The sequence below is a fragment of the Elgaria multicarinata genome, chromosome 3 (genome assembly GCF_023053635.1).
Source record: "Elgaria multicarinata webbii isolate HBS135686 ecotype San Diego chromosome 3, rElgMul1.1.pri, whole genome shotgun sequence".
In the NCBI taxonomy this organism is placed as follows: Eukaryota; Metazoa; Chordata; class Lepidosauria; order Squamata; family Anguidae; genus Elgaria; species Elgaria multicarinata.
Window position 1 is genome coordinate 158,766,037 of NC_086173.1, and position 262,587 is coordinate 159,028,623.

Sequence of the window (262,587 nt, forward strand, 5' to 3'; positions counted from 1 at the left end):
TAAAGATTGGGGGCTTTCTCTAGGGGAAGCTCATCAGGTGACATCATGTCAGGAAGAGTCACATTAGGTCCACTCATGTCAGGCATAGTTGCAGAATTTTCAAGCCTGTCTGTTCAGCACCATGGACAGCTCCCAGTGAGTCTGGATTCGGGACTGGTTGCGGTTTCTTCCCGCGTTGGACAATGTGGGGAGATGTGGCCATCACAACGGCCCTAGGCAACACATTACTCACGTGTAGCCGTTGGAGTTGGGCCCCGCTCCTGGTCCCACCCCCAGCGCCTCACTCCCGGGCTAGCTCTGCCCCCATGACCTCCCAGAGGTCCAAGCAGGGCAGCTGTCCTCAGCCTGCTGCTTTGCAGACATGTTGGACTTCACACACACACACATCAGCCCCGGCCAAAGGCCAGGAATGATGGGAGTTGTCATCCAAAACATCTGGAGGGCGCCTGGCTGGGGAAGGCTGGAATTCTACTTGGGCGCGCATATACGGCTTCTTTACCCCGACCAAAATGCGTATATTCGCATTTGCGATTTACTGTGACTTTTGATCAACGGCCGAGTTTGCACCGCATCATAGTTATGTGTCCTTGGGGGGGTTAAATCGCATTTTGACATGTGGGTGCAACTTTGAGGGCAAGACAAAGCGATTGGCTGATTTCCCGCCTTCCCACCTATCGCGTCCTCTGGCTGCCTCGTTCTTTCCTGTCGATTCCATGTTGAATTAAGATGGAGCTTTTAAAATGAAAACAAAGAGGCAGGGAAACGGGCGGCGAGAGAGAAAAGACATGTTCAGTCCCCCGCTCGCATCCTCGTCTGCTGCCTCGTTCCTTTCCCCACTCGCTTTTCCTCTTCTATGAATCTGTGGAGCTCCGCAGATAAAATTTATAGCTTGCCTTGTCTATAATCCATAGCCTCGAACGTGAGTATGTGCGCATATGTGCATTAATAACTGCACTATAAAAAAAAAATCAGGAGATAAATCGCTGTTGCTGCTGCAGTGTGATGCTCTTTACCTAGATTCAAATTAATGAACATTCGGGTTTATATTCAAGGAGGAGCAATCCCGTTGTCGTATAGACGGGGGCCTTGTGAGCAGCTGCTTGGGCTTTGGGAACTCCAGAGGATCCAGATGGCTGTGATAATACGAGGTCTAAAGAAGAGATCAGATCTCTGTGCTCAACATGGCAGCTTGATGAGGGCTGGACGGAGCTAGTACAGTGATCAGAGAACCATAGAATCGTAGAGTTGGAAGGGGCCTCTAAGGCCATCGAGTCCCACCCCCTGCTCAATGCAGGAATCCACCCTAAAGCATCCCTGACAGATGGCTGTCCAGCTGCCTCTTGGCATCAGAAGCGGGGCCAGGACTGGGCCCTTGTTTCTGTGAGAGCCCTATATGTGACTCCCACATGTAGAAGGCTAAGGAACAGGAACAGACATAAGAGTCTTGATGCTAGATCAGACCAAGGGTCCATCTAGTCCAGCACTCTATTCACGCAGTAGCCAACAGCTGCTCCAACGGGAAACCCACATGCAGGGCAGGCGTGCAACAGCACCCTCTCCAACCATGTTCCCCAGCATGTTCCTAGATATGTGTGTTCAGAGGAGGGCAACCAGGATGATCAGGGGTTTGGAAACAAAGCCCTATGAAGAGAGACTGAAAGAACTGGGCATGTTTAGCCTGGAGAAGAGAAGATTGAGGGGAGACATGAGAGCACTCTTCAAATACTTGAAAGGTTGTCACACAGAGGAGGGCCAGGATCTCTTCTCGATCCTCCCAGAGTGCAGGACACAGAATAACGGACTCAAGTTAAGGGAAGCCAGATTCCAGCTGGATATCAGGAAAAACTTCCTGACTGTTAGAGCAGTACGACAATGGACTCAGTTACCTAGGGAGGTTGTGGGCTCTCCCACACTAGAGGCCTTCAAGAGGCAGCTGGACAATCATCTTTCAGGGATGCTTTAGGGTGGATTCCTGCATTGAGCAGGGGGTTGGACTTGATGGCCTTATAGGACCCTTCCAACTCTATGATTCTATGAACTGGTGCATATAGGCTTACTGCCTCTGATACTGGAGATAGCACATAAATTCAAACTTTTATTTGTAGTCAACTGACAATTCTTATAGAAAGTAGATACACGTACGTTAATAAAAATACATGATGGTAAAAAGAGGATACAAAATCTGTAAAAAAAAATATTGGTGGTGTCAGGATACAAGATTAAAAACAATTAATTTTAATAAATCACCTTATGAATCCTTTGTACAGAGAAAAAGAACCCAAAATCGGCTTCTGCTGTTGGTTTGTTCATCCCTGCCCGGAAGTATTCCAAATACTGCTCAGATGATCTTCCAGGTCATCTGACCTTGACCTTCCATGATAAGGCCAAGAAATCTATTTTGTTCCTCCCTGTGGAGGCTGCATTAAAAAAAAAACGGTATTAATTTTGGTATTAATTTTTGTGAACTGCCCAGAGAGCTCCGGCTATTGGGCGGTATAGAAATGTAATAAATAAATAAGCAGTGGTGCTTGGCTTGAGCAGGGAGTAGCCGCGGCCGGGTCTTGTTGTTCAGAGCCTGTGTCGTGGCCCACCCCTTAACTCAAAAGAAAATTAATTGGCAAGTAATTTTGAAGCTTTATTAATTTAATTACACACACACACATATACATAGTACACATAAGTCACAGATATTGCCCTGTCTAACATTTCCGTCTAGCACTACTAGACAAATATGCCATGCTATGCTTATCTCACCCATACTCAAGTCTTTTTTGAGAGGTTGATCAAGCCCGGGTGGTCAGGAAAGAGGGGACAGGATGTTGGCTTGCCTTTGGATCCTTTTCATCTTCCTCCTTTGGGCCAAATTTAAATCTTTTTTTTAATACTTTCTGTCCATTGGATGACCATTTCGTCCCTGACCAATCCACTCTATCTTTGGTCTTCCAGAGGATGTTCTGTTTCTGGCAGGATCATGGGATTGGCCATAGCTCAGTGGGTGGAGCCTCCTGCTTTGCACCCAGAAGGCCTCAGGTTCGATCCCCAGCATGTCCAGGTAGAGCTGGGGGGAAAACTCAGGTATGAGACCTTGTTCACCCAGAGCTGGTGAGTGTAGACGATACTGCAGCCTTCTCTAATCTGTTGTTGTTGCATTTATATCCACCTTTTTTCCTCCAAGGAACCCAAGGGGGCATATATAATCCCCCTCCTGTCCATTTTGTCCTCACAACAACCCTGTGAGGTGGGTTGGGCTAAAAGTCTGTGACTGGCCCAAAATCACACAATGATTTTGTGATCTAGTCGCCGAGTAGTGACTAGAACCTGGATCTCCCAACTCCCAGTCTGGCACTCTAGCCACTACACCACACTGGCTCTCTAGATTTCTTGGACTACAACTCCCATGCTGTTTGGGAATGATGGGGGTTGCTGTTGAACATGTCTGAAGGGCAACAGATTGGGGAAAGCTACAATACTCAAACACATAGGCCTGAGTTAGTAGAAGTTAGTTAGGCCTCATCTAGAGTATTGCGTCCAGTTCTAGGCTCCACAATTCAAGAAGGACGCAGACAAGCTGGAGCGTGTTCAGAGGAGGGCAACCAGGATGATCAGGGGTCTGGAAACAAAGCCCTTTGAGGAGAGACTGAAAGAACTGGGCATGTTTAGCCTGGAGAAGAGAAGATGGAGGGGAGACATGAGAGCACTCTGCAAATACTTAAACGGTTGTCACACAGAGGAGGGCCAGGATCTCTTCTCGATCCTCCCAGAGTGCAGGACACGGAATAACGGGCTCAAGTTAAAGGAAGCCAGATTCCAGCTGGACATCAGGAAAAACTTCCTGACTGTTAGAGCAGTACGACAATGGAATCAGTTGCCTGGTGAGGTTGTGGCCTCTCCCACACTAGAGGCCTTCAAGAGGCAGCTGGACAAGCATCTGTCGGAGATGCTTTAGGGTGGATTCTTGCACTGAGCAGGGGGTTGGACTCGATGGCCTTGTAGGCCCCTTCCAACTCTGCTATTCTATGATTCTAAGACAGCTTCGTATGTTCCTATTTAATCCAGCCCTTTGTTTGGGCTGGGCTCTAGGGCAGTGCAAGCTCCGGATTTGGATTTCCTAAGCATGGTGGCCATTTTGTAAAGAATCCGCCATTTTGTGCACAGCCCTAATGTGAAGAGAGAAAGTCTTATAGCTCCCAGCATGCATTGCAGCCTTCTCTTTCTTCAGAATTCCATAAATTTATGACATTCCATGAAAAGTGGGTTGTGTTTTGGTGCAATTTGCATAAAGAGGCTAGTGTTTTGGTGTTGCTCAGGCTAAAAGGAGTGTGTAGTTTTCTTACGTTTCAACTTCTAGATGCCACATCACCACTCACTCAATCTTAGGGTGACCATATGGAAAGGAGGACAGGGCTCCTGTATCTTTAATAGCTGCATAGAAAAGGGGATTTCAGCAGGTGTCATTTGTAGGCATGCAGCACCTGATGAAATTCCCTCTTCATCGCAACAGTGAAAGCTGCAGGAGTCCTGCCTAGCGTGAACAGATACAAAAGAGGGCAGGGCAGGGCTCCTGCAGCTTTAACTGTTGTGATGAAGAGGGAATTTCACCAAGTTCCCCATATATGCAACTGACACCTGCTGAAATCCCCTTTTCAACACAACTGTTAAAGATACAGGAGCCCTGTCCTCCTTTCCATAGGGTCACCCTACCAATTTGCAAAGGCTTAGCCCATGATTTCCAACAAGACAATACTGCTCTCTGATTGGCTGCAGTGCATGCTGGGAGCTGTAGGGTTTTCCTCCCCCTCTTCACACCAGGGCTGTGCACAAAATGGCGGAACCTACACAAAATCGACGCCATGCTTCGGAAATCCTAATCCGAAGCTTGCACACAGCCCTACTGGGATCTTACTTATTTGGGAGAAAAACCATAGCTCAGTGGTAGAGCACACGGCTGCAAGCAGGAACACCCAAGTAGGACTGGAAAAACACGGGCCTGAAGCCCTGGAGAGCCATTGCCAATACTAGACTTGATGAAGCAAGGTTTAAGGCAACTCTTATGTTCCTAAGAAAATGCTGCATGTGCAAGATAACATATGAAAGAGTCCCTCCACCTAGCTCTGAAGACCTACTCCCAAACCTCTATGTGTCCACACTTACCCTCTACCTCAGGGACAGGTAACCTGGTGTCCTCCAGATGTCTGAAGCACAACTCCCATAATCCCTGACCATACTGACTGGGGTTGATGGGAGTTGTAGTACAAAGCATCTGGAGGGCACCGGGTTACTTATCCCTGCTTTACTTCATTCAAATCTACGCAAGTTCATAACACTACTAGCGAACTTACTGTGGGTTAACGCGCCCCGAAACATCCCCTAAGATGTTCCCGTAAAACTCCCCCTATTCTACAAAAGGTAAATTATTTTATTTATTTAATCACTCTATAAGCTGCTTGACTATATCTCGAAGCGGCGTACGACATTCAAATTTGAAATACAAAATGTCCACCGTTAAAATGTTAAAAGCAGAACACAAAAGGTCTCAGCTAAAAACAAACTCCATTCTCAATTGAAACATTTTAAACCAGAGAGCTAACAAATCAATGAACCGGGCAGCACATTCAGTCAGGGAAGGCCTGGGTGAAAACATCGGTCCTTTAACTGGCACCTACAGTATGCCACAGTTAGCACCTCCCGCATACCAAGGGGCTAACACGGAGAAGGCCCATTTCCGGGTTGCTGCCTATAACAACTGTAGGTTGCATACAACCGGCCAGGCCTCCTGTGATGATCTTAGTGTTCCAATGGGTCTACATTGAGGAAGGGCGATCCGCCAGGTAACCTGGTCCCAAGTTGTTCAGACCTTTCCATGCCAGCAACAAAAACTTCAACCTTGTGGGTTGCCCACTGTGTGAACAGAGTGCTGGACTAGATGGACCCTTGGTTTGATCCAGCAGGGCTCTGCTGAGGTTCTTCACTTGGCTCAGCCAGTGTAGCTTTTTCAACACTGGTGTAAGATGTACGCCGTCAGGAAACCTAGTCAGCTGCTCCCATGAAGCTGATTGGTGGGAGATCCGAGACAAATAAAAGGAAGGACTTCTTCACACAGGGCAGAGTAAAATTATGGAACTCACTGCCACAAGATGTAGTGATGGCCACCCATTTGGATGGCGTTAAAAGGGGGTTGGATAAATTCCTGGAGGCAAAGGCAATAGCCCTGATGGTTGTGTGCTATCTCCAGTATTCGAGGCAATAAGCCTGTGTGCACCAGTTGCTGGGGAACATGGGTGGGAGGGTACTGTTGCACCATGTCCTGCTTGTTTATCCCTGGCCAACGGCTGGTTGGCTACTGTGTGAACAGAGTGCTGGACTAGATGGACCCTTGGTCTGATCCAGCAGGGCGCTTCTGATGTTCTTATGCTGCCCCAGCTGCAGCCTGCAGGCCACACACAAGGATACCTCCATATAAAGCACATTACAGGTTACTTATGCTTGGACTACAGTGGTCAGACTACCTCTGTCCAGGAAAGGATATAGTTGGTGTACCAGCCAAAGCTGGTAATAGGTGCGCCTCACCACAGACGTCACTTGGGCCTCTAATGAAGCACCAGCCCACCAGATATCAAGTGAGCCTCCAGGCACAGCTCTGATTTTCCAATCAAACATTGGGAACTCCTTTCTTTCAAGGATCTTCTACAGATGATGGTGATTCCCCTGTTTGAGGCTATCTCCAGGGGCTACGATGGAAAAGGCTCTGTTTCATATAACTAATGTCCAAGTCTCAGAATCGCAAGACACTGAAAGCAAAGTCCGGTCTGTTCACCTCAGTAAAAGGGGAAGTTCACTTGGGAATATCCTCACCTTTGTGGGTTCTTTGATGTTTCATGAGGATCGAACTTCGACTGAAACTCTTTCCACATTCCAAGCACGGATATGGTTTCTCCCCAGTGTGACTTCTTTGGTGTGAAGTCAGATGGTCGCTTCGGTGGAAGCTCTTTCCACACTCCGAGCACTTGTACATTTTCTCTTCCGTGTGGATTCTTTGATGCAAAGTCAGGTGTGGGCTCTGGCTGAAGCATTTTCCACACACCAGACACCGATAAGGTTTCTCCCCTGTATGAATTCTTCGATGCAAAGTCAGGTGCGTACTCTGATTGAAGCATTTCCCGCACTCCAAACATTTATACGGCTTCTCCCCTGTGTGAATTCTTTGATGTGAAGTAAGGTGTGTGCTCTGACTGAAGCTCTGGCCGCATTCCTTACATTTATATGGCCTCTCCCCTGTGTGGACAGTGCGGTGTATAGTAAGTTTCCTACTGTGACTAAAGCTCTTCCCACACTCCAAACATGTAAAAGGTTTCTCGCCCGTGTGGGTTATTTTATGCAGAATAAAATATGTGCTCTGACTGAAACTCTTCCCACACTCCAAGCATTTATAGCGTCGCTCGCCTGTATGCATTCTTTGATGCTGGGAAAGGTGTCCGCTCTGTCTGAAACCTTTCCCACATTCAAAACATTTATAGGGTCTCTTCTCTGTGTGGATTCTCTGATGTACTTTCAGGCGGGATTTAGAACAAAAGTTTTTCCCACATACAGGGCACTTATTCTCTCTCTTTTCCTCCTGTACTACTTCTTGTCCTGAGATTTCGTGGGCCTCCCCAGCTTCACTGGCAATGGATTTATAACTCTGCTTTTCTTTGCCTGCCATTTTTCTTCTCTGCTGCCTCTTTGGTTCATCTCGAACGCCTGTATTTTCTTCCATCTCCAGAGGTTCGACATCTGCAGATATGTCACCTGATTCCCTCATTCTCCTTCTCCCCAAATCCTCCTAGACAGAAAGAGAAAGAGAGAGAAACTCAATTAGGAGCCCAAGAGAACAAACACCAATTAATCAGGGATGGTTCCATAGAAAGCTTTTATAGTGCAATTGTTCTGCTTCATTCACAGAATTTAACAGCAGGTAATATTGGTATTCTGGCTAGGAGTGGGTGGGGAATTCATTGGACATTTTTTTGAGATTTTTCCCCAATGTGAATTAAGGACACTAGAGCAATTTGGATCAGAAAATGTTCAATGTCTACATTGGAAAATTTTCTGATGCCCTAGACAGAGAGGTCTAATTTAGTGTGTTTATTTTGCTTGCATTCAGTAAACAACTAAGCTAAAAGAAAAATGTACCCCTTGTTAATTTTTTGTCCCAATACACCACAAGTAATGATCAGAAATATTGGACAGGGGAAGTGAAAGCATGCTTAACGTGATGTAAATGTAACATTATGTAGATTATTTTTAATTGGAGTCGTAAAACGTTAACGATAGCATGTACTTCCCCTTACATGGTTTAAATTTAAGAAAAAGGAAGTGTCCTGAAAACTCTTGACACACTTAGGGCACAACCCTATGCATGTTTAGACAGGAGAAACTCCTACAACTCCCAGCATGCCCCAACTAGCCAGCCTGGGGCCTGCTGGGAGTTGTAGTTTTTCCTGTCTAAACATCTATAGGATTACATCTTTGATGATCGTAAACCCCTGAACTTGGAGAATCCGATGCAGGGCAGAAGCAGTAAAGGCGATCTTCGCTTGTCTGTCATCACAGGATGGGAGGACGGGCAGGCAAAGATCGACTGGGTTCAGACAACACAATTACCAATGGTGGTTTAAATAGTCGACGGTAGGTTATTTAACCCACTATGGGTTATCATGTGGGGAGGGAGGTTTGGAACCAAGAGTTGGTTATTTGGCCGAAATAACCAACACTGTGCAGAGTTGGCTATTTGAACCACCATTGGCTATCATGTTGTGTGGAGGGCAGCGTTGGTTATTTCCTCGGCCAACGTTGGTAATTTCATCAGCCACAGAGTCGCAAGGCAAGAGCTGTCAAAGTGGCGGCTGCCACTCTAGTCCAGCTGGCAGGATAATTTTCAGCCGCAATGGCTCATGGGATACTAGTGGGAGGACTGAGGGGGAAGACAGGGTGGGGGATGAGTGAGTCAACTGAGCGTGGACTAACAGTCAACTCAATGCTGATCCTAATCCACACCATGGCTGATTATTACATTGTGTGTGTGTGTGTATGTACACGCAGAAGTTAGCCACCACCACCACAAAAACATGGTAACCGCCATATTTTTCTCCCCCCTCCCCAAATGATGGGGGTCATTGTTTCTCTCCTACAATGCTTTCCCTCAGCACGCTGGAGGCAAAACCAAGGTTGTTTTTTTTAGGGTGACCCTATGGAAAGGAGGACAGGGCTCCTGTATCTTTAACAGTAATGTAGAAAAAGGAATTCCAGCAGGTGTCAATTAAAGAAGGTGAAATTCCCTCTTTATCACAACAGTTAAAGCTACACTAGCTATAGTAGAGTGGCTTTAACTGTGTTGATGAAGAGAGAATTTCACCCTCTTCAATTGACACCTGCTGAAATTCCCTTTTCTACATGACAGTTAAAGATACAGGCGCCCTGTCCTCCTTTTCATATGGTCACCCTATATATATATATTTTTTTTAAAAAAAACTTAATTGAAAATGGGGCCAAGGGAACATTGGTTCAAGCCCTGCCTGCCATGGTGCCTGGGATAGCTCCCGGAGTATGCCTCATGGTGGCACCACTTACGTTGCCCTTTGACTCTCCTCAAACAAAAAAAACTGTCACTGTTTGCTGTTCATGCGAAGACTTTGCCTGGGGAATGATAATCTTTCCTGGACCTATCTTGTTTCTAATCTTGGCTTGTTCTTAATCTTGGTTCGTTCCTAATCTTGGTTTATTTATTCCCCGCCTCATCCCTCCCACGTCTCTGATAAGTAACAAGAACAGTCAACGCTGAAGGTATGAATCCCTATTGACCAATGTTTCATCCAGACACATTGTTCACAGTTCTCCGATTCTCCACCACGATTTTCCTGGGCAGATCCTTTTGAGTGGATTCCGACAGGTTCTGCATTGAGCAGGGGGTTAGACAAGATCAAAAGAAAGTGGAGCCGATCTCCTCAAGGCCCTGAAAAATACTTGAACAAGTCTGCGTTTCGGAGAGATATTTCCTTCTTCAGAGCCGCCTGTATTTCTCCACACATATCTTTTAAAAAATCTTACTGCTTCCTTCTCAGGTTCAAATTATGTGTTGGTCTTATTCAAGCATTTTTCAGGCACTTACCTGAGAATATCTTCTCTGCAGATTGAGAAACAGTTGCTAGGATTTATTTAAAATTCACAGAAGGCAAAACCAGACAATTAAGTTCCCAATACCCCAAACCAAAGCTTCCTTTAACATCAATGGAATTTTCCTCACCTAGGTTTAACTGTTAGGTGATTTGGGGCGGGGGGGGGGGGGGAGACAGTGCACAAAGGCTCCTGTATCTTTAACAGTTGTATAGAAAAGGGAATTTCAGCAGGTCTCATTTGTAGGCATGCAGCACCTGGTGAAATCCCCTCTTCATCACAACAGTTAAAGCTGCAGGAGCCCTGCCCAGAGTGACCAGATACAAAAGAGGGCAGGGCTCCTGCAGCTTTAACTGTTGTGATGAAGAAGGAATTTCACCAGGTGCTGCATGCATACAACTAACACCTGCTGAAATTCCCATCTCTATGCAACTGTTAAAGATATAGGAGCCCTGTTCTCCTTTTACATATGGTCACCCTATGTTAACCCTTTCCTCCCATACAGCAAAAAACCACACGCCTTGAAATCCCTCCCGCACAGCAAATAAGCTTAGAAAAAAGCCTTCCAGTAGTAGCAGAGAATTTCTGTGCATGGGGTGATATTTTTGGTGGATTGCAGCACATGAAGAGGGGAGGATTAACTCTTTTCTCCTTAGCTGTGACCCTCCCTGAAAATCACCCCTCTTCCATTCATGTCAAGTAAGCGTGGAAAAAACTTGTCCTTCGCACTTGTGGACAGACTGGGAAATAGCTCTGGGTCCCTGGAAAACAGATTCAGGGACACAGCCCAAGCCTAGCAATGCCCCTGTGTTAAGAGCATAGTCACAAAGCCTAGTTCAAAAGCTGGCAACCAGGCAACTGATTCCATTGTCGTACTGCTCTAACATCAGGAAAAAATTCCTGACTGTTAGAGCAGGACGACAATGGAATCAGTTGCCTGGTGAGGTTGTGGGCTCTCCCACACTAGAGGCCTTCAAGAGGCAGCTGGACAACCATCTGTCAGGGATGCTTTAGGGTGGATTCCTGCATTGAGCAGGGGGTTGGACTCGATGGCCTTGTAGGCCCCTTCCAACTCTGCTATTCTATGATTCTATGATTCTATTCCCCACCCTACCACCTGAGATCCTGTGTTAAGAGCATAGTCAATAGTAATAGTAATTAAAGTAACTGACCATGCATTGGTAAGCTTGGATAGTAAAGTGAAAAGAGACTATAGAGAAGCGATCAGATGGAAGTTAAATACCAGAATATTAAAATATGAAAAGGTGGTAGAAAAAATGCAGAAAGAGCTGCTAGAAATATGGGAAATTAATGAGAATGGGGAATGTTCCCCATCAGTATTGTGGGATACAATGAAGGCAGTGGCTAGGGGGATCTGTATTAGAGAAATGTGTAAATTAAGGAGGCAGCAAGAGGAAATACAGAGAAAATTAGAGGATGGAATTAAGAAGCTTGAAAGAGTATTTGCAAAGTGGAAATAAACAAATGATAGAATTACAAGCAAAAAAGAAAGAACTAGAAAATAGAAATTTAGAAGAAGTACAGAAGAATTTGATTTATTTAAAAAGAGAGTATTTTGAAAATAGTAATAAGAACTCTAAGGTGTTGGCGAGGGTCACACAAATGAAAAAGTCAAAGAATTCGATAGGGATAGTTAAAGATAAATTAGGAAAGGCATGCAGTATTATGAAAGGGAAAATAAAGATTTTTCAAGAATTTTACCAAGAATTATATAAGGAAAAGGATACACTGAAGACAAGGATGGGGAGCTATATAGACAAATATATAAAGACAGGTCTGATAGGGAAAGATAAAGATTTAATGGAAAGACATATTTCTCAAAGTGAAGTAGAAGAAGCTATAGATAAAATGAAAGGGGAAAATCCCCCAGTATAGATGGATTGGGATCGGAGTATTATAAAACGTTTAAGAAAACATTAGTAATGAAATTAATGAAATTGTATAATGGGTATTAAATACAATATAAAGTTTTATACTTTGAATGGTTTTAATTTTTGTGAACCGCCCAGAGAGCTCCGGCTATTGGGCGGTATAGAAATGTAATAAATAAATAAATAAATATTTGCAATTAGAACAATAGACGAAGAAATGGTTAAAGGACAACGGAGAGTGTAGAGTACGAAATTTGAGGAGCTGATCTTAAAAAAAGAAATTGAGAAAGGGGAAAATAAATCAATAAAAGGGTTAACGAGTGAAATATATAGAATATATATAGAATATTAGTTGGGAAGGAGGAGACAGAAAGCTTGGGTAAGGTGGTTTGGGAAACCGACTTGAAGGAACAAATAGGGCAACAGAGCTGGGAAGGAATATGGAAACAAAGAGTGTTGAGAAATATGTCTGTGAGGATAAAAGAAAATTATTATAAGATTATATGGAGGTGGTATCTAACCCCGGTGAGATTAAATAAAATAAATAAGCTGAACTCAGCAAATTGTTGGAGAGGGTGTCAAAAAAAAGGAACGTATTTATATATGTGGTGGGAATGTGAATTTGTACAAAAATTGTGGAAAATGGTGTTTAATGAGATAAAAGAAATTTTAGGAATGGAGATTGGAGAGACACCTATAGTGGCATTGTAATCATTATATGGAGAATTAAATTGTAACAAAGAGACAAAAGAATTGATAACGAATTTGTTAACAGCAGCAAGGTTAATGATGTCTAGGAACTGGAAGGTTCAAGGGGATTATCATATAGAAGATTGGTATAAAGAGATATGGGATATTGCCATTAATGATAAATTAACATGTAATATAAAAGTGAGAAAAGGAATAACAAAAACAAATGATTTTGAGGGAATATGGAAACAGTTCTAGAATTTGTATTATCTAAGGGGAGTGGGAAAGCACCTCCAGAAGAAGCAATGAGATCCTGGAAACAGGAATAAGATCCCGTGGTGGTGGGTGCACTTTTATGTTAAGTATGATTGTGTTAACAGATTAAGCTAGAATATATGTTATTAAGGTTATTCAACATTTATGTATTATGTTGTTTTCTTTTATTGTATTGATGTATGTTTAAGTATTGAAAATAATAATAAAAAAGCGCATAGTCACAAAGGCTACTTCAAAAGTTGGCAACCCTATTCCCCACCCTACCACCCGAGAGCTTGTGTTAAGAGTATAGTCACAAAGGCTAATTCAAAAGTTGGCAACCCTATTCCCCAACCTACCACCTGAGATCCTGTGTTAAGAGCATAGTCACAAAGGCCAATTCAAAAGTTGGCAACCCTATTCCCCACCCTACTACCTGTGCTTTTTTAAAAAACTGAACTACCCAGAGGGCTTCAGCCATTGGGTGGTATAAAATGAAATAAATAAATAATCTGGAGGTGCCAGAGCATAGGACTCAAACCTTAATAAATTCTTACTGCTTCTCTATGTATTGTCTTATTTATATAGCACCCTTTTGGCTGGCTTCTTAGGATCCCCCCATCCACTCCCACTGCCTTTCTCCCACTGTACATTTCCTACCAAATTCTCACTTGCCTGCCTAGTTTACTTATTTATCTCCCACCAGCCTCCGCTCTTCCCCCCAGAATGTCCTCTTCAGCCCCAAATCCTTGGCAAACCCTCAATCCATCCCTTGATCTACAGCACAGAAATTACAACCCCCAAACCTACCTTGCCCCCATTAAGAGGAGGGGCAGGAAATGACCGCAGCAGGTTTGCAGGCCTCCCCTTCCTCTCTGAGTTGCTTCTCTAGGGACACAAACTCTCACGGTTTAACCCTTGCTTCAAACCTCCCTTTGCTTAGTATCCCTGATGGAAGAGATCAAGCAAAGCGGGCAGTCAAAGCCAGGAATATGAGTTTACACTAGGGTGACCCTATGAAAAGGAGGACAGGGCTCATGTATCTTTAACAGTTGCATAGAAAAGAGAATTTCAGCAGGTGTCATTTGTATATATGGAGAACCTGGGGAAATTCCCTCTTCATCACCACAGTTAAAGCTGCAGGAGCTATACTAGAGTGACCATTTTAAAAGAGGGCAGGGCTCCTGCAGCTTTAACTGTTGTGATGAAGAGGGAATTTCACCAGGTTCTCCATATATACAAATGACACCTGCAGAAATTCCCTTTTCAATACAACTGTTAAAGATACAGGAGCCCTGTCCTCCTTTTCATAGGGTCACCCTAGTTTACACACAGAGTAAATCCTCGCTTGGGATTCTGATCTGCGTAGGGTGACCCTATGGAAAGGAGGACAGGGCTCCTGCATCTTTAACAGTTGTATAGAAAAGGGAATGTCAGCAGGTGTCATTTGTAGGCAGGCAGCACTCGGTGAAATGCCTTCTTCAGCACAACAGGTAAAGCTGTACAAGCATAGCTAGTGTGACCAGGTACAAATGACGACAGGGCTCCTGCAGATTTAACTGTTGTGGTGAAAGCGGAATTTCACCAGGTGCTGCATGCAAACAAAGGACACCTGCTGAAATTCCCTTTTCTGTAGTTGCAGTAAGTCTCATTACTAGTTTTCCTCCCAAATTTAATCCCACAATTCCTAACTGCAACTTTGTGGGGTGGTGGAAGTCATAAGAACATTAGAAGTGCCATGCTGGATCAGACCGAGGGTCCATCTAGTCCAGCACTCTGTTCACACAGTGGCCAACCAGCCGTCGGCCAGGGATGGACAAGCAGGACATGGTGCAGCAGCACCCTCCCGCCCATGTTCCCCAGCAACTGGTGCACACAGGCTTATTGCCTTGAATGCTGGAGCCACCAGGGCTAGTAGCCATTGATAGCCTTTGCCTCCAGGAATTTATCCACCCCCCTTTTAAAGCTATCCAGATTGGTGGCCATCACTACATCTTGTGGTAGTGAGTTCCATAATTTAACTATGCGCTGCATGGAGAAGTGCTTCCTTTTATTTATCCGGGATCTCCCACCGATCAGCTTCATGGGATGACCCCTTTGGGTTCTAGTATTTTGAGAGAGGGAGAAAAATGTCTCCCAATCATGGGACCTCGGTTCATACAGTAGAGGGTGAGGGAGGAAATTGCTGACCCCAAACACGGCTGAACAGCCCCTTTAGTCGAGGGGACCTTAAATAGAGGACTGTCCTCCGAGAGACCTTCAAATAGAAGACTATCTCTGGCAAAATGGGACACCTGCTTGGCCTAGCCCTAGGCTCTGCAACGTGGTGTCCATTGGTGCCAACGTGACCCCAGATGTCTTGCTTGATGTCAGCCAGGATCCCTGATTTTTATTTTGTTTCATAACATGTTTTACAATCAAAATGTGTGTATATTTTAAACGGAGTGTGCCACCCTCTAGCACCATCTTTATTTGGGTTCAAGAGAGTGGATTTGGAGCTTGGACCCCTCCTCTGTTTTGGACAAGTGTCTTTTGTTTCAGCCCCACCAGTTTGCTTTCTGGATACTGAGCGTTTTGTGACTGGCGAAGCCCACCACGGTAGCCATTTCATGAACGGAGAGGGCACCCTTGTGAGCAGTCATTTAGGGGCACTCTGTCAAAATCCCAAATGCGCAAAATGACCAAAAGGGATTTCGGACCACTGGCTATTGCTGTTGCTTTTTTCCTGGTCCTTTCTCAGGCCCGGTTCAGACAACACGCTAAACCATGCTGCTTAACCACAAAATGGTTAAGGGAATTCCCTTAACCATTTTGTGGTTAAGCAGCATGGTTTAGCGTGTTGTCTGAACCAGGCCTCGGCCTCCTCAGGACCTGTCTTTTCTGTCACTCTCCTCCATTTCCTCAGGGCCGTTCTTCACCATCAGTCTCCTTTTTTCTCCTCAGAACCTCCCTTCCCTCCTGTAGCCCTTCAGGATCAAAAAGGAATTGAACTCTCATAGAATAGCAGAGTTGGAAGGGGCCTACAAGGCCATCGAGTCTAACCCCCTGCTCAATGCAGGAATCCACCCTAAAGCATCCCTGACAGGTGGTTGTCCAGCTGCCTCTTGAATGTCTCTAGTGTGGGAGAGCCCACAACCATCCTAGGTAACTGGTTCCATTGTCGTACTGCTCTAACAGTCAGGAAGTTTTTCCTGATGTCCAGCTGGAATCTGGCATCCTTTAACTTGAGCCCGTTATTCCGTGTCCTGCACTCTGGGATGATCGAGAAGAGATCCTGGCCCTCCTCTGTGTGACAACCTTTTAAGTATTTGAAGAGTGCTGTAATGTCTCCCCTCAGTGTTCTCTTCTCCAGGCTAAACAGGCCCAGTTCTTTCAGTCTCTCTTCATAGGGCTTTGTTTCCAGACCCCTGATCAAACATGCTCCAGCTTGTCTGCGTCCTTCTTGAATTGCGGAGCCCAGAACTGGACGCAATACTCTAGATGAGGCCTAACCAGGGCTGAATAGAGAGGAACCAGTACCTCACGTGATTTGGAAGCTATACTTCTATTAATGCAGCCCAAAATAGCATTTTGGGCTCTAGATATTCCCCCCTGAGGGCTACATATTGCAAGGAGTCACACCACTATTGTCCAGGGTGTATTAAACCCTTCGGGTCTCTGAATGATTCTGTGCACTCGCACCAGATTTGCACCTGGTATCTGTTAACACCTGCCAAGATTTCAATGTCCCGGAAATGGCACAATCCTCCACATTACTGATCGAACGTTTGCAGAAAACGTGGTGTACGTAGCATTTAAAGGGGAAAAATGGAAAGGTTTTATTTCACTACAAGAGGCCAAATTACAGCATTCGTTATTGGAAAATACTTTAGGGCATGGGCAGTGTAATGGGAGGCCACCTGCACATGGGACCTGGATCTTCTGAGCTGTCCCTAGGTCTTTAAAGCTACCCCAATTGTCACCATCTCTCTTAATACAAGGGTGCCTCTTCCTTCAGAAGCCTTGCAGTTGCTGGGAGTTCCCCTCTATTCAGCCCTGGTTAGGCCTCATCTTGAGTATTGTGTCCAGTTCTGGGCTCCACACTTCAAGAAGGACGCAGACAAGCTGGAGCGTGTTCAAAGGAGGGCAACCAGGATGAATAGGGGTCTGGAAACAAAGCCCTATGAAGAGAGACTGAAAGAACTGGGCATGTTTAGCCTGGAGAAGAGAAGATTGAGGCATGATGGCACTCCTCAAAGGTTGTCACACAGAGGAGGGCCAGGATCTCTTCTCGATCATCCCAGAGTGCAGGACACAGAATAAGGGGCTCAAGTGACCGGAAGCCAGATTTCGGCTGGACATCAGGAAAAACTTCCTGGCTGTTAGAGCAGTATGACAATGGAACCAATGACCTAAGGAGGTCATGGGCTCCTCTCTCACCCTAGAGGCCTTCAAGAGGCAACTGGACAGCCATCTATCAGGGATGCTTTAAGGTAAATAATAATAATAAAAAAACAAAGATTCCTGCAATGAGCAAGGGGTGGGACTCGATGGCCTTGTAGGCCCCTTCCAACTCTACTATGATTCTATGATTCCTCTAAAACAGAGGCACCCGCTGGGATTTTCCAGGGGGAGAGAAAGCTGCACCACAGCTTGTCGTTTGCTCGCATAGGGCGTTCTGCCACTCAGCTGTGTACTTTGCTTGTGTGTGCTTTTTCTGGCTGAGCATCACATTCTGTGATATATAGAAGCCTACATTTCATGGTAGAAGGTGCTGGGAACTGAACAATACTAATGTAGAAGAGTGTTATATTCAACACCAAGAAAACTTTATTTGAAGTAAGGGCTAGGGAAAAGAAAACATCTACGAATGAGAGGAGGGGAAAACAACAACCCAAACATAGTTAGAAATTATTATTATTATTATTATTTATTTATTTATTTATATAGCACCATCAATGTACATGGTGCTGTACAGATTACACAGTAAATAGCAAGACCCTGCCGCATAGGCTTACAATCTAATAAAGTTGTAGTAAACAATAAGGAGGGAAGGAGAATGCAAACAGGCACAGGGAAGTGTAAACAGGCACCGGGTAGGGTGAAGCTAACAGTATAGAGTTAGAACATACTCAATATTTAAAAGCTATAGGGAAAAGAAAAGTTTTTAGCTGAGTTTTAAAAGCTGTGATTGAGTTTGTAGTTCTCAAGTGTTCTGGAAGAGCGTTCCAGGCGTAAGGGGCAGCAGAAGAAAAAGGACGAAGCCGAGTAAGGGAAGTGGAGGTCCTTGGGCAGGCAAGAAGCATGGCATCAGAGGAGCGGAGAGCACGAGCAGGGCGATAGTGTGAGATGAGAGAGGAGAGATAGGCAGGAGCTAGACCGTGAAGAGCTTTGAAGGTCAGCAGGAGAAGTTTATATTGGATTCTGGAGTGAATTGGACGCCAATGAAGAGATTTCAGAAGTGGAGTGACATGGTCAGAGCGGCGGGCCAAGAAGATGATCTTAGCGGCAGAGTGGTGGACAGAGACCAGCGGACTGATGTGAGACGAAGGAAGGCCAGAGAGAAGAAGGTTGCAGTAGTCCAACCGAGAGATAACCAGTGCGTGAACGAGAGTCTTGGCAGAAGAGACAGACAAAAATGGTTGAATCCTGGCAATATTATACAGGAAGAAACGACAGGATTTAGCTACTGCCTCGATATGAGGAATAAAGGAGAGCGAGGAATCAAATATAAAGCCAAGATTACGAGCTTCCTTGACCGGAGAGAGCGTGACATCGTTGACAGTAAGAGAGAATGAGAGGTGAGGAGAAGGTTTAGGAGGAAAAACAAGCAGTTCAGTTTTTGCCATATTAAGTTTCAAACGACGATGAAGCAGCCAGGCTGAGAGAAAAAGGAGAGAAAAAGGAGTTGGCAGGAAGAAGAGAGAAAGGGGGTGGCAGGAAAAAGAGAGAGAAAGGGGGTGGCAGGAAAAAGAGAGAGAAAGGAGGTGGCAGGAAAAAGAGAGAGAAAGGAGGTGGCAGGAAAAAGAGAAGGAGGTGGCAGGAAAAAGAGAGAGAAAGGAGGTGGCAGGAAGAAGAGAGAAAAAGGAGGTGGCAGGAAGAAAAGAGAAAGGAGTTGGCAGGAAAAAGAGAGAAAGGGGGTGGCAGGAAAAAGAGAGAGAAAGGGGGGTGGCAGGAAAAAGAGAGAGAAAGGAGGTGGCAGGAAGAAGAGAGAGAAAGGAGGTGGCAGGAAGAAAAGAGAGAAAGGAGTTGGCAGGAAAAAGAGAGAAAGGGGGGTGGCAGGAAAAAGAGAGAGAAAGGAGGTGGCAGGAAGAAGAGAGAAAAAGGAGGTGGCAGGAAGAAAAGAGAGAAAGGAGTTGGCAGGAAAAAGAGAGAAAGGGGGTGGCAGGAAAAAGAGAGAGAAAGGGGGGTAGCAGGAAAAAGAGAGAGAAAGGAGGTGGCAGGAAGAAGAGAGAGAAAGGAGGTGGCAGAAAGGGAGAGAGCAAAAAAGGGGTGACTGCTCACTTTTGGTTCTTGACTTGCACACCACTGCCTTCTGTCCCATTCACCAATAGGGTGCGCCCCCTGATGGATTACTTCCAAGGGAATGCAGCCCCCAAGAGGGGGAAAAGTTTCCTGACCTTTGCCATTAAAGATTATGTCACACACGTGGGCCAAATCTAGGCATGCTCGCGTAGAAGTAAGTCCCACAGAATTCTGTGAGATTTATTCCTAAATAAGCGTGGATGGGACTGGACTGTCAATTTGGGGAGCAAGAGGGTTGTTCCCGCAATGACCATTATATAGTTTATTTACAGTATGGTTTTCCTTTTTGCTTATTATTTCCAGCCATCCAGAAACTCTTTTACTGACTGTGCACCAAGAACGCCTTGTCTGCAACGTGGACCCTCTCGTGCCTAGCGAGATGTGCTTTCTGGCTGAAGCTTTTACCGCAGTCCTTACATTCATGCGGCTTCTCTCCCGTGTGGGTTCGCTCGTGCGCCACCAGAGCTGATCTGGCGCTAAAGCTTTTATCACAGCACATGCATTTAAACGGCTTCTCTCCCATTTGGTCTCTCTGATGCTTGAGGAGGTGCGATTTCTGACTGAAGCCCTTCCCACAGTCTGGGCATTTATGAGGCTTCTCTCCGGTGTGAGTTCTTTGGTGACTAATGAGATTGTTTTTTTGGCTGAAGGTTTTCCCACAATCGGGGCATTTATGGGGTTTCTCTCCTGTGTGGGTTCTCTCATGAGCTACCAGGTTGGACTTGCCTCTGAAGCTCTTCTCACAGTATGAGCACTTGTACGGTTTTTCTCCAGTGTGGGTTCTCAGGTGTCCAGTAAGGAGGGAGCTCAGATTGAATGTTTTCCCACAGACAAAACATTTATAAGGTTTATCTCCTGTGTGCAGCCTCTGATGGTTTGTCAGCTGGGATTTGTTACTGAAGTTTTTCCCACAGTCTGAACACTTGTGCGGTTTTTCTACAGTGTGGGTGTTTTCGTGGGCAACCAGAACGGATCTCAGACTAAAACGTTTCCCACACTGTGCGCACTGAAATGGCTTCTCCCCAGTGTGGATTCTCTGATGACTATTAAGGTGAGCCCTCTGGCTGAAGCTTTTTCCGCAGTCTAAACACATGTGTGGCTTGTCTCCCGTGTGGGTTCTTTCATGGGCAAGGAGGACGGACCTGAAACTAAAGCTCTTGCCACACTCCAAGCACTTGTACGGTTTCTCGCCTGTGTGGATTCTCTGGTGCCTTCGAAAAGTGGCACTCCAGCTGAAGGTTCTCCCGCACTCAAAACATTTATACGGCTTGTCTCCCGTGTGGATTCTCTGGTGGCTAATAAGCTGCGAGCCCGCGCAGAAGGTTTTCTCGCAGTACGAGCATTTATACGGCTTTTCGCCCGTGTGCATTCTCTCGTGCACAATAAGGTTCGTGCTCCTGATGAAGGTTTTCCCACAGTGAGAGCATTTGAAGGGCTTCTCTCCCGTGTGGATTCTCTTGTGGATATTAAGGTCCGATACCTGGCTGAAGCTCTTCCCACAATCCAAACATTCGTAAGGCTTTTCTCCCGTGTGGGTCCTCTTGTGCTTAATTAGATCCGTTCTCCAGCTGAATGTTTTCCCGCAAATTTTGCAAGTCTTTTGTCTCTCTCCTGTTGGAGTTTTCTCCTGGGCCACGGTTTCATCAAGGCCCTTGTGGAGGTTCACTTCCCTCCCTCGAAGGTTTCTTGGCTTCTTCTCAAAAGTAGTGTGCTTATCATGACGCTGGGTAGCACCCACCGACAACCCAAACGTTTCCATTTGATCAAAAGATCCAACAGCACAATTTTCCACCTCATTTTTACACAGCCCGACGGCACTTGCTGTAGTGAAGAAAGAATCATTCCCTGCGTGAAAAGAAAGAGAATGTCAGAAGAGGAGAAACCTTTTTAATGAAGGCTTGAAACCTACCCCTACACTGCGCTCAACATCTTAGGTCCTCCTCCAAGTGCCTACTCCAAGGGAAGCTCGGAGGATGACAACAAAGGAGAGGGCCTTTTCAGTGGTGGCCCCCCAATTATGGAATGATCTCCCTGATGAGGCTTGCCTGGCCCCAACATTGTCATCTTTTCGGTGCCAGGTCAAGACCTTTCTCTTCTCCCAGGCATTTAACAACATATGCTAAGTTTGTTTGTTTTTGAATGGACCCCAGAACTGTTGTTGTTTAAAACAGATACTGTTTTATACTGATGTTTTTATATATTTTTTATGGTTTTAAATTTTGTATACTTTTTAATGTTCACTGTTTTAAACTTTTGTAAACCGCCCAGAGAGCTTCGGCTATGGGGTGGTATATAAATTTAATTAATAAATATAAATTTAATAAATAAATAAATTTTGGCTAAGCAGCAAGGTTTAAGGCGTCTTATAGAATCATAGAATCATAGAATAGCAGAGTTGGAAGGGGCCTACAAGGCCATCGAGTCCCACCCCCTGCTCAATGCAGGAATCCACCCTAAAGCATCCCTGACAGATGGTTGTCCAGCTGCCTCTTGAAGGCCTCTAGTGTGGGAGAGCCTACCACCTCCCTAGGGAACTGTCTTGTGCAATGCGATTTGCAGTACCAAATTCTGTGGTGCATAAGCCATGCAGGATCATACCAAGGGTCCACCTAGTCCAGCACGCTGTTCACACAGTAGCCAACCAGCTATCAACCAGAGACCCACAAGCAGGACATGGTGCAACAGCACCCTCCCACCCATGTTCCCCAGCAACTGGTGCACACAGGCTTACTGCCTCTGATACTGGACTTAGCACATAGCCATCAGGACTATTAGCCATTGATAGCCTTCGCCTCCAGGAATTTATTTGCCTCCAGTATCCGAGGCAGTAAGCCTGTATGCACCAGTTGCTGGGGAACATGGGTGGGAGGGTGCTGTTGCATCTATGTCCTGCTTGTGGGCCCCCGGTCGGCAGCTGGTTGGCCCCTGTGCGAACGGAGTGCTGGACTAGATGGACCCTCGGTCTGATCCAGCAGGGCTCTTCTTATGTTCTTAACCCTTTTTTAAAGCCATCCAAATTGGTGCCCATCACCACTAACCACAGTAGGACCATCTGCAGCAGGGTTAGCGGCTCTAACCATGGCTTAAAGGGTTGTGTGCGGCAGCATGGCTTGTGGTTAATGCTAACCCCAGAGAACCACGGTTTCACGAACCACAGAACCTAAAGTGCCATCTGAACAGGCCATATATATATTTTTTTAGGGCTCAGATTTCAGCGAGTGCAGAATAGGGCCGCAAGAGTTCTAACTGGGACCGGGTGTTACGAACGTGTTACTATGTCAATACTTTGTCACCGACATTGGTTCCTAATCTGTTTCTGGGCTGAATTCAAAGTGTTGGCTTTGTCTTATAAAAGCCCTTCACGGTTTGGAACCTTTGGGATCTGAAGAATCACCTCTTCCCATACCTACCTACCCAGGCCCTGAAATCATTAACTAAATCCCTTCAAGTGCCCACATAATCTGAGGTATGGACCTTTCCTCCTCAAACTGTCCCCTGGTGGCAGCCATCCCGTTAGCTCTACAGAGACACCATCAAACACATTCCTCCTGTCCATAAACAGTTTCCATTCCAGCTGGTTATGATAAGAATTCCCATTTAGCTTGAAGAACTGGTGCCTGACTTCACTTCTTTTTCCTCTTCCCTCACCATTCCTTTTTCCTTTTGTGTTGTGCCCTTTAGATCAGCTGGTGGGTGATGGGAATTATAGTCCAACAGATCTGGAGGGCACCGGATTGGGGGAAGGCAGATTTAGATTTATGTAAGCAATCTATATAAATAAAAATGTAAATGTTCGTTCGAAACAGACGTTATATCTCCAAAAGTTCTTCACCGATTGCTTTGAAATTTTGACACAACGTTGCATTCGAATACGCGAGCGTTGTTATGTAACTATGTTCTATATGGGGACAAAAGTTTGTCTTAAAATCGAAAAAATAGGCCTCCTCAAAACCAGTCCTGCTGATCATTGTGACATCGCCAACCAGTAGGCCAATCCACTGCCTCTGCCTCCTCTCCTATTTGCATGTTCTTCCTATTTGCTCTTATAGGTCATTGTGACATCGCCAACCAGTAGGCCAATCCACTGCCTCTGCCTTCTCTCCTATTTGCATGTTCTCTCACAATTGGCTGAGTGAATATAGATGTCACACCTGTGACAGTTACACGTTCTGAAGAAAGGTAACTGCCAGGAGTTTCCACTAACCTCCTCACCGTAAAAACATCCTTTTTTAAAAACCAAACAATCTGCTTTACTTCATCCAAATAATGCCTCGCAGAAGATCACACTTAGGTCGTCGTACCCGCAGAGCAATTCCCAATTCGATTGGCGTTTGCAATCACCATCAACAAAGCTCAGGGCCAATCTTTAGAATTGTGCGGTTTAGATCTAGACACAGATTGCTTCTCACATGGACAATTATATGTTGCGTGTTCTAGAGTGGGCAAACCAGACAATCTCTATATCTACACAGATATCTTCTGCTGCCCCTTACGCCTGGAACGCTCTCTTCCAGAACACTTGAGAACTACAAACTCAATCGCTGCTTTTAAAACTCAGCTAAAAACTTTTCTTTTCCCTATAGCCTTCAAATATTGAGTTTGTTCTGACTCTATACTGTTAGCTTCTCCCTACCCGGCGCCTGTTTACACTTCCCTGTGCCTGTTTGCATTCTCTTTCCCTCCTTATTGTTTACTACAACTTTATTAGATTGTAAGCCTATGCGGCAGGGTCTTGCTATTTACTGTGTTATCTGTACAGCACCATGTACATTGATGGTGCTATATAAATAAATAATAATAATAATAATAATACAGACAATGGAACAACTAAAAATATTGTATATCCACAAGCATTGTGAAATTAAACATATTAGAAACATCCGCTTTGTCTTTTCTTTCTTTTCCATTTAACCAGACTGAGCCACAGCAACGCGTGGCAGGGTACAGCTAGTTTTTTAATAAAAAAAAAGACAGGCCACTTGCATGAAAAAATTCAAGGCCGACCAGGCACCACCTTCGTCCGGACTCTCAACGGATAGCAATACTTACCCACTAAGACATCAGCCCTGTTGCTCTCCTGCTTGATCTCCATGGGGAGGCGTGAGACTGACGGGGTCGGCTCCTCTTTGGGGAAATCCACAGAAACACTGTTCTTGGGCAGACCTCTGAACTGAAACAAATGAAAGGGCCTGTGAAGCTGCTGTAACACTGAGCAGGTTTGCACGTAATGCTAAACCAGCGGTTTCCAACCTTGGTTTCCAGATGCTGCTGGGCTACCATTGGCCTTGTTGGCTAATGACTGTGTAGTGTGGTATAGCGGCTAGAGTGTCAGACTGGGAATCGGGAGATCCAGGTTCTAACCCCCATTCAGCCATGGAAGCTCACTGGGTGACTTTGGGCCAGTCACAGACTCTCAGCCCAGCCTACCTCACAGGGCTGTTATTGTGAGGATAAAAATGGAGAGGAGGAGGATTATGTACGCCGCCTTGGGTTCCTTGGAGGAGAAAAGGCAGGATATAAATGTAATAAATTAAAAAATAAAATAGGGGGTAATATTCAGCACAGAGGCAGTTCAGCCTTTTAGAAAGATATACGTGAGCTTATACTAAGCAACCCTGACCACCACGTTTCAATCAGTTTGCCGCTACTTGTTTCGGGGGCAGCAATAACCCCACTGTCACAGATCCGTGACCCCTCAGAATTTAACATACTCACTTGGTTGTCTAGTCTTGCTGCCTCTTCCTGCCCCAGCAGGAAATCCTCTGCCAGGGCGACCGCCTGGGTGCAATTCTCTGCTCCACGTTCCCTGACCCAGCTCTGCATCTCCAGGGGCAGGACAGCCAAGAACTGCTCCAGGATCAGCAGCTCCAGGATCTGCCCCTTCGTGTGCCTTTCGGGCTTCAGCCACTGATGGCAAAGGAACCAAAGCTTGCCACAAACCCCGCGTGGGCCATCCTCCTCCCGGTAGCACAGCTGCCGGAAGTGTTGCCGGTGCGCCTCTGGATTCCTCTCCTCCACAGCCTCTTCTTTCACCTTCAGGATGCCTCCCGGGATAGTGCCTTCTAAGCGGCCACGGGCCTTTTGAGTTTGCCAGCTGAGGCCTGCTAGGGTCCGAGTTTCTTGCTCTCTGCTAGGCTCTTGATCAGCATTAGCCAACCTTTCTGAAGAGGCAAGAGACGCAGATGGTTCTTCCCCGGACTGTGGGTTTCCCCACTCCAAGTGAGGGGACTCCATGGTCTTCAGGAACTCTTCCCACTGCGTTTCCCAGTGTTGCGCCAAACCCTCATCCGTTTCCTGCTTGATCTGCCTCGCCGTTGCCTGGTTTAGAAATTCATCCTGGTTGATCCGAGGGGCACATGCTCCCTCCAAACCCTCCCCTGATCTGAGGCCCCATGGTTTTTGGCCCGCCATTTTCAATTTTGGCAGCAACCCGTGCTAAATGGTAGTGTGGAAATGGACGTCTGAGCTCAATGGTGTTTACCGGTTGGCAGCCATTTTGTCTCAGGCCACTTGCTTGACAGCCATTTCGTCTCAGGCCACTTGCTTGACAGCCATTTTGTCTCAGGCCACTTGCCCGACAGCCATTTTGTCTCAGGCCACTTGCTTGACAGCCATTTCGTCTCAGGCCACTTGCCCGACAGCCATTTTGTCTCAGGCCACTTGCTTGACAGCCATTTTGTCTCAGGCCACTTGCCCGACAGCCATTTTGTCTCAGGCCACTTGCCCGACAGCCATTTTGTCTCAGGCCACTTGCTTGACAGCCATTTTGTCTCAGGCCACTTGCTTGACAGCCATTTTGTCTCAGGCCACTTGCTTGACAGCCATTTTGTCTCAGGCCACTTGCCCGACAGCCATTTTGTCTCAGGCCACTTGCTCGACAGACATTTTGTCTCAGGCCACTTGCTTGACAGCCATTTTGTCTCAGGCCACTTGCTCAGCAGCCATTTTGTCTCAGGCCACTTGCTCGACAGCCATTTTATCTCAGGCTGCTAATAGCCTTTTCTGAAGCTGCTCTGCTCTTTCACACTTCAATTCGCATCTTTGTCTTTGCATTCATTGTGGAAAAACGTAATCCTTGGCTTTCTGTCTGTCCTTACGTTTTTCAAAGTTTACCTGCAGAGATGGTCCAGTGCTATTTGCATGTGCTATTTGCATCACATGGGTTTGAGGTTTAAATTGGAGCGCCTGTTACACAGTAGGCTCCCTGAAGGAAACCGATAGAAAAAAGAAATTTATTTATTACAAGCCTATACTGCTCAATAGCCTAAACTCTCTGCGAAATGAAGGAACACGTATAAAAGCAAAGACTGTCTGTATGGGTTCCTTTCCCACAGTTTCTAAAAACTGCTGATTCTAAGCCCCATCTCAGGGGCTACTTTTCAGGGCAAATGTTCAATAATGAACAAAAGAATTGTCTTGCTGGATTAGACTCACCAAAGTCTAATAGATTGGCAATAACTTTCCTTTGCCAGTTAGAGATAAACTGCGGTCCCATTGAGCTATTAAGGCCAATAACCACTGATATTAGCCATGATAGCTAGATAAAATTTCCTTCTCATTAGGGTTCTGTCCCAGTGGTTGAATTCTTCCTTTGGGGAAGACATAAAATAGGGCCACCATACGGAAAGGAGGACAGGGCTCCTGTATCTTTAACAGTTGTTTAGAAAAGGGAATTTCAGCAGGTGTCATTTGTATATATGGAGAACCTGGGGAAATTCCCTCTTCATCACCACAGTGAAAGCTCCAGGAGCCCTGTCCTTTTTGGTAGAGTGACCAGATACAAAAGAGAGCAGGGCTCCTGCAGCTTTCACTGTGGTGATGAAGAGGGAATTTCACCAGGCTCTTGTCGAGGAAATGTCTGAATGGGCTGTTTGTGCCCACCCTGTTTTGATGTAAGCCCTTTCTATTAGAAATTTAGTTCTATAGCAATTTGATGCAAACTGTAGCTGAAAATATATTGAGCAACACTTGCTCAACCAAAAAAAAGTGTTGACACACTAGTCGGAGTGTGAGCCTCCCAGCGAGGACAGGAAGAGTAGTAACCACAAAGGAACAGATGTTCCAGGATTGCAATACCCATCTACGTATTGTTTTTCTAGTCTTAGAATGATCTGCACTTTGCACATGCATAAATGCCATGTCACAAGACAGACGGTTAGACAGATAGAGGGTGGAGTGAGATATTTTTAAGGCAAGCTAACCACAAAAAAGAAACAGATGGAGATGTATTTCCTGTAACTATTGCAATATCCATTTATAGTATTCTAGTCAGAGAAGTACTTAAACTCTGTACATGCCTAAACGCTTTGCTTCTCATTGGTTACTGTATTGCAGAGCTGTATTATGATTGGTGTGAAGGTTCTGCCATTGTATCTCAGGAGAACTGACCCTATAAATATGTTAACCTTTCCTGAAATTGTTGGGCAGTTCCTCAGGTCTTCTGGGACTGTCACCTTGCAGCGCTGCAGGCTGCTCGTAATAAACCTTCTAAGGAGAGAGAAATTGTGTCTTGAGAGTCTGTGACCACCACTCAGCAAACCACGGGGACCCTCCCTTTCGGGTTGCACCACACTCTGCAGGTATTAAAGGTGCAATCCTTTGCATGTTTGGCAGAAAAAAAGTCCCACAACAAAAAAAAAGTCCCAGCATTCCCCAGCCAGGACTCTTGAGTTGTAGGATTCCACACACACCCCTCCAGTGTAAACATGCATAGGATTACACCCTAAAGGAACTAGACATAGAATCTTCTAAGGTCACAGAATCATAGAATAGCAGAGTTGGAAGGGGCCTACAAGGCCATCTAGTTCAACCCCCTGCTCAATGCAGGAATCCACCCTAAAGCATCCCTGACAGCTGAATCTTGAATGCCTCTAGTGTGGGATGATCCCACTACCGCCCTAGGTAATAGATATTGCTATGACTGTGCAAGGGGGACTCTGGAATACGATCCCTCCCCCCAAACCCCTTACAGCCACTGCAGAAAGAACAGTGCTGCCTAGGGTGACCCTATGAAAAGGAGGACAGGGCTCCTGTATCTTTAACAGTTGCATTGAAAAGGGAATTTCAGCAGGTGGCATTTGCATATACGGAGAACCTGGTGAAATTTCCTCCATCACACCAGTTAAAGTTGCAGGAGCTATACTGTGACCAGATTTAAAAGAGGGCAGGGCACCTGCAGCTTTAACTAGTGCTACCTGCTTTCTGAGTTTGCAAAAAGAGCCGCAGTGGACCTCAGAGAGGTTAAAAAAGGGGTGTTCTGCTGGGCTTGGTGGGGACAAGAGGTGTCTCAGAGGAGACACAACCTCTGAGCATATGCTGAATGCTTCCTGCTCTACCCTGCCCTTTGTAAATTTGGTCCTTTTTAACCTCTTAACCTTTTTAGCACCAGATTAACGCCCCACATTTCTTATTAAGGGGGCAGCAGAATTTCCACGACTAAATCAGCAAGAATTTGGCATTCAGCAAGAGCCTCAGCGCCTCTTGAAATGTGTGTGTGTCTATGTAGGCTCCCTTTCTCCCTCTCTTCCAACCCTCCTGCTGCAGCCTCCCTTGCAAAGAGGTTTAGAAAAGCACGCACCTTCACAGTGCTCCAGGCCTAGAGGAGAAGTAATAATATTTTCCCGTTCCCCTTGGAATTGGCAGTTATAGCTCACCTTTCCATGCAAGCCCCCTGCCAGCCACCGGCCTCTTCCTGTTATTGCAACCCAACCCAACCCAAAACAGGAACGGCCCTTTCCAAATGGTTACACACACACACCCTTTCCCCTTTTTTGTTCTTGGCCACTCTAGGAAACTCGGCTCTGTCTTTTTAACCCATACATAGCTCTGCTAGAAATGCTTACATTCTCCTATCAACCTGGTGCCCTCAAGATGGTTTGGAGTCGGACTTCAGTGCCCATCAGCCCCAGCCAGCGTGGCTAATGGTCAGGATGCTGGGAGTTGTAATCCCACGACATCTTGAACCTCGGGCCTGTGAGACAAACCTGGCAGAGAAGAGCAGGGAACTCAGTATTGCTGTTTTGTTCCTTTCTTCTTCTGGGTCCTTCATTTTCAATGAGAATACTACAGGTAGAAATTTACCAGGTGAAGCTTTCCACCCCGTCATTTCCTTAAGGCCAAAGGAAACATCTCCCGTTGAATTTCTACCTACCAGGTCCAAGTTTACTCAGACAAAGGCTGCCATCCTCCTCCGCCTTCAATGGGTGGTTTCTGGCAGAAATTCAGCAGTGACACTTGCTTTTGGCAAGGCCACAATGTCAGGCAAAACTCTTGATACATTTCTGCCTGTCAAGCAGGTGTTAAATAGCGTGAGCCTATGGAAAGGAGGACAAGGGCTCCTGTATCTTTAACAGTTGCATAGAAAAGGGAGTTTCAGCAGGTATCATTTGTACGCATGCAGCACCTGGTGGAATTCCCTCTTCATCTCAATAGTTAAAGCAGGAGCCCTGCCCTCTTTTGTATCTGGTCCCTCTGGGCAGGGCTCCTGCAGCTTTAACTGTAGTAATGAAGAGGGACTTTCACCAGGTGCTGCATTCATACAAATGACACTGACTTGACGATATTCCCTTTTCTATGCAACTGTTAAAGACATAGGAGCCCTGTCCTCCTTTCCATATGGTCACCCTATCAGTTAAAGACACAGGATCAGTGTGAGAAGAGGGGGAAAGTTAGCTACACTGATGGCTACCAACTCCCTCCCCCACTCGTTGTATTGTCCTTCAGTGCTGGCTTTATTTTGATGAACAGCCATTTACAGTGCAATCCTATACATGTCTACTCAGAAGTAAGTCCCATTGAGTTCGGTGAAGCTTACCCCCAAGCAAGTGAGTTTAAGATTGCAGCCTTAGCAGGAAAAGCAGTTGCATTCCTTCTCTCTCATATGCCAGGAAATGAGATTTATTACCATTATGCTGCTACAAAATGTTGTTGCATTGTACACTTCTGATCAGTTGAACAGAAAGTCTTACCCACATGTACAGTTGTTCACTTGTATCAAAATATATATAAAAAACTACTTTATTAACATTCTGCATGCTGTTACATCTATGAGCTTTCAATAGAGCGAGTACAGAAAGCAACCCACCCACCGCATCAGAGCTCACAGGCCAAGTAGCAGTTCTGGTGGCTTCTTCCACCAAGCTGGACCCAGCTGAGCAAGGTGCGGGTGTCGAGGAAGAGATTCCTCAATGCTGGGAACTCAGAAACATTTCCTGTAGATGAAAAAAGGGCCCCGTTCTTCATATTCTCTCCTGTGAACCCAGAGCTGCTGGAAGGCCTTGAGGGACGCCAAGATGGAGCCTCCAGTCCATACGGACGTATCTCTTTCAGGGGAGGCTGAGGAGATGGGATTGTCGTTTGGACACATCCTAATCAGCTCTCTCTGGAAGCGGTCAGCAAAGCCCTTCATCATGGTACAGCCCCCGCAGAGCAAGATATTGCCCATCAGGTTCTTTTTGAGGGCGACGTCGCACTTGTTGAGGGACGTCATGGTGAGGAGGGGCAGCCCCAGCTGCTGCGAGTTGATCAGGGACGGCTTGAAGAGCATTTCGGAACACATGAATCTCTCTTTGCCGAGAACGATTCTCTGCCCGTCGGGAAGCTCATACTCGACCTCATGGTTCCTGGAAGGCGCAGCCGCATCCTGGGGATAGTCCAAAGAGGTGAAGCAATAGTTCTGTTTGATATCTTCCAAGACCTGCCAATCTTTCTCCGAGAACAATTTCACCGAGTCGTTTAATAGCTTCATGAGGTATTGGGTGACATCCGATCCGGCGTAGTCCACCCTTTCCGTAATGCTGGGCATCGTGTAACCTTCATAAATAGGGACGGCGTAGGAGACGCCGTGGCCGCTCTCCACCACCAGACCCGACATCTTCCCGTAGGAATACATGGACAACCTGGACTGGTAGGCGATGTGCATGGCAGGGGTGCCGAACGTCTCGAAGAGCATTTCCGCGTACTTTTCCCGGTTGGTGGTGGGGCTCAGCGGAGGGTCGGACACCAAGACAGCGTGCTCCTCGGGCCGAATCTTCATCTCCTTATGGAAAAGGTATTCCCAGATGTCCTGGACGCTATCCCAGTCCACTATGATCCCATGCCTCAAGGGGTTGACCAGCTTCAGGGGGATGCTGGCATCTTGAAGTTCCCGGCCAACAAAAGTTTCTTTCCTATTATCGCCTGTCTTGGCCGTCTCCTGGAAATGCTTCCCTACGGTGGAGGAGACCACATGGCTTGGCTTCTGTTCTCCAGCGAAGCCACACTTGCAGGAGCCGGTCCCGATATCAACGACAACAGCTCTGGTCTCTTTCACAATCCTCCTTGGGGTGGACTCTCCCTCCTCCCTGAGCCCACTCCCAGGCCGTACGGTTGTGCCTTTCTTGGATGGCACAGAGCCAGAACTTGCGCTGCCCCTGCTCGCCATTTCGTTTCCTGGGTCTCCTCTATGTCCACTGTCTGGGCTCTGGCCGTCCGCTTCAAATGGCAGGAATGCTCATGGTTTCAGAATCTTGATGCCAACACTGGGCATTGTGACGTCATCCACGTTACAGACTTGATGTCAGGTATAGGTACAAGGCTGGCCAGTAGGTAGACTTATTAGGAAATAGCTTGAGAATGTCAGATGTCTCTGCAAGCTCATCTCTGTAAGAAGTTCTCACGGGATCTAGCTTGCTTACTCCTTGTTGCGGCCTTGAAGCTGTTGGTTCTCTGGGAACTTAAGCCGCTCTTGGAAGCTGTCACTCAGATTGGAGCGTCACCTTGGTGGGTTTTGCCGTCCCGCCCTCTTGGCACGTGGGCATGGCTTACAGGTCAGAGGACCTGCCTGTCAAGTGGCTTTGAATAGGCCTTAAATGCTGGTGCAAAGCTGAAAAAGCTTTGCTAAGTTTCATCTCTCGACGCAACGCCTGACCTCCCTCCTGCTTTGGATTCCGTCTCCGATTAGGACTTTGGAAGCACTCTGCATATGGATGCTTTGCTATTTGGACTTTGGCTATCTACGAACCGGGCCGTGAAAAGTACTGTGAGGCTTTTCATAGACTCGGACTCGCATTTGCTGTGGATTGGGTGTCTGTGGCCTGGGCTCAGGTGGCAGGGAGTTGCTAGTCCTTAGCAGAAGGACGGGACTCCTGTGCCTGAGGTTTAACCTTCCCTAAAGTCATGGTAACCAGAGTCAGCTCAGTTGTGGCAGGCTGAGATTGACAAGCGCGTGACCAATCTTCTCTGGTGGCTCAGAGCAACCCTTCCGTGGGATTTTGTTTTAGGTGATTAGCCACGTCCCTTGAGGTGCCAGCGTATGCGGCGTCTGGAGAAGCTCAAATTGGACAGTGGCATACCCTAAACACACACATACACACGCCCCGAGTGTTTGACTTAAGGATCATATCAGAAAAAGAGCCTAAAGCTTTCTAACCATCGCTCAGCGTTAAGCGTGTTTTGGAGTCCGTGTAACCATTAAGCCTGTCTACCGTGTGATTTCCTCAATAAAAGAAGTCTCACTGATGCGAGTGTCTCGTGTCAGCTTGCCAGCACGTGTGAATGCCAGAGGGAACAGGCACGAACACGACCCTTGAGCAGGAAATCCTCATAAAACATTTATCTGCCTCAAAGGACTTCGGGGGGAGGGGGAAGGAGGTTTGCTACAGGGAGAGAATTACAGTGGGGTGTGCGATTTGATTTCAGATGTATCTGGGCATGTTTTAGAGGTGCTTTGAGCGTTGCGAAATACCAAAGAGAGTAAATATCTGGTCTCTTGTCGTTGCATGTGCATTGCTGGATGTGTGATCAACCGTCTTGAACAGCACCCAGATATGGGCATTCCGGATGTATTGTTAGATCTTTTCGCTTATTCGCACACTAACAGATATTCCTTCCTTTGCTTAGGTCCCTGATCAATATAAATTCCCTTCCCTCTACCCATCACTGATGCTGCTCCTTGCCACTCTCTTGGGTATCATTGCCAAAGAGTGGAGGGAAGTGGCTCTCAGTGCCACGCGAGGATGTGTAGCCGTTTCACGTGGCTGTGCGTGATACCCTGAGATCTCTGAAATGCCTATTTATTATTATTAATAATAATATCCCGTCTTTTTCCCAGTACTGGGACTCAAGGCGGTTTACAAGATTAAAGCATGTACAATTAAAACATATAAATATAAATTACAAAAGTTAAATTAGAATTAAACCTACAGGAAAATTAAAAACACGTTAAAAATTTAAAAAGCCCGCTGAAACAAAAAAATGTTTGCCTGCCTCCAAAACTGTAGCACAGAGGGAGCCAGACTAGCCTCCCTGGGAAGGGAGTTCCAGAGCCTTGGAGCAGCCACCGAGAAGGCCCTCTCCCGTGTACCCATTAGGATGCCAGGGATGTTGGTGGGACTGAGAGAAAGGCCTCCCCAGAAGACGTCAGAGCACGGGCAGCCTCATATGGGAGAATACACCACCCCCTCCAGCATGCCTTTGGCGGTTCGCAGGGGGGTGCACCCTTTGAGAGGCCCTTCCTCAACAGTTGCTGGCAATTGCAGGCAGCAGCGTAGGGTTTGTTTTAAGTCGATTAAGAATAGTTCAACTGCAAAAATTCAGGTTTTAGGATTATTTTTTGTACACTTTACAGGAAGGCCAATCAGTGTTCCAAATTTCAAGTTTGTAGCTCATCTGGAAGTGGGTAAACATTTCATAGAATCATAGAATAGCAGAGTTGGAAGGGGCCTACAAGGCCATCAAGTCCAACCCCCTGCTCAATGCAGGAATCCACCCTAAAGCATCCCTGACAGATGGTTGTCCAGCTGCCTCTTGAAGGCCTCTAGGGTGGGAGAGCACACAACCTCACCAGGCAACTGATTCCATTGTCGTACTGCTCTAACAGTATTTCCAGACATACGACCCTGCTTTATATAGAGAGATACAGATGCAAGCCATGACTTCATGTTGTAGCCACCAGGGGAGGAACAGGGATATGAATGTCATGATGGGGATCGGGTCCTCCCCTTAGGATGAGGTCCTGAACAGATGGACCCGTACTTTTCGACTATTTATTTGTTTTTCCTGACTTTGTTGATGCCGCTCCCTTCAACAAGTTTCCAGGGTGACCGGAAAATTTCCTTTTGGGCTTCATGGACGATCAGATGACAAGGAATTATGGGTCTTTATTTTTATATATCATAACGGCAACGAGACTACTATTACGCACAAAAATGGAAAGGCACAATACTACCTACAACGGATGAATGGCCACTGAAGATGTTGGAGTTAGCAGAGATGGCAAAACTTACGTCAACAATTAGAGAAAAGTCAACGCCTAGGTTCAGAACTGAATGGAAACCTTTTATAGACTTTATGCAGGATCAAGAAAATAATGAGTTGTTTGTCTGTGGATTCAATGAATAAGAAGAAAACTTTACGATGAAAGAGGGGAATTTTGACTTTTGTAATTATACAGCAAGAGACAATATTGTTACATGTTACATACAACCTGAGCCGGCTGCCTGAGAACCAGTTTCCGCTGGGATCGAACTCAGGCCGTGGGGAGAGTTTCAGCTGCAGAAACTGCTGCTTTACCGCTCTGCGCCACACGAGGCTCTTAAAATTAGAATTAAACCTAGTAAAATTAAAAACACGTTAAAAATTTAAAAAGCTGTAACAAGTTAAGGGAGGGGGGATCTAATATATTAACACAGGTCCAGTATAGTTCCAAAAGCCTGCTGAAACAAAAAAATGTTTGCCTGCCTCCAAAACTGTAGCACAGAGGGAGCCAGCCTAGCCTCCCTGAGAAGGGAGTTCCAGAGCCTTGGAGCAGCCACCGAGAAGGCCCTCTCCCGTGTACCCATTAGGATGCCTGGGATGTTGGTGGGACTGAGAGAAAGGCCTCCCCAGAAGACGTCAGAGCATGGGCAGCCTCATATGGGAGAATACACACACCCCAGCATGCCTTTGGCGGTTCGCAGGGGGGTGCACCCTTTGACAGGCCCTTCCTCAACAGTTGCTGGCAATTGCAGGCAGCAGCGTAGGGTTTGTTTTAAGTCGATTAAGAATAGTTAAACTGCAAAAATTCAGGTTTTAGGATTATTTTTTGTACATTGTACAGAAAGGCCAATCAGTGTTCCAAATTTCAAGTTTGTAGCTCATCTGGAAGTGGGTAAACATTTCATAGAATCATAGAATAGCAGAGTTGGAAGGGGCCTACAAGGCCATCAAGTCCAACCCCCTGCTCAATGCAGGAATCCACCCTAAAGCATCCCTGACAGATGGTTGCCCAGCTGCCTATTGAAGGCCTCTAGTGTGGGAGAAGAGCCCACAACCTCCCTGGGTAACTGGTTCCAGTGGTGGCCCCCCAATTATGGAATGATCTCCCTGACGAGGCTTGCCTGGCCCCAACATTGTCATCTTTTCGGTGCCAGGTCAAGACCTTTCTCTTCTCCCAGGCATTTAACAACATATGCTAAGTTTGTTTGTTTTTGAATGGACCCCAGAACTGTTGTTGTTTAAAATAGATACTGTTTTATACTGATGTTTTTATATTTTTTATGGTTTTAAATTTTGTATACTTTTTAATGTTCACTGTTTTTAACTTTTGTAAACCGCCCAGAGAGCTTCGGCTATGGGGTGGTATATAAATTTAATTAATAAATATAAATTTAATAAATAAATAAATTTTGGCTAAGCAGCAAGGTTTAAGGCGTCTTATAGAATCATAGAATCACAGAATAGCAGAGTTGGAAGGGGCCTACAAGGCCATCGAGTCCCATCCCCTGCTCAATGCAGGAATCCACCCTAAAGCATCCCTGACTGATGGCCTCTAGTGTGGGAGAAGAGCCCACAACCTCCCTAGGGAACTGTCTTGTGCAATGCGATTTGCAGTACCAAATTCTGTGGTGCATAAGCCATGCAGGATCATACCAAGGGTCCAGCTAGTCCAGCACTAGGTTCACACAGTGGCTAACCAGCTATCAACCAGAGACTCACAAGCAGGACATGGTGCAACAGCACCCTCCCACCCATGTTCCCCAGCAACTGGTGCACACAGGCTTACTGCCTCTGATAATGGACTTCGCACATAGCCATCAGGACTATTAGCCATTGATAGCCTTCGCCTCCAGGAATTTATTTGCCTCCAGTATCCGAGGCAGTAAGCCTGTATGCACCAGTTGCTGGGGAACATGGGTGGGAGGGTGCTGTTGCATCTATGTCCTGCTTGTGGGCCCCCGGTCGGCAGCTGGTTGGCCCCTGTGCGAACGGAGTGCTGGACTAGATGGACCCTCGGTCTGATCCAGCAGGGCTCTTCTGATGTTCTTAACCCTTTTTTAAAGCCATCCAAATTGGTGCCCATCACCACTAACCACAGTAGGACCATCTGCAGCAGGGTTAGCGGCTCTAACCATGGCTTAAAGGGTTGTGTGCGGCAGCATGGCTTGTGGTTAATGCTAACCCCAGAGAACCACGGTTTCACGAACCACAGAGCCTAAAGTGCCATCTGAACAGGCCCTATATATATATATATATATATATTTAGGGCTCAGATTTCAGCGAGTGCAGAATAGGGCCGCAAGAGTTCTAACTGGGACCGGGTGTTACGAACGTGTTACTATGTCAATACTTTGTCACCGACATTGGTTCCTAATCTGTTTCTGGGCTGAATTCAAAGTGTTGGCTTTGTCTTATAAAAGCCCTTCACGGTTTGGAACCTTTGGGATCTGAAGAATCACCTCTTCCCATACCTACCTACCCAGGCCCTGAAATCATTAACTAAATCCCTTCAAGTGCCCACATAATCTGAGATATGGACCTTTCCTCCTCAAACTGTCCCCTGGTGGCAGCCATCCCGTTAGCTCTACAGAGACACCATCAATCAGATTCCTCCTGTCAGATAGACAGATAGAGCCTCAGCGCCTCTTGAAATGTGCGTGTGTGTCTATGTAGGCTCCCTTTCTCCCTCTCTTCCAACCCTCCTGCTGCAGCCTCCCTTGCAAAGAGGTTTAGAAAAGCACGCACCTTTACAGTGCTCCAGACCTAGAGGAGAAGTAATAATATTTTCCCGTTCCCCTTGGAATTGGCAGTTGTAGCTCACCTTTCCATGCAAGCCCCCTGCCAGCCACCGGCCTCTTCCTGTTATTGCAACCCAACCCAACCCAAAACAGGAACGGCCCTTTCCAAATGGTTACACACACAACCTTTCCCCTTTTTTGTTCTTGGCCACTCTAGGAAACTCGGCTCTGTCTTTTTAACCCTTAGGCTTAGCTCAGCTAGAAATGCTTACATTCTCCTATCAAGCTGGTGCCCTCAAGATGGGTTGGAGTCGGACTTCAATGCCCATCAGCCCCAGCCAGCGTGGCTAATGGTCAGGATGCTGGGAGTTGTAATCCCACGACATCTTGAACCTCAGGCCTGTGAGACAAACCTTGCAGAGAAAAGCAGGGAACTCTGTATTGCTGTTTTCTCCTTTCTTCTGCTGGGTCCTTCATTTTCAATGAGAATACTACAGGTAGAAATTTACCAGGTGAAGCTTTCCACCCCGTCATTTCTTTAATGCCAAAGGAAACATCTCCCGTTGAATTTCTACCTACCAGGTCCAAGTTTACTCAGACAAAGGCTGCCATCCTCCTCCGCCTTCAATGGGTGGTTTCTCGCAGAAATTCAGCAGTAGACACTTGCTTTTGGCAAGGCCACAATGCCAGGCAAAACTCTTGATACATTTCTGCCTGTCAAGCAGGTGTTAAATAGCGTGAGCCTATGGAAAGGAGGACAAGGGCTCCTGTATTTTTAACAGTTGCACAGAAAAGGGAGTTTCAGCAGGTATCATTTGTACGCATGCAGCACCTGGTGGAATTCCCTCTTCATCTCAATAGTTAAAGCAGGAGCCCTGCCCTCTTTTGTATCTGGTCCCTCTGGGCAGGGCTCCTGCAGCTTTAACTGTAGTAATGAAGAGGGACTTTCACCAGGTGCTGAATTCATACAAATGACACTGACTTGATGATATTCCCTTTTCTATGCAACTGTTAAAGACATAGGAGCCCTGTCCTCCTTTCCATATGGTCACCCTATCAGTTAAAGACACAGGATCAGTGTGAGAAGAGGGGGAAAGTTAGCTACACAGATGGCTGCCAACTCCCTCCCCCACTCGTTGTATTGTCCTTCAGTGTTGGCTTTATTTTGATGAACAGCCATTTACAGTGCAATCCTATACATGTCTACTCAGAAGTAAGTCCCATTGAGTTCGGTGAAGCTTACCCCCAAGCAAGTGAGTTTAAGATTGCAGCCTTAGCAGGAAAAGCAGTTGCATTCCTTCTCTCTCATATGCCAGGAAATGAGATTTATTACCATTATGCTGCTACAAAATGTTGTTGCATTGTACACTTCTGATCAGTTGAACAGAAAGTCTTACCCACATGTACAGTTGTTCACTTGTATTATTATTATTATTATTTATTTATTTATATAGCACCATCAATGTACATGGTGCTGTACAGAGTAAAACAGTAAATAGCAAGACCCTGCCGCATAGGCTTACAATCTAATAAGTTGTAGTAAACAATAAAGAGGGAAGGAGAATGCAAACAGGCACAGGGAAGTGTAAACAGGCACAGGGTAGGGCAAAACCAACAGTGTAAAGTCAGAACAAACTCAATATTTGAAGGCTATAGGGAAAAGAAAAGTTTTGAGCTGAGTCTTAAAAGCAGTGATTGAGTTTGTAGTTCTCAAGTGTTCTGGAAGAGCGTTCCAGGCGTAAGGGGCAGCAGAAGAAAAAGGACGAAGCCGAGTAAGGGAAGTGGAGGTCCTTGGGCAGGCGAGAAGCATGGCATCAGAGGAGCGGAGAGCCCGAGCGGGGCGATAGTGTGAGATGAGAGAGGAGAGATAGGCAGGAGCTAGGCAGTGAAGAGCTTTGAAGGTCAGTAGGAGAAGTTTATATTGGATTCTGAAGTGAATTGGAAGCCAATGAAGAGATTTCAGAAGTGGAGTGACATGGTCAGAGCGGCGGGCCAAGAAGATGATCTTAGCGGCAGAGTGGTGGACAGAGACCAGCGGACTGATGTGAGACGAAGGAAGGCCAGAGAGAAGAAGGTTGCAGTAGTCCAACCGAGAGATAACCAGTGCGTGAACGAGAGTCTTGGCAGAAGAGACAGACAAAAAAACCACTTTATTAACATTCTGCATGCTGTTACATCTATGAGCTTTCAATAGAGCGAGTACAGAAAGCAACCCACCCACCGCATCAGAGCTCACAGGCCAAGTAGCAGTTCTGGTGGCTTCTTCCACCAAGCTGGACCCAGCTGAGCAAGGTGCAGGTGTCGAGGAAGAGATTCCTCAATGCTGGGAACTCAGAAACATTTCCTGTAGATGAAAAAAGGGCCCCGTTCTTCATATTCTCTCCTGTAAACCCAGAGCTGCTGGAAGGCCTTGAGGGACGCCAAGATGGAGCCTCCAGTCCATACGGACGTATCTCTTTCAGGGGAGGCTGAGGAGATGGGATTGTCGTTTGGACACATCCTAATCAGCTCTCTCTGGAAGCGGTCAGCAAAGCCCTTCATCATGGTACAGCCCCCGCAGAGCAAGATATTGCCCATCAGGTTCTTTTTGAGGGCGACGTCGCACTTGTTGAGGGTCGTCATGGTGAGGAGGGGCAGCCCCAGCTGCTGCGAGTTGATCAGGGACGGCTTGAAGAGCATTTCGGAACACATGAATCTCTCTTTGCCGAGAACGATTCTCTGCCCGTCGGGAAGCTCATACTCGACCTCATGGTTCCTGGAAGGCGCAGCCGCGTCCTGGGGATAGTCCAAAGAGGTGAAGCAATAGTTCTCTTTGATATCTTCCAGGATCTGCCAATCTTTCTCCGAGAACAATTTCACCGAGTCGTTTAATAGCTTCATGAGGTATTGGGTGACATCCGATCCGGCGTAGTCCACCCTTTCGGTAATGCTTGGCAACGTGTAACCTTCATAAATGGGGACGGCGTAGGAGACGCCGTGGCCGCTCTCCACCACCAGACCCGACGTCTTCCCGTAGGAATACATGGACAACCTGGACTGGTAGGCGATGTGCATGGCAGGGGTGCCGAATGTCTCGAAGAGCATCTCCGCGTACTTTTCCCGGTTGGTGGTGGGGCTCAGCGGAGGGTCGGACACCAAGACAGCGTGCTCCTCGGGCCGAATCTTCATCTCCTTATGGAAAAGGTATTCCCAGATGTCCTGGACGCTATCCCAGTCCACTATGATCCCATGCCTCAAGGGGTTGACCAGCTTCAGAGGGATGCTGGCATCTTGAAGTTCCCGGCCAACAAAAGTTTCTTTCCTGTTATCGCCTGTCTTGGCCGTCTCCTGGAAATGCTTCCCTACGGTGGAGGAGACCACATGGCTTGGCTTCTGTTCTCCAGCGAAGCCACACTTGCAGGAGCCGGTCCCAATATCAACGACAACAGCTCTGGTCTCTTTCACAATCCTCCTTGGGGTGGACTCTCCCTCCTCCCTGAGCCCACTCCCAGGCACAGAGCCAGAACTTGCGCTGCCCCTGCTCGCCATTTCCTTTCCTGGGTCTACTCTATGTCCACTGTCTGGGCTCTGGCTGTCTGCTTCAAATGGCAGGAACGCTCATGGCGTCATGCTCTTGATGCCAACACTGGGCATTGTGACGTCATCCACGTTACAGACTTGATGTCTGGTATAGGTACAAGGCCGGCCAGTAGGTAGACTTATTAGGAAATAGCTTGAGAATGTCAGATGTCTCTGCAAGCTCATCTCTGTAAGAAGTTCTCACGGGATCTAGCTTGCTTAGTCCTTGTTGCGGCCTTGAAGCTGTTGGTTCTCTGGGAACTTAAGCCGCTCTTGGAAGCTGTCACCCAGATTGGAGCGTCACCTTGGTGGGTTTTGCCGTCCCGCCCTCTTGGCACGTGGGCATGGCTTACAGGTCAGAGGACCTGCCTGTCAAGTGGCTTTGAATAGGCCTTAAATGCTGGTGCAAAGCTGAAAAATCTTTGCTAGGGGGGATCTACACAGCGCCATGAAGGCGCTTGCATGCGCCTCCAGTGCGCCCCGAAAGTCATTGTGTAGATCCTGCCTGGACTACGTGGGAAGGGCGCCTCTAGTCCGTCCGTCCATCCATCAGGCTGGCCCCGCCCCATCCCGGCCGTGGGCTTTATAATAGGAAATCCTTCCTCCCAATGGCACGGGCTGAAGCATTTAACCTGTTGCTGCTGGAGGGGGCGGCCTCTCCCTCAGGTTCATCCCCACAGAGCTACAGGGGCCCGGGTGAGTGCAACCTCCTTGCTGCCTCGGCATTTCTGGGGGCGGCGGGGGGGCGGGGGAAAAGGATGCTTGAACTAACTGCTCGTCTGCCCCCTCCAGCAGCAACAGGTTAAAAGCTTCAGCCCGTGCCATTGGGAGGAAGGATTTCCTATTATAAAGCCCATGGCCGGGATGGGGCAGGGCCAACCTGACGGACAGACGGACTAGAGGCGCCCTTCCCAGCGTAGTCCGAGGCAGGATCTACAAAATGACTTTCGGGGCGCACTGGAGGCGCACGCAAGCGCCTTCACGGCGCTGTGTAGATCCTCCCCATCTTTCGACACAACGCCTGACCTCCCTCCTGCTTTGGATTCCGTCTCCGATTAGGACTTTGAAAGCACTCTGCATATGGATGCTTTGCTATTTGGACTTTGGCTATCTAAGAACCGGGCCGTGAAAAGTACTGTGAGGCTTTTCATAGACTCGGACTCGCATTTGCTGTGGATTGGGTGTCTGTGGCCTGGGCTCAGGTGGCAGGGAGTTGCCAGTCCTTAGCAGAAGGACGGGACTCCTGTGCCTGAGGTTTAACCTTCCCTAAAGTAATGGTAACCAGGGTCAGCTCAGTTGTGGCAGGCTGAGATTGACAAGCGTGTGACCAATCTTCTCTGGTGGCTCAGAGCAACCCTTCCGTGGGATTTTGTTTTAGGTGATTAGCCACGTCCCTTGAGGTGCCAGCGTATGTGGCGTCTGGAGAAGCTCAAATTGGACAGTGGCATACCCTAAACACACACATACACACGCCCCGAGTGTTTGACTTAAGGATCATATCAGAAAAAGAGCCTAAAGCTTTCTAACCATCGCTCAGCGTTAAGCGTATTTTGGAGTCTGTGTAACCATTAAGCCTGTCTACCGTGTGATTTCCTCAATAAAAGAAGTCTCACTGATGCGAGTGTCTCGTGTCAGCTTGCCAGCACGTGTGAATGCCAGAGGGAACAGGCACGAACACGACCCTTGAGCAGGAAATCCTCATAAAACATTTATCTGCCTCAAAGGACTTCAGGGGGGATTTGCTACAGGGAGAGAATTACAGTGGGGTGTGCGATTTGATTTCAGATGTATCTGGGCATGTTTTAGAGGTGCTTTGAGCGTTGCGAAATACCAAAGAGAGTAAATATCTGGTCTCTTGTCGTTGCATGTGCATTGCTGGATGTGTGATCAACCGTCTTGAACAGCACCCAGATATGGGCATTCCGGATGTATTGTTAGATCTTTTCGCTTATTCGCACACTAACAGATATTCCTTCCTTTGCTTAGGTCCCTGATCAATATAAATTCCCTTCCCTCTACCCATCACTGATGCTGCTCCTTGCCACTCTCTTGGGTATCATTGCCAAAGAGTGGAGGGAAGTGGCTCTCAGTGCCACGCGAGGATGTGTAGCCGTTTCACGTGGCTGTGCGTGATACCCTGAGATCTCTGAAATGCCTATTTATTATTATTAATAATAATATCCCGTCTTTTTCCCAGTACTGGGACTCAAGGCGGTTTACAAGATTAAAGCATGTACAATTAAAACATATAAATATAAATTACAAAAGTTAAATTAGAATTAAACCTACAGGAAAATTAAAAACACGTTAAAAATTTAAAAAGCCCGCTGAAACAAAAAAATGTTTGCCTGCCTCCAAAACTGTAGCACAGAGGGAGCCAGACTAGCCTCCCTGGGAAGGGAGTTCCAGAGCCTTGGAGCAGCCACCGAGAAGGCCCTCTCCCGTGTACCCATTAGGATGCCAGGGATGTTGGTGGGACTGAGAGAAAGGCCTCCCCAGAAGACATCAGAGCACGGGCAGCCTCATATGGGAGAATACACCACCCCCTCCAGCATGCCTTTGGCGGTTCGCAGGGGGGTGCACCCTTTGAGAGGCCCTTCCTCAACAGTTGCTGGCAATTGCAGGCAGCAGCGTAGGGTTTGTTTTAAGTCGATTAAGAATAGTTCAACTGCAAAAATTCAGGTTTTAGGATTATTTTTTGTACACTTTACAGGAAGGCCAATCAGTGTTCCAAATTTCAAGTTTGTAGCTCATCTGGAAGTGGGTAAACATTTCATAGAATCATAGAATAGCAGAGTTGGAAGGGGCCTACAAGGCCATCAAGTCCAACCCCCTGCTCAATGCAGGAATCCACCCTAAAGCATCCCTGACAGATGGTTGTCCAGCTGCCTCTTGAAGGCCTCTAGGGTGGGAGAGCACACAACCTCACCAGGCAACTGATTCCATTGTCGTACTGCTCTAACAGTATTTCCAGACATACGACCCTGCTTTATATAGAGAGATACAGATGCAAGCCATGACTTCATGTTGTAGCCACCAGGGGAGGAACAGGGATATGAATGTCATGATGGGGATCGGGTCCTCCCCTTAGGATGAGGTCCTGAACAGATGGACCCGTACTTTTCGACTATTTATTTGTTTTTCCTGACTTTGTTGATGCCGCTCCCTTCAACAAGTTTCCAGGGTGACCGGAAAATTTCCTTTTGGGCTTCATGGACGATCAGATGACAAGGAATTATGGGTCTTTATTTTTATATATCATAACGGCAGCGAGACTACTATTACGCACAAAAATGGAAAGGCACAATACTACCTACAACGGATGAATGGCCACTGAAGATGTTGGAGTTAGCGGAGATGGCAAAACTTATGTCAACAATTAGAGAAAAGTCAACGCCTAGTTCAGAACTGAATGGAAACCTTTTATAGACTTTATGCAGGATCAAGAAAATAACCATTTGTTCATCTGTGGATTCAATGAATAAGAAGAAAACTTTAAGATAAAAGAAAGAGGGGAATTTTGACTTTTGTAATTATACAGCAAGAGACAATATTGTTACATATTTTTGCTGTGGAGAAAATCGGAAGCCCATCTTAATTTTGTATGGGTTTTTGTTTTGTTTCATCTGACTTTGTGTATTTCGTGTTTGTGAGTTTGTTACGTTTTGAAGCAATGATAACAATATTCTATGAAGAAGCAGGTTTCCAGGGCGGCGTACGAAAAGTTGAAATGACAATAAAACAAATTGAACGGGAACCGTAAATCAATGCGATATAAAAGAGTAATGTGAACACGTTTTCTGTGACCGTGGAACAGACACGAATGACTTCTTGCTTCACATACCCAGATATCTGTATGGTAGACTGTGACGGGCATATTAATATGGATTTCCCCTTAAAAACAGGGAGGGGGCGGAATTGTGCCCCATCAGCCTGGGCTTGAATCGCCTGAAGCCTCCATTGGGCACGTGAAGCATAATAACTCAGGGGAGGGAGAACAAGAATAATCTTATAGCACCTTAAAAACTAACCATGTATATAATAAGCTCTCATGGGCCTCATGAAGGTTTGTGCCATAATACATTTGTTCTTCTTTAGGGTGCCAAAAGGCTGTGATTTTGCTTCAAGAAATTAACAGAACAACCCCTCTGGAAACACCCTCTTCCGTTTCGGTTTCTTTTTTATAAGATAAAAATTCAGCCTGCTCCTATGCGTATTTACTGGGGATCCAGTCCCTGTGGCTCCAATTAGACACGCAGTGCGATCCTATGCATGCCTAGGGTGACCCTTTGGAAAGGAGGACAGGGCTCCTGTATCTTTAATGGTTGTATAGAAAAGGGAATTTCAGCAGGTGTCTTTTCTATACTTGCAGCACCTGGTGAAATTCCCTCTTCATCACAACAGTTAAAGCTGCAGGAGCCCTGCCTAGCATGACCAGATATAAAAGAGGGCAATAGAATTGAATTCAAATTTAAGATTCTTTCCCCCCATGGCCAATCAAAACCTACGATTTCCTTGCAGTGTGTATTTTCTGATGTGCAATAAGGTTTGAGCGCAGCCTGAAGCTTTTCCCGCATTCTGGACATTCATACGGTTTTTCGCCGGTGTGGATTCTGAGATGTCCCGTAAGGAGTGTGCTCACACCAAAGGTTTTCCCGCATTCGGGGCATTTATATGGTTTTTCTCCTGTGTGAACTCTCTGGTGCCTACTGAGTTGTTGGCTTACAGTGAAGCTTTTCCCACATTCCAGGCACTTATAGGGTTTTTCTCCCGTGTGGACCCTCCGGTGAGTGATAATCTGAGAACTGTTACAGAAGCGCTTGCCACAGTCTGGACACTGGTACGGTTTCTCCCCCGTGTGAGATATCTCGTGCCTGATGAGGTCCGAACTCACGCTGAAGCTTTTCCCACAATCCGAACACTTAAAGGGTCTGTCTCCGGTGTGGATTCTCTGGTGGTTCTTGAGGTGCGAGCTCTGGCGGAAAGTCTGTCCGCACTCCATACATTTGTAGGGTTTTTCCCCCGAGTGAGTCCTCTTGTGCTTAATAAGCTGTGAGCTCACACTGAAGCTTTTCCCGCACTGTTGGCACTGGTACGGCTTTTCTCCATTGTGGGTCCTTTCGTGAGCGATCAGGTTTGACCGCAACGTGAAGGACTTCCCGCAGTCAGAGCACTCGTACGGCTTCTCCCCTGTGTGGATTCTCTGGTGTGCAATCAGACCGGTGCTCCGACTGAAGCTCTTCCCACACAAACTACAAGTCCTTTGCTTCTTGCCTTTTGACGGCACCTGTGGGTTTGTGGCTTCATCAAAATCACAGGCAACGTCCCCAGATTTATCAACACTCTTTTGGGGGCAGCTTCCGGTCTTTTCCTCTGAAGAAACTGGGGAAGTTGTTTCCCCATCTTGACGTTGCCATCTTCCTGTCTCACGTTGTTCCACTCGTTTGGGGCTATTCAAGAGTGATCTATCCTCTTCCTCCCCATTCAACCCATCATCATCTAAAGGAACAAAACAACAGGAGTTCTGACAAAAGGTTTTTAATGAATTGGTTGTCAATGGCTTAATAGTGTTTATATTATTCACTATTGCTTATCCCTATGAGCTTGTTTGGAACTGTTAGATTGTTATGGATCGCCTTGGTTTTTTACACTGTAGAATCATAGAATAGTAGAATTGGAAGGGGCCTACAAGGCCATCGAGTCCAACCCCCTGCTCAATGCAGGAATCCACCCTAAAGCATCCCCGACAGATGCTTGTCCAGCTGCCCCTTGAAGGCCTCTAGTGTGGGAGAGCCCACAACCTCCCTAGGTCACTGATTCCATTGTCGTACTGCTCTAACAGTCAGGAAGTTTTTCCTGATAACTATCTGGAATCTGGCTTCCTTTAACTTGAGCCCGTTATTCCGTGTCCTGCACTCTGGGAGGATCAAGAAGAGATCCTGGCCCTCCTCTGTGTGACAAACTTTCAAGTATTTGAAGAGTGCTCTCATGTCTCCCCTCAATCTTCTCTTCTCCAGGCTAAACATGCCCAGTTCTTTCAGTCTCTCTTCACAGGGCTTTGTTTCCAGACCCCTGATCATCCTGGTTGCCCTCCTCTGAACACGCTCCAGCTTGTCTGCATCCTTCTTGAATTGTGGAGCCCAGAACTGGACGCAATACTCTAGATGAGGCCTAACCAGGGCCGAATAGAGAGGAACCAGTACCTCACGTGATTTGGAAGCTATACTTCTATTAATGCAGCCCAAAAATAGCATTGGCCTTTCTTGCAGCCATAGCGCACTGTTGGCTCATATTCAGCTTGTTATCTACCACAACTCCAAGTTCCTTCTCATTTGTAAAGTACTTTAAGGAATATCTAGTAAATATACATGTGCAAAATACCAATGAAAATAATAATATAATAAACTGCCCGAGAGATGCCTAGAATAGAAATTGCATTAAAAAAAACCTTTTCCTAGGGTGTCTATAGGACTTGTGGATTCTTGCATTGAGCAGGGGGTTGGACTTGATGGCCTTATAGGCCCCTTCCAACTCTACTATTCTATGATTCTATGATTCTGACTTGGCAGCAGTACATGTGAAAAGGATCTAGGTGTCCTAGTTAATTCCAAATTGAACGTGAGCCAGCGGTGTGACGCGGCTGCTAAAAAAGCAAATGCAATCTTAGCCTGCATTTCCAGAAGCCGATCATGAGCAGATTTGGATTCCTGCATGCGTTATATCAAGGGACTGCCTTTGAAAACGGTTTGGAAACTTCAGCTGGTCCAAAACAGGGCAGCAGGATTGGTCACAGGGACTGCCTAACGTGATCATATCATGCCAGTACTTTTCTTTCCGCACTGGTTGCCTGTCCATTTCTAGGCCCGATTCAAAGTGCTGCTCTTAACACTTAAAGGTCTAAATGGCTTGGGGCCAAGTTACCTGAAACAGCGTCTCTTCCCATATACACCTGCCCTGACCCAAAGATGAGCATCATCAGTCCTTCTCTGGGAGCCCCTGCCAAAGGAAGAGAGGCAGGTGCCTACTAAGAAGAGGGCCTTTTTTGCTTTGGCACCCCAGTTATGGAACGAGCTTCCCAGAGACCTATGTCTCTGGGAAGGCCTGGTACCTATGTTGTATTCTTTTCAGCACCAAGTGAAGACCTTCTTATTTTCCCAGGCATTTCAGTCTTTCAGTTTGGGTTTTATTTATTTCATTTATTTATTACTTTTGTGTCCTGCCTTTTTCCTTCTGGCAAGGAACCCAAGGGAGCGTGCATGAATCATAGAATAGTAGAGTTGGAAGGGGTCTATAAGGCCATCAAGTCCAAACCCCTGTTTAATACAGGAATCCACCCTAAAGCATCCCTGACAGATGCTTGTCCAGCTGCCTCTTGAAGGCCTCCAGTGTGGGAGAAGAGCCCACCACCTCCCTAGGTAACTGGTTCCATTGTTGTACTGCTCTAACAGTCAGGAAGTTTTTCCTGATGTCCAGCCGGAATCTGGCTTCCTGTAACTTTAGGGTGACCATATGAAAAGAAGGACAGGGCTCCTGTATCTTTAACAGTTGCAAAGAAAAAGAAATTTCATCAGGTGTCATTTGTATGCATGCAGCACCTGGTGAAATTCCCTCTTCATCACAACAGTTAAAGCTGCACTAGCTATAGTAGAGTGACCACATACAAAAGAGGGCAGGGGTCCTGCAGCTTTAACTGTTGTCATGAAGAGGGAATTTCACACGGCACCTGCTGAAATTCTCTTTTCTATACAACTGTTAAAGATACAGGAGCCCTGTCCTCCTTTTCATTTGGTCACCCTATGTAACTTGAGCCCATTATTCCGTGTCCTGCACTCTGGGAGGATCGAGAAGAGATCCTGGCCCTCCTCTGTGGGACAACCTTTCAAGTATTTGAAGAGTGCTATCATGTCTCCCCTCAACCTTCTCTTCTCCAGGCTAAACATGCCCAGTTCTTTCAGTCTCTCTTCATAAGGCGTTGATTCCAGACCCCTGATCATCCTCGTTACATGGTCCTCTCCCTTTTTATCCTCACAACAACCCTGTGAGGTAGGTTCGGCTGAGAGTTGGTGCTTAAAGCCCAAAGTCACCCAGTGAGCTTCCATGGCTGAGTGGGGACTCGAACCTGAGTCCTCCGAGTTCCAGAGAGAGAAAAGGAGGAGCCTGAGCTGGAGACATCCCAGAACTTTTGCTTTACCTGAAGAGTCGGCATCTCTGCACGCCTTTTCTTTGACTTCCTGCAGCTTCTCCCTGATATCTGAAAGAGCCCCGCCAACTTCTGGAGGACTCATGGATGCCGCTGCCTGAAACAAGCAAGAGGAGAACCCTGTCAAGTCACCTGGAAAAGGACAGGGGGTGAGGTGGGGTGGGAGCAGAGCCAGCGGCTCCACATTTGAGGGAGCCCTGGGCAAGGGGCACTCTGGCGGACAGCCCCCTCCTCTGCTGGTGCGTTTCCTTGGCAGCAGTGGCAGTCGGTGGCAGCAGAAGGAAGAAACGGAGCGGCTGCCATTTTAATTGCCCTCTATGCCCCAGAACAAGACTCCCTCAGGGGCAGGATGGGAAATTAAAATGGCCACCAAAGGAGAAGAACCAGAGTTCTTAGCAAATTGCCCTTATAGAATAAAACACAGAATAAAACACTATACAATTTGAAACCCCACCAACAAACCATTAAGCGTTGAATAGTTTCCCATACAGCTTTTGAGACTTCACGGCACGTGTTTGTAGAGCACTGACAAGGAATTTGGAAGTTCTAAAAGATACGTACTTCTCGGCATCAGCCAATAGGGAACAAGCCTTCACAAGGGACGGCCTTCCCTTGAACGGTCTTAACAACGGAGGAACGTATTTCGTTCTGAGATCGTTATACACTGAGCATTCTAGCAGTATTTATTTATTTATTTATTACACTTATATACTCCTCCCATAGCCAGGGCTCTCTGGGCGGTTTACAGAAATTCTAAAAATTGAGCTAAAAACAAGTATACAGAATTTAAAACTCTAAAACACAGAACACACACACATAAAGCATTAAAAACCGACTAAAACTAAACATGTGGGTAATTAGGATGTGCCGCCATATGCCCGGGCAAAGAGGAAAATCTTAACCTGGCGCCGGAAAGATAGTAGTGTTGGTGCTATGCGAGCTTCATCAGGGAGATCATTCCAGAGTCTGGGGGCCACCACCGAAAAGGCCCTGTCCCTCGTTGCCACACTGCTAGCCTCTCTCGGAGTAGGCACCCGGAGGAGGACATGAATAGCGTCTTCAATGGATACGGAATTGCAACTGCAGACTCTACACTATCCTTCTCAAGAACCCCCTTGTGCGCACCCAGTCTGCCAAGCCGCCCAGTGTTTGGGAGGGGCCGTGGCTCCGTGGGAGGGGTTCTGCTTTGCCTGCCAGAGGTCCCAAGTTCGATACCTGGGAGCTCCAGGTAGGGCTGGAAAATCTCCTGCCGAAATCCCTGGAGAGCCACTGCTGCCAGTCAGTGCTGACCCTAGCGGCCTACATGGCCCATGAGGGGATTCAGTATAAGGCAGCTTCCTAGGTTCCTATGCCCAGAGAATTGGGTTAAAAAGAAAGAACGAAGGGAGGATACAGTGCAGGCATCACTGATGGTCCCTTTCCAGGGTGATGCCCGGGGATTCTAGGTGTGCCCTCTAGTGGTAGGTGAGGCCAAAGACAAGAGAGGCGGGGCAAAGAATAGCAGGATGTTGCAGTAATGAAGCTTTAGGAGAGACCGTTCAACTTTTTAGAAAGGGGAAAGTATGCAAAAACCTTCCCCGTAGTAACCTACGGCTGCGAGAGCTGGACCACAAGGAAAGCTGAGCGAAGGAAGAGAGATGCTTTTGAACTGTGGTGTTGGAGGAAAATTCTGAGAGTGCCTTGGACTGCAAGAAGATCAAACCAGTCCATACTCCAGGAAATAAAGCCAGACTGCTCTCTTGAGGGAATGGTATTAAAGGCAAAACTGAAGTACTTTGGCCACATAATGAGAAGACAGGACACCCTGGAGAAGAGGCTGATGCTAGGGAAAGTGGAAGGCAAAAGGAAGAGGTTCCGACCAAGGGCAAGGTGGATGGATGATATTCTGGAGGTGACAGACTAGACCTTGGGGGAGCTAGGGGTGGTGACGGCCGACAGAAAGCTCTGGCGTGGGCTGGTCCATGAAGTCACGAAGAGTCAGAAGCGACTGAACGAATAAACAACAAACATGCAAAAAACAGGAGGACACCTGACGATAGGGGAAAGGATGCAGGGCCTTCCGGGGACCACCAGAGGGCCTGATTTGGCCCCCTGTAGGGCTAGATTTGTACTGCAGGCCAGAGCTTCTGCACCCCTGTCTTAGGAATTACGATTCTCTGAGATTGTTTCTTCAAAGAATTGGAGGGTGGGTCTAAGAAAGCTGTGGAAGCGCCTGCAGATACTTTAAAACTTCTGGCTTTTCAAATTGCCAGAGAATCTGTAGAGCAAGCTGAAGAACAAGAGAGAGAGAGAGATTAGAACTCTGATGGAGATAACTCTAGAGTAATGGGCAAAGTAATGACCATCAGGAGGGAGATCGAGGAAATCAAGATGGCTGGTCCGTTTACCTATGCCCACAGGTATAAGAAAATAAACTGCTTTGGCCTTTTCATGATAAATCATAAGATTCATGCTTTCACCGTAACTAACATCTATCTATTAAGACTGCAACCACTTTCCCATCTAACAGTCGATGTTGAAATGCATGTCACAAGACTGTGTCTCAACAGAAACAGAGCGTGGAGTGAGGTACTTTCAAAGCAAGCTAACCACAAAAAAGAAACAGACAGGAGGTCCGGTGGCTTAACTGATTGCAATACCCATCTACGTATTGTTTTTCTAGTCGCAGAACTATTTGCACTCTGCACATGCATAAATGCCTTGTCTATCATTGGTTACTGTATTGCAAAACTGTATTGTGATTGGCGGGAAGGTTCTGTCGTTGTTTCTAAGAGGAACTAATCCTATAAGTATGTTAGCTTTGCCTGAAATTAGTGGGCAGTCCTTCAGCTCCTCTAGGGATTACCACCTTGCAGCACTGCAGGCTGCTCGTAATAAACCTTTTCTAAGATGAGAGAAATTGTGTCTTGAGAGTCTTTGACCACCACTCAGCGAACCAAGGGAACCCGCCCTTTTGGGTTCTTCCACATAATCCAAACCCCTGCTCCGTGCAGGCAATTTATAGCCTCCCCGACAGAAGGATGGCCAACTTATCTGCTAGAAGATCTCCTGGAAGGGAGAGCCCAGCACCCCTCTAGGCCAGGGGTGGGCAGAAAAGAGATCGCCATACTTTTTTGGACTTCAACTCCCAGCATTCCTGACCATTGAGCATGCTGGCAGGGGCTTCTGGGAGATGAAGTCCAAAACATCTATATGACTTCCTTCTGCCCAAGCCCCGCTCTAGATAATTGGTTCAGTTGTCCTGCCATTTTTACCATAGACGTTTCTCCTAATGTTCAACCAAAATCTCCCCTCCTGTAACTTCAGCCTGTTAGATCTACTCCTGCCCTGCCAGGCAGGAGGGAACAAGCTTTTGTCCTCTTCTGAGTGACAACCCTTCAGGGACCAGAAGAGCGTTCGCTCACGTCTCTCACCTGTTTGGTTTTCCCAGCCTCTCCTTGCCTCTGCAGGAAATCCTCAGCCAAGGCCACCGCCTGGGTGCAGCTCTCGGCTTCACGTTCTCTCACCCAGCTCTGCATCTCCGAGGGCAGGACAGCCACAAACTGCTCCAGGATCAGCAGTTCCAGCATCTGCTCCTTGCTATGCCTCTCCGGCTTCAGCCACCGGTGACAGAGGTACCAGAGCTGACTGCAGGCCTCACGAGGCCCCTTGGCCTCCTGGTAGCAGAACATCCGGAAGTTCAGCCGATGTGTCTCTGTGGCGATGGTGTCCTTTTCCACCGGCTCCCTCTTTGCCTCCTGATAGGCTCCCCTGGGGTCCAAGCACCTAAAAGCCTCTTTGGGTTCTTGGCTGAGACCTGGCAGTAGGTGGGTCACCCTGTCTCTTTCCGGACAGCAGCTGCTGCAGTCCACGGCTTCAACAGGGGACAGGCGAGCCTTTGCGTCTTCCCAAGGAACAGGCCGCAGATGCCGTGGGCTGCCCCATCTCGAACTGCGCAACTGTGCCATCGTTGGGAACGCCTACTCTCCAATTTCCTCCTTCTCCCATGTAGGTCCTATTCTGTCGCACCTGTTTATTTGCGTTCCTGGCCGGAGCAGAGCCTGGAACCGGCAAACTCAATTTGCTCTGGTCTGTTTTCTCTTCTTTGCAACGCCACGGAAGCCTTGGCGTGTCCCACCGCAGCTCTTAAAATGCGTCTTCCATTCGCTGCTTCGGTATAACCATTCAATCTTTTGCGGGATGGACTGGGCTCTCTCAGCGAGGGCGAGGCCCTGGATTCGAGAACGACCTTGCAGAGAAGGGACAGAAGGGTCTTCCTGGAGGGAAGGTAAAAAGAGCTTCAAGTTGAGCTGTGTTCTATGGAAAGGGTTAGAAAAGGGGTGTTGAACCTCAGGACAATGGGACAAATCTCGCCCACATAGGGTTCCCCAGACAGCAACACCCCCTTTCCCTGGCCATGCCCCTTTCCCTAGCCACACCCCTTCCCTGGCCACACCCCTTTCCCCCATCCACCAACCATTTGGTGGTTCCATCATGGCTTTGGTGCAGTTCCCACCCACCCCAATGTGACAGGTTGAAATGCCTCTCCTAAGGCAGTAATAGCTTTAATTTAAAATAGCCTTTCTGGTATTTCTAGCCTGTGAATGCCATCGAAATTGAATTCAGCCGTCCGGCTGAAATAAGTCCGACAACTCTGGGTTAGAAGTTTCACACGTGCGTATTCATTTATTTATTTATTTACAACATTTACATACCGCTCCAGATCTAGACAGATCCCAGAGCGGTCAATAATAAAAGATACAAAAGTAAGATTAAAAAAAAGAAAGAAAACATGTTCAAGATTACTGTTTTATTTTATTCAGAAACAGAATTCCGATAGAATTCTGTGAGGTCAGTGAGGAAAGGATTTCTGAAACAAAGATGTTTTCAGGAGGTGCTGGAAACAGCACAGTGCCTGACCTCCAGAGGTAGGGAGTTCCATAGGAAAGGGGCCACCACACTGAAGGCTCTTCTCCGGGGATTTATTTATTTATTTATTTATTACATTTCTATACCACCCAATAGCCGGAGCTCTCTGGGCGGTTCACAAAAATTAAAAACATTCAAAGTATAAAACAACAGTATAAAACCAAAATATAAAATACAATATAAAAGCTCAACCAGATAAAAACAGCAGCAATGCAAAATTACAAATTTAAAACACCAAGTTAAAATGTATTTATAGATTGTTAAAATGCTGGGAGAATAAAAAGGTCTTCACCTGGCGTCTAAAAGCATATAATGTAGGTGCCAGGCGAACCTCCTTAGGGAGCTCATTCCACAGCCGGGGTGCCACAGCAGAGAAGGCCCTGCTCCTGGTAGCCACCTGCCTCACTTCCTTTGGCAGGGGCTCACGGAGAAGGACCCCTGAGGATGACCTTAGGGTGTGGGCAGGTACATATGGGAGGAGGCGTTCTGGAGGGTAGACTCCAGTCAGCCCAGAGGTCTGTGTGGAACCACCAGGAACATGCCCTCAGTGACTGGGCAGGTTGGTAAGGGGGAAAGCGCTCTCTCAGATATCCTGGTCCCAAGTTGTTTAGGACTTTATATACTAGTACCAAAAACTTAAACCTGGCTCAGTAGTGAATAGGCAGCCAGTGCAGTTCCCTCAGCAAAGGAATTGCCTGATGCCCACCCTGCTAACATGTAAGCAGCAGGTAAAAGCAATTCCGTTCTCTCAGGCTTTGGTGGGGAGGTATATATTTGCATAGGCAAATTTGTTTATGATTGTGTTTTCTGTTGATAAATAGAATGGCTGCCAATTAGTTTCCGGGTGAAGTATAAAGTGTGGGTTATCACCTTTAAAGCCCTACATGGTTTGGGTCCAGGCTACCTGTGGGATCGCCTTCTCCTGTATAATCCGCCCTGCACACTCAGGTCCTCTGGGAAGAATTTACTCTAGCCAACAAAAACAAGGCTGACAACTGTTACCCAGAGGAGCGTAAGAACATAAGAAATGCCATGGTGGCTGGATCAGACCAAGGGTCCATCTAGTCTAGCACTCTGTTCATACAGCCACTGACCTTCTCTTCTGCTGCTCCCAGACTATGGAATGGCCTGCCGGGAGAGATCCGCCAACTTAACAGTGAACCACCCAGAGAGCTCCGACTATTGGGCGGTATAGAAATGTAAAAAAATTTTAAAAATTAAAAAAAAAATTAAACAGTCTTCCCGAATTTAAGAGAGCCATAAAGACTGATCTCATCCGGCAGGCCCACCCAGTTGAACTTTAAGATGCTTTTTAATAATGTATTAGTTTTATATGTTTTTAATCAGTTTTATGTATTTTATGGTGTATTGTATTTGGTGTTGTTCCCTGCCTCTTTTGTATCTGGTCAAGGGTTCCTGCAGCTTGAAGAGGGAATTTCACCCAGTGCTGCCTGCATACAAACGACACCTGCTGAAATTCCCTTTTCAATACAACTGTTAAAGATACAGGAGCCCTGTCCTCCTTTCCATAGGGTCACCCTATCTTTATCACAACAGTTAAAACTGCAGGAGCTATACTGCAGCTATACTGTGACCAGATTTAAAAGAGGGCAGGGCTCCTGCAGCTTTAACTATTGTGATGAGGGAATTTCACCAGGTTCTCCATATAGACAAATGACACCTGCTGAAATTCCCTTTTCAATACAACTGTTAAAGATACAGGAGCCCGGTCCTCCTTTCCATATGGCCACCCTACAATATTGTCTATACTAAACGGCACCGGCTCTCCTGGGATTCAGGCAGGATTCTTTCCTAGCCCTACCTGGAAATGCAGAAGATCGAACCTGGGAACTTCTGATTGCAAGGCAGGGACTCTAGCACTGGATCATGGTTTCCCCATCTAAAAATAAAGTAAGATTCCAGTCCTCATGGTTCTTAATAAATGAAGGGCTGGAATAAATAGGAACATAGGAAGCTGCCTTATTCTGAGTCAGACCACAGGATCCATGTAGTCCAGTATTGTTGACACGGACCAGCAGCAGCCCTCCAAGTTTTCAGGCAGGATTCTTCCCTAGCCTGACTTGGAGAAGCCAGGATTCGAACCTGGGACCTTCTGCATGCAATGCGAGGGCTGTACCACTGAGCTACAGCCCTTCTCGTACTCCTTGAACCCCCCCTCCCAATTGCCTGCCTTCCCTATCCCCCCTGTTTTCTCTCTGTCGTCTTTCCCTTGCATGTTCCTCTTGCCTTTTCGCAACCCCCCACCCCCCGCAACACAAACACACCCAATTCTGGGCTCCACAATTCAAGAAGGACGCAGACAAGCTGGAGCGTGTTCAGAGGAGGGCAACCAGGATGATCAGGGGTCTGGAAACAAAGCCCTATGAAGAGAGACTGAAAGAACTGGGCATGTTTAGCCTGGAGAAGAGAAGATTGAGGGGAGACATGAGAGCACTCTTCAAATACTTAAAAGGTTGTCACACAGAGGAGGGCCAGGATCTCTTCTCGATTCTCCCAGAGTGCAGGACACGGAATAACGGGCTCAAGTTAAAGGAAGCCAGATTCCGGCTGGACATCAGGAAAAACTTCCTGACTGTTAGAGCAGTGTGACAATGGAATCAGTTACCTAGGGAGGTTGTGGGCTCTTTCACCCTAGAGGCCTTCAAGAGGCAGCTGGACAACCATCTGTCAGGGATGCTTTAGGGTGGATTCATGCATTGAGCAGGGGGTTGGACTCGATGGCCTTGTAGGCCCCTTCCAACTCTGCTATTCTATGATTCTATACCCCTTCAACTCACCTCTTGTAACCTTCTGCAGCAAAGCACAATTGGGCAGGCTGAGTTCTCAGGCAGGAAAAGGAAGGGACAGCATTAGCCAGCACACCGGATGCCCTTGCTGGGCCTCTCTAGAAACAAGAACTCTATTGATTTAACCCCATCCAGGGCTGTACTTATCTAGCAGCGCTTAAAAAACAAATAAAACCAATCTGATACAAAGCTGGGGCCACACTTGGAAGGCTGTGAACAGTTCTGGTCCCCCGCGGCTCGAAAAGGATATTATAGAGCTGAAAAAGGGCAACTAAGGGTGCAATCCAAAGGAGGACAGGGCTCCTGTATCTTTAGTGGTTGTATTGAAAGGGGAATTTCAGCAGGTGTCATTTGTATATATGGAGAACCTGATTAAATTCCGTCTTCATCACAACAGTTAACGCTGCAGGAGTCCTGTCCTCTTTTGTATCTGGTCAAGGGTTCCTGCAGCTTTAAAGGTTGTGATGAAGAGGGACTTTCACCAGGTGCTGCATGCAGACTAATGACACCTGCTGAAATCCCCTTTTCAATACAATGGTTAAAGATACAGAAGCCATGTCCTCCTTTTCATATGGCCACCCTAATCCTATGTATGTCTAGACAGAGAAAAAATCCACAGCCAGCTGTGGAATGCTAGGAGTTGTAGGACTCCCCCCACCCCCATCTAAAAATGCGTAGGATTCCACTCTAGAAAGATCAAAGGACTGGAGCAACTCCCCTAAGCTAGGGTGACCCTATGAAAAGGAGGACTGGGCTCCTGTATCTTTAACAGTTGCATCAAAAAGGGAATTTCAGCAGGTGTCAGTTGTGTGCATGCAGCACCTGGTGAAATTCCCTCTTCATCGCAATAGTTAAAGCTGCAGGAGCTACACTAGTGTGACCAGATTTAAAAGAGGGCAGGGCACCAGAAGAGGACATTTCACCAGGTTCCCCATATATACAAATGACACCTGCTGAAATTCCCTTTTCGATACAACTGTTAAAGATACAGGAGCCCTGTCCTCCTTTTCATAGGGTCACCCTACTTCACATATACATGAAACCAATGGGATTCTCTGATGCTTTGGGGTTCATTGCCACCAGTATGTTTCCAGGCAGAATTTAAAGTGTTGGTTATGAATGATAACCACCCAGAGAGCTTCAGCTACTCGGCAGTATAGAAATGCAATAAATAAAGAGATAAATAAAGCCATATATGGCTTAGGACTACGCTATCTAAAAGACTGCCTGCCCAGTCCTTAAGATCTTCTGGAGAGGCCCTTCCTTCGAGACCACCTCCTCCGTCAAAAGTTCATTTGGTGGTGACGTGAAAGAGGGCCTTCTTGGTGGCTGCTCCCAGGCTGTGGAACTTCCAAGGGAGGCTAGGTTCACTCCCTCTATCGTCCTGATGGCAGGGAAAGACCACTTTATTCAATAATGCCTGTAAATAGGGCTGTGGGCTCTTTTTATTCTGTGACTGTTAAGTGTTTCATTGTTTCAATCTATTTTAAGTGGTCTTGTAAGCCACGTTGAGTGCCACATTCTCCTAGAAAGGCAAGGCATAGCTCAAAGAAATAAATACAATAAATATATGAAGACACACAGAGAGAGATTATGTGTGAGAGACATAGCAAGGAGTGTATATTTTGTTTGTGTAAGAAAGGGGAGGGGTAGGGTGACCCTATGAAAAGGAGGACAGGGCTCCTGTATCTTTAACAGTTGTATTGAAAAGGAAATTCCAGCAGGTGTCATTTGTATATATGGAGAACCTGGTAAAATTCCCTCTTCATCACAGCAGTTAAAGCTGCAGGAGCTAGACTAGAGTGACCAGATTTAAAAGAGGGCAGGGCACCTGCAGCTTTAACTGCTGTAGAGCAGTACGACAATGGAGCCAGTTACCTAGGGAGGTTGTGGGCTCTCCCACACTAGAGGCCTTCAAGAGGCAGCTGACAACCATCTGTCAGGGATGCTTTAGGGTGGATTCCTGCATTGAGGAGGGGGTTGGACTCGATGGCCTTTTAGGCACCTTCCAACACTACTATTCTATGATTCTATGAACTGTTGTGATGAAGAGGAAATTTCACCAGGTTCCCCATATATACAAATGACACCTGCTGAAATTTCCTTTTCAATACAACTGTTAAAGATACAGGAGCCCGGTCCTCCTTTCTATGTGGTCACCCTAGGTGGGGTAGACTGTTCATGGACCAGAGCAGGAGCTAATAGTAAACAGAAATAAGCTATTTTTAAATACAAATTCATAGGGGATATTTCTACAAGTTGCATTGTAGAGACATAGGAAGCTGCCTTATACTGAGTCAGAGTCTTGGTCCATCTAGCCTAGTATTGTTGACACAGACTGGCAGTGGCTTTGCACTTCCTCACAAGTGCCTCTTTCTTCATACTCAGATATTCTGCCATTTTCCCCTCACACTTTTCTCTCATATCCCAAATTCAACACACTCTTTTTTCGTTTGATGGTTGGAGGGAAAGGGGTGAGAGACCGTGTGGTGTAGCGGCTAAAGTGTTGGACAGGGAATCGGGAGATCCGGGTTCTAATCCCCACTCGGCCATGGAAACCCACTGGGCGACTTTGGGCCAGTCACAGACTCTCAGCCCAACTTACCTCACAGGGTTGCTGTTGTGAGGAGAAAATGGAGAGGAGGAGGATTATGTATGCTGTCTTGGGTTCCTTAAGGAGGAAAAAAGGCAGGATATAAACGTAATAAATAAATAAGGGGAACTCTGAAGGGTTGAATTCAGAGCCCAGGTGAGCCAGGTTTGACCCGCGAATCTGAGGTTCAGTAACCGTGATTTATATAAATGCTATTAGAATTAGGCCTGCGATGTCTACCTTTTAATTCGGACTGACTTTTCTTCACAAATTATATTATAAACCCCACCCTTCCCAAGGTTTGTTCGGAGTCCAGTCATCTCTACGTCTTCCTCGCCTTGTGGATCTTCAGGTGGGTGATGAGCGTCGAGCGGAGCCGGAAGCATTTCCCGCACTCGGAGCACTCGTACGGCTTTTCCCCCGTGTGGATCCGCAAGTGCCCGGCCAGGAGGGTGCTCACCCCGAAGGTCTTCCCGCACTCCAGGCACTGGTACGGCTTCTCCCCCGTGTGGACGGCCTGGTGGCGAATGAGCTGCTGGCTGACGGTGAAGCCTTTCCCGCACTCGAGGCACTTGTAGGGCTTCTCGCCCGTGTGGACCCTTCGGTGGGTGATCACCTGCGAGCTGTTGCAGAAGCGTTTGCCGCAGTCGGGGCACTGGTAGGGCTTTTCCCCCGTGTGGGCCCGCTCGTGCCGGATGAGGTCCGAGCTAATGCTGAAGCCCTTCCCGCAATACGAGCACTTGAAGGGCTTGAGGCCCGTGTGGATCTTCTGGTGGTTCTTGAGGTGCGAGCGCTGGCGGAAGGCCTGCCCGCACTCCGTGCACGGGTACGGTTTCTCACCTGAGTGGGTCCGCTCGTGCTCGATCAGCTGCGTGGTCACCGGGAAGCTCTTTCCGCACTCTGTGCACCGGTAGGGCTTCTCGCCCGTGTGGGTCCTCTGGTGGACCACCAGGGTCGACCTTGAGCGGAAGCTCCGGCCGCAGTGTGAGCACTTGTAGGGCTTCTCCCCCGTGTGCACCCGCTCGTGGGCCAGGAGGCCCGTCCGCCGGCTGAAGCTCTTCCCGCACACGCTGCACGTCGTCTCCGGTTTCCCCTTGGGAGCTTTCTGCCGCTTTGTGGGCTCAGCGAGGGGGTCTGAGGCTTCCCCACGAGCAACGCTTTCTTCTGGGCCTTTTCCCAGGTTCCTCTCTGTTTGGGGCGGATTTGAAGGAGCTTCCTCCTCCTCCTCTTCCTTCCCCTCTTCCTCTAACGCAGGCAGAAGGCACCGTCCTTTTCCCTTCCCACCTGGTTCCACCGGCTCCACTCTCTCGTTCAGCTGCTCATCACCTGTGGGGATGAAATAGAAAGTCCCATGACAAATTGTTTTGCTGTTCATAGAATCATAGAATAGCAGAGTTAGAAGGGGCCTCTAAGGCCATCGAGTCCAACCCCCTGCTCAATGCAGGAATCCACCTTCAAGCATCCCTGACAGACAGCTGTCCAGCTGCCTCTTGAAGGCCTCTCATGTGGGAGAGCCCACCACCTCCCTAGGTAACTAGTTCCATTGTCATACTGCTCTAACAGTCAGGAAGTTTTTCCTAATGTCCAGCCGGAATCTGGCTCCCTATAGCTTGAGCCCATTATTCCGTGTCCTGCACTCTGGGAGGATCGAGAGGAGATCCTGGCCCTCCTCTGTGTGACAACCTTTTAAGTATTTGAAGAATGCTCTCATGTCTCCCCTCAGTCTTCTCCTCTCCAGGCTCAACATGCCCAGTTCTTTTAGTCTCTCCTCATAGGGCTTTGTCTCCAGACCCCTGATCATCCTCATTGCCCTCCTCTGAATGCTCTCCAGAGGAGGGCAACGGGGAGAAGGTCACAGGCTTAGGGTGACCATATGAAAAGGAGGATAGGGCTCCTGTATCTTTAACAGTTGTACTGAAAAGGAAATTTCAGCAGGTGTCATTTGTATATATGGAGAACCTGGTGAAATTTCCTGTTCATCACAAGTTAAAGCTGCAGGAGCCCTGCCCTCTTTTAAATTTGGTCACTCTAGTATAGCTCCTGCAGCTTTAACTGCTGTGATAAAGAAGGAATTTCACCAGGTTCTCCATATATACAAATGATACCTGCTGAAATTCCCTTTTCTATGCGTCTATTAAAGATACAGGAGCCCTGTCCTCCTTTTCATATGGTCACCCTACACAGTCTCAAACGACAGAGATCATTTCCTGACTAAATAGGTACCAAAAGAAGTAAGAAATTAGGAAAGAGTTGCCAACTTTTGACCTTCGGCTATTGGGCGGTATAGAAATGCAATAAATAAATAAACGTTACTCAAAAAATATCAATGCTGTAATAAAAGAGTTTATAAAATATAGCTTAAAATTTCTGGGAACAAATTGCTTTGCTCTTCTGGGGAGAAGGACCCGGGTTCAAATGACAGAGATAATTTGCTAACCAAATTGAAACCAAAGAGAACTGAAAAAATAATAAAGGCTGTAACACTGAAAGGGTTGATAAATCATGGGTACAAATTCAAAATTCAAGGCACGAGCAAAGTTCGATTAGTGAACCAAAATTAACCAACTTTGAAATTCACAGCAGCCTCCACTAAATACCGAAGGACAGACTAAACACATCCCAACTTTGTTACAAACTTTACAGTCTCAATTTACAAGGGCAATCGAATTAAAATGTTAAAATCACTTGTAAAGATAAAATGGAGAAGAGGAGGAGGAAGATCATGGGCTTCTTGTAAGGGGGCTGGGAAGGCAGGATAAAAATATAATAACAAATAAATCACATAAATATATGTTTTTATTCAAGCAAGCCTTTTGAGTGTAAGCTGGTCTGTTGGCAAAAAGGGTTTTATAATTGGTTAGACACCATTTGTTCCTTTTATTGTTGCAGTTTTAATTTATTTGTTTTTTAAATGTTTTAATTAAAATTTTGCTTTTGATCTGGGTTTTATTGTTAGCTGCCTTGGGCATAAAAATTAAATTAAATTAATGATTTATAGATGCTGCACGGTCTGGAAGAGAACAGTTTGTTTTTTTAGAACAAAAGCATTATTTTGTAGCTCTGATGGAAGCTAGCCCAAGGCCCATCAGACTATGATTGATTGATTGATTGCATTTTTATACCGCCCAATTGCCGAAGCTCTCTGGGTGGTTTACAAAAATTAAAACCATACAAACCATTCAAAATATAAAACAAAGAGAATAAAAGCATAATATAAACTACAATATAAGAACACAGCCAGGATAGCAGCAATGCAGAAATTAAAACAGATTTAAAATACAAATTTTAAACGGCACAGTTAAAATTAAGTTGCTAGACGGTTAAAATGCTGAGAAAATAAAAAGGCGCCGCCTTTTTAAACTGGTGTCTAAAAGAATATAGTGTAGGTGCCAGGCGGGCCTCTTTAAGGGAGCACATTCCACAGCCAGGGTGCCACAGCAGAGAAGGCCCTGCTCCTCCTGGTAGCCACCTGCCTCACTTCCTTTGGCTATTCAACTGTGGGATGGCCAGGAAAACCTACCTGTACAATTGGCGTCCATGTTGCCTTCCTGCTTGAACCCCGGAGGATATTGCTGCTCTTGACCCTCTGAAGGTATCTGTTTGGCCTCGGGGGGATTGACGGGCGTCTCCTGGCAAACCACCTGAAAAACGGGAGCAAGGACGTGTTTCAAAGGCTCAGCTTAGCACAGGCCTTCTGAGCAGTGGGCTGGATTTTGACCCCAAGGGACCTGGGTTCAGTTCCATCCAGGAGTGCACCTAGCTTGTAGCAGGGCTTGTGAGGAGTTAGGTAGCAGCACCTAAGATTTGTGTTTGTAAGACTAGAGTGCTAACTGAGTGTGTGTGTATGTGAGAGGATATATCGAAGGTTTTAAACTGGCCTGCTTAGGGTGACCATATGAAAAGGAGGACAGGGCTCCTGTATCTTTAACAGTTGCCTAGAAAAGGGAATTTCAGCAGGTGTCATTTGTATATATGGAGAACCTGGTGAAATTCCCTCTTCATCACAACAGTGAAAGCTGCAGGTGCCCTGCCCTCTTTTAAATCTGGTCACTCTAGTATAGATCCTGCAGCTTTAACTGCTGTGATGAAGAGGGAATTTCACCAGGTTCCCCATATATACAAATGACACCAGCTGAAATTCACTTTTCTGTGCAACGGTTAAAGATACAGGAGCCCTGTCCTCCTTTTCACATGGTCACCCTATTTAACTGTTGTGATGAAGAGGGAATTTCACCAGGTTCTCCATATATACAAATGACATCTGCTGAAATTCCCTTTTCTGTGCAACGGTTAAAGATACAGGAGCCCTGTCCTCCTTTTCGTATGGTCACCCGCCTGCTACTGTAGCTCAATTATTTGTGTGCAGGAGGAGAGTCAAGTGTTTACTTATTTATATTTATTTATTTACAATATTTATATACCGCTCCCCATTGAAAATTTCGGAGCGGTGTCCAAGATAAAATAAAACAGAATAAAACACTTTAAAACAGATTTTAAAAGAAGCAAAATGTACAGTGAACCGTGACTGGTCATTAAGGAAAGGCTTCCTGGAATACTGTTTAAAACCTTCATAACTAATAAATGTTTCCATGCCTTTCAAAATCCCTCGCCTAGGGCTCGTGGCTACCAAAACGTAAACTTGATAAGTGAATAATATATGTCCGGGGGAAAAGCCAGTGGGTCTGTTCAGATGACACGCCATGGTTAGGCCGCTAACCCTTTTGAAGCAAATGGTTAGTGAGGGTGTTTAAACTGTGGTTATGTAGCCACCATGGTTAGGAACTTTAACAAAAAGTTAAAGTTATGGCTAAGCCATAATATTTAGTTCAAAATGCTTAACCGTGGTGGCTTAGTACATCATCTAAACGGGGTCACTGTATCCTCATGGCTCAAGAAGTAAAGTTGTTGGACATGAGGTAAAAGTGAATGGCAGCGTTACTATGTGTGTGTAGGACTGAGGTAAAGGTACCTCAGTCCTGGACCCCATTCAGACAACATGCTAAACCATGCTGCTTAACCACAAAATGGTTAATGCTTAACCATGGTTTACGGTGTCGTATGACACATGTTTCCCCTAACCATCTGCCCCATTAACCACATTGTGGTTAGGCTCACTAAGGAAAACTTCACCACAAAAGGGTTAAAAGTGTTGTCTGCAAGCATTCTGCATGTGGTTAACGTTAACCACAGCTGAACATGGATACGCTAACCGCAAAGCCCAGAGTGTCCTCTGAACCAGGCCATGGTGTACATAGGTATACTGCCTTTGATAGTGGAGGTAGCACATGGCCCTCAGGACTAGTAGCCATTGTTAGCCTTCTCCTCCACATCTTTCTCACACCCGGGGGTGTACTCGAGAGCACACATGAGCAGACGTAATTCTTGCTCACTTAGTGACCTTCCGCAGCCAACCAGTCAAGGACAGAGTTCGCCTCACCTGCTGGCTGCAGCTCACATCTTGTTGCCTCCGCAGGAAGTCCTCGGCCAAGGCCACCGCCCGGGCGCAGCTCTCCGGACCGTTCCTCTTGACCCAGTTCTGCATCTCCGAGGGCAGGATGGCCAGGAACTGCTCCAGGATCAACAGCTCCAGGATCTGCTCCTTGGTGTGCCTCTCCGGCTTCAGCCACCGGTGGCAAAGGTACCAGAGCTGGCTGCACACCTCGCGGGGCCCTGCGACCTCCTGGAAGCGGAAATGCCGGAAGCTCAACCGCTGGGTCTCTGTCGTGATAGCATCTCTTTCCGTGGGATCCTTCCTTGCATTCGGGCTGCGGTTGGCTGGTACGGCTTCCCCACAGTGGCCCAGGACACGCTGGCTTGCCTGCTCTCTGCTAGGATACGTCGCTCCCTCCGAGGAAGGCAGAAGAACCTTCGTATCGTCCCACAGGGCAGGAACCCGCAACTGGGCCTTCTTGCACCCTGAATCGAGGGCCTGCGATCTTACGGAAACCTCCCCTTCGCAGCTCAGCAGGTCTCCGTTTTCCCCCATGACGTTGCCGTGGTGGGTTTTAAGAACCCCTTCTGAGCTTTCCGCAAAGTTGGAACCCGCCAGATTCAGATCCCTTCCGTCCATCTGAGGCAGAACCAGGGCTGCCGGTGCTCCCTGTTCGGCAGCCATTTTTGTCCTTCCCCCCGACCCCAGCCCCACCGCAAAAATAAGCAGAGGAAAGAAGATCTCTTGCCCTTCATAGAATCCCAGAATCGTAGAGTTGGAAGGGGCCTATAAGGCCGTCGAGTCCAACCCCCTGCTCAATGCAGTTCACTTCCAGCCTGCTTCAGTCCTACCCCAATTCAGGCCTCTGCTCTCTGGTGCCGGATTTTGCTGCAACCCTCGGTAGGGTGTTCCCCTTTAGATCAATGAGATGGTCCCATTCCAATGGGGCAGATGAGGAAATGGTTCAAGTAAGCCGCCGATCCTGCAGATCCCAAATCACACCAAAGTGAGCACTTCTCCTTAGCAGAGAAGCCTCTTCCTAAGAGCAGGAAGACAGAAAGAGAGACACAGATAAGAATTTTTTTTACTAGCAAATGGAGCCAGCTTCACGTGGGTTGGAACGGCCCTTAGTTTGGGAGAGCAAAGCCTTTGAGCAAATGGAAGGAGCTGTTGACAATTGGACGCAAAATGCCTACCCCATCTGAATGAAAGCTGCCGGCACCCCCAGGCTCTGCAATTAATGCATTTTTTAAAACCAAATAACTCTGAAAGTGCACATTCCTAAGGTGCCCTTACTATTCATGCCAGGTTTCAACCCTCTGTGTTTCATGGTTCTTGGTAAGAACAAATGGGTAAGCACAGTTACAAGATGGGGGATACTTGGCTCAGCAATACTACAAACGAGAAGGATCTTGGAATTGTTGTAGATCGCAAGCTGAATATGAGTCAACAGTGCGATATGGCAGCAAGAAAGGCCAATGCTATTTTGGGCAGCATAAATAGAAGTATAGCTTACAAATCGCGTGAGGTACTGATTCCTCTCTATTCGGCCCTGGTTAGGCCTCATCTAGAGTATTGCGTCCAGTTCTGGGCTCCACAATTCAAGAAGGACGCAGACAAGCTGGAGTGTGTTCAGAGGAGGGCAACCAGGATGATCAGGGGTCTGGAAACAAAGCCCTATGAAAAGAGACTGAAAGAACCGGGCATGTTTAGCCTGGAGAAGAGAAGATTGAGGGGAGACATGATAGCACTCTTCAAATACTTAAAAGGTTGTCACACAGAGGAGGGCCAGGATCTCTTCTCCATCCTCCCAGAGTGCAGGACACGGAATAACGGGCTCAAGATAAAGGAAGCCAGATTCCAGCTGGACATTAGGAAAAACTTCTTGACTGTTAGAGCAGTACGACAATGGAATCAGTGACCTAGGGAGGTTGTGGGCTCTCCCACACTAGAGGCCTTCAAGGGGCAGCTGGACAACCATCTGTCGGAGATGCTTTAGGGTGGATTCCTGCATTGAGCAGGGGGTTGGACTCGATGGCCTTGTAGGCCCCTTCCAACTCTGCTTTTCTATGATTCAATGATTCTATGATCGGAAGGGCCCTGCTGGATCATTCCAAGGGCCCAGCTAGTCCAGCACTCTGCTCACACAGTGGCCAACCAGCTGTCAACCAGGGACCCACAAGCAGGACACGGTGCGCAACAAAATCCACAAACGAATACATCATTTTTCTCTGTCTCTTTCAAATATTCTATCAAAGGTTTCCATTCCGACATAAACATAACGGTTGACCTTTCTCTCATTATCGCTGCGCGTTTTGCCATCTCTGTAAACTCCAACATTGTCAACATCCATTCCTCCATTGTCGATACTGCTGGGTCTTTCCAGTTCTTTTCGATTAAGATGGGAAAAGGAAGGAAAGAAGCATAATTCTGTGAACCCGATATATGTAAATAGGGTGGACATGTAAAGGGTAATTAAGAAATTGAGGGGCCTTTCTGGCATGAAGAGGGCAAAAGAAAAATATATCCTAACCCCACCCTTAAATGTTTTTTAGTGTAACTGTAGATGTTATATGTATCTTTGCTTGTATGTATTATGTGTGATGTTTGTTTAGATGTTGTTGTTGGAGAAATAATAATAATAATAATAATAATAATAATAATAATAATAATTTTTTAAAAAGTAGGACACGGTGCGACAGCACCCTCCCACCCATGTTCCCCAGAAACCAGTGTACTTAGGCTTACTGCCTCTGATACAGGAGGTAGCACATAATAGGGTGACCATATGAAAAGGAGGACAGGGCTCCTGTATCTTTAAAAGTTGTATGGAAAAGGGAATTTCAGCAGGTGTCATTTGTACGTATGGAGAACCTGGTGAAATTTCCTATCATCACCACAGTTAAAGCTGCAGGTGCCCTGCCTTCTTTTAGATCTGGTATAGCTCCTGCACTTTAACTGTTGTGATGAAGAGGGAATTTCACCAGGTTCTCCATATATACAAATGACACCTGCTGTAATTCCCTTTTCTATGCAACTGTTAAAGATACAGGAGCCCTGTCCTCCTTTTCATATGGTCACCCTAGCACATAAGCCATCAGGACTAGTAGCCATTGATAGCCATCTCCACCAGGAATTTATCCAACCCCTTTTAAAGCCATCCAGATTGGTGACCATCACCACATCTCGTGGCAGTGAATTCCATAGTCTAATTATGCACCAGTGTGAAGAATTACTTCCTTTTATCTGTCTGGAATCTCCCACCATGCGATGACCCCTTTGGGTTCTAGTATTGTGGGAGGGAGAGAGAAATGTCTCCCTGCCCACATTCTCCACAACAGGCAGAGTTTTGTACACCTCTCTCATGTTGGCCCCCCATCACTCACCTAATTTTCTAAGCTCAAAAGCCCCAGGGTTGTAACCTTTCCTGATCTGGGTTGGACATGCATCCATATATGCCAGAAGTCAACAAACTGCAACCTTAAGGGGCCATGCCTTCCTCCTCCCACTCATACACATCCTTCTGCCTCTCATAGAGCTGTGAAAAAAAATGTAGGCTTGCCCAAATTTTGAAACACACACACACATTTTAGTTGCCCCTTTAAGAATGGTCTGATCTGCACTTTATCTCCAGGCGCTACAGAAAGTGCTTCATTTTCTGATTTCTGCATATAAAAAAATCCTATGGGCCTGTTCAAACAACACACTAAGCCATGGTTGGGTCACTAAGCCCTTTGCAGCAAATGGTTAGTGAGCGTGTTTAAACCGTGGTTATGCTGCCACCATGGTTAGGAATGGTTCACGGAACACGCTAAGTCACGGTTCCCACGACACGCTAAGCCATGTTTAGTGCAAAAATGCTTAACCACGGTGGCTTAGTGTGTCGTCTGAACAGGATCATTATAGTCTAAGGTACGTATATAGTTTATAGCCAGACAGTTGGCAACCCTATTTGATTATTTTAAAAGCAGAGGCGCCCTACCAAAATAAGGGGGGCAAATCTGCCCATGATTTGTCTTCAAAGGGAATCAAAGGCGCTAGAGCATTTTATTTTAAAAAATGGGGTTAGATCTTGAAAAAAGTACTTTTTCTTTTTTTACACCCATGCCCTGATCTGCTTGGATTTTTCTCCTTGTTTTGTTCCGTCCCTCTCCTACTGCTGCTGCTTCTCTTCTCCTGCCCTGCTTTTACATTTCCACCCCACCCCGCAAACTCTCACCTCTACAGTGTCTTGCAGCCATGCAAAAAAAACCAAAAAACCCTGCAGCTTCCTCTCTCGTTTTCTCTCTCAGCCAGGAAAAGAAGAGGCCAACGCGATCTTCCCCAACCCACCAAAATAAATAAATAAATAAAAAACTGAGCCCTCTCTAGCATTCGTAGCTCTATCAGTTTAACTCTTTAAAAGTCTGTCTGTCTCTTTGCATGACTACAGAGAGCTATTGTGTGCATGAATACATCCGCCTTCCCCAACTTGGCGCCTTCCAGATGTGTGTGGGACTACGTTTCCCATCGTCCCCAGCTGTCTTCTATCAACTTAATTCTTTAAAGGCCTGCGTCTTGTGTGTGCATGAATATATCCGCCTTCTCCAACTTGGCGCCTTCCAGATGTGTGTCGGACTACATTTCCCATCGTCCCCAGCTGTCTTCTATCAACTTAATTCTTTAAAGGCCTGCGTCTTGTGTGTGCATGAATACATCCGCCTTCCCCAACTTGGCGCCTTCCAGATGTGTGTCGGATTACATTTCCCATCGTCCCCAGCTGTCTTCTATCAACTTAATTCTTTAAAGGCCTGCGTCTTGTGTGTGCATGAATACAGCCGCCTTCCCCAACTTGGCGCCTTCCAGATGTGTGTCAGACTACATTTCCCATCGTCCCCAGCTGTCTTCTATCAACTTAATTCTTTAAAGGCCTGTGTCTTGTGTGTGCATGAATACATCAGCCACCCCCAACTTAGCACCTTCTAGATGTTTGAGAGTACAAGTCCCATCGTCGATGGGAGGTGTAGTCCCACACATCTGGAAGGCGCCAAGTTGGGGGAGGCTGATGTATGCATGATACAAACAAACCTTGGTGGTGGGATGTTCTAAACCGAGGACCTCTAAGGGCTAAACAGACAGAGCTGCTAATTGGTAGAAGAGCAGGGCTAAGGCAGGGGTGGGAGTATTATTATTATTATTATTATTATTATTATTATTATTATTATTATCATTATTTATTTATTTATTTATTTATATAGCACCATCAATGTACATGGTGCTGTACAGATTACACAGGAAATAGCAAGACCCTGCCGCATAGGCTTACAAGGTCAGGCACCTTCTGTCCTTCTGCCTGGGGGTAGAAATATGTCCGCAAAGAGAGAGGTGAGTTCTAAAGGGGCAGCCTCAGCCTCCTGGGCAGCGCAGCAACCAGGCCAGAAGGAGTCCTCTTGTCCTGCAGGTCCTTGAAATCCTATCCCGAATGGAGAGGCTGAGGGGTTGCCAACTGACCGGGCATCAAGCTGGTCTACACTCTTCTGCCTTTAGCAGCAGCTTGGAGAAAGCCGCAGCAGGAGAAAGCACACAAATACCTCCTAATGTTGGGTTTGTATATATCCAAGGAGATGTAGTTCTCCCACCCCATTTATCTTCACAACGACCCTGTGAGGTAGGTTAGTCTGAGAGAGAGAGAGAGAGAGAACTAGAAACTGGCTCAAGGTCTCCCAGTGAGCTTCACGGCGCTCAATGGGGATTTGAATTTGAGTCTCCCTAGTCCTAGTGGGCTGCTCTAACCAAGCCTTACCCAACTTGGAGCTGTCCAGTTGGCAGGGGGATTATGGGAATTGGAGTCCAACAGATCTGGAGGGCACCAGATTGAGGAGGAAAGGCTGCTCTAACCACTATGAAACACTGCCTGCGCCCAAGGTCTGCAGATCTAGCTGCGTTTCAAAGCAGAGGAGCAGTGCCAGTAAGAGAAAGTTGTCAACGGTATCGGAAGGGCGCAGTCTAGATTATAACATTTTGGTTATCCTCTTAGACTATTTTTCTCCAAAAAGCACAGACCATGATGAGGCCTCGCCGTCAGGCAAAGTCAACGGTCACTACTAGGATGGACAGGTGCTGCCCCATATGTCTGAAGAGGAGGCTGTAATTGTGTGGAAAAAAGTGTGTGTGTGTGGGGGGGATAATGTTGTGGGTTGCTGAAACAAGGGCCATGTTTTAGCAGGAAAGAAGGTGCCCTTCAGAGGCAGCAGTCTGTACATGCCTAAAGGCACTTCTTTTTAAAAATCTAAGAAAGCACTCTGCACGTGCTAAGGGGTGCTTTTCCCTTAAAGATGTTATGCTGCTCCAGTATGTTACCCTGTTGTGCTTAGATTAGAAGGCTCAGGCAGGTACTTTTTGCGTCGTTATTTGACTAAAATTAGGAGGCGTTTTGGATTTCATTAAGAGCCTTTCTCTCTTCCCTATAATTTCACCACTGAGGCTGAAACGTACATGTTATAAGGACATGTAACAGTGTACATATTGTAAGAAAGATCCAGAGAGAGAGAGAGAGAGAGAGAGACCTACTTGTTCTGCCCAGGCACTCTGCACATACTCAGAGGTAATATGCCTACAACACCTTAATTTTTAAAAGCAAAAGGCAGGAACTCACCTAGCATGCCAAAAACACCATTCTTCTTTTTAAGGCCTTCCCCAACCTGGTGCCCTCCAGATCGGTTTCACTACAATTCCTATCATCTTCAGCAAGCATGGCCCTAGGCCACACTGTGGATGGGGGTTGTAGTCCAAACTGTTTAGAAAGCACCAGGCTGGGGCAAGCTGATTTTATTTATTTATTTATTTAATAAGAAAATAAGAAGAGCGCTGCTGGATCAGACCAAGGGTCCATCTAGTCCAGCACTCGGTTCACACAGCGGCCAATCAACTGTTGGCCAGGAACCCACAAGGAGGATACGGGTGCAACACCACCCTCTGGCCCATGTTCCCCAGCAACTGGAGTATATAGGCTTACTGCCTCAGATACTGGAGGCCCCTTGAATTGCTCATGGAGGGAGAGAATGGTCTGATCCAGCAAAACACTGATCATTTGGGCGGGAGGATCTATCGTCCTGCCACTTTGGCTCATAACAATCCTCCATTCTTAAGTTCTGATGAAATTTCAGAGGCTGAGCTCATCTGTTTCTTACAGAGAGCTTCCTGTTGCTTAAACTGAGGGAGGATTTTTATTTCACCATTTTCTCCTCAATACTGTTTGTTCCTCTTTCCCTCAGATCGATGGAGCCTCTTGCTGATTCACAACTGCTCCTGTTTGTTTGTCTAGAGACCTTGAAAGAGAAACCTGTCCCAATGTCTGTGAAGCAAAGTAAACCTTTAGTCTGACAACACCTGAAAAATGAAAACCCTCCAAAACAGTGGCTCAGTTTTCAGGCCTTGAGGTACAAAATGGCCGCCCAATCGATGATGGCAGCCATCTTGGATCCCTCAGCCTGCCCGCCATTTCCTGGAAATGGAAATGGATGGAAATGGAAATGGAAATGGAAACTGGCAGACCCCCCAAGTGAGCTAAGCTACGTCCATCTATGTTGTTCCTGTTATATTTTTATTTTATGTTTCTGTCTTATTTTTATTTTGGTCTTTGCTAGGGTGACCCTATGAAAAGGAGGACAGGGCTCCTGTATCTTTAACAGTTGCACAGAAAAGGGAATTTCAGCAGGTGTCATTTATATACATGGGGAACCTGGTGAAATTTCCTCTTCATCACAACAGTTAAAGCTGCCCTCTTTTAAATCTGGTCACTCTAGTATAGTTCCTGCAGCTTTAACTGTTGTGATGAAGAGGGAATATCACCAGGATCTCCATATATACAAATGACACCTGCTGAAATTCCTTTTTCTATGCAACTATTAAACATACAGGAGCTCTGTCCTCCTTTTCATATGGTCACCCTGTCTTTGCTCTTCTTGGTTTGTTTTGCACTGCTTCTAATTCATTTTATTTCTGCACTACATCGCTTTAATTTCTGCAAAATACACTACAGTTTAACTGATGCTTTGGGTACCCAAAGGAGGGCCTTCTCTGCTGTGGCACCCCGGCTGTGGAATGAGCTCCCTAAAGGAGGTTCGCTTGGCACCTACATTATATGCTTTTAGACGCCAGGTGAAGACCTTTTTATTCTCCCAGCATTTTAGCAGTCTATAAATAAATTTTAACTTGGTGTTTTAAATTTGTAATTTTGCATTGCTGCTGTTTTTATCTGGTTGAGCTTTTATATTGTATTTTATAGTATGGTTTTATACTGTTGTTTTGTACTTTGAATGTTTTTAATTTTTGTGAACTGCCCAGAGAGCTCCGGCTATTGGGCGGTATAGAAATGTAATAAATAAATAAATAAAATAAATATGATACAGGTAAACACAACACCTTTCCACTCAATCGCCTCCCCTGAGGGAGACATTTTTCTCCCTGTCTTAAAATACTGGAAGCCAATGGGGAAATCAGGACTTCTTTACACAGCACAGAGTTAAACTATGGAATTTACTACCACAAGATGTAGTGATGGCCACCAATTTGGATGGCTTTGAAAGGGGTTGGACATGGACACATTCTTGAAGGAGAGGGCTATCAAAGGTTACTAGTCCTGATGGCTATGTGGTACTTCCAGTATCATAGGCAGTAAGCCTGTATGCTCCAGTTGCTGGGGAACTTGGGCAGGAGGGTGCTGTTGCACCCGTGTCCTGCTTGCGGGTACACAGCTTGTGCGAACAGAGCGCTGAACTAGAGGGACCCTTGGTGTGATGCAGCAGGGCTCTTAGGATGTTTTCATGTGTACACAAATGGGAGACGCGTTACTGCTTGCTTTGGCAATATAATACTGCATTGCACACGCTATGGAGAATTGAGATCAGATGTCTGAAGTGATGGGTTGTATTTGCAGAGGCTGATGCTAGGGAAAGTGGAAGGCAAAAGGAAGAGGGGCCGACCAAGGGCAAGATGGATGGATGATATTCTGGAGGTGACAGACTTGACCTTGGGGGAGCTAGGGGTGGCGACGGCCGACAGAAAGCTCTGGCGTGGGCTGGTCCATGAAGTCACAAAGAGTCGGAAACGACTGAATGAATAAACAACAAACAACTGAGGTAGGAAGGGGAAGGAAGGAAGGAAGGAAAGAAGTTAGGGGTGGGAGGGGATTCATGCCAAACAACTGGTTCCCCTCTATTCAGCCCTGGTGAGGCTCATCTCGAGTATTGCGTCCAGTTCTGGACTCCACATTTCAAGAAGGAGGCAGGCAGAGGCTGTACAATGCTGTCTGACATCCCATAATAACCCCCGGTGGACGTGGCAGGCTGCGTTTTGCGCCCAAAGGGAAAACCAAGGGTGCAAAGAGCCGCCCTGGATCCCGCGAAGCCCCCAGGAGCAGGCAGGGATAAAAGCGCCCCCAGATCCACGTCTCTGCCAGGAGCCTCTGCGGCTACTTTGAATTGAGTCCGTCTAAGGGTTAAAGAGAGCGAGTGAGCTGGGTCCTAGAGAGGCCCGTGAAGAGGCAAGGCTGTGTGAATGCGCGCACTTCCTCCCCCCACCCTTGGGAAAGCAGCCTGGGAGGTTTGCATGGTGCTCGCGACTGCAGCCTCTCTTCGCCTGCAGAGGAGCAGGTGGGTGCGACACGCAAGGGGGGTCCCATGGGGCGGAGGGGAGGGGGTGGAAACAGCCCCCCCCAGGGCAGGAGCAGAGAAGGGAGGGAGCCAAGGGCAGGGGGTGAGTGGGGAGAGAGCCCGAGCCCCCTGCCCCCCCCAGGCGGCTGACCCACTTGGGGTCCCTCCAGGAGCCCCCCGCCTTGCACCTCCTTCCCTCCCCATCATTAGGCGACCCTGGAAGGGAAGGCGGGAGAAAGGGGGTGCTGGGAGGGACACAGTTTGGGGGTCTCCCCGTGTCTCCGTTATCCAAAACTGGCATTTCAGTGGTCATTCGGTGTCCTCTTTCGTATGTCTCAAGCCTTCGAAATCAACCTGGGTTTTTTTTTTATAAGGACCTACTAAAACAAACCACAGTTCTTGCCCACCGGGATACCGTGAGTGCCCAAAAGGAAACCTAGGAGAGTCCCTCTAGGGAAACCCCTCCTGCCCATAGGGGAATTTAGGACATTGTCTCCCCATAGGGAATCTGTAGGCAGACGCAGGTCAGTGCAGCGGCCTCGGCAGCCTTGGCAAGGAAACATTTGTCATAGAAAACGCCTTGCCTATTTGGGATTAAATAAAAGCGCTGCTTCTTTCCTCCTTCCTGCAGGCTTATACTTGCCCACAGGAAATCCATATCTGCCCAGAGGGAAACATGGGACATTATCTCCCTGTAGGGAATCCATACCTGCCCAGAGGGAAACATCATCATCATTATTATTATTATTATTAGTAGTAGTAGTATCCCGCCTTTTACCCAATGCTGGGCCTCAAGGCGGCCTTACAAAGTTTAAAATATACATGGGGGGGGGGAGGGAAACAAAACCATAAACAATTAAAAAATACACAACAAAAGTATAAGACATTAACATAGATGGAGGGATTATTCTCCAAAGGCCTGCTTGAACAAAAAAGTTTTAGCCTGCTTCCGAAAGCCCATCAAGGAGGGAGCCAGCCTAGCTTCCCCTGGAAGAGAGTTCCAGAGCACCGGAGCAGCCACCGAGAAGGCCCTCTCCCATGTTCCCACCAAGCGTGCCTGTGAAGAAGGTGGGACTGAAAGAAGGGCCTCTCCAGAAGATCTCAAAGCACGGGCAGGCTCATAAGGGAGAATACGTTCTTTCAAATAACCTGGACCCGAACCATATAGAGCTTTATAGGTCATAACCAACACTTTGAATTGTGCCCGGAAACAGACTGGAAGCCAGTGGAGCTGTTTTAACAGGGGAGTTGTGTGCTCCCTGTAACCAGCCCTGGTTAACAATCTGGCTGCAGCTCTTTGAACCAACTGGAGTTTCCGAACACTCTTCAAAGGCAGCCCCACGTAGAGCGCGTTACAGTAATCCAATCGGGATGTAACTAAGGCATGTGTCACCGTGGCCAGGTCCGACATCTCTAGGAATGGGCGCAGCTGGCGCATGAAACATAGGACATTATTTCCCATAGGGAATCCATACCTGCCCGTAGGGAGACGCAGGACAGTGCAGCGGCCTCTGCAACCTTAGCAAGGAAACATTTGTCATAGAAAACTCTTTACCTATTTGGGATTAAATAAAAGCGCTTCAGCCGCCTCTAGACATCTGCTTGAGACTTCTTCTTTTCTCGTTCCTGCAGGCTTCTGATAAGCTACGTCCATCTATGTTGTTCCTGTTATATTTTTATTTTATCTTTCTGTCTTATTTTTAGTTTGGTCTTTGCTCTTCTTGGTTTGTTTTTCACTGCTGCTAATTCATTTTATTTCTGCACTGCACCGCTTTAATTTTCTTTTATGCTTTATTGGGATAGAAGTGTATTTGTAGTTTGTATTTTTAACCCGTTGTAACGTTTTGTATATTTTAAACTTGTAATTCCCCTATAAACCGCTTAAAGATATCTCTTTTTAAACATAGTCACTGGACTATTAAATGAATAAATACTACTACCATGTCAAACAACAAAACACAAAACGATCATGAGATCATGATAAATAAAATTTAAAAGATACAAATATGAAATAAAAACACGATAAAATAGATACAGGGCTGGTCCTACCATTAGGCAGAGTGAGGCTGTCGCCTCAGGGAGTAGATGATGGGAGGCAGGAGCTGAAATGGGTGTGCTGCGGGGCCTGCCCTGAGGCCCCTAAGCCACCCTGCGGCCTTCAGGTGTTGCAAAAGGATCCAGCTGCCAGTCCATGGACAAAGCCAACAGAATGCGGGGGGCGGCCGCCATCTGTTTCTGCACCCCAGGCAGCAAAATGCTGCTGTGCCTTTGGCTCCATCCACACACATAGCACAACTCAGTAATCAAGTGGACTACCACTTTAGGTGGTTGGTATGAGTGCCTTTTTAAAAAAATAATAATCCCCCATGTCAAATATTACTTGCAAGTAAAATGAATAAATAAAACACCTTGGAGGTTGAGGGTATAGCCTCGCTATTGTGCTAGTTTTCTGCTCAGTGGGGGTGGGGGTAGGGTGTTATATAATGGGTATGTGATTTCTCTGCTTGCAGTTTGAAGTAATCCAATCCATGCTGCCACTTCCGAAGTCTTGTCACCTCGTCCTGATGCATATATAGACCAGGCATTAAGAACCGGTTGGTTCTCCTGGACCTTTCACCAGCTTTCAATACCATCAACCATGGTATCCTTCTGGATAGGTTGTCTGGGCTGGGGGTTGGAAGCACTGTGTTGCAGTGGTTCCGCTCCTACTTGGATGGCCGATTCCAGAATTTATTTATTTATTTATTTTATTACATTTATATACCGCTCCCCAGCCGAAGCCCCAGAAGGTGGTGCTGGGGGATTATTGCTCTGTGACTTGGCTCCTAAGCCATGGGGTTCCACAGGGCTCTATTTTATCCCCTATATGCTGTTTAACATATACATGAAGCCGCTGGGGGAGGTTATCCGGAGATGTGGACTGAGGTGTCATCAATATGCGGATGATACCCAGCTCTACCTTTCCTTTTCATCAAACCCAGGGGAGGCAGTGACTGTTCTGAACCAGTGCCTGGGCATGGTAATAGACTGGATGAGGGCTAACAAACTGAGATTCAGTCCAGACAAGACGGAGGTACTGTTAATGAGTGGTTCATCTGTCCGGTGACGTGAAGTTTGCCCTGTGCTGGACGGGGTTGCACTCTCCCTAAAGCAGTGGTTCTCAACCGTCCTAATGCCGCGACCCTTTAATACAGTTCCTCATGTTGTGGTGACCCCCAACCATAAAATTATTTTCGTTGCTACTTCATAACTGTAATTTTGCTACTGTTATGAATCGTAATGTAAATATCTGATATGCAGGATGTATTTTCATTGTTACAAATTGAACATAATTAAAGCATAGTGATCACAAAAACAATATGTAATTATATATTGTGAAATATTTATTTCTAATTACAAATAAATGAAATGTCTCGGTTCCTAAGACCATCGGAAATATGTGTTTTCCGATGGTCTTAGGCGACCCCTGTGAAAGGGTCGTTCGACCCCCAAAGGGGTCCCGACCCACAGGTTGAGAACCGCTGCCCTAAAGGATCGAGTCTGTAGTTTGGGGTGCTCTTAGTTCCAGAACTGTCACTTGTACTAGCATTCAAAGTCCTAAATGGCTTGGGCCAGGTTATTTGAAGGAATGCCTCCTCCCATATGTACCTGTACGGACCTTAAGATTATCCACAGGGGTCCTTCTCTGTGAGCTCCTGCCAAAGGAAGTGAGGCAGGTGGCTACCAGGATGAGGGCCTTCTCTGCTGTGGCACCTCGGCTGTGGAATGAGCTCCCCAGAGAGGTTTGCCTGGTGCCTACACTGTATTCCTTCCGTCCCCAGCTGTAGACCTTTTTATTTTCTCAGTATTTTAACACCTAGTTTAATTCAAAGTTAAACTTTGCTGTTTTAATTCCATATTTTAATCTATATCAATTTCTGCTGTGTGGTTTTATCCTGGTTGTGCTTTTTATATTTTATTTGTATTTTTAGACTGTTGTTTGTTTTATTGTGTTTTTCATGGTTTTAATTTTTGTGAACTGCCCAGAGAGCCTCAGCTATTGGGCGGTATAAAAATGTAATAAATAAATAAATAAATAAACATCAGAAGAGCCCTGCTGGATCAGACCAAGGGTCCATCTAGTTCAGCACTCTGTTCACACAGTGGCCAACCAGCCATCAGCCAGGGACCAACAAGCAGGACATGGGTGCAACAGCACCCTCCCACCCATGTTCCCCAGCAACTGGTACACGCAAGCTTACTGCCTCAAATACTGGAGGTAGCCCACGACGATCAGGGCTAGTAGCCATTGATAGCCTTCGCCTCCAAGAATTTATCCAACCCCCTTTGAAAGCCATCCAAATTGGTGGCCATCACTACATCTTGTGGTAGTGAGTTCCATAATTTAACTATGCGCTTCATCCACAAGCCATTGGGGCTTGATGACTCAAGTGATGTACGTTTGTGAACTAGTCCTAGAATTCGCTTGCTTTCCCCCCCTCCTCCCTCCCAATCCTGTGGGCAGGAACTGTCGTAAGAAATATTTTTGTAAGCCCCGCCTTGAGAGCCTTATACTGTTAGCTTCACCCTACCCGGTGCCTGTTTACACTTCCCTGTGCCTGTTTGCATTCTCTTTCCCTCCTTATTGTTTACTACAACTTTATTAGATTGTAAGCCTATGCGGCAGGGTCTTGCTATTTACTGTGTATAATCTGTACAGCACCATGTACATCGATGGTGCTATATAAATAAATAAATAAATAATAATAATAATAATAATAATAATAATGGGCGGGATAAAAGTACTATAATAAATACAAATAAATAAAATGTCTTGGGCCAGCCGGAATAGATCACTTGATTAAGTTCCAAAGTCCCTGCACAAACAAGTATGTTTTTAAATGGTGGATTCGGGTAGGTTCATGTTGGGAGAGGAGTTGCATCAGGTATTGTGGTCCCAAGCTGTGAAAGCCTTTGTAGGTTAAAACTAGCACCTTGAATCGGGCTCGGAAGGGGGCCGAAGTGGTTCTTATATGCTTGAACCTTCTGGCCACTGCAGTTTTGCGCAAGCAGCTTGATTCAGTTTTCCCCAATGATTTTATTTTACTCATTTGCAGAACCCAGACTTCTCTACCATTTTCCACTTCAAAAAACCCTCCCTACTTTACCTGGATTAATTTTTCCTAACTAGAGGTTGCCAAGTTCTACACCTTGGGTTCTAAGAAGAGTCTCTTTTAACTCTCCTCTGGGTCTGCAACATCCTGTTCTTCAGATCTCTGCCTGGGATAGGGAGATAGACCTTCCTTTTAATTCCACATCTTCCTTGCTCTCTTTCCTTCCTGTAAAAGTTTAGATTATACTTTTTACATTGCATTTAATGAGTTTGGTTTGGGGGACATTTCAGTGGAGCTACATAACAATTCAAATCCTGCTAGTTGGGCCTAGTACTCTTTTCACATTGTTTTCTATCAGGCCTCAGGAAGAGTTAAACTGAAGTGTGCTTTGCAAAGTGTCTACGTGTATTCCTTGGTTATCATTGCATGTTTCACACTTCACTGCTGTATGTGATGTTCTTTTGCATTTACTTTCTTTGTGAACCGTTCATATCTTAAGGCTTTCATTGTGACGTGTTTCATTTGTTTAACGAGTTCAAAGAGCATTCACTGTTTGCTTGCTGAAGTTTTAAAATAATTTTTCAACCATAGACTTAACACAGCTCTGGTTACACCCTCTCTCTCTCCCACTGGGGCAGAGTCAGAACCTCATTTTCAACCGGGAGCCTGATTCCTGTGGGACCAGGGTTGTAGGGACCCATTGGAGACAGGTCCTGGGTATTAAGTTGGCCACAGCTATATCTAATCCATGCAGTTCCTCCATTTTAATTCCTGCAGGACAGTCCTTTCCTGAAGGGAGAAATTGGAAGCTAAAGAAGAAAATTTTACTGGTGGTAGCAGAGATGGAGAAGACAGCATAGACGGAAGAGCAAAACTTTGCTGGCCCTGAGGAGGGAAAAGGCCCCTGTATCATCCAGGAAGGGAGCAGTGCAGAGCCCTGGGAAAGAAGAGTACATTGATGGTGCTATATAAATAAATAAATAAATAAATAAATAAATAAATAAATAAATAAATAATAAGAGTGCAGCAGAACCAGCCTGGGAGCAACCCCAGCCCAGACGTGGAGTGCCAGCCCTTCAGGGACATCTGCTACCAGGAGGCCATGGGGCCCCGAGACGTTTGCAGCTATCTCCACTACCTTTGCCACCAGTGGCTGAAGCCAGAAAGGAACACGAAAGCTGAGATGCTAGACCTGGTGGTCCTGGAGCAGTTCTTGGCCGTCCTGCCCATGGAGATGGCAAGCTGGATCAGAGAATGTGGAGCGGAGACCAGTTCCCAGGCGGTGGCCCTGGCAGAAGGCTTCCTCCTGAGCCAGGCAGAGGACGAAGAGCAGGTGAGAGCATTTCATCCTGATAACTAACAGGGACGGTGTTCTTAATACTTCCCTCAGTTCGTTTTTGCATGTCCTCTAAGGAAAGGATGCCCCAATTTCCAATGGACCCTCCCCCCCCAAGTATAGTTGTTCTTCATGTGTAGAGCAGGCCCTCCTTGGAGGATAGTTAAACTAATAGTGCGTAGTTAAAATATGCTATTTCCTACCATAGGATGTGATGACCACCTATTTCGACTGTTCAAAATGGGGGTTAGAACAAATTCTTGGAGGAGAAGGCTATCAATGGCTACTAGTCTGGATGGCTGTATGGTACCTCTGGTATCAGAAGCAGTATGTCTATGAACACCAGTTGCTGGGGAACATGGGTGGGAGGGTGCTGTTGCACTCGTATCCTGTTCATGAGTTTGTGGCCAACAGCTGATGGGCCATTGTGGGGAGAGAATCCTGGACTAGATGGACCCTTGTTCTGATCCAGAATGGCTCTTCTTACGTTCTTATGATCGGAGGAGAAATGAATGGGTTTACGAAGTTCTGAGGAAGGAGGGGATCCTTCTTCAACCAGCGGTAGAGTCCTCCCAGAGGATAGGAATAACATTTGTAGACACCAAACTGTTGTGTTTATAGCGGGAGATGCTGGGTATCAGGGAATGTCTTGAGAGGTTCTGTTTTTCCTCCTGGCTGGGTTTGGGAGGGTGTTCAAGCGCTTTGCTTATGCCGGGGTTGAACGCTTAGCCCCAAATCACACATCCTTATGTGCTCCCCTGATAAAGACACAGTTGAGTATGTGCTGTGTGGCTTGGAGGGTGGGTCAACTTCAGAAACAGCCCTGAAATGCAAACATATTGGAAAACGCTGCCCTTGGCCTTGACCTGACCCAGTTCTTTCCTTCCCTAATCCCTCTTCTCTCTCTGGGATCCTCCCTCCCGTTCCAGGTGCAGAGGATGTTGGCCAAAGCACCCACAGATTTCCCCAACGCAGAGAAGGATCCATCAGGCATCACACAGAGGCCGCTGGACAGGTGGATCTTGCAGGAGGGTGAGGGAGGACCCTCCTCACTGGGTAAGCGTTAGTGGGACGTATTTCCTCATGGTTTTCCTCCCTCAATTACGCCTGAGGTGCATGAGCTGCTTTAACGTTTTCCTTGAGCCAGATTTTGCGGGGGGGGAAAGGAACTCTTTTTCTCTAGATACTCAAAAAGGAAATGTTGTTTAGTACATAGATTCCACTAAAACTATGAAAATGGAAATGCTTAAGAACGTTAACTTCCCACCTTCTTCGCCTTCCTCACAGGGGACGGACAAACCCGCAGAGAAAGTGATTGGATCCTGGGGGATTCTTCTTGGCCTCCTTTGCTTGGTGGTGGAGTGGAAGCGGTTTCTGCGCAGCCTGGGCAGGTAGGGGAGTCCTGGGTGCCTCTGTCCCCTGCACATCTCTTTGGTCCTGGAAGAACCTGCCCCTTTAGCCTTTGCTCCTTTCCAAGATGGCTGCTAGGAAGGGCTTGAATGTCACTCATGAAGCTCTGGCCTTCAGAAGGAGGACCTCACCATCCTTGTCTTCATGGATTGCAATGTTATGTGTAAGGAGAACCTCAATTCTTCTTCTGCTTTCAGGGTCCGGTGACTTTTGAGGAGGTGGCCGTGTATTTCTCGGAGGAGGAGTGGGCTCTGCTGGATCCAGGCCAAAGGACTCTGCACAAGGAAGTCATGGAGGGGAATCTTGAGATCCTGTCCTCTCTGGGTAAGGAATGGGACCCCTCTGGGTAAGGTTCCCCCTTTGCCTTCCTGGCAGATCCTAGAAGGTGGAAGTATGAGTTTGTGCTTGTGCCCTCGGTATTTAAGTTTTCGAGATGTCCCATCTCTCTTGAACTCAGTTTTCCTTCATAATTTTTAGCTATGGGATCTGACCCGAGCTTTCTCTGAGCTTTTTGTAATTGGTTTTCCTAATGTCCAACGTACATGTCAACTAAGCTTTCTTTTCAGAGCCCTCACTGTCATGGATTTGGAGATAACATGGTCACTTTCTCCCAAAGTTTCTGCCACATTGACTTCATCCACCCGTTCTTCCCCATGGGTTACGATTAAGTCCAGGACAGCAGATCTGCCTGTTGCTTCTTAGACCTACCTGAGAGTTAGACTAGCAGAAGATGCTCCATCACTACAGTGATTTGCCCATGTGAACGTTGGATCATCTTTTCCAGTAAAGCATCATCCATGTCTTCTGACTCCCTGGGTGGTCTGGACAATACAACCACAACCATAATATTCTTGTTTCTCACTCCATCTTTACCTTATTGTTTTCAACAAGCCTTCCTTCCTCAGGAGCCTCGTGTGGCGCAGAGTGGTAAGCGGCAGTTACTGCAGCCGAAACTCTCCCCACGGCCTGAGTTCAATCCCAGCGGAAGCTGGTTCTCAGGCAGCCGGCTCAGGTCGACTCAGCCTTCCATCCTTCCGAGGTCCGTAAAATGAGTGCCCAGCTAGCTGGGGGAAAGGTAACTGCGACTGGGGAAGGCAATGGCAAACCACCCCGCTACAAAGCCTGCCAAGAAAACGTCAGCGAAAGCAGGCGTCCCTCTAGGAGTCAGCAATGACTCAAGTGCTTGCGCGAGAGGTTCCTTTCCTTTCTTTCCTTCCTCAGAGTCATGGGCTTCCCTACAGGTATCTACATTCCTTACAAATAAAATGACCTCTGCTCCCTTCCCTTTGAACAAGGTCTCCCTTTCAATGGCTATTTTCCCATCTTATCCTAGCAGGTCTCATTGATGCATATCGGATTGTACCTACCACGGTATATTCAGATTTCAAATTCAACCTGTTTTTTCCCGTCATCCGTGGCTTGTAGGACATCGGAGGCCATGTTGATTAAACGTACCCAGTTTCTCTGCTCTCTTTGCATAAAACGACTGGGCTCAGCTCTTTCCTTTCCTTTCCCCTTTGTGTTCTTGCCCTCAATATATGGCTCCATAGTGAAGCCTGGACTTTTGATATCCCCTTCTCAGCACTCTCCCAATCCTAGAATTGTGGAGTTGGAAGGTACCACAAGGATCATCTAGTCTGACCCTCTGCAGAGTGCAGGAAAACCCATTAAACCATGAGAGGTGCCCTCTCAATCAGGTGAGCGACACTGAGCCATGAAACCAAACCAAGTGACACCATGATCTGCATCTAGATGAAGCTTTGGCAATTCCGTTGTCATGAAGGGATACGTACCTGATCAAGTCCTGTAACCTCTACAAATATGATGATGTGGCCCTGGAGGATAATGAATCCAAAGGGTTCCCTTTGCTTGCCAGGGGAGTTTGCTGCAGTGTCCTTCCAAGGCCTTGCGCTGTCGATGTGATTGCTCCAAAACACACGTCGACAACTTGAAAGGCTTTGCCACCTTCATATTTTTCTTTGGAGCTGAGAGCAATGAAACAAGTGGTTTGATGGCTAAAATGCACCCAGAGGAAAACACTCGGAATACCTGACTAAACATTGACAAAAGCCCATTGATGGACTTATTCTGTGGCAGTGATGGCTGCCAACCCACCTTACTTTGCTGCCATGATTGCATCTGTATAACGTTGAAGACGTTACAGATATTATCTTAATGTCCTCCATGGAGGACGCACCGGGGAGCAGACTGTGTTTCATTTTGAAATATAGGTCTGTTAAAAACAATAGTACAACCCAGCGAGATGGTCTAGGGGGTACTATGACTGAGGATTTCCAAAGCCCCTGAGACATTGAAAAGAACCACGAGGGTTGAATTCCCCCTGTCCAGTTCCCATTTAAATAACCAGCTAGGACAAAATGGCAGATTTTTACGTGCATTTTGTTTTTACAGTATTTTACGTTGTTCCTTTATTGTTTGAAATATTTTGTAAGAGCTCTTCTATGTAAATGAAAGTGCAGTATGCCACTCTAGTTGTCTGTTCGATTGAACATCAGGGGATATTTTATATGTTTGGAAGAATCTGCCTTTCCAACCATTTTTTTTTTATCCTATTAATCAAATCAGCAAACCATTTGGTTTGTTCCCTGATTTCAGGAAGATTTCTCTTTTTATTCTTGCAGGTGATTGCAGGGAGAGCAAGGAAAATGGCATAAACCAGAGAATAAAAACTGAAACTGAAGAGGAGTGGGAAACGAAATCCATTTTTTTTGAAGGGTCAGACGTCTGTGAAATTCTAATACCAGAAGAACCAAGCAATAGGAACATTCACAATAGGAAGACACAGTGGAAAACCTTTCATGATATAAAGACTCAGAAGATTTACCTTACCAAATATCAACCATTTCACAGAGAAGAGAAAAGATTTCAGTGCTTGCATAAAAGAATTCACTTAGGAGATAAGCCCTATGAATGTTCAGAGTGTGGAAAGAGCTTCACTATGAGCGGCCTGCTTAAGTCACATCAAAGACTTCACACAGGGGAGAAGCCCTATAATTGCTCAGAGTGTGGAAAGAGCTTCACTATGAGTGGCCTGCTTAAGTCACATCAAAGAATTCACACAGGTGAGAAGCCCTATGTTTGCTTAGAGTGCGGAAAGAGCTTTGCTCAGAGCAGGAACCTTAAGCAACATCAAAGACTTCACACAGGGGAGAAGCCCTATAATTGCTCAGAGTGTGGAAAGGGCTTCACTACAAGTGGCCTGCTTAAGTCACATCAAAGAATTCACACAGGTGAGAAGCCCTTTGTTTGCTTAGAGTGCGGAAAGAGCTTTGCTCAGAGCACAAACCTTAAGAAACATCAAAGAATTCACACAGGGGAGAAACCCTATGAATGTTCAGAGTGTGGAAAGAGCTTCAGTCAGAGAAGACACCTTAATCAACATCAAATTAAACATACAGGGGAGGCGCCCTATAAATGCTCAGAGTGCGGAAAGAGCTTCACTATGAGCAAACTACTTAAGTCACATCAACAACTTCACTCAGGGGAGAAGCCCTATAAATGCTCAGAGTGCGGAAAGAGCTTCAGTTCGAGTGGCTGTCTTAAGTTACATCGAAGAATTCATACAGGCGAGAAGCCCTACAAATGCCTACAGTGCGGAAAGAGGTTCAGTCAGAGCAAACACCTTAATCAACATCAAAGAATTCACACAGGGGAGAAGCCCTACAAATGCCTAGAGTGTGGAAAGAGCTTTAGTCAGAGTGGCCACCTTAAGCGACATGAAAGAATTCACACAGGGGAGAAGCCCTATGAATGCTCAGAGTGTGGAAAGAGCTTCACTATGAGCGAACCACTTAAGTCACATCAAAGAATTCACACAGGGGAGAAGCCCTACAAATGCTCCGAGTGCGGAAAGAGCTTTGCTAACAGCAGGAACCTTAAGCGACATCAAAGAATTCACACAGGGGAGAAGCCCTACACATGCTCCGAGTGTGGAAAAAGCTTTGCTGACAGGACGAACCTTAAGCAACATCAAGGAAAACATGTAGGGGAGAAGCCCTATGAATATTCAGTGTGGAAAGAGCTTCATGATGAGCAAACTACTTAAGTCACATAATTCACACAGGGGAGAAGCCCTACAAATGCCCAGAGTGCGGAAAGAGCTTTTCTCAGAGCCCACACCTTACACGACATCAAAGAATTCACACAAGGAAGAAGCTATAAAAGTGCTCAAGAGTTTGGAAAGCAATTCAATCACAGTTTGCCACTTCCCTCTTGTGAAACAATCCATACAGGTGAGACGCGCTATGAATGCTTTGTATATGAAAAGTGCTTTCACCGGAGCATGGACTGTACCTTGCTTCAAAGAATTCACTCAGGAGAAAAGCTCTTTCAGTGCTCTGAGTGTGGAAGCCAGGACATTCTTCTTCCTTTTGTTTTCGATACAAATTGCGAGCTGGGCAGTCTGAAGATGGGAGTGGGGGTGGGGGCAAGTAACCCATATCCGAATGATAAGAACAGAGTGCGTAGCATGCAACGAAAGTTTTGGCTGCAAAGTCCTTGCGCTTTACCTTGAAAGACTCGTTGAGGGGTATAAATAATACTCACAGTCCTTATTCGTCAGTAAAGTAAAGTTCTTTTACTGAGGCTTTCTTATCAGTTTAGTATAAACTTTCATTTACACGCATAGTTATCATAATCATCATCAACACGGATCTTCGATCACTTAAACATAAACCTAACAACCTAACAAGATGCCATTAAACACTGTGCATCTTAAATACATTTCACCACTAGTTATTGCAACATACTTAATTCTCCAATTCTCCTCTGCCCATGTCCGACACGTAGGCCACGTCCTCCATGCTCCAGCTGCAATCTTACCAAGTCCAGAAACATGATTACAAAGCTTTTAACCTTCCAACTGCAAGCAAGAAAAACAAATTGTCACAAAAACTGTTTAAATAAATGTATATACCTTGCTCACATTGGCAAGTTACATTACACTGCCCCAATTCTATTTCACAAATCTGTAAGTACATATATACATATAAGTGACGTGTAACATGTGCGTAAACCATGCTATCAATAAAATAATTATACAATGTTTGGTGACCATTCAATAACAAAAACAGTTTTGTAACATGAGACAATTCAAAAACAACAGTTTTGCAGTGTGTAATAATTCAATAACAATACTTCTGCAGCGTGAACAATTTTTCAACAGGAGTCCGGTACATTAACCTGTTTCGCCAGGGACTGCTTCCTTGGGAACACCCTATAGAACATATATATATATATATATATATATATATCTCCAATTACTCAATATATATATATATATATATATATATATATGTATCTCCAGTTACTCACATAGTATTTAAGACCAGCATTTCTCCTTAACATTCTTATTTAAAACAATTGAACTAAAAAAAATCTCTGGTGTTGTTTCCTACCTTATTTGAGACAATTAGCCAAGGCCTTTCATACAGTTTCCCATTATATATAATCTCTGGAAAATATATTATACAATTGTTACTATCATTGAACAACAACATTCCATTCTCTCTAGTGTGTAATCTTAGCTCCATTCTGAACCTACCCGTTATTTTTCTGGCCAAAAAACTCTCAAGGCTACTGGATACAGTTGGAGGCTGATTAGCAACATCAGTTGTTTTATACTACTGGTAGTAGGGCTAATTCATTATTCTAGGCAAGGAATGCTGACAGCTCTAATTGGTTATGAAGTCTTGATGGATGTATTATTGTCTGTAGACGATAGATCCACTCAGCTTCCTTACATAGAAGTAACCTGTTGATGTTTTGACACTCATGGTGGGCTGCATAAACCCGGTCAATCACCAGAAATTGAAAATCATCATAGCGGTGATTAAATTGAAGAAAATGTGAAACTAGAGGTGCTTCCTCAATCCTGTTTTTTATTTTTGACTGATGATCTATAATTCAGGTAGGAATATTGCGTGTGGTTTTCCCCAGATATAATAATTGGCATGGGCAAATGGTTATGTAAATCACTTGTTCAGTAGTGCATGTTGAAAAATGTCATAGTTAGAAAACAGATCCCATGGTAGGATGATAAAAGCGCTTAGTCTGTAGTGCCTGATGACACACCGAGCACCCACTACACCTATAATGTTTTGAAATATTGATCCGTGACCTGGGTGGATCAATATCTGTCCTGATAAGATAATTCCTTATTATTATTATTTATTTATATAGCACCATCAGTGTACATGGTGCTGTACAGATAACACAGTAAATAGCAAGACCCTGCCGCATAGGCTTACAATCTAATAAGTTGTAGTAAACAATAAAGAGGGAAGGAGAATGCAAACAGGCACAGGGAAGTGTAAACAGCACCGGGTAATAATGTGCCAGTTTTTCCGAATAGAGTTACTGATGGCTCGTGCAGCCGGTGTGTATTCAAAAGCACAAGTGATATTATCTTGTGTCGGCTTTTGCTTAACAGATAATAAGATACTTCTTGTGGCTGCATCTGCTCGTCGCTCTGCTTGCTTAATTATTGACATGGAACATCCCCTCTTTATCAAAGACTCACGAAGCCTCCACTTCTGCTTGATAGGGCTGGAAAAGGATAGCTTTCATGTGCACACTGAAACTTTCAATTCTGAATCAAACTTTAAAGCTCATTTTAAAATACACATGCTGAAGAAACCATATAAATGCCTGGAGTGTGGAAAGAGCTACAGTCAAAAGATACATCTCACTTGGCATCAAAGATTTCATACAAGGGAAAAACCGTATCATTGTTGGGAGTGTGGAAAGCGTTTCAGTAAGAAGAAATATCTAAATAACCATCAAAGAACTCACACAAGGGAGAAACCATATAATTAGAGTGTGGAAAGAGCTTCAGTCAGAAGGCACATCTTACTTCTCACAAACGAACTCACACAGGGGAGAGACCACATCATTGTTTGGAGTGTGGAAAGAGATCCAATGAAAACAGAAAACTTACTCAGCATCAAAGAATTCACACAGGGTAGAAAACACATCATTGCTTTCATTGTGGAAACAGCTTCAGACAGAAGAGTAATCCCACTTCTCATCACAGACTTCGCACAAGAGAAAAACTATATCAATGGAGTAATAATAAACACTAATTTGAATTGGTAACGATTTAACCAGGGCTGTGGAGTCGGTCGGAAGCAATTCTCAGGTTACTGGAGTTGGTAAACATGTTCCGACTCCTAATAAATTTAAATTGTATATAGGGTTGCGATATGTATATTCACTCGAATTTTATATTCAAATGATACTTTAATCTTGAAAAAGGTTTATGTTACTTATGTACCTAACTGAGTTCATTTCTTTTAAAATTGTCATTTGTTAAGTTGTTTTAGGTGTTCAATTGTTTTTTTACTTTTTTGAAGTTTTGACTTTGATATCAAAGTAAATACTTTAGATTTTTGAACTAGTAGAGAAAGTTGTTCCTGATTTTCTTTTATAGTTTCATATCCTATTACTTTATACTCTATAGTCTTTTGATAAACCGCCCAGAGAACTTCGGCTGTGGGGCGATATAAATGCAATTAATTAAATAAATAAAAATATAACCTCATTGTTTTCATTTTTGGGCTTCTTTAATAAATAAAATAAAATAAACCAGAATGTCTTAGCTATAGCCTTTAGACCTGGGCTTTAACAAGTTCGTTAAAGCCTCGTGTGGCGCAGAGCGGTAAATTGATCCCAGCGGAAGCTGGTTTCAGGCAGCCGGCTTGGGTTGACTCAGCCTTCCATCCTCCCGAGAGGTCGGTAAAATGACTACCCAGCTAGCTGGGGGAAAGGTAATAACAGTCTGGGAAGGCAACAGCAAACCACCCCATTATAAGGCCTGCCAAGAAAACGTCAACAAAAGCTGGTGTCCCTCTAAGAGTCAGTAATGACTCAATGCTTGCATGAGAGGTTCCTTTCCTTTTAACACAGTGGTTCTCAACCTTCCTAATGCCGCAACCCTTTAATACAGTTCCTCATGTTGTGGTGACCCCCAACCATAAAATTATTTTCGTTGCTATTTCATAACTGTAATTTTGCTACTGTTATGAATCGTAATGTAAATATCTGATATGCAGGATGTATTTTCATTGTTACAAATTGAACATAATTAAAGCATAGTGATTAATCACAAAAACAATATGTAATTATATATTGTGAAATATTCATTTCTAATTACAAGTAAATGACCATCGGAAATATATGTTTTCCGATGGTCTTAGGCGGCCCCTGTGAAAGGGTCGTTCAACCCCCAAAGGGGTTGCGACCCACATGTTGAGAGCCACTGTTTTAACAGGTTAGGGTTCTAAAAAGTTGCGTGCTTGCAGTTAATGTAGGAAATATATCAGAAATTTATTTCCTATATCAATACATAATTAAAACAGTCAGAGTTGGAGTCGGAGATGCCATGAATAAAGGAGTCAGAGTCAGAGGTTTTATGTGCTGACTCCACAGCCCTGGATTTAACACATAACATTATACCAAAATGAGAAGACAGGATACCTGATGCTAGGGAAAGTGGAAGGCAAAAGGAAGAGGGGCCGACCGAGGGCAAGATGGAGGAATGATATTCTGGAGGTGACAGACTTGACCTTGGGGGAGCTGGGGGTGGCGACAGCCGACAGAAAGCTCTGGCGTGGGCTGGTCCATGAAGTCACGAAGAGTCGGAAACGACTGAACGAATAAACAACAAAGTAAAAAGTGATGCGTAATCCCATTTCTGATCACAGTCTTCACACGAGAGAAAAACTATATCAATGGAGTGCGGAAAGAGCTTCAGTCAGAAGACACATCGAACTAAATATCAAAGAGCTCACACAGATGAGTAAGCATGTGGTTGCTTTTCACTCATTATCCAAGATTTCACACAGGAGAAAAACATATCATTGTGTGCAGTGTGGAAAGAACTTCAGCCAGAAAACACATCTTAAAAGCACTCACACAGGGTAGAAATCAGGATAATTTGGAATGTGGAAAAGGCTTCATTCATAAGCTAACTCGCTTCTTACCAAAGAAATGACACGTAAGGGAAATAATATAAGTGCTTAGATTGTAAAAAGACTTCACACGGGAGAAACCATTTACATATTTTGAATGTGCTGAGAACTGAAGCTAAGACGACAAAGAGTGATCATGACACGCAGATCATAAATATTTCCAAAATATGGGGCAGGATAGATTTTCTCAGTTACATACATTTGGTGTTTCTTGTATAGTTTATTTATTCTTGTAGGTGTGTTGAAAGGAAACAGGCATTTTCTAATAATGAATAAATATGTGCAGTCAGCAAAGGCAAGACAAGACTTGCATTAAAGGCGGTTGGGGATTGCTGTTTTAGTAAAGGCAAGTTGGAAAACCACACAAACCTCGTCATCTGATTTGTCCTTCATGAAGTGTATAATTGTGCCAGATACCAAACTGGAAGGAAAAGAATTAGAGCAATATTACAAAGGTCTCTGAAACCAAAATTAATACTCAAAACAAAATGGTTTTAAGAAAATCAGTGAGATACAAGATTCAAATGGAGCTACCACTGTAAACACAGGCATAAAATTTAATAAAATAACTGAGCCATACTGTTAAGTATAACAAGTAATAATAAACACTGAATAATTTAAATTGGTTACGATTTATCACATAACATCATACAAAAATAAGATCAGTAGTAAAAAGTGATGTGTGTCATTTCCTTCTAGTGTTTGTGGACAACTTAGTTCTCACTTTGGTATAATGTTGCATTTTGTGTTAAATCATTACATTTATAAATTATTAAGTGTTTATTATCACTTTTTATGCTTAACAGTTATTTTCTTAAATTTTATTGGAGCGGTTCCAGCAAGCTAAATTTATTTATTTATTGCATTTCTCCATCGCCCAATAACCGAAGCCCTCTGGGCGGTTCACAAAAATTAAAACTATTCAAAGTATAAAACCGTCATATAAAATACAATACATAAAAACAACAACCAGGATAAAATCAGCAGCAGTGCAGAAATAGAAATTTAAAATACAAATTTAAAACAATACTTACAGATGGCACATTTAAGGTGAGGTTTACAGCTGGCCTTGGATGGGGTTCATTCCCCCTGTGTAGGCTTCCAAGAAGGATCATCCAGGGGTCTGGAAACAAAGCCCTATGAAGAGAGACTGAAAGAACTGGGCCTGTTTAGCCTGGAGAAGAGAAGGCTGAGGGGAGACATGAGAGCACTCTTCAAATACTTAAAAGGTTGTCACACAGAGGAGGGCCAGGATCTCTTCTCGATCCTCCCAGAGTGCAGGACACGGAATAACGGGCTCAAGTTAAAGGAAGCCAGATTCCAGCTGGGCATCAGGAAAAACTTCCTGACTGTTAGAGCAGTACGACAATGGAATCAGTTACCTAGGGCGGTTGTGGGCTCTCCCTCACTAGAGGCCTTCAAGAGGCAGCTGGACCACCATCTGTCAGGGATGCTTTAGGGTGGATTCCTGCATTGAGCAGGGGGTTGGACTCGATGGCCTTGTAGGCCCCTTCCAACTCTGCTATTCTATGATTCTATGAGACTGAAAGAACTGGGCATGTTTAGCCTGGAGAAGAGAAGATTGAAGGGAGACATAAGAGCACTCTTCAAATACTTAAAAGGTTGTCACACAAAGGAGGGCCAGGATCTCTTCTCGATCCTCCCAGAGTGCGGGACACGGAATAACGGGCTCAAGTTAAAGGAAGCCAGATTCCAGCTGGACATCAGAAAAAACTTCCTGACTGTTAGAGCAGTACAACAATGGAATCAGTTACCTAGGGAGGTTGTGGGCTCTCCCACACTAGAGGCCTTCAAGAGGCAGCTGGACCACCATCTGTCAGGGATGCTTTAGGGTGGATTCCTGCATTGAGCAGGGGGTTGGACTGGATGGCCTTGTAGGCCCCTTCCAACTCTGCTATTCTATGATTCTATGAGACTGAAAGAACTGGGCATGTTGAGCCTGGAGAAGAGAAGATTGAGGGGAGACATGAGAGCACTCTTCAAATGCTTAAAAGGTTGTCACACAGAGGACGGCCAGGATCTCTTCTCGATCCTCCCAGAGTGCAGGACACGGAATAACGGGCTCAAGTTAAAGGAAGCCAGATTCCGGCTGGACATCAGGAAAAACTTCCTGACTATTAGAGCAGTACGACAATGGAATCAGTTACCTAGGGAGGTTGTGGGCTCTCCCACACTAGAGGCCTTCAAGAGGCAGCTGGACAACCATCTGTCAGGGATGCTTTAGGGTGGATTCCTGCATTGAGCAGGGGGTTGGACTAGATGGCCTTGTAGGACCCTTCCAACTCTGCTATTCTATGATTCTATGAAGGCCTTGAAAGTGTATTCTGTTACTGTGTCCTTCTCTTGCTAGGACTGCTGCTGCTGGCATTGCAGGTATTGTTGCTCGTTTGATTGGTGGCTTTTTTATTTTTTATTGCTTTTTTTTATTACCCTTAAGTTTGATCGCTTTTAATATTTTAACTGTTTTTTTATGTACTTTATTGCCATGATCCACCTTGGGAGTGCTTCTGCCCTCAAAGGTGTCCAAGAAAGTTTTTTAGTACATACCGTATTTCTTCGATTCTAAGACGCCATCGATGGTAAGACGCACACTAATTTCAGTACCACCAACAGGAAAAAAAAAACCTAAGACACACCCACGATTCTAAGATACACCCCTTTTTTAGAGATGTTTATATGGGGGGGGAGTGTGTCTTAGAATCGAAGAAATACGGTATTAAATAATATCCTTTCTACTTGAATTTTCAGAAAGCCAGGTCATATATTTTTCTAAAACTTATTATTATTTATTTATATAGCGCCATCAATGTACATGGTGCTGTACAGAGTAAAACAGTAAAACAGCCAGACCCTGCCGCATAGGCTTACATTCTAATAAAATCATAATAAAACAATAAGGAGGGGAAGAGAATGCACCAAACAGGCACAGGGTAGAGTAAAACTAGCAGTATAAAAGTCAGAACAAGATCAAGTTTTAAAAGCTTTAGGAAAAAGAAAAGTTTTTAGCTGAGCTTTAAAAGCTGCGATTGAACTTGTAGTTCTCAAATGTTCTGGAAGAGCGTTCCAGGCGTAAGGGGCAGCGGAAGAAAATGGACGAAGCCGAGCAAGGGAAGTAGAGACCCTTGGGCAGGTGAGAAACATGGCATCAGAGGAGCGAAGAGCACGAGCGGGGCAATAGTGTGAGATGAGAGAGGAAAGATAGGAAGGAGCTAGACAGGGTCCAAACTACTGATGCATTGTATTCTGGCCTACTGAAGAGAGATTTTCCTTTCATGAGTTTGGAGAGGTTCTAAGCGGTTCATCAAAAGTTATGAAGGTTGTCCTGCCCCAGTCAGGCTTTCAGGCAGCAGCAACAGCTGTCAACGTTTGGTCATGTAGGCTCAATATTGTGGGACTTACTTGTTTCTAAACATGCATAGTTTAGCACCCTGTGGGAGTTTTTTTATTGTTGTATTTTCTGTGTGACACCATTGACTGTACACAACTCAGAAATCCTAAGACGTGTGAAATATAGTATATAGATATTACATAAAAAGCACAACGTTTGTTATTCTTGCCCGATTCCAAGAAATAATGTGAGAGTGGATGTTTCATGAGAAACTCTGGCTGGTGAGAGCTTTTAAAGGTAACAGGCATATCTGGGGTCCTTGCTTTCAAAATCAAATAAAATTCCTCGTCCTCAAACAACAGCAACGCAGCGTTTTTTTCCCAGGGGAGTGTATTTTGCAGCACTTACTCTGGCTTCGGAAGTCATGTGCCAGAAGCAAGTGTTCCACGGGGCCTAAAGCGCCTCTTCTTGCCCTCTGCCACCTGAAGCGTGTAGTTTCTCCCCCAAACCGCTGGAAATTTCAGTGTCCTGGTTTGACTTGTTGAGCCTCCCGGGACCTCGTGATTCTCATGGCAAGAAGAGGCTCTCAACGGAGAACCACCCTTTACAACACCCCCCTGCGCCCCACAGACACGCTGGCTGAACTTTTTATTTCATTTTATTTATTGCATTTTTATACTGCCCAATAGCCAAAGCTCTCTGGGCGGTTCACAAACAGATCCACCCAGCAAGAAGAGGGAGTGTTATAACATAAGAAGCCTCATGCCGGGTCAGACCAAGGGTCCATCTAGTCCAGTACTCCGTTCACACAGTGGCCAACCAGCTGTCGACCAGGAACCAACAAAGCAGGACACAGTGCAGCAGCACCTTCCCACCCATGGTCCACAGCAACTAGTGTATACAGTAGCCCTTGATAGCCTCCTCCTCCAGGAATTTATCTGGCCCTCTTTCAAAGCCAGCCAAATTGGTGGTCATAACTCCATGTTGTGGTCGTGAATTCTAGAAGAGAGTCATCGTTGCCAGCAGCAGCTGAGGGGGTGATAGAGCAGCTTAGCAAAAAAAATCGTGCACACTGTGATACAAGTGTGAAATTTGGTATGGTGCCATTTATGACCATGTAAATTAAAATGAGATATAAGGGCATCTTGGGAAATCATCGTAACAGCCGCCATCTTGGAAAATGGCAGCCAAAATTCAGTTTCCGCACAATAACTCTATTATTTGTAATCTGACAGAAAAAACGCCTCAATACAAAATTAAAGAGCATAAACAATGTTAAGAGTCATTAACAATCTTTTCATAGGAGCAACTCGTCGAGATGTAAAGGTTTTATTCCTACCCATTTGTCTGAGAAGTCAACAAGATGCACTATCTCACCCTCATTCCAATCTTGCACGTTGTGTTGCAAGCCTGAAACTTTCAGAGGTCACATTTTACACATTTTTCAACATTATCAAAGTAAAGGAAAACCAATCCTCCACAGATGCAAACACGTGGAATTTCGCATTGGTGGATTATCAGGACAATGGCTTAAGGGGATTTTTTAAAAAAATCCTAAAAAAAAAAAATCAAGGGATGAACCGATCTGATTCAAGCTTGGCATACCCAAAGCCCTACTTAAAAGCTCTCAGGGTCCCAAGTTTCATCTGTTTATCTTTAAAAAATAAGGGAGCTATGGGCAAGGAGGGGGGTAGGGTTGGAGCAGCAAAAGTATGTTACACGGCTCAGCTCCTTGGTTTGAAAGGCGTGGAGGAGGAGAGCCGCCCCACCCTCCCCTTTCATCAGCAAGCTCTCCCTTACAGCACACGCCCCCAGCAAAGGAAAAAGCAGGAGGGCAGCACTACACGGAGGCTTCAGGGTGCATTAAATTCACTTGGGGAAAATAATCCAGTCTTTCCCCATTCTAGGAAAAGACAGAAGAGGCAGGGTATCTGCAGGACAGGCATGATGTCATGTGAGTACCATGCTGCAAAACCACACACCAGGCCTGCAGGTGCCCTGCCCTCTTTTAAATCTGGGCACTTTAGTATAGCTCTTGCAGCTTTAACTGCTGTGATGAAGAGGGGAATTTCACCAGGTTCTCCATATATACAAATGACACCTGCTGAAATCCCCTTTTCTAGGCAACTGTTAAAGATACAGGAGCCCTGTCCTCCTTTTCATAGGGTCACCCTAGGCAACACTGTTCTTTCTGCAGTGGCTGTAAGGGCTGCGGGGAGGGATCATATTCCTCCTTTCATGGTCAACAGCAATATCTATTACCGTATTTCTTTGATTGTAAGAAGCCATCGATTATAAGACTCACACTAATTTAAGTACCACCAACAGAAAAAAACAACACCCAAGACACACCCGCGATTCTAAGACGCACCCCATTTTTAGAGATGTTTATATGGGGGGAAAAGTGCGTCTTAGAATCGAAGAGATAGGGTGACCATATGAAAAGGAGGACAGGGCACCTGTATCTTTAACAGTAATGTAGAAAAGGGAATTTCAGCAGGTGTGAATTGAAGAGGGTGAAATTCGCTCTTCAGCACAACAGTTAAAGCTACACTAGCTATAGTAGAGTGGCCAGATACAAAAGAGGGCAGGGCTTCTGCAGCTTTAACTGTTGTGATGAAGAGGGAATTTCACCCTCTTCAATTGACACCTGCTGAAATTCCCTTTTCTACATTACTGTTAAAGATACAGGAGCCCTGTCCTCCTTTTCATAGGGTCACTCTAAGATAGGGTACCTTTTCTATGCAACATTATTATTATTATTATTATTATTATTATTATTATTATTATTATTATTATTATTATTATTATTATTTCTTGCCCACCTCTCCATTTTTTCGAGGCGGGGAGCAACAATAAATGTTAAAATACAGGAGCCCTGTCCTCCTTTTCATATGCTCACATTCATTGCCTTTCTCATATCTGTGCAAGCATGCGCGGATGCTTTTATAGGTTAAACTAGCCAAGATGCCCTTTCCTAGAGAGGACGTGGGTTGAAATTGAGAGAGGGAGGAAGCTAGAAGTGTGGGTGTGCAGGCAAAGCCTTCCCTGTCTCTATGGTGCAAAGCTGAATGGAGGGAAGTGGGGGCGGGGGCGGGGGGACACCTCCTTCCTGAGATGTCTTCTGGCGGGTTGTCTCTTTTGGATGCTCCTCTAAGTTGCTCACCTGAATGCTGATGATAAGAGGCACCGTTGGCTCGATTGCAAGGCTGGTGAATTGCTGCTCCAGCGCACCTTTGCAATTCCCTCCCAGCCATGCTTCTGGATGCTGCACGCAGCTGTGAGTGGGTGCTTTGGGGCTTACTAGCAGAGCTGACTCCGAATCCTTGGGGGTAGTAGGAGGGGGCAGGTATGCATTGGAGGAGGGCATTTGGGCACCAAGGAGGGAAAGAATCCTTTAGGGCAAGAAAGAAAGCGGTGTGGGGGGGGAAGCAGCAAAGAGAGCTTCAGCTATTGGGCGATATAAAAATGTAATAAATAAATAAATTGTGGGCTGGAGAAAGGCTGGCGTGAAAAACGAAGGAAAGGGGTTCCGACCCTATGAAATCAGCCTCTCTGCATTCAGTCAGGCTTACTCCTGGGGATGGCAGCCTTAAGGCGAGCCGGTGCCCCTTCCCCATACTCTAAAAGTATGCCCTCGATGAAGGGCGCTTAGTTAGGGTGACCCAATGAAAAGGAGGACGGGGCTCCTGTATCTTTAACAGTTGTACTGAAAAGGGAATTTCAGCAAGTGTCATTTGTATGTATGGAGAACCTGGTGAAATTCCCTCTTCGAAAGCTGCAGGTGCCCTGCCCACTTTTAAATCTGGTCACTCTAGTCTAGCTCCTGCAGCTTTACCTGTTGTGATGAAGACGGAATTTCATCATGTTCTCCATATATACAAATGACACCTGCTGAAATTCCCTTTTCTATGCAACTGTTAAAGATACAGGAGCCCTGTCCTCCTTTTCATATGGTCACCTTACACAACATGGGACATAGCCATTAATGATAAACTGACATGCAATATTAAGTGGAGAAAAGGCGTAACTAAAATAAATGAGTTCGAAGGAATCTGGAAACAGTTCCTAGTGTTCGTGTTTACTAAGGGAAGTGGGAAACCACCAGCAGAAGAAATGATTAGATTTTGGACTCAAGAATGATCCCGAGGTGGGGGGTGCACTTTTATGTTAAGAATGAAGATGTTGTAGTGTGATAAGGCATATGTAATAGTTTTTGATATTTGTACTCAACAATTATTCAATATGTATGCAGCAGATATTTGATGTATTTTTTTTCTTATTGTGTTTGTTTCAGTTATATTTTGGAAATGTTTATCTATGTTTATATAGTGTTGAAAATGAATAAAAATTATTATAAAAAAAAAAAAAGATACAGGAGCCCTGTCCTCCTTTTCATAGGGTCACCCTAGCTTAGTTTGATTTGCAGCTTTTCAGGACCTCTGATAGTAGCTTTCTTCGACCTGACACCCTCCCGATGTGTTGGACTACAACCCCCATCATTCCCAGCCAGCCGGCTGGGAATGATGGGGGTTGTAGTCCAACACATCGGGAGGGTTCCGGGTTGGAAAAGGCTGTCTCACTGCCCACTCCTTTTTCTGTATACGCGGAGCTAAGTCCTGCTTCCAGTAGATAACCCCCAAGTCTGTGCACACGATGATAGCTGCAGTGGGATCTACAGCCCAGAGAAAATGGCCGGCTGACCCACTTCAAGAGGCGTTTCCCATTTGCCTTTGGCAGGCTTTGCTGTCGCTGTGTGGCTTCCATTTTGGCACTCAAACTACAGCATCTCAAGAGCTCTGAAAATACAGCATCTCTTATTCAGAAAGTTCAGGTATTCTCTGCAGATGTTTGGGATCTGTGGTGCAGTGCGGTGTCGTGACTAGAGAGTTGATCTGGGAGCCGGGAGATCCGGGTTCTAGTCCTCACTCGGCCATGGAAACCCATTTCTCTGTCATTGGAGGTCCTGGCACTGCATTTGAAGTCTCCATACCCTGGGAGTTGAGATGGCCACTTCCTACCTCCCTTCGCTCCCCTACCCCAGCCACCCACCCCATTTTTTTTTCCTTTTTAAAGTTGCAAAAATTAAGACTGCAATCCGAAGGGCTCTAATTTGGAAATGCATTCCGTTGAACTCAATGGGATTTATTTACTGAGTAAGCAATCAAAAGAGTTGACTGCAGTTTTATGTAACGTTCTGCTTCGGTGTTCAGTAACAAGAGAAGCAAATCCCAATCCCTGTTGTCGGAGGGGGAGTTGTCTCCACTTCAAACAACCAATAAACAGTAGGAGGAGGTACAAAGAAGGTCTGGGGGGTGGGGATAAGAACACGTGTGAGTGAACCTCAACGGATCTCCGCAACGCGCTACAGCAGAGGTGTACGTTTACAAGTTTTCATATGCTATATAAGCACTATATAAGCGAAATGAGATAATTCGAGGGTAAACCAGAACAAAAGTGTAGGTGGGATGAGGCTTCAAATCAGAATGCCCTTCAAATAGAGGACTGTCCTTGGGACACATGGCTACCCTAGGCCTCGAGCAACCATCCAAACATGATAGAATAGAATCATAGAATAATAGAGTTGGAAGGTGCCTCTTAAGGCCATCGAGTTCAACCCCCTGCTCAATACAGGAATCCACCTTAAAGCATCCCTGACAGATGGTTGTCCAGCTGCCTCTTGAAGGCCTCTAGGGTGGGAGAGCCCACGACCTCCATAGGTAATTGGTTCCATTGTCATGCTGCTCTAACAGACAGGACATTTTTCCTGATGTCCAGCCGGAATCTGGCTTCCTGCCACTTGAGCCCGTTATTCCGTGTCCTGCACTCTGGGAGGATCGAGAAGAGATCCTGGCCCTCCTCTGTGTGACAACCTCTTAAGTATTTGAAGAGTGCTCTCATGTCTCCCCTCAATCTTCTCTTCTCCAGGCTAAACATGTCCAGTTGTTTCAGTCTCTCTTCATAGGGCTTTGTTTTGGGGAATATTTTACCCATGGCCTGTATGACCGTCTGCTCCTATCAGTTTTGGTAAACATTGGCTACTTTTATCAAGAAAGATGATGAAGCGAAACTTTATTATCCATTTGCTCTTAAATTCTTCTATCTGTCTTCTCTCTCTCCCTCTTAGGGCGACCACCTTCCTTCTTGCAAGTTCTTATTAAATTTAATATTGGGGATGCGTCGGGACCCCTGGTGCTGTCAAACCAGTGAAAATTTTCTACAGGCCTCCCCACGCCCCATGGGATCACCCCATATGTGCGAGGCTACCCAGCAGCTGGGCGGTTCTCCAGCATTTCCGGGGCAAATACAGTCACTGAAGAGTGAGAGGTCCATAAAGTCATCTCCTCCCTGAGAGACAAAATGGCGGCCGATCAGGTGGCCAAAGGGACTCTCCACTTCTTGGCTGGGCTGGAGCCGAGAGTTAAAATGGACAAACAGAGCCTGGCAGGACTGGAACCCGGGATGGTATCCCAGACAGAAGTTCGCCTCTCTTGTGATTTCAAAGCCAACCAGCGCTTTCTGAATTGGGAGGCGCCTCTGCAGCTTAAGGAGGAACCAGGCGATGAGAGGCGTCGGCTGTATTCAGACTCTCAGGAGCAGCTCATTCACCCAGGATGGGGAAACCCAGACGCCCCAGAGCGTAATGCTAAGCTTTTCCTGGCCTCCTTGAAAGGAGCAGCTAACACCAGCCAGTGGCCCCAGGCTGTGCAGAGCTGTACTTTACCACAGGAATATGGAAAGTTGGAGGCCAGGAATGGAGAAAGCAATTGGAAAATGGGAGAAGAAGTGTTCCTGGGAGATGATTTTGCTGCCAAGGAGAGGCAGCGGAAACTCTTCAGGGAATTCGACTACCAGGAGGCTGGGGACCCCCACAAGGTTTGCAGCCACCTCTGGCATCTTTGCCACCAGTGGCTGAAGCCAGAGAGACACACCAAGGAGCAGATGCTGGAGCTGCTGATCCTGGAGCAGTTTCTGGCTGTCCTGCCCTCAGAGATGCAGAGCTGGGTCAAAGATGGCTGCCCGGAGAGCTGCAGCCATGCGGTGGCCTTGGCGGAGGATTTTCTGCTGAGGCGACAAGAGGCCGAAAAGCCAAAGCAGCAGGTGAGCGTGTGTTTCAGGGCCGGCCCTACCATTAGACAGAGTGAGGCAGTTGCCTCAGGCGGCAGTTGCTGGGAGGTGGCAGCAAGGGGTTGGAGAAGAGTAATGTATGTTACACAGCCTGCCCTGGGTCCACTAAGGTACCACACTGCTTTCAGGTGCAGTGGAGGATAATAGTGTTGAATAGGGTGACCCTATGAAAAGGAGGACCGGGCTCCTGTATCTTTAACAGTTGCATAGAAAAGGGAATTTCAGCAGGTGTCATTTGCATATATGGGGAACCTGGTGAAATTCCCTCTTCGTCACAACAGTTAAAGGTGCAGGAGCTATACTAGGGTGACCACATTTAAAAGAGGGCAGGGCACCTGCAGCTTTAACTGTGGTGATGAAGAGGGAATTTCACCAGGTTCCCCATATATACAAAGGACACCTGCTGAAATTCCCTTTTCAATACAACTGTTAAAGATACAGGAGCCCTGTCCTCCTTTTCACAGGGTCACCCTAGTGTTGAACTAAGATTTTGCTGCTAATCTGTTTGGCTTCTATACGTAAGATGGAGGAAGTCGCCATCTTATTCTTCACCTCATGCAGTAAAATGTCATGGGCCAGTTCTGGGATGTCTCAACAGAAAATCCCAAATAGTACCTGGGCGTTGTTATGGTCGCAACTCGATGTTGAGGAACTGAAGCCTATTTTATTATTACATTTATATCCCGCTTTTCCTTTTGCAAGGCACCCAAGGGTGGTTGTTGTGGGGATAAACTGGAGAGGAGGAGGGTTACGTACGCTGCCTTGGGTTCCTTGGAGGAAAAAGATGGGATATAAATGCAATAAATAAAACAATAAACCCTCACAACAACAACCCTGTGAGAGAAGTGAGGCTGAACGTCAGTGACTGGGCCCAAAAGCCCCATCACGTCTAGTCAAATGTGCGGCTCTTCTGTCGCTGCTCCCACAAAACAGGAAGTAATTATAGGGTGACTATATGACCGGATTTGCCCGGATTTGTCCGGGACTTTTATGGCAAATCTGGGAGGGGGAGGGGAAATCCGGATTTTTTTTTCCAAAGAGCAGCTCTAATGGGAATTAACAAAAATGCTTTTCTAAATCATTTTTTAAGATAAAGACATGAAACTTGGCACAATGGTAGCTCTTAGGAAGGGCTTTAGTCATACCAAATTTGAAACAGATCCGTTCATCCATTGATTTTTTAGGTTTTTTTTAAAAAATTGAGGTTTTAAAATTATTTTTAAAATCGTCATTTTTAAAGTTAAAGAGATGAAACTTTGTACCATGATAGGATTTAGGTAAACCTTTAGCCACACCAAATTTGAAACAGATCTGTTCATCCATTGATTTTTTTGATTTTTTTTTAAAAAATGAGGTTTTAAAATTATTATTTTTAAAATCGTCATTTTTAAAGATAAAGAGATGAAACTTTGTACCATGATAGCTTTTAGGTAGAGCTTTAGCCATACCAAATTTGAAACAGATCTGGGGCCAGTAGCAAACCCTGTTAACAACAACAGCAGCTTGCAATGAGTGAAGATACAGTCAGAAAAGATATTTGAGGGAAGGAGAGAATGTAACACACAGAGTATAACAAAAGCTTCAAAGTACAGCAAAACCTACACAAGTAGGAGTGAGTGAAGTTAATTTCAGATACATTGAATCTCTCATTTGTTCTTTATTTCAGTGATTTTAACATTAAGATGTTATGTAGAACAGATTTGTCTTAAATGTGTGCTGTAAAATCAGACAAGTGACCAAGGCTATGTTCAGGTGGGCACGCCCCCTTGGTGCTGGACACGCCCCCTTGGAGCGACCATGTTGTCCTTATGGTCACCCTAAGTAATTAGCCCCATTCAGTCTGGGAGGAGAGAGCAGCAGCCAAACTTAATGAGGGTTTTTTTGCAGTGCAATAACAGCCAGAAGGGGCGGAAGACGCTCGAGAGGCAGACGAAGTCGTGTGAGTAATTCACGAGTGCCCAGTAACGAGCGTGGATGGATAAAACACTCGTTGGATGGAGCTCAAAGTCACCCTGTGAGCATCATGGCTGAGTGGAGACTAGAACCCAGATCTCCTGAGTCCCAGTCCAACACTCTAACCATTACACCACACTGGCTCTCAATTTGAATCTGTGGTGGGGCTAGCAATTCTGAGATGCCCTTTGGCCAAGGCTCATCGCTTATTTATTTATTTATTTATTTGTTATTTATTAATTACATTTCTATACCGCCCAGTAGCCGGAGCTCTCTGGGCGGTTCACAAAAATTAAAAACATTCAAAGTATAAAACAACAGTATAAAACAATACAATAGAAAAGCTCAACCAGATAAAAACAGCAGCAATGCAAAATTACGAATTTAAAACACCCAAGTTAAAATTTATTGATAGACTGTTAAAATGCTGGGAGAATAAAAAGGTCTTCACCTGGCGTCTAAAAGCATTTAATGTAGGTGCCAAGCGAACCTCCTTAGGGAGCTCATTCCACAGCCGGGGTGCCACAGCAGAGAAGGCCCTGCTCCTGCTTTTCAGTGCATACTTCAAGGGTTCACTAATGAGTGGTGAACCGTTACTTCGACAGGGGCCTATCAATTAGTCCGTCTTGCTAAGCCTGAGTATATGGGGCCCTGGGACTATTTCCAGGGGCCCTGGATCTCTTCCCCAGGGGCCTAAGTCTCCATCATTGCCAATGGAAGGGCTTTTTCAGCTAAATTGTCATGAGCCATTTTCAAGGGGCGTTGCAGCCGGGGGCGGGGGGGGGGGGGCTGCTACTAATGGTCCTCTGACTGATAGATGAGGCCAGATCCTGTAGTCCCAGGCAATTTGAGGCTGAACTGACCCAATGACCCATATTGGTGACGCTGTATAAATGGCTCTGTTCACACAACACGTTTCTCAACGGTAGTTTTAGAACTCTGGCTGTGGAATGAGCTCCCTAAGGAGGTTCGCTTGGCACCTACATTATATGCTTTTAGACTTTTTTATTCTCCCAGCATTTTAACAGTCTATAAATAAATTTTAACTTGGTGTTTTAAATTCGTAATTTTGCGTTGCTGCTGTTTTTATCTGGTTGAGCTTTTATATTGTATTTTATATTATGGTTTTATTTATTTATTTATTTCACTTATATACCGCTCCCATAGCCGGAGCTCTCTGGGCGGTTTACAGAAATTTATACTGTTGTTTTATACTTTGAATGTTTTTAATTTTTGTGAACCGCCTAGAGAGCTCTGGCTATTGGGCGGTAAAGAAATGTAATAAATAAATAAATAAATAAACTCCACGGTGGAGTTTTTGCACCACCATTGAGAAATGTGTTGTCTGGCAGGAGAACTCCGCACAACGGTGGAGTTTTTTTGGAAAACGCTCCATGCAGAATATCCACGTTGTGCAGAGGAGAGTTCCTGCACAATTGTTATATGGTGTGTTGTGTGGAGGGCTCCGTGAAGTTTTCTGTTGCGTTGAGTTAACGTTTCCCGCTGGCTACAGAGTTCCCTGGCAAGAGTGGCAAAATGAGTGAGTGCTGCTCTAGGAGAGCTGCCGGGATTGGGTTTTTTTTTTGCAGCAATGGTTGATGGGATACCATTGGGAGGACTGGGGGAGGAGAGAGGGTGGAGGAACTGTCAATCAAACGTCACGATGGATTTTACTCAACTCCACGGGAGCCCACAGTCACACAACAGTAGAGTTAGAACATGTGTGGGGCGCACCCCTTCGAAACTCAACTGTTGAGGGCAGTTTTCCCCCTGCGTAGAGAAACGTGTTGTCTGAACTGAGCCAACCTGTTGCTGCTGTCGTGAATAAGACGCTCCTTTGCCATTTCAGGTGCTGACGTTGTTCCAGGACGTGGCTTTGAGTTTCCCTCTGGCAACAGGAACTACGTTTGATGCCCGACAAAGGCCGCTGGGCGTGGAGGCTAAAGAGGAGAAGGAGGAGGTCCGCACACTGGGTGAGGAAGAACCCTTGTGCCATTACGCTTATTTATTTATTTCATTTTTATACCGCCCAATAGCCGAAGCTCTCTTAGATCTTAGCTCTCTTATTTTATTTATTTATTTATTTATTTAAAGAATTTTTATAGCACCGCTTCACCATTTCTAGCATCGAGGTGCTTTACAATAATATATAAAACAATTCCATGAAAAACCTCAACCCACTTTATTTATTTATTTATTTATTTATCATATTTATACCCCGCTCCTCAGCCAAAAAAGGCTCTCAGAGCGGCTTACACTTAGCAAAAAAGACAGTCCCTGCCCTCAGGCTTACAGTCTAATAAAGACATGACACACAAGGAAAAGGAGTTCAGGAGGGAGGGGGGGGAGGAGAGAGAGAGAGAAATTAAGTGGACTGGGAAAAGGGCTGATGGGATTGTCCTGCTCCCGAACTAGGGGAGTCCAACTGGAGCAGGCCCCGATGTTTCCTCGGCCTGCTCCTGTCCCCGCGGTCCTTCTTCTTCCCCACAGGACCAAGATGGCAGTTTGCCCTGTGGGGTTGGGGGAAGAGTCTAACAGGAATTAAGAAAATTCCATTAAAACCCTCACCCTCAACCCCAATTTAAACCACCCCCTCCCCAGACTCTTGTGAAAATAAAAACGCCTTACAAAGGCGTTTGAAGCAATTGAGAGTGGGAGCCTGTCTAACCTCCAGGGACACATTATTCCATAACTGGGGGCCAGCCACTGAAAAAGCCCTGGCCCCGGCACATTCCAATTTGTAACGGGGGACCATCAGGGCGCCCTGCTCCTGAGAGCAAGTCTGCCAATGGTGAGACACAGGAGAAAGGTGAGTGCTCAGGTATCCAGGGCCCAAGCAATGCAGGGCTTTATACATGGTCAACAAAACCTTGTAGCGCATCCTAGCAGCCACCGGCAGCCAATTTATTTATTTATTTTATTTATTTATTACATTTTTATACCGCCCAATAGCCGGAGCTCTCTGGGCGGTTCACAAAAATTAAAAACATTCAAAGTATAAAACAACAGTATAAAACCATAGTACAAAATACAATATAAAAGCTCAACCAGATAAAAACAGCAGCAATGCAAAATTACAAATTTAAAACACCAAGTTAAAATTTATTTATAGACTGTTAAAATGCTTTTATTCCCACCCCTGCAGCCCCCAAGATGGGGAGGATGAGGAGGAATTATTTTATTTTGTAGTGTAGTGGCTAAAGTGTTGGACTGGGAGTCGGGAGATCCGGGTTCTAGTCCCCCACTCGGCCATGGAAACCCACTGGGTGACTTTGGGCCAGTCACAGACTCTCAGCCCAGCCCACCTCACAGGGTTGTTGTTGTGAGGATAAAGTGGAGAGGAGGAGGAGGATTACATATGCCGTCTTGGGTTCCTTGGAGGAAAAAAGGTGGGATATAAATGCAATAAATTAAATTAAATAAATAAATTTAAATATTTTAATAAATAAGCAATGCGTAATTTTTTATTTAGAGCCTCGTGTGGCGCAGAGCGGTAAAGCAGCAGTTTCTGCAGCTGAAACTCTCCCTACGGCCTGAGTTCGATCCCGGCGGAAGCTGGTTTCAGGCAGCCGGCTTGGGTCGACTCAGCCTTCCATCCTCCCGAGGTCGGTAAAATGAGTACCCAGTTAGCTGGGGGAAAGGTAATCACGGCCGGGGAAGGCAACAGCAAACCACCCCGCTATAAGGCCTGCCAAGAAAATGTCAGCGAAAGCTGGCGTCCCTCCAAGAGTCAGTAATGACTCAGTGGTTGCATGAGAGGTTCCTTTCCCTTTCAATATTTTATTTAATAGGGTTTTTTTTAATTCCAAATTTCCACCATGTTTGATGCACAGCAAGGCCTGTCGGCGGACTGAATCCTCGCCCACCTTGCTGCTGATCATCTTTATGGAGTCACTGCTGGGCCCCAGTTTGCTCTAGGGAGCAAAGTAAGAATATAACCAAATTCAAAGACAAGATATGGGACCCACCCCGTGCACTGATCCTTTGCTGGTTTCCTGCCTTTTTGTGCAGTTTCTCCCCATTCTAAAATGCTGAAACGTCTCTCCTAAAGCTGAGTTGCTGACAGTAGGAACTTCCAGCTAAAATATGCCGTATTTTTAAAAATAGTTTCGATATTAATAAAATGGTGGCCACAATGTTGTGTGCTGTGTGTAGAGCAGGGCAACGATCTTGCAATAATAAAGTTGCGAGATCGTCGCCCTTCTACCCCCTCGTCTAGCCATGGCCTGAATTTGATTCTTGGACTGAAAGTGGTCCAATACCTAAACTGTAGGGAAAATGCTCCATCCCCCTGATCACGCACCTGTCTTGTCCTTCTCCTCACTCTACAACATTCTTTTTTGAGGTGGGGTGATCAGAACCGATCCAGTGTGGCGTAGTGGTTAGAGCGCTGGACTGGGACTCAGGAGACCCAGGTTCAATTCTCTCACTCAGCCATGGAGCTCGCTGGGGATTTTGGGCCAGTCATGGACTCTCAGCCTAACCTACCTCACAGGGTTGTTGTCATGAGGATAAAATGGAGGGGAGGAGGATTATTGTTGTGGTTTTCAAAACTTCTTGCCTTCTTAGGAGACAATTCCAAGATCCTTCTCGTCAGCAATACTACAAATGAGAAGGATCTTGGAATTGTTGTAGATCGCAAGCTGAATATGAGCCAACAGTGCGATATGGCTGCAAGAAAGGCAAATGCTATTTTGGGCTGCATTAATAGAAGTATAGCTTCCAAATCACGTGAGGTCCTGGTTCCTCTCACTACATCTTGTGGTAGTGAATTCCATAGTCTTAACTATACACTGTGTGAAGAAGTCCTTCCTTTTATTTGTCCTGAATCTCCCACCAGTCCGCTTCGCTCCCATAACAGTAGAACCCAATGGGGTCATCCCATGAAGCTGATGGGTGGGAGATTCAGGACAGATAAAAGGAAGGACTTCTTCACACAGCGCAGAGTTAAATTATGGAATTCACTACCACAAGATATAGTGATGGCCAACCATTTGGAAGGCTTTAAAAGGGGGTTGGATAAATTCCTGGAGAAGAAGGCTATCCATGGCTACTAGCCCTGATGGTTACATGCTAGCTCCAGTATCTGAGTCAGGAAGCCTGTGTGCGCCAGTTGCTGGGGAACATGGGTGGGAGGGTACTGTTGCACTGTCCTGCTTGTGAGTCCCTGGCCGACGGCTGGTTGGCCACTGTGTGAACAGAGTGCTGAGCTAGATGGACCCTTGGTCTGATCCAGCAGGGCTCTTCTTACATTCTTAAATGTGAAGAGAGCTTCTCTATAGATCAGGGGTTCAGGACCTGTACTGGTTCATCTCTATTCAGCCCTGGTTAGGCCTCATCGAGAGTATTGCGTCCAGTTCTGGGCTCCACAATTCAAGAAGGTGAAGCTGGAGCGTGTTCAGAGGAGGGCAACCAGGATGATCAGGGGTCTGGAAACAAAGCCCTATGAAGAGAGACTGAAACAACTGGGCATGTTTAGCCTGGAGAAGAGAAGATGGAGGGGAGACATGATAGCACTCTTCAAATACTTAAAAGAGGAGGGCCAGGGTCTCTTCTCGATCCTCCCAGAGTGCAGGACATGGAATAACGGGCTCAAGTTAAAGGAAGCCAGATTCCAGCTGGACATCAGGAAAAACTTCCTGACTGTTAGAGCAGTACGACAATGGAAACAGTTACCTAGGGAGGTTGTGGTCTCTCCCACACTAGAGGCCTTCAAGAGGCAGCTGGACAAGCATCTGTCAGGGATACTTTAGGGTGGATTCCTGCATTGAGCAGGGGGTTGGACTCCATGGCCTTTTAGGCCCCTTCCAACTCTACTATTCTATGATTCTATGACAATAACGATGCTTGCTAAGTAATCCACAAAGCTTTATTCAAGCAATAAACATCTCTTCTTACAGGAAGAGAATTTAATCTCTAGGAACTTTCTCCTAGGCAAAACTATGCAAACTAAGTGAGACAATTGCCTTTTCAAGAAGAATGGCCTCAACCTAGGTCAGCTGGGGGTGATGGCGTTTGTAATCCAGTGCACCTGGAGGGCATGAGGGTCAATTTTGGGCGCGGGGTGGGATGCGGGTAGCTCGCCTTGCCTAGGGCGCAAAATAGTCTGGCGCCGGCCCTGAATGTACGCTGCCTTGCGTTCCTTGCAAGAAAGAAGGCAGGATATAACTATAATAAATAAGTAAACTCTACGCAGAAATCGAAATGTAACAGCATCTCATGGGAGCTTTAAATATTTGTTCCAGCAGGTGACGGGTGGGTGAATGAGAACCAAGGGAGGAATCTTCTACTGGAAAATCCTGATCAATTGGAGCCTCCGAGCCAAGAAAGTCAGGCTGGATTGGAGAGGAGCAGGGAAAGCCGTCCAGAAGGGTGCGCGGCCCCTTCCTTTCCTCAAGCGACAGGGAAGGAGGGTCGAGAAAACGCTGCGGCCCAGCAGAGACTCCCGAAAGATGACAAGCGCCACAAGTGCCCCGTGTGCGGGCGAGGATTCAGTCGGCCCACGGGCCTCACCGCGCACCAGCGAATCCACACAGGTGAGAAGCCCTACAAGTGCTTGGAGTGTGGGAAAAGCTTCAGCCTGAAGTCGACCCTCGTGGCCCATGCGAGGACCCACACGGGCGAGAAGCCGTACACCTGCACGCACTGTGGGAAAAGCTTCACCGTGAGCTCGGACCTCACTAGACACTACAGGACCCACACGGGAGAGAAGCCGTACAAATGTTCAGAATGTGGGAAATGCTTCCGGCAGAACTCCTCGTTCACCAGTCACCTGAGAATCCACACGGGGGAGAGGCCGTTCGAATGCTCCCACTGTGGGAAAAGCTTCACCATGTGCTCAGATCTCACCAAACACTACAGAACCCACACAGGAGAAAAGCCGTATAAATGCTCGGACTGTGGAAGACGGTTCCGCCAACACTCCTCTTTTGCCAATCACCTGAAAAGCCACCGAGGAGAGCTGCCGTTCAAATGTTCGTACTGCGGGAAATCTTTCAGCGTGAGCACGTTCCTGATTCGACATGAGAGAATCCACACAGGAGAAAAGCCATATCAGTGCTCGGATTGCGGGAGAAGCTTTGGACACAATTCACAACTCATTTCGCACAGGAGGGTCCACACCGGGGAGAAGCCGTATAAGTGTCTTGAATGCGGGAAGACGTTCACTGCCAGCTCTCTCCTTAGAGGACATCAGAGAATTCACACGGGAGAAAAACCATACAGCTGCTCAGAGTGCGGGAAGACATTCAGTCTGAGGTCGAACTTTCGTAGGCATCAGAGGACTCATACGGGAGAAAAGCCGTATAAATGCGTGGCCTGTGGGAAATGCTTCATTGCCAGTTCAGACCTTCTTGCACACGAGAGAACACATGGGGGAAAGTAACTGTAGATATGCATGGAGTGCGTGGTTATTATTGTTATTTATCTATTCAATCATCAGAGAATGCAAGCAGCAAAAAATGGCAGAAATAAGCCAGATCTGATGGGCTTCTGTGCAGAGAATTTGGTGTTCTGTTGAGTTCTTTCCTTTATCGGAAAGGAACTGAAAAATTGGCTATTCAATTAGGGCTTAGAAATAATAGAAACACCCTATTTCTTCGATTCTAAGATGCACTTTTCCCCCCATATAAACATCTCTAAAAATGGGGTGCGTCTTAGAATCGCGGGTGTGTCTTAGGTCTTTTTTTTCTGTTGGTGGTACTGAAATTAGTGTGCGTCTTACAATCGATGGCGTCTTACAATCGAAGAAATACGGTAATAAGAAAGCACACAGCTAATAACAGGATCGTAAAAGCACGTTGCTAGTGGCAGCTTCATAGGACTGGATACTGGTAGCATGACAATCAGTCATTTATGTTAAAGCTGCCTTTCCTTGATTTCCTCACACACTTTCTGTTTAGTTTGCTCCATGAAGGGCTTATGTGATGAAGAGGTTTGCATCTGGCTAAGACGTTGGATGAGAGAGTTCGTCTGGGGCAACTGTGTCCTTGGCTTTAGGCAAGCTCATTCCGTTTCAGCAAAGGGTGCTAGGTGAATAACTGAACTCTCACTTAAATGCTGCATTTGGATGTCACAGTAAAGGACGGTTTATCACAGGGGTGCAGAACCTCAAATTTGGCCATCCTGTAGGGTGACCCTATGAAAAGGAGGACAGGGCTTCTGTATCTTTAACAGTGGCATAGAAAAGGGAATTTCTGCAGGTATCTTTTGTATGCATGCAGCACCTGGTGAAATTCCCTCTTCATCACAACAGTTAAAGCTGCAGGAGCTATTCTAGAGTGACCAGATTTAAAAGAGAGCAGGGCACCTGCAGCTTTAACTGTTGTGATGAAAAAGGAATTTCACCAGGTGCTGCATGCCTACAAATGACACCTGCTGAAATTCCCTTTTCAATACAACTGTTAAAGATACAGGAGCCCTGTCCTCCTTTTCACAGGGTCACCCTACCTCCTAGGGTCCCAATCTGCAGAGCTGTCTCCAGGGTTTTGAAGGCCTCTGGGCAACAGCGATTTTTCTCCTGATTTTTTTTGTAGTGCACATACAATGCTACGGAGGAGAGAGGCACTCTGAAGTTCTGGGCGCTTGGGAAGTGGCTTCCTATTCTTCTTGAACAGACAATTGCCTTGCTTAGTTTGCATAGTTTTGCCTAGGGGGACGTTTCCAAGAGGTTAGACTCTATTCAAGTAGAAGAGAGGTTTGTTGCTTAATAAAAGCTTTGTGGATTACTTAGCAAGCCTCATCATTTGCCTCCCATCGAAAGCAGGAGTGTTCTGACAACTTGTCTGTTCAAGAAGAATAGGAAGCCACTTCCCAAACGCCCAAACGTAACTTCAGAGAGCCTGGTGCTTAGGCAGGTTCTGGAGTAATCGAGCTGACTTTCTCATGCCTTCCTTCCATCCTGTGCGTTTGAGCTTCCGGCGGACCCTAGCATCAGCTAGCTTGTCGGGACGCTCACCTCCAGAAGAAACCTCACTTCCCCCTGAGTGTGTAGGATTTGCCCTTGAGGAGATAAGCTCTGGAAAGGGCTGACTTCCAGCTAGGGAATCACCCGTGAGAGCTTCCTCCCACACTGGTACAGGCTGGCTGGTGTCTGGCGCTGCGTCTTCTAGTTCCGAATCTGATTCTGATTGATTACCTGAAACATCTCCCAAAACAGGGGCAGTAGGGTTAGACATGACATTATATGACCATCGAGGCCAACTCCTTGCTCAATGCAGAAATCCACCTTAAAGTATCCCTGACAGATGGCTGTCAACCTCCCTAGGTCAACCTCCTGAGCCCACAACCTCCCTAGGTCACTGGGAGGTTGTGGGACTGCATCCTGAGAAAAAACATACATAGGATCGGGCTACATGCAAGAAATCTGCAGGTGGGGCGGGGGCAACGCTGTGCAGCTTAGTTGACTTGCTTTTGCACAGGGATGCTTATTTATTTATGTATTTCATTTCTATACTGCCCAATAGCCAAAGCTTTCTGGGGGGTTCACAAAAATCAGAACCATCAGGTACAGCGTAAAATACAAAATATGGAAGCTTAAAACCACAATATAAAAGCGCAACCAGAATAAAACTGAGCAGCGATGCAGAGATTTAAAAAACAGATTTAAAACAGCCGAGCCAAAAGACTAAGAGCTCCATCAGATGAGTGTTTTATTGCATGCTTATTACTGGGCACTCACGGATTTTTGCAGGTCCTTCTCACGACGTCACCTATCTCCCGCATGCCTCCTGCCCCTTCAGGCCTTCTTCACGCGACAAAAAAACCACCCCAGTAAGTCTGACTTATTTTTAAAGACGGAAGCTGCCCCTATCTCCTGCTGTGTGCAGGAGAAGCAGCACAATCAATATGGCCACGTGCACGTTGTTTACTTCCTCTTTCAAAAGAGGAAGTAATGAGGGACAAACGCGTGGACAGAGAAGCAACGGTAAACAAACGCGATTTCCCCCCCATGTGACGACGCTCTAAGATGGTAAAATGCTAAAATAATGGGAAAATAAATAAGTCTTCACCTGGCGCCATAAGGAGTACAATGTAGGTGCCAGGCAAACCTCTCTAGGGAGCTCAATCCGCAGCTGGGGTGCCACAGCAGAAAAGGCCCTCTTCCTGGTAGCCACCTGCCTCATTTCCTTTGACAGGGGCTTACAGAGAAGGAACCCTGAAGATTATCTTTGGTCTGGGCAGATACATCTTAGGGTCTGGGGGAGTCCTGTTTCACCCCATGGCTGTTAAGCTGTAGGGTATGGCACAGGGTTCTATTCTATCCCCCATGCTGTTCAACATCTATATGAAGCTGTTGGGTGAGGTTATTAGGGGTTTGGGGGTTAGGTGTCATCAGTATGCTGATGATACTCAGCTCTACTTCAGTGGAGGCAGTGAAGGTGCTGGATCAGTGCCTGGAGGCTGTAATGGGCTGGATGAGGGCCAATAAACTGAGGCTGAATCCTGATAAAATGGAAGCTTTGTGGACTGGTGGTTCCTAAGTCCGAGAATTAGGTAAGCAACCTGTTCTGGATGGGGTTGCACTCCCTCCGAGGTGTATAGCTTGGGGGTATTCCTAGATCCATCCTTGTCACCGGGGCCTGGAGTACTTGGAATCAGCCTCAGCTGATCTGTCAGCCACAGCCTTTCCTGGACAGGGATAACCTAGCCACAGTAGCACACGCACTTGTAACTTCCCAATTAGTCTACTGGAATGCGCTCTACATGGGGCTGCCCTTGAAGATGCCTCAGAAGTTGCAGCTAGTGCAAAATGCAGCAGCTAGATTGCTGACCAGTACATATAACAGTACATGGCACTGGCTGCCTATTTGCTTCCAGTCGGAATTCAAGGTGTTGGTAATGATGTTTAAAGCCCTAAACGGCTTGGGACCTCGATCCTTGTGGGAACGCCTCTCCCTATATCTGCCTGCCTGAGATTTGAGATCTGTTGGAGGAGCCCTCCTCTGCGTCCCACCAACGCAAGACATAACGCTATGGTGGGACGTGGGAGAGGGGTTTCTCTGTGGTGGCACCCCGGTTGTGGAATGCCCTCCCCTTGGAGGCCCGACTGGCCCCAGCACTGGCTTCATTTCGGCGCCAAGTTAAGACATGGCTTTTTAACAAAGCCTTTGGTGGCTAAATTCACCAAGCCTGTACATAGTTTTTAATTGGTTTTCATGTTTTTAAATTCTATACTGGTTTCAGCTTATTAATGGTTTGATTTGTTTTTAGCTCTGTATATTCATTGTTTTATATTGCTTGTATGATTTTATCTGTATGCTGCCCTGAGATCCTTGTGATATAGGGTGGGATACAAATGTATAAATAAATATGGGAGGAGGTGATCCTTCAGATAATCTGGCCCTATGCTGTTTAGGGTGTTGAATATTGAATCTCCAGGGCTCTTACTTTTTCTGGATCTAGCTTCAGGCCCCTTGAGGTCAGTAAATAGCCAATATAAGGCACTTCCATGAACCTCAGTCTGAATATGTCCTTCTTCAATCTGATATTCCGTTCTCTGCATCTTTCCAGAAATGCTCTTAGTTTAGAATCATGGTCCTACTGAGCTCACTCTAGGTCATAATATTATTATTATTAATAATAATAATAATTTTATTTCTTACCCACCTCTCCATTCTGATTGAGGCGGGGAACAACAGTAAATATAATACATAAAACTGAATTAAAACTTAATATACATTGTTAAAACATCCTAAAATCATTTTAAAAACATCCTAAAATTCCACTGGATACACCTGCTGGAAGAGATCAGTCTTAATAGCTTTCTTAAATGCTGATAGACTGTTAAGGTGATGAATCTCACATTCAAAACTAATACATCATTAAAAGCAGCACATGATTAAAAGGCATCTTAAAATTCAACTGGATAGGCCTGCCGGAAGAGATCAGTCTTTATAGCTTTCTTAAAATCCGGAAGACTGTTAAATTGATGAATCTCTCCCGGCAGGTCATTCCATAATCTGGGAGCGGCAGAAGAAAAGGTCCTCTGGGTAATAGTTGTCAGCCTTGTTTTTGTTGGCTGGAGTAAATTCTTCCCAGAGGGCCTGAGTGTGCGGGGTGGATTGTACGGGAGAAGGCGATCCCGCAGGTAGCCTGGACCCAAACCATGTAGGGCCTTAAAGGTGATAACCAGCACTTTATACTTCGCCTGGAAACGATTTGGCAGCCAGTGAAGAGATTTTAAAACTGGTGTGATATGGTCACGCCTAGGTGTACCGATGACCAGCCTGGCTGCCATATTTTGAAATACCATATTACTTTGATTGTAAGACGCCATCGATTGTAAGACGCACACTAATTTCAGTACCACCAACAGAAAAAAAAACCCGAAGACACACCCACGATTCTAAGATGCACCCCATTTTTAGAGATGTTTATATGGGGAAAAAAGTGTGTCTTAGAATTGAAGAAATAGGGTAGTTGAAGTTTCTGGACTAGGCACAAAGGTAGCCCCATGTAGAGCGCATTGCAGAAGTCAAGCCTCGAAGTTACCAGCGTGTGCACGACCGTCTTTAGGTCTTCTAACTCTAGGAAGGGGCGCAGCTGGCGTATCAGCCGAAGCTGATAGTAGGTCATCACTCTCTCTCTCCCACTATCAGCACACCATCAGAGAGTGTCCGAATTCCTTCCAGGGCGTCCAAGGCTTGTGTTAACCTGTTTTTAAATTCCCCAGGAGCAGGACTAATGCGCTATCTCCCAAATGTTGTCAAATAACTGGATTCTTCATCCAGCTCAAGTTGCCAGAAGCCGTTTTTGACATCACAGACAGAGAATTGTTTCCTTTTGACAGTTCTGGCAATATATCCTCAATAGTGGACGATGGGAAATGACTCCTCCTCGGTTCTTTATTTAAGGGCCTTGGATCTATACATATTCTGGGTTTCCTAATGGCTTTCAGATCACCACCAGACTGCTTATCTAGTCTGTACTTTTCTCTACTGGTTTAAGAATTCCCCACCGTTGTAAACTTCGTAACTCTTCTTTTGGAAGCTGTAGTTAAGCTACCGGTACCTTTTGGGTAACTTAATTGGGTTCACATTTGTATCAATCTCTAGTTTATAAACTCTATCTAGCTATCCATCTCCCTCAATCACATCCTTGATTCCAGCTTCTAGCTTCATCTGAATTTTCCATCACCCCACTCTCCACCATCAATTTCTTCTTAAATTGTACCGTCATGAGTTTCATAGCTTGGGCCACTTAATAGCAGTACGTTTGCAGCATAGGCATGCACAAGGGGTGTGCTAGGTCCCCGGGCACACCCTAATGTCTCAAGCAATAAGCGTCAAATTGAGGGGGGCATTGAGTAGGGATCCACAGGGGATCCGGTTGCTTTGCTGCAACAGTGCCTACAGGGTTTAACAAATAAATGAATAAAAATAATGTCCTTTATGATTGAGTATTCAGTAAATGTTCACTGTTAAAAAAGAAAAAATTCTCGGTGCACACCCTAATGAAAAGCTTGTATTTCTTGTTTGTCTTTGAGTTTGCATTTCCCCACCGGTTTTGAAGTAATATGATTATACATTCTTAAAAGCTGATTAGTCTCTTCCAATGGAATATTGGGGTTCACTAGGGGGACGGGGATAATGTTGCAACCAGCACCATGGTCTGATTGAAATGGTTGTGCTTTATACCCCAGGCACATTGTTCCATACAAATATTTATTGTTGCCCTATTGGCTTTACAGCTTGATCTGTTACCCACAGAATGTCTTCACGTTCACTGTCGCTCTCTTGATTTACAGTGTGCACTCTAGCTTTCGGCTTTTTCAATTTTGATACAGCGTCATCACATGGGGGGAAATCGCATTTGCTTACCGTTGCTTCTCCGCCCATGTGTTTGTCCCTCGTTACTTCCTCTTTCGAAAGAGGAAGTAACCAACGTGCCGTGGCCTATTCAGGGGACCATTTTGATCACGCTGCTTCTCCTGGACACAGCAGCATATAGCTGCAACTTTGGTCTTTAAAATAAGTTGGACTTACTGGGGTGTATTTTTGTTGCGTGAAGAAGTCTAGAAGGGTTGGGAGACAGGCGGGAGGCAGACGAGGATCTCTTCTCGATCCTCCCAGAATGCTCTGACACGGAATAATGGGCTCAAGTTACAGGAAGCCAGATTACGGCTGGACATCAGGAAAAACTTCCTGACTGTTAGAGCAGTACGACAATGGAACCAGTTACCTAGGGAGGTTGTGGGCTCTCCCACCCTAGAGGCCTTCTAGAGGCAGCTGGACAACCATCTGTCAGGTATGCTTTAAGGTGGATTCCTGCATTGAGCAGGGGGTTGGACTCGATGGCCTTCTAGGCCCCTTCCAACTCTACGATTCTATGAATCTCTAATTCTACGACTTGTGAGAGGAACTCGTCTGATGAAGCTCAGACACTTGGATGTGCAGCGGTTAAGTTTGTCACAGTTGTGGCATTTCTCCCTGTAAGCTGGGCAACTCTTTTTTATCTTGCATATTTCTCCCCACAGTACTTGCATTGCTCTGTGGTGTTCACTGTTGTTGGACTGGGAGTCGGGAGATCCGGGTTCTAGTCCCCACTTGGCCATGGAAGCTCACTGGTTGACTTTGGGCCAGTCACAGATTATCAGCCCGACCTACCTCACAGGATTGTTGTTGTGAGGATAACATGGAGAGGAGGAGGATTATGTACGCCACCTTGGGTTCCTTGAAGGAAAAAAGGCAGGATATAAAAGTAATAATAAATAAATAAAGTTAGACTTGAAATCCCCCCCCTCCCCAACGTGCATCACCTTACACTTGCTTACATTGAACCGCATCTGCAATTTGGATGCCCACTCTCCCAGCTTGGAGAGATCCCTTTGGAGCTCCTCACAATCCCTTCTTTGTTTTAACCACCTTAAATAATTTGGTGTCGTCAGCAAACTTGGCCACTTCACTGCCCATTCCCAATTCCAGATCATTTAAGAACTAGACTAGTTGAAAAGCATTGGTCCCAATACGGATCCCTGTGGGACTCCACTATTTATATTGGGAGAATTTATCATAGCTTTACACTGTTTCGTTCTTTCTGGGGTTGCAGTGGGCATCAAAACAACCTATTGTCATAGCCAAAGTACGCTGTGCTTGGGCAATGTTTGCACACAGCGTCTGACTTACTTCTCTTCCCCATTCTCCAATCAAATATAGAAACAGTTTTATTTTCACAGATTATGTCCACATAGAGATTAAACCCCTCTTTCCAGGTTTTCTATGCCTGGGCTAAATTTTGAGTTTGCTTGTTTAATTTGTGTGTGTGTGGCTTTAGGCCTTTTATTTTCACACACACATTCTCTCCCCCCACCCTCCACACACTTTTTTTCCTTTGGTCAACTCAGGGCGCAATCCTATTTAGACAGAAAGAAGCCTGACACCTCCCAGCAATCCCCAGTTAGTCAAGTTCGTTCTTCATTTTCTGTGTAGGATTCAGTCACTGCTGCCATAGTGTTACAGACTTGGTGGCCTGTCTAGGCTGACCATATGAAAAGGAGGACACGGCTCCTGTATCTTTAATTGTAATGTAGAAAAGGGAATTGCAGCAGGTGTCAATTGAAGTGGGTGAAATGCCCTCTTCATCACAACAGTTAAAGCTACACTAGCTATAGTAGAGTGGCCAGATACAAAAGAGGGCAGGGCTTCTGCAGCTTTAACTGTTGTGATGAAGAGAGAATTTCACCTTCTTCAATTGACACCTGCTGAAATTCCCTTTTCTACATTACAGTTAAAGATACAGGAGACCTGTCCTCCTTTTCATATGGTCACTCTACCTGTACCCCATAGGCTCAAACAGGCCCTAACTTCCAAACAAGCCTTATTGAAACAAGTTAGGGTGACCCTATGAAAAGGAGGACAGGGCTCCTGAATCTTTAACAGTTGCATAGAAAAGGGGATTTCAGCAGGTGTCCTTTGTATATATGGGGAACCTGGTGAAAATTCCCTCTTCATCACAACAGTGAAAGCTGCAGGAGCTATACTAGAGTGACCAGATTTAAAAGAGGGCAGGGCACCTGCAGTTTTAACTGGTGTGAGGAAGAGGAAATTTCACCAGGTTCTCCATATATACAAATGACACCTGCTGAAATCCCCGTTTCTGTAGTGTCCCTCAGGCATAGGGACCATACGGGTGAGCTTACCTGCTCAGCCTGCCACTTGCCCCTAGACTACCAGGCAATAACTTCAGAGTCTTTTCCTAGCTGGATTCCTTTATTACTGAAACCTTCTAGAACAGTGACACTCCAAACTCCCTGCAGCAAGGCCCACACCACCAAGTAGATCAGCCTTTCTCAACCTGGGGCGCTCCAGATGTGTTGGACGACAACTCCCAGAATGCCCCAGCCAGCTCTGCTGGCTGGGGCATTCTGGGAGATGCAGTCCAACACATCTGGAGCGCCCCAGGTTGAGAAAGGCTGAAGTAGATGAAACAGAAGCCCCGCCCAGGCCTTCGATGAGGACCTGGAGACTAGCAGCTACAGGCCTCTTAAAGGTACATACGTCCACATATCACATCCCCCCTTCTCCATAAAAACAATATCTTTTGTTCAATTAAATCTTAACATGTCAATCTTCGCTCTTCACCACTATCCCATAACATAGTCCTTAAACTTTGCTGGTAGTCTCACTTCTCGCCCACTCCGTGTCCGTTCGATTCCATCTGCTGTTCCATCTGACGAAAGCTCCAGCTCACCTTGAGGTCCTTCTGGCAAGACCACTGCCTCAGGGGATGCCAGCTCCTCTGCAACCCCTAGATCCACCTTGGTTGCACCCACAGGGGAAAAGCCATCCCTCCTGAGGTGCCCCCTGTTCCTTCTATAAGTTTGACCTTGGGGAGTCTCCACTACATATGAGCGTGGCTCTCTTCTTTTCTGAGCTACTGATGCTGGCATCCAACCTAAAGCTGTTTTCAACCTGACCCTATCTCCTACTTGCAAAGGTGGAAGAGGTGCTGTGTGCTTGTCGTAATACGCTTTCTGCTGCCTCTGTCGATCTTGTAATCTAGGGTGCGCTCCACGTGGCACCCTGGGCTTCAGGGCAGATGTAATAGCTGGCAGTGTGCTCCGTAGTAAACGTCCCATGAGCAATTGGGCAGGAGCAAAACCTAAACCTGTTACTGGAGTATTACGCAGGTTCAACAGAGCCAGATATGGATCAGCGCCATCTTGTAGAGTTTTCGATAGCATGTGCTTGATGGTTTGTATAGTACGTTCTGCTTGCCCGTTGGACTGGGGGTAAGCTGGGCTCGAATGTGTCAAGGTGATCCCCCACTCAGTTGCAAATTGTCTCATAACCTGGCTCGCAAATGGTACATGGTCACAGATTATCTCTTTAGGTATACCATGACGTGCAAATGTTGCCTTCAATCTGGCAACAACAGTCACAGCTGTTTTATCTGTCAAGTGGAGAACTTCAGGGAACTTAGAAAAGTAGTCCATGACTACCAGGTAAGAGTGACCTTGTAACTCGAAAATATCAGCTGCTACCTTTAGCCATGGCAGGTCTGGGATCTCGTGAGGGATCATTGGTTCCCTCTGATTGGCTGGCTGATGTTCCTGGCATGGCTGACAATTGTTGACCCACCATTCTATCTCTTCATTCATACGAGGCCAGTACCCTCCTTTTCATATGGTCAGCCTAAAACAAGCCCTTTCTACAGAGCTATTTCAGGCTGTGGCCTCTCTCTCCTCAAGCCAGAAGCACTGGGTATTGCCCTCAGTCACTTCCTGGTTCATCCCAGGAAGCACAACCACGCGCTTGGCCTGAGTCCTGCAGTACTTTCCCATTGTTACAACCTCAGTCTGACATTTTGAAGAGCCTTGGCGCTGCCAGGCCCAGGGCACCATGGTGAGCACCCCCTCAAACTGGGTATTGGTACATAAACACAGCCACCTCACTGAAACCCAGCAGGTCTGGATTTAGTCAGGCTAAACCCCGCCTCAGTTTTTATTGAAAGAAGAAGGGGGATATAATTTAGTGATGGGAAGCTGGGGGATTTTTGTATGTGCTTTCAGAATTATTTAGGGTGACCATATGAAAAGGAGGACAGGGCTCCTGTATCTTTAACAGTTGCATAAAAAAGTGAATTTCAGCAGGTGTCCTTTGTATGCATGCAGCACCTGGTGAAATTCCCTCTTCATCACAACAGTGAAAGCTCTACAGTGACCAGATACAAAAGGGGGCAGGGCTCCTACAGTTTTAATTGTTGTGATGAGGGAATTTCACCAGGTGCTGCATGCATACAAATGACACCTGCTGAAATTCCCTTTTCTATGCAACTGTTAAAGATACAGGAGCCCTGTCCTCCTTTCCATAGGGTCATCCTAGAATTATTACCGTATTTCTTCGATTCTAAGACGCACTTTTCCCCCCATATAAACATCTCTTAAAACGGGGTGCATCTTAGAATCGCGGGTGCAATTATTATTCTTAGTATCAAATCTTTTTTTCTGTTGGTGGTACTGAAATTAGCGTGCGTCTTACAATCGATAGCATCTTACAATCGAAGAAATACGGTATTTGAAAGATAGTGTTTGTTGTAGTTGTGTTTAACTTGAGAACTTCTCTGTTCTCCCAGGCATTTAGCAATATGTCATGAGCCTGGGTCTGTTTTTTGGCTCATCATTTTATAGTGGTTTTAAATGTTATGTGCATTTTGCATGTTTTTGTGGTTTTTAATTTTTGTATATTGCTTTTAAGTGTTTATATCTTATGTGAATCGCTCAGAGAGCTTCAGCTATGGGGCGGTATGCAAATGCAATAAAATAAATAAATAAATGTAACCTCCCCACTTCCTGGCAAGGACTGTAATTCCAGTAGAAAACCGTGAGAGAAATAATCAGAAATAACCAAAATAATAATAATAATAATAATAATAATAATAATAATAATTTCTTACCCGCCTCTCCCTCTGGATCGAGACGGGGAACAACACTGAATACAAAAGTATAAAATACATAAAACTGATTAAAACATAAAACCAATACATTAATAAAATCTCAAAATCTTTAAAACATTTTAAAATTTGACTGGATAGGCCTGCCGGAAGAGATCCATCTTTATACCTTTTTTAAATTCAGAAAGACTATTAAGCTGCTGGATCTCTCCTAACAGGGCCGGCCCTCCCATGGGGCATTTATCTCAGGCGGCAGACATTGGGGGGTGGCAGCAAGGGTGTTGGAAGAATCAGAGCTGTGAGCCAAGCAGTCTGCCCTGCACCATGTAGGATAGCTTGCCATCTTTATTTTATTTATTTATTTATTTTTATTTATTACATTTATATCCCGCCTTTTTTTCCTCCAAGGAACCCAAGGCAGCGTACATAATCCTCCTCCTCTCCATGTTATCCTCTCATAACAACAACCCTGTGAGGTAGGTTGGGCTGAGAGTCTGTGACTGGCCCAAAGTCACCCAGTGGGTTTCTATGGCCGAGTGGGGACTAGAACTCGGATGTCCCGACTCCCAGTCCAACACTTTAGCCACTACACCACACTGGCTGTAGTGAATATAGTCCCATCACCAGTGTTGAAATTTTTTTTAACTGCCAATCTTGTTGGCTTTTGAACATGGCATGGGAGAGGGTGCCATCTTATTGACCTCGAAAAGCAACATGTCTTGGGCCAACCCTGAAACCACCATTAGGGTGCAATGTTATACTTGTCTAGGGAGGAGAAAAAATCATACAAAATACAGCATAGCTGACTGAGGAATGGCACAAGTTGTAAGACTTTCTTTCTGTCTAAACGTGCATAGGATTGCGCCTTCAGAAACTTGAATGTCTCCATCCACAGGCAAGCAGAATTTCAGAAAAAATATGCAAGCGTTCAAATTCTATAGACTCTTGAAATGACTGTCCTGTAATCGAAATCCAGTTCAGTGGGATAACTTTTCGTAATTTTTGTAAACCACCCAGAGAGCTTCAGCTATTGGGCGGTATAAAAATGCAATAAATAAATAAATTAATAATCTTTATTAAACCAACCCAGAGGTCACAAAACACTGTGCAAGCTTTTGAGTTCTCCAGAACGCTTCGTCAGAGAAGACAAAAACAAAGCCCAAAAGGGGGTGGGGGGTGGCAGAGAGGAACAGCTGAAGCTGACCTGAATGCTTCGTGCATCTAATGAAGTCAGGAGAGTGGCCACAAAACCTTATACCCTAATAAATGTGTTAGCTTTTAAAGAGACACAAGACTCTTCGTTGTTCTGTAACCTGTGGATCTAAACTCTCATTTATCTGTGTCTCTTCGTCCCCACCCCCACAGATGCCACCCCAGCAAAGACAGGAATGCTGGCAGGCAGAAATTCAAAAGGTACGGCTTTCCTCCCGCAGTACGGAGGTATGCTGAATGTGGAAAACTTCGCTGCAGCCTGGCTTTCTACCTGAATTTTTTTTTTTAATCCCACCCCACCTTAGTTATGCAACTGCTAAGAGGTGCGGTTCCCGCTCCTCCTATGGCGGGCTTCTAACTACCACCTGCTTCTTTTGTTCTCAAAAACCTGGAAGCAGGTAACTGGGGCCTGTTACAACATCTCTTTCTCCCTCCCTCTCTCTTTTCGTGGGTGCTTTTTAAATCATTTTTATTTCGTGTTCGTTTGTGTGTTTTTTCTAGAAGCCACTATCCTGAAGGAAGAGAAAGCAACATTTTTGAAAGCTTGCTGGATTTACTTTGTTTTCCAACGCAAGGCATTGTCTAGCTTTTAAATCCCTCCCTTAAAGCCCTCTCCTTCCGGCTAGACTCATTTTTTTATTAGTATTACACTGCCTGTTAACCTTTTCCTATCCCCACATCCTTGCTGTTTAAGCTTTAAGCTATGGGGGGGGGGGGGGAGAAGGGAAAAAAAAAGGAACTTCACATCAGAGAATCCACACTCTCCACGCACTGTATCTGTTCCCCTTAATGAATCTTCCACTCTGGGTCGGATTTGCAAAAGGCTAGAAAGTCAAACCATCAGAACCCATTGATTCCGTGTATTAACCCGCTTTTAAAATCGCACCCACTCTCACACAAAAAGTACTTTTTCTTCTTCTTACCAGGAGGTAAGAATGGGTTAAACCGATAGAGGACTGCATTTTCCAGAGAGGACAAGAAACTTGAGCTAGAGGAGGCTGTTAATACCCAAGGCCCTTTTCTGATGAGAGGGACGCACAGAGAGAGACACACACACACACATACACACACGCACACACAGAAACAGGCTGGATTTAGAGTTACAATTTTATTTTGTTGTTGCAACAGAAAACTGCAGCTCCAGCAGAAAGAAATGTGCAGGCGGATGTATGGTGAGTAAAAAGAGGCAAAGGGTGCAAAGGAAGTGAAGTCCACCCCCCTTAACAAATAAAAGTAATTAGAGAAAGAGAACTGGAGAGGCTGGGGGGGGGGGTTATTCTGACCTCCCCACCCCCAACACTGTGAACAGGATTGGTTTTCTGTGGCTGATCTCTGCTAAGCATGGCTCCAGCCAGGACAATGGCAGAAACCGCAGCTGATCCCCAGATCAAAGGACAAGGGGGAAAGATGGGTCTTTCTACGTTTCTTTCTCCAAAATCAGGAGGTTTTGCAAGAAAGAGAGAAAGATCCTGGCTTCTCCCCCCCCCCTTTCTCTCCGCCTCCCCTATCTTAGGGCTCCGCAACCCAGGAGAGGAATGACTGGACCTTTTGTGCTGTGTGAGACGTAAGACCAGGGAGGTGGAGACGCCGGATTCGATCCGGAGCAAGACCTCGCCTCCTTCCCCTCTCGCCAACAACCCTCGCCCTTTTCCGATCCCTCCACGCTTGCAAGTCGGAGAAATCCAATCCCATCTTAGTCCGGTTTCGAGGAGACCCGTTGAAATGAATGGGGCTTAAATTCAAAGGGGTGCGAACATTGTGCGCGAAGAAGCGAGCACGTTGGCGTCGCGTGTCTACTCGGAAGTAAGCCCAGTGGAGTTCAGTGGGGCTTTCTCCCAGGTAGCTATTATTGCAGCCTCTAGTGGCTTAGGCCTGTACAGATCTAGACTGACCTACTCGGGAGCAAGCTCCATTGAACGCAATGAGTAGACACGTGTAAGGGGTTGGACTTTTAGTTTTCTGCACGGAGGCGAGGCGAGCGGCAATTGGGTTATATTGTTTGTTGTTTAAATTAAGGTGGTCGTGCTTCGTCGATTGTAATTGTTTAGAATTAATAAATTCAGAAAACTTTTCTTTTTTTTCCCTTTTGCTGTTGTTACTAACAATTAGACGAAGACGAAGAAAAAGAATAAGAAAAAAAGACGAAGACTCTGGAATTTTGAACAAGTTTAGAATGAGCCCGGGTCCTTCTGCCTTTCAAAGAATTAGGTATGAAACGTGATAAAATGTTCAAAGTTGTAACCGTGGGGTGCCTCCGAGGGGAGACTAACTTAAATTCCGTTCATTTCAAGAGGTCTGCTCTAACGTTGGATGCAGCCCCGTACTTCACATTTCCAGCTAGAACAATAAAATCGTCTTACGGCACCTTAGGGCGGAATCCTATGCATGTTTAAACAGAGAAAAAAATTCCTACAATTCCCGGCAAGTCCTAGCCAGCCGAAGACATTTTTCTGTCTCAACATGCATAGGATTCTGCCCCTAAAGAATTAACAGTCTTTTATTGAAAGTGCCGCGAGGTTCTCTCGCTGCAGTAGACTTAAGATAACGCCCCTCACCCCACAGCAAAATATTTCGGGCTAGCTGCCCTGTTCACTGCCACTGATGAGAATGTAGGACTGAAAAGTAAAAGGTTCATATGTTTAAAAGTATGTAAGACTGGCAAAGACGTTTGCCTGAGAAGTTAGAGCAGACACACATCCCAGCCAGATGTGACGGGAGTTGTAGGCCGAAACATCTGGAGGCCACCAAGTTGTCTACCCCTGGTGAGGGCTGTACTGAGTTCGAGGAGCCAGGGCTCTGTTTTAGTAAAAGGCAGATTCTTATGTTTCTAGTCCTTAGGGAAAGGCACAGAGTTCAGTGGCAGAGCAGTGCTTTGCATATAGTAGGCCCCAGGTTCAGTCCCCAGGGTCAACCTCTTGCCCTCCACTGTTTTTGTACTATAACTCCTACCAGCCTCATCAAGCAGGGCCAATGATCAGGGCCCGGCCCTATCATTGGGCAGAGTGAAGCAATCGCCTCAGGCAGCACATGCTGAGAGGTGGCAGCAAAGTATTGCAGAAGAGACCTGGGGACCAAACGGTCTGCTCTACACCCCCTAAACTAGCCTGCTGCCCTCTGGTGCGGTGGAGGATCCGGTCCCATCACCAGTGTTGAGGAAAGATTCAACTGCCAGTCTAGTCAGCCTTTGTACATGGAATGGGAGGGGGGGCGCCATCTTGTCCTTCGCCTCAAGCAGCAAAATGCCTTGGGCTCGCTCTGGCCGTGCTTTCAGATTATGAAAGTTACAGCCCCAAACATCTGGAGAGCACCAGGTGACCTAGCTCCTCTGAACTAGATGGCCCAGTCGTCCGACGCAAGATGAGCATCTTATGTTTCTAGTCTCATTTATGGAAGAGCCGTACAATGGTAGAATTTCAGCCTCTGCCATCTCCAGATTGGGGCTGGAAAAGGCCCCCGTCTAGGAGTTGCTGCCAGTCAGCATAGACCCCCCCCCAACCAGGACCCCCTCAAGATGTTTTGAACTACGACTCCCATCAGCTCTTGCCAGCATGGTCAATGGTGAAGGATTATGGGAGTTGTAGTCCAAAATATCTTGAGGGAAACAGGTTGGGGAATGCGGTGTAGACTAGCGTTCCCCCCATGTGGTGCCCTCTGGATGTTTTGGACTACAACTCCCATCAGCCCTGGCCAGCATGGTCAATAGTGAGGGATTGTCGGAGTTGGAGTCCAAAATGTTTGGAAGGCGCCAGATTTGGGAAGGCAGGTGTTGACGATCTGCACTAATGCATTTTGTTCCTGCCCTCTTTGCCTTTGGCCAAGAATCTCTGCCTCGGTGTAATGGAGCTTCCGGAGTTCTTAATGACCCTGTTCAGACGACGCGCTAAACCACGGTGGTTAAGCATTTTGAGCTAAACATATCAACATAAGGACATAAGAAGAGCCGTGCTGGATCTGACCAAGGGTCCATCTAATCCAGCACTCTGCTCACACAGTGGCATTATGGCTTAGCGTGTTGTGTAAGGTGACCATATGAAAAGGAGGACAGGGCTCCTGTATCTTTAACAGTTGCGTAGAAACGGGTATATCAGCAGGTGTCATTTGTATATATGGAGAACCTGGTGAAATTCCCTCTTCATCACAATAGTTAAAGGTGCAGGAGCTATACTAGAGTGACCAGATTTAAAAGAGGGCAGGGCACCTGCAGCTTTAACTGGTGTGATGAAGAGGGAATTTCACCAGGTTCTCCATATATACAAATGATACCTGCTGAGATTCTCTTTTCTATACAACTGTTAAAGATACAGGAGCCCTGTCCTCCTTTTCAGAGGGTCACCCTAGTGTTGTGTGAACCATGACTTAGTGTGTCGTGTGACGCATTCCTAACCCTGATGGCTACATAACCACGGTTGAAACAGGCTCACTAACCACTCACTGCAAAGGGTTAGTGGCCTAACCACGGCTTAACGTGTCGTCTGAACAGGCCCAATGTCAACAACAAGCAGTTTCTTTGGCATATTCCAAGAAAACACTTTGCTCAGCTTAAAAATAAATAAATACCCAATTTAAAGATTGTAAACAAAACAAAATTCATTTTTCTTAATACAAGTACTTATGAAAACCCGTAGGTAGCCAACACCATTTTAGACGAGGCCTTGCCTGCTGCATGAGAAAGACAGATTGGCTTTGCTTAACCTGGTGCTCTCCAGACGAGTTAGACTACAATTCCTATCCTCCCCAGCCAGCGTAGGGAAGATAGGGGCTGTAGTGCAGCACATCTGAAGGGACCAATTTAGGGAAAGGCTGTTCTAAAATGACAAGTAGATGCTTTGTTACCTCCATGCCTATTCCGGGTTCTAGCCAGCCAGCCACGTCCTTTTTCATGTTACTCCATTCCCGCTCCCATACAGTTTTCCATCCCATCCATCCTCCCTCCACAGTCTGTCGGCTTTCCCTGCACGTTGAGCATGGCCATTCCTTACAGAGCCGTTTTTTGCCCCCACTTCTGCTTAGGCCAGCCTTCCTCAACCTGGGGCGCTCCAGATGTGTTGGACTCCAGATGTGCTGGGGCATTCTGGGAGATGCAGTCCAAAACATCTGGAGCGCCCCGGGTTGAGGAAGGCTAGCTTAGGCCCATTGTACACCACACGGGTGTAGAGGGAGAATGGGAGGGGGGTGATCCCGGACTTACCTTCTTCCGGGATCGTCCCCCGTGTCCAAACGGCCAGTGTGACGTCTGGGATGGGAAGAGGGACGTTGCGTGAGTGGAGGTGGCCATTTTTTTTAAGCTGCAGGACCTGGAGCGAAACTTAAGGTAAAGAAAAAGAAGCCCCGACCCTGTTCCCCACCCCACCCTCAATGGCCCTGGACTCCCCCCATCCCGCTCCTTCCCTCTGATGGCTACTCACAGGGAAGAGGGAAGAAACCAGGACGGGAGCCCACACTACCCGCAGTCCTCGAGATTGTCCCGGGACCACGGGTAAAACCAGGATAACTGAGGTCTCAGTTATCCCGGGGAAATGGGGGGATCATCCCTCCCTGATCCCGGGATCCCCTGTGCGTCATTTGGATGCACAGGGATGATCCCTGAAAAAAATCCTAGGTGTAGAAAGGGCCCTAGAGTCTTTCCTTTAGAGATGTTGTTTGTATTTCTACAAACCTCGGAGTTCTCTCCAACTATGCTTCCCTCTCGTGCTCGGGTGAGGCTGTTTTGGCTGTGTAAACATCAGTGTCAGTGTAGTGGCTAGAGTGTTGGACTGAGAGTCGGGCGATCCGGGTTCTAGTCCCCACTGTAACCTTTTTTTACATACAAAAGGGACTTTGGGCCAGCCACTGACTCTCATCCTAAACTATGTTTTGGGCTGGTGGGCACATTCTGAATTTTGAGAGTGTCATGGGCTCTCTCACAAAATGGCTACCATAGTCAGTCACAGATCCACAGAGCCAGTGTGGTGTAGTGGCTACAGTGTCGGACTGGGAGTCGGAAGATCCAGGTTCTAATCCTCACTCGGCCATGGAAACCCACTGGGTGACTTTGGGCCGGTCACAGACTCTCAACCCAACCCACCTCACAGGGTTGTTGTGAGGAAAAAATGGAGAGGAGGAGGATTATGACGCTCAACATGTGCGTCACCTAAAAACAATGGAATATACTTTTCCCCCTTTTTTTTCCTCCCCCCACCCCCACCCATAGTCTTAACTATACACTGTGTGAAGAAGTCCTTCCTTTTGTTTGTCCTGAATCTCTCACCAATCAGCTTCGCTCCCATAACAGTAGAACCCAATGGGGTCATCCCATGAAGCTGATGGGTGGGAGATTCAGGACAGATAAAAGGAAGGACTTCTTCACACAGCGCATAGTTAAATTATGGAATTCACTACCACAAGATGTAGTGATGGCCAACCATTTGGAAGGCTTTAAAAGGGGGTTGGATAAATTCCTGGAGAAGAAGGCTATCCATGGCTACTAGCCCTGATGGTTACATGCTAGCTCCAGTATCTGAGTCAGGAAGCCTGTGTGCGCCAGTTGCTGGGGAGCATGGGTGGGAGGGTGCTGTTGCACTGTCCTGCTTGTGAGTCCCTGGCCGACGGCTGGTTGGCCACTGTGCGAACAGAGTGCTGGACTGGATGGACCCTCAGTCTGATCCAGCAGGGCTCTTCTTACGCTCTTAAATGTGAAGAGAGCTTCTCTATAGATCAGGGGTTCAGGACCTCTACTGGTGCATCTCTATTCGGCCCTGGTTAGGCCTCATCTAGAGTATTGCGTCTAGTTCTGGGCTCCACAATTCAAGAAGGACGCAGACAAGCTGGAGCGTGTTCAGAGGAGGGCAACCAGGATGATCAGGGGTCTGGAAACAAAGCCCTATGAAGAGAGACTGAGAGAACTGGGCCTGTTTAGCCTGGAGAAGAGAAGATTGAGGGGAGACATGAGAGCACTCTTCAAAGACTTAAAAGGTTGTCACACAGAGGAGGGCCAGGATCTCTTCTCGATCCTCCCAGAGTGCAGGACACGGAATAACGGGCTCAAGTTAAAGGAAGCCAGATTCCAGCTGGACATCAGGAAAAACTTCCTGTTAGAGCAGTTCGACAATGGAATCAGTTGCCTGGTGAGGTTGTGGGCTCTCCCACCCTAGAGGCCTTCAAGAGGCAGCTGGACAAGCATCTGTCAGGGATGCTTTAGGGTGGATTCCTGCATTGAGCAGGGGGTTGGACTTGATGGCCTTGTAGACCCCTTCCAACTCTGCTATTCTATGATTCTATGATTCTGTGACCTAAGGCCCATGCACTAAATCTGGCCCGTGTGGGATTCCTAGGTCGCCACACCCCTTTAGTAATAATAATAATAATAAATTTATTTGTTTCCCACCTCTCCCTCTGGATCGAGGCGGGGCACAACACAAATGCAACATCATGTTGTTTTTTATTCGTTCAGTCGCTTCCAACTCTTCGTGACTTCGTGGACCAGCCCACGCCAGAGCTGGGACTGGTCGATGAAGTCACATCATGCAACTAATTAACATCATCTTACAACAACATCATCATACAATTAATTAAAACATTTTAAACCAATACATCACTAAAAGCAGCACACCGTTAAAAGGCAAATTTAAAATTCAAGTGGGTAGGCCTGCCGGAAGAGATCGTTCTTTATGGCTTGGTGGCTTCCAGCTTTTGTGGAGTTTTTCTCGCCCTTCTAGAAGCATCTAGTAAAGCTTAGCTACTTGCAGCAAGAGCGTCACGCAAAAATATGCCGGTATATTTTTAGGTTTTGGCTCCCTCGGCTCCGCCCATCGCTGGAATGCGCCTCCCCTCACAAGAGTTTCTCCGAAATGGAGTTCGGCCCTCGGGCTGAGCCTGAAGGAGGTTCATCACCCACGAGGCGGGTGCCTGTGTGGTGGGGAGGAATGAGGGCAGAACCGCCCAGAGAGCTTTGGCAATAGGGCGGTAGAGAAATGTAATAAGTAAATAAACAAGAAGTTCCAAAAACCGCCAACGACACCCTGAGCACATGTAGGCTTCGGCCCTGAGTTGCCCTGAGTGTTTAAGGGAGGTTCTGCTGGCGGAAGAAGGAGAAATATTTTTTTTTGCTGGTTTCCTCTGAACCCTGGAAGCTATTACTGTCATTATTTTATTGCTTGCCATAATTGGCTCCTGCCTTATTCTAGTTGATAAGATTTCACTGCTCACGCCGTTACTTGTCTTATCTCACAAGTTCGGCCCACGGCGTTTTGCTGCCTGAGGCCAGATGGCATTACTCTCCGTTACACATACTGAAGCTGACTGGATTGGCAGTTGAATCTTACTTCCACCCTGGTAACTGGATAACATACCAAAGTGGGAGCAGGCTAGTTTAGAGTGCAGGGCAGACATGGGGTGGACTTGTTCTTCGAGAGAGGAGAGTGGTTGAGGGACTCAAGATGAAAGGCCAGGGGCCTGCTGCCTCCCCTCTAGCACCTCCCGCCTGAAGTGGTTGCTTCACGCTGCCTAATTGTAGGGTTGGCCCTGCTTATCTATACAGCCTGAGGGACTAGAAACTTGGTTATTCTTAGGATGGGCTGTCGTGGATTGCCATTCCCTCCGGCATTCACACGTGCTGTGACACGGGACACCCAATGAGTGAGACTTCTTTTATTCTGGGCAATCTCATGGTGAGAAGTTTAATGGTTACACACTTCAAAAATACTTAAAGTTGATGGATGGTCAGAAAACTTTAGGCTCCAAGATAATGTACAGTCAAAATGCTACTCACTACAATAACAACCTGTTTTCCCAGTTGCCATCTCAATGGTTCCAAATCTGACCACGGGAGGGGAAAGATGCCTGATAGGATCCTTTAGGCAATCACATTAGGGAATATTTGAAAGGCTTAACAAACCATCCCAAGGGAGCTAGTCCAAACGTGGACACATGTTGGTAACTCAGGGAACTTGGCCAAAGCCTAAACAAGATCACGGTGTGAGTAAAAATCTTAGGCACAAGAACTCCCCTGCGCATACTGGGAACTCCTTGCCAACGGAGTCTGGCGAAAGAAAAGTCCAATTGTCAATATCCGCCTGCTGTGACGCCGAGTTGACCGCAAACACACCATCCACTGCAAATGTGAGTTCAAGTATATGAGAAAAGCCTCACCGTACTTCTCATGGCACAGTCCTTAAATAGCCAAAGTCCAAACAGCAGAGAATCCATGTGCAGAGTGCTTTCAAAGACCCAAACGATGACAGATCCAAACAGGGAGGGATTTTGGACCATGAGTCAAAAGATGATCCTAGCAAAGGCTCCTCGCCTTTGCTACAGCTTATAAAGGGAGACGTGGGCCTGTTCAAAACCACTTGACATAGATAAGTGCAGAATACATAACAAGCTTGACAGAGCAATGCTATATTTTAGCATTCCCCAACTGGGTGCTTTGCAGCTGGCTGAGGAATGCTGGGAGTTGTAGTCCAACACTTCTACAGGGAACCCAGTTGGGGATGGATGCTGTACTCACATTACACTGGGACTGAAACTACACCAGTGCTATGCTGGCAGAAGGGCCACTGTAGCTGACGAGTGCTCAGCCCAGAAGGGGGAAAACGCTCAAGTAGGAAATGCAAAATGCCGCCCAGGAAGCACCTCTGCAACCCACCAATCAGGGACTGGGCTGGCAGCAATGTCCACATGCGACCCACTAGGGCGGCCACTTACACTTCATCCAGAACCAGGAAATGCATCACCAGAGTGAGTGTCCTCCTTTAGAGAGGGCAGTCCTCTTTTTTGGAGAGCCAGCAAAGGAGGCGCCCTTGATTTGAAGTGCTGTCCAGTTTTGAGATTAAAAAAAATCATTCAAAGGCCGAATAGGTGGGGACTTGAAGTTTCCCATCAACACTTTGCACCTAAATAGCAGTCTGAGCAGACACACAGGTCACCTGATCCCGCTACGTTGAGGTCTATTGCATGTATATTTAAATTTTAGTTGTTATTTCTGAATTTGCACTTCAGCGTATAAATTTGCATATGCACATGCTGAACTTTTATTTGTAGGTTGAAGAACCCTTTGTTTCACGCTTTTCGGCCTTTTTCTTTTCAAGGCCTTCTTCAGGGGGCTGCAAACATTTAAAATACATCCTGTAAAAACTGGTAGGGACAAGGAGTAAAAATATATTCTTGTAAAATTAACTTGACCTATTGCCGCAGGGGCCTATGTACGTATGAACGATGTTTGAAGCATTTTTTAATTTATTGCATAAGGACAAAATACTTTGTACATTAATATTTCAATACATGCATACAAAACACTTCTTCTTAAAAGAATATGTATCATACCTTACTTGTAGGAAGATACGATATATATCTTCCTACAAATAAAAAGTTGTTTGATATATCTCTTCCTACAGATAAAAAGTTCAGCATCCTGAGAATTTGCTTCTCCCTTTTAGTAACTTTCGTCGGCCTGTACTTAACATGGCTACGGTAAACCATATTGGCTTTTCCGTGCTCCGCTGTATATACATATGGGTTTTCTTGGTCCCTAAGTACATCAAAAGGAGGAGCCTTTGGCTGCTTTCACTGAGAAGGGTACCTTCGTTGAATTTCGGTCTTCCATTCTCTTTCGTTTCTGTTCTTCAGGTAAAAGGCCCTGCTATCAGCAACTGATTCCCTCTGTTTGGAGATTCTCTGCGCGCTTCTGAGGCAAAGACACCCCTTCTAACCTTACCACAGCCTTTTCTACGGGTTTTAGCACAGTCTGACAACCAGAGGCTCGACACGCCCCCACACAAATCTCCCGTATTTGCAGAGAGAGAGACAGAGAGAGAAGGCCAGTGGTCATTTGAGGCTGTCTCAAAATGGCGGCAAAACGTGGATCGAGTCTTCAGTTCCAGGGCTCGCTGGAGCAGATGGCCCGGCGGAGAGCGAAAATGGAGGAGGAGGAGGAAGAGCTCGACAACCCTGACCCGGAGGAAGGTTGGAGGGGGAGAGGAGAGGCCTCTCGGGGGGCCCGAGAGAAAGAAGAAAGGGTGCCCCGAAGTAGAGTGGCTCAACACAAGGAGCTCCTTAACACGACTCGGTCCCCTCGCTCAGGATGGAGGAACCCGCCAGCAGCGCGGCCCACTGAGTGGGAAGACCGACAGGCCCTTTCCCCCTCCGTTGAGGGACCGGCCGTCGCCCGCCAGTGGTCGAGGGGCGGCCGAGTCACCCGGCGCGTGCCGAGCCTCAGCGGAGAAGGCCCGGAGGTCCACAGCATCCTGGACTCTGGGGAGATTGGAGAGTCCGGGATGGTGAAAGTCAAGGAAGAAGTCGTGGGGGACGACTCGGCCAGCATGGAGATGAAGCGCCAGCGTTTCCGGCAGTTCCGCTACCAGGAGGCCGAGGGCCCCCGCGAGGTGTGCAGCCAGCTGTGGTACCTTTGCCACCGGTGGCTGAAGCCCGAGAGGCACACCAAGGAGCAGATCCTGGAGCTGTTGATCCTGGAGCAGTTCCTGGCCATCCTGCCCCCGGACATCCAGAGCTGGGTGAGAGAACACGAGCCGGAGAGCTGTTCCCAGGCCGCGTCACTGGCCGAGGATTTCCTGCAGATGCAGCGAGAGGCCGAGAGGAGGGAACAGCAGGTATGGGGAAATCATGACGGCGGTAATAAGGTTTCATGCGGAGCATTCTGGGGAAGGGGGAAGCCAGGGACATTGCCTAGGGAGTAAATCTCAAAGCTCTGCTAGAGCACGATGGAGAGCCCATGAAATCCAGTGTTTGTTGACCAGACTGGCCAGCTAGATACTACCACAAGCAAGACGTCGTCGTCGTCGTCGTTATTATTATTATTATTATTATTGTTATTACTGCATTTATAGCCCACCTTTTTTCCTCCAAGGAACCCACGGCGGCTCCTCCTCCTCTCCATTTTATCTTCACAACAACAACAGCCCTGTGAGGTGGGTTGGGCTGAGAGTCTGTGTCTGGCCCAAAGCCACCTTGAGCAGGGGGTTGGACAACCATCTGTCAGGGATGCTTTAAGGTGGATTCCTGTATTGAGCAGGGGATTGGACTCGATGGCCTTGTAGGCCCCTTCCAACTCTACTGTTCTATGATTCTGTGTAGGGTGATCATATGGAAAGAAGGGCAGGGCTCCTGTATCTTTAACAGTTGTATAGAAAAGAGAATTCCAGCAGGTGTCATTTGTATATATGGAGAACCTGGTGAAATTCCGTCTTCATCACCACAGTTAAAGCTGCAGGAGCTATACTAGAGTGACCAGATTTAAAAGAGGGCAGGGCACCTGCGGCTTTAACTGTGGTGATGAAGAGGAAATTTCCCCAGCTTCCCCATATATACAAATGACACCTGCTGAAATGTCCTTTTCTATGCAGCTGTTAAAGATACAGGAGCCCTGTCCTCCTTTTCATAGGGTCACCCTAGAATGAGGAGCAAGAAAAGCAGGTGACAATGGCAGACAGACTCACTTGGCCTGTTCAGAAGACATTTTAAACCATGGCTTTAACCATGGTGAATACGGCTTTTTGCTTTATCCACCGTGGTTTAAGCTGTGGTTGAAGGTGTCTTCTGAAGACCGCCAATGAGGGAGAAGGAGGCAATTGGAGGCTCTCTTGCCCAAGAGCCTTCCAAAAACGGGGGTCAACACTGGTGGCAGCCCCTCCCCTCAGCCCACAATGGCTCTGGAGCAAACTGGTACTCAGAGGTACACTGCCACTGAACTTTGAGATTGGATGTTACCATCATGGCTGGTGTTGTAGTGGAACCAGGACTTGCAGGGAGACGTCGCCAGCACTTTTTTTTTTATCAGCAGGGACGCTGCCGTCATCTGCCACCCCCCTCAGATTTCCCTGTGTTTGCAGGTAACTTGGTCCTCAAGGGGCAATGAAGACCGGTTCACTTTACAAAAGACCTGGTGGATATGATGATGATAATAATAGTATTTCTTACCCGCCTCTCCGTTTGGATTGAGGTGGGGGAAAGCAATAAGTATAAAATACATAAAACTGAATTAAAGACATAGTATACATTATTAAAACATCCTAAAACCGTCCTAAAATTCCCATGGATAGGCCTGCCAGAAGAGATCAGTCTTAATAGCTTTCTTAAATGCTAAAAGACTGTTAAATTGACGAGTCTCCTCCGGCAGGCCATTCCACAGTCTGGGGGCAGCAGAAGAGAAGGTCCTCTGGGTAATAATTGTCAACCTAATTCTGGCAGATTGAAGTAGATTCTCCCCAGAGGACCTGAGTGTGTGGGGCGGATTGTACGGGAGAAGGCGATCCTGCAGTAGCCCGGACCCAAACCATGTAGGGCTTTAAAGGTGATAACCAGCACTTTATACACTGTGTACTTCGCCCAGAAACTAATTGGCAGCCAGTGAAGAGATTTTAAAACTGGTGTATCCGAACTATCCTAGGCCCACCCACCCCCAGACGCTGTCCAAGGGCCATAGGATTGCTCCCTAAACAACTTACCTTGTTTCATCTCCTCTTTTGAGCCTAGCTTGTGTTGTTTCTTTGAGATTAATGCAACAACTGATGGTTGCCTCCATGCAGGATGGGTATTAAGGCTGCAGTCCTAAACTTCCAAGGAGCAAGCCCATTGAATTCAAAAGGACTTACCCCTGAGTCGACATACATAGGATGGCACTGTAAGGGTGTCATGTCTAACCCTACTGCCCCTGTTTTGGGAGAAGATGTTTCAGGTAATCAATCAGAATCAGATTCAGAACTAGAAGACGCAGCACCGGACACCAGCCAGCCTGTACCAGCGGGGGAGGAAGCTCTCACAGGCGATTCCCCAGCTGGGAGTCAGCCCTCTCCAGAGCTTATCTCCTCAAGGCCAAATCCTACACACTCAGGGGGAAGTGAGGTTTCTTCCGGAGGTGAGCGTCCCAACAAGCTTGCTGATGCTAGGGTCTGCCAGAAGCTGAAACGCACAGGGCGGAAGGAAGGCGTGAGAAAGTCGCTTAGATTACACTAGAACCTGCCTCTGCACCAGGTGCTCTGAAGTTCTGGGCGTTTGGGACGTGGCTTCCTATTCTTCTTGAACAGACAATTGTCTTGCTTAGTTTGCATAGTTTTGCCTAAGGAGACGTTTCCAAGAGGTTAGACTCTATTCAGGTAGAAGAGAGGTTTGTTACTTAATAAAAGCCATCCTATGCATGTTTTGACAGAAAAATAAAGGTGCAGGTGCCATTGGATTCCATCTCCCATCCTCCCTGACCAATGGCCATGCTGACTGGTGGTGATGGGAGCTGGAGTCCAGGAACATCTGGAGGTACACGGGGTCCCCCACTTCCGAGGATGGGTGGAATGTGGACTTTAGGGAGTGCCTGGCTTTCCCAGCCCAGACGTAGAATCATAGAACAGCAGAGTTGAAAGGGGCCTACAAGGCCATCAAGTCCAACCCCCTGCTCAATGCAGGAATCCACCCTAAAGCATCCCTGACAGATGGTTGTCCAGCTGCCTCTTGAAGGCCTCTAGTGCGGGAGAGCCCACAACCTCCCTAGGTAACTGATTCCATTGTCGTACTGCTCTAACAGTCAGGAAGTTTTTCCTGATGTCCAGCTGGAATCTGGCTTCCTTTAACTTGAGCCTATACTTGACCTGAATAGGATCTTTGGTGCTGTTTTCAGGTGCTGGGGTTGTTTGAGATGGATAACGCAGAATCCCCTGAAGCTGAGGTTGAGCAGCCTCCATCGGACACCGTGCCGAAGCCGCTGTTCAGGGAAGCCAAGCAAGAGGCTGATGAGGAAGAGGCCAGCAATTTGGGTAAGAACTTGATTTACTTCTTTATTCATCTCCGTGGTTCATGGGGTGAATTTTACGGGGTGAATTTCATTTTTCTACTGAGATTTAGGGCGGTTTTCCTTTTAGCCCTTGTAAGGTAAAATCTTTAGCCGAACTTATGCAGAAACAGAGCATGTTGGAACCTATTACAAGAATATACTACAAATAAGGGGAGGAGCCCTCACTGAAGGAACAAACAAGGAATGGATCCTGTAAGAAAACACTAGGTCTGTATTATCCAATCTGTGCTAACAAGACTGTATCGGATATTTTCTAGTGTGAAATATCCTAGACAATATGGGGCAGATCAAAAGGAAAATAGTCCTTTAATAAATCAGTGTGACTTATAACAACATTAAATTCCACCTCAACAATAATCATCTGCCTTAATATCCGATGGTTACATAACATTAGGACTCGTTACACAGTGTAGTACCACATGTGCAATTGAACAAAACCTTTACAGTAGTGAATCTAAGTAAAACTTCCATTAATTATAACAAGAGTAGAACACACACATATGAATTGAAAAAGCCTTAACAATTATAACTAGGGTGACCATATGACCGGATTTGCCCGGATTTGTCCGGGTTTTTGATGACAAATCCGGGAGTGGGAGGGGAAATCCAGATTTTTCCAAAGAGCAGCTCTAATGGGAATTAACAAAAATGCTTATAACTCCGTCATTTTTTAAGATAAAGACATGAAACTTGGCACGATGGTAGCTCTTAGGAAGGGCTTTAGTCATACCAAATTTGAAACAGATCCGTTCATCCATTGAGTTTTAGGGTTTTTTAAAAAAAGTTTGAGGTTTTAAAATTATTTTTTTAAAATAATTTTAACATGGCAACCATGTTGTCCTCCTTTTTGGCTTCCAAAATAATATGGTCACCCTATTATAACCAAAGAAGACATAGAAGGCTTTCATTAATTATAACTCTGCAATTGCTTCCATTAATCATAATTATAACTAGACGGTAATTCCGGATAATACACCATTTCCGAGTTTCATCAGTAATCAAAATTGGAACATTTTCAAGTTTTCTGAGAATTTGCAGTTTCATCAGGGTATAGATCACAGGCTCGTTATATGGACTATTTTCCTTTTGATCTGCCCCATATTGTCTAGGATATTTCACACTAGAAAATATCTGATACAGTCTTGTTAGCACAGATTGGATAGTATAGACCTAGTGTTTTCTTACAGGATCCATTCCTTGTTTGGAACCTATTGCAAAGCTACGATGTCGGGTTCCAGGCTTTCCCTTCAGATACTTGTCGCCAACTTTTTTCTCAAAATATTAGCCTCCCAGGTGTTTGTGGCCCCTTCCAACTGTGTGTCGGCCACAAGGAGAACACAGGTACTCTTCCTTCCCTCAAGCTGTAAACAAAGGGATTGAACCGTGCTGTATCCTGTGTGAGCCAATGCAAAATTCCCTTGATTTCCCTCCTTGGGACCTCCTGGAAGAGGCTGCATCTTTTTGCTGCTTATGTAAAACCCAGTTCTGAAAACATAGCTTGAAGTATTTTATTCAGTACAGGACATTCTTTCACCTTTAACAACAGACAAAAAAAAAAAAAACCTACCAGAGAGATTTGGGGCACGGGGGAGCAATGATATTCTTATCCCTCTGGCTTCTAAAGAACTTAAAATCTGACGTTACTTACCAACTGTTACCCCAAGCCAGAAAGGAACTGTAGTTTGGTGGCAAAGTGTATCCTTTGCATTTACAAAGCTGCATCCTGCTTATTATTTATTTATTTATTTATATAGCACCATCAATGTACATGGTGCTGTACAGAGTAAAACAGTAAATAGCAAGACCCTGCCGCATAGGCTTACATTCTAATAAAATCACAATAAAACAATAAGGAGGGGAAGAGAATGCACCAAACAGGGAGTATAAAAGTCAGAGCAAAATCAAGTTTTAAAAGCTTTAGGAAAAAGAAAAGTTTTTAGCTGAGCTTTATAAGCTGCGATTGAACTTGTAGTTCTCAAATGTTCTGCTTTTCAATGGATTTCGAGTAACGATGACTGGGAAAGACTTGTTTGTGCTTGAGATGGACCAGTCAGACTAGATGGACCAGTACAAAATGCACGTGGAGATTTTGGACTCTGTGGAAACGGGGCTGGCGTGCTGCATCTAATAATTTACTCAAAAGCGCCACAGCTCTGTTGAAATGGGCCAATTGCTTTTCATCGTTAAACAGTGTGTTGTTGCACTGTGGTGGGTTTTGGCCACATCTTGTAGGCATTCCTGGCACCTCTGGTTAAAAGGGTCTTGGGAAAGTTCTTTCTCTGCCTGAGCCTCTGGAAAGCCACTGCCAGTCAGAGCAGAGAGTCCTGAACTGGAGAGACCAGGGGTGGGCAACCTAGGGCTCTAGAGCTGCATGCAGTCATTGACCTGATTTTAATGCACTCTGATGGCTCTTGCCTGAAGTCTGAACTGGTCTGTCCCTCATCTGGCAGCCCACTGGGCAAGGAAGGAGCAAACGGGGAGAGAAAGAGAAGGAGGTGTCAAAGAGAGAGAGGGGGATGTCAAAAAGAGAGAGAGAGAGAGAGAGAAGGGACTATTAAAGACAAATGTCAAAGAGAGAGAGAGAAGGGGTGTCAAAAAGAGAGAGAGAAGGGATGTCAAAGAGAGAGACAGAGGGAGAAAAGGGTGTCAAAAGAGAGTGAGAAAGAATGGGGTGTCAGAGAGAGAGAAAGGGGGTGTCAAAAAGAGAGAGAGAGAGAAAGAGAGAGAAGGGGTATCAAAAGAGAGAGAGAGAAAAGGGACATCAAAAGAGAGAGGGGGGTTGGCCTCAACCACCACCAGAATGTGTCCCCTGACAGATTACACCGCCCCCCCCCCCAAAAAAAGAATACAACTCTAAACAGAAAAAAAGGTTCGTCACCACTAGGATCCAGCAGTGAACCTACTTGGGATACAGCCACTTCATACGTGCCCTTATAATCATTCCCTCACACAAGTGATGGTGACTGGATGAAACCATGCATTGTGGATAATATTGTCCAATTGCAGTCACTGTGCAGGATCGAAGACTTTGCTTGACAGTAGTTCAGTGAAACGTCCGTCCTTTGAGTTCTTTCAGAACAGGGAACAAGAGAGAGCTCAGGGACTTTAGAGGCAGCTTCAGTACATGGTGAAAAGAGTTTCAACTGGCCAATTCAAGCATCTCGAGTACAACATCCTCAAAGATGAGGATTTTTCTTTTTATATATAGATATTAGCTATAGATATGCAAAAGAGATCCTCATCAGCTCCCCAGCTCCAAGTGTAATCAGGATATCTCCTCCTCCCCCTCCTTGATCCTACAGGGACCATTGGGCAGGTGGAACAGCGGGCAGGTGGCCCCCTTCCCCTCTACCCAGAGGAGGGCAGCTCTGACGATGAGGGCCTCTTGGACCTTGTCTATGCCGCCAACCTCGAGATCCACAGCAGGCGGCCACCTCGACGGACTCGCCTCATCCGGATGCGCACCCACGAGCTCCAGGTGTCCGACGAGGAATGCCTGACCCGCTTCCGGCTGGACCGCCAGGCCATCCAGGACCTGTGCACGTTGCTGGCGCCATACCTGGACGGGGCCTCCGCAAGTCGCAGGCACATCCCTACCTTACAGAAGGTCCTGATAGCCCTGCAGGTCCTCGGGACTGGCTCCTTCCAGCGGATGACGGGCGACAACCTCCGGGTGTCCCAGTCCTCCGTCAGCCGCTGCCTGGACGCGTTCTTGGAGGCCATGCTCCGCCATGTGCACGAGCACATCACCTTCCCCACCACCGACTCGGAACTTCGCCGCACCCGGGAAGCATTCTTCGACATTGCCGGCTTCCCGAATGTCATTGGCATCGTGGACTGCACCCACGTGCCCATTATAGCGCCTGCAGACATGCCGGCGCTCTACCGCAACTGCCATAACTTCCATAGCCTGAATGTGCAGGCCACCTGCGATGCGTCAGGTTGCTTTACCCACGTGTTGGCGAAGTTCCCTGGGAGTGTCCATGATGCCCGGATATTCCAGCTGTCCCAACTGCAGAGGCTTCTGGAGTCGTGGCCCGAAGGGAAGGGATGGCTCTTGGGTGAGTGTTTTGGGGGTGGGCTGGGGGAATCCCATTCTGAGACACGGGGGGAGGGCCACAAGAGAGTTTGGTTCCCTGCGAGACAGCCCTGCCAATGTGCCTTTTATGCTCACAACCCACCCTCTTTTCCACAGGTGACTGTGGCTATCCCTTGCGCCCTTTCCTCATGACACCACATCCTGATGAAGGCCCAGAACCTGTGGCGCGTTACAACACCACACACGAGACAACACGGATGGTGGTGGAGAGGGCCTTTGGGCAGCTCAAGATGAGGTTCCGGTGCCTCCACTCTACCGGGGGGCGGCTGATGCTCCGCCCGGAGAAGGTGGCCAAGGTATTTGTGGTTTGTGCCATGTTGCACAACATGGCTCTGCGGCGTCAGTTGCCGATCATCAATGGCGGACAAGGGGTGGACACCGAGGTCCCCGTGCCTCCATACCTGGAAACCGATGGCGTTGTAGAGCAAGATCCTCGTGCGGTGGAAGTTCGGGATCAAATAATTAGCACTTATTTCTCACAATAAATTCAACTTTCAGTAGACGGCTTGTGGTTGATTGTATGTTCTACAGTGTCAAGGTCACTGGCGAGTATGTAGAGCGTGTGTGTGTGTGTGTTTGAAGCATTGTAAGCTCTCCTCTCCTCACTTGAGATAGATCCTGAGTGTTGAATTTCCCCAAATAGAGTTTCTTTAGTGTTGATAGAGGGCCTGACAGATCAGCTGCTTGTGGGGCGGGCTATGTGTGTGATCAGATTGGCTTAGTGACTCTGGGTTTGAGTCAAATCTTGTGCCACATTTTAATTTTAATAAACATCATTGCAGGTGAATTTTTAAACATATTGAAGGAAAGGGGGATGTTTATAGTTCACTTAATCAAGCCCTACAACTCATTATTAGATGGAAAAAGCCCCCCAATTAAAAACAACGGCTTTTTCATGAGTTGGGAGTCTGTAATAAAGAATATTTTCACAGAAAAGCCTCAGATATCCACAAATGATTAAGCCCCAGCAGTATTGTAAAAGTTTCAGCTTTAAAATACTTTGTTTTCAACTCTCCCGGGTCAGATTCCCTGGCCCATGGTTGGAGGGCAAACAGGAGACCCAGGGGGAGTTTTGCCTTGTTCAAAGCTTTGCATTTCATCAAATTTGTTGCAAGAAACACAACACTATCTGTGATGCCTTCAAAATGCTTATTCTAACTTAGGATCAAATTCTAGGAGATGCATATGATCAATCCTGCTGCTTTTCCCCCAAAAAAATGTGTCCCATGGGGTAAATAGCCGCTACAGCAGCAGAGAGGAGGGAATGGAAATTACATTTAGGGAAATGGTGCAAGAGAAAATTAACTCCTTCCTGGCACTGTCTTCTCAATCAGGGCTTTGAGTTTCCTTGTGGTTGCGTTTTAATATTTTAAAATCCAAATGATCTATTAAACCAGGCGATTGGCAACCTGCAGCCCTGAGAATAATTTCATGGGTCTCTTACCCTAATTTCAGAAGCCCTCTGCAAGCAATGAGTTCAGACCCCTGGAAAGAGTGATCTGTCCCTCCTCCAGCAGCCGACCGAGATGGAGAGAGAAGGTGTGTGTGTGAGAGAGAGAAAGAGAGAGGGAGAGAAGGGTTGTCAGAGAGAGAGAAAGAGAAGGGTTGTCTGAGAGAGAGGGGGGGTGTCAGAGAGAGAGAGAGAAAGAGAAGGGGTGACAGAAAAGGAGAAGAGTTATCAGAGAGAGAGAGAGAGAGAGAGAAGGGGTGACAGAGAGAGAGAAAGGGTATCAGAGAGAGAAGGGGTGATGGAGAGAAAGAAGGGTTGTCAGAGAGAGAGAGAGAGAAAGGGTGTCAGAGAGAGAGAGAGAAGGGGTGACGGAGAGAGAGAGAGAAGGGGTGACAGAGAGAAAGAAGGGTTGTCAGAGAGAGAGAGAGAGAAAGGGTGTCAGAGAGAGAGAGAGAAGGGGTGACGGAGAGAGAGAGAGAAGGGGTGACAGAGAGAAAGAAGGGTTGTCAGAGAGAGAGAGAGAGAAAGGGTGTCAGAGAGAGAGAGAGAAGGGGTGACGGAGAGAGAGAAGGGGTGTCAGAGAGAGAGAGAGAGAAGGGGTGACGGAGAGAAAGAGAAGGGTTGTCAGAGAGAGAGGGTGTTGGAGAGAGAGAGAGAGAGAGAGAGAAGGGGTGTCAGAGAGAGAGGGTGTTGGAGAGAGAGAGAGAGAGAGAGAGAGAAGGGGTGTCAGAGAGAGAGAAAGAGAGAGAGAGAAGGGGTGTCAGAGAGAGAGAAAGAGAGAGAAGGGGTGACAGAGAGAGAGAAAATGGAATGCAGCCCTTGACAGAAAAAAAAATATGTGTGTTCCCCCCCGCCCTTGCTACCCAGTGGGCAAAGCATATGCTTTGCATTCTTAAGGCCCCAGGTTCAATTTCATGTTAAAAATCAAACTTGGGTATCCAGGATGGGAAAGAGTCTCAGTCTATGACTCTGGAAAGCTGCTGCCAGTCGGGAGAGAAAGACCAGGTTTGACGGACAAACAATTCAGAACTCGTCAGCAACATGTATGTTTGAGCTGATATGAAAGGCGTAGTTGGTTTTGAAAAGCTTTTCAGCCTTAATCTTTTCTGCACACACACACTCCCAGGGTTGCTAATAGATTTCATTCCCAAGGCAAATAGATATTCATGAGTTTGAATAAATGAAAATAACAACAACTACTTTGGATCTCCGAACCCCTAATATGGATTTTAGAGAGATGGGCCCATTGGAAGTGCCGGCGGTTCTGTGCAACGTCGGTCTATAAAGAATTGTACATCCATACATAGACGGAGGAGGAGGAGGAGTAATTGGTCATACCTGTGCATTCTCTCTCTCCTCATTGCTCCACAATACCCTAGGCTCCAACTACAACCATCCCTGTCCTAACTGCCCTGAATTAAGAACATCAGAAGAGCCCTGCTGGATCAGACCAAGGCTCCATCTAGTTCAGCACTCTGTTCACATGGCGGCCAACCAGCCATCGGCCAGGGACCCACAAGCAGGACACAGCTGCAACAGCATTCTCCCACCCATGTTCCCCAGCAACTGGTGCACACAGGCTTACTGCCTCTGATCCTAGAGGTGGCACATAGCCATCAGGACTTGTAGCCATTGATAGCCTTCTCCAGGAATTTATCCAACCCCCTTGTAAAGCCGCCCAAAGTGGTAACCATCACCACATCTTGTAGTCAATGCCATAGTTTAACTATGCGCTGCATTTCTTAAAAATCAATACAGTTTTTCTTACAATATTGCACCTAAGTTCACTTCTACATCATGACAAAGAGATCTAAAATGGCCGGAACACTGGCGGATGCTGTGAAGGTCTCTTACCTACGGTGACCATATGAAAAGGAGGACAGGGCCAGTGTGGTGTAGTGGCTAAAGTGTTGGACTGGGAGTGAGAAGATCCGGGTTCTAGTCCCCACTTAGCCATGGAAACCCACTGGGTGACTTTGGGCCAGTCACACACTCTCAGCCCAACCCACCTCACAGGGTTGTTGTGAGGATAAAATGGAGAGGAGGAGGAGGACTATGTATGCTGCCTTGGGTTCCTTGGAGGAAAAAATACAGGATATAAATGCAATAATAATAATAATAAAAAAATCTTTAACAGTTGTATTGAAAAGGAAATTTCTGCAGGTGTCATTTGTATATATGGGAAAACTAGTGAAATTCCCTCTTCATCACAACTGTTAAAGCTGCAGGAGCTATACTAGAGTGACCATTTTAAAAGAGGGCAGGGCACCTGCAGCTTTCACTGTTGCGATGAAGAGGGAATTTCACCAGGTTCCCCATATATACAAATGACACCTGCTGAAATTCCATTTTCAATACAACTGTTAAAGATACAGGAGCCCTGTCCTCCTTTTCATATGGTCACCCTACGTACCATGCAATCGTATGCACGTTTACTTAGATGTAAGTCCGATGGCGTTCAAAGAGGCTTACTTCCAGGTATGCATGTATAGGATTGCAGCTTCACATTGTGTGTGCAACTTGCCCCGACTGCACCAGAGGCCGTACAATTGGTGCTGGTGCACACTGCACCACATTACCGGCACTCTCAAGAGATCGCCTTTTGCCCTGTGTTGCATTACCGCGGCCTTCCCCATCCAGGTGCCCTCCAGACGTTTCAGAGCACAAGTCCCAACATTCCTGACCACTGACCAGGCTATAGCTGGGGTGATGGGAGTTGAAGTCCAGCAGCGTCTAGAGGACCGCAGATTGCCTGCCTTCGATCATAACCATTTCAACGTGCACATCGAGGCCATACAATTTGGGTGGGCGAAGGTCATTGTCCCCACCATGATAAAAATTCTCCCTGTCCGTACACATGTCGATGCTGAAGTCAGAACATTTGGGGGGATGGATGGAAGACTACTGCAAATAAATCAAGATGTAAGAATATAAGAAGAGCCTTGCTGTATCAGACCAAGGGTCCATCTAGTCCAGCATTCTGTTCACACAGTAGAAACCCACAACTGGTGTACCTGCACATTAGCTGACTCTGCATGAGTTTTGGGTGATGATCCTGCTTTTTCCTCTCTTAATTTGGTGACATCCATGCCAAGAAGGAAGTGGAAAGATCCTGAAGTTTCGTTATCCGGAGCATTTCTATTTCGTCGGCACAACTGGTAAATTTGGAAGTGCAGGCACTCATCATGGTGGTCCCCATAGCCATGAACCCCCCAAGGAGAATCCAAAAATCGCAGGCAGCTGGGTTGATCCCTATCAACAGATGGGTTCTACCCATTTTCAGCTCCCATCAAGGCTTTTGCAAAGCTAACGGGTCTTCATTGCCCATTCAAGGTCAAGCCAACGCAAAATACTGCCCTTTACAACAAGGAAGAATATATTGTTGCTGGGCAAAATTCATTTCCCTCCAGCTGCCTTGAGGATTGTAGCAAAGCTAGGGTGACCCTATGGAAAGGAGGACAGGGCTCCTGTATTTTTAACAGTTGCATAGAAAAGGGAATTTCAGCAGGTGTCATTTGTATACATGGGGAACCTGGTGAAATTCCCTCTTCATCACAACAGTGAAAGCTGCAGGAGCTATACTTGAGTGATCAGATTTAAAGGAGGGCAGGGCTCCTGCAGCCGGGGCTGGGCAGAGAGGGGGCCAGTGGGACCAGTTGGCATGGGCCTATGATTTTGAGAGGGCCTAATCCGAGTCCCCCTGCCATTGACAAGGCAAAGGTGCTTGATTTTTCTGTTGTTGATGATGAATTTGCCCAAAGAAAAGCACCTAAAGCATTTCTGAATGTGAAGAAGCGATGTCTTATATACATCTTGAATAAAAGTGCTTGCCATTACTGTTTTTATAAATCGTTCTAGTTCATATGTATTTAGAACTGATTAAAAAAATTCGTAATGAGCAGTTTGAAATGGGGCCTACATTTCCCATCTGGCCCGGGCCTATTACCAGTTTTACCCAGCCCTGCCTGCAGCTTTAACTGTTGTGATGAAGAGGGAATTTCACCAGGTGCTGCATGCCTACAAATGTTACCTGCTGAAATTCCCTTTTCTATAGAACTGTTAAAGATACAGGAGCCCTGTCCTCCTTTCCATAGGGTCACCCTAAGCAAAGCTCAGAGGGAACAGGGGCTTCTGACAGGGGTGGCAAGTGACATCATCAACCCTGCTAATAAAACGTGCCGGGACGGCGTTCCTGTGAGCCTTGGCTCAACAGCAACCTTTCCCCAGTGGTTTTGGAGTTTGGACTATAACTCCCATCCTCCCTGATACTTGCCATTGTTGGCTGGGACTGAATACTTGGGAGGGCGTCACATTTGGGACACTGTGACGCACCATGCTGACTTCTTGGAGGGCAATTAATACATTGACACAGCCGAATTGTGTATACAATGCTACATATTGGCTAAACGTGATGGGTTAGCATGTCATGTGAATCATGGCTTCATGCGAACCATTCTTAATCACGGTGGCTACATAACCGTGGTTTAAAACACGCTCACTAAGCTTTTGCTGCAAAGCTCCATCTAGCTCAGTGTTGTCCACACTGACTGGCAGCAACTCTCCAGGGTTTCAAGGAGTTTTTCCTGGCCCTACCTGGAGATTCAAGGGATCGAAACTGGGGCTTTCTGCATGCAAAACATAAACGCTACCACTGAGTTCTTGTCCCTCACATAAGAATAAAGTAAGATTCCAGTCCCCATTGTTCTAAGTAAATAGACCAAACAGAGCGGAAAAGATAGGGTGACCATATGAAAAGGAGGACAGGGTAGGGTGACCATATGAAAAGGAGGACAGGGGCTCCTGTATTTATTTAGTTATTTATTTATTACACTTATATACCGCTCCCATAGCCAGGGCTCTCTGGGCGGTTTACAGAAATTCTAAAATTGAGATAAAAACAAGTATACAAAATTTAAAACACAGAACATACACACATAAAGCATATTTATTTTATTTATTTATTACACTTATATACCGCTCCCATAGCCAAGGCTCTCTGGGCGGTTTACAGAAATTCTAAAATTAAGATAAAAACAAGTATACAAAATTTTAAACTCTAAAACACAGAACATACACACATAAAGCATATTTATTTTATTTATTTATTACACTTATATACTGCTCCCATAGCCAGGGCTCTCTGGGCGGTTTACAGAAATTCTAAAATTAAGATAAAAACAAGTATACAAAATTTTAAACTCTAAAACACAGAACATACACACATAAAGCATATTTATTTTATTTATTTATTACACTTATATACCGCTCCCATAGCCAGGGCTCTCTGGGCGGTTTACAGAAATTCTAAAATTAAGATAAAAACAAGTATACAAAATTTTAAACTCTAAAACACAGAACATACACACATAAAGCATATTTATTTTATTTATTTATTACACTTATATACCGCTCCCATAGCCAGGGCTCTCTGGGCGGTTTACAGAAATTCTAAAATTAAGATAAAAACAAGTATACAAAATTTTAAACTCTAAAACACAGAACATACACACATAAAGCATATTTATTTTATTTATTTATTACACTTATATACCGCTCCCATAGCCAGGGCTCTCTGGGCGGTTTACAGAAATTCTAAAATTAAGATAAAAACAAGTATACAAAATTTTAAACTCTAAAACACAGAACATACACACATAAAGCATATTTATTTTATTTATTTATTACACTTATATACTGCTCCCATAGCCAGGGCTCTCTGGGCGGTTTACAGAAATTCTAAAATTAAGATAAAAACAAGTATACAAAATTTTAAACTCTAAAACACAGAACATACACACATAAAGCATATTTATTTTATTTATTTATTACACTTATATACCGCTCCCATAGCCAGGGCTCTCTGGGCGGTTTACAGAAATTCTAAAATTGAGATAAAAACAAGTATACAAAATTTAAAACACAGAACATACACACATAAAGCTTATTTATTTTATTTATAACTGTATCTTTAACAGTAATGTAGAAAAGGGAATTTCAGCAGGTGTCAATTGAAGAGGGTGAAATTCCCTCTTCATCACAACAGTTAAAGCTACACTAGCTATAGCAGAGTGGCCAGATACAAAAGAGGGCAGGGCTTCTGCAGCTTTAACTGTTGTGATGAAGAAGGAATTTCACCTTCAATTGACACCTGCTGAAATTCCCTTTTCTACATTACTGTTAAAGATACAGGAGCCCTGTCCTCCTTTTCATATGGTCACCCTAGGACAGGGCTCCTATATCTTTAACAGTTGTATTGAAAATGGAATTTCAGCAGGTGTCATTTGTGTATATGGAGAAACTGGTGAAATTCCCTCTTCATCACCACAGTGAAAGCTGCAGGTGCCCTGCCCTCTTTTAAATCTGGTCACTCTAATATAGCTCCTGCAGCTTTAGCTGTTGTGATGAAGAGGGAATTTCACCAGGTTCTCCATTGTAATTTTGCATCGCTGCTGTTTTTATCTGGTTGAGCTTTTATATTGTATTTTATATTATGGTTTTATACTGTTGTTTTATACTTTGAACGGTTTTAATTTTTGTGAACCGCCCAGAGAGCTCCGGCTATTGGGCGATTTAGAAATGTAATAAATAAAATAAAAATAAAATTTATTTATTTATTTATTTATTACATTTTTATACCGCCCAATAGCCGAAGCTCTCTGGGCGGTTCACAAAAATTAAAACCGTTCAAAGTATAAAACAACAGTATAAAACCATAATATAAAATACAATATAAAAGCTCAACCAGATAAAAATTTAACATACACAAATGACACCTGCTAAAATTCCCTTTTCTAGGCAACTGTTAAAGATACAGGAGCCCTGTCCTCCTTTTCATAGGGTCACCCTACCAAGGTCCATCTAGCCCAGTAAGATGATGGAAATGGAGCCCTGCAACGTCTTGGGAGCCAAGGTGGGGAAAGGCTGTTGCAAAAGGGCTTTCTGGATTACAAGGCACCGCTTTGGAAATGACTGGGTTAAAACTGACAAAGCTCCTTTCAGTCCTAGAGAGGACAGAGGAAGTCGGGGAGGAGGGGGAGGATGATGATGGCCGGTTGGGGGGTGTGGTGAAAATAATAACCCCGGAGGGAAGGCTCTGGGTTGGTTTGGTGTGGTTTTTTTTCCTTGCTGGGGGAAGTTCCTTTGGATTTGAACTTCCCTGCAACGGAGACAGAAAACAGGGGGAGGCGCGCAGAGGTAAGGCTGCCGGGAGCGAAGAGGAGGGAAGCAGCCGGAGAGACGGATGAGGCTGCAGTCCTAGGGAGGATGGATCCAGATTTAGGCAGCAGACCCGCTGAAATCAAGGGGAGGTCCGTCATGACTTCACACACAACGCTGCACTGGTTTCGACAGGTCTGCTCTGAGGACGCCTGAATTTGAACCCAGCCCCGCTGATGAACGCAGAGGGATTTGCTTCTGAGTAAACATAGCAAGGGGAGAGGAAAGATCACCCACTCCTGCAAAGCTTCCCAGCTTCTGGAAGTGGACAGATTCATGGAGGGGAAGGCCATCAATGGCTACAATTCACAACAGCGTAAACAGACCTTCATGGATGGAGGGCCGTGTAAGGACATAAGAAGAGCGCTGATGCTGGATCAGACCCAGGGTCCATCTAGTCCAGCACTCTGTTCGCACAGTGGCCGACCAGCTATCGGCCAGGGATGAACAAGCAGGACATGGTGCAACAGCACCTTCCCACCCATGTTCCCCAGCAACTGGTGCACACAGGCTTATTGCCTCGAATACTGGAGATGGCACACAACCATCAGGGCTAGTAGCCATTGAGAGCCTTTGCCTCCAGGAATTTATCCAACCCCCTTTTAAAGCCATCCAGATTGGTAGTCATCACTGCATCGTGGTAGTGAGTTCCATAATTTAACTCTGCGCTTTGAGAAGAAGTCCTTCCTTTTATTTGTCCTGGATCTCCCACCCATCAGCTTCATGGGATAATGACCCCTTGGGGTTCTAGTATTTTGAGAGAGGGAGGAAAAGGTCTCCCTGTCCACATTCTACACACCAGGCATTATTTTGTACACTTCTGCCTTCCAGCTGCTGGGAAAGGGGAGGAAATGGGAGACCACCATTGTAAGCCCTGGGTTAGGAGTTAAGGTTAAGGCAAGCTAGCTGCATGCAACGGACGCCCTGCTAAAGTAGGAGACCCCAGAAGCATGTTTTATTGTTTTGTTCTTTGTACAGTGCCATGTACATTTAATTTTCTCTTCTGCAGAATAAACATATCCAACTCTTTTTATCATTCCCTATAGTGCTGGGGTCTCCAACGTGGTGAGCTTGGCTGCCAATGTACCCACAGGCTGTCTACCCCACTTGATTTTAAAATTATTTCTTCAGATTTTCCCCCAACATTTTTTAAAAATAAATTGGAGACTGGCATTCTGCAAAGTGAGGTGCTGCTTTCTAGCGCCATCATTATTAGGGTTCCAAAAAGCGATGGAGCCCTACCACCATGTTTGCTGTGTACTTTGGAAAGTTATTTTTCTTTTAGTCTTTCCAGTTTGGTTTCTGGGACATTTATTTTTATTTATTTTATTGTATTATTGCATTTATATCTATTTATTTATTACATTTCTACACCGCCCAATAGCCGGAGCTCTCCGGGCGGTTCACAAAAATTAAAAACATTCAAAGTATAAAACAACAGTATAAAACCATAATATAAAATACAATTTAAAAGCTCAACCAGATAAAAAGAGCAGCAACGCAAAATTACAAATTTAAAACACCAAGTTAAAATTTATTTATAGACTGTTAAAATGCTGGGAGAATAAAAAGGTCTTCACCTGGCGTCTAAAAGCATATAATGTCGGTGCCAAGCGAACCTCCTGCCTTTTTTATCCAAGGAACCCAAGGCGTCATCATACATCCTCCTCCTCCTCTCCATTTTATCCTCACAACAACCCTGTGAGGTAGTAGGCTGGGCTGAGAGTCTGTGACTGGCCCAAAGTCACCCAGTGGGTTTCCATGGCCGAGTGAGGACTAGAACCCGGATCTCCCGACTCCCAGTCCGACACTGTAGCCACTACACCACACTGGCTCTGTGGATCTGTGACTGACTATGGTAGCCATTTTGTGAGAGAGCCTGTGACACTCTCAAAATCCCGAATGTGCCCACCAGCCAGCCTTCCTCAACCTAGGGCGCTCCAGATGTGTTGGACTGCACCTCCCAGAATGCCCCAGCCAGCTGGCTGGGGCATTCTGGGAAGTGTAGTCCAACACATCTGGAGCACCCCAGGTTGAGGAAGGCTGGTTTAGGCTGAGAGTCAGTGGCTGGCCCAAAGTCCCTTTTGTATGTAAAAAAAGGTTACAGGGTTTGCATGTTTATTTCTGTTGATTCCTCCTCTTTCTTCTTCTTTACACTTCTCTTCCTTAGGGAGAAGTCCGTTGCAGCAGTTTAGAAGACTGTCATCTCCTGAGTATCTGCCTTTTCTTCTAGAACTTTCTATCCGGAGTGTTGATTACTGTGGGGGCCACGTGAACCAACATGGAGGAGCGAGACCCAACGTGCCTCACACCGGGGGCGGCCTCATATAGAGAAGGAAAAGTTCTCCCTGGCAACCAGGCTGGGAGCATCAGGGAATTCTTGCAGAGGATGCCTCTAGGTCAGGTTAAACAAGAACCGGATGAGGCGCTGCTTCAGCACTGGGAAGCCCAATGGCAGGACTTCCTGAAGAAAATGGAGTCTCCTCAGTATGACTGGGGGATTCTGCAACCGTCGGAGGAAACCACACCCTGGGTTGACACAAAAGGGTTTTTGGCTTCCTTCGAGCAAGTGGCCGAGGCCTGTCGGTGGCCCAAGGCAGAGTGGGCGGCCCGGCTCCTGCCAGCCCTCAGCGGAGAAGCCGAGCAGGCCTTTATTAGCCTGGAGGGCCGAGACAGAGAGGACTATGGGAAAGTGAAGGCGGCCATCTTGCGAGGAGACGCCATCGGTAGGGAGAAGCTACGGCAGCATTTCCGCCGTTTCTGCTACCAGGAGGCCGAGGGGCCGAGAGGGGTTTACAGCCGGCTCCAGGAACTTTGCCGCCGGTGGCTGAAAGTCGAGAGACACTCCAAGGAGCAGATTTTAGAGGTGCTGATCCTGGAGCAGTTCCTGGCCATCCTCCCCTCGGAGATCCAGAACTGGGTCAGAGAACGGGGCCCCGAGACCTGCGGCCAGGCTGTGGTCCTGGCCGAGGATTTCCTGCACATGCAACAAGAGGCCGCGAAGCGGGAAAGACAGGTGAGGCCAGTTCATCTGGATAGTTGTGTGCCTGCGGCCTGGGCCATTGAAGGCCCTCTGAGAGACCTCTCCCTATTGCAACGTGGAGAAAGGGAATTACTAGCCATGCGGCAGGGGTGTTGAACCTCTTTCAGCTTGGCGTCTGAATTCCGTTTCGGAGAAGCGTTCAGGGGTGCGGGGCATTCCGGTGGTGGGCGGAGCCAAAGAAAAGGGGTGGGGCCAAATGTATAAAAAATATTCCAGCCTATTTTGGGTGACAGCTGTTACTGCCAGTACCTAAACCTTAGGAGAAGCATTTCAACCTTTGAGATTGGGGAAAAACTTCACGAAAGCCAAGAATCCACCAGATGGGTCCGGAGAAAGTGGGTGTGGCTTAGGGAAGTGGGTGTGGCCTTCTGGACCTGGTAATATAAAGGGATGATTCCAGGTCACTCTAGGGCAGCCTTTCTCAACCTGGGGCGCTCCAGATGTGTTGGACTGCATCTCCCAGAATGCCCCAGCTGGCTGGGGCATTCTGGGAGTTGTAGTCCAACACATCTGGAGCGCCCCAGGTTGAGGAAGGCTGCTCTAGGGGCATGTCTACACCATACCGGTGTAGAGGGAGGGAGGGAGGATCTCACGATATGATGATCGCGGGATTCCCCCTCTGTCTTCATGTGGCGCGCGACGTCCCGGGAGGAAGAGGACGTCGCACCCGCCATTTTGTTTTGTTTTTTTAATCGGAAAAGGAGCACTCCTGCGCAAAATACACTTTTTTTTTAAAAAAAAAAATCCTGCTCCCCCCCCCCCCCCACATCCTTGATGGGCACTGCTCCGTGCCACATGCCTGGATCCCAGCTCCTCGTGGTTACTCACGAGGAGCTGGGATGAAAACGGGACGCCCACCACACGTCTCGCATTCTCGGGATCAGCCCGGGACCGCAGGAAAACCCGGGATTAAATGGTAGGGCAATATCCCAGGGCAAGGGAAGAATCATCTCTCCCTGTCCCCGGGATCCCCTGTGCATCCTGTGGACGCACAGGGACGATCCGGGGTGGGGGGGGGGGCAATCCATGGGATATCGCCCTGTCTAGCCAGTTGTCCAAGATGGTTAACCTTCTATAGGCAAATCTCTTGCCACAATGCCTGAATGAGAGTTTGTGGTGCGAGAGAGGGCTCTTCTTCTTCAAGTCGGGAGTGGAGAGGAAACGTCTTCTCCCTGCCTCGCCTCCAGCTGCAGGTGACGCTGTTCAGCTTGGGGGATAGAATCATATGTGTTTCTCCGCTACTGGTAGCGAGCCAGTGTGGTACGGCAGCTAGAGTGTTGGACTGGGACTCAGGAGATCCGGGTTCTCGTGCCCCACTTGGCCATGGAAGCTCAACAGGTGACTCAAAGGGTTGTTGTCGTGAGGATAAAATAGAGAGGAAGACTATGGGAGCCGCCTTGGTTTCCTTGTAAGCAGGAAAAAGGTAATAATGACTGGCAACTACACTATACTCTTTTAGACGCCAGGTGAAGACCTTTTTATTTGCTCAGCATTCTAACAGTCTAGTAGCTGAGGTCCTCCGAGGGCCTGCTCCTGGTGGTTCCACATAGACCCATCCTCCGATTGGAGTCCACCAGGGGAAGAGCCTTCAGCATGGTGCCCCCCTTCCTATGGAACTCCCTGCCTCTGGAGGTCAGGCAGACGCCAACTTTGTATTCCTTTTGGTGCCTCCTGAAAATGTCATTATTCCAGGAAGCCTTTCCTTAATGACCAGCCACGGCTCACTGCTTCGTTTAAAATCTATTTTGAAGTGTTTTATTCTGTTTTTATTTTATCTTGTACACCGCTCCGAAATTTTCAAGGGGGAGTGGTATATAAATATTTCAAATAAATGAATAAATAAAATGAGTAACTTAATTTTAATTTTTCTCTTTTAAATTTGTATTTTAGATCTGTATTCATTTCTGCACGGCTGCTCAAATTTTATCCTGGTTGTGTTTTTATGTTGTATTTTTATATTGTGGTTTTATGTACTGTTTGTTTTAGATTTTGAATGGTTTTTATGGTTTTGATTTTTGTAAACCGCCCAGAGAGCTTTGGCTATTGGGCGGTATAAAAATGCAATAAATAATAAATAAATAAATAAATAAATAAATATAATAAATATTACCCTGACAGGGTTTCTTTCTGTTGTTACAGGTAGCTGAGGAGGAGGGGGTGACTGCAAATCCCTCTGAGGTAGGCCGGGCCTTGCCTGACCTCAAGCAGAAGCCTCTGTGTGCAGAGACCAAGCAGGAAGAAGATGGGGGAGAGGCCGGCCTGTTGGGTAAGAAGTAGGATGCCATTTTGTGCCTGAGTTCTGAGGCCCTCCCAAGGCCCTTCCTAGGCTGTGCTATAATAATAATAATAATAATAATATATATATATATATATATATATATATATATATATATTTGTTACCTGCCTTTCGTCCGGATCGAGGCGGGGTACAACAGAACTGCAAACGCCATAAAATACATCTAATTAAAACATTCAAAACTAATACATCATTAAAAGCAGCACAATATTAAAAGGCATCTTAAAATTCAACTGGATAGGCCTGCCGGAAGAGATCAGTCTTTATAACTTTCTTAAAATCCGGAAGACTGTTAAATTGATGAATCTCTCCCGGCAGGTCATTCCATAATCTGGGAGTGGCAGAAGAAAAGGTCCTCTGGGTAATAGTTGTCAGCCTTGTTTTTGTTGGCTGGAGTAAATTCTTCCCAGAGGACCTGAGTGTGCGGGGCGGATTGTACGGGAGAAGGCGATCCCGCAGGTAGCCCGGACCCCAAACCATGTAGGGCTTTAAAGGTGATAACCAACACTTTATACTTCATCCGGAAACTAATTGGCAGCCAATGAAGAGATTTTAACATTGGTTTAATGTGGTCATGCCTAGGTGTACCGGTGACCAGCCTGGCTGCCATATTTTGGACTAGTTGAAGATTCGGACTAGGCACAAAGGTAGCCCTATGTAGAGCGCATTGCAGAAGTCGAGCCTCGAAGCTACCAGCGCGTGCACGACCGTCTTTAGGTCTTCCCACTCTAGGAAGGGGCACAGCTGGCGTATCAGCCGAAGCTGATAGTAGGCACCCCTGGACGTCACATCTATCTGGGCTGTCATTTGGAGCGACAGATCCAGGAGCACCCCCAAGCTGCGAACTCAGTCTTTCAGGAGGAGTGTAACCCCATCCAGAACCGCTTGACACACCTCCAAACCCAGGTTGTGGCCCTTGACAGCAAGTACCTCCGTCTTGTCTGGATTCACCTTCAATTTGTTTTTGCTACTCAGCCGTGATTCATTCTCCTTGCTTAGGATTCTTTCTCCTTGAATTTCCAGAGTATTTGAGAGGGACACGGTGCTCTCCAGCTTTCTACAGGGGTGGAGGGGAGGGAATGTGGAAATATACCTTAGCACAGCCTTAACTGGGTCAGTTGTTGTTGGACTCCAGCTCCCATTATCCTCAGCCAATAGGAATTAGTCAGGGATGCTGGGGGTTGTAGTCCAAAACTACCTGGCAACTCAAGGCTGTGGAGACTCTCTTAACAGCTTTCATTTTTTCCCTCTCATGTTCTGGTCGAGGATAGGAACCTGCAACAAAATGTTGCAGTGTGGAGTGCTCTTGTTCAAGGTACCAGCAAGCCATGCAACCAGCCCGTTTTCCAGGATACTCCATCCTGTTTCCCCTTTTTGCTTTTTTTGGCAGCCACATCACACTGCTGGCTCATATTCTCAGCTTGTGATCTACAACAATTTACATGGTGTAAAGTTTAAAAAACCGTTCATGTAAGGGCATAAAGGTAGCACACAGGTAACAACAACATGTATCTAAAACAATTTAAAACCATCAGCCATGGGCAGTCCAGAGCCTGCTTGAAAAGACTCGTTACGTACTGCCAAATGCCTGGGAGAAGAACAGGGTTAACGTGGCACCAAAAAGATGACAATGTTGGCGCCAGGCAGGCTTCATCAGAGACATAATTCCACAGTTGGGGGACCACCACCGAGAAGCCCCTCTCTTGGATTTCCCCCCCAGTGTTGTGTAAGAACATAAGAAGTCCCATGCTGGATCAGACGAAGGGTCCATCTAGTCCAGCACTCTGTTCACACAGTGGCCAACCAACCATCGGCCAGGGATAAACAAGCAGGACAGGATGCAACAGCACCCTCCCACCCATGTTCCCCAGCAACTGGTGCACACAGGCGTACTGCCTCGAATACTGGAGAAAGCACACAACCATCAGGGCTAGTAACTATTGATAGCCTTCTCCTCCAGGAATTTATCCAACCCCCTTTGAAAGCCATCCAGATTGGTGGCCATCGCTACATCCTGTGGTAGCGAGTTCCATAGTTTTACTCTGCGCTGTGTGAACAAGTCCTTCCTTTTATTTGTCCTGAATCTCCCACACATCAGTTTCATGGGATAATGACCCCTTTGGGTTCTAGTATTTTGAGAGAGGGAGAAAAATGTCTCCCTGTCCACATTCTCCACACCAGGCATCATTTTGTACCCCTCTATCATGTCTCCCCTCAGCCTCCTTTTCTCCAAGCTAAACAATCCCACCTGATGTAACCTTCCCTCGTAGGGGAGATGCTCCAGCCCCTTCATCATTTTAGCTGCCCTTTTCTGCCCTTTTTCCAGCTCTATAATATCCTTTTTTAGGTGTAGTGACCAGAACTGGTAACGCTGGGCTCCCTTGCGGATGAAGGGCAGTTTATACATTTTAGAAATAAACCACTGATAAATGTTGGGCTGTTTCTTTTCTCGTTTCTCCAGGTGGTCAAGGCTGGTTGACCGCAGATGTCGGCGAGGCGTATCCGCCAGAAGATTCACAGCGGGCGGGACCGCGTGGCTTTGCACCGGCGAGCGCAGAAGGAGCCATTCTCTTGGGCTGCAGGCAGGAAAAGGCCTCTGGGAGTCAGCACAGAGCGGAGTTCCAGCAGGAAACGCGCCCAGAGGAGAAAGTGGCGGGTTCTGCTCCTTACGGAGACGGTTACGCGGATTTCGGGGGGACGGCCGTCCACCAAAGAATCCACACGGGTAAGAGGCACAACGCCTACGGCGCTTACGGGAACAACTTCGCCCGTAGCTCCAGCTCCGCTACGTACAAGCGGATGCGCCAGGGAGGCAAATCGCACGTGTGTTTGGTGTGCGGGAAGTGCTTCCTTTACAGCTCGGGGCTGGCCACCCACCAGCGCATCCACACCGGGGAGAAGCCCTACGTGTGCGCGGAGTGCGGGAGGACCTTCGTCTGCAGCTCGGATCGGAACCGCCACCAGAGGACGCACACGGAGGAGACGCCCTACGAGTGCGCCGAGTGCGGGAAGCGCTTCCGGCAGCGGTTCAGCCTCAGCCGGCACCGCCGGACCCACGCCGGCGAGCGCCCCTATCCGTGCTCGGGAGGCCGGGGAAACTCTGTTGTGACGTGAAAGGCCCCCCTCCCCTTTGAAACAGACAGACGCTCGTGGGGCGGAGTCCGTCTCCGCAAGAGGGCAACGCGGAACAGTCTGGCCAGCTATTCAAAAGGACAAGCGCCTTTAGAAGACGAAGCCATTCATCTTGTGGATGCTGGCCTTGTTCTGGATGAAGCGTCGGGCGGCCTGGTGCCTTCTAGATCAGGGGTAAGCAACGTGGCACCCATAGGCCCCAACGTGCCTGCCCCGAAACCCCGCGCTCCACCCCGTTTTTATTTTAACAAATACTTGTATTTTTTCTTAACACCAGCTAGGATCGCTTCAAAGTGAAGTGGAAGCCTTCAGCTGCTGCCATCGTAGTTTCCCCTGAAGGCCTCTTGGGCAAGCGACGTGTCCGTCACGAGTCTTCAGGCCCACTCATGGCAGCCATTTTACGGTTGTGCCCAGGATGGTCTCTCAAAATTCCAAATGGGCCCATGGGCCCGAAAGGTTTCCTATCACTGCTCTAGATGGTGTTGGACTCCAGATCCCATCGGCCTCAGTCAGCCTGCCAGGGATGCCGGGAATTATAGTCCCAACAACATCTGGGGGGCACCCGGTTGCCCGCCTTTGCTCCCAATTCGTGGCTACCAAGTGATTCAGGACATTGTCGACATGGGCCGTCTTGCCTCACCGGAGTTCTGCAATAGCCTTTTCAAGGCCCCGATTGCATTGTGTTCAGTTGCGGGACTACCTGGAGGCCATGTGGAAGAAAATATTTTTCTTTTTCTTTTTGCAGGGGGGGCTCTTTCAGTAGCATATATTACTGTTAAACTCAGTTCTCTGAGGGTGGATTCTTAATAAGAGCCGTAAACGGCACCATCTACCTCCAAAAGGGGAGATATTGGTAGCCATGGGGTAGCCCCAACGTTTGCAGAAGTAAATAAAAATAACATCTCCAGGGGGTGAAGAAATTGGGGAGCCCCCCCCCCCCAAAAAAAACAGCTCAAAAGTTGCTGAGCATGATGTGTTACTGAGGAATGCTGGCCCACTGTTGGAAGCTAAGGAGGAGGGGCATGGAATGGAGCATCACAGAAGAGGGCATGGCTGGCTGAAACGCTAAACAGGAGCACTTTACACTGTGGTTGTAAGGCAGGTGATGTACACAAAAAAGAGAGAAAAGTCCCAAGATGCTGTAGGGGAAAAAATTATTACGTAAAAGCCCGACGGATTTCGGCCTCTTGTTTTTTTAAAGACCTTCTTCAGGAGGGCTGTAAGAGTACGTATAAAAACAGGACCGAGACAACATATGACTTTAAAAACCCCTTACAATTATAAGAGCACACTGCTTGTGCAGACATATGAACAATAACATAATTTCAGTAAAACACATGAAACGCTTTTTAGGGCACGTTGCAGCTGAGGCCTGTGCCTCATCTGTTGTTAATCATTGTTAATCATTTCTGCAGACTTGATAACAAGTATGTAATATTTAAACTGTTTTGGATTATTAAATATACGCACAGGCCTCATCTGCAACGTGCCCTAAAAAACGTTTTTATGCGTTTTACGGAAATTATATTATTGTTCGGTTGTGCTTGCAGTGTGCTCTTATAATTGGAAGAGGTTTTAAGTCATATATTGTCTCATTCCGGTTTTTTATATGTGCTTTTGCAGCCCTCCTGAAGAAAGCCCTAAAAAACCAAGAGGCCAAAACGCGTGGGACTTTTGTATAATAAAAAATTTCCTACAGCATCCTGAGACTTTTCTCCCTTTTTGTGTTCACTTTACACTGCAACATTTTGTTGCAGGTTTACCTTGTTTTTACTCTAGTTCTACTTTGATAGGTGTCCATTTCTCTGCCACCCCCTCCCCCAGCTTTTCATATATGTTGCTTTCATCTAACACAGGGGTGTTGAACCTCTGTCAGCCCGAGAGCCGAATTCCGTTTCTGAGAAGCCCTCGGGGGGCCACATTCCAGTGGTGGGTGGAGCCAAAAACAAAGCATCTTATTGGTGGTTGGGAGAAGGGGGTGTGGCCAGGGGAAAGCACTGCGGCCATGTGGGGAATCCTGGAGGGACGGGTTGAGATTCTAGGAGGGCCGGATTCGGGTTAGGGTTTAGTTTTCTTCAAGGAGACCGGGGGGGTGGGGGGGGGTGGGGGGTTTGTAAGACAGACCACTTCCTGTAAGACAGACCACGTGAGGCAACTGTCTATAAATGCCACTCAGGAACGTTGCGTCATCCACAGTTCCTTGTGCTTTCCTGTCCATTCTGACCAGGCCGGAAAGAGAACGTGAGGCAATTACCTCAACAGTCCCATAGCCCTTATGTCTACTTCCCTCTGCTTCTCACGTTCCTCTTTCTGGTTGCTACTAATAATCATAAAAGCCTAGAATAGTTGAGTTGGAAGGGGCCTATGATAGGGCGACCATATGAAAAGGAGGACAGGGCTCCTGTATCTTTAACAGTAATGTAGAAAAGGGAATTTCAGCAGGTGTCAATTGAAGAGGGTGAAATCCCCTCTTCATCACAACAGTTAAAGCTGCAGAAGCCCTGCCCTCTTTGGTATCTGGCCACTCTGCTATAGCTAATGTAGCTTTAACTGTTGTGATGAAGAGGGAATTTCACCCTCTTCAATTCACACCTGCTGAAATTCCCTTTTCTATATTACTGTTAAAGATACAGGAGCCCTGTCCTCCTTTTCATATGGCCACCCTAGCCTATGAGGCCATCGAGTCCAACCCCCCGCTCAATGCAGGAATCCACCTTAAAACATACCTGACAGATGGCTGTCCAGCTGCCTCTTGAAGGCCTGTGGGGTGGATGGGAGAGCCCACCATCTCCCCAGCGCATAGTTAAATTATGGAACTCACTACCACAAGATGTGGTGATGGCCACCAGTTTAGATGGCATTAAAAGGGGGTGAGATAAATTCTTGGAGGAGAAGGCTATCAATGGCTACTAGCCCTGATGGTTATGTGCTACCTCCAGTATCAGAGGGAGTAAGCCTGTGTGCACCACTTACTGGGGAACATGGGTGGGAGGGTGTTGTTACACCGTGTCCTGCTTTGTTGGTCCCTGGTTGACAGCTGCTTGGCCACTGTGTGAACAGAGTGCTGGACTAGATGGACCCTCGGTCTGATCCACTTCTTAACGTTCTTATGTAAAACTATTGTTACGGCTTTTCAGGTTGTTTTTAATGTCTTTCTGTTTTTTTATTTGATTCTGTTTTTTTTATTTCCTGAACGCTTTGTAAGCCTGCCTTGATTGGTTTCAGAAAGGCGGCGTAGAAATACATACATGCTATGTGACAGCTTGTGTGGTGTAGTGGTTAGAGCAGCCTTCCTCAACCTGGGGCGCTCCAGATGTGTTGGACTGCACCTCCCAGAATGCCCCAGCCAGCTCGGCTGGCTGGGGCATTCTGGGAGTTGTAGTCCAACACATCTGGAGCGCCCCAGGTTGAGGAAGGCTGGGTTAGAGTGTTGGACTAGGACTGCGGAGACCCAGGTTCAAGTCCCTACACGGCCATGGAAGCTGACTGGGTGATTTTGGGCCAGTCACTGACTCTCAGCCTAACCTACTTCACAGGGTTGTTGTGAGGAGAAAATGGAGAGGAGGAAGACTATGTAAACTGCTTTGGGTTCCTTGCAAGAGGAGGAAAATAAAATCAGGAAATGAATGTAATAATAAAAAATATTAAAAATAAATAATATAAAAACCGTGGACTATGTAAGGATACAAGCTACATAATAGATAGGCCTGTAGTCTGATCCAGCAGGGCTTTTGTTATGTTTTTAAGTTCTTGAATAAAATCCTAAATACAATTATCCAAATTTGAATGTATGAGGTTACTATATTTTTTTAAAAAGAGGACGCTTGTGTTCTAGAGATGGCAGTCCCTAATTCCACCACCACGGCCATCAAGGAGTTTTGATCGCCCAAACAGATAAAAAGTCAGAGCTACGTTGACTCCTTGCTAAAGATGAAACAAAAATTCTGCGTCCAGATAACCCAAATTCTGTGCCACAGGGGGAATTCTGCAACCTGCGTCAATTATGTAAATGAATAAATACGCATAGCTTTGTCTTATGTTACATAGTTCTGCCGCTTTACAGAATGAACTCTATAAAATAAGACAAAGTTATGTGCACTTATGCGGATTTATTCATTTGCATAATTTACGCAGGTTGCAGAATTCCCCTTGTGGCACAGAATTTGGGTTGTCTGGATGCAGAATTTTTGTTTTGTCTTTAGCAAGGAGTCAACGTAGTTCTGACGTTTTATCGGCTTGGGCTATCAAAACTCCTCCTCCACCTGATTCCCCCCCACCCCCGGTTTTGTTTTGTGGATGCTGAAACACTGCCAGCAATTGCTGGGTGTCCTAATACTTCCCATTTGGCCTCTGAGATTTTAGCAGGTGTATCCCGCACGCTTTCAAGCTCATATTTGAAGCCATGAAAGGCTAGGAACTTGTTTTGAAAAATGGGGTCTGGAAACAAAACCCTATAAAGAGAGACTGAAAGAACTGGGCATGTTTAGCCTGGAGAAGAGAAGATTGAGGGGAGACATGATAGCACTCTTCAAATACTTAAAAGGTTGTCACACAGAGGAGGGCCAGGATCTCTTCTCGATTCTCCCAGAGTGCAGGACACGGAATAACGGGCTCAAGTTACAGGAAGCCAGATTCCGGCTGGACATCAGGAAAAACTTCCTGACCGTTAGAGCAGTACGACAATGGAGCCAGTTACCTAGGGAGGTTGTGGGCTCTCCCCCACTAGAGGCCTTCAAGAGGCAGCTGGACAACCATCTGTCAGGGATGCTTTAGGGTGGATTCCTGCATTGAGCTGGGGTTGGACTTGATGGCCTTATAAGCCCCTTCCAAACTATTATTTTGTGATTCTATGATCTATGAAAACTGGCGTCCTTATTCTTATGCAGCAGAATTCTGCACCCAGTGTGACAGCCTGGGCTTGTTCTTAGCTTTGTTGGAGTTGTGGCATATGCCACTCTTCAAATACTTAAAAGGTTGTCACACAGAGGAGGGCCAGGATCTCTTCTCGATCCTCCCAGAGTGCAGGACACGGAATAATGGGCTCAAGTTAAAGGAAGCCAGATTCCAGCTGGACATCAGGAAAAACTTCCTGACTGTTAGAGCAGTACGACAATGGAATCAGTTGCCTGGTGAGGTTGTGGGCTCTCCCACACTAGAGGCCTTCAAGAGGCAGCTGGGCAGCCATCTGTCAGGGATGCTTTAGGGTGGATTCCTGCATTGAGCAGGGGGTTGGACTCGATGGCCTTGTAGGCCCCTTCCAACTCTGCTATTCTATGATTCTGTGATATGCATGGCCAAGGAGATGGCCTTGCGGTGTTCTGGAAGAAAGGGGACAAGTCTACCAAACTCTTCCATGTGCTGTATCAAAAGATGTCAGACGAAAACAAACAAACAAATGAATGGAAGAGCTGCAAATTGCCACACCGTAAGAGAGCATTTTTAGTTGCCGCTGCTGGTACCCCAGTGTCTTCATAGCTATGGAAAACCCAATGGATTTCCCATAAAATCAGTGGCGTAGCGAAGGCAGACCTCGCAGGGTCGAAGTGCCTGGGCTTTTCTTATTAGCAGGGACTCTGACATAATCTGCCACCTCCCTCAGGTGTCCTTGTCCTCTCTGAGCTCAGCTCCAACCCTCACAGTAGCTGGGAGGAAAACGGATTTTCCTAGGAAGAATGTAGAGCTGTGAGCTATCCTTCTAGTAATACGAAGTATTATGGGGTGGCTGGGCCTTGAATGGGCAGCTGAGCCAGGAATTTTATCTCCTCTGAGGGAGATAAAAACTGCTAGAACTGGTTTGTTGATAGGAATCCACTCATCTATCTGTTTTTTATTTGGATTTGAGTGGCACTTCAACATGTGCCTTTTAAGCACCACACAAATCTTCAAATGGGATGTCAAAGCAGAAGTCCACACAGTGCATTAGCAGACACCATTATTATTATCATTATTATTATTATTATTATTATCCATTGAATTTCGTCGCAATGGATTCGTGTCCATTCACCTACCTCACCTGTGTACCCTTTGGCCAACCGTCCTGTCGTAGGTCAAGAGAAACCAACGAAGTTATCCAGCCAAATCCCCTGGTGATTCGACTCCCTAGGAAATCCACTCCCTAGGACCATAATTCAAGGAACCTGCGCTGTGCAGGGTTATGATTTTTTTTCACGTTCTTTCCAGCTGGAGTTGGTGGAACACCTGCTTTTCATGAAGAAGCCCCCAGGTTCAACCTCTCCCTAGTATCTCCAGGTGAAAGGATTAGGTAGTATGGGATGGTAAAGAAACCTCACGCTGCTATTATGTCACCCCACAATCCTCAGAGTGCTCTCATGTCTCCCCTCAATCTTCTCTTCTCCAGACTAAACATGTCCAGTTCTTCCAGCCTTGCCTCATAGGGCTCTGGAAACATAGTCCCTGGTATAGCACCTGGGGGTGGGGTCCATTCCCTTTCCTTGGAGAGGTGCCCCAAAGCAGGGACAGCCATATGTCCCCTGGACTCCTCCTCCTCCCCTAGCTTAACAACTGCAACTCTGGTTAGGGATGTCTGATACCCAGGGCCGGTGCTAGACTATTTTGCGCCCTAGGCAAGGCGAGCTACTTGCACCACCACCCCAAATTGCGCGGAAGTCCGAACGTGTGCGCCAAGTGGAGAGCTGGGACTGGCTCACTTCGATTTGGGACCGAGCCGTCTGGAATTCACCGGGACTTACTTCCGTGCAAACGCAACCCGCTATGCAGCCTGGCGCCCCGATCCCCTCCGCACGTTTACTCGGGGGAATAAGGCTTCCAAGTAAGGAGGCATAGTTGGATGGGGCCACACTGGTGCCTCCCAGTGCAACGCTTTCTCGGATGCAAGTCCCGTTGATCCAAGCACGCAGGATCGGGAAGCAGGAGAGTTTGCCTTGCGAGGAGTCCACAAGTCCCTAGCTTTCCTGGGGGAAGGGAGAGGGAGCCTGCCTGGACATCGTGGCCTGTTTGAGGAGAGAGGCGACGCAATCCGGTGCCCTTTCCTCAGGAGTAAGGCAGAGGCTGGCTTGGGCCAGGGTCGAGGTCGCCATGTGCTTTTTCTTCTTCTGGCAGCAGCAGCCTCCAGGCTCTGGGAGAACAGCTTCCGGGCGGAAGTCCGAATGTGGAGCTGCTGCCCCACCCCAGTGTCCCTGGCTTCGCTTCGGCTGGGCCGGCGCGGGGCAGGGCGCCATCTTGCCCACCCAGGCCCAGCTGAATCCTCAGGCCAGGCTGGCCCGGCTCACAGCCAACAATGTGCGAGAGTGCTGCACTGCGTGGTGCCTGGCGCCCCTCTTAGCTTGGCGCTCTAGGCAGCCGCCTGAGTGGCCTCTATGGTAGCACCGGCCCTGCTGACACCTAGTGACTGGAGATGATACTGCAGGCTGCAAACATGGACACAATTAAATTAATTTTCAATTAAATTAATTGTGTTTTGAAAACCAAATAACTCCCAAGATGGACCCTTCTGTGGTCCTCTTAGAATGTATGGAGGTGTCTACATTTCATAGTAATAGCAATGACAGACAGCATCCTCTTTTATTATTATTACAGATTTATTTATACATAAATTGATAAGCCACTCTTCAAATATTTTTCCCCAGGGCAGCTTTTATAACATTCAATTAAAATTAAATTGAAGGGGGGAAAAGGAATTTTAAAGCTACAATTAAAAAGAAACAACGTAAGACAGTTATTTGATTTATACTCCGACAAGGACGTGATGCAATGGCAATATTAACCAAAATTTGCAGTAAGAACTTGGTTAAAACAATCATAAACCAAAACACAATGATAAGCAACAACCATGAACGAATAAAAACTGCAGCCAACTCAGAACACCAGCTTACATCCAAAAGACTTCTTGAATGAAGGTAACTTTGCTGCAGGTTCAGAGAGGGAATCTCCCCAGCCTCCTGTGGCAGAGAATTCAGAGCGGCCACACTTGTGCCCCCATACAACATGCCTCTGATGGTGGCAGTACTGAGAGAAGGGCCTCACTAATGGCCCAACAGGAGGGAATGAAGTAGGCTCAACCTGCAGACAGGAAGCTTCTAATTAACATTAGAGCGGACCTTTTTCTGTATAGGACTCCCTTTTGAGTATACATTACAGAAGGATCGTGGCTTTGAGGGAAAGCATAGAAAGGGCATCGCTGGATAATTAAGTGCAAGAATGTAGGAGAATTTAAATTTTGCTCCCAAAGCATGCAAGAATATCCTGTTCGAAACTCCGAGGGCAAGCACGTGACCGCAAGCTGTCATTCGCGTGTTCCCGTCCGCCTCGCTCCTGATTCAATTTGTGCACATTTTTCCAGATTTCTTCAGCAGACTGAATCAGCCCATTTTAATCTAGGGAGGAAATCTGTGCGAATTAAGACATTTGGGGAGATTTGAGCAAATCTCCCATAGGATCGCTGCTCAATTCACGCAAGTTTCCTGTTTGGCGGAATCTGGAATGAGGTGAACAATGAGACGATGTTCGGAGAATCCTAGCGATCTCGAACGTCGCTCGTTCACGCATCCCAAATAAAGAGTTCTACTAAGGGCTGTGTGATTTTAATTCTACTTCCATGCCTTGGCAGCTTTCCACTGTGGGAGACATTGCAATCACACCGTGCCTAGAATGATCCCTACAGACACAGATGAAAACCACAAGTAAACCCCAGTACGTGTGGACACGTGTATGTTAGGAACATTGGTGGGAGATTCGGGACAGATAAAAGGAAGGACTTCTTCACACAGTGCAGAGTTAAACTATGGAACTCACTACCACAAGATGTCGTGATGGCCACCACTTTGGATGGAGATTGGACAAATTAATGGAGGAGAAGGCTATCAATGGCTACTGGTCTTCATGGCCATGTGCTACCTCCAGTATCAGAGGAAGTAAGCCTATGTACACCAGCTACTGGGGAACATGGGTGAGAGGGTGCTGTTGCAGTCGTCCTGTTTGTGGATTTTCCGTGGGCATCTGGTTGGCCACCGTGGGAACAGAATGCTGGACTAGATGGGCCAACATTGCTCTTCTCGCGTTCTTTTCCCAACCTGGTGGCCTCCAGATGCGTTGGACTACAACTCCAATCATCCCCAGCCAGCATGCAGTCCAACACATCTGGAGGCCACCAGGATGGAGGAGTCTGATGGGATGTATTGGACTACATGCTGGCTGGGAGGGTGATGGGAGTTGTAGTCCAACACATCTGGAGGCAGCCAGGTTCGGTTCGGCTGACTTACATTCTCTAGTGTCTATTTCACCCAAATCCTTAGATTGGTCGGTCACTCACATGATTTGTCCTTTTTTTTCATTTTGACAGATTATGGAGAAGTGAGTGGATGTACAAAGAAAGATCAATTACTGGCAGGCCATCCACAAGTAGAACAAGATGGTGGGACTTGGAGAAGTGTCACGGAGAATGTTTTCTGGGGTCATGAACAAAGAATCACCTCTGGGAATCCACTCAGGCCGAAGAGGCAGCAGAGACCTGGGGCTTATAAATACTTTTCCAGTGAGGAAAACAAGACCTATCCTGAAAGTCCACTGGGTCAGAACCAGAAGGCACCCACTCTTTATAGGGAAGGATCAGGACTTCCTAAACATGAAAGAGTCCATAACACACCATATCAGTGTGCTGCATCTGGGAAGCGCCTCAGTCAGAAATACAGTCTTCTGAGACTTCAGAGAGCCCACCCACGGAAGAAACAGTATAGCTGTTCCATCTGTGAGAAGAGTTTTAGTCGAAATTCACATCTGGTCTCACACAAGAGAACCCACACGGGAGAGAAACCGCACAACTGCTCTTACTGTGGGAAGAGCTTCAGCGATAATGCAAACCTTAACAGACACAAAAGAATCCACACGGGGGAGAAACCGCATCAATGCTGCTACTGTGGGAAAACCTTCACGCAGAGCTCCCACCTTGTTCTTCACAAGAGAATCCACACGGGGGAGAAACCGTATCGTTGCTCCAACTGTGAGAAGAGCTTTGCTCGGAATTCTTTCCTTATTAAACATGAAAGGACCCACGTGGGAGAAAAGCCATAACAATACACAGACTGTGGGGAAGGACTTAATCCCGAAATCACAGGTTACTGGAAGGCGACGTTGAAAAGCTTTGTAGTGAAGAGAAGCCACCGACAATTTTTTTTAGCACTTTTTTGTCAGCAATTGTTCCTTCTGGTGAAACAGAGAAGATCCGAAAGGGGAGAAAAGCCATGCTTCCCTCAGAGCATGCACCTCATTGCACATGGTAGGGTGACCATATGAGAACGAGGGCAGGGCTCCTGTATCTTTAACAGTTGTAGAGAAACGGGAATTTCAGCAGGTGTCATTTCTAGGCATGCAGCACCTGGTGAAATTCCCTCTTCATCGTAACAGTTAAAGCTGTAGGAGTCCTTCCCTCTTTTGTACCTGGTCTAGTATAGCTCCTGCAGCTTTAACTGTTGTGGTGAAGAAGGCATTTCACCAGGTGCTGCATGCATACAAATGACACCTGCTGAAATTCCGTTTTTTTATACAACAATTAAAGTTACAGGAGCCCTGTCTTCATTTTCTTACGGTCACCTAGTCTTTAACAGTTGCATAGAAAAGGGAATTTCAGGAAGTGTCATTTGTATGCGTGCCGCACCTGGTGAAATTCCGTCTTCATCACAACAGTTGAAGTTGCAGGAGCCCTGCCCTCCTTTCCATATGGTCACCTTACTACATGGGCAATAAAAGAGCATGCAAATACCCAGTGCTAAAAGCGCTCAGTTGGCTGGAGATATTAGAATTCACCCGCCCTGTAGACTTCACAAGAAACTCAATATTATCACCAGTGTCTCCAATGCATTACGTGCTGCTCTTTAAAATCCAGGCCAAATTGCAACATAAGCATTGAATTTTGGATTGTCACCCAATTAAAGACATTTCAGTTGATGGATCATATGAGTTTTAATCAACGGGCAGGGGGATGCTATGGGGATGGGGGAATGGAGGCAGGGTGTCTGCCAAATCTAAAGCCCTGATGGATGTCCAGGAGCAGAACTAGGGGGTGCGGTTTGTGTGTGAGAGAGCTGGGTGGAATATAGCGTGCAATTCCAGGGTTTGGTTCTTTCCCTCCCTTGAGAAAACATAGAATCATAGAATCATAGAATAGCAGAGTTGGAAGGGGCCTACAAGGCCATCGAGTCCAACCCCCTGCTCAATGCAGGAATCCACCCTAAAGCATCCCTGACAGATGCTTGTCCAGCTGCCTCTTGAAGGCCTCTAGTGTGGGAGAGCCCACAACCTTCCTAGGTAACTGATTCCATTGTCGTACTGCTCTAATAGGAAGTTTTTCCTGATGTCCAGGTGGAATCTGGCTTCCTTTAACTTGAGCCCATTATTCCGTGTCCTGCACTCTGGGAGGATACGGAATAACAGGCTCAAGTTAAAGGAAGCCAGATTCCAGCTGGACATCAGGAAAAACTTCAGATCCAGCGCATCCATTGCCTCCCATGTCCCTCCCCCCGGGAACGTTCTCTTTTTGTCCTCTCTCTGCCACTGCATTACAATATATTTTTAAGAACCTAAGAAGGGCCATTCTGCATCAGACCAAGGGTCCATCTCGTCCAGCACTCTGCTCACACAGTGGCCAACCAGCCATTGGCCAGGGATGACTAAGCAGGACATGGTGCAACAGCACCCTCCCACCCATGTTCCCCAGCAACTGGCGCACACAGGCTTATTGCCTCGAATACTGGAGATAGTACACAACCATCAGGGCTAGTAGCCCTTGATAGCCTTCGCCTCCAGGAATTTATCCAACCCCCTTTGAAAGCCATCCAGATTGGTGGCCATCACTACATCTTGTGGTAGCGAGTTCCATAATTTAACTATGCACTGTGTGAAGAAGTCCTTCCTTTTATTTGTCCTGAATCTCTCACCCATCAGCTTCATGGGATGACCCCTTTGGGTTCTAGTATTTTGAGAGAGGAAGAAAAATCTTTCCTTGTCCACATTCTCCACACCAAGCATAATTTTGTACACCTCTATCATGTCTCCCCTTAGCCTCCTTTTTTCCAAGCTAAACCATCCCAGCTGATATAACCTTCCCTCATAGGGGAGATGCTCCAGCCCCTTAATCATTTTAGTTGCCCTTTTATGCACTTTTTCCAGCTCTATAATGTCCTTTTTTAGATGTGGTGACCAGAACTGTACACAGTATTCTAAGTGTGGTCACACCATAGATTTGTGTAAAGTGTGTATTATACTAACAGTTTTATTCTCAATTCCTTTTCTTATCATGCCTAACATGGAGTTTGCCTTCTTTACAGCTGCCGCACACTTGGTTGGCATTTTCATGGAGCTGTCCACCACAACCCCAAGATCTCTTTCTTGTTCGGTCAGCTCTGATCCCATTAAGTTATACTTGAAGTTGGGGTGTTTTTTTGCTCCAACGTACATTACAAGATATTTTTCAATGGCTTTGTGTAGCCAGGGACGTTTTGATTATCAGAGATGATGATATAGAATCATAGAATTGTGGAGTTGGAAGGGACCACAAATATCATCTAGTCCAATCCTCTGCAATGTGCAGGAAGGCCAAGTAAACCATCCATACTGCTAGTTTTTCCCTACCCTGTGCCTGTTTGGTGCATTCTCTTCCCCTCCTTATTGTTTTATTATGATTTTATTAGAATGTAAGCCTATGCGGCAGGGTCTTGCTATTTACTGTTTTACTCTGTACAGCACCATGTACATTGATGGTGCTATATAAATAAATAATAATAATAATAATGAGAGGTGGCTGTCCAGCCTCCTCTTAAAAACCTCCAGAGATGGAGAACCCACAACCTCCGTAGGTAGACTGTTCTACTGTTGTACAGATCTTATCGTCAGGAAGTTTTTTCTTATATTTCATCGACATCTAGGTAACTGTAACTTATACTCATTATTTCAGGTCCTAATTTCTGTGGCCATGGAAAATAGTTTTTGGCCATCTTGTACCCCTCCCATCCAGACTTCCCTGTTCCCTCTGGGCTTAGCGGCAATCCTCACTGGGGCTGAGGAGGGGGGACGACTGGATTTCTCCAACAACAGTATTTTGTTTGATCTCCCCCTGCTTTAGTGCAAATTATTTGGGGGCGCCTTGATCTCAAATGGGCCATTGTTAAGACCTATTAGCTTTCCAAAAGACCTGCTCCTGATGGAAATAAAAAGGCTAGAATTGGTTTGTTGACCCTGGGATAAGATGTTCTCCCTGGATGCCGGGGGGGGGGGGGAACTGAAGAAATCTGTGTGGTATCGTGGTTACAGTGTTCAGGTGATCCAGGTTCTAGTCCCCACTCAGTCATGGAAGCTCACTGGGTGATATGGGGCCAGTCACAGAATATCAGACCGACCTATTGTTGGGATATGATGGTCTAATATTTACAACCTTATTTTAGTTATTGCCAGACTGGGCTTCTGGCCAATAACCTTATAGCAGAGTTTTGCAGCGGTTTCCAGCAAAGTCAGCACAGACACAGATTAAGACTGAGACTTTCAGTAGGTTTAAACAAACCTTTACTGGCATATAAAAATATAATTTAGTTATGGCAATCACAAATACTTACATACGGTCAGTCAATACAGCTCTGATCTCTGCTATCTGATCATTTCTGATACATGTACATGGGAATACAATCCTTTTTATAGGCTAACTGTACAGTGATGCAACTGCTTGCAATCCCTTAATTGAAATAATCAAGTCACCAATTATTCAATCATGACATCAATGTCCAGGTGCAACGTTGACCTTTAAGTTTTCTGCTGAGTCTTCTGATTCCTCCAGCTCCTCAGCAATTAGTAAATCCCTGGAAACATAACCAGAATCCATTCCAGGATCTAACACCCCTTCTTATGTTTACACAGGATTTAACAACACATTGTACAGTTATTTACATTTGTCCTCCCTGAAACCTAAAGTTTCACAAACTTCCCTGTGTTTGGTGGGACCTAGTGGTTTTGTGAACATGTCAGCAAGGTTTTCTTTAGACTCACAATAAACTACACAATAAACTCCACTTGTTTTGTGTTCTTTCATGTTTTGAAAAATTGTGGCTATGTGCTTTAACTTTAACTGTCACTGGCTTCTCCACCGGGACCTAAAAGTCCTTTATTTAACTGGATTAGCCAAGTAACCTTACCATACACCAGCACAATACTTAGCCTCATAGGAAAAACTTCACTTGCTTCCTATCTTTTCAAACGTCATCATAAACCTGCTGAGAATAGTAACAAAAACAGACAATCAAACTGTTCACTGAACATAACATTTTCTCACCACCAAATGATACAAGCCTGAAGTTGCTAAAGCTGTTTCTTTTGCAGGTTGCTTCACACATTCATTTCCATGGGGCTTTTTCCTTTGCAATCCTGCAATCACATTGCTTAGCAAAAACTTCTTTCACCTGCTTGATCCTTTCTCAATCCTAGGAAAAAACTCTTTCCAACAACAAAAGATTTAAACATTTGGAAGAACATTCAATTTCACACTGCCTCCTTAACTTTTTGGCGACCAGCCGAGGCTTGAATTTCTTCACCCCTTCTCTAACTGCTTGCATCTAAACACCTTCCTGCAGCTTAGAGATTTTTGCCCTGCTGGCAAACTCGTCTCTTCCTTAAGACTTTTTCTTTTCTTTTGCTCGGCACTTTCCCTCTGCTGCCTCTCTAAAGAATTCAACTTCTTTACTTCAGAGTAAGAATTAGGCTCATAATTCACACAGCAAGCTTCAAAGCCGTACCGTTTTGGTGGTACGCCTTTATTAACTCTTTGACTGCGTCTTGGAGCTTCTTCCTGCTGCTCTTCCTGCCTTAACTCTTGAGTCTCAGTACTCTGACAGTTAATCAACAATTCAGGCTCCTGCCTGCTTTCTAGTTCTACCAGCACTTCCGGGTTGTCGTGCACCTTTTTCCAATTCGCTTCACTAAAGTTAGCTGACCTAGAGACCACTATCCTTCCCCCTTCGCACAAGAACCTCCAGTTGTTGTGATCATAACCTACGAATCTCAATTTAATTCCCTTCGGAGAAAAAGTACGTCTCTGTGAAATTGGAACATTTACAACAGCAAAACTCCCCCAAGTTCTCAAGTGCTTTAGATTTGGTTTCCTGTTGTAAAGCAAAAAGAAAGGAATGTTATTTATGGTTTTAGTCCAAGTCCTGTTACAAAGGTAATTGGCTGCCACAAACGCTTCTCCCCACAATTGTGGCTCTGCTTCGGCATCCTTTAATAAACATTGCATTTTTTCTTTAAGCACGCCGATGCGCCTCTCAACATTGCCGTTCTGATGCGGTGTCCTCGGGCTGCATAATTTATGACTTATGCCAGTCTTTTTACAAAACTGCTTAAAGCCGTTCGATTGGAACTCGCCTCCACGATCCGTCAAAATCTCACGTATTTGCTTCTGGAGTTTTCTCTCTATGAATTTAACCCATTCCTGCACCGTGCCTAAACATTCAGATTTGTGCTTTAACAAATATACCCATGAAAAACGGGTTTTATCATCCAGAATGACTAAAGCATATCTGGCTCCTCCATAGCTCTCTGGAAACGGGCCAGTCAGATCCATGTGCACCAGTCCCAATACGTGTTGACTCCGCCAGTCTCTGACACGTGGAATATTCCTCTCCTTAGACTTGGCAACTTTACAAATCAAACAATCCAGAAAATTGTTGCACTTCTGAACTTTTAGACCCTTTGAAAAATTCAGAGTTTTGTTCAGAACTTTAAAACTTGAATGTCCAAGTCTCCTATGTAAAACATGGATGCAATTGTCATGGTTAGGAACATTTTCAAAAGTTTCCATACAACCTGCTTGCACCTCTGGAGTTTCTTCCTCATTTGGATTGTCCTGTATAAAATACAATCCATTCTGCAGCTTTGCAGTTCCTCTTAGGAGTCCATGCTTCCTAATAAAGCATTTGTCTTTTTCAAAAGACACACAGAATCCTTTTTCTGTTAAACTTGACACTCCTAGAAGAGAATAACTTAAACTGGGAACAAACAATGCATTATCAAAGCATTCTTTCAAAAAAGGTAGTCTGCACGAGCCTTCGCCAGACACTTGAACTTTTTTGCCATCAGCCAGCGTGATAGAGTTTTCAGAAGAGTCCCTGAAGTCCTGGAAGAAGTCAGGTCTATTCAAAATCACTGTAGAAGATCCCGAGTCTATGAGCCACTGGAAGCTCTTTCCTTCTGCTTGCTTGCAGAGCTGACTCCTTGCTTCTGCCGTCACTAGCTGCACTGATTTATTCTTCCCTCTGTCCTCTTTGTTGGGCTCTGATTGTAATTTAACTCTACAATCCTTTTGCAAATGTCCCAACTTCTGGCACCTGAAGCACCGTAGAGGTTTCTTAGGTTTGGGCTTTCTCGAAGTTGAAAACGCTGACTCATTTTCCTCCTTCTTCACCAAAGCCTTAACCCCTTCATACCCAGACCATTTTGCAAACGCGTCTGGTTTGTCGCCTGAACTGCTTTGGGCTGACTTTCTCAAAATCCTCTTTTGACATTCTTCTATCAATCTGCCCGATATCAAATTTAAAGTCATGTCCTGGATCTGCATTGCTTCTAAAGTTGTCACCAGCACGTCCCAGGACGGTGGTAAGCTCGACAGAACCACATACGTTTTCATTTCGTCACTCAGAGGTAAGCCTGCTGCATTTAGACTTTCAAAACAGTCTCTTAATTTCTGCAAGTGGGCTTTTACATCTTCTCCCTCTTTCATCAGTGTGCGGTAGAGCTTTCTGGTTAAACTTATTCTAGCTCCTGCGGTATCTCTAACATAAACAGCTCTCAGTTTAGTCCAGATAACATCAACTGTGTCTTCTCTGTTTATATAAGACAGTTGGTCATTTCTCATGGACAAAACAATGTGGGCTTTCGCCCGCTCAGCGCGACATCTCCACTCCTGTAAATCTGCTGCATTCAAATCTTCTGCTGGGGCATCTGTTACAACCTCCCACAAATCAAGATTTCTTAGGCTCATTTCTAATTTGAATGACCATGACATGTAATTTTTGTCTGTAAGTAATCCCATAGGGACAGTGTTCCCAACGTTTAATGCCATACTTTCAATTTAACAGGTTGTTTCTGATATACAACCCCTTCAGTGGTTTAATTTCTTTTAGGGCCTGACCAGCTATACAGTTTCAGCTTCCTCAGCGCCCCCTTAAATTCAAAACCACTCTTGCCAGTTCTCTCCGTGTGATTTTTCAGACACCAGCTATACGAAATAGCTTTCCGGCTGCCTTTTCCTACGACTTTCAACAAAGACGCTCAGGAATTTAATCAACCACGGCTTAATTCTTCAGTCCTACTGTTCTTGCTGTAACCACTCTGCTTGCTGGTTGTTTTGGGACCTGGGCCCATAACCTGTTGGGATATGATGGTCTAATATTTACAACCTTATTTTAGTTATTGCCAGACTGGGCTTCTGGCCAATAACCTTATAGCAGAGTTTTGCAGCGATTTCCAGCAAAGTCAGCACAGACACAGATTAAGACTGAGACTTTCAGTAGGTTTAAACAAACCTTTACTGGCATATAAAAATATAATTTAGTTATGGCAATCACAAATACAAATACTTACATACGGTACGGTGACTAAACGTCCGGATTTGTCCGGACACGCCCGGGAAACGGGGGGGGGGAATCTGCGTCCGGCTGGAAATACCTTCCCCCCCCCTTTTGTCCGGCCCCAACGGAAGCCAGGGGAGCCTTAACAAACCCTAACTTACCAGGCCTAAATTTCCCTATTGAGTGGTGGCAGCCATCTTGAATCTCGCCTGAAATCACGCGAGATCTCGGCAGCTGGCTGGGAACTCAGCGAGACCCAGCCAGCAGCCGAGATCTCACGTGAGTTTGGGCGAGATTCAAGATGGCCGCCGCGTGGGGTGGGTAGTGAGTGCTTGGGGGCTGTGTGCAGGAACTTCCAGCAACGCAGCCTCCAGCCCCTCCCCTCGTGCAGAAGCAGCAGCAAGCAGGAGCAGCAACAGGAGGAGGTAAGAGACTGAAGTTTGTGTGTTTGTGTGTGAGTGCATGGGGTCTTTGAGTGAATGCATGTATGCATGTTTTTTGAGTGAGTGATGCTGAGTGTGTGTGTGCATGCACGCACGTGTGCTGGCAGTGTGAGTGTATTGATGTCTGAATGGGATGCCTGGTTGTTTGACTGAATGAATGCATGTGCATATTTGCAGTGGGGGTGGCTGTAGTTTTCTGTGAGTTGGGGGGATGATTTGGAGGTGAAGTTCCTATTAAATAATGCATTTTAGACCCATAGACCTTCCTTTCCAATTTGTTTACTATAATTGGCATGACGTATATTTTGTAACAGTGGCTGACAATTGTTCATCCTTCTTAAAGAAACTTTTAAAAAATTAACAGGGTTGTTATTATCATCATCACCACCACCACCATCCATCATCATCATCATCATCTATCTATCTCTCTTTTCTTGCTTGTGGTGGTTTTTCTAGAGGAACATGATGGGCTTTGCCAAGTCATGTTGTCTTTTGCTGATTCAGAATAGGTATTGCAATTTCAATGTAGGTGTGTTTTTCTTGGTTGTTTTTGACTGTTATGTCTGACAAGCTTTAATCCATTTTGTTCCATGGCTAACATTTGCAGGCTGTTACGTGATGCGTTCTCATTAGACCCGTGTACAAAAAAGTCCGTCCTGCTCACAGGAGCTGCCTTGTAACCACTCCCCCCATTGATGACAAACCAATCTTATTGGTGGCATCTTCACAACAATTATACAGGTTGGAACTGGAGACTTATTTCACTGGCCTAGAATCATAGTCACTACTCTTTCTAATTAGACTTTATAGCCAATTAGAATTTATCCTTAAAACAGGATACAGTATTGCAAAAACATGTTCATGCTGAAAACACAAAAGTGATAATCTGGCAATACACAATACTACTGACAGTATAAAAACTGTGGCACTTAAACATATTCTTTCTGAGGTGGGGGAACACATTTTATGATTCTTTCATTCTTGCTTATTGCTTATGTGTGACTGCCTATGTATGGTGATTAGCTGGTGGAGGGAATGGAAGAAGAGTTGAATGTACTAGGATAGACAAAGAAACTTGCTATTAAGGAGGGAAGCATGGGGTAAACTTCACAATATTAACACTATAAATGTTTTGGGAAAACAACAATTGGAAGAGAGCACATCTTTCTTTATACAGGAGTAAAACAATTTCACTCAAAGTTCTATTTTTATTCAGCTGAGATATCAGTTCTTGATGGGACTGAAATTTCTAGAGCTTCTTCAAAAGCAAGTTTTCTTGCAACTGGTGTCATCTGGACTCTGGTCTTCTGTACTGCAGTTCATCTGGGTTCCATCTTTCATTATTACTTTTCTGAGAAGACTTCTTGCATCTCTTTAGGGTTATGATGGTGTTTGCAAAAACCTGCATAGGAAATTAACTACAAAGAGGCGTGGATCGCTGGATGAAGAGCAATAACAAAACAACTATGTATATGAGTCTGCATCTTTTTTTTTTCTCCTTAAGATTTAGAGGCTAAATTTTTACTCTGCACATGTTCTTGGCTATTATTATTATTATTATTATATTATTATTATTATTATTATTATTATTATTATTTTATAAAGCACCATCAATGTACATGGTGCTGTACAGGGTAAAACAGTAAATAGCAAGACCCTGCCGCATAGGCTTATATTCTAATAAAATCATAGTAAAACAATAAGGAGGGGAAGAGAATGCAAACAGGCACAAGGTAGGGTAAAACTAACAGTATAAAGTCCGGCTAGGCTGCCAAGGGCTAGTTAAAGCTGAGTGAAACTTTCAATCAGGGGGCTTTGGGGGTGGCAGCATTTCTTATTCTTTAAACATACTTGCATGGCTGGCTAGAATAAAGAAAACTAAAGCAATTACTCTGAAAGTTACTGGTGCTCTTTGTGCAAAGCTTGACTGAGTAATTGCAATTGAAAAAGGCTAATAGTCAGGGGGCTTTACAGTCCATTCTTTGGACTGCAAGCAAAGGACACTCTCAGCTTTAGTTAGGCAAATGCTATGCTCTGTCTTGGAGGGGCTCTCCTTGTGCCTTACAAGGGTCTACCCAATGCGTGTAATTTTTGTCTACTCTCTGGTGGCTGCACTTTGAGACTATTTAATAGATTAGAGAGAAAACTAGGTTAATTTTTAAATTTAATTCAGGTTTGAGGTAGACTCTTCTTGCCGTTGGAGGCTCTATTTTTGAAGTTTTTCTGGTATGAACAGGTTGCTTATCAGGAAGCAACAGCTGGTTTGCAAACACAATGTTTTCTTTATTAGACTTTGCTACTAGTTATTTACTGTGTACTCTGTACAGCACCATGTACAGTGATGGTGCTATATAAATAATAGTAATAATAATAATAATAGTTCAGATTTATGTTGTTTTATGTAGCATTCTTTAACATGCTTTATATTTTTAATTTCTATTTCTGAGCATGCCATAGGAGTTTGTTTACAACTTGGCATGGCAGAAACATTAAATTGGGTTTTCTCTTGAATTGGAGCAGGCAGGCACCATCACAGCCTGCTTCAGTTGGAACCCCCCCCCCCAGGGCTAACTGCCATCTTCACCCTGTGGGGAAGAAGATGCGAGGGAGACTGGAGCAGGCAGGCACCATCACAGCCTGCTTCAGTTGGAACCCCCCCCCAGGGCTAACATCTTCACCTTGTGGGGAAGAAGGAGCTGTTGGTTTGCCCCCCCCCCCCCCCCGATTGGGAGATGAGAGGACGGAGCAGGGCCTTCCCACCAGCCTAAGCAGTCTCCTTAATTTCTTTTTATTTTCTTCCTCTTCCCTCCCCATCCACTTTTCCTTGTGTGTCATGTCTTTTTTAGAATGTAAGCCTGAGGGTAGGGACTGTCTTCTTTATTGATACATTGTAAGCCGCTCTGAGAGCCTTTTGGCTGAAGGGCGGGATAAAAATACTCTAAATAAATAAATAAATAAATAAAATAAATGCAGACTCTCCCTAAAACCTTAGCTACAGAGAGAAGCAATACTGTAACTGCCCCCAAAAACTCTCCTAAGCAATCTCTTGCTGTGTCTAGTGCACTGCTAGAGAAACTGAAGCTTCACTTAAAGAGCCAAGTAAGCCCATAGAACAACCAGTTTTAAAAGCTCCCCCAATTCAATCTCAAGTTCAAAAGAAAACCCAATTTAATGTTTCTGCCATGCCAAGTTGTAAACAAACTCCTATGGCATGCTCAGAAATAGAAATTAAAAATATAAAGCATGTTAAAGAATGCTACATAAAACAACATAAATCTGAACTATTATTATTATTATTACTATTATTTATATAGCACCATCACTGTACATGGTGCTGTACAGAGTACACAGTAAATAACTAGTAGCAAAGTCTAATAAAGAAAACATTGCGTTTGCAAACCAGCTGTTGCTTCCTGATAAGCATCCTGTTCATACCAGAAAAACTTCAAAAATAGAGCCTCCAACGGCAAGAAGAGTCTATCTCAAACTTGAATTAAATTTAAAAATTAACCTAGTTTTCTCTCTAATCTATTAAGAGAGGCCTTCAAGAGGCCGCTGGACAAGCATCTGTCAGGGATGCTTTAGGGTGGATTCCTGCATTGAGCAGGGGGTTGGACTAGATGGCCTTGTAGGCCCCTTCCAACTCTGCTATTCTATGATTCTAAATAGTCTCAAAGTGCAGCCACCAGAGAGTAGACAAAAATTACACGCACTGGGTAGTCCCTTGTAAGGCACAAGGAGAGCCCCTCCAAGAACCAAGGCCTTGCAAAACAATTCTAGCAATTCTAATTTTTGCAGTTCTAAAAAGCAGTTTCTAAAATCACAGTTCTAGCAAACATTTAGGCTAAGCAAAACATTTTGCATGCAATATTACTTCAAACACATTGGTGTTACCCAGCACTGGAAACAGAATACAAGAAAGAATTCATACAGTGAACCTCTATGCTAACGTGTGTATGAACAGACACGTGTCTGCCCACATTCTCCACCAGATCTGTTACGTGATGTGCTCTCATTAGACCCGTGTACAAACTTGCACATGTTCTAATGAGACTTACACCCACTTCTAAGGAATCTTTTGACATTGGCAATAGAGCGTCTGTGGCGAAGTAAGGCGATTCTAACTCAAGAAACTTACAGCACTGAAGGGGATAACGCCACAATGGCACATTTATTGAGGTTGAAACAAATACAAAAGCACAAGCTAGTTTTGGGGAAAGGCTTAGAAGCAGTTTCAAGATTGAAAAATAGACCTTTTGAGACTTAAGAGCATACACACAGAGACATCAGGGGAAAGAGTAGAGGGAATCTAATAATAATAATAATATACCTCTCCTTGGGCTGCAGCCCTTTCTTGTAGAGCAGAACTGTGGAGCATTGCAACTCTTCGGTGAAGAGGAAAGGAATTAGCGAGAGAAAGCATGGCAGCTCGCTCTCCCAAGCTGAAATCTGTAGTAAACTCAAAAAGAAGAAACTAGCCTCTCTTCCCCTCCCCCTTTAGGGGGTCTTGGTATTATCTTGTTTAAAGATCTACTTGCTATGGGAACAAAAGAGGGTGATTTGGGATGATGGCTGTACTTGATGCAGCCTAGAGTTCAGCAACAGGGCTACATTAGCATGTGTATGACCAGGTAAAACTCTTGCCATCCAGCAGTCATATTCTGCTTGGTTTCCCCCCAGCTTTGTCTCTGGGGAAGGCATTTGAAGACGTCTATCAGGAAATGGTTACTGCTCGCAGTCTATAGGTGGGGTTTTGGGTCACTTCAAAATGGAGTCAGTACTGCTCACAGAAGCTACCTTGTAACAAGGCTAATAGTAGTTTATGCTCTTTCTGAATCATAGAATAGCAGAGTTGGAAGGGGCCTACAAGGCCATCGAGTCCAACCCCCTGCTCAATGCAGGAATCCACCCTAAAGCATCCCTGACAGAGGGTTGTCCAGCTGCCTCTTGAATGCCTCTAGTGTGGGAGAGCCCACGACCTCCCTAGGTAGCGGATTCCACCGTCACACTGGTCTAACTGTCAGGAAGTTTTTGCTGCTGTCCAGCCGGAATGTGGCTTCCTTTAACTTGAGCCCGTTATTCCGTGTCCTGCACTCTGGGAGGATCGAGAAGAGATCCTAGCCCTCCTCTGTGTGACAACCTTTTAAGTATTTGAAGAGTGCTATCATGTCTCCCCTCCATCTTCTCTTCTCCAGGCTAAACATGCCCAGTTCTTTCAGTCTCTCTTCATAGGGCTTTGTTTCTAGACCTCTGATCATCCTGGTTGCCCTCTTCTGAACACGCTCCAGCTTGTCTGCGTCCTTCTTGAATTGTGGAGCCCAGAACTGGACGCAATACTCTAGATGAGGCCTAACCAGGGCCGAATAGAGAGAAACCAGTACCTCACGTGATTTGGAAGCTATACTTCTATTAATGCAGCCCAAAATAGCATTTGCCTTTCTTGCAGCCATATCGCACTGTTGGCTCATATTCAGCTTGTGATCTACAACAATTCCAAGATCCTTCTCGTTTGTAGTATTGCTGAGCCAAGTGTCCCCCATCTTGTAACTGTGCATTTGGTTTCTATTCCCTAAATGTAGAACTTGGCATTTATCCCTATTAAATTTCATTCTGTTGTTTTCAGCCCAGCACTCCAGCCTATCAAGAATGTTTGGTTGTTGTATACTTGTCAACTGCTTCATTTGTTCAGTGGTAGCAGTATGCAGTAAGGTGATGGGGAAACAGTGTTAAATGTTAGGAAAGGTTAGACTGTGGTCATCCAGTGAAGGATTTGCAGTCAGAAAAGATATTTGAGGGAAGGGGAGACTGTATCACACATAGGGCTCATCTACACCAAGCAGGATATTCCACTCTGAAAGCGGTATAGAAAATCCAGGCGCCATGCTACTGCTTTATAGCAGTATTGAAGTGTACTGACAACTGTTGGGGCCCATGACACATACCATATACCACTTTCATAACACTTTCATAGTGTTATAACCTGCTTGGTGTAGATGTGTCATGGGCCCCAACAGTTGTCAGTGCTCTTCAGTACCACTATAAAGCAGTAGTGTAGCTCGTGCAGTGCAGTTGAATACCTCTATAAAGTAATAGTGTGGCTCCTGACTTTTATATACGGCTTTCATAGTGGAATACCCTTCTTGGTGTAGCTGAGCACACAGTACAGCAAAAGCTTCAACGTACAGCAAAAACTACAGAAGTAGGAATGAGTGAACTTAATTTCAGATACATTGAATGTCTCACTTATACTTTATTCCAGTGATTTATTCCAGGCACAGTTACAAAATGGGGGATACTTGGCTCAGCAATACTACAAACGAGAAGGATCTTGAAATTATTGTAGATCGCAAGCTGAATATGAGCCAACAGTGCGATATGGCTGCAAGAAAGGCAAATACTATTTTTGGCTGCATTAATAGAAGTATAGCTTCCAAATCACGTGAGGTACTGGTTCCTCTCCATTCAGCCCTGGTTAGGCCTCATCTAGAGTATTGTGTCCAGTTCTGGGCTCCACAATTCAAGAAGGATGCAGACAAGCTGGAGCGTGTTCAGAGGAGGGCAACCAGGATGATCAGGGGTCTGGAAACAAAGCCCTGTGAAGAGAGACTGAAAGAACTGGGCATGTTTAACCTGGAGAAGAGAAGATTGAGGGGAGACATGATAGCACTCTTCAAATACTTAAAAGGTTGTCACACAGAGGAGGACCAGGATCTCTTCTTGATCCTCCCAGAGTGCAGGACACAGAATAACGGGCTCAAGTTAAAGGAAGCTAGATTCCATCTGGACATCAGGAAAAACTTTCTGACTGTTAGAGCAGTACGACAATGGAATCAGTTGCCTGGTGAGGTTGTGGGCTCTCTCACACTAGAGGCCTTCAAGAGGCAGCTGCACAACCATCTGTCAGGGATGCTTTAGGGTGGATTCCTGCATTGAGCAGGGGGTTGGATTCGATGGCCTTAAGAGGCCCCTTCCAACTCTGCTATTCTATGATTTTAACATTAAGATGTAATGTAGAACAGGTCTGTCTTAATTGTGTGCTGTGAAATTAGACCTGTGACCAAGGCCATGTTTGGGTGGGCACGCCCCTTTGGGGGCTGGGCATGCTGGTGAGCACACCCCCTTGGGGGCTGGACATGTTGGTGGGCACGCCCCCTTGGGGGCTGGACATGTTGGTGGGCACACCCCCATGGGACGGCCATGTTGTCCTCCTTTTTGGTTTCCAAAATATGGTCACCCTAACATACGGTCAGTCAATACAGCTCTGATCTCTGCTATCTGATCATTTCTGATACATGTACATGGGAATACAATCCTTTTTATAGGCTAACTGTACAGTGATGCAACTGCTTGCAATCCCTTAATTGAAACAATCAAGTCACCAATTATTCAATCATGACATCAATGTCCAGGTGCAACGTTGACCTTTAAGTTTTCTGCTGAGTCTTCTGATTCCTCCAGCTCCTCAGCAATTAGTAAATCCATGGAAACATAACCAGAATCCATTCCAGGATCTAACACCTACCTCACAGGGTTGTTGGATTGTTGTTGTGAGGATCAAATGGAGGCGAGGTTATGTGCGCCACCTTGGGTTCCTTAAGGAGGAAAAAAGGCGGGATGTAAATACATTAAAAGTAAATTTAAAAAATCTTGAGCTGGTGGTCTTATGCTGGGCCTGTTCACATAGAATCATAGAATAGCAGAGTTGGAAGGGGCCTATAAGGCCATCGAGTCCACCCCCCTGCTCAATGCAGGAATCCACCCTAAAGCATCCCTGACAGATGCTTGTCCAGCTGCCTCTTAAAGGCCTCTAGTGTGGGAGAGCCCACAACCTCCCTAGGGAACTGATTCCATTGTCGTACTGCTCTAACAGTCAGGAAGTTTTTCCTGATGTCCAGCTGGAATCTGGCTTTGTAGTAAATAACTGGCAAGGAGTCCAACTGCATGAAGAGGAGGCATCCCAAATAGGCGGCCCCGTCCTGGTTTTATTAAGAACTAAGTGGTTACATTTCTTGTATACAAGCTATGATTGGTTGTTAAGTACAGCATGTTAAATGCATGATTACCTCGTGCACAGGGGGTGCACAGGAGGTGTTGGTTAGTGTGTGTTCAGCATGAATATACCATATAAGGGTTAAGGAAATACGTGATCACAGCATAGTGTCTTCAATGCTGTATTGTATTCTGTGGCTCTTGAGTCAGTGCGTCAGCACATTCCAAGGCATTGGCCAGCAAGCACCAAGATGTTTCTTAGCAAGGCTTTATCTTAAAAGTGTTATCCCTTTGTTCTAGCACATCTCAGCATGGTATGCCAATACTGAAAGTGTGCCAAAGAGAGGGATAACAATTTCCCCTACAGGCTTCCTGTCACTTAAGCCCGTTATTCCGTGTCCTGCACTCTGGGAGGATCAAGAAGAGATCCTGGCCCTCCTCTGTGGGACAACCTTTCAAGTATTTGAAGAGTGCTCTCATGTCTCCCCTCAATCTGCTCTTCTCCAGGTTAAACATGCCCATGATCACAGCAGGGGAAATAAGCCACGTTGGCTTACTTTCCACGCCAAATGTACTACGTTGAATATATGAAAAGGAGGGTGGGGCTCCTGTATCTTTAATAGTGGTATTGAGAAGGGAATTTCAGCAGGTGTCATTTTTATGCATGCTGCACCTGGTGAAATTCCCGCTTCATTGCAACAATTAAAGCTGCAGGAGCCCTGCCTAGTGTGACGAGATAAAAAAGAGGGCGGGGCTCCTGCAGCTTTAACTGTTGTGATAAAGAGGGAATTGACACCTCTTCATCACAACACCTGCTGAAATTCCTTTTTCCATACAACAGTTAAAGATACAGGAGCCCCGTCCTCCTTTCCATATGGTCACCAGGGCTGCCCTTAAGGCTGTTCCAGAAGCTGGAGCTCGGGCAGAACTCAGCCTCTGTTTTAAGATGTCTGGACTTGTGGAGGAAGAAAAGTTCCTGATCCGAGGGGGCTGGGGAGCTTAAGCCGCCTCTCTTTTGGGCGCATGTGCAATGAATATACATGAAAGGAGCATTGCGCATACATAGGGCGACCCTATGGAAAGGAGGGCAAGGCTCCTGCAGCTTTAACTGTTGTGAAGAAGAAGGAATTTCACCAGGTTCTCCATATATACAAATTACACCTGCTGAAATTCCCCTTCCAATACAACTGTTAAAGACACAGGAGCCCTGTCCTCCTTTTCATGGGGTCACCCTAGCATGCAGTACAAGAAAAGTTCCTTGGTGGGTTTTTTTTTAATTTCTCTTGACGGTGTTCAAAGGGGTTAAGCGGAGCGAAAAAGGCCCAGCTGCGTTTCCTAGAGAGGCCGTTCAAAGCAATGTGGGGGACCGAGGGAGGCGGGCGCGTGAAAGTCGTGCCGGGACTCTTTTCCCCCTGTCCGGGGAGGGTTTTGGGGCTTGAGTTTCTCGGCAGCCAAAGCAGGGCGAAAGAGGCGGTCTCTGTTCATGGCAAAAGGTGAGCTGCTGGGGGGTAATTTTTAATGGGGAACAGCAGTAGGAGGAGCAGCAGAATCGGGGGCGGAGGGAGAGAGAGGGACCCCCCATGCACCCCCACCCCTCCATCCCATTCCTCTGCCCTGTTTCTAGATCAAAGCAGCATCTGGTCCATCTAAGAGCGAGGATCCCTTTTCTCTCTTCCAAAGCGGGATACGGTCACCGCTGCAGCTTTCTCGAGAGCAGCTCTCCGGAGAAACGCGCCTTTGGGACTTCAACTCCCATCAGCCCCAGCCAGCGTGGCCAATAGGGAGGAGGTTGCCGGGAGTTGTCGGCCAAAACATCTGGAGGGGGGCAGGTGGGGAAGGCTGTTTTCTTCCCCATACATTGCACTCTACAACTCCCATCAGCCACAGCACACTCTGCTCGTATTGGACACCAGCTCCCATCAGCCGCAGCACACTCTGCTTGGGTTGGGCTCATTCTCATCAGCACTCTGCTTGTGTTGGACTCCAGTTCCTCAGCCCCAGCACACTCTGCTTGTATTGGACTCCAGCTCCCACCAGCCCCAGCACACTCTGCTTGGGCTGGACTCATTCTCATCAGCACTCTCTGCTTGTGTTGGACTCCAGTTCCTATCAGCCCCAGCACACTGCTCGTGTTGGACTCCAGCTCCCACCAGCCCCAGCACACTCTGCTTGGGCTGGATTCATTCTCATCAGCACTCTGCTTGTGTTGGACTCCAGTTCCCATCAGCCCCAGCACACTCTGCTTGTATTGGACTCCAGCTCCCACCAGCCCCAGCACACTCTGCTTGGGCTGGACTCATTCTCATCAGCACTCTGCTTGTGTTGGACTCCAGTTCCCATCAGCCCAGCACTCTATGCTTGTGTTGGACTCCAATTCCCATCAGCCCAGCACTCTCTGCTTGGGTTGGACTCCAGTTCTCGTCAGCCCCAGCCACATGCTGGCTGTTGAGGGTGGAAATTGAAGTTAGGTTGGCAACAGCTGCTTTTGCAGCACCCTTCAGACCCAGCCAGCAGATGGGAGTTATAGTCCACCAACATCTGGAAACCTGAGCTTGGGAACAGCTGGACAAGGTGGGGGCTTTGTGAGGCGGGGGGGTGTGAGAAAGCCGCCGCCACCACCACCTCAGAAAGCAAGGCTGTCCAACGTGCTGGGTCAGAAACAATATCAGAGCAAAAGGGAGCAGGGTTGTTCTCTGTACAACCAATGGGTGGAAATGACAGGGAAACGGATTTTGGCTAAACATTAGGCAGGCCAATGAGACACTGTGGCTGAGTTCGGGCGACACACTAATCAACCGGGGTGGGTGGGTAATATTTATTGTTTATTTATTTACAATATTTATATACTGCTCCCCATTCAAAATTTCGGAGCAGCGTACAAGATAAAATAAAAACAGAATAAAACACTTTAAAATAGATTTTAAAAGAAGCAAAATGTACAATGTAGTAGGAACAGAATGAGAAACAACCGTTGATTAGCGTGTCGTCAGAACTCAGCCTGTATGTGAAGCGCTTTGAAAAACTGTGCTGTAGAGGTGTTGTATAAATGTGTGGTGTTACATCAACCTATGGTGTATAAAAGAGGTATTGTAAACATGTATGCTTATTAGTATTGTGAAAATCCTCCTATTGTGTTCATGACAAGATCATATATATTCAGTCAGTGGAGGACTGTGGCTCTGATGTAAGTGGGTAGGGTGGCCATATGGAAAGGAGGACAGGGCTCCTGTATCTTTTAACAGTTGCATAGAAAAGGGAATTTCAGCAGGTGTCATTTGTAGGCATGCAGCACCTGGTGAAATTCCATCTTCATGACAACAGTTAAAGCTGCAGGAGTTATACTAGACCAGATACAAAAGAGGGCAGGGCTCCTGCAGCTTTAACTAGGGTAAATGTATCTTTAACAGTTCTATTGAAAAGGAAATTTCTGCAGGTGTCATTTGTATATATGGGGAACCTGGTAAAAATTCCTCTTCATCATAGCAGTTAAAGCTGCAGGTGCCCTGCCCTCTTTCATCATAGCAGTTAAAGCTGCAGGTGCCCTGCCCTCTTTTAAATCTGGTCACTCTAGTATAACTGTGGTGATGAAGAGGGAATTTCACCAGGTTCCCCATATATACAAATGACACCTGCTGAAATTCCCTTTTCTGTGCAGCTGTTAAGGATACAGGAGCCCTGTCCTCCTTTTCATATGGTCACCCTACTTTAACTGCTGTGATGAAGAGGGAATTTCTCCAGGTGCCCCATATATACAAATGACACCTGCAGAAATTCCCTTTTCTATGCAAATATTAAAGATATAGGAGCCCTGTCCTCCTTTTCATACGGTCTCCCTATCAGTGGGGCAGTGAATCCACTTTGGGTTTCAGTCAGAACCATTCAGAACTCAAAAGGAGCTATCCAAAGCACAGAAGCATTTTGCCTCCAGCCTCGGTTTAGATACCTCCAGTGAAGGAGAGCCTGCCGCCTCTCAAGGAAGTCTGTGACTGGCGCAAAGTCACTCAGTGAGTTTCACGGCCAAGTATAGACTAGAACCTGGATCTCTTGAGTCCAAATCTCTACCATTATACCACACTGGCTCTCAAATACGCTTAATACTACTCACAAACAGCAAAACAAAATAGCTTTAAGGAAAATTATGTGTATAAATATTTAATCCCTATCAAAACTAATATTTCGCACAAAGTTTAAGACAACAGATTAGTAGTCCCACAGTATATTAAACATACATATTTGCAACACTAATTTCTAAATAAAATGCTGTGCTGATATGCAATGCCCATGTCAAAACGCGTTTGGGACAGAAGCATTGTATATCTGAATCGCCTTTTTATTTGGAAATCAGTGTTGCAAATCAGTGTGGAAAATATACTGTTGGGCTGCTAATCTGTTGTTTTAAACTTTGTGCAAAAGGTTAATTTTGATATGAAAATTTTGCTATATTTCTCAGATATGCTTACCAAAAGGCCAGAGTGTTTGGGTGTTGTTGTTTTTTTAAAAAAATAATGGTTCTATGGAAAATTTGTTAAAGGAGAAGAAGCTATCGTGGCTAGAATATGGTCAATTAGAACAATGGAATAAAAAGTGGATTAAAGATAATAGAAAGTGTAGAAAGATGACGAGGTTTGAAGAATTAGTAGTAAGTAAGGAGAAAGGAAAAGGAGGTAGTATAGTCTCAAAAGGGTTAATGAGTGAAATATATAAAATATTGTTAGAGAAGGAGTTTAGAGAGAATGCAGAGAAAATGGTTTGGGAATCAGATTTGAAGATACAAATAGGACGACAGAGCTGGGAGGGACTATGGAAACAAAGAGTGTTGAGAAGTTTATCAGTAAGAATAAAGGAGAATTATTTTAAAATTTTATGGAGGTGGTACCTAACCCCGGTTAGATTGAATAAGATAAGTGATCAACATTCAGCAAATTGTTGGAGAGGTTGTGGGGAAAAAGGAACGTATTTACATATGTGGTGGCAATGCAAATATGTACAAAGATTATGGAAGATGGTGTTCTCAGAAATTGAAGAAATAGTGGGAATGAAAATAGAACAAACACCAAAAATAGCATTGCTGTCACTATTTGAAGATATAAAGTGTGGAAAAGGAACTATAGAGCTGATATCGAGTTTGTTGGTTGCAGCACGACTGATAGTAGCTAGGAACTGGAAGATCCAAGGAGAATATTCTATTGAGGAATGGTATAAAGAAGTATGGGACATAGCCATTAATGATAAACTGACATGTAATATTAAGTGGAGAAAAGGCGTAACTAAAATAAATGAGTTCGAAGGAATCTGGAAACAGTTCCTAGTGTTTGTGTTTACTAAGGGAAGTGGGAAACCACCAGCAGAAGAAACGATTAGATTTTGGACTCAAGAATGATCCCGAGGTGGGGGGTGCACTTTTATGTTAAGAACGAAGATGTTGTAGTATGATAAGGTATATGTAATAGTTTTTGATATTTGTACTCAACAATTATTCAATATGTATGCAGCAGATATTTGATGTTGTTTTTTTCTTATTGTGTTTGTTTCAGTTATACTTTGGTAATGTTTATCTATGTTTATATAGTGTTGAAAATGAATAAAAATTATATATATAAAAAAAAATGGTTCTTACCAACCAGTGTATGATATATTTGGGTTTTGTTCCCCTCTCATTCCTGTTTCTGTTGCTTTTACCATGGCAGAAGCTAGGCACGCAAGTCTAGATCCTTGTCGTTTATTCTAAGGTGTTTTACGGTCGGCCGCCATCTTTGTAAGGTCACCCGAGGCCCGAGAATGAAAATGGAGGAGCAGGACTGTGGAGGCTGTACAAAAATGGAAGCCTCAGGAAAAGCCCCTCATGTGGACATTGTTGCTTACAAACCCAAGATGGAGCTCGGAGGTCGGTCCCTTGACACAATGGATTCTGGGGCTACTGCAGGATCCCTCAGGAGCCGAATTCTGCATGAGGTGAAGGAGGAACCGGAAGATGGCTTGGCCCAGCAGTGGGAAACCCAATGGCAAACATTCCTAAGGACAGTAGAGTTCCCTCACTCAGGCTGTGGAGTCTCACAATTGCTGGAGGAGCCTTCGCCGTGGGACGACGCTAAGGCTTTCCTGGCCTCCTTCGAGCAAGTAGCCCAGGCCTGCCGGTGGCCCAAGGAAGAGTGGGTGACCCGACTCCTCCCCGCCCTCCACGGTGAAGCCAAGCAAGCCTTTAGTAGGCTGAAGGCTGGAGACAGAGAGGATTATGGGAAAGTGAAGGCGGCCATCTTGCGAGGGGACGCCTTGAGCAGGGAAGCGCTTCGGCAACACTTCCGGCGTTTCTGCTATCAGGAGGCCGAAGGACCGAGAGCAGTTTACAGCCGGCTCCAGAGGCTTTGCTGCCGGTGGCTGAAGGTCGAGAAACGCACCAAAGAGCAGATTTTGGAGTTGTTGATCCTGGAGCAGTTCCTGACCATCCTTCCAGCAGAGATCCAGAACTGGGTCAGGGCGTGCAGTCCGGAGACCTGTTCCGTGGCGGTAGCCCTGGCTGAGGATTTCCTCCTAAGGCAGCAAGAGGCTGAGGGGCAGGCAAGCCAGGTGAGACCGCTTCCTGTGCCACAGGACCTGTGATGGAAGAGGGTTTTGTTCTTGGACGAAAGTATGTGGCCTAGACAGGACTGGTCTAAAGTCCTTGTTGAACCTAAAAACTCTCACAATCGTAGGCCCCTACGGTAGATCAATAGATAAATATTTACGTTGAATAGGTCCCCAAATAATGGATCTATACACAGTGGCACACAGAGTGCATGTTACCTTGAGCTAGCGGGAAGATTCTGGCCTCCAAAATATCCGCAGGGAACTCAAAAACAGTAGCCTAGAGTGGCCAGGTAGCCCTCTTCCTATCTTTTCATTGAAACAGAACTTTTCTGTCCTCCTAAACGCCGAAAGCCTTATGAAGTCATTAGCCTATGAGAATGCTGCGGCAAAAGAATGCACACCATGCAAGGGCAAGGAGTGTGATGTGGCTGCAAAAAAAGCAAATGCTATTTTGGGCTGCATTAATAGAAGTATAGCTTCCAAATCACGTGAGGTCCTGGTTCCTCTCTATTTGGCCTTAGTTAGGCTTCATCTAGAGAATTGTGTCCAGTTTTGGGCTCCACAATTCAAGAAGGACGCAGACAAGCTGGAGCGTGTTCAGAGGAGGGCAACCAGGATGATCAGGGGTGTGGAAACAAAGCCCTATGGAGAGAGACTGAAAGAACTGGGCATGTTTAGCCTGGAGAAGAGAAGATTGAGGGGAGACATGATAGCACTCTTCAAATACTTGAAAGGTTGTCCCACAGAGGAGGGCCAGGATCTCTTCTCGATCCTCCCAGAGTGCAGGACACGGAATAATGGGCTCAAGTGACAGGAAGACAGTTTCCGACTGGACATCAGGAAAAACGTCCTGACTGTTAGAACAGTATGACAACGGAACCAGTTACCTAGGGAGGTTGTGGGCTCTCCCACACTAGAGGCATTCGAGAGACAGCTGGACAAGCATCTGTCAGGGATGCTTTAGGGTGGATTCCTGCACTGAGCAGGGGGTTGGATTCGGTGGCCTTGTAGGCCCCTTCCAACTCTGCTATTCTATGATTCTATGAGGCTACACAACACAAATGACATAATCTGGTCTTTTGTTTTTTTTAATGAAGTTGGCATGGATTATACCGACTTGGGTTTGAATCCCATTGATAAATTCCGCACACTGTCCTTCCTTCTTTCCAATAATGGTTAAATTTATCATTCATACGGGAAGAAGCCCAGCAGCCTATGCCACACTCAATGGGCCTGTTCAGACCACACTGTCCGATTGGTCTCCACTTGGTTCCCCTTGCCAGGAGGAGAAGCTAAACTAACCTAGACCAAGGGTAAGCAAAACGTAGGTCTCCAAAAGTTCTGGACTTCAACTCCCAGAATCCCCTGCCAGCATGGCCAGTTGTAAGGAATGCTGGGAGTGGAAGTCCAAAACATCTGGAGATCTACTTCCTGCTCACCCCTGACCTGGACGTCACCAGGCAGAAAAAGTTTAGCGTCACACATCTGAGCTGGGACTCCTGGATTGTCGTGTCCGAATGAGCCAGGAATCGTAAACCTAGAATAATCTCTAGTTAGCGATTCTCTGCTGTTGCAGGTGGCCTTGGAGGAAGCAGCTATGAGTTTCTCTGAGGTAAGCCACACTTCACATGACTCTGGGCAGAGGCAACTGTACATAGAAACCAAGCAGGAAGATGATGACGGAGAAGCCAGCCAGCTAGGTAAGGAGGATTCCTTTATACATTGGAGAACTTGGTTACATTGGACACTCAGCGCCCTTTAGAGTTCTAGCTGGTTCTGAGTAAAACTCACACTGGTTTCATAGCCCCCTCTAAATCTAAGCCACCAGCCTCCACTGCTTGGATATGCTATGACTTCCCTTCCTGCACTGATATGACCTTGCTGGTGGTTCCTTCTCTCTCCGGCTACTGTCTTGAGCATCTTAGAAGGTACCGTAGGAAAATTGGGAGCAGGTGAAGGAGAGAGATTCATATTCCTAACACTCTGTAGTAGTTGATCCTCATCTAGGTGTACCGGTGACCAACCTGGCTGCCATATTTTGAACTAGTTGAAGTTTCCGGACTAGGCACAAAGGTAGCTGTGACACACACACACACACACACCCTCACGCACAAGGCTTTGACGCGCACGCCTCCCTCAGGCTAAGCACCACCACTTAAATACCTGAGGAAGGGGTAAAAAGAAAAGTACTACCTTTCCCTTACAGCAGAGGGAAAAGGTAAGGAGATTTGGAAAAGGCTTTTCTGTGAATATAGCAGGCTGAAGGTTTAATGTAATGTGTTTGTTTATGAACCAATAGAGCAGGAGATGCAGCCAAACTGACACGCGGCTTTATGGTAGCAAAATAGAGGAAATGTTTATCGTTGTTTACAGTTCTTAGTTCCTTCAAATTCTGTTCAAATCCTGCCTATTCTTAAGAATACTGGTAGTAACCAATCGAATAGTAACAATCCTTAGTCCCTACGATCTTATTTTCACTCACTCCTCACACAACTCCTGACAAGAAATCACACAGCTAAACACATCTACCCTCCAAACCCAATCACCAACCGAATCCCTCAGACCACTCAGCTCCCCCATATATACAGACTCCTCCCCTTTCCCACCAGCCACACCCACTTAGCCCAACATTCCGCACTCGCTAGACATACTCACGCAGACATACTTAAGGGAATAGAAATGTGGGTAACTCCACAGTAGCTCTGTGTACAGCGTATTGCAGACGTCGAGCCTCGAAGTTACCAGCGCGTGCTCTGCCGTCTTTAGGTCTTCCGACTCTAGGAAGGGGAGCAGCTGGCGTATCAGACGAAGCTGGTAGTAGGCACTCCTGGCTTAGCGTGTTGTTTGAACAAGTCCAATAGGTTTTTTTTAGGGATCCTCTTGTTATCTTTCCAGTAGATAAAGTCTGGATGACGACAGATGAGAAATACGTGCTGGATAGTTCAGAACCGGTGGGACCACACGGGATGGCAACATGGAACGTGGAAGAGAACCTTTCCCAGTGCTGTGAGCAGGAAAATGACTCAGCAAGTTGGGGAAAAGCAGAGCGTCGGCAAGAAACTGATCCGGTGGAGAAACTGGAGGAACCCTTTCCTTGTGGGGAAGATGGGGAGATTCTCGGTCACCCCATAGTCCAGGCAGGAATTGATGCTGGTAAGAAACAGAACAGAACAATGCCTATACGGTATTTCTTCGATTCTAAGACACACTTTTTCCCCCATATAAACATCTCTAAAAACGGGGTGCGTCTTAGAATCGCGGGTGCGTTTATTATTACTTAGAATCAAAGCTTTTTTTCTGTTGGTGGTACTGAAATTAGTGTGCGTCTTACAATCGATGGCGTCTTCGAATCAAAGAAATACGGTAAGTGCAGTGGGCCTATGTGTTGGGGGTTAAATTCTCTTTCCAGAGACAAGCAGAGTTAGAAGCGTCTCTCCGCATAGAACACAGCAGAGACACGAATGAGGCTAAGGATTCTTTGCTTAGTTAAAACAAAGCCTTTACCGGCATAGGAATTCAGTTATAGCATCACAAGTTATACTCACAAATCATATCATATTATACAGCAGCAGCATTACAGATGAGGTAAAGATGGAGAGATAGAACATACAAAACACAGGCACTTATATAGAGCAGAACTGTACATTCATTGCAATCACTAATTGACTAATTGAAAAACATCTCAAGCCAATAATTCAATAACCGTCCAGCTGAGGCCTTGACATTTAGAAAACACACCTCTTCTGATTTGTTCATATTTCTTCAGGCCACCAGGCACTTCTAAAAGAGTGGAAAAGTAAAACCAGATCTATTCCAGGATCCAACACTATGTACACCAGTTGCTGGGGAACATGGGCGGGAGGGTGCTGTTGCACTCCTCTCCTGCTGGTGGGTTTCCCAGAGGTATCCGGTTGGCCACTGTGGGAACAGGGTGCTGGACTGAATGGACCTTTGGTCTGATCCAGCAGGGCTCTTCTGATGTCGGGCTTTCACCTACTAGAAACGGGTCGTGGTTCTTCTTACATTCCTCTGTTCTTTTTAAGATACTTTTTGTCCCATGAATGGTGTCAAAGCGATTATTTCTTAGAGCAGGCTGTTCCTTAGCATAAAAGTCATCTATGGCATCATGATGATGATGGCATTTATTATTTCACAAAAAATAGAAGCCCAATTCCCCCACCCCCACCCCCATCTCAAAACACACACACAGCTGCTGTGAGAATGGTAGCTAAGCTTAGAGGAAATGGGAGGTGGCAGATGACATCATGGACCCTGCCAATCAGAAAACCCTGGCGCTTTGACCCTGCGAGCCTCTGGCTCTACTACACCACTCACCTTAACTGAGGTGAGTTGGGAGGAACAACAGATATACATAACTCACTTCCAAGCCAGAGCAGTGAAAACAGTGTGACCGGTCCACGCAGGAAGTCTCGGACAAAGGAAGCTATTGAGAAGCGGATGGCTTTGTAGACGTCCTTAATCTATTGGATTGGAATTCTGTACCCTTAAAAATGGAGTTAGCCACGTCAAGCCAGGGTTCACTGCGTTGTCCCTGTCAGTTTCTTTGGTTGTTATATAGTACCTGACAGGGCCGTCCCAAGACATTTTGCTGCCTGAGGCAAAGAACAAGACAGTACTCTTTCCTATTCCAGCTAAAAATGCCAACTGGACTGGCAGTTGAATCTTTCTTCAGCACTGGCAATGAACCTGCAGGTGGCAGGCTAGCTGAGGGGGTGAAGGACAGGCCTCCCTTTCCTCCCCCATCTTGCTGCCACCTCCTAGTATCTGCCACCTGAAGCGACTGCTTCACTTTGCCTAATAGAAGGGCTGGCCCCTGGTACCTAATTCCTCATAGAGTATTACTCTTATGTGTACATAGCAGGGACCCTCTTCTTTGGAAGTCCTCTGAGGAACTGGAAGACACAATGAGTTTTCTCCACCCCCCACTGTCATGTCTAACTCTACTGCCCCTGTTTTGGGAGAAGGTGTTTCAGGTAATCAATCAGAATCAGATTCAGAACTAAAGGAGACGGCACCAGACACCAGCCAGCCTGTACCAGTGGAGGAGGAAGCTCTCACAGGCGATACCTCAGCTGGGAGTCAGCTCTCTCCAGAGCTTATCTCCTCAAAGCCAAATCCTACACACTCAATAGGAAGTGAGCTTTCTTCCGGAGGAGAGCATCCCGACAAGCTAGCTAATGTTAGGGTCCGCCAGAAGCTAAAATGCACGCAGCGGAAGGAAGGCGTGAGAAAGTCAGTCCGACTAGGAGTGAGCCAGAACCTGCCTCCGCACCAAGCTCTCTGAAGTTGTGGGCATTTGAGAAGAGGCTTCCTATTCTTCTTGAGCAGACAATTGTCTTGCTTAGTTTGCATAGTTTTGCCTGGGGAGAAGTTTCCAAGAGATTAGACTATCTTCAGGTAGAAGAGATGCTTGTTGCTTAATTAAAGCTTTGTGGATTACTCCTTGTCATTTGCCTCTCATCGAAAGCAGGAGTTTTCCGAGAAACACCCCACTTTATTTCTTTTATTTATTTATTATATTTGTATACCACCCCACAGCCGAAGCTCTCTGGGTGGTTTACAACATAGTATTTAATTTAATTTAATTCTGTTTTCATTGTTTATTCCAGAAGGCGGCTTGCAGGGCTGCGCAAATGGGGCTGAAATACGAGGGGCATCGTTAGACTTTGCTGGCTGTGAACCGTTGAAAGAGGACCTCCAGGGCCCAGGTGATTCAGAGATGCAGGAGGGGAATCAAGCTGAGACTATGGCTAATTCTGCTGCCTGTCCAGATGCGGATTTGAATGAAATACCGACTGAAGAGGAGAATCAAAGAGAAAAGACGAGGAGCATGGGCCTGGGTGCTCCCACAGTGGAGGGGCCCAATAAAAGCTTGACATTTGGGAAGAACTTTACTCAGCATCATAGACTCCGCCATGGGGAGCTGCCACATAAATGCCTGGATTGCGGAAAGAGCTTCAATCATAAAGCGAACCTGACTTCGCATCAAAGGGTTCATAGGCGAGAGAAGCTCTATAACTGTTTGAACTGCGGCAAGAGTTTCCTCCGTAAGTCGATCCTTAACATGCACTTGAGGATGCACACCGGGCAGAAGCCGTTCAGCTGCTCAGACTGTGGCATGAGCTTGAGCACTCAGTCGAGCCTCATTAGACATCAGAGAACCCACACGCGGGAGAAGCCGTATAAATGCTCGGCGTGCGAAAAGAGCTTCAGCCAGAACTCAGACCTCATTCGACATCAGAGGCTTCACACAGGGGATAAACCGTATCAGTGCTTTGAATGTGGGAAGAGCTTCAGTCGGGGCGACTGCCTTACTTCACATCAAAAAATCCACTCCGGGAAAGATTAGAGCAGTGTTCAGACTGTTGCGAGAGCTTTTGTGATCAATCAGGTCTTATTCAGCACATGAGAATTCACATAGAAGGGGGCAAACTGTGTATATCAGTCTTTCCCTCCAGACTACAACTGGCTGGGGGATGCTGGGAGTTGTGGTCCAACATGTTTGAATGGCACCAGGTTGGAAAACATCTGGAAATCATGCTTGGAGTATGGGAGGAGTTTCAGAAAGAATGCAACCCCTGTTTCACAACAAAGAACCCGCCAAGGGTCAAATTATACAAATGACGCTTTTCAGAGACATGGAGCAATCCATTGCCACCCTCTTGTGAAATGTTCTACAGAAGAGAAGCTGTATAAATGCTCAACTTTTGTGATCAAGCAATTGAGCCTGTTTGAAACATTCCTGAAACCATTCAGCTGCAGAAGGGGGAAAAAGGGCAAACTGGAATTCAAGCTGAACAAATAGTCAGGAGTGAGCAAAATTCTTGAAAAGTTTCTGTTGGTGGTTTTTTTTTTTTGCTATCAGCCACTTTAAATGTAAACCAGGACAGTTCTCGCTAATGCTTTTCATACAAATATGTTTGGGAATAGTCATCTTCAGCTTACTATATACATAAATAATCTGTTTGCTTTGCTTGCACATTTTCAGGTGTTATCGTTCATTACATCTAAGAATTATTTAAGAAGGGAGTCGGTTTTCCTTTAAGGAACAGGGAAAACATACTTTGCAAATCTACCTGCTCAGCTGTGTAAACAGGGGTGGGCAGTTTATGGTAGTCCTAATGGTTTGGACTACAGCTCCCATCTGCCATAGCCAGCATAGCCAATGGCAAGGGATCATGGGAGTTGTAGGCCAAAACACCTGAAGGGCCACAAGTTGCCCACCCTTTTTCAAACAATAGAATTGCAAAAAGTTACTCAAAGGAGAACCGCCCAGAGAGCTTCGGCTATTGGGCGGTATAAAAATGTAATAAATAAAATAAATAAATAAATAAAAGGAGGTTCTTTATTATATTTGAACAATCTGGGACGAGCTCTTCTGATTCCTCTCCTCGACGGTATTCTTTATGCCAAAGAAACTCCACATTGGAATCTAGGATCAGTCTTGGTCAGTGACTTGAAATCTCAAGAGGGCATCTTTGGCTGTCTCCCATATTTATTTATTTATTTGTTGAATTTATATCCTGCCTTTTTTCCTCCAAGGAACCCAAGGCGGCGTACATAATCCTCCTCCTTCTCTCCATTTTATCCTCACAACAACAATCCTGTGAGGTGGGTTGGGCTGACAGTCTGACTGGCCCAAAGTCACCTAGTGGGTTTCCATGACTGAGTGGGGACTAGAACCCAGATCTCCCGACTCCCAGTCTGACACTTTAGCCACTACACCACACTGACTAAATACACCATATTGTCAGTGCTATGGGAAATTTTCATGTTAATTGGCAAAATTCTGCCTACTTGTTACCAGAAATTGTGAGCTCGGTGTTCCCTGAGGGCTAGTAACGCTGATGCTTTTTAAAGAGTGAAACCATCCCTGAGAATTTTCAGAAAGTTCTTGAAAGAGCTGTCTGAGTGGTGTATATTTTTAAACATGAATCGGCCAGTGTTGAGTTGCTATGTTTGTTTGTGGGTTCAGTTATTTAAATTAGGTGTACCCTGTAACGAAGGCCTGAGTCGATCAGACCTCCCTGTCAAGCGGGCTTGGGAGCAACACGTTCCAGAGGTTTCCAGTGCCCCACTCCCTAGCCCCTCTTACCAAGGGAAGACCAGAGGTTTCTGGAATAAAACACACAGATACACTGTAGGGACCAAAGCACGTTTAATACAAAGGTGCTAATACTAACAAATAAGGCCTTGGTCGATAATAGCAGCTAAAAGAATAATAGGGGAAGGGAAAGAAAGGGGAAGGGGGAAAGGTTAGAGCAGCGGTTCCCAACCTGTGGGTCGGGACCCCTTTGGGGGTCGAATGACCCTTTCACAGGGGTCGCCTAAGACCATCGGAAAACACATATTTCCGATGGTCTTAGGTAGGGTGACCATATTTGGGAAACCAAAAAAGAGGACCCCTAGTGTGTGTGTGGGGAAGCAGCTTTCTGAGTCCTGCAGAAAGTACGTTATTCCCCCGCCACCTTAAAGAACCCGATTGGAGTGGAGGAGGGGAAAGGATTTCATTCTGCACCACCACCATCCACTCCAATTGGGGCCTTTTCTATAATGTCCACGAATGACCCACTTTCCCCTTTAAGACCTCAATTAGAGCTTGGGGTGGGGGAATGATGTGCTTCAAGAAAGCATGTCATTCCCTCCTGCCATGATAATGGCAGCCTTAAAGGGGAAGGTGTGTCATTCCAGGACATTATTGAAAATTATAGAAAATCCCCCCTGACACCATGGCAAGAACAAAAACCAGGACAAATCCGGGGAAATCCTGACAGTTGGTCACCCTATCTTAGGAAACTGTATTGACTGAACTATGTCATGTATCATCTTTTGTATTATTAAAGCTATTGTTATGTATTATTTTCATTAGCAAACCATCTCATGACAATGGACCGTGTAGAGAGGAACGAAAATAATTTTATGGTTGGGGGTCACCACAACATGAGGAACTATTAAAGGGTCGCGGCATTAGGAAGGTTGAGAACCACTGGGTTAGAGGATGAGGTACATCCTGCAGCCACACCACTATTCCCCCCGGCCATAAAGCGGCTAGCTTTGTCACAGAAAACCAGACCTCTAACCCAGTGGTTCTCAACCTTCCTAATGCCGCGACCCTTTAATACAATTCCTCATGTTGTGGTGACCCCCAACCATAAAATTATTTTCGTTCTTCTCTACACGATCCATTGTCATGGGATGGTTTGCTAATGAAAATAATACATAACAATAGCTTTAATAATACAAAAGATGATACATGACATAGTTCAGTCAATACAGTTTCCTAAGACCATTGAAATATGTGTTTTCCAATGGTCTTAGGCAACCCCTGTGAAAGGGTCATTCGACCCCCAAAGGGGTCCCGACCCACAGGTTGAGAACCACTGCTCTAAAACATAACAAACACTCTATCTTTCCTCAAGCACCCCTACTGGGTCGCCTCTGGTGTTCTTCCATCACCCCCGAACAGAAGACCCCGTGTCCCTGTCAAGTTACTCTTTTTATCCCCGTTTCCACTCGGCTGTTAATGCCCATCCCTTCTGAGAGGAGCTTGATACTTTTCTCACACCAGGCCCAATTAGCCTGACTAGGAGATAACACGCAGGTGTGAGGCCTCCAGCTGACCTTGGGGCCTTTGGAAGTTCTGGCATCCGGAATCCTAACTCCTACCTTCCTCCCGCATACCAAAGCAAGGTCCTGGCGCCAGCCAAGCCATAAACACATATCAAACAGATTCAAGCCATAAACATATATCAAACCAATACTTCTCCATCAGTCCCAACCATAACTCAACTACTAACAGGAAAATAAGCACAATTAAAACTTAACAGTGACTTGACAAACCCCATGTCCTTCACATACCCCACTTTTTCGTGGATAATACTCAAAAGTGTCTCGTAATACTAGAACCCCATGGGATCATCTCATGAAGCTGATTGGTGGGAGATTCAGGACAGATGAAAGGAAGGCCTTCTTCACACCGAACAAGAAAGAGCTCTTGGGGTTGTGGTGGACAGCTCCATGAAAATGCCAACCAAGTGTGCGGCAGCTGTAAAGAAGGCAAACTCCATGTTAGGCATGATAAGAAAAGGAATTGAGAATAAAACTGTTAGTATAATACACACTTTATACAAATCTATGGTGTGACCACACTTAGAATACTGTGTATAGTTCTGGTCACCACATCTAAAAAGACATTATAGAGCTGGAAAAAGTGCATAAAAGGGCAACTGAAATGATTAAGGGGCCGGAGCATCTCCCCTATGAGGGAAGGTTATATCAGCTGCGATGGTTTAGCTTGGGAAAAAGGAGGCTAAGGGGAGACATGATAGAGGTGTACAAAATTATGCTTGGTGTGGAGAATGTGGATAAGGAAACATTTTTCTTCCTCTCTCAAAATACTAGAACCCAAAGGGGTCATCCCATGAAGCTGATGGGTGAGAGATTCAGGACAAATAAAAGGAAGGACTTCTTCACACAGTGCATAGTTAAATTATGGGACTCACTGCCACAAGATGTAGTGATGGCCACCAATTTGGATGGCTTTAAAACGGGGTTGGATAAATTCCTGGAGGAAAAGACCATCAATGGCTACTAGACCTGATGGTTATGTGCTATCTCCAGTATTCGAGGTAGTAAGCCTGTGTGCACCAGTTGCTGGGGAACATGGGTGGGAGGGTGCTGTTGCACCGTGGTGTGCTTTGTTGGTCCCTGGTTGACAGCTGTGCGAACAGAGTGCTGGTCCAGATGGACCCTTGGTCTGATCCAGCATGGCACTTCTTATGTTCCCCCATGATATTCTTATGTGTACAAGTTTCTGGGGGGGAAACAGCAGGAAGGTGCTGTTGCACCTGTGTCCTGGTTGTGGGCTTCCCAGAGACGTCTGGTTAGCCACTGTGGAAACAGAATGGTGGACGAGAGACCCTTGGTCTGAATTAACGGAGTTCTTCTTGCATTTACTTCAGTTCTACTTTCAGGTCTTTGGTGTTGACAGAGGTATTTGTGGACCTGATAAAAGTGGTGATTCTTTTCTTCCTGCCCTTGGGTCTGAATAATGACTTGAGGTCAGTGCAAAGCAAGGGTCTAGTCCTGTTCCACATATTAACTCACGATCTCAACATTCCCTTTATTTCTGATATCCAGGCTATGAGTGCCGCTGCATTTGTAGCCAAAACAGCATTACCCGTGTCCAAAAGAGAGATATAATCAGGTTTGGGGGCGGGGGAGGAGTCAAAAGTTCGTAGAAATGCTTAAAAAAAAATCTCTAGGAGAAAACCTAAAAAGTGAGGGGGGGGGTACCAAAAACTAACCAATGAGGACGAACCATGCTTAGTGGCCACTGTCAATGCTAACTGACAGAGGCTGGGAGGGGAAACGAAGGGTGTGGGTGGGTGAAATGGAATATAACGGCTAGGATTGCAAACAGGGAACACTCCAAACATTTTTAAAAAATCAAGACAGTCCTGACTGTTGGGCTTAAAATCTAATAGATGTGATACAAAAGGAAAAAGGGAGGAGGGGGGAAGAGGAAAAAGGCAGGCTCTCCTTTGCTGGAGGTGCTTAATCAGAGGCTGGGGGGTGGGGCCATAGCTCAGTGGCAGAGCTCCTGCTTTGCATGCAGAAGGTCTCAGCTTTGATCCACGGCAAGTCCAGATAGGACTAGGAAAGAACCCAGCCTGGAACCCTGGAGAGCCGTTGCTGACAGTCAAGCGTCGACAGTACTGGGTTAAAGGGCAGGTGGAGACGAACTCCTTGAGGGCAGGTGGAGACGAACTCCTAGTGGATGCAATCAAATATTGGTAAGTGCCTATAGCAAGGCATATTCAGGGGCACTGAGGGCAGCAAAAAAACAATACTTTGCTGCCACTATTAAATCTTCAATTTGCCGCCCAGCGGAGCTTTTTAGAGTTGTCTGGGGGCTATTACATGCTGGTCCCAAGGACACGGTAGAATCATCTGAGGCCCGCTGTAATGAATTTGCTAGGCACTTCCAGAATAAAATCTTTTGCATCCGCCAGGCCTTAGACTCCAGTGTTATAGCAGGTGAATCTAGTGAGGTGTCCAGAGTACAGTCTTGTCCTGTAATCTTGGATGAGTTTCAGTTGGTACAGCTCGAGGATGTGGACAAGGTGCTTGGACAGGTCCGCGCAACCACCTCTGTACTGGATCCTTGCCCCTCTTGGCTAATAAAAGCTAGTAGGGATGGAACAGCCGGCTGGGCCAAGGAGGTGATTAATGCCTCTCTACGAGAGGGAGTGGTCCCAGACCGTCTGAAAGAGGCGGTAGTGAGACCACTCCTGAAGAAAACTTCCTTGGACCCGGAAAATCTTAGTAACTACAGGCCGGTAGCAAATGTTCCATTCCTGGGCAAGGTCCTTGAGCGGGTGGTGGCAGGCCAGCTCCAGACACTCTTGGATGAGACTGATTATCTGGATCCATTTCAGTCGGGTTTCAGGCCCGGCTTTGGCACGGAAACAGCCTTGGTCGTCCTGTATGATGACCTATGTCGGGAGAAGGACAGGGGGAGTGTGACTCTGTTGATTCTCCTTGATCTCTCAGCGGCTTTCGATACCATCAACCATGGTATCCTTCTGGAACGTCTGGCTGAGCTGGGAGTGGGGGGCACTGCATTGCAGTAGTTCCGCTCCTACTTAGCAGGACGGCTCCAGAAGGTGGTGCTTGGGGGACATTGCTCGGCCCCGTGGACTCTTCAGTATGGAGTTCCGCAGGGATCGGTCTTGTCCCCCATGCTGTTTAACATGTACATGAAACCGTTGGGTGCGGTCATCCGGAGTTTTGGAGTGCGCTGTCATCAGTACGCTGACGACACGCAGCTCTACTGCTCCTTTTCATCCTCATCAGGTGTGGCTGTGGATGTGCTGAACCGGTGCTTGGCTGCGACAATGGACTGGATGAGGGCTAATAAACGGAAGCTCAATCCAGACAAGACTGAGATGCTGCTGGTGGGTGGTTCCTCTGATCGGATGGGGGGTGTTCAACCGGTTCTGGATGGGGTTGCACTCCCCCTGAAGGAGCAGGTTCGTAGCTTGGGGGTTCTCCTAGAACCATCTTTGTCACTTGAGGCTCAGGTGGCCTCGGTGGCACGGAGTGCTTTCTACCAACTTCGGTTGGTGGCCCAGCTACGCCCCTATCTGGACAGGGATAACCTAGCTTCAGTTGTCCATACTCTGGTAACTTCCAAATTAGATTACTGCAATGCCCTCTACATGGGGCTGCCTTTGAAGACGGTCCGGAAGCTGCAGCTTGTGCAAAATGCGGCGGCCAGATTGATAGCTGGAACAGGGAGGTTTGAGCATGTAACACCGATTCTGGCCCGCTTGCATTGGCTGCCTATATGTTTCCGAGCCCAATTCAAGGTGCTGGTCTTAACCTATAAAGCCCTACATGGCTTGGGACCACAATACCTGATGGAACGCCTCTCCCGACATGAACCTACCCGTACACTGCGCTCAACATCTAAGGTCCTCCTCCGAGTGCCTACTCCAAGGGAAGCTCGGAAGATGGCAACAAGGGAGAGGGCCTTTTCAGTGGTGGCCCCCCGACTGTGGAATGATCTCCCCGATGAGGCTCGCCTGGCGCCAACATTGTTATCTTTTCGGCGCCAGATCAAGACTTTTCTCTTCTCCCAGGCATTTTTAACAGCATTTTAACAGCATTTAACAACGTTAAGTTTGTTTTTAATGGACCCCACAATTGTTGTTTTTAAATGGATACTGTTGTTTTTATACTGTTTTTGTGTGTGTGTGTGTGTGTGTGTGTGTGTGTGTGTGTGTGTGTTTTTAAATTGTATACTTTTAATGTTTACTATTTTTAAATGTTGTAAACCGCCCAGAGAGCTTCGGCTGTGGGGCGGTATATAAATGTAATTAAATAAATAAATAAATAAATAAATAAATGCACCAAAGGTCTGACTCAGGGGAGGCAACTTCATATGTTCCTATTCTAGGGTTCCTACATGTTGTTGACTCTGACCAGAAGCCAGCCTTCTCTCTTTCTCCAATTCCTTTAACTGGGCAGTGTTACCACCACTAGAGTGACCACATGAAAAGGCGGACAGGGCTCTTGTATCTTTAACAGTTGCATAGAAAAGGGAATTTCAACAGGTGTTGTTTGTATATATGGAGAACCTGGTGAAATCCCCTCTTCATCACAACAGTTAAAGCTGCAGGAGCTATACTAGAGTGACCAAATTTAAAAGAGGGCAGGGCTCCTGCAGCTTTAACTGGTGTGATGAAGAGGGAATTTCACCAGGTTCTCCATATATACAAATGACACCTGCTGAAATTCCCTGTTCATCACAACTGTTAAAGCTACAGGAGCCCTGTCCTCCTTTTCATAGGGTCACCCTAACCACCACTCCTGCGCCTTTTTAACAAGTGTGTGACAGGCGGAAATTCAACCAGTGGAACTTTCTCGGGCATGGTGAAAGTGTGGCAGGCTGCCCGGAAGAAGGGAAGGGATGTATAAACGGCAAGAGAAGATGACAAAAGGTCATTTCCCAGGATCCCTGGGAAATCGGTTGGTCCCAAGTAAAGCAGCTGCTGCATTCATGCCAGGTGGAGAAGGCAAAACACGCAGAATATTGTAAAATGGAAAGAAAGAAAACAGCAAAAGTGAAAGGAGGATCAAGTGGAGTTTATAAGAAAGAGGCAACCAGCTATGAGGAAGTAAATCTATAATAATATTTATTTATTTATTGCATTTATATCCCACCTTTTTCCTTCAAGGAACCCAAGGCGGTGTACATAATCCTCCTCTCCATTTTATCCTCACAACAACAACCCTGTGAGGTGGGTTGGGCTGAGTGTCTGTGACTGGCCCAAAGTCACCCAGTGGGTTTCCATGGCCGAGTGGGGACTAGAACCCGGATCTCCCGACTCCCAGTCCAACACTCTAGCCACTACACCACACTGGCTCCCATAATATGTTAGCATAATGCTTATTAATAGAAATCTACCGGACCGATTTTGCTCATTTTTGTTTAAAACTGAAGCTTGAGCAGCAGAGACGTGCAGAAAATTTTGAAACTTTGAAAAAGTTCAAAGCTCGAGCTTTAATAACAAAACAATGGGCCTGTTCAGATGACACACTAAGCCATGTTAGGCCACTAACCTTATTGCACCAAATGGTTAGTGGGCTTGTTTTAACCCTGGTTATGTAGCTACCACGGTTAGGAATGGTTCACACAACACACTAAGTCATGGTTCACACGACACGATAGGCCATAATGTTTAGCTCGAACCGCTTAACCACTGTGGCTTCGTGTGTCATCTGAACAGGGTCAGTATGTTTATTTGCTCTGCACCGAACAGTCTCCTCTTGCTCGATGGTTCAGTGCCAGTTTCTTTGCTTCACGCCCGATCTGACATCACGTGTTTTCATCCAATCTTCCTCAGACTACTAGCATCTGTGGTGACACAGGGTTTGCACTAGTAAATAAATATCTTGAAGTATCCTGAATCTCCAGTTCAGCTGCAGCTGTGGAGGGCAACTATTTTTGGTCCGGGTGCTGGATGACTCCCTTATGGACCAATCATAGAATCATAGAACAGCAGAGTTGGAAGGGGTCTACAAGGCCATCGAGTCCAACCCCCTGCTCAATGCAGGAATCCACCCTAAAGCATCCCTGACAGATGGTCAGAGGGCCAGATGATGTCAGGAGGCGGGGCCTCACCCCTGAAGCCCCTCCCCTCCTATGACATCGTCCCCCTGGGCATTTTTAAAAAATGCAGAAAGAGACACAGCTGGGCCTTGAAGAAGCCAGCTCCTGAAAGCCTTTGTGAGTCAGGCTGCTCTTTCCTGATCAGGGCGTAAGTGGTGCAGGGCAATCCTCAGCTTATCTCTGATTGGAGATAAGAAAAGGGTGGGGCTAGAAGAGGGCAAGACCCACGGAGGCTGCCCAAGCTTTTGTGTTATCAACTTTGCTGATGACACAAAATTGGGTGGGATAGCTAATACCCTGGAAGACAGAAACAAACTTCAAAGTGATCTTGCTGGGCTGGAGTGCTGGGCTGAAAACAACAGGATGAAATTTAACAGGGATAAATGCCAAGTTCTATATCTAGGAAATAGAAACCAAAGGCACAGTTACAAGATGGGGGATACTTGGCTCAGCAATACTACAAACGAGAAGGATCTTGGAATTGTTGTAGATCGCAAGCTGAATATGAGCCAACAGTGTGATATGGCTGCAAGAAAGGCCAATGCTATTTTGGGCTGCATTAATAGAAGTATAGCTTCTAAATCGCATGAAGCCCTGGTTCCTCTCTATTCGGCCCTGGTTAGGCCTCATCTAGAGTATTGTGTCCAGTTCTGGGCTCCACAATTCAAGAAGGACGCAGACAAGCTGGAGCGTGTTCAGAGGAGGGCAACCAGGATGATCAGGGGTCTGGAAACAAAGCCCTATGAAGAGAGACTGAAAGAACTGGGCATGTTTAGCCTGGAGAAGAGAAGATTGAGGGGAGACATGAGAGCACTCTTCAAATACTTAAAAGGTTGTCCCACAGAGGAGGGCCAGGATCTCGTCTCGATCATCTCAGAGTGCAGGACACGGAATAACGGGCTCAAGTTACAGGAAGCCAGTTTCCAGCTGGACATCAAGAAAAACTTCCTGACTGTTAGAGCAGTACGACAATGGAACCAGTTACCTAGGGAGGTTGTGGTCTTTCCCACACTAGAGGCATTCAAGAGGCAGCTGGACAGGCATCTGTCAGGGATGCTTTAGGGTAGATTCCTGCATTGAGCAGGGGGTTGGACTTGATGGCCTTATAGGCCCCTTCCAACTCTACTATTCTATGATTCTATGATTTCGCAGGTTTGATTTGGCCCCTGCATGGGCCGAATGAGGCTTACAGGCTGGAGGTTGCCCACCCCTGAGCTACAGCTATTATTTATCAATTTATTCCTTACAGGATTTTTACTCCACACTTCTGTGAAAAAGAGGAAGGATTAATAATAAGCCAGTACCTGCCCTCAAACTAATAAACTAAAAGACAGGAAACAAAGACCGGGTTCACACAATCACTGCAAAGCCACGGCGGGTAGACACAGGGGCTTATCATGTCGGGCCAATCTGGTGTGGGTGGCTTATGCGAGGCTTAAACTGCCCATGGGTTGTCGCAAGGGTTATGAAATCCTCACATAAGCCACCCTTGCTGGGTTTGCACATCACAGTAAGCAGCAGCTACCGCCCGTTGCAGCTTATTCAAAATGGCCATTGGCATGTGCCGCAACCCATTCTGGCTTAAATAAACCATGGTAAGTTGCGGTGATTGTGCAAACTGGCCCAAAAGGAAATGTGTCTAAGATAGGGTGACCATATGAAAAGGAGGACAGGGCTCCTGTATCTTTAACTGTAATGTAGAAAAGGGAATTTCAGCAGGTGTCAATTGAAGAGGGTGAAATTCCCTCTTCATCACAACAGTTAAAGCTACACTAGCTATAGTAGAGTGTTCAGATACAAAAGAGGGCAGGGTTTCTGCAGCTTTAACTGTTGTGATGAAGAGGGAATTTCACCCACTTCAATTGACACCTGTTGCAATTCCCTTTTCTACGTTACTGTTAAAGATACAGGAGCCCTGTCCTCCTTTTCATATGGTCACCCTACTGCACTGAGCAAGGGGTTGGACAAGATGGCCTTGTAGGCCCCTTCCAACTCTGCTATTCTATGATTCTATGACACGCTATAGGAACAGAATGGGAAACAACCCTTGATTAGCGTGTCGTCCGAACTCAGCCTGAGATTCCTGCAGGTTGCCAGTCCTGGCCCGATTAGAGTGTTGATTGCAAGCTGTGTGTGGATAGGTAAGGCCCACCTCGCTGGGGACGCTGGGAATTGTAGTCCAACACAGCTGAAGCACACCAGGTTGTGGAAGGCACTGCAAAACCAAAGAAGTGCATTCACACACACACACAGAGTTCACTTGCAATGTTTCAAAGAGTTAAAGCGACGGAGCCCTGCTTGCTAGAGAGGCCGAACAAGGGGCGTGTGGATGCAAAACAGCGCGCCTCCTTTTCCTGCTCGGGGTGGAGTTTGGTTTTGAATTTCCCTGCAGCAAAAAACAGAAGAGGAAGGAGATCTTGGTGAACGGAGAGGTGAGTTGGACCGGGGGTGGGGGGTGGGGAGATGCACTTCCCCCTCCCCAAAAAGAGGGGTGTTGGACAGACAGCAGGAGGGGCAACAAGTTGGAGGGGAGAGACCCAACCCCCAATCTCTGATCCCAGCGGGGTCCCTCCCACGCAGTTCCTCTTCCACATCAAAGAAAGAATCTCCCCCCTCTTCAAAGGTCATCACTGCAGCTTCTTTGCAATGCAATTGTGTGTGTTGGGTGGGGGGAGGTTTAGAGGAAAGAGAGCCGGCCCCGTAGAGACACCCCATTATCTGAAATCCGAGCTGCAGCAAAATGTTGCAGTGTGGCATGCTGCTGTTCAGGGTTTTAGCCAGCCATGCCCTTTGCCATTCCGGTCCTGCTTCCCCCACGAACAACAACAGCTGTTTTTTTTTGGGGGGGGGGGTTACCCTCCCTTTAAAATTGTTTAAATATAGTTTGAACTTCTGCAAATCTTTTTCCAAGCAGGCTAGTGCCTCCCTCATCCTGGGCGTAGGTGGCGCTTTTTAGGTTACGCAAGGAACGGCACTCAGCGCCTGAACATCATAAATAAAGGGAGTGTTACTGATTAAGTCATCGCCAGAGAGCCGCTGACGGGGTGTATGTCTCCTGACTCAGTTAAAATGGTGGTTGGGAGCTGCCCTGCAGATGTTTTCAACTACAACTCCCATCACGCCTAACCATTGGCCGTGCTGGCCAGGACTGACAGGGGTTGCACTGCCAAACACCCAGGTTGTCTGCCCTTGTTGTAATATCATGTGTGTTTATTGTTGCTGCCTTGAAAGCATTGGACGACCAAGTTGCAATAAATAAATACATCATGACCACCAGGTTCTGATGATGGCTGCTGGATCATTAAACAAGAATTAGACAAGTTCGTATAGTTCAGACTTCCCCTCTAGATATTTTAGACTATGGCCCCGTTCAGAAGCCGTGGTTTAAGGTGTCTTCTGAATGGGGCCTATAACACTCATAAGAATATAAGAAGAGCCCTGCTGGATCAGACCGAGGGTCCATCTAGTCCAGCACTCTGTTCACACAGTGGCCAAGCAGCCATCGGCCAGGGATGAACAAGCAGGACATGGTGTAACAGCACCCTCCCACCCATGTTCCCCAGCAACTGGTGCACACTAGGCCCCCCAAAATTAAAGGGGGCTTTGGGCCCTCCTAGGGCTCTGGCATTCGCTTGAGTATGCCTTGTGCCAACACTGGGCCTGCTGCTTTCCTTTTCAAAAAGGGACCACCAAGCCTTTGTCACATGTATTTGCATATAACATAGGATGACCCTGTGGAAAGGAGGACCAGGCTCCTGTATCTTTAACAGTTGTATAGAAAAAGGGAATTTCAGCAGATGTCCTTTGTATACATGCAGCATCTGGTGAAATACCTTCTTCATCACAACCGTTGAAGCTGCAGGAGCCCTGCCTAGCATGACCAGATACAAAAGAGGGCAGGGCTCCTACAGCTTTAACAGTTGTGGTGAAAAGAGGATTTCACCAGGTGCTGTATGCATACAAAGGACACCTGCTGAAATTCCCTTTTCTATGCAACTGTTAAAGATACAGGAGCCCGGTCCTCCTTTTCATATGGTCACCCTAGTGAGTAAGGCCTGTCAACCTCTCTGAGAGCCGTTTTGGATGAGGAATGGCATAAAAACGTTGACCTCGACCCTGCAAAATATAAAGCCCAAATCACGTTTGTACATTAATTTGTCAAGAAAATGAGGAAACGAGGCAACCTTTTAGCCCCATGTTGGGAAATGGCGGAAGGAGTACTCCGACAATTAAAATAAACGTATTCTTTGAACTCCTTGACTCCAAAAACTGTTCCTTCTGTGGGTTTCTCCCTCACAACAACCACTCAGCATCCTCAGTACTGCTGCTTTTTGTGTCTCTCCCCGCCACCCCCCTTTTTAGGGCATTTTCTTTTTTAAAAAAAATTGAACTTCTGCAATCCTCGGTGTTTCCCCTCTAAGCTTGTTTATACCTCCCTCTGGGACATGGGTGGTTCCATTTTGGCTACGTAAGCAGCGGCAACAGCAACTTGAACACTGAAAATAGAGGGAACGATGAAAATGCATCTGCTAGCAAAATGTTCTGGTGAACGTTTGCATTCGTTCCCTTGCATTCCTGTTTCCATCTCTCCTCCTCAGGAACGAGGCCCTCGCGCCGGTCTAGAACACCGTAACTTCTTGTATATTACTCTCGAGGTTTCTACATGACCGTTTATTGCTGGGGGATCCGGCTGGGATGAAAATGGAGGAGCGAGGCCCAGCAGGCTGTATACAAGGGGAACGGTCACAGGCTGTCAGAAAAGGTCCTCCTCTTCTCCAGGCTGTGGTTATTGGAGAAGACCCACAGAGAATACCAGTAGCGCAGATTAAACAGGAACCCGGTGAGCGGGAACTCCAGCAATGGGAAACGCAATGGCAGGAGTTTCTGAAGACAGTGGAAGCACCTCAGTCGGTCTGGGCAATCCCGCCATTGCCAGAGGAGCCCACCCCGTGGGACGACGCCAAGGCCTTCCTGGCCTCCTTTGAGCAGGTGGCTGAGGCCTGCCGGTGGCCTAAAGAAGAGTGGGTGGCCCGACTCCTGCCTGCCCTCAGCGGAGAAGCCAAGCAGGCCTTTAGAGGCCTGGAGGCCGAAGGCAGAGAGGATTATGGGAAGGTGAAGGCGGCCATCTTGCGAGGGGACGCCCTGAGCAGGGAAAAGAACCGGCAGCACTTCCGGTGCTTCTGCTACCAGGAGGCCGAGGGGCCGAGAGAGGCTTATAGTCAGCTCCAGGAGCTTTGCCATCGGTGGCTGAAGGTGGAGAGACACTCCAAGGAGCAGATCCTGGAAACGCTGATCCTGGAGCAGTTCTTGACCATCCTGCCCCCGGAGATCCAGAGATGGGTGAGGGAATGGGGCCCGGGGACCTGTCCTGAGGCGGTGGCCCTGGCCGAGGACTTCCTGCTGAGGCAGCGGGCGGCCAGCCGATGGGAACAGCAGGTGAGCGGACTCATCCTGACAATCCTGAGAGGTCCAGGGCCAGTGGTGGGATACGGTGGAAAGGAGAGCTGTGGGCCCTCGCTCAGTCGGCCACCTCAGTGCTCTTGGGAAAACCTCTTGTCTTTTTCAGGTGCAGGCTGCAAGTTCCGTAAAAACTGAGCCGACTCCATTTGTCCCTGGGCAAAAGCAGCTGCAGAAGCAGGCCAAGGCCAAGCAGGATTTGAACGCCAGGCTGCTGGGTAAGCCGAAATGATCGGATGCTCTGTGGTTTATGGGTGGTGTTAAATTTCAAATAATGAAAACCGAGAGGAGCCTGCGACAGAATGTTGTAGGGTGGAGCAGTGGAGGCTGGTGCCTCCGACGTTAGTGGGGCAGTGAATTTGCTCTGGGTGTCATTCAGAACCAGTCAGAACTCTAAAGGAGCTATCAAAGGTCCCAGACTAGGGTGACCCTATGAAAAGGAGGACAGGGCTCCTGTATCTTTAACAGTCGCATAGAAAAGGGAATTCCAGCAGGTGTCATTTGTATGTATGGATGACCTGGTGAAATTCCCTCTTCATCACACCAGTTAAAGCTGCAGGTGCCCTGCCCTCTTTTCAATCTGGTCACTCTAGTATAGCTCCTGCAGCTTTAACTGTGGTGATGAAGAGGGAATTTCACCTGGTGCTGCATGCCTACAAAGGACACCTGCTGAAATTCCCTTTTCTATGCAACTGTTAAAGATACAGGAGCCCTGTCCTCCTTTTCATATGGTCACCCTATCCCAGACCCATCTTGGCCCGGGACAGCCCTGCTCGGCCATCACCAGTGGGGAGGGGAAATACAGCGGGGGGTGGGGGGTGGAGGGTGGAGAAGAGGATGGGGACGGAGGCGGCCAATCAGGGCGTGCGAGAGACGGAGCAGGGCTGTGCCACATGCAAATTTTGAAGGGGGATTTATTACACATAAGCGACATTTGCATTATTCAAGAGCCCCTCTGTGGTGAGGGAACTGAGGGGCAAAAAAGTGGGAAAGGAGCAGGACTACTAGCGCCCGTGGCGACATGGGCCTTACCTTGGGAAATAATAATACGAATAAAATTGCAATAAAACCAACACTATAAAACTAATAAATTCAAGGGGTGTGTTCCTACAGGGAAGATCCATTCACAAAATTATGGCAATTTCCCCCCTTTCTGTTCCTGAAAGGTTACATGCAGGTGCCTGAGGGTGGAGAGAATATTCCGGAATATTCCAAGCCAAGTGAGAGTGTGAGGAACCATACAGCTTGTTCCGAGCTGGTAAAGCCAGATAGGGCACCACAAAAGAGAGCACTAGGGAACGTTTCCCTGGTTGAGGAAGATGGGAAAACATCTGGAGAACAGCGCAGCCCGAAGAGGCAGCCACGAAACCATCCGAGGAACGGAACCAGCGATTGCACTCCTGGTGTGGCGAATGAGATCCTTGATGAATGTTTCGTAAGACACAAACGACAGGCACATGTGATAACTGAGGAAAGCTTTGGAGAGGTTTCGGGACTCTCTGGGCAGGAACGGGTCCTTCATCATGAGGCACCGTTTCAACGCGGCGAGTGTGACAAAACCGTTGGCCACAAGGACCAACTTCTGAGGCACCAGAGGATTCTCCCTCTGGAAAACCCACGCAAATGCTCTTACTGTGGGAAAGCCGCCTGTCAGACCTTCCACAAGGAAGCCCACACCGAGAAGAAACTCTTTCAGTGCTCGGCCTGTGGCAAATGCTTCAGTCGTAACTCGCTTCTCATTAAGCACGAAAGGACCCACGGGGGAGAGAAACCTTACACTTGCTCCACCTGCGGAAAGAGTTTTGTTTACAGCTGGAACCTCATTAAGCACAAAAAGAAGCACACGGGGGAGAAACCGCACCAGTGTTCGGCCTGTGGGAAAACCTTCTTTGAGCGTTCGGACCTTATCCGACACGAGAGAACTCACACGGGGGAGAAACCGTATCGATGTGCCCACTGCTGGAGGCGTTTCAGTCAGAAGTGGCTCCTTATTAAACACGAGCGGACCCATGCGGGGTAGAGGCCGGGAAAGCGTTTGCGATGCGGGAAGAAGTCCTGTTCACGCCCAGGCTCTGCTTGTCATAAAAGAAAGACATGCAGGAGAGAAACCGAGTAATAGGGATAAATCTGTCAGGGTCTGCATGGCAGTGGTGGGCAGATCTGAAGCCAGTGTTAGGCGGGGCCAGAGCAAAAATAAGGTTTTGTCTCTCTCCCTATGCCAATGCCATACTTCTCTTTTTCTCTTTCCCATCCTTTCTCTCTCTCTCTCTCACTCACTCCCCCTCCTTTTTCTTTCCCACTCGTCTCTCTGCCTCTCTGCCCTTTCTCTTTCTTTCTGCCACCCTTCTTTTTCTCTCGCACCTTTTTCTCTCTCCCTGCCACCCTTCTCTTCCTCTCTCACACCTCTCTTTCACACACACCTCTCTCTCTCTCTCTCTGCCAAGAGGGCAACCAGGATGATCAGGGGTCTGGAAGCAAAGCCCTATGAAGAGAGACTGAAAGAACTGGGCATGTTTAGCCTGGAGAAGAGAAGATTGAGGGGAGACATGAGAGCACTCTTCAAATACTTAAAAGGTTGTCACACAGAGGAGGGCCAGGATCTCTTCTCCATCCTCCCAGAGTGCAGGACACGGAATAACGGGCTCAAGTTAAAGGAAGCCAGATTCCGGCTGGACATCAGGAAAAACTTCCTGACTGTTAGAGCAGTGCGACAATGGAATCAGTTACCTAGGGAGGTTGTGGGCTCTCCCACACTAGAGGCCTTCAAGAGGCAGCTGGACAAGCATCTGTCAGGGATGCTTTAGGGTGGATTCCTGCATTGAGCAGGGGGTTGGACTCGATGGCCTTGGAGGCCCCTTCCAACTCTGCTATTCTATGATTCTATGATTCTCTTTCCTTCTCTCTCTCCCCTTCTGTGCCGCCCCCTTTTTTGCCCTCGCACTCTTTCCCACCTCCTTCTTTCTCTCTCTGGCTGTTTCTACACCTGCCTTTCCCCCCCCCCGGGATCGTCCCGGGATCATCTCTGTGCATCCAAATGACACACAGGGGATCCCGGGAGCAGGCAGAGACGATCCCTCCATTTCCCTGGGATAATCCTTAGGTTTAGAAAGGGCCTCTGCCTCCCTGCCACCCCTCTCATTTTCTCTTGCTTTCCCCCTGTCACCCCTTCTCTTTCTCTGCCATTCCTTCTTTCTCTCCCCCACCTCTTTGGCCTAATCTACACCTGCGATTTATCCCGGGGTGGTCACCAGGTTGTCTCTGCACATCCCAATCACTCGCAGCTGGTCCCAGAGTGAACCAGGGACGAGCACTCAGTTCTCTCGGGATTGCTGGCACTGCTTTTTTCCCGCCATCTCAGGACCATCTTGAGCTCCATGGGTGGTTTGGCTCTCCCTCCCAGGGTCCTCCCTCTTCCCCATGAGTAGTGGGGCTCAGGAAACAGGCATGGAGCTGTGGTGGTGGGGGAATCGGGGGGTGAGGGGGAGAACCTTTTCACCATCTTTGGGATGTCACACAGCATCTTCCAGCGCCGAGCTTATTTGGTTTTCATTTTTTTTAAAAAAAAAAAAAAAAATCACCTTCATGCAGGATCGCACCCATGCAATTGCGCAAATGAGCCAGTGTGGTGTAGTGGCTAAGGTGTTGGACTGGGAGTCGGGAGATCCGGGTTCTAGTCCCCCCTCGGCCAGGGAAACCCACTGGGTGACTCTGGGCCAGTCACAGACTCTCAGCCCAACCTACCTCACGGGGTTGTTGTTGTTGTGAGGCTAAATTGGAGGAGAAGAGGAGGATTACGTATGCCGCCCTTGGGATCCTTGGAGGAAAAAAGGCAGGATATATATGTAATAAATATTTTATTTTATTTATTTATTTATTACATAGAATCATAGAATAGCAGAGTTGGAAGGGGCCTACAAGGCCATCAAGTCCAACCCCCTGCTCAATGCAGGAATCCACCCTAAATATACATTTCTATACCGCCCAATAGCCGGAGCTCTCTGGGCAGTTCACAAAAATAAATAAATAAATAAATGTCTCCTCTTTTTTTTAAAAAAAAAAATGGCATCCCAGAACGTCTCTCTTTACTTCCGGGACAATTCGCTGGCATGTGGACCCTGAGGGACGATTCCAAAAGTGGAAATATCCGTGTTCGTTCCTCCCCTCTCCCCAAAGGGCTGCAGGTGTAGATGAGTTCTATGTCTACCTCCCCTGGCCACCTCCCCCCCCCTCTCTCTCTCTCCCTGTCACCCCCTTCTCTCTCTTTCTCCACCCCACCAAAAGGTTGCTGAGGGAGGAACAGAACAATCTTGCTAGAGGTCTGAAATGACGACTCGCAAAGAGCTTTTGAAACCAAGCCAAGGCCCACATAAAATTGGCCCAACGGCTACAGTTTCCCCACCTCCCAAAAACATAGGAGGAGGTATGTCTGCAAGACACTTCTTGTTAAGTTTCGAAGACTCCTCAGCAAAGGGAACCTCCAGGCGTCTCATAATACGACTCAGGGAAAAATCTTCACTGGTGGGTGAGGCAGAAAAAGAACCCCTGTCTTTTATCTGAATACTGACCTTATCTCCCCTGAGGGGTTGAAGAAAGCAATTTAAGCAGCAAATGATGTGATATGGTTTGAGTTGCGGTAAGGGTGCCTGAAACTATCGCATCCTTGTGCATTCACAGGGTTGGGATGTCTACCCGGTTGGAATCTTGATTTTTCAGTTTTAGGATGAAATGATCATGTTTAGAAATGAGCAAGTCTTCGAGATATGGGTGCTCACCTGTAGGAGTTGATCTGCAGGTCCTGCTCCACAGGAAAACGACTGTTGGGTGGGTGGGTGTCAAAATCCTACTTATCGCAGGGGATCTTCACGCCCCAAAGGTCCCCCCCACCAGCCCATAGCAGCCTTCAGTGGAGGGAGACCATCAGGATTTGGGTCTGAGCATTTATTTCAAGTACAAGCAGGAGCCCCCCCAATAATTTCTGAGCCGAAAATAGAGATGTGCACACGTCCTGGTCCTGTTTATTTCCAGAGGGACATTGGAGTCCGTATTGCGGTTATGACCAGTTGCGATCGGATACACAACACCTCCCTGTACCCTGTTTGTTTTTATATCAATAAAAAAGCACCAATTATTCGGACATGCGCATTCACTGGATCACCTACATCTCGAACCATTAGGGCTTGGGGGTCCACATGTGAAGTTACGTGGCTTCCCCTGAAGCCCTTATGCTAGGCATGGGGAGTGGTATAGCAGAACCAGGGTTTGCAGGGAAGAAGCCCACCCACTTTTTTTATTAACAGGGCCTAGGGATGTACAGATTTTGCAAAATCCATTCTGTCTTGTGTTTTGTGGACTGCCAAGTGCCTTTCGCTCTCCCATTCACTCATTGACGGAATTAATAATAATATTTATTTATTAATTAATTTATTACCCGCCTCTCCCTCTGGATTGAGGCAGGGAACACCACCAAACACTATCATACATAAAATTAGTTAAAAGAGCATATAAAACCAATACAATATTTAACAATCACAGCATCTTAAAATTCTTAGGTTTAAAATTCATCTGGGTAGGCCTGCCAGAAGATACTAGATGTTACGGCTGTCTTAAACTCAGAGAGAACTTTAAGCTGACGAATCTCCACCGGCAGGCCATTCCACAGTCTGGGGGCGGCAGAAGAAAAGGTTCTCTGGGTAACAGTTGTCAGCCTTGTTTTTGTTGGCTGGAGTAGATTCATCCCAGAGGACCTGAGTGTGAGGGGCAGATTGTATGGGAGAAGGCGATCCTGCAGGTAACCTGGACCCAAACCATGTAGGGCTTTAAAGGTGATAACCAACATTTTATACTTCATCCAGAAACTAATTGGCAGCCAGTGAAGAGATTTTAAAACTGGTGTAATGTGGTCCTCCGTAGGTGTACCGGTGACCAACCTGGCTGCTGCAGCCGAAACTCTCCCCACGGCCTGAGTTCGATCCCAGCGGAAGCTGGTTTCAGGCAGCTGGCTCAGGTCGACTCCCATCTTCCTGAGGTCGGTAAAATGAGTACCCAGTTAGCTGGGGGAAAGGTAATAACAGCCGGGGAAGGCAACGGCAAACCGCCCCGCTATAAGGCCTGCCAAGAAAACATCAGCAAAAGCTGGCATCCCTCCAAGAGTCAGTAATGACTCAGTGCTTGCACAAGAGGTTTCTTTCCTTCCTGAAGTTTCTGGACTAGGCACAAATGTAGAGCACATTGCAGAAGTCGAGCCGTGAAGTTACCAGCGCGTGCACTACGGTCTTTAGGTCTTCCAAATCTAGGAAGGGGCGCAGCTGGGTTTTTTATCTTCCAGTTTCTTGAATCTGTGTAAATACGCACTTGCAAAGTAAACAAATGCTGTCCAAATGGGAGGGGGGAACCAAAATCCCCCACAATGTGCATTTTCATGCTTTCACCTTGGGGGAGGGGGGATTCACATTTTTAACTGCTGTTTTTTAATTTTACATATTTTTCTTCTAAATTTGTCTAAAATTCTGAAAAGTTTAAAAGCATAAATCTGGTCTGCATGTCTTCAGTATCTGTACGGCTCATTCATTGCAATGTGGCTCGTTTGATTTCGTTGTGGATTCCTGCAACGTAGTTAAATTATGGAATTTACTACCACAAGATGTAGTGATGGCTTTAAAAGGGGGGTGGATAAATTCCTGGAGGAGAAGGCTATCAACGGCTACTAGCCCTGATGGCTACGTGCTACCTCCAGTATCAGAAGCAGCATACTTATTGTCACCAGTTGCTGGGGAACATGGGCAGAAGGGTGCTATTGAACTCGTCCTGCTTGTGTATAGCCCAGAATGACCAGATACAAAAGAGGGCAGGGCTCCTGCAGCTTTCACTGTTGTGATGACAAGGGAATTTCACCAGATGCTGCATGCCTACAAAAGACACCTCTGAAATTCCCTTTTCTGTGCAACTGGTCAAGATACAGGAGCCCTGTCCTCTTTTCAAATGGTCACCCTATATATAGCAGTTAACCATCACTAAGATAAGAGAGGTTCGTTCGGCAGCAGCTTTCCAAGAGGGAATGTCTTTTTCATCTCCTGCTACTGACTCGATGGCCTTGTAGGCCCCTTCCAACTCTACTGTTCTATGATTCTATACTGTTCTTTTCTGAGAATGCTGAGTATTTAATCTGGGACATTCTGCATGCAAACCCACAAGCAAATGCTTCGCTACTGTGGCATGCTGGACTAAATGGGTAAGTGGAACCTCCGCGTTCAGAAGCAGTGTACCTCTGCCATGGGACAAAGAACACCAGCAGCCTGTTTACCCTCCAGTCCTGCTTGTGGGCTTTTCAGCGGCATCACAAAACAGGATACTGGATTAGATTGGCCTTTGGCCTGATCCTGCAGAGCCGTTCCTATGTCATTCTATGACCGGAGTGGGGAGCCTCTTTCAGCCCAAGGAACGAGGGCCAGATACAGTTTCAGATAACCATTTTTTTTGGGGGGGGGGTCATTACAGGGTGGACGGGGCTAAAGGCTACGGAGCCACATACAAGGTTATGCTGTTATCCTACAAAGCCCTAAAAACTTGGAACCAGGATACCTAGCAGATTGCCTTCCTTTATATAAACCCAAATGACAACTACAATCCTCAGAAGAGGCCCTACTGGCCGTTCATGAAGATACTCAGCGGCGGGCCTTGTCTGTGGTGGCCCCCACCCTCTGGAGGACCCTCCCTCGTGCGGTTCAGGAGGCGGGAAACGCAACATCTTTTAAACGCCTCCTGAAGACATACCTTTTTACACAGGCTTCCCCTGCTTTTTAATGCAGCTGGTTTTATATTGCCTTTTAAACCTTTAATGTTTTAAATTTATACTGGTTATATTTTATGGATTTTAATTGTGCACTGCCCAGAGAGCTTTGGCTCATGGGCAGTATAAAAAAATGTAATAAATAAATAAATAAATAAGGGGTGGGGCCAAAATACAAGCATATTTTAGCTTAAAGTTCTTATTTAGTGCCAGTAATTAAGCCTTCGGGAAGGCATTTTAACTTTTTAGAACAGAGGGAGAAAACTGCAAAAGCCAAGAAACCAACCAACAATCTGTGTTTGGGGGGAAAGGGTTGGATTGGGACCTCAGGAGCTTCAGGTTCTGACCCTTGTTCTGTGAACTACTTCCAGTCCTTCTGTGGGGTTATTACTGAGTAAACCCTGACTGGGATCGTGCTGAAAAAGGTTCAGCAAATAAAAGTGCAGTCAGATTGACCCAGGCCAGATCTGCACCTCGTGTCACATCGAGACGATAACTCCATTGCGCATTTTTACCTCGTATTGCACGCTATGAGCTCAATCATAGAATTGGAAGGGGCCTATAAGGCCATCGAGTCCAACCCCCCACTCAGTGCAGGAATCCACCCTAAAGCGTGCCTGACAGATGGATGTCCAGCTGCCTCTTGAAGGCCTCCAGTGTGGGAGAGCCCACAACCTCCCTAGGTAACTGGTTCCATTGTCGTACTGCTCTAACAGTCAGGAAGTTTTTCCTGATGTCCAGCCAGAATCTGGCTTCCTGTAACTTGAGCCCATTAGTCTATGTCAGAGCACTTCAAGACCATAAAAAGCAATGTAAGCCTATGCGGTAGGGTTTTGCTATTTTATTGTTTTATTCTGTACAGCACCAAGTACATTGATGGTGCTATAAATAAATAAATAAATAAATATGTAGATCTTGCCCATTAGAGTGAGGAGGAGTGACTTTATGGAAAGGAGGACAGGGCTCCTGTATCCTGAACAGTTGTATTGAAAAGGGGATTTCAGCAGGCGTCATTTGTAGGCATGCAGCACCTGGAGAAACTCCCTCTTCATCACAGCAGTTAAAGCTGCAGTAGTCCTGCCTTTTTGACCAGATAGAAAAGAGGGGCAGGGCTCCTGCAGCTTTAACTGTTCTGATGAAGAAAGCATATTGCCAGGTGCTGCATGCCTACAAATGACACCTGCTGAAATTCCCTTTTCTGTGCCACTGTTAAAAGATACAGGAGCCCTGTCCTCCTTTCCATATGGCCACCCTAGGGGCGAATCAGCTGGCATCTGCCCTCAAAAAGATCTCTTTTCCTTTGGTTCACATGTAGGGTTAAAGAGAAAGATCCCCTCCTCGGGATTCCTAGACAAACCCCAGATGTCAGGCCAGGATGTGGCATGGGTGCGTGTGTATGGCCTTCCCCCGGAAACTGGCTTCTGTGTCTGTCTGTCCGTCTCAATCTTCCAAATGCATAATATTTTTCTCACACAGAGGAGTAGAAGTAGTAGTTTTGCATACAGCTGCGGTTCTTTAACCTGCTTTGCGGGACGAAGGAAAATCTGTGGCTGGAGAGACCCTTGGGTGAGTTGAATTGATGCTCCAAGGGGCAGATGTTGCATGAGGATTCTTTTAAAAACATCTATAAAATGTGCAAACTGGATGTGCTGTGTCATGCGCCTTGCATTGCCTACATGTCAGTTGATCTGCAGGAAGATCAGAAACAGAAATGGGGCTAGAGAAACAGAAAGAAAGAAAGACCCCCTCCTGCCCCCATCATTCTCTCGCCCCAGAGGTAAAGGGGGAAGGAAAAATGATTATTATTTTTTCCTGAATCTGCCCTGGGTGAAATTGGAGCAGGTGGCCCTTGTAGTGTCTCCAGACTGGAGGAGACCGGCTGCAGGACCTCTGTTTTATTGTGCTGAATATGATTTACCTTAATTTGTTTAATTTTGTATTCCTCTTAGATTAATTATGGATTTCTGAATTTGTGTTTGTTAAATCGCTTCAGGACTGCTTTTTCAGGAAGCGATGGATAAATAAAATAATAATAATAATAATAATAATAATAATAATAATAATAATAATAATAATGACAATAATGACAGAAGGAGATTCACAGCATTTAAAAAGGCCCTGAAATATTTCTTAAGGAAATCCCCGGATATAGGGTCGGGAGAAGCGGGGGTTTAAGATGAACTCATTTGGGACTGTTTCCACAACCTTCCCCGCCTCCAAATCCCCCACTCTCTCCCCCAATTCCTTCACCACGTTTGTCTATCGGCGTCCCACCCAACCCTCGCCTTGCACATCTAAATGAAAATAGCAGCTCCTCTCGATACGTTCAAAAACCTAAAAGTGACCCAGGCCGGATCTACACTACTGCTTTAAAGCGCTTTATAACAGTTTTATAGCGCTTTAAAGCAGTTAAAGTGCTTTATAACTGTTATAAAGCACTTTAAAGCAGTAGTGTAGATCCTGCCACAGTCACAAAAGTGCCTGTGGGCTGGTTCAAAACCAACAGGCACTTGTGGTTGTGTGTAACTTTTTGTGTTTTTCTGGTTTTTAAGGAGTGCTGAACTCCAGGCCTAGGAATCAAATCCCAGAAGGCCTCAACTGCTGTCAACAGATGTTCAGCCAAGAGTAGTCAACGTAGCACTTTCAAGTTGTTTTGGACTACAACTCCAATCATTGCTGGGGCTTATTTGGAGTTGTAGGCTCTTATATGGTGATGTGGATGTTGCGAAGAAGACACCTTCTTCAGGAGATATTTAAAATAATAATTAAAATAATAATAATAATTTCCATTAGTCACATCAGTTACCGACATCACATGAAAAAACTATACAGAAAACCTTCAGAAACTGGGCCTACCAAAATATATCTACACCAACATCCAGAAAGCAGTCATAATTAAAATATGCTCAATTGTCAGGAAATTCCTGAATCTGTAAAAGACAGCATGACTTGGCAAAGCCTGTCATGTCCATCCAGAAAAAATGCCATGAGCGATAAATAAATAAATATAGCAAAAAAAGAAAACACACATACCTCATCGACATTGTAATACTTAATGACAAAAATGTTGTTGAAAAGGAAGAGGAAAAGAGAGAAAAATATACACCACTGGTCATGGAAGTCAAAGAACTATGAAAACAGGAAAAGGTCACAATTATTCTGTTAGTCACATCAGTCACTGGCATCACATCAAAAAACTATACAGAAAACCTTCAGAAACTGGGCCCAATAACAATGCAAATTTGAATGTACACATGATCTTGCGCAGGGGTGTTAAACAAGCCTGTGTGTCAATTGTGGCTCCAATTGGCTGTTCTCTGTTCCCCTGTCTCCACCCCATTTCCCCTCAACGCCAATCATTTGGTGGCTTTCTTGCTTTGCCACATCCCACCCCCACCCTGCCCCATTCTCAAAAGCTGAAATGCTTCTCCTAACTCTTCATTACTGGCGGTAAGAACTTTAAGCTAAAATGTGTAGATATTTTGGGTATTTTGCCTCTGCTTTTCCCCTCTTTGGCCTAATGTCAACCCTGTTGCATTTGAGCCAACGCTTCATTGAAACAGAGCCCCTGAAGGCTTCTCCGAAATTGAATTTGGACTTCTGGAGAAAGGAGGTTCAACAGCCCTGATTTATTTTGTGGTTTTAAATTGTATGTTTTTGAGGTTTAAATTTTTTTGTATATTGTTTTTAAGTGTTTTTATCCTATGTAAACCACCCAGAGAGCCTCTGCTATGGGGTGGTATACAAGTGTAATAATAATAATAATAATAATAATAATAATAATAATAATAATAATAATAATACCAGTCTTTTTATTTTAAGTGGTGGCTGTTGCATGCTCATTCACTCCATCTTTCTGGTTTGCGTCTCTTTCCTCCAGGGAGAAGCCCACTGTTGCACCAATCCGGAACACTGTCATTGATTCTACGGTTTTCTGGAATGTGTCGTCACTGAGGGACGAGACAAGGGTGACAATGGAGGAGCAAGGGCTGAAGTCAGGAGAAACTCAGGCTGGGGGTACAAAAGGATTCCTGCAAACGATCCCAGGAGGCCAAGTTAAACAGGAGTCGGATGAGGCCCTCTTTCAGCCCTGGGAAGCCCAATGGCAGGACTTCCTGAAGAAAATGGAGTCTCCTCAGTATGACTGGGGGAGTCCCCAATTGCCAAAGGAGCCCACCCCATGGGACGATGCTAAAGCCTTCCTGGCCTCCTTTGAGCAAGTGGCCAAGGCCTGCCGGTGGCCCAAGGCAGAGTGGGCGGCCCGGCTCTTGCCAGCCCTCAGTGGAGAATCCGAGCAGGTCTTCCGCAGGCTAGAGGCTGGAGACAGAAAGGATTATGGGAAAGTGAAGGCGGCCATCTTGCGCAGAGATGCCATCAGCAGGGAGAAGCAGCGTCAGCACTTCCGGTGTTTTTGTTACCAGGAGGCCGAGGGGCCGAGAGGGGCATATAACCAGCTCCAGGGACTTTGCCGTCAGTGGCTGAAGATCGAGAGACACTCCAAAGAGCAGATCCTGGAGCTGCTGATCCTGGAGCAGTTCCTGGCCATCCTCCCCTCAGAGATCCAGAACTGGGTCAGGGAACGTGGCCCAGAGTCCTGTTCCCAAGCGGTGGGCCTGGCCGAGGACTTCCTGCTAATTCCGCGCGAAAGCAGTTGGAATGGAACACAGGGAAGGATGCTTTATTGTGTGGCATCACAACCATCCTTCTCCACAGATCAGGTACATTATTATTATCATTATCATTATTATTTTGCTCATTATGTGGCTTTCCTGCCTCAGGACTTGTAATTTTTGCCTTTAAATCCTTATGTAGTGTAGTATCACAAGGACCGCGAGAGCAATTCAAGGGTTTTTATCTGTCCCCTACAAGAAGGTCGCTCAAAAGGTTCTATACATTTATTTTAAAAATCAAGCCTTGGTTTCTACCTCAGGCACAAGAATGGGGCTTCTAAGTGGGGATGGAGAACAGTGCCAGCCCCAGGTTTTTGAGGGCTTCTGGGTAAGACACCCTCAATGGGTCCCCAACTTCAGTGAATTTGCCTTCTCACCAACAGGGCTCATGACACCCCAGACCCAAATCTATTTTCCATAGTCCCGGATCTTAGTGTCCATTGGTGCCAATGGAAATTTTTCTTAGTTCAATTCATAGAATCATAGCATAGCAGAGTTGGAAGGATCCTATAAGGCCATCTAGTCCAACCCCCTGCTCAATGCAGGAATTCACCCTAAAGCATCCCTGACAGATGCTTGTCCAGCTGCCTCTTGAAGGCCTCTAGCATAGGAAAGCCCACCACTTCCCTAGGTAACTGGTTCCACTGTCGTCCTACTCCAACAGTCAGGAAGCCCCTCCCGATGTCTAGCTGGAATCTGGCTTCCTGAAACCCGAGCTGTGCAGGGGGCAATTTTCTTTCCTTTTTAAAAAATTTATTATTATAAATTATACATACAATCAGAGCAATATGATACATACTATACAATCAGCAAGAGAATACATACTGCAATCAATAAGACATCCCTTCTCTAGGTTACTAAATTTAGGAATGTACATTTTCACATTCATATATTCTATATTATATGTTCGTCTACAGAATCCAACAAAGAACAGCTGGGAATTGTCGTCTCCTAGGAAGTTATTTGAGTTTTACTTTAGGAGTTCATTACAATCAAATCAAGGTCTTTACATCTTTAATTTACTTCTGATAGCAGATCTTTAAATGAGAGTCCAAAAAAGCCAGAATGAGGGTTGGTTTAATAATAATAATAATAATAATAATAATAATAATAATAATAATGGTGCAATAGCATTTAACAGCAGGGACAATTATCAACTGGGATTGCAGCTGAGATTAACAAACCAATGGAAAGCAAAAAACGAAGAACAAAAAATTAAATAAAAGGAAACAAATTGGACTTAAATTTAATTATTAACAGAGGGTAGTACGTTTAACAGATACGTATACCTTCATTTATTATTTACTTATTTTATTTACAATATTTATATACTGCTCCCCATTCAAAATTTCAGAGCGGTAGACAAGATAAAAACACCTTAAAATAGATTTTTAAAAAGCAAAATGCAAAGTGAATCATGGCTTTTCTCCTTTACCTTTTACAAACCAAGATATAGGTGGAATCCATAGGCTGCTTGGAAGTTTTCTTTCTATCTCTTCACCTAGTCATTGTTTCTGAATTTACATTTATTTTATTTATTTTATTACATTTATATTTATATACCGCCCCATAGCCGAAGGATGATCAGGGGTCTGGAATCAAAGCCCTATGAGGAGAGACTGAAACAACTGGACATATTTAGCCTGGAGAAGATTGAGGGGAGACATGATAGCATTCTTCAAATACTTAAAAGGTTGTCATACAGAGGAGGGCCAAGATCTCTTCTCAATCCTCCCAGTGTGCAGGACACGGAATAACGGGCTCAAGTTAAAGGAAGCCCGATTCCAGCTGGACATCAGGAAAAACTTCCTGACTGTTAGAGCAGTACGGCAATGTAATCAGTTACCTAGGGAGGTTGTGGGCTCTCCCACACTAGAGGCCTTCAAGAGTCAGCTGGACAACCATCTGTCAGGGATGCTTTAGGGTGGATTCCTGCATTGATCAGGGGGTTGGACTCGATGGCCTTATAGGCCCCTTCCAACTCTACTATTCTATGATTCTCTCTGGGTGGTTTACGAAGATTTAGAGGTACCGATAAGCACCTGCAGATTTGTTTCCTGTGGGTCTGGGCCCAAGTCTTTTAAGTGCCCTGCAACGTCTTTGCATTTCGGTGTCCGCCTCCCATCAAAGCTCCCATGGAGAAAAGGGCCTCTGAGGAGGGAGATGTGATGGCATATCTAGTGGACGTGAGCGGGGAGGGTGAAGCCACATGGCCTTAGGAGAGGAGGCCCAACCAGGTGTCGAGGCCTAAGAGAGTCCCTGGTCCACGTTTTCGAGGGCCTTTGGGCAAGCCACTACATGGAGGGGGCCTCCCTCCATGAGTCTGTCCGTTATTGTCACCACTTCCTTCTCTTTGTCCTCGTTGCCACCATTTGCTTGCTTGATAGGTGAGCAAGGAGACCGTGGCATCTCCTGCTCCTCCTCGCCACCACCATAATCTGGGCTGGAGCAAGGGTCAGGTGTCCAGAGTGCAGGACACGGAATAATGGACTCAAGTTAAAGGAAGCCAGATTCCAGCTGGACATCAGGAAAAACTTCCTGACTGTTAGAGCAGTACGACAATGGAACCAGTTACCTAGGGAGGTTGTGGGCTCTCCCACCCTAGAGGCATTCACGAGCTGGACAACCATCTGTCAGGGATGCTTTAGGGTGGATTCCTGCATTGAGCAGGGGGTTTGACTCGATGGCGTTGTAGGCCCCTTCCAACTCTGCTATTCTATGATTCTGTGAACAAACAGGTTGCCATGGTGGGCACCTCAAGGGGGCGCTAGTCAGTGGGACACTGCTGGGTGTTGGGCCCTCAGCAGCTGGCCGCCCACCCTCGACGCCAGCCCTGGGTCAGGCCTTTTCTACTCCCTCTTCCCGACCCTTGTTGCTCTGCCCTGAAAAGGCCCTTCTCTGCTTTTGCAGGTGGCATTGAAGGAGGCCGCTGCCGTTTGTTCGGAGGCAAGCCAGGCTCTGTCTGGCTCTGAAGAGGGGCAGCTGCGCACGGAGACCAAGCAGGAAGAGGACCAGGGAGAGGCCAGGCTTTTGGGTAAGGAAGAAGGTGCCTGTGGACCTGGATGCTCCAAAGGTCTTTCTTGGGTTCAACTCAGCTGTGGCTCCTTCGCACCCTTCAGCATATTTTGGGACTGCTTTGTCCTTAGAGTCCTCCCACCCACCTCCATGCCAGTTGCCACCTCCTCCTAAAATCTTTGGTTTCTAAGGAAAAGGAGCACCAACCTGAAGAGATATAAATTAGTGTTACCACTTGAAAAGGAGGATGGGGCTCCTGTATCTTTAACAGTCACATTGAAAAGAGAATTTCAGCAGGTGTCATTTGTATGCATGCAGCACCTGGTGAAATTCCCTCTTCATCACAACAGTTAAAGCTGCAGGAGCCCTGCCTAGAGTAAACCATATACAAAGGAAGGCAGGGCACCCGCAGCTTTAATTGTTGTGATGAAGAGCAAATTTCACCAGGTCCTGCATGCATAACAATGACACCTGCTGAAATTCCCTTCTCTATACGACTGTTAAAGATACAGGAGCCCTGTCCTCATTTCCATACGGTCACCCTAAGGCAGAGGAAGCGGTGTGGCCATCTGGATAATCGTGGAGGGCTGGATTGGGACCTTTGTTGTTTTTCTCGTCTTTATTTCCAGTTTTCCAGTTTTGTTTTTCTCTGGCCGGGGGAATCAACCCTCGGCATTTTTTTCTTTTTTTCACCCCCAGCAAACAAAGGGTGGATGACTATTGATGATGGGGAGAAAAACGTGCCGGAAGATACGGAACTGACAGAGCCATGCGGGATGTCAGTGTGGAAAGTGGAAGAGAACCTGCCCCAGTGTTGTGAGCAGGAAAACACCTCCGCGAGCCAGGGTGGATCAGAGTGCCGGCGGGAAGCCCACCCAGCGGAGGAGGCAGTTGAATCGATTACTTGTCATGGAGGCCACAAGGTCCCCAGTGAACATACAGTCCAGACAGGTAAAAAAATGAAATATCTGCAAAACTTAAGGGAAACATCTTGGTCGGAACTCCTACGAGGCCTTGATGGGTACTCAAGTGCTTTACAATTCAACCACGTTTCGGCTAGAGATTCATACCTTTAGGGTGCAATCCTACATGTGTTTAGACAGAAAACAAGGCCTACAACTCCCAGTATGCCCCAGCCAGGCATGCTGGGAATTGTAGGCCTTGTTTTCTGTCTAAACACATGTAGGATTGCGCCGAACCTAAGCCAAATTAGACCGCTTTCAAAGGCTTTCAGCGGTGGTGGGTCTCGCACCAGCATCTTCACCTCCTGCTCCACTCGTGCTCAGATTTGAATGTGAGTCTGGGCAGACTGAGCTCTATGGTTCAAGGGCGCCAACTAGGGTGCAATACCAGCCCACCTGAGCATTCTGTCAGCTGACTCCCCAAGAACCAATCCATGCCCACCGGGCTATATAAAACCCCAGTCTTACGCATTGCTGCTCAGTCTGGATGTTTTGTCTCTGATGTGAGGTCATTTCCTAAACGCCCGCTTCTTTTCCATTCTCATGGAATAGCCACTCAAGCCATTATTATTATTATTATTATTATTATTATTATTAATTTTGCATTTATATAACGCCCCATAGCCGAAGCCCTCTGGGCAGTTCACATGAGATAAAACATTTAAAAACAATATACAAAAATTAAAAACCACAAAAACATACAAAATTCACATACACTTAAAACTACTATATCTATTTCTATCTATAGATCGATATTTTGGAAACCTAATAAAAATATATAATAAATAAAATAAAACCACTATATCAGCTACATGACATTATTATATACAACACCTCTGAGGCTCTCCGTTTCAGGCCTGTAAACTTTGGGATCATATTTTATTAGGTTCTTTCCTTCCCACACCTTAAGGAATGCCATGTTCTGAGACTTTTCGTACAGATGACAGCAGTATCTTTCATATTGTGCGTGTATGTGTGTATAATCAGCACTGTTCATGTTTATTATTTTAAACGAATGGAAGCTACAACAAAATGTTGCAGCCCCAAGAACTCATGTTAACTGTTCCAATCGGCCGGCCGGCCAGCCATGCCCTCCTCAATGGCACTCCATTCAATTCTCCCTCCCACCTAGTTTTCTGTCCCCGTCCCCCCAAACAGTGAGTCAGCATTCCCTGTCCACTGAGTATACTCCGTCCTCATTGGCCTGCTCCATCTGAACATTGGAAAAAGATATGGTGACCCTATGGAAAGGAGGACAGGGCTCCTGTATCTTATCAAAAAGGGAATTTTAGCAGGTGTAATTTGTAGGCATGCAGCACCTGGTGAAACCCCCTATTCATCACAACCGTTGAGGCTGCAGGAGCCCTGCCCTCTTGACCAGATACAAAAGAGGGAAGGGTTCTTGCAGCTTTTTTATTATTATTATTATTATTATTATTATTATTATTATTTATTTATTTATATAGCACCATCAATGTACATGGTGCTGTACAGAGTAAAACAGTAAATAGCAAGACCTTGCCGCATAGGCTTACATTCTAATAAAGTCATAGTAAAGCAATAAGTATCGGGGTAATTGCTTACCCAAAATATAGCAGAGTGCGAAATAGCAGCAGCGTAGAGTCTGGAAATGGTTTCAGCTTGAATTTAGGAACAAAAAGAAGCACTCACGGTCTTTGGTCAGTAAGAAGCTTTACTGACACTAAATAAATTACTTACAGAATAAATGGTCATATATACAGTCCTTTCACCAACAGTACAGCAATACAACGTAGCAGTATAACATCAGCAGTCTGATAATGTCAGCAGTAAGTTCCAGCAGTAAGAAGCCATACAACATGGACTTCTTAAATACACTTTTCTCCTTGGCCCAATTAACCAATAGTCTCTTCATCTTGTACATCTCGTACCGCACGTAGGCCAGGGAAGAATCTGCTTCATACTGGACTTCTCCTGGCAGAGACAATCTGGCCAAGGACATCTTTTTAACTCTTTAGAGTCCTTTTCCTTCTGTGGGTAAAAACCTAACCACAACACCCTTTCATTTTTAACTACAGAAAAAATACAATTTACATTTCATTACATTTCACCTGTAAGAAATCAACTTTACATGTTTACAACAATCCCAACATTGTGTACATTTCTCTGTGTGTTACATTTCCCAGAGACTTATTTATATGTAAGCTTTTCTTTTCTTCTTCTTCCAAGCACTGTTAAAAAACTTTGTGCTTTGGGGCGTTGAACTACTTTGCAATCTTCCAATTTGCAAACTTTCAGCAATTTTAAAAACTTTCTGCTTCTGGCTTTTTAGGTAATTTCCTTTGGAAACTTTTCTACCTCTACACCAAGGTAACACCTAACTTTCCCCAGAGACTTCAGTTTCAACCCTTCCTGCAGCTTTGGGCTGAGTTTTCTTGAATGTGGTCTTGGGAACTCCCTGCCACCAGTAGACGAACCACTAGCTCCACAATCATGTACTCTTTTGCTTGCCCCTTTGCATACAGACACGTGTGTTTGAAAACACCCCCTTTCAGTTTTCGCTGCCTGAAAACACTTTTCTTGCTCTTGTTCAGACAATTTCAACACACCATTGTAACTCTCAGGTTCAGACTTCACACAACAAACACTGAATTCATCTGAATACTTTAAAGGTGGAATTCCTTTGTTTTTTCTTTGTGAACGACGAGGTACACTGGAAATTTCTTCCTCCCTTTCATTTCCCTCCTCCCTTCCACTTTTGGGAGTGGAAACACTCTTCTCAGAGATGTGAGGGCTCTGAGAAGTTAACCCCTGAGTTACTGTTTTCTCCTGGTTGTTCACGGTTTCTAACAGAACTTGGGAACCTTGTATCCTGTCCCAACCTGCCTCCTGAAAAGTAGCAGACCTAGAAACAACCACCTTCCCATGACTTAGGGAAAATCGCCAAGATTTGGATTGCATGCCAGAATAACCCACAAAACGTAATTTCACAGACTTGGTTTCACCTTTAGACCTTTTGGACTTTGGGATATGCACGTATGCCCAAGACCCCCATGTTCTCAAGTGAGACAAATCTGGCTTTGAACCAAAAAGTAAACAGTAAGGCGAACTGCCTGTAACCCTGCTCCAGGTTCTATTACACAGATAGTTTGCGGTTAAAAATGCTTCTCCCCACAAATCTTGCTCAGCGTTTGCATCAGCCATGAGAGAATCTTTCTTCATTTGAAGTACTCCAATTCTTCTCTCAATTGACCCATTTTGAAAAGGAGTTTGGGGATCTATTAACCTGTGTGTGATTCCTGTTTTCCTAAACCACTCACAGAACCTTCCAGAAACAAACTCACCCCCACGGTCCGACTGCACAGAAATAATGGGCTTGTTAAAGAACTTTTCCGCCCAAGTTTTCCAATCCCTAAAAGTTTCAAAAGCTTCTGATTTTCGCTTCAGTAAATAACACCAACTAAAGCGTGTGTAATCATCCAGAATTACAAGCACGTAACTGGATCCCCCTTGTGTAGGCGTGAATGGCCCTACCAAGTCAATAAACACCAATTCAAAAGGCTTTTGTGACACCCTGTCACTTTTCCTGCAGATGTTCTGCACCCGGGATTTGGTCTGATGACAGATTGAACAATCCAAGAAATTTTTACAGTTTCGCAAGCTTAACCCTGTACACACTTGAGGCATGTGACTTAACACTTTAAAACTTGCATGACCTAAACGCCTGTGCAACTCATGAACACAATTTTTATGGTCTGGCACGTTACCAGTTTGTGCCACCCTTTCTTTACCTGCACCCATGTAGAACAGTCCATTTTTAACATGTCCCAGTGCCACATTTTGTCCATCCTTAATCACTTGGCACTCATCCTTCTGAAACGTAACAACATATCCTTCAGACGTTAGAGCACTAACAGAAAGGAGACAAAAATCTAAATCTGGAACATACAGAACCTGTTCACACTCCTTTTGCAGACATGGAACGTAGCAACAGCCAATTCCTTCCACCCTCGACGTTCGTCCATCTGCAAGCGTGATTGACTTCACCTTGCTTGGTTCCAACTTCCGAAACGCCTCTGGATTATTAGAAATTGTTCTGGACGACGCAGAATCAATCAGCCAAACCTCTTGGGCCTCGTTACACCTCACTGTGGCTGAGACAAATGCATTCGAGCATTCCTTCTCCTCTCCAGCCTGTGTAACTCCCTTCTTCCTTTTTTTACAGAAGCGTTTGATATGACCCGGCTGTTTGCAAAAATAACACTTTCTTATTGCAACTGCGGCTCTCTCCACACTGTTGCCTTGGAAACACTTATCTTTCTGCATTCTTTCTCCCCTGCCAAGGGCTGACTGCTTAACCCTTTCCTGGCAGTTTTCCTCCTTCCTGGAAAGACGCCGTTTCTCTTCTTGGAGCAAACGACCCGTCAAATAATGAAGAGTGAGTTCATCAGTCTTCATACTTTCCAGACTGGTTGTCAGAATGTCCCAGCTTTGAGGCAACGACCCCAAAATCAGGTAGCACTTATGCTCTTCCGTAAAAACGATTCCGACCTCCTGCAACTGGACAAATAGAGATCTCACCTGTTGGAGATGATTTGTCAAACTTCCAGCCTCCTCCAACTTTAACCGATACAGCTCTCTGGTGAGGCTCAGCCGTGTGCTTGCCGACGCACGCACATAAATCTGTCTCAGCGCATTCCAGCTGTCTCTTGCCGTCTCATCTCTGTTGATATGGACAATTTGCGAGTCCTCCATACTCAAGACAATGTTTGCTTTGGCCCTTTCATTCTGCTCTTCCCACACTTGTGCTTCTTGAGCAGTCTGACCAACCGGCCTCGGGACACTCACGACGTTCCAACATCTGTCCCGCTTCAAAAACATTTCCATCTTGAATGACCACGTTAAGTAATTTCTCTCATTCAGCCGTTCCACCGGAATACTGGATGCCATCTGAACCTGGGCCATCCTCACCGGCTGGGCTGGAGCGCGACTCACACTGGATACAGACCCGTCTGAGCTCGATGAACTGCCTGAGCTCGACTCCGTCTTTCCCTCCAGCGTTCCTTTGCTCTCAAGCTTTCCAGTAACCAAAAAATTATGCCTTCCAGACTTTCTCTGGGCGCATAACCTATCGGGGTAATTGCTTACCCAAAATATAGCAGAGTGCGAAATAGCAGCAGCGTAGAGTCTGGAAATGGTTTCAGCTTGAATTTAGGAACAAAAAGAAGCACTCACGGTCTTTGGTCAGTAAGAAGCTTTACTGACACTAAATAAATTACTTACAGAATAAATGGTCATATATACAGTCCTTTCACCAACAGTACAGCAATACAACGTAGCAGTATAACATCAGCAGTCTGATAATGTCAGCAGTAAGTTCCAGCAGTAAGAAGCCATACAACATGGACTTCTTAAATACACTTTTCTCCTTGGCCCAATTAACCAATAGTCTCTTCATCTTGTACATCTCGTACCGCACGTAGGCCAGGGAAGAATCTGCTTCATACTGGACTTCTCCTGGCAGAGACAATCTGGCCAAGGACATCTTTTTAACTCTTTAGAGTCCTTTTCCTTCTGTGGGTAAAAACCTAACCACAACAATAAGGAGGGGGAGAGAATGCAAACAGGCACTGGGTAGGGTAAACAGGCACAGGGTAGGGAAAAACTAACAGTATAACTAACAGTCTAACTGTTGTGATGAAGAGGGGATTTCACCAGGTGCTGCATGCCTACAAGAGAGACTGAAAGAACTGGGCATGTTTAGCCTGGAGAAGAGAAGATTGAGGGGAGACATGATAGCACTCTTCAAATACTTAAGAGGTTGTCGCACAGAGGAGGGCCAGGATCTCTTCTTGATCCTCCCAGACTGCAGGACACGGAATAATGGGCTCAAGTTAAAGGAAGCCAGATTCCAGCTGGACATCAGGAAAAACTTCCTGACTGTTAGAGCAGTACAACGATGGAATCAGTTGCCTGGTGAGGTTGTGGGCTCTCCCACACTAGAGGCCTTCAAGAGGCAGCTGAACAACCATCTGTCAGGGATGCTTTAGGGTGGATTCCTGCATTGAGCAGGGGGTTGGACTCAATGGCCTTGTAGGCCCCTTCCAACTCTGCTATTCTATGATTCTATGAAATGACACCTGCTGAAATTCCCTTTTCTATACTAACCTGTCCTCCTTTTCACACGGTCACCCTAGAAACAGAGGGATTGATCGTGCAATCCACATACAAATCACTATACAGAGACCAAGAGGACATCTCTACCCCAAGGGGCTGGGAAACAAGAAATAAATAGAAAGAATCACCTGAGAGAGGGAAGCGAAATGGAGGCAGAATAAACTGGTGAAGAATATGTGATTATTTCTATCAGCTTAGTTATGGTAGGGCAGAGATAGGCAACAAGGCACTCATGGGCACCAGCATGCCCTCTGACATATTCCTTGGTGCCTGCTGAGATGCCCTACTGTGTTTCCAACAGTACTTTTTAGGATTCAAAATACAATAAACACACTAATAGGTGAAGGCTAAAGATTTATTAAGCAAAAATCAAAGTAACAGAGCAGAAGGAAGCAAAAGGCAATAATTATTGCAATCTACTTCAAAGCAAGATCGTAACTGTACACCCCTACAATTGTGGGGCAATTCCAGAATCAAAATTTGTAAACAGATGTGTAAGGGGAGGCTGGTATGGGAGTCACAACACCTTTCCAGATCTGCCCGCTTCGAAATCACCCACCCTGGAACAGAAATGGAAAAGTTATCATCATAACAAGAACCCTGCGAGGTAGGCTGGGCTGAGAGTCTGTCACTGGCCCAAAGTCACCCAGTGAGCTTCCATGGACAATTGGGGACTAGAACCCGGATCTCCTGACTCCCAGCCCAACACTTTAGCCACTACACCACACTGGCTTCCATCACTCTCATCCCTCACCATTAGTTCTGCTGGCTGGGGCTGATGGAAGTTGCAGTCCAACAACATCAGGAAGGCTGTACCACTGATTTAGAACACAGGGTTGGGTATATTTACCCTGGATAAGAGCAAAATGAAGCAGTATAATAGCTGTCTTTGAATATTTGAAGGGCAGTTGGGTAGCGAATGGAGCAACTTTGTTCTCTGTTCCTCCCGAGATTAGGACCCAAACGATTAGGTTCAAATTACAAGAAAACCTGAGAAAGTGTAAGCTGTTCCACATTGAAACAGGCATTTTAAAAGGTGGCAGGTGCTCCTTTGCAAGAGTTTTTTAAGGAGAGGCTGGATGGCCATCTATTATTTAATTTATTTATTTATTTATTTATTTATTTATTTATTTTATTACATTTATAAACCGCCCCACAGCCGAAGCTCTCTGAGTGGTTTACAACAATTTAAAATAGTAAACATTATAAGTACAGTATACAAAATTTAAAAACCATCAAAAACAACAGTATCCATTTAAAAACAACAATTCTGGGGTCCATTAAAAACAAACTTAACGTTGTTAAATGCTGTTAAAATGCCTGGGAGAAGAGAAAAGTCTTGACCTGGCGCCGAAAAGATAACAATGTTGGCGCCAGGCGAGCCTCATCGGGAAGATCATTCCACAGTCGGGGGGCAACCACTGAAAAGGCCCTCTCCCTATCACGGATGTTTTAATAAAGGAGGTCCTGCACTGGAATGGGGGTGGGCAAACTTTGGAGTTCCTTTCAGTTCTGTGATATGAAGCGTTTGTTTCTCCCTTGGACGCTTATTGGTCTTTTCTCTTTCCTCCAGCAGGTGATATGTGGAAGAATGAGACTGGCTGGGAACCGTGTGGGATACCATCCGAAAGAAATGACCATGAGAATTTTGGGGAGGAAATCTGGAATCAAGATGGAACGAAGATGCAGGAGGAAAACCACATGGAGAAGAGGAAATGTAAAGCCGTCCCATGCCAGGGTGAGAACTTCTGTGGAATCCCAATCCATCAGGAAAAGCAAGCAGAAAGTGTAAGGAGCAAGTACCTCAACACTCATTGGAGAACCCATGGAGGGGAAAAAACAAACAAAAGCTTCAAGTTCGGGAAGAACTTCAGTTGGAGCAGAAACCTTACTAAAAGTCAAATGCTTTGCTCAGGGGAAAAGCCATACAAATGCTTGGTGTGTGGAAAGAGCTTCAACTGGAGCACAAACCTGACTTCACATCAAAGAATTCACACTGGTGAGAGACCGTATAAATGTTCAGACTGTAGCAAGACATTCTGTGATCAGTCGGGTCTTATTAAACATAAGCGAGTTCACACGGGGGAGAAACCTTATCAGTGTTTGGTATGTGGAAAGAGCTTCAGTCAGAACACACACCTTACTACACATCAAAGAATGCACACAGGGGAGAAACCATATAAATGCTCAGAGTGTGGAACTGGCTTTAGTCGGAAAACATATCTTATTTCACATCAAAGAATTCACACCGGAGAGAGACCTTACAAATGCTCGGAGTGTGGAAAGAGCTTCTGTCAGAGCTCACACCTTACATCACATCAAAGGATTCACACTGGAGAGAACCCCTATAGCTGTTCAGCCTGTAGTAAGAGCTTCTCTGTTAAAGCATCCCTTCTTCAACATGAAAGGATCCACACAGGGGAGAAGCCTTATGCATGCTTGGAGTGTGGAAAGAGCTTCAATAGGAGTACAACTTTAAATGCACATCAAAGAATCCACACAGGAGAGAAGCCATACAAATGCTTAGAATGCGGAAAGAGCTTCATCCAGAACACAAGCCTGACTTCGCATAAAAGAATTCACACAAATGAGAAAGTCAATAAAGACACAGTTGGGAAGAGCTTCAATTGGAACAGAAAATTCACTGAATATGAAACACTCCATAAAAGAGAGAAACCATATAAATGTTCTGATTGTGGAAAGAGCTTTAATCAGAGTAGAAGCCTCACTTGTCATCAAAGAATCCACACAGGGGAGAGACCGTACAGCTGCTCAGTCTGTATCAAGAGGTTTTATGATCAGTCCAGCCTTATTAAGCATAAGAGAATTCACACAGGGGAAAAACCATATAAATGCTCCGCCTGCGGAAAGAGCTTCAATCAGAGCAGAAGCCTCTCTTCCCATCAAAGAATCCACACAGGGGAGAGACCGTACAGCTGCTCAGACTGTATCAAGAGCTTTTGTGATCAGTCAAGCCTAATTAAGCACCAGAGAATTCACACAGGGGAGAAACCTTATAAATGCTTTCAGTGTGGAAAGAACTTCAGTCAGAGCACAAACCTTCTTAGACATGAAAGAACCCATACAGAGTGTTCATCCATGACACCCCATATGCTGAAGTTAACGTCTTCAAGTGCTCCATGTTTGTAACAACTTGGGAATGGGTTGCAGGAAGCAGGGCCTTCTCAGCATTTGCTCTTCAACTTACTGATTAAGATTTCTGACTCCTCGGCGATGTTGCTTGCATGGTTTATCTGAGCAGTTTAATTTGGGCTTATGTTTGGATTACAAAGATGGATAAACATTAAATAAGTATAGAAAATAAAATAAAACTAAAGCAGCATAAATGTTTGGTGTGTGGAAAGCATTACATATGTAGAGATGAACACATAAGTTTGTATATTACCTAATCGGACCACTGACCCACCTAGCCTAGTAGTGACTCATCTGGTTGGCAGTGTCTCTCCAGGGTGTGAGGGAGATTCCCACCCACCCATAACCTACCTGATCCTTTCGAAATCTCCCACCTACCAATAAAAAAACCTCAAATTTTGCACATGTTGTAAGACCCACCTTAGGACCATGTTTCCTGTCTTTGATGTGAGGTATAGTTTTTTCAACCCCCACCGGCTCAGAAAACACACCCGGAACACCGATGTGCGAACATATTAGGATACACGGTGGCATTTCTTTGTGGGCCCACACACAATATATCAACTCAGAATGGCTTACTTCCAGGTAAGTGAGAAAAGGCGAGTGAGGGGAGACATAATAGAGGTGTACAAAATTATGCATGGGGTAAAGAATGTGGATAGGGAGACATTTTTCTACCTCTCAAAATACCAGAACCCAAAAAGGGTTAATTTCATGCAGCGGAATGGTTTCAGGACAGATCAAAGGAAGGACTTCTTCGTGCAGGGCAGAATTAAACTATGGAATTCACTTCCACAGAATGTGGTTCTGGCTCTCAATGTGGGTGGCTTTAAAAGGAAATTGGACAAATTACTGGAGGAGAAGGCTATCAATGGCTGCTAGTCCCAATGGCTCTCAGCTACCTCCTACATCAGAGATGATAAGCCTATGTACACCAGTTGCTGGGGAACATGGGCGGGAGAGTGCTGTTGCACTTCTGTCCTGCTTGTGGGTCTTCCATGGGAAGCTAGTTGGCCACTGTGTGAACATAATGGACTAGACAGATCCTTAGTCTAATCCAGTTCTTACGTTCCTAAGTGGATCATAGCCCACTTTTAATTGACTAAAAAGTTGTCCCCAATTAATCAGACAGCAGATTTGTGTATGTTTTAAAACAATTATTTTTAATGTAAGAAAAATTGCAACAACTATTGCAATTTAAAAAAGCCTCCCATTTTCTCATGGCCTTTGAAGATGAATGCCTCTTCTAAAAACAAAGAAGTATTTTTGCTTCAGAATTAATACAACCCATACAAACACGGTTGATTGATTGGTTTGTTTGTTAATTCACAGCATTTACGCTATCCTATAGTAAAGTTCTTTGAGAAGCCTATAGCAATAAAATGTTCAAATATAAATCAAAACCATCCAAACAAAACAACATAAAAGCTCAGCAGCAAAGAATAAAATCTATACATTCAGATCTATAGTCCTGCCTTTTGGCGCAACAAGGAACAACTCTGCTCCATCTTCTGCACCAGTGGCCTTCAATGGGTGGGGTCTCGCGACCCAAGCGTGGGCAGCGGCAAAGTTGTTGCTGCCATGTTGGGCAATTGTGAAAGTGGGTCCCATGTTGCAGGTTGGGAGCCCAAGGGGGGTCTCGGGTCTGGACCAGTTGAAGACCACTGTTCTGCATGAGAGCTCTTCAGGTATTTGAAAACAGCTATCATGTCTTCTCCAACTTAACCTTTTCTTTTTCAGAGAATATATATATATATATATATATATATATATATATATATATCTTGCTACATAATAAAAACAACCAAAAACATCACAAAACAGCGAAATGCATTTCCAGCAACTTACAAATTATAAACCTGTTAAGTCAGTGTGACCATATGAAAAGGATCTGTATCTTTAACAGTTGCACAGAAAAGGGAATTTCAGCAGGTGTCATTTGTATATATGGAGAACCTGGTGAAATTCCCTCTTCATGACAACAGTTAAAATTGCAGGAGCTATACTCGAGTGACCAGATTTAAAAGAGGGCAAGGCACCTGCAGCTTTAACTGTTGTGATGAAGAGGAAATTTCACCAGGTTCCCCATATATAGAAATGACACCTGCTGAAATTCCCTTTTCTATGCAACTGTTAAAGATACAGGAGTCCTGTCCTCCTTTTCATTATTATTATTATTATTTATTTATATAGCACCATCAATGTACATGGTGCTTTCATATGGTCACCCTAAATAAATAAAGGTATACATATCTGTTAAACGTACTGCCCTCTGTTAATAATTAGATTATTATTATTATGTCCTCCTTCTCATAGGGTCACCCTAATTAAGTAGGGTAACCACATGGAAAGGTACACTTGGCTCCTGTATTTTTAACAGTTCTATAGAATAGGGAATTTCAGCAAGTGTCATTTGTAGGCATGTAGCATTTGGCGAAAGCTGCAGAAGCCCTGACCGGATACAAAAGAGGGCAGGGCTCCTGCAGCTTTCACTGTTGTGATGACGAGGGAATGTCACCAGGTGCTGCCTGCCTACAAATGACACCTACTGAAATTCCCTCTTCAGCACAACAGTTAAAGATACAGGAGCCCGGTCCTCCTTTCCAAAGGGTCACCCTGCTTACTTATTAAAGGCACAATCCTATGCATGTTAACACAGGGGAAAAAAAGTCCTACAACTCCCAGCATGACTCAGTCATGGCTGGGGCATGCTGGGAGTTGTAGGACTTCTCCCCCCCACCCCCCGCCTAAGCATGCATTGGCTGGCGGCTGAAGATTGCTGAAACCATTTTAATAACATATTTTTTAGACCGCAAGAACATTGCTTTAACACAAGTGAATGGCTCATTCTCCCCATCTAAACATAATCACCACTTCCCTGTCTCGATAATCTTTCTTTAAAATAAATAAATAAATGCTATAGCTTGGATCTTACGGACATTTATTATTATTGTTATTTTTTGCAGATCCCGTAATATTGCAGGCTTTTCCTGGTTCCCACCCCACCCACTCTCTCTCTCTCTCTCCCTCCCTCCCTCTATTTTCCCGTCTCTTCTCCAGACTGAACACACCCAGCTCTTTCCTCCCAGAGAAGGAGTGTTTAAAAGGGGTTAAAGCAACCGAGCTTTGCTTCCTAGAAGAGGCTGCAAGAGAGAGATGGGGAGGGTCTTTTCCTGTTAGTGGGGTGGGGTGGGGTGGGGGTCGTGGCTTTTCAATGCCTTTCCCCTACATCTGCGGGAGACGAAGATCCCCTGAGCCTAAGAAGAGGTGAGCAAAGGATGGGTGGGGGAGCGGGAATCTCCAGGAGGTGACAGCAAGGGGGGCAAGAAATTGGGGTGGGGGGAATCGAGGAGAGAGAGACCCCCAACTCCTTTATCTCCCCCCCCCACTCTTTTGATCCCATTTTTGATTCCCACTCCCCTCCTTTAAGTTCAGTTAAAACAATCCTTACTTCTGAAAATCAACAGAAAGCTAGCTGAGTTTCCTACCCGTGACAACAAAGTTAGTGATATTACTTTAAACATTTAAAATCACCTTTTAAATCATATTTAGACCACCAGAATGTTACTTGAACTCAAGTTCTCGGTGGATTCGCTCCGTTGAACCATCACCAGCATTTCTTTCGCTGATCTCTTTCTTGATAACCTTATTTATTTATTACATTTTTATACCGCCCAATAGCCGAAGCTCTCTGGGCGGTTCACAAAAATTAAAACCATAATAAAACAACCAACAGGTTAAAAGCACACATTTTTCAAAATTTGCCATCCCTTTATTTATTTATTATTGCATTTCTGTCCCCACCCCTCACCCCTTTTCCTCCAAGGAACCCAAGGCAACGTGCATAATCCTGCTCCTTCTCTCCAAAGAACAGATTCATATAAATGCTTATTTGGGAGGGGATCAAAGTCTTTTTATCAAAATGTGAAATTACTCATTTACAAAGGAGGCATAGGCGTGCGCAGCACATTTTATTAGGGTGTGCACTCAGGTACTATTATTTTTTAACGGCCACCATTTATTGAATACTCAATCATAAAGGTAGGGTGACCATATGAAAAGTTGTATTGAAAATGAAATTTCAGCAGGTGTCATTTGTATATCTGGGAAACCTGGTGAAATTTTCTCTTCATCACACCAGCTAAAGCTGCAGGTGCCCGGCCCTTTTTTAAATCTGGTCATTCTAGTATAGCTCCTGCACCTTTAACTGCTGTGTTGAAGAGGGAATTTCACCAGGTTCTCCATATATACAAATGACACCTGCTGAAATTTCCTTGTTATACAACTGTTAAAGATACAGGAGCCCTGTCCTCCTTTTATTTATTTATTTATTTATTTATTGCACTTATATACCGCTCCCATAGCCAGGGCTCTCTGGGCGGTTTACAGAAATTCTAAAATTAAGATAAAAATGAGTATACAAAATTTAAAATTCTAAAACACAGAACATACACACATAATGCATTAAAAACCGTTAAAAAAAACCTAAACATGTGGGTGATTAAGATGTGCTGCCATATGCCTGGGCAAAGAGGAAAGTCTTAACCTGGCGCCGGAAAGATAGCAGCGTTGGTGCCAGGTGAGCCTCGTCAGGGAGATCATTCCACAGTCTGGGGGCCACCACCAAAAAGGCCCTGTCCCTCGTTGCCACAATCCAAGCCTCTCTCGGAGAAGGCACCCGGAGGAGGACCTTAGATGTTGAACGTAGTGACCGGGTATATTCACGTCGGGAGAGGCGTTCCGTCAGGTATTGTGGTCCCAAGCCGTGTAAGGCTTTATAGGTCAAAACCAGCACCTTGAATTGGGCTCGGAAACATACTGTTATTAGGGTCACCCTAATAAAGGACATTATTTTTATTCATTTATTTATTGAACACTGTTGACACTGATGCCCTACTGTACATGGTTCGGTTTGCCTGACCATGGGAGGGCCATTGCAGCTGCTCAAGCAGAAGCCTAGTGGCCGAGGGGGCAAAAAGCAGAGCAATTCCTTTTCATTCCTGCAGCCAGGAGCAATGGTGCTCTTTCGGAGGCAGCAGTGTATCACCATGCCGGCAGAGCAGCTGGAGGTAGGGTGACCAGATGAAAAGGAGGACAGGACTCCTGTATCTTTAACAGTTGTATTGAAAGGGGAATTTCACCAGGTTCTCCATATGTACAAATGACACCTGCTGAAATCCCCTTTTCTATGCAACCGTTAGAGCCCTGTCCTCCTTTTCATATGGTCACTCTAGGTGGAGGGCCTTTCCCACTGCATCTGGATCCCCTTCTGGATCCCAACTCAATGGCCTGCTCAATTTTGCGCTTATTGCTTGAGACATTAGATTGTACCTGGGCACACCCAGCACACCCCTTGAGCACACCTATGAAAAGACGACAGTGTGCAGAAAAAGGTTTTTTCCTGCATTTAATTTGCATACAGTTATGAAATGACTAGTATTTCTAAAAATAAATGGTGGCTGCTATAGTAGATATTGACTGTTTACTTGTGTTCATTTTCTCTGTTTTTTTTTAAAAAAATATTTCTACTCTTTTCCATCCCCAGACAGAAACTCAGGATGCCTATTTCGATCACTGATTTAAATCTATTGTTGTTTGTAATGTGAATACGACAATACCTTTGTAAAGTTACCCAAAGATGAAAATGGGGAATGAAGATCCCACGGGCCTCATCTTACAAGAGGCGCTGGAAGAGAGAGGGAAAGGTCCTGGTGTCTGTCAGGCAGATGGTAACAGAGAATTCCTGCAAAGGATCCCAGGAGGCCAGGTGAAACAGGAATCAAGTGAGGGGTCTCTTCAGCCCCAGGAAGCCCAATGGCAGGACTTCCTGAAGAAAATGGAGCCTCCTCAGTATGAGTGGGGGATTCCACAACCGCCGGAGACCACCCCGTGGGAAGACACCAAGGCCTTCCTGGCCTCCTTCGAGCAAGTGGCCGAGGCCTGCCGGTGGCCCAAAGAAGAGTGGGCGGCCCGGCTCCTCCCCGCCCTCAGCGGAGAAGCTGAGCAGGCCTTTAGAGGCCTGGAGGCCAGAGACAGAGAGGATTATGGGAAGGTGAAGACGGCCATTTTGCAAGGGGACGCTGTCCTCAGGGAGAAGAATCGCCAACGTTTCAGGCGTTTTTGCTACCAGGAGGCCGAGGGGCCGAGAGGGACTTATAGCCAGCTCCGGGAGCTTTGCCGAGGGTGGCTGAAGCCGGAGAGACACAGCAAGGAGCGGATTTTAGAGTTGCTAATCCTGGAGCAGTTCCTGGCCATCCTGCCCCCAGAGATCCAGAACTGGGTCAGAGAACGAGGCCCGGAGATGTGTTCTCAGGCAGTGGGCCTGGCTGAGTCTTTCCTGCTGAGGCTGCAAGAGGCCGAGAGGCCGGAAAAACAGGTGAGACTGATTGATTGTGATGCTTGTGAGCAGCCCAGTAACTCTTGTTCTATAGATCTTCTACATATTCATTGTTTTGCCTCTTAAGTAGCTTTATTTGCCCATTCTTTGTCATTGGTATCAAATCACAGGACTTTAAAAAATCTGCTTTAAATGGCAGGAGTTCCTCAAGACGGGGGATCCCTCTGGCTCGGGAGGGCCACAGTTGCCGGAGGAGCCCACGCCGTGGGACGACATTAAGGCCTTCCTGGCCTCCTTCAAGCAAGTGGCCGAGGCCTGCCGGTGGCCCAAGCAAGAACAGACGACTCAACTGTTGAAAGCTCTCAGCGGAGAAGCCAAGCAGGCCTTCAGAGGCCTGGAGGCCGGGGAGGATTATGGGAAGGTGGTGGCGGCCATTTTGCGAGAGGACGGCATCATGAGGGAGAAGAACCGCCAACGCTTCAGGCATTTCTGCTACCAAGAGGCCGAGGGGCCGAGAGGGGCTTATTTTAGACTCCAAAAACTTTGCCACCAGTGGCTGAAGGTCGCGAGACACTCCAAGGAGCAGATTCTGGACCTGTTGATCCTGGAGCAGTTCCTGGCCATCCTGCCGCCAGAGACGCAGAGCTGGGTGAGGGCAGTTGGCCCGGAGACCTGCTGCCAAGCGGTGGCCATGGCTGAGGAATTCCTGCGAAGGCAAGGTCAGGCCGAGAGAGAGGGAAAAGAGGTGAGGCCATTTTATGGGTTTTGGAATGGGTGCGACAGGGCCTGTGTCAGGTCCCAGAAATGGAGCTTCAGGCTAAGGCAGCCTGGGCCTTTTATTTCCTTCTCTTTGACTTTTAACTGAGTGTCAAACTGACAAGGGGTGGGTAATAGGGTGACCATATGGAAAGGAGGACAAGGCCCCTGTATCTTTAACAATTGTATGGAAAAGGGAATATTAGCAGGTGTCGTTTGTATGCCTGCAGCACCTGGTGAAATTCCCTCTTCATCACAACAGTGAAAGCTGCAGGAGCCCTGCCCTCTTTTGTATGCAGCTTTACCTGTTGAGATGAAGAGGGAATTTCACCAGGTGCGGCATGCCTACAAATGACACCTGCTGAAATTCCCGTTTTTATACAACTGTTAAAGATACAGGAGCCCTGTCCTCCTTTCCATATGGTAGGGTGACCCTATGAAAAGGAGGACAGTGCTCCTGTATCTTTAACAGTTGCATAGAAAAGGGAATTTCTGCAGGTGTCATTTGTATATATGGGAACCTGGTGAAACTTCCTCTTCATCGCAACAGCGAAAACTGCAGGAGCCCTGCCCACTTTTGTATCTGGTCAAGATGGCTGGCCTCCTGCAGCTTCAACTGTGGTGATGAAGAGGAAATTTCACCAGGTTCTCCAGATATACAAACGACACCTGCTGAAATTCCCTTTTCTACACAACTGTTAAAAATACAAGAGCCCTGTCCTCCTTTCCATATGGTCACCCTAGCAGAAACTCGGTTCAGATTTCCTACACACACACACACACACAGTCATCGGCCTACTTTGCAGGAGTGGAGACAGGATTAGGCCTTTAAATCTTGCATTCAACCCTTCTGGCCCTCTTGCTTTACTTTGAAAGGATTTCTCTCCGCGGTTTCAGGTGGCATTGGAGGAGGCCCCTGCAGTTTGCTCAGACGCAAGCCAAGTCCCATTTGACTCTGAAGAGGGGCTGCTGCATGTGGTAATCAAGCAGGAAGAGGATGACGGAGAGGCTGGACTGTTTGGTAAGAAGTTCTTGGATGTTTTGAAGCTCCTTTCTGGGATGGGTCCAGCTGTGGGCACTTCACACACCATTTTGGGGTCTCAGCGGCTGCTCTGTCCTCAGAACTTCCAGAGCCTGGGATAAATTCAGAACAGTCCTGATACTCTGTAGATGGTCCTACAATCTGTTTTCTACGGTGCTTCTTTCATATCTCAACAGCATTCCAGCTCCTTAGAAGTTGGAATGTTCACGAACATTCTGTAACGTCTCAGTTACTAAGCCAATGTCCGGGGCTGATCTGGAAGTACCAGACACCATAAGAGAATGTTTAGCTTTTCACTCCATGAAAGGTACACTTTAGTCTTTAGAAAGGAAATAATTAAAATCTAATATCCAATCAGTTCTGTACGTAAAGAAGGAATTCAATTCAAGAAGGACGCAGACAAGCTGGAGCGTGTTCAGAGGAGGGCAACCAGGATGATCAGGGGTCTGGAAACAAAGCCCTATGAACAGAGATTGAAAGAACTGGGCATGTTTAGCCTGGAGAAGAGAAGATTGAGGGGAGACATGATAGCACTCTTCAAATACTTGAAAGGTTGTCACACAGAGGAGGGCCAGGATCTCTTCTCGATCCTCCCAGAGTGCAGGACACGGAATAATGGGTTCAAGTTAAAGGAAGCCAGATTCCAGCTGGACATCAGGAAAAACTTCCTGTTAGAGCAGAACGACAATGGAACCAGTGACCTAGGGAGGTTGTGGGCTCTCCCACACTAGAGGCCTTCAAGAGGCAGCTGGACAACCACCTGTCAGGGAAGCTTTAGGGTAGATTCCTGCATTGAGCAGGGGATTGGACTCTATGGCCTTGTAGGCCCCTTCCAACTCTGCTATTCTATTATTCTATGATTCCATGAATGTGAAGACAGGAGTGCGGGAGGGTGGGGGTGGGAGAGAAATACCTGGCACACTATAGGAAACTTTTCCAGGCTCTCTTTAGTTGGAGATTTTGTAAGTTCTGCCTCCCACTTCAAATGTTTTCCAGCTTTAAAGCTTAAACCCTAAGCTCACCTTTGGGGTTCTGTTTACTTTTACCCAGATGGATGTATCAGGTTAGGAGTTTTCCAGGTAGCTTTGTCTCCTGACTTCATGTCTTCCACTCTTGTGAATCCCAAAATCAGCTACCCAAAAAGTATTTCCCCCCCCTCTCCCTGGATTCCCTCTCCGTTGCTTTCTCCTTTTCTGTGTCGAGTGGGATGGCATTCATAGGTTCGTAGCTTGGGAATTCTCTAGGACTCAGATTTGACCCAGGATCTCTAGGTGTCTGCTGTGACCAGGTTCCCCGTTTGCTCAGCTTAGCCTGGTGCATCAGCTACACCTATTCCAGGAGATAGCAGGTCCATCTGCACATGGACACATATAGGAACATGCTGGATCCAACCAAGGGTCCATCTGGTCCAGCATTCTGTTCCCACAGTGGCCAACCAGCTTCTCCAATGGGAAACCCACAAGCAACAGCAGCCTCCCACCCATGTTCCCCAGCAACTGGTGTATACAGACCATTAAAAGCCTTCTCCTCCAGGCATTTCATCAATCCCCTTTGAAAGCCATCCAAATGGGCGGCCGTCACTACATCCCGTAGTAGCAAATTCCATAGTGTTACTATTAGGGCTGTGCATGCCCTCCCCGAACCGCTTCGGATCCCGATCCGGACCTTCCGGATCGGGCCTGAACCGGTTCGGGTCAATCCAAACCTCCCCCGATCCGGAACAAGATCCGGAGTGAGATCCGGAGGTCCGGATCGATATTTGGATGCCACTTTGCCCCCCCCTCCATACTTACTTGCGGCGGGCGGCGGAGGAAGGTAAGTGGGGAAGGGGGGACAAAATGGGGGCCGAATAAGCCCCCCTCCCTCCCCTTACCTGGCTGCATCGTCTGCTGTAGTCCGTGCGGCGGCTTCAACTGCTACCCAGGCCTAAGGCCGGAAATAGGCCCTATTTCCGGCCTTAGGCCTGGGCAGCAGTTGAAGCCGCCGCACGGACCTCGGCGGATGACGGAGACACGTAAGCCCCCCCTCCCCCCTTACCTGGCTCCGTCACCGTTGCCGCACGGACCGTGGCGGCGGTGGACGGGGGTGCCAGGTAAGCTCCCCTCCTTACTTACCTGGCTCCGAAGCTTCGGAACGGTCCAAATCGTTTCAGACCGTTCCGAACCGCTTCGGACAAATCCGGACCTCCCCCGCTCTGGAACCGGGCTTAGGAGGTCTGGATCGGCCCGCTCCGGATCCGTGGATCCGTAATGGAGCGGAGCACTCCCCTAGTTACAACGCGCTGTGTGAAGAATTCTCAGTGGTCGCCCTGTGCTCTACAGACGGCTGCCGAGGAAATGTTTTTGGAATGACCGTTGGTTCAGAAAGCTGCGATGGGCTGTGTCTCCCTTATTGAAACAATGGCACCAGCATCCGACTGGTTCCTGGCCCCAATTCAAAGCGCTGGGGATTTCCTTTTAAGCCTGCCACAGTTTGGGCCCAGGAGATCTGAATGACCACCTGACCAAAACTTCCTGACTGTTAGAGCTGTACGACAGTGGAATCAATTACCTACGGAGATTGTGGGCTCTCCCACACTAGAGGCCTTCAAGAGGCAGCTGGACAACCATCTGTCGGGGATGCTTTAGGGTGGATCCTGCATTGAGCAGGGGGTTGGACTCGATGGCCTTGTAGGCCCCTTCCAACTCTGCTACTCTATGATTCTATGACCTCGTTCTGTATGAGCCTGCCCACCTGCCAAGATCTTCAATGGAGACCCTTCTGTGCTGGGGTCTTCAATGTGGGGCTCATGGGCACCAGTGTGCCTGTAGACTCTTAGAATCATAGAATAGTAGAGTTGGAAGGGGCCCATAAGGCCATCAAGTCCAACCCCCTGCTCAATGCAGGAATCCACCCTACAGCATCCCTGACAGATGGTTGTCCAGCTGCCTCTTGGCACTCACTAGGTTTCCTGACCCTCCTGATTTTTATCTTAGTGCTTGAGATTTTTTACAACTAAAAAAAAATCACCCACCCAGGTTTGACATCCAAACTTAGCATTATGGGTTAGTGTGTCCAAACAAACCAGGATTATAAGCCAGCTTTAAACCTGGGTTTATTGTTGGCTTATGAATTCTGGTTTGTTTCCGGGGTGTGTGTGTGTGTTAAGTGATTTGTTTTTGTTTTTACTGTTACATTATAATTGTTGTTGCAATTTTATTGTTGCTAGCTGCTTTCAGTTCCGTTGAGCTTTAAATGTTTTAAATCAATTGGTTTCTCTCTTCCAATGAAGACTGGCCAGCAAGAGAGACCAGGGCAGAGAGTTTTCCACAGGAAGGCCTCACGTCAGAAGACAGGCTGTCAAGTTTGCCAGGAGGATCTCAAGAGGGTATTTCCTTCCAATTTGAGCTGGCTGAGAGTTATTTATTTTACTTTTATATATATGTGTGTGTGTGTGTGTGTGTGTGTGTGTGAGAGAGAGAGAGAGAGAGAGAGAGAGAGAGAGAGAATGTATATGTTTTTTGTTGTTGTTTATTCGTTCAGTCACTTCCGACTCCTCGTGACTTCATGGACCAGCCCACGCCAGAGCTTTCTGTCGGCCGTCGCCACCCCCAGCTCCCCCAAGGTCAAGTCCGTCACCTCCAGAATATCATCCCTCCATCTTGCCCTTGGTCGGCCCCTCTTCCTTTTGCCTTCCACTTTCCCTAGCATCAGCCTCTTCTCCAGGGTATCCTGTCTTCTCTTTATGTGGCCAAAGTACTTCAGTTTTGCAGAAACAGGTCTCTGCCCACAATTTAAAATTTGCCGGAGGCAAAACAGTAAAAGAAGGTGCTTGCTGTTCCACGTACATAGAATTGTGGTACTTCCAGACGAGGCTTTTATGGCACCGTTGCTCTGCTTCATTCACAGAATTTTATGAGGGTTCCAGATGCTGCCATCTTCCTCTCATAACCCTGGCCTTTTTGGATGGCTTTATTATTATTATTATTTATTTATTTATTTATTTATATAGCGCCATCAATGTACATGGTGCTGTACAGAGTAAAACAGTAAATAGCAAGACCCTGCCACATAGGCTTACATTCTAATGAAATCATAATAAAACAATAAGGAGGGGAAGAGAATGCAAACAGGCACTGGGTAGGGTAAAACTAACAGTATAAAGTCAGAACAAAATCAAGTTTTAAAAGCTTTAGGAAAAAGAAAAGTTTTTAGCTGAGCTTTAAAAGCTGCGATTGAACTTGTAGTTCTCAAATGTTCTGGAAGAGCGTTCCAGGCGTAAGGGGCAGCAGAAGAAAATGGACGAAGCAGGGCAAGGGAAGTAGAGACCCTTGGGCAGGCGAGAAACATGGCATAAATTGGATAAATTCCTGGAGGAGAAGGCTATCAATGGCTACTAGCCCTGATGGTTATTTCCTATCTCCAGTATTCGAGGCAGTAAGCTTGCGTGCACCAGTTGCTGGGGAACATGGGTGGGAGGGTGCTGTTGCACCATGTCCTGCTTGTTCATCCCTGGCTGATGGCTGCTTGGCCACTGTGTGAACAGAGTGCTGGACTAGATGCGCTTTACGTAGGTCCTGCAATGCGCTCTACGTAGGGCTGCCTTTGAAGACGGTTCAGAAGCTGTAGCTCGTGCAAAATGCAGCGGCCAGATTGATTTCGGGAACCAGAAGGTTTGACCATATAACACCTGCTCTGGTCCGCTTGTACTGGCTGCCTGTATGTTTCCGAGCCCAATTCAAGGTGCTGGTTTTGACCTATAAAGCCGTACACGGCTTGGGACCTCAATACCTGACGGAACGCCTCTCCCGACATGAATATACCCGGTCACTACGTTCAACATCTAAGGTCCTCCTCCGGGTGCCTACTCCAAGAGAGGCTCGCAGTGTGGCAACGAGGGACAGGGCCTTTTAGGTGGTGGCCCCCAGACTATGGAACGATCTCCCTGATGAGGCTCGCCTGGCGCCAATGCTGCTATCCTTTCGGCGCCAGGTTAAGACTTTCCTCTTTGCCCAGGCATATGGCGGCACATCCTAATTACCCACATGTTTAGTTTTTAATCTTTTTTTAATGCTTTATGTGTGTATGTTCTCTGTTTCAGAGTTTTAAATTTTGTATACTTGTTTTTACCTCAATTTTAGAATTTCTGTAAACCGCCCAGAGAGCCCTGGCTATGGGAGCGGTATATAAGTTTAATAAATAAATAAATAAAATAAATGGGCCCTCAGTCTGATCCAGCACCTCTTCTGCTCATACCACTTCTTTCAACTTTTGTCTTACTGCAGAAAATCAGTCTCCAATGTGGCACCCATGTGCCTGCAGGCACCTTCCTTGGTGCCTGCCAGGTTTCCCACGCTGCCCAATTTTAAAATGTCCAACGTTAATGTTCTTAAGTGGGAGGCTGGCATGCTTCAAAGGAAAGTGCTGCCCTCCTGCCTTGCTGTTATATTCCTCCCTGTCCTCATCTAGAACATCCTGTCTTGCCACTAGAGAGAGCAAAGGGTTTCTTTCTCTCTTAGCCAAAGAAACATTTGCTAATTCCATTTTAAAAACAAGAGGGGCACCAAAGGCCTCTTGAGGCCCACACCCTGTTTTCCACAGTGGCCAACTGCATGCCTCCACGAGGCCCACAAACAGGAGATGAGCTCAACATTCACCCTCTCTTTGTTTTTCCCAAATGACTGGTATACTGCCTCCAATACTGGAGGTAGCACATAGTCATGAGGACTAGTAGCTGTTGATTAGGGTGACCATATGGAAAGGAGGACAGGGCTCCTGTATCTGTAACAGTTGTATAGAGAAGGGAAGTTCAGCTGGTGTCATTTGTAGGCATGCAGCACCTGGTGAAATTCCTTCTTCATCACAACAGTTAAAGCTGTAGGAGCCCTGCCCTATGAAGAGAGACTGAAAGAACTGGGCATGTTTAGCCTGGAGAAGAGAAGATTGAGGGGAGACATGATAGCACTCTTCAAATACTTAAAAGGTTGTCACACAGAGGAGGGCCAGGATCTCTTCTCGATTCTCCCAGAGTGCAGGACACGGAATAATGGGCTCAAGTTACAGGAAGCCAGATTCCGGCTGGACATCAGGAAAAACTTCCTGACTGTTAGAGCAGTACAACAATGGAATCAGTTGCCTGGTGAGGTTGTGGGCTCTCCCACACTAGAGGCCTTCAAGAGGCAGCTGGACAACCATCTGTCAGGGATGTTTTAAGGTGGATTCCTGCATTGAGCAGGGGGTTGGACTCGATGGCCTTGTAGGCCCCTTCCAACTCTGCTATTCTATGATTCTGTATCTGGTCAAGAGGGCAGGGCTCCTGCATCTTTAACTGTTGTCATGAGGATGCCTACAAATGACACCTGCTGAAATTCCCTTTTCTATACAACTGTTAAAGATACAGGAGCCCTGTCCTCTTTTCCATATGGTCACCCTACTGTTAATAGATTTGTCCTACATGAATTTATCTAATCCCATTCTAAAGCCATCTTAGAATTGTATGAAGGGAGTGCCATTCCAGGAGAGCTGCCAGGATTGGGTTTTTTTTTTCCAGCAATGGCTGATGAGATACCATAAGGAGGACCGGGGGAGGAGAGAGGGCAGAGGAACCATCAATCAAATGCCGCATTGCCTTTTACTCAACTCCACGGGAGCCCACAGTCACACAACGGTAGAGTTAGCACATGTTGCGTGGAGAGTAACCCTTAGAAACGCAACCGTTGAGTGGAGTTTTCACACTGGGTTGACTTAACATGTTGTCTGAACTGAGCCATACATGCTTATACCCTCACCCCAGCTGCCAGTATGCCAAATATTGAGATCTCTAAGCAGGACAGGTTTCCTTGGGTTCTTAGAATATAAAAGTTATTTGGAAGGGACCTCAAAGGTCATCTATTCCAACCTTCTGCTGATGTGGGAAATATACTAAAGCCCTGGCTTGTGGTCATCCACCCTCTACTTGAAAATCTCTAAAGAGGGCAGATCCACCACCACCTTCCAAGGTTTACAAAGTTTCTCTCTGTATTCCAGAAGGAGACGTGTGCAAGACTGAGAATGAGGCAGAAATATTCAAGGTGTTTGTGGAAGAAGTCGAGCACCCAGATGTGGACGGATCTGCTGGAAATAAGTGCCTTGTGTGTGGAAAAAACTTCAGCTGTAAATCAGATCTGAACAGACATCAAAGAACCCACACGGGGGAGAAACCATTCCGATGCTTCGAGTGTGGAAAGAGCTTTAGTCGAGGAGACTACCTTATTTTGCATCAAAGACTTCACAGAGGAGAGAAGCCATATAAATGCTCAGAGTGTGGAAAGGGCTTCTATCGGAGCACACGCCTTATTTCACATAAAAGAATCCACCTAGCAGAGAAACTATATAAATGTTCAGGCTGCAGCAAGAGCTTCTGTGATCAAGCGAAGCTAATGCAACATAGGAGGATGAAGCACACGAGCGAGAGACCTTACAAATGTTTAGAGTGTGGAAAGAGTTTCAATCGGAGCACACACCTTACTAGGCATCAGAGAGTTCACACAGGCAAGATACTGTATAAATGCTTAGAGTGTGAAAAGAGCTTCAGTTGTAGCAAGCATCTTATTTCACATCAAAGAATTCACACAGGAGAGAAGCCATACAAATGCCTGGCGTGTGGGAAGAGCTTTAATTTCAGTGGAAACCTCACCTCACATCTGAGGATGCATACAGGAGAGAAGCCGTATGAATGTTTAGAGTGTGGAAAGAGTTTCAGTCGGAGCGCACACCTCACTTTACATCAAAGAACCCACACAGGGGAGAAACCGTATAACTGCTTGGAGTGCGGAAAGAGCTTCAGTCAGAGCAGTAACCTCACTTCCCATCAAAGAATACACACAGGGGAGAAACCATATAAATGCTCAGTGTGTGGCAGATGCTTCTCTCGGGGTGACTCTCTGATTTCCCATCAAAAAACCCACACGGGAGAAACCGTATAAAGGTTCAGGGTGGAAAGAACTTTTGACAAAGCACATGCCTTATTTAACATTATAGACTCCACACGGGGAAGAAACTGCACAAATAATGTGTGTGTCATCAATGCTTGGAATTTGGAACAGAGGTTTTTTTGTTGGAAAAAAACAGCAGCCACCACAACCTCTTCTAGATATAAAATACATATATTTGGTGGGGGGGGGGAAACCCTGCTAGTTCTTCATTGTTCCATTGAAATGTACATTGTAAATAAAATTAGAAAAAACTTGTCAAAGAATACCTTATTACATTGTAGAGATGTGAGACTATCTCTTACTCTTCTTCTTACGAACGTCTCTTGAAAGTCAAAGGGTCTACATATTGTCACCTGCCATTACTTTTATCTTGGTTATTTGAAATCCTTTGTTGTGGGGGCAAGCCCATGTCTCTGCGTGTACATGTAAGGTTTAGGTATTGTGTTCCTACTAGGAACTGATAACAGTCACCCATAATCACAGAGATATCTTTGCAGCTACAAGAGGGTTAAAAGTAGTGTGAAATTCAGGGATGTTATTGGAGCTTCACAAGTGATGTTCATTAAACCTATTTTAACCAGGAGTTTTAATTTCGAGCACATTTTAGCCAAGAGTTTTAATTTCAGTGGAAACCTCACCTCATATATGAGAATGCAACAGGGGAGAAGCCATATGAATGCCTGGAGTGTGGAAAGTGAGTTTCAGTCGGAGCACACACCTCACTTTACATCAAAGAACCCACGCAGGGGAGAAACCATATAACTGCCTGGAGTGTGGAAAGAGCTTTAGTCAGAGCAGCGACCTCATTTCCCATCAAAGAATACACATGGGGAGAAACCATATAAATATTCAGTGTTCTCCTGGGGTGATTCTCTCATTTCCCATCAAACAAATCACGTCAACATTGTCTTTATTGATGGCTATTTAGGCGGTGATTTGAAGAACCTTAACAGTTACACTGAAGGAAGAATTCCAGCTTTTGAACTCAAAGGTTGACAGTTTCTATCATGAAGATTGCTCGTCCCCTCCACGAACATGGGTCTGAGCGATGATTTATTAATTTTTATTTATTAAAATATTTCTAACCCTCACGATATCAATGGATCTCAGGGCAGAGAAAACAATTCAGCATAAAACCACAACAATATAACATCAGCATTAATACCCAAGCAACCAAATCAAAACAACGCCACAGTCAATAGGTCCCAATGTCTTTTGTAAATAAAGCCAGGTTTTAACTGGATGCTGAAATGAAGCCAGTATTGGCACCAGCTGAGCATCTTGACAGGAGGGTATTTTTCCATAACCAGGGTGCCACTACTGAAAAGGCCCTCTCTCACATTTTCACATAAAGTACAGCTCCCAGCGGTGGGGTGCAGAGGAGATCCCATTTGGCAGATACTAATACTCGGGCAAGTGTATACCGGAAGAGGCAGTCCCTCAAATATTGAGGTCCCACATCATTTAGGCCTTTAAAATAATCACCAACACCATGAATGCAAACCGGAATCATATTGGCAGCTAGTGTTCTTCCTTTTAAAACTGGTGTTACATCTGTGCCTGACTAGTTGCTGCTTGCTGCACTAGCTGTTGCTTCTTTAACATCTTCAAGGGCAGCCCCATGTAGAGTGCCTTGCAGTAATCTAAACAGGAAGTTATCCGTGCATGAACTACTGTGGCTAGGTCTTCCCTGTCCAAGAACAGTAGGCCCCATTCAGAAGACACCATAAACCATGGCTTTAACTACGATGATAGAAGCCTAGAATAGTAGAGTTGGAAAGGGCCTATAAGGCCATCGAGTCCATCCCCCTGCTCATTGCAGGAATCTACCTTAATGCATCCCTGACAGATGGCTGTCCAACTGCGTGGTTAAGCCAGAAAGCCGGGCTGTGTTCAGAAGACATATTAAACCACATCTTTAACCATGGTGGTTAAGCCAGAAAGCCGGGCTGTGTTCAGAAGTCACTTTAAACCGCAGCTTTAACCATGGTGGTTAAGCCAGAAAGGCTGTGTTCAGAAGACACTTTAAACCACGGCTTTAACCATGGTGAATAAAGCAAAAGGGCCTTATTTACCATGGTTAAAGCCATGGTTTAAGGTGTCTTCTGAACACAGCCTGGCTTTCTGGCTTAACCACTGTGGTTAAAGCCATGGTTTAAGGTGTCTTCTGAACAGACCCATAGCTGATGGGCTAAATGAACCTAGACCAAAAAAAAAAAAATCCTTCCAATACGACAGGAATACATCAGTGTCAGTTTTGTATACCAGACCGATTTATACTAACCTTTTACCCCTAATGTTTCCCCAGAAGTATTACAGTACTATTTTTTAAAAAAGGTTTTAACTTAAATAACAGTGCATCCCGTGTAAAGTTGTTCCAGTCGTAAGAAAACACACATATTTTCATCCAATCCTTCTCAGACGACTAGCACCCATTTATGTTAATTAATTACATTTCTATACCGCCCATAGCTGAAACTCTCTGGGTGGTTCACAACAATTAAAACCATCAAATACATCATGATAAATTACAATATAACGGTTTAAAACTACTGTAAAAAAAAAAAAAAACCAAATTTCAGCAGGTGTCCTTTGTATGCATGCAGCACCTGTTGAAATTCCTTCTTCATCACAACAGTGAAAGCTGCAGGAGCTTTAGCAAGAGTGACCAGAAACAAGAGAGGGCAGGGATCCTGCAACTTTCACTGTTGTGATGAAGAGGGAATTTCACCAGGTTCCCCATATATACAACCGACACCCACTGAAATTCCCTTTTCTACACAACTGTTAAAGATACAGGAGCCCTGTCCTCCTTTCCATAGGGTCACCCAACACAAGGCTCCACAATTCAAGAAGGATGCAGACAAGCTGGAGCATGTTCAGAGGAGGGCAACCAGGATGATCAGGGGTCTGGAAACAAAGCCCTATGACGAGAGACTGAAAGAACGGGGCAGGTTTAGCCTGGAGAAGAGAAGATTGAGGGGAGACATGGTAGCACTCTTCAAATACTTGGAAGGTTGTCACACAGAGGAGGGCCAGGATCTCTTCTCGATCCTCCCAGAGTGCAGGACACGGAATAACGGGCTCAAGTTAAAGGAAGCCAGATTCCAGCTGGACATCAGGAAAAACTTCCTGACTGTTAGAGCAGTGCGACAGTGGAATCAGCTACCTAGGGAGGTTGTGGGGTCTCCCACACTAGAGGCCTTCAAGAGGCAGCTGGACAGCCATCCGCCAGGGATGCTTTAGGGTGGATTCCTGCATTGAGCAGGGGGTTGGACTCGATGGCCTTGTAGGCCCTTCCAACTCTGCTATTCTATGATTCTATGATTCTAAGTTGATACCATCACCTTTGAACTGATCCAATGGCTTTCTTTATGTGCTTTCCTAAGTAGTGATTGTTCTCTCTCTTTTCCCTCGCTCCCTAACTTTTGATTTTATAAACAAGGGAGCAGGGTCGCCTGTGGAACACAGTAGGATCCCTCCAGTGACTGGAGCATCCTCAGCTGTGCCAGGGAGTGGGTTCTCCTGCTGGCGGCTGGCTGATGGTTGCAGTGAGCGACCGATGGCATCAGCAGCGGGGAGGTCACCAGTGCTCGCTGTCCCTGGGCTCCAGTAGGTTCAGCCCTCCCGGCCAGTGCATGCTGGGAGTTGTAGGCTGGTCCTACTTTCTGGAGGCCTAGGGCTCTGTGACTTAAAATGGCGGATGGCCATCAGGATTCGATATTTCGAATCCCAGAGCCAGATTTGCACAGCCCAGATTAGCTACCCTACCCAATTTTGTGCCATCTGCAAATTTGACAAAACATTCCCTGCACCTCCTCGTCGAAGACATTATTAAAAATGTTGAAGAGCTCTGTTCCCAGGACTGAGCCCTGCAGTACCCCACTCATTGCCTCCCCCCAGTTTGAGAAGGTACCGTTGATAAGCACGCTCTGGCCCTGTTCAGAAGACACCTTAAACCATGGCTTTAACCACAGTGAATAAAGCAAAAACTCTTATTCACCGTGGTTAAAGCCATGGTTTAAGGTGTCTTCTGAACGGGGCCTTTGTGTCTGATTCTGTAGCCGACTGTGTGACCCACCTAATAGTTGTTCCATCTAGCCCACTTTTAGCTAGTTTGCTAATCAGAATGACACGGGGCACTTTTGTCAAAGCTTTCTTCCCCCATGAAAAAGGCATCCATTGTTCTGCCTCATTCTCGGGGTGTTTTATATGTTACTTTTGTCATGTTTTTGCACTTACTTAATTCTTGCAAGGTGGCCAAGGGTGCCGTGTGTGTTTTCCTTCTATTATACACCTCTCCGTTGCTCTGCAGCCTCCCAGGCTGCCTGCCCTTCCTGATCTGAAAAAGCTCTATGGGAGGAATTACCTCATAATGTCTCCCCCCGGGCTTTAGTTAAGGTGTGGGAAGGTTCAAATGATGTCAACAAGGGAGAGGGCCTTTTTGGTGGTGGCTCCCCGATTCGGGAAGATTTTCCTCAGTGAGGCCCAACTGGCACCAACATCATCAGTGCCAGGTTAAGACGAGGTTGTGGCCTCTCCCACACTAGAGGCCTTCAAGAGGCCGCTGGACAACCATCTGCCAGGGATGCTTTAGGGTGGATTCCTGCATTGAGCAGGGGGTTGGACTTGATGGCCTTGTAGGCCCCTTCCAACTCTGCTATTCTATGATTCTATGACTCTACGGTCCTCGACTCCCAGGAATTTGATGTCATAGGATGGGTCCCACAATTTCTTATTGTTGATTGTTAAAATTATCTATATATTTTTGTATATAAATGGGTTTTTTTTAAATATTAAGTTACCATACTGTCTATGCCTATGGGCTACCTCCAGCAGCAGAGGCAGTAAGCCTGTATACACCGGTTGCTGGGGAACATGGGTGGGAGGGTGCTGTTGTGTTTGTGGCCTGCTTGTGGGTTCCCTGGTCAACAGCTGGTTGGCCACTGTGTGAACAGAGTGCTGGACTAGATGGACTCTCCGTCTGATCCAGCATGGCACTTTCGGACACTTTTGGCTTTTTTGCTCACGATACAATGGCCGACCCCCATTTCTGAAAATATACAGTCTGCCTGCTACCTAGATCTGTCTCTTGCTTTGGGCTTGAGATACGCAAGTGCCATAGTTAAGCTGTGGAAGTGATGACCACCAATTTGGATGGCTTTAAACGGTGGTTGGATAAATTCCTGGAGGTGAAGGCTATCAATAGCTACCAGCCCTGATGGTTGTGTGCTTTCTCCAGTATTCGAGGCAGTACGCCTGTGTGCACCAGTTGCTGGGGAACATGGGCGGGAGGGTGCTGTTGCACCATATCCTGCTTGTTCATCCCTGGCTGATGGCTGGTTGGCCACTGTGTGAACAGAGTGCTGGACAAGATGGATCCTTGGTCTGATCCAGCAGGAATCTTCTCATGTTCTTAAAAGTCACAATACGCTGAACAGATGAGGTTTAGGAAGTCTACCAAAGCAGCGGTGGTATGGCTATTTAGCAGAGAGCAAGCCCCACTAAAATCACTGGGACCGATTTCATAGTAGAGATACATAGGATCATACAGTGAACGTTGTAATAGAAGAGTGAGGTCAAGTAGAAATTAGATATTCCCAGTAGGCCAAAGATCCAAGGAAAAAGAAAGAGTTTTAATTCCAAGAGTGGTACACCTAGGAGGGAAGGTTCTTCAACTGCCCCGCGGGGAAGAAGGAGCAAAAGAGACAGAAGAAGGCCGAGGGAACATCAGGCCCCCACCTCCAGGAGATGGAAGGCAAAGTAGTGACATTCCACTCGACCTGCTGAAAATTACTTATTTTTTTTCCTTTTCCCTCCCCATCTACTTTACCTTGTGTGTCGTTTCTTTTACGATTGTTATGAAAAGAAGGGAGAAACAAATTCTCAGAATGCTGAACTCTTTGTTGTAGATTGTAAAGCTTTACAATCTAGAATAAAAAGTTCGGCATCCTGAGAATTAATTTCTCCCTTCTTTTCACTTCATCGGGTGCTTTTCTCCCCCTGTTTTTGTTTTAAGATCTTACGCCTGCAGGCAAAGACAGTCATATCTCACTGATTGATTGTAAGCCTTTTTTGGCTGAGGGGGAGGATTAAAATTCTTTCATTAATAAAGCCCTAGGTGCCCAAGTGGAACCTGTAACAAAAAGTTGCAGTATGGAGTGATGCAGTTCAGGATTCCAGCCACACCCTCTACTAATTTCCCATGTATCTTCCTACCATCAGCATCCTGTGACCACTTCCACAGAGTGCTCAGTCCTCATTAACTCCCCTTTTTCTGAGGTCCGCCCAACTGAGGTCCGCCCAGGCTACCTGAGAGAGCACCTTCACCCCTATCAACCTGCCCAGTCACTGACGTCATCAGAGGGCATGCTGCTGGCGGTTCCACATAGACATATGGCCCGATTAGAATCCACTCAGAGAAGAGCCTTCAGTGTGGTGGCCCCTTTTCTGTGGGACTCCCTGCTCTGGAGGTTAGACAGGGGGCCACACGGTGTTGTTTCCAGCACGTCCTGAAAACAGCTCTATTCCAAGAAGCTTTCCTTGGCTGATCAGCCACGGTTTTTATTGGCACTCTGTTTTTAAAAAGAATAATTTTAATATGGTGCCTTATTCTGCTTATATTTTTATAATTTTATCTCTTATTCTTCACCGCTCTGGAATCTGTTTAGACTAGTGTAAAGCCCACGTCGTCATGGGGGCTAGTAGCCCTGTTCCTTTCCTGCTTTTTTGTCCCTCAGTCCCCTCACCACAGAGGGGCTCACGAATAAAGCAAATTTGGCTCATGCAAAGTGAATATTCCTTTTGAAATGTGCATGTGGTGAGGCCCCACCCCCTCCTTCGCACGGCCCCTATTGGCCGCCTTCTTCCCATTTCCCCTTCCTGTTGGCAGTGACAGCCGAATTGTACGGCCGTGCCCAAGGTCCGCCTTTGCACCATATTGATTGGCTGAGCAGGGCTATCCGTCACCCTGTTGGCAGTGGGGCTGCCCTGCCTGTTTGGTGAAGAGGATATTAATGGCTATTAAAGCTCGAGCTTTGATCTTCTTTTCAACTTTCAATT

The 262,587-nt window shown here is 46.1% G+C and overlaps 12 protein-coding genes across 15 annotated transcripts; 8 read left to right on the top strand and 4 right to left on the bottom strand.

The window, feature by feature from the left end:
• Positions 1-3,956: 3,956 nt before the first annotated feature.
• Positions 3,957-7,815, bottom strand: LOC134396250 (zinc finger protein 239-like). Its single transcript, XM_063122671.1, has one exon. It carries the CDS (start codon positions 7,796-7,798, stop codon positions 6,833-6,835), a length of 966 nt encoding a protein of 321 aa, XP_062978741.1. The 5' UTR covers positions 7,799-7,815; the 3' UTR covers positions 3,957-6,832.
• Positions 7,816-17,725: 9,910 nt separating this feature from the next.
• Positions 17,726-143,316, top strand: LOC134396163 (uncharacterized). 3 transcript variants are annotated; one of them, XM_063122561.1, is made up of 6 exons: positions 124,994-125,125; positions 126,063-126,161; positions 134,556-135,535; positions 138,553-138,688; positions 142,029-142,787; positions 142,922-143,316. In XM_063122561.1, the coding sequence occupies exons 3-6, from the start codon at positions 134,774-134,776 to the stop codon at positions 143,308-143,310; spliced, it is 2,046 nt and encodes a 681-aa protein (XP_062978631.1). In that variant the 5' UTR covers positions 124,994-125,125; positions 126,063-126,161; positions 134,556-134,773; the 3' UTR covers positions 143,311-143,316. The 3 variants fall into 3 exon arrangements, with proteins under 3 accessions (XP_062978632.1, XP_062978631.1, XP_062978630.1); XM_063122562.1 differs by lacking the exons at positions 124,994-125,125; positions 126,063-126,161 and adding an exon at positions 17,726-17,736 and having other exon boundaries at positions 134,563-135,535; XM_063122560.1 differs by lacking the exon at positions 126,063-126,161.
• On the bottom strand, positions 18,029-65,645 carry LOC134395647 (uncharacterized). Its single transcript, XM_063121808.1, has 9 exons — positions 64,966-65,645; positions 63,049-63,169; positions 59,855-60,854; positions 45,529-46,281; positions 39,854-40,937; positions 30,748-31,866; positions 25,206-25,925; positions 24,540-24,660; positions 18,029-21,335 (listed from the first exon to the last, which is right to left on the bottom strand). The coding sequence occupies exons 1-9, from the start codon at positions 65,641-65,643 to the stop codon at positions 19,810-19,812; spliced, it is 7,122 nt and encodes a 2,373-aa protein (XP_062977878.1). The 5' UTR covers positions 65,644-65,645; the 3' UTR covers positions 18,029-19,809.
• On the bottom strand, positions 30,658-32,202 carry LOC134396235 (actin-like protein 7A). The gene has a single exon (XM_063122655.1). The coding sequence runs from the start codon at positions 31,909-31,911 to the stop codon at positions 30,688-30,690; it is 1,224 nt and encodes a 407-aa protein (XP_062978725.1). The 5' UTR covers positions 31,912-32,202; the 3' UTR covers positions 30,658-30,687.
• LOC134396236 (actin-like protein 7A) lies at positions 39,794-40,990 on the bottom strand. The gene has a single exon (XM_063122656.1). The coding sequence runs from the start codon at positions 40,988-40,990 to the stop codon at positions 39,794-39,796; it is 1,197 nt and encodes a 398-aa protein (XP_062978726.1).
• Positions 74,535-87,659, top strand: LOC134396168 (zinc finger protein ZFP2-like). Its single transcript, XM_063122567.1, has 6 exons — positions 74,535-74,591; positions 80,462-81,017; positions 81,950-82,076; positions 82,308-82,411; positions 82,628-82,754; positions 85,073-87,659. Exons 2-6 carry the CDS (start codon positions 80,787-80,789, stop codon positions 86,494-86,496), a joined length of 2,013 nt encoding a protein of 670 aa, XP_062978637.1. The 5' UTR covers positions 74,535-74,591; positions 80,462-80,786; the 3' UTR covers positions 86,497-87,659.
• Positions 100,963-111,430, top strand: LOC134396173 (zinc finger protein 436-like). The gene is made up of 3 exons (XM_063122574.1): positions 100,963-101,870; positions 105,700-105,823; positions 110,096-111,430. Exons 1-3 carry the CDS (start codon positions 101,130-101,132, stop codon positions 111,232-111,234), a joined length of 2,004 nt encoding a protein of 667 aa, XP_062978644.1. The 5' UTR covers positions 100,963-101,129; the 3' UTR covers positions 111,235-111,430.
• Positions 143,317-153,662: 10,346 nt separating the features above from the next.
• Positions 153,663-160,056, top strand: LOC134396222 (zinc finger and SCAN domain-containing protein 31-like). Its single transcript, XM_063122642.1, has 3 exons — positions 153,663-154,506; positions 156,673-156,799; positions 159,291-160,056. Exons 1-3 carry the CDS (start codon positions 153,772-153,774, stop codon positions 159,941-159,943), a joined length of 1,515 nt encoding a protein of 504 aa, XP_062978712.1. The 5' UTR covers positions 153,663-153,771; the 3' UTR covers positions 159,944-160,056.
• Positions 160,057-191,794: 31,738 nt separating this feature from the next.
• Positions 191,795-199,386, top strand: LOC134395648 (zinc finger protein 165-like). Its single transcript, XM_063121811.1, has 4 exons — positions 191,795-192,554; positions 194,116-194,239; positions 195,435-195,692; positions 198,170-199,386. The coding sequence occupies exons 1-4, from the start codon at positions 191,847-191,849 to the stop codon at positions 198,907-198,909; spliced, it is 1,830 nt and encodes a 609-aa protein (XP_062977881.1). The 5' UTR covers positions 191,795-191,846; the 3' UTR covers positions 198,910-199,386.
• Positions 199,387-210,576: 11,190 nt separating this feature from the next.
• Positions 210,577-216,182, top strand: LOC134396205 (zinc finger and SCAN domain-containing protein 31-like). Of its 2 annotated transcripts, XM_063122617.1 has the most exons (4): positions 210,577-210,671; positions 212,895-213,675; positions 213,806-213,914; positions 214,863-216,182. In XM_063122617.1, exons 2-4 carry the CDS (start codon positions 212,935-212,937, stop codon positions 215,714-215,716), a joined length of 1,704 nt encoding a protein of 567 aa, XP_062978687.1. In that variant the 5' UTR covers positions 210,577-210,671; positions 212,895-212,934; the 3' UTR covers positions 215,717-216,182. The 2 variants fall into 2 exon arrangements, with proteins under 2 accessions (XP_062978687.1, XP_062978688.1); XM_063122618.1 differs by lacking the exon at positions 210,577-210,671 and having other exon boundaries at positions 212,870-213,675.
• Positions 216,183-222,910: 6,728 nt separating this feature from the next.
• LOC134396132 (zinc finger protein 85-like) lies at positions 222,911-239,611 on the top strand. Its single transcript, XM_063122504.1, has 5 exons — positions 222,911-223,048; positions 225,363-226,200; positions 229,063-229,186; positions 229,867-230,118; positions 237,859-239,611. Exons 2-5 carry the CDS (start codon positions 225,457-225,459, stop codon positions 239,433-239,435), a joined length of 2,697 nt encoding a protein of 898 aa, XP_062978574.1. The 5' UTR covers positions 222,911-223,048; positions 225,363-225,456; the 3' UTR covers positions 239,436-239,611.
• A 3,027-nt stretch (positions 239,612-242,638) lies between these two features.
• LOC134396137 (zinc finger protein 397-like) lies at positions 242,639-255,768 on the top strand. The gene is made up of 6 exons (XM_063122516.1): positions 242,639-242,705; positions 244,984-245,814; positions 245,975-246,520; positions 247,429-247,552; positions 250,845-250,970; positions 254,579-255,768. Exons 2-6 carry the CDS (start codon positions 245,077-245,079, stop codon positions 255,514-255,516), a joined length of 2,472 nt encoding a protein of 823 aa, XP_062978586.1. The 5' UTR covers positions 242,639-242,705; positions 244,984-245,076; the 3' UTR covers positions 255,517-255,768.
• The last annotated feature ends 6,819 nt before the right edge of the window (positions 255,769-262,587 follow it).

Bases quoted from the DNA above. Each gene is read 5' to 3' on its own strand.
- LOC134396163 (XM_063122562.1), top strand. From the start codon at position 134,774: ATGGCGGCAAAACGTGGATCGAGTCTTCAGTTCCAGGGCTCGCTGGAG. The intron at 135,536-138,552 runs GTATGGGGAAAT...TGCTGTTTTCAG, and splicing joins CCGAGAGGAGGGAACAGCAG to GTGCTGGGGTTGTTTGAGAT. The intron at 138,689-142,028 runs GTAAGAACTTGA...TTGATCCTACAG, and splicing joins GGAAGAGGCCAGCAATTTGG to GGACCATTGGGCAGGTGGAA.
- LOC134395647 (XM_063121808.1), bottom strand. From the start codon at position 65,643: ATGGCTGCCGAACAGGGAGCACCGGCAGCCCTGGTTCTGCCTCAGATG. The intron at 46,282-59,854 runs GTAGAGATGACT...CAAGAAGCAAAG, and splicing joins ATCCACAAGGCGAGGAAGAC to GACTTGTAGTTTGTGTGGGA. The intron at 25,926-30,747 runs GTTCACAGGAGA...ACTACCATTTAG, and splicing joins AGGCCTTCCAGCAGCTCTGG to CACGGGTTGCTGCCAAAATT.
- LOC134396250 (XM_063122671.1), bottom strand. From the start codon at position 7,798: ATGAGGGAATCAGGTGACATATCTGCAGATGTCGAACCTCTGGAGATG.
- LOC134396205 (XM_063122617.1), top strand. From the start codon at position 212,935: ATGAAAATGGAGGAGCGAGGCCCAGCAGGCTGTATACAAGGGGAACGG. The intron at 213,676-213,805 runs GTGAGCGGACTC...TGTCTTTTTCAG, and splicing joins CCAGCCGATGGGAACAGCAG to GTGCAGGCTGCAAGTTCCGT. The intron at 213,915-214,862 runs GTAAGCCGAAAT...TGTTCCTGAAAG, and splicing joins TTTGAACGCCAGGCTGCTGG to GTTACATGCAGGTGCCTGAG.
- LOC134396173 (XM_063122574.1), top strand. From the start codon at position 101,130: ATGGCGGCCGATCAGGTGGCCAAAGGGACTCTCCACTTCTTGGCTGGG. The intron at 101,871-105,699 runs GTGAGCGTGTGT...TTGCCATTTCAG, and splicing joins CCGAAAAGCCAAAGCAGCAG to GTGCTGACGTTGTTCCAGGA. The intron at 105,824-110,095 runs GTGAGGAAGAAC...TATTTGTTCCAG, and splicing joins GGAGGAGGTCCGCACACTGG to CAGGTGACGGGTGGGTGAAT.
- LOC134396236 (XM_063122656.1), bottom strand. From the start codon at position 40,990: ATGGCGAGCAGGGGCAGCGCAAGTTCTGGCTCTGTGCCTGGGAGTGGG.
- LOC134396235 (XM_063122655.1), bottom strand. From the start codon at position 31,911: ATGGCGAGCAGGGGCAGCGCAAGTTCTGGCTCTGTGCCATCCAAGAAA.
- LOC134396137 (XM_063122516.1), top strand. From the start codon at position 245,077: ATGAAAATGGGGAATGAAGATCCCACGGGCCTCATCTTACAAGAGGCG. The intron at 246,521-247,428 runs GTGAGGCCATTT...CCGCGGTTTCAG, and splicing joins CCGAGAGAGAGGGAAAAGAG to GTGGCATTGGAGGAGGCCCC. The intron at 247,553-250,844 runs GTAAGAAGTTCT...CTTCCAATGAAG, and splicing joins CGGAGAGGCTGGACTGTTTG to ACTGGCCAGCAAGAGAGACC.
- LOC134395648 (XM_063121811.1), top strand. From the start codon at position 191,847: ATGGAGCTCGGAGGTCGGTCCCTTGACACAATGGATTCTGGGGCTACT. The intron at 194,240-195,434 runs GTAAGGAGGATT...TTATCTTTCCAG, and splicing joins CGGAGAAGCCAGCCAGCTAG to TAGATAAAGTCTGGATGACG. The intron at 195,693-198,169 runs GTAAGAAACAGA...TGTTTATTCCAG, and splicing joins CCAGGCAGGAATTGATGCTG to AAGGCGGCTTGCAGGGCTGC.
- LOC134396168 (XM_063122567.1), top strand. From the start codon at position 80,787: ATGGGGCCCCGAGACGTTTGCAGCTATCTCCACTACCTTTGCCACCAG. The intron at 82,077-82,307 runs GTAAGCGTTAGT...CCTTCCTCACAG, and splicing joins GGGAGGACCCTCCTCACTGG to GGGACGGACAAACCCGCAGA. The intron at 82,755-85,072 runs GTAAGGAATGGG...TTATTCTTGCAG, and splicing joins TGAGATCCTGTCCTCTCTGG to GTGATTGCAGGGAGAGCAAG.
- LOC134396132 (XM_063122504.1), top strand. From the start codon at position 225,457: ATGGAGGAGCAAGGGCTGAAGTCAGGAGAAACTCAGGCTGGGGGTACA. The intron at 229,187-229,866 runs GTAAGGAAGAAG...TTTCACCCCCAG, and splicing joins GGGAGAGGCCAGGCTTTTGG to CAAACAAAGGGTGGATGACT. The intron at 230,119-237,858 runs GTAAAAAAATGA...TCTTTCCTCCAG, and splicing joins TGAACATACAGTCCAGACAG to CAGGTGATATGTGGAAGAAT.
- LOC134396222 (XM_063122642.1), top strand. From the start codon at position 153,772: ATGGAGGAGCGAGACCCAACGTGCCTCACACCGGGGGCGGCCTCATAT. The intron at 154,507-156,672 runs GTGAGGCCAGTT...CTGTTGTTACAG, and splicing joins CCGCGAAGCGGGAAAGACAG to GTAGCTGAGGAGGAGGGGGT. The intron at 156,800-159,290 runs GTAAGAAGTAGG...TCGTTTCTCCAG, and splicing joins GGGAGAGGCCGGCCTGTTGG to GTGGTCAAGGCTGGTTGACC.